The sequence below is a fragment of the Aquila chrysaetos genome, chromosome Z (genome assembly GCF_900496995.4).
Source record: "Aquila chrysaetos chrysaetos chromosome Z, bAquChr1.4, whole genome shotgun sequence".
NCBI lineage: Eukaryota > Metazoa > Chordata > Aves > Accipitriformes > Accipitridae > Aquila > Aquila chrysaetos.
The window spans coordinates 11,072,614-11,359,113 of NC_044030.1; the positions used below are offsets into that span (position 1 = coordinate 11,072,614).

The window sequence follows — 286,500 nt, forward strand, 5'->3', positions numbered from 1 at the left end:
CCCAAATGCACTATTCTGCAGATTATCTATATTTTGTTTTTAAAAGATGAAGACATGCAGTTAAATACATCTGTATATTGTCCTGGTTTTAGCTGGGATAGAGTTAATTTTCTTCCTAGTACCTGGTACAGTGCTGTGTTTTGGATTTAGTGTGTGAATAATGTTGATAACACAATGATGTTTTAGTTGTTGCTAAGTAGCACTTATTCTAAGTTAAGTTAAGGATTTTTCAGTTTCCCATGCTCTGCCAGCAAGCAGGTGTACAAGAATCTGGGAGGGAGCATGGCCAGGACAGCTGACCTGAACTAGCCAAAGGGATATTCCATGCCATAGAATGTCATCCTCAGTATATAAACTGGGAGCAGTTGGCTGGGAGGCACAGACTGCTCTTTGGACATCAGTCAGCGGGTGGTGGGCAACTGCATTGTACATCACTTGGTTTTTCTTGGGTCTTATTTCTCTCTCTTTGTTATACTCCTTTTCATTACAAATATTATAGTTTATTACTATTATTATTGATATTATTATATTTTAGTTTAGTTTAGTTATTAAATTGTTCTTATCTCAACCCATGAGTTTTACTTTTTTCCTGATTCTCATCCCCATCCCACTGGGAGTGGGGAGGAGTGAGTGGCTGCGTGGTGCTTAGTTGCTGGCTGTGACAATATACATCGCCCATTTTACCAATAAAGTCATGAGTCAGGACACCAAAATGATGATCTGGCTTAAAAATAATGAAGTTTGCTTTTTTCTTAGTAAAACAAATGGGTATCTAGTTGCATTCAGACATTTTAATCTCCTCAATTTGAACTTTTGACCATATATCAATGTAGCTCACAAGTTCAGGCTTCTCTTCATTTTGTAAAATATCGTATTTGTGGAAAAATCTCTGAAAAAAAAAAGCATCATGCTAAGAGGAAGGATGTTACATAAAAGCAGTGCAAAACATAGGAAGAAATCACAGTTCACTCCTATCATTGGTGACTATTGTTCTTTGCAATGTGCAAATTAGCTTGATGATCTTACAGTTAGGATCCAGTTTTAGCCCTTTGTGTCATTTGCATGATAATGCTACAAGCCAGTTGCACCCGAAAATACTTTTGCTGATAAAATCTAATTATACGGGCTTAAGTTCAAAGAAGCCCTTTAGTGTAAAGCCAGTTCTGTGGACAACAGTGAAACTGCCTTTATGCTTAGTGCTATATATCTAAATGAAGTCAGTGCCTTTCCTGTTCTTCCCCTTTCCACAAGAAAACAGTGAATTCAGGTAAAAGAGAAGTGCACAGAACCTCCATATTCCTATTCTTCCAGAGGTTGTACTTATTTGTGGCACATCTTCTCAATCACTATGTGCACAGTAAAGTACCAAAAACATTTCAGCTAACATATACAGCAAAGATTGTCAGGCAGAGCTTGGTAGCCTTAGAAAGGGATTTTCTAAAATATCTCACTAGATCAATTAACTATCTTATATTGAAATCAAGGAAGGTTTGACAATTGTGCCTGTGAGTATCTTTACATCTTATTATCCAAATACTTTTAGAAATCCAATTTGCACATGAGCTTAGCTGTTACTTGTTGTTGACTATCTGTACAGGATGCTATATGAAGCAGTAGTTGGTACAGTGTTAATTTAAAATTAACGGGAAGTAACGGGAAAAAAATTGAGATATAAAGTAACAGAAAACCACTCTGAGTTATAACAGCTAATCCAAAGCTTGAAGGGGCAGAAAACTTTCTTCCCAAAGGTGCTATAAATACACCACTTGAAGGAAATAGTCTGTTTCTCACATGGGCTGGAGGGAAAGGGCATCAATAAAGAAGCAGTTGTAGCAAGGCATTTGAGATGAACTATTTGTTAACAACAACAAAAAATAACCAGGCCATTTCATTCTATGCATCTCTCTTAAGTGTTGGTACTGTGCAATACTAGCTGGGACTCCTCTTCAGCAGGCTATTAAGTAGAGAGTGAGTTAGTTCATTGAGTTAGCCCTTGCTTGGAGCAATGACAGCTTTGAATCCTAAGTATTATTTTGTATTAGCCTATGAAAAGCAGTCTTCCACTCAATGCAAATGTACCATTATAAAGTGGGGAGGCAAAGCTTGTACACAAAGGGGTGCAAAAAGTCAATTTGCAGCAACTTTTACTCAATTCAAGCCTGAGTGGCAAAGCTTCAACTGAAGACCTCCTGTTTTGTGTCTGGAGCTAACTTTAAGAAAAGTCACTCTGTAGACAGCAGATAACAAGAAGTAAAAGCAATTTGCTATACTCACCTGTATCTGAATCTTTTATCTATAAATCAACCCTACTTCAAGAATTGTAATAGTTATCGTTTTTTTATTACCCAATAATTTGCATGGCAGCAACACATAGGAGCCCAAAGCAAACTATTTTCATACCCATCCCTTTTTCACTCATCTCCTTTTCCATTGCCAAGATTCACTGGAGGCTGAAACCAAAAGTATTTGGAGAAAAAGGTACTTGCCACAGTACTCGTGATCAGAACAGAACCGATAAAAAGTATGTCACAGAACAGATTAAATTTTCCAGTTCATTTTAAGACCAGACAGGTAATTTTCCAGGGGTGATTTCCTCCTCTAAACCATCCATGTGTGTTTCTCCCAGTATTAATTTCAAGTGCCTACTGCGCAGAAGAAGGATACAGGAGTTGCCTTTCTGACTGCTGCAGAACATTCCAAAGGTTGGAGGCTCTTGCAGCAAAATTAGGATCAAAATTCCAGAGTTATAATGGATCTTGGAAATGAAGCAAAAAACCCAATGAACCAAACCTTTAATAGTGTCTTATTCCTTACTAATGCATATTTGCCACAGACAGCAAGGAGAGGTCTCTTCTGAGACAGTTTTTCTAAGAATTGAATATTATGATCTTTCTTAATTACTGTGACGACTTGCACCTAACTACTAAATAACAAGTTCTTACGCTTCCCTCTGAGGTTTCTGGTGCTGGACATTTTGAAGAACATGACTCTGGTCATGGCAACTTCCATATAAAAATAGTGCTTCTTCTCCAGCCCTTTTGGGATGTTCCTGCACTGTGGAAGGAATTGGTGGACCCCAAGTCTGGGTAGAAAAAAAAAAAGTATTTACTTCCTAAAAGACATGGAAGTCATGTTCCTAAAAGTGAAGTGAAGCAGAGAGAAAGAACTTGGTTAACACATGTAGAAATCCAGACATCTGGATTCCTCAGCTGTCCAACACTCTGCACTTTTGTGTTGTCATGTACTCTGTTACAATGGGCGACAAAATATTATTTTTCTGCTGCGGCCAGTTTTGCTAATTGCATTTATTGTTGAACACTAAATGTAAACAGCAGTGGAAAATTATGCCCAATATATAATGTTGGACACAGGGCTGCCTAACACACCCACTGAAGTAGAAGAATGCAGGTAGAGGTGGAGTTTTAAAAACTGAGTTCATCTTTTAACTCTGTCATGGAGTTCTAAAAGACAAGATCCATTACTGGGTCTGCTTGAATTTGTCCACTATGATATACATACTCTGGGGACATTAACGCTAGCTAATTGTGAGGGTTTGTGAATGAAAAATTGCTCATTTCCTAAAGATCTATGGAGGAAAGTGGTTATAGAAACAGAAAATAAATGTATGTATTTTGTGGGTGTGGTGGTGTATTTCTTCCCCCTCTCTGGGCTGATCTACAAATTTGGGGAGTCTCGCTAGGCCTTAGCCTAAATGTAATGAGTTGGGTGGTTAAGCGTCCCTTGACCATACCAGGAACTCTTACTCGGCTAAGACAGGGAGAGCTGCACCGACCGTACCAAGGACTCCTGTTGCCTGGCGGAGGCTGGGGATGGGAGTAGGGATAATTAGTCATTTCCTGACAACCTTGGGACGTATCTCAGTCCTCTTCTGACAGCCTTGGAGCAGCCCTTATCTGAATCTTAAGTCACTCTCTGACAGCCTTGGAGCCTTCCTTATCTGAATCATAACTCGTGTGAAACGGTACCAGTGCTACTGGAATCCCAGTCGTTTGCTGATGACTAAAGCCAATCATCTCCTGAACCTATAAGCAGCAGTACTAAGAAGTGAGACCCTTTGAGACCAGCATCTTCCTCTGAGTGGGATGCCTCTCAGAGCTCACAAACTCAAGAGTTTGTGAGGATCGGAAGTCTGTTGCCGAAGCCCATGGGACCTGGGCTGAAACTCTCCGCTCCTTGAGGCTCAACCCTTCGCCCGTGGAGAAAAATGCTGAAGCATTTGACATGAATAGTTTCACTGAACTCAAGGGGAATTTTTAACAGGTATACCTCTTTTACTTGCTTATATGTATATCTCTTAGTGTGTTTGTGCGTGTACTAATCTGAATATTCTATAGCAAGTATATTAATCTATACATAAGTCACTGTCATGAATTTTATTCAACTGTGAATCAATCTATCTCAGGCTGCTATTATAATCCCTTTAGACATAAACCATTGCCCAAGTCTGGGACTAGGAGTTGATCCAGCTGCACCTAAGCTCCGACAGGAGTTTGGAAAGCAAGGGGGTCTTCTCTGAACCTTGTGACTCAACAGGAGGGTCTCCCCTACCTTTTTACATTCCCTATTTCTGTACAAATCATGAGAAATCAATTCTAATTCGATTTTCCTTTGTATGTTTTTTCTTTTACCCTATTGTGTCTTCGGTCTCTGTATACATAATTTTAGCTTGATTCTAAATTAATTTTCCTTTGTACGTTTCATCCATGTATTAAGTAATAGAGTGAACCTTGCCATTGAATTCTGTGAAGTCACGCTTTTATAAATTCCTATTAAATAATTTTTGCTATTACCCTTGAAGGTGATTCTTCAAGCGGTCCAGACCACTCCATTTCATGAGAGTGGGGCAGGATGGTTACAATTTGGTTGAGATGGCTCCAGTGGAGCATGAAAGATTATAAGAGAAGGACATTAATAGGGCTTTGCCTCTCAATTTGTTTTAATTCATTTGGTTTATGCTTTTGGACTGCAGCATGTTTGAACAAAAGCAGTATATTTGCCAAGAACTTTTGCATGTACAGAATAAGTGATTCCTAGAGCACCAGAAATTATCAGTCATAAGCATGACCACGTACAGAAAAGTTTTTAAAAACAATTGGGCATTTTAATTATCTCGCTTTTCCTGAACTTTTACAAGATTAGACACGAATACAGAAAATTATTATTGAGAAAGACAGAAACTGATCCCTTGGGTTTGAGATACACTATGATCCTTTGTGCTGCATTCATAGCATGGAGATGTTTGGAACTGAAGGTAGATATTGCCCTGACCCAGCATCTGCCCCATGACTGCAGGCAGGGTTGAATTCTGACCTGATCATGCTCTTTCGTGCCACATTGCTACTCAATATTACCGACAGTAAGCCTTGAAGCATCAGCAGAGAGATTTGCCTAACACCATAAGATGGGCTTAAAAGTCACTGTGGGAGGCTGGACGGAGTTAATGCCTCAAATATCCGTTGTGATGGACAGAGACTGGGGCCTGGCTTTTGCAGTTGAGGGAAGGAACGGACCTTAGAAGGGTGGAAGAGAATGGAGCAACAAAAGCTAGGTCCACACACAATTCTCGACCCCCTCCTCCAACAAGGCCAACATGGCCTCCCGATAATAGAAGATATACACTGTGGACAGAGGGTATCTCAAAGCGAATCCCCAGGGAGGTGGTAGACGGGTTGCCCACTCCTAACCTGGAAGGTCTGGTGAAAGGCTGGGACAAAGTAAAAAGGGCCCTATCTCCCTCAAACTTTAAAGACCTTTCTCCCCCATCCTGGGAATCCAGAAACATAACCCCATCTGCTCCTCAAGAGGCTGAATTGATTGATTTGGATGTCACTGAGTCAGGAAATCCCCTCCGCCATTCCCAACAAGGGAGCTGGGGGATGGCCAGTGGGTCCATTTGAGAAGGCTCGCAGAAAGCAATAAAGGGGACCTGTTAACTACCTTGCCCCTTGGCCCCTTTAAGAAGCCAATCACATTTTTGGTAGATATGGGTGCTCAAATGTCAGCACATCGACAGGATGTTGCCAGCCGCAATGGCATAGTTGCTGATCAGAAACAGATATGGGTAACCAATGTATTTGGAAACTCTCAGCCCCAGGCAACTGCTCCAGTTAAGTGCTGGTTGCCAGGAGATGAGAGTGCGACAGAAACTATAATGATAGTGGGGACCTTACCAACAAATATTTTGGGGCTCAACGTATTGAAAGGGAGAGCATGGACAGACTCCAAGGGGAGGAAGAGGAATTTCGGACTCCCTATGGCTTCAGTGAGGCTTTTGCAGTCGGCGCCTGCACTCCCACCTTCAAAGACAGGCAATGTAAAACCTTATGCCTTGCTGTTAGGGGTGAGAGAGGAGATGATTGCCCCTGTAGTAACTGAGCTATGGGAACAGGGAATAATTGTCCCAACCCACTCCCCTTATAATTCTCTAGTGTGGCTGGTCCACAAACCAAACAGAAAATGGTGGTTAACAATCAACTGTCGGCGCTTCAATGCTAATACAGCTCCCCTAACAGCTGTGGTGCCTAACATGGCTGAGCTGATCGCAACAACACAAGAGCAAGCCCACTAGATCCTAGCCACCATTGATGTGAAAGATATGTTTTTTATGGTCCCCTTCCAGGAAGCAGATAGGGATTGCTTCGCTTTTACCTGGGAAGAGATACAATTTACCTTTACACATCTTTCTCTGGGATACGACCACTCACCAACCATTGCCCACTATGCACTGGCACAGGAGCTTGCCTGGATTACTCCAGAGGAGGGAATTAAGGTACATCAATATATTGATGGTATATTGATTGGTGGCCCTGATACCAGTGTAGTAGGAGAGACCCAAATGAAAATAATTACTCACCTAGAAAAATTAGGACTCCAAATTTCAGACAAAAAGATACAAGTCCCCTCTTCAGAAGTAAAGTTCTTGGGTATCTGGCGGAGGGGTGAGACAGTGTGCATTTCCCCCAAAACCTTGACCACCCTTCAACTAGTGAAAATGCCTGCCAATAAGAAAGAACTCCAACACATCTTAGGCCTCTTGGTGTTTTGGAGGAAACACATCTCCAACTTCTCTGTCATAGCCCGACCCCTGTGCAATCTAACATGCAAAAGGGTCTCTTGGGATTGGACCCCAGTCCATGAAGAAGCCTTAAAATTGCTGATTTTTGAAGCTGGGGTGTACCAGGCCTTGGGGTCAATTTATCCAACAGACTGACTCTGCATTGAATGGGGTTTCGCAATCCATGGGCTATAAGTCATACCTGGCAGCGCAGATCTAAAGGCCTGACTCCGCCTATCGGATTCTATTCATGTAGCTTTAAAGACACAGAGACAAGATACTCAGTTTGGGAAAAGGGCCTCTTTGTGGTCAACCTAGCTTTGCAAGAGGCAGAAAAAATTACACAGCAACAACCCACTATCCCAAGTGGGCCCTTTAGGGTTTTAAAACCAATATTGGTGGGAAGCCCACCCCCTGTAGGAGTTGCACAGTGAGAAACCGTAATGAAATGGTATGCACAGCTAGATCATTATTGTCACACATGCCAAATAGAAGAGGGAGCACCTAAAATACTCCAAATACAAGAATGGCCTGACAACCAATTAACTCAAGAACTTCCTCCCTCATCTATAAAACCTGCCACTGCATTTGAATCTCATCTAAAAAATGTGTGGTTCACCAATGTGTCTTCTAAAAGAGAGGGAAGGATCTGAAAGTACGGAGCGGTAGCCCTGCATGTTAACTCAGGGGACCAAATCGTAACAGTAGGTGAGGGAAGTGCCCAGGTAGGGGAGTTGATAGTCGTTTGAAGTGTGATTAAAAGAGAATCTGGAAATGGAGAACCAGTACTCATTTATATGGATTCGTATGCAGTGATTAAAGGGTGCACGGAGGGGCTCCCCTTATGGAAACAGAATCAGTGGGAGGTTAACCTGGTACCCATGTAGCAAAGAGAAAAATGGGAGATCTTAAATATCACCAAACAGAGAACTTTCTTGGTGGGATGGGTAGCTGCACACCAAGGGGGGAGTCACCCAGCACACATCTGGAATAACCAGGTAGACTCCCTAACTCGCTTAGCTACGATGGCATCAGGAGCCAAGGAGGAAAAGTGAGGACACCTGTTAGAGTGGTTACATGTGAAGTGTGGTCATTCAGTGGTTAAAAATCTTAAAGAAGCCGGTGGCAGGTGTTGGCCTGTTACCCCAGAACTGTGTAATATGATCATTTCTGCTTGTAGTCAGTGCCATATCCAACTAGAAAGACATCCCTTACAAGAACCCCCTCTCCACCTACGAGACAGGAAGGGACTCCGGGAGACTTGGCAGACCGATTATACAGGACCCTTCAAGTAGTCAGTGGGGAAGCAATATGTTCTTGTTGGGGTGGAAGTGGTGTCAGGACTTACCCAAGTGGTGGCTGTTGCAAGAGCAACTGGGGACAACATGGTGAAAGGATCGAGGCTATGGTTCAGTTATCTGCCTAAACCCCAGTCGATCCAATCAGACAATGGTAGCCACTTTACTGCCGGGGTGGTGCAGGAATGGGCAAAGGGTGAAGGAATACAGTGGGTGTTTCACACCCCCTACTATCCTCAAGCTAATGGGATAGTGGAGAGGACAAATGGGTTGCTAAAATGTGTCCTTAGGCCTCACGATTCCGGATGGCCCACATGGCTCCCCAGTGATGTAGTGAAGGTGAACAGTCACTGGGGAATAAATGGATGTCCCAGGCTCACCGCATTTTGCCCCAAAACCCTTGCCCTACTCATGGGGGAAAGGGAAAAAAAGGATCCAGTAAAAATACTTCACTACCCCAGGCAACCTGTTTTGGTTGACTTACTGACCTTTAACCCTAAAAACTCCACTCAACCTTTATGCCTGGATAGTGACCAGCACCCAGGGAAGACGTCACCGAATCAATACTAGATGGATTGTGCCATCTTTTTAAAACCTGTTTCTTCCTCGTTCTGTGTATGTGAGGGTCATGGAGCCTTCGCAAACCCTATGTTTATGTTGTTACCCTTAGTGATTGCATAATTTGTATAGTTTTCTTTATTGTTTTTGTATGTTATACCATCCTTGGTAAGGGAAGAGGAAATGAGTCTCCAAATCTTGCCTGGGAACTAATTCAGGGGTTTGCATGCATTTGGAACCACACTGATCAAGGAGTTCATGTCCCAATCCCCAAGTCTTCAGGAGAAGGTATTAGCTTTTCTATGATTAACCTTAACCTCTCCAAGCTGTTGGAAAGAAAATTACATATGGCCATGTATTGGGTTTCCATGGCAAGGTTTTGGTAGCAGGGGGGATGACAAGGGAGGCTTCTGTGAGAAGCTGCTAGAAGCTTCCCCAGCTCCAAGTCAGACCCACCGCTGGCCAAGGCCGGGCCCATCAGCGGCGGCAGTAGTACCTCTGGGATAACTGTGGTGGGTTGACCCTAGCTGGATGCCAGGTGCCCACCAAAGCTGCTCCATCACTCCCCTCCTCAACTGGACAGTGGAGAGAAAACATAAAAAAGGGCTCATGGGTCAAGATAAGGACAGGGAGAGATCACTCAACCAATTACCATCACGGGCAAAACAGACTCGACTTAGGGAAAATTAACTTAATTTATTGCCAGTCAACCAGCATAGGGTAATGAGAAATAAAACCAAATCTTAAAACACCTTCCCACACCCCTCCTTTCTTCCTGGGCTCAACTTCACTCCCAACTTCTCTACCTCCTCCCCCCAAAACAGCACAGAGGGATGGGGAACGGGGGTTGGGGTCAGTTCATCACGCGTTGTCTCTGCCGCTCCATCCTCTTCAGGGGCAGGACTCATCACTCTTCCCCTGCCCCGTCATGGGGTCCCTCCCACAGGAGACAGTCCTCCACGAACTTCTCCAACGTGGGTCCTTCCCACAGGCTGCAGTTCTTCACGAACTGCTCCCACGTGGGTCCCTTCCACAGCATGCAGTCTCTCAGGAGCACAGACTGCTCCAGTGTGGATCCCCCGCGGGGTCACAAGTCCTGCCAGAAAACCTGCTCCATCGCGGGCTTCCCACGGGGTCACAGCCTCCTTCGGGCACCCACCTGCTCCGGCATGGGGTCCTCCACGGGCTGCAGGTGGAGATCTGCTCCCCCGTGGACCTCCATGGGCTGCAGGGGGAGAGCCTGCCTCACCATGGTCTTCCCCACGGGCTGCAGGGGAATCTCTGCTTCGGCGCCTGGAGCACCTCCTCCCCTCCTTCTGCACTGACCTGGGGGTCTGCAGGGCTGTTTCTCTCACATGTTCTCACTCCTCTCTCCAGCTGCCCTTTCTGTGCTGCCGCAACCTTTTTCCCATCTTAAATCTATTCTCCCAGAGGCACTACCACCATGGTTGATGGGCTCAGCCTTGGCCAGCACTGGGCCTGTCTTAGACCCAGCTGGCATTGGCTCCGTTGGACACAGGGGAAGCTTCTAGCAGCTTCTCACAGAAGCCACCCCTGTGACCCCCCCCTGCTCCGAAAACCTTGCCACACAAACCCAATACACTAACATATTTAAGAAGGGGGACATGCTGCAGCCCCCTGATCCTCTTTGTGGCCCTCTGGACCCACTCAAGCAGGTCCATGTCTTTCTTATGTTGGGGGCCTCAGAACTGGGGGACGCAGTACTCCAGGTGGGGTCTCATGAGAGCCGATTAAAGGGGCAGAATCACCTCCCTCGACCTGCCAGCCATGCTTCTTTTGATGCAGCCCAGGATGCGACTGGCTTTCTGGGCTGTGCGCACACATTGCTGGCTCATATTGAGTTTTTCACCCACCAGTATCCCCAAGTACTTCTCCGCAGGGCTGCTCTCAGTCCACTCATCCCCCAGCCTGTATCCATGTTTGGGATTGCCCCAACCCATGTGCAGGACCTTACACTTGGCCTCGTTAAACTTCATGAGGTTCGCACGGATCCACCTCTCTAGCCTGTCAAGGTCTCTCTGGATGGCATCCCTTCCCGCTAGACTATCAAAAAAGAAATACTCCTCTGTAAAAGACTCTGCTTAGTATTAATCAGGACTGTTGCAAATTACTTTCATTTTCCATATATCAGATATGTAACACTCAGCAGATGTCAAGTGGGTTTTTATTGTCATTTGCTTCAACTGAGAAAATACTTGTATATGTTGCACTTTCGAATTATGTGGGGTGTTACCTGATACAGGTGTCAATCAGCTGCAGCAAATTATCCTTTCACTCAGATAAAAACTAAATTAGGAAAATAAGTGAGAACATGCTAGCTATCACTTGCATGCGCTGAGCCCTTTGACTTATGTAGTGTGATCCCAGATTGCGCAGTTTGTAACCAATCTCCTATACATCTGTTTAACCACACAATCTCATGGAGGCATTTGTGGGGAAGGAGTAAAGGAAGGATATTCCCTGTTTTTTCTAAAAAAACTCCCTGTTTCCAGGAAAGCTGCCTCACATTAGTGCAGTTCTGTCTTCTGTCTGTGAAAGACAGTTTCCTACATAAAATATTTCCAAAAGCTTTTTACAGCTTGCAGTTCCTCAAATAAAAGGATTTCCAGCTCTTCCTCTGTGTGATCACTCCCCAGTCTGAAAGACGTCATTATGAAGAAATGTGTTTCCTGACAAACCACCTACATACTCTTTAACTCAGTTTATCTCATTACACTTTATTGTACCATGGAAATAAAGTGCTTCCTGGTCTTACAGCTCTAGGCAAAAGGCCTGATAAGGCCTGCTAATACCTATGAATATTATCAGAACTACAGGACTGGACTTGAAAGGAGGTATTTCAATAAAGCTGTTAAAAATTAATTTTTCACAGTGTTCCACATACTAGCAAGTCAGACTTCATATGTAGTAGCAAATCAAATTTCATATGTAGCACCTAATTAAGGAATTGGGAATCTTTTTTCTTTGCTTCTTGTATTTAAATGTTCACATTCTTTTATTTGATTAAGAAGTCCTTTTCTCGCCCTCTGTTGAGAAAATGGTTTTCAGCTTAATCTTTCCCTATCTTTGAATTTCATTACTCATTTACTTGAATCTCATTTCTGCTCAGAACTGGATTTTTTATTTGCTTTCTTTTTTAAAATTTGGGGTAAAAGGAAGACAATGAGCTATAAATATTGGCTTACACAAAAAATTACTAACAAAATTGCCTTTTTTGAAAAAAAAAAAATTTATTCCTATGTCCTTTAGCTTCCAATATTTGGGGGTCGGGGGGGGGGTCGGGGTGGGGTGATTCATGATCCTACAATTAAAAGTGGGTCTCTGATGGGATGTAGCATCAGCTAAAGTGATACATAGATTGAGAACAATGGAGTACACCTGAATGTGATCCCACAGTGTTTTTCAGCCAACTAAATTACCTTTAGCAAACATGGTCTTCTTTAGGTAAGACATTATTTTTTAAAAGGAACTATTGTACTCCATTCAAAACTTCAAAGATGACTGAAGGGCATAAGTTCAGAAAAAAATAAATTTCGAGCTAGTTTAAACAATATGACAATATCTTGTGGTTGTACTGGGGATCTAATCTCCACCAGAGCCTTTCAGGTGCTCTTTAACGCAAAGGGTAGAAATAAAAAGACATACTTGCAGTTGATTTTAGCTAAGAAAGCAGCTTTCATGCAGACTGATATTATTTTATGTGCACTCAGGCAGTCTATACCTGCTGTCATATAGAACAATGACAGACTACCTAAAAACATGAGAATATGAATAAAAAAGTCAAATAGGGAAATCAAAGATAGGCATAAACATTACTTATCTTTATTTCTGTCTTTAACCATGGTGAAGGGTGTTTATGGATATATTACTGCCTCCCTAACTTACCTGGGTGGTCATTTGACCAATATTGTAGAGATTCAGACTTTCACGATTTGAGCCTAATTATACAAAAAATTGTTTGTCCACTAGATATCAAACACAACCTATGGATAGTATAGGTGTCCAGGGCCTTTTTATATGTAATTGCAAAGTCACTCTCTCTCTCCAAACCACCCTACTGCTCTGCATAGTGCTCAGCTCAGGTGCTTTAAAATTAGGTCATAGAATAATTTAGATGGGAAAATACCCATATAGATCTTTGGTCCAACCCTTTCTCAAAGCAGAAGCAACTAGATCAAGATGCTTGGGGTCCTGCTGAGTTTTGAGTTTCTCCAAGAATGGAGAACCCACAGCTCTCCGGGCACCTGGGCCAGTGTTGGACCACATTCATAGTGAATTTTTCTCCTTATATTCAACTGAAATTACCCTTGGTAATTTCAAATTCCCCCTTGGTGGGAAAATACTATTCACCAATAGTGAATTCACCACTGTGAATAGTGCCTGTTTCTCGTCTTTCCACTGTGCACCTCTGGCTCTGTCTTCTCTGTGGCTCATCTTTAATTATTTGAATTCAGTCAGATCCCCACTTAGCTTTCTATTCTGCAGGCTAAACAAATCTGCCTTCCTTAGCCTTTCCATGCACGTCATGTGCTCCAGCCCCTTGAATCATCTCAGTGGCCCTCCTCTGGACTCGCTCCAGTTTGTTGATATCTCTGTTGTTCTGCCCAAACACCAGTACTGGTGGTGGACACCAGTATTCCAGCTACAGCTTCATGAGATGGTTTCAAGAGATTAAAGGGAAATAATCATGTCCCTTAACCTGGGACCACACTCCTGATCGGTGTGTTCTGAACGGCAAAGATGAATATAGCCTGGATTTACCAGTCCCCACTGGCGCGCTGATTGGAGTCCTGCGGGAAGTTTCTACCACAGGACTGGCTGGATCATTCCTGGAGAAGCTGATGCTGGCAAAACAGTGTATTAACTGAGATGCAAGAATGATGTGTTTTTACAGTCCAGGAAACAGGCCAGATGGGCCATCGTGGCTATAGAAGACACATTATGGAGCATTCACTGAGGACTGGGAGTGCAGAGTATTGCTCCTTAGCAGGAACAGCCTATCTACAAATAGCTCTGAAGCTCAGCTTCCACCCACCACCTTGAAAACTACTGTGTGTATATTACATCTTCATTGCAGCAAGATCAGAATTTAGCAGGACATGACAGCTTCCTTTGGCTTGTATTAGTCTACAAAAAAAGTGTTTTCTTGCTCTTTGATTGAAGACACTAGTGTTTTCCAAGGTGCATCCTAACTCAGTCTGTCCCTGGTTTTAGGTAAAAAAGCAAATACCAAGAATGCAGCATAAGAATGGGAAATGTTGGAATCTTATTAGAAGACTGGAACTGCATCTGAAACTTCTCAGCTAGCCTCCCTGCAAAGTAAAGACCTCTGTCGACCAAGTAGGAACTTAATGAGAAGGCCCAAAGCAGTTTCCCCCAGGGAAAGAAAGGCCTTGGACTTTCTAACACTGTCAGTGTATTTGCAAAGAACAAGTAGAGCTTTCCTCTTCTACCACTGATGTGCTGCACTGCCCCTCAGGCCTCAAGATACTTTGCATAAGAGAAGTGGTCTTCAAAGGCCAAGGAAAGACCAGTGGAGAAGGGATCTTCTCCTTCTCCACACACAAGACAAAACGATGAGGAGCAGGTTGTGCTGAACTATAGATAACTTCTTTCACATCCTGACATGGAAAGCAGCCAACGAACATTTGTGTAGAAACTGCCAAGCTACTGAGCAAAGCGTTGGCTGGGATCTAATCTTAAAACTAGCCATAATAAAAGATCCTGCCAAAAGATAAACAAATGAAAAAGACTGGACAGAATTTCAAACACCAATGTCTCTTCATCCTTGACTTCCCTTGTGTGGGTTGTTTTCATCATATACATGTTACCATTTTTCTGTCAACACCCCACCTCTGAGCCGCCCCAGCAAATACATGTTAATTCTATGTTTCCCCCAGGATGTCTGTGAAAGCCTTCACTTGTTAAACTATTTTCGGGAACACTTACATTATTTTTAGCATAGCTGAAGCTGTTTCCCAAATTGTAGCTGTTCTGTAATAATTTTCCTCCTCCCTTTATTCAAGGTGCATGGCAATTACTGTAACATTGCTCTTGGAAAATGTGCGAGAAACTCTCATCTCATCTAAGTCCAGGATTTATATTTTTTTCATTTTTGCTTACTGAAATATTTCAAGTATAGTATAGAAATATTTTAAGCATATGCCACCATACATACTACATGGAAACAATTAATAGATATCCTTTCAGAATATTAATTCCTCCATTTCTTCCTACACACACATTCATAAAACCTTGCTGACCCAATGTTTCTTTTACTAAAATAGCTATAACCACTTACCTCCCTGACAGAAGTTGCTAATGCTGTCCTGTAACATAACTCAATCCATCCTGATAAAAAAGAGGCCCAGCATAATTGGTCACAGGCATCACTAAATAGGAAAAAACACAAGCAGAGATTCTTGGCATGTTTGCAAATTCTTCATATAGAGAGGAGCACTCTCCTGCAAAGCAGAAGGAAGACTCTTTGGTAGTGAGTATGTCAAATAGCACTGAAGTTCCTCTAACATCTCAAGCAGACACTTCATCCACCAAGAGCTCTGGATACAGTGGCTTAAACTCTCTTCAAGAAACCAGGCACACACACAAACAGACATTCATAGTCCTCTCTCTCTTTGCGTTGGCAGTGCTTCTTTAACCACTCACTGATGAGATGGAAAACCAGTCTTGGGTTTGTTTATGCTTTTGGTTACATGACAACTAGTGCAAAGAACCCAGATTAAGAGGAAGAAGGAGAGAAAGAATTCCCTTCTTGGTGGCATCTTCAGCCAAAAGAAGAAACTGCATCAGTAAGTAACAGTGTTGTGGCAGTGTAAGGAGAGCCAACTGCTAGCTGTCCTTTCTGGGGCTGCAAGTTTCCTCCCTCAGCAAAGGGTCCAACAGATGCCAGAGCTGGCACAAGGGAAGGGCTGGGATGTACTCTTAGGGTGGAGGTCCAACCAGGACCGTGGCAATCATGCCGTGTACAGGTCTGGAGGCTTTGATACATATCCATTGAAGTAGTTAACTACATATAACTTAAAAAAAGAAAAAAAAAAATCAAATCTACTCTCTTACGATGATGCTGTGCCACAGGGCTCACCAGGATTAACACCTAATGGACTAATTCCATAGCTTCACAGGGAGGAAGCAAACTGCGTGTTAAGTCTTGGAGCTGAGGTCTGCATCAGCAGATGTTGTTACCAAAGTCAGTGTCTTTTAAAGCCACCTCTCAATTCCCTTCCCAGCTAGGAAAAAATCAGCCCTTATATGTGAAATAACCCTACAGACCTCTGCAGCACTAATGTATAGCCCTATATGGCGATCAAAAATATCCTAACTTGAAGATTCAATTCTTTAGTAGGTGTGAAGAAAATATATGTACCATATTCAGCAGTTTACACCAGACTTTCACATTTGCAGACATGTCTAGGAACAGACACTTTATTCAAATAGAGAACTGGTTCCAACAGAGAATGATCAGAGCTGATATACACTGAAAGCAGAAAGACAGCTATGGGAAATACATTAAAACAGATACCAAAAGGGAAGAGGCAGTCCCTTACTCTGAACTACAAAATAAAATAGCTGAGATATATACTTTCCTACATACTCAGGGGACGACATTTCTTGTGTAAGAAAACAAGACAGTAAAGCTGGTAGGATAATGGAAAGTTAGGAAAACTAGATGATGTACCAACTGACAGTACTGCACACTGGGAAAGCACACAGCCATCAAGCCTATCTTTTGGTAGCTGCAGTATTTGAAGCATTGTATTCAGTTGTGATGCATTATATAGTCATTTAAACAGTGGTAATACTTGGATAGCATGTCCTACAATTAAGTATCTTCTGCTATTTTCTCATCACAAAAAAAGGGGGATGACTCAGCGCTACATTTAGTTCAGTGATGAACCTCACCTGAGAAGCTCCTGCCTCCCCGTTCCTCCTGCCCTGCTGCTCATCACTCATAGCCCTCCCACAGCCCTAGTCTCTGCCACACAGCTGTCTGGGGGTTTAAGAAATCATCTGGGTTAAGGATCAACCGTTTTTTTCCTATCTGAGAGGGCTTATTTGAGACTCAGATAATTTCAGAAGCAAATCTGATCTCCCCATCTGTTTATGTGTTTACACTTTGCCCTGTCATTGTAGTGTCTGAATGCTATGTCATTTCACAAGCCTTACATATGTTTCACCTTGTCAGAATTAAGGGGTGGGACTCACCAGCCATTATTTCTATTATAAGCAACTCCAATAATGTGTGTGGGGTAATCCCGGGGTGGGGTGTGGCCACCCACACAGGATGGCCTGTGAGGCACCTACACAGTACAAGCGATAAATACTAACAAAAATAACATCAGCGCTTACTTATCTTTGCTGCAAGGAAAGAGGAAGTGCATTCAAGTGGCCACCTTGTCAGCTTAAGGAAAAACAGCTCCCAGCGTTAGGGTATGGTACAGGTGAACTACTCTAATTTTGGGCTGCTGCTGAAGATAGTGGTTAAATTATCCAGCTGCCCTGCTCTTCTCTCCCCTTTTCTGTGCTTGCTGCTCCTCTTTCGCCACCATTGGTGCTTGTTTGACCAGACTGATCACAGAGCTAAACTGACACAAAACGAGCCCTACCAAATAAATAAGTGAATATTTTTATCCTTGTTTGTCTTCCTAAACCGACTCATCTCACCCACTTGACTCTTGCAGTGGGTCCCAGTTGTGCAGTGTTTACCCCCCACAATCATGACAGCAGTGCCCTATCTCAGGTATCAGAAAGTATCACCATTAGCCTAGATGCATGTAAACCAGCAAGTACTGGTTTAATTGGTCTGGGTTTGATCTGAGGGTAACATCTTTAAAACCAACTATGTGATACAGAGGAAGTGTTTTGCTGAGTGTTTGCTCTGCTGGCACAGAGCTTCTGAGGTCAGACAGGGCAGAAACTGAATTCCTGTAAATTCAGAGAAACTTACTTAGCAACTTCTGCATCAAGCCTGTACCTTCTGCTTGAGCTTTTCCGCACTTCTTTTCAGCATATCTCCAAATCTTGGAGGAGATGAAGAATCCCTGGGTAAGTGCGATTTCCAGTGATTAATTGGCTTCATTGTTAAAAATTCATGCCTTACTTCCAGCCTGAATTTGATTAGTTTTGACTTCCAGCAAGTGGTTCTTCTGGTACTGTTGGTCCCTTGACACTGGTGTCTGTTCTATGTAACTATGGAAACAGAGCGCTAGAAACAGCAGTTTTATAAAACTGTTATTTCACTATCAGTCTCAAATATTGCTGATAAGGTGTACGTTCCTCGTAATCTTCATATTGCCTCCTTCACCTCTTTCCTAAGGGCTTTAGGGACAGCTGTCAGGGGAGACACCTTAGTGTACCCACAGCATTTGTTGCTCTGCAAAGTTTGTGAAGTCACGCTGCCAAAAACCTGGAATGATTTTGTTTTTCTGAGAACAGCGTATTCAGCTGCACATATTATGGATTTTTCTTTTTAGTCATTATCTGATGTGCTAGACAATTGCCACAGCTGGAGGAGACATCAGATGGTTGAGAGCACTGGGCAGGAGTGATGCCAAGACGTCTGTTCTCGGATGTTCAAATAATCTGTCAATCTCACCAGCAGATTTACAATCTGGGATGATTTTTCTAAAGTTTGACTGGAAGGACCAGCTGGCTTTATACTTCTTTTGCAGCTGGAAGATAAATAATCTGTTGGATCATCTGGGCATATGTCATCTAAGAAACTCCCTTGCAAGGCCAGTGTGGCTTCACTGCATAGTGAGAACAGATGAAGAAAGGAGTCCAGGCTCGCATTGGTGCCCATGCAAGCCACCCTGGTTGGTGGTAGTGACTTCTCCATTAGAATCTCATCTATTGTGAGGGCAACAGGGCATACCAGTAGTGGCCTCCAAGTCTGTGAGAGAAGCTTTTTTCTCATGGCATTAAACTTTCATGCACAAAGCCCACCTTCTCAGCCTTAGAGCTGCAAGTGACATTCATAGCATTCCGTGAGATAATCTCATAGGAAAAACAGAAAGAAATCCTGTATGGTGCATCTTTTTTTAAGTTGAGGTATCAAAAGGACTTTGCAAATTATTCTGCCTGTAATGTAATGCATATAAAACAGACACAGATCATACAATGTCTAATAAAATATCTAATAAAATTATATGATATATAATAATAAAGAACTAATACAATGTGTCCGAAATTTCCTAGGAAGGAAGATCCCAGAATACCTAACAAGCTTTCATGTTAGTTTAGTTATGAATTAGAACTTAAAATGAAGTTATGAATGGACTTAAAATAAAGTTGTGTGCTACAAGGCTTACTGAGGGTTGCCACAGTTTCTAAGATATTCCCAGGATTTAGTAACATGTAGAAAACAGCTGCCCCATGCAGCTGCACGCATGTGTGTTCTCACAGTCAGCCACGCTGAGCCTCCTTTTGTGTGCTGCTCACTAGCAGCAGCAGCAGCTGGGATGACAGTCCTTGCAGGCGTTAAGACAGTCAGCCAGTTTCACCCTCTGAATTTTCCAGGCCATTAATCTCCAGCTGTCTTGGCTCAGTGGGACTGTTCTACCACCCCAGAACCTTACCACGCTCATCCACAAGACAAGCCCTACTGATGGCTGTCCAGCAACATTACCCCCAAAGAGGTCTGAGGCTGCACAGTGCATCTGCTGCAACTGCAAGACAAATGCCCTTTGCAGCCCAGTCTTAGCAGGAAAGTTGAGTTCTTCCCTCTTCCCTTCCAACTTTGCTCTCCTACAGCAGTGGAGGAAATGATTCAATGAAGAAAGGACTAAGCACAAATCCAGTCATCTGTTTTTCATGGTGACTTCTGTAATCCTTCATCTTTATAGGCACTCTTTATAGTCCTTTGAGATCAGAGACCTGGGGAAGTAATCTGCACAGCCATAGTCATGGTGTATATGTACAGTCCGTGACAGAACTTCACTGACTACTTCAGCTGTGCTGACAGTACACATACCCCACACGGCTGCTGACTTCTCACAGGTGAGACACAGTGTGTCTACATGCTCTGTAAACTGCTCTTTGGACACCTCCTCTTATACACCGTTCTGAAAAGTCATGCTGTCAACATGCAGTGGACTATTTGTGAGTGAGGGTCAAATAATGATTGTCACTTCTGCATGAAAAAGACCTGGTGCAAAATAAGATTTATCATACAGCTACACTGTAAGATCTATTCAACTGAGGAAGATACACTGCCTTAGATACAGGACGATTTGCTTGACAGTCATATTAATGCCTGCCCAAAATCCCAGCCTGAGATTGTAAAGACTTAGCACATAAGACCCAATGGGCTGCATTGAAGAGTAATGACCAATGTCCTTGCAAGGCTGCTTAAATGTTTGAAAGGTCCCTAATAACTGAAGAAAAGGAAACCTATCTTCACCTATCTTCAGGAAAGATCGAAAGGACACACCGGGGAATCACAGGGCTGTCAACCTCCCTGAGGCTGGAGCAAGTCCTCTTGAAGCACTTTTCTGGGCACATTAAGGAGAAGAAGGATTGACTGTGGACAGTCAGCATGGACTGTCCAGGGGCAAATCATGCATGACCAGCTGGGTGTCTTCTGTGATAAAATGACTGGAACTGAGGATGAGGGGAGAGTAGTGGATGTCATTTACCTTGACTTTAGCAATGCTTACAACGCTATTTCCACACTACTCTTCAATCCAAGCTGGGATATTACAGCCTGGGTGGGCAGACAACCAAATGGGTAAATACCTGGTGGATAATGAGTCACACTCTGCCCTGAGGCTGGTAACAAGTAGAGTCCACAGGCGTCTGTACTGGGACCTGTCCTGTTTAAGATCTGTATCACTGATGAGGTGGATAAGGTGACGGGTGCAGTTTCATCAAGTTAGCAGATAACACCACATTGCAAAGACCAGTCAGTAATGTGTGAGGACAGGGCTGCCATCAAGACAGGCCTGGATAGGCAGAAGAAAGGGTCCGATAGGGCCCCCATGCACTTGAGGCAGGAGAAATGTGCAGCCCTGCCATGGGCAGGCAGACTCCCAGCAGCACTGCCAGTGGGGCCAGGGTCAGCGCTGGGGAGAAGGTCCCAGGCCCTGGTAGGCAGCCAACTGAGCACGGGCCAGCCCCGCATCTGATCAGCAATGGGGGCCAGCAGCACCTGCAGCAGTGTGAGCAGAGCTCAGCTTTGCAACAGAGATGGCTTTGAGGCACCTAAGCAGCACCCCAGGACCTATGGGGAGGGGATGGAGAGTGCAGGGACAGGCTTTTCACAGTGGTGCCTGGCAGGAGGGTGAGAATTAACAGGCATAAGCTGAAACTAAAAAGGTTCAGGCTGGAGATAAGGAACGAATTTTTCCCCACAGGGGCAGCCAGGCAGTGGAGCAGGCTTCCCAGAGAGACTGTGCCACCTCTGTCATTGGATGTTCTTGAACCCCAACTCGACAAAACCCTGAGTAACCTGGTCTGATATTGCAGATGACCCTGCTTGGGCGGGAGGTTGGGCTAGTGTCCTCCCAAGGTCACTTCCAACCTGAATGACTCTGTGAATGCTTTTATGTTAAAGAGTCTAAGACTTCTGTGTGTAAAAAAAAATATATCCCTGAGCCCAAAAATTCCTTTAAGACTTTTCATCCTCTGTGGCTGTCTTTGCCAATGTACTGAGAGTGGATTCACAACTGGAATCATTCCTATGGATTTATTGTGATAGAAGTGTCTTTGGGAGGCTTTTGGCTGTATTTCTTCAGGATTATTGGTTGCTAGAGATTTAAGTCTGCTGCAATGTCAGAAAAAGCCCCCTCAGCCTTAGAGTCCTTGATACCAATTCCTGTGGTCTTCTGTGTAGCATTCTGACTTTTCTGGTCATTTCTTGTGGTGACTGTTCATTCAAAGATGTATCATCCGTGCTTTAATATCATAGATGGGGACCTCATAGATGGGGATTTCAGATTCACTGATTACTTTTGTTTCTCCGTTTTGTCCATCAAATCATCTAAAACCAATCTTCCTGATTGAGATGATGCCTCCTCAACACCAAAACAGCTCCCTGCTGGACACATTCCCAAGACTAGCCAGACTCCTAACTCCTGATCAAAGGTTTTCAGTAGGACTGCTCTTGGATTGCAGTGCCATTCAGCATGAATTAGAAAGACACAATCTGCGTCCACACAAACAGTATTCTATTAAAAATACTAATAGGCTTAATATATGCAAGAAGCCTATTACCTTTCGCTAGGAATCCTCCCTCCTATTTCCATTTCCTTGTATAGTGTCACCTTTTTAGAGCACATCCAACCTAAACTGCAGGCTCTTCAGGATGGGTTCTTTCCTTTATCTGTTCATTTAAGTGACAATAATAAAATAATGCAGAACTAGTCACAAAACCAGAGGTGGAGCTTCTGGTCACCAAGTTTCACATAGCTAAGCACTGAGCAGGAGCAGATTTTGGCAGGGCAGGGCAAACCAAGTTGGCTTGTCTTTGTCCTGCATTGTGATAAATCCTCCAGCCATGTGAAAGTACCATCTCAAGACACAGGATCTCAATACTGTTCTGGGGATGTGAAAATTAGGTGAAAGGTCAGTGTACAGCATAAATCACCAGGAACTCAGTCAGCAACACGAAGAGTTTTGTAATATTAAACATGCTTCTCTCTTCCAAACAGCTCCTACTGTGTAAATACTTTAGTATGTAATACTGAGTCTGACTAAGAAAAACCTGATTTGCTTATAAGCACACTTGGAGCCAAGGCTCATTCTCTTATTAAGTGTATGTGCCCCGTGCAGCATAATGGTGCCCCAGTTTGCACTGGTATCTCCTAACTACCATAATAAGTATCAGTCACAGTAAGGATGTTCATCTTAGGAAAACAAGACAAGTTGCTTGAATAATGTAAGACTGGACCAAACACAATGAAATATCACAGGAAGATCAAAGAATGGAGTAGCTGCTATTTTTAAGGGTGATTCCTATCTTTGCCCTCTGTGATTTTAGTGTCTCTAACATCAGCTGCAGTCATGGACATAACTACACACAGAAAATTACTGTCACACTGAAGAAAGTCTTTGCTGGTTTGATTTTTCCCAGCAGAAGCAAAGACTCTGTGTTCCCTGGCCAAAACTCTATTTTTGGCCTGTAAATAAATTTTAGTTGAGACTTAAAAAAAAAAAAACCAGGAGCGCATGTAAATAGTATATAGTAATTTAACATATAGAGCATACTTATATAAGTTAACATATGCAAATTAATATAAAGGAGAGAGTGTAATTGTGTCAGAGGGTGTCTAAATCTTGGGGACAACATAGCTGCCACAAATCTCAAGTAATCTTAGAGCTCTGAGTTGCTTCTTTGCTTCTGGCTGCTTGCCAAAAAAATTGTAAAGTGGATTACTTCATTGCCTTAACCTTGCCCTGGAGCTTTTAGGAAAGTGTTGAACATCCCAAAAGACATTTTGCATGATACATATTTCAAGGGTGTACCAATCCACCCCAAAAGAACAGAAAGAGCCTGTTGGCTCACTTTAATACCTGCTTTCTTACAGGACAAGCTTTAAGAAAAAAAAAGATGAAGATTTTTTGCTTCAAGTAGAAGTTAAGTAGTTGATTATTATAGTGTAAATGAGGATAAACCAAAAGAAAAATAAACAAAATACTTTTTTAAACTCTGTTTGAAGCTGTGGCGTTGCCCATTTTCAGTTCATGGCACATACTAACAAGGAAATTTCCGTAGCTGTCTGGTGTTAATGAATAACCAAGCTTTCACAGCTGAAGGTCTCATTCCTAAAAAGAACACCACAGCTTCCAAATACTGCATTACAAAACAGAACACAGGCAGGGATGCAGCTTACTGCACACAGCCTGACTTTTTTTTGTTTTCCTTTCAATCAAAGTATGAGACCTGTTCTTTCTTCTTTAACTCACTTTAGATAAACTCATAAGAGGTGTGAACATATCAGAAACATCTCTACGCGGTGTTTTACCTTGCTCCTCTCTGCTTAGTTTATGAAAATACAAATTAAGCATTGTTAGGTTTGCTTCTCTGCATAGAAATTTGATTGCTGTGCTTTTGATCTTCAAGAGTTCTCTCCAATGGTAATTCTCTGCTCTTGTCACTGTGCTCAGCAGATAGTAGGGAGAGCTGACTGCACTGAAACTTCAGCTGGACTTCTTCTTAGGCCACACAACACACATCATGAAAACCTTCCCTTAATTTTCTGAAGTCATACAAAAGCTATAGCCAATGTTATATTGGTTACAAGGGAATTGTGACAGTCTTGAAACTTCTGACAGATCCTGTGCGTGAGACACCAAGAGCATGACATGACATATCAACATTGCAGAAGGCAAACGTGGCAAAGAGTCTTCTAAGTATGCACCTGCCCTCCCTGCAGTACTGATGGAACATGCAATTATGCTCTGGAGGTGTAATGTAACCTGTGTTATGCAAAGCACTTCTTGCATGATTGTATCATTCTTATGCCTGTACATTGTAAATCATGCACTGTAAGAAGCTTTCTCATTCAAACAACTTACTAATTTTCTAATTTACCATTGTGTGGCATTGCAGGGAAATGAAACATGACAAATGAAAATGGATAGATGCCAGGAAATGGATGTCAGAATGAGATTATTTGGCATGCTGTGAGGGTCCAGCCTTGGTAGCTTTCTGATCTTGAGGTTAGGGAAAGGGTGTTTGTTTTTTTTAACCTTATTCCTTTATGGGCTTTGCTTTTTAGGCCTTCTTGGGAAAAAAAAAGTGTGATAGTATGAGTCGTTGTGGACTAAGCAGGCCCAGAACAGGAGTTAGGAGTATTAGTGGGAGTTACAGATAGAGCGTACTAACTGAAGCTGCTCTCTCCTGCTGACTTTCTGTCAACTGAAAAATGACCCCACTACTCAACTGGCAGTACAGTCATTCTGGAAGTGTTTACTGCACAGTTAAGCCTATAAAAAAGGAATTCACCACCAGCTGTTAGTCCTCCTGAGATCATGATGTCACTCCCTCCTCACTGCCCACAGTAGTATGGACTTGGACACTTACCCCGTATACAAAGGATTTCACATGGCAATTGCTCTGTTCCTCAGACTCTCCAGCTAGGAACAGGTGATCCCAGAGACGATCAGGTTCAAAGTCTGCAATGACCACAGGGAGCTCTTTTGAATACCTTTTCTAGCCAGATGGATAGCACTAGATGTGGTCATGCAACTGAAGAAGGGTCTCAGTACACAACGTCCACTCAAATTTCAAAGACCACACCCAGTCTCTTCCTGCCCCTGTTTGTCAAGAGTATCAGTGTTTCCAAACTTCTGACTGCTTTTTTCTTTAGAATTGAGTTTTCAGGATATTATATTCTCCTGAGCCAAATGCTTCCCTCATTTCCTTACAGCTTTGCTGTATTTGTACAAGGCCGTCCATCCTAATGACCACAGGGGGCTGCTGACTCCCTTGGCAGAGGGAAAGAGCATTCTCATTCTGTGTTTTTTTCTCATTATTGTCTGAAGGGCTTGACAGACAACAGAAAGCCATCATTCCAGCTGAGATGGGATTACTCAATGCTCAAACTAGTCCCGCTGCTCTCCTATTTGTAAGTCATTCCTAACCACAGTAGAAACTTCTGAGATGATATCTGAACTATCAGTCGTCTTGTGAAACTGGCAGCTATCTGGCTTCCAGGTCTTCAGAGCTGGATGATGCTATTACCTGTCAAACCCAGCACGCTGCAGAATGTCAACCACTTGGCTTCATTTCAGCTCAGATCAGAAGATGTTTAGTCTGACTGTAATAAGGAAGCATCCAGAGGAACTGTCAAAAGTGTCTGACAACTCCGTCTATCATGGGAAACTACTCAACCATAATTACAAAAGCCCAGAATTTCAGACGCTGTCTAGATACACCTGTGCTTCTTTTTACCCTAACACAAGAAATATCTTCCTTTAGTTCCTGCATGGAAAAAATTACTTTCTCTTTTCTATAATTTAGTGCACACCTCATTCAAGCCACTTAGAGCAGGCTGTAACAAGGTATTCTCCGTGTTCAGGAGACTTACAAAAACCTCACCTTATGAGGTATAACGCTTCACGCCACTGTCAGCATCTCCTCATTTCTGTTACAGTTTTCTGGCCTGGTGAATGTAGCTTGCCAGGTATAACTGAAGTGCTATTGTGACAAAATACTTGACATTAGCTGGTCTAGATGTTTAGAAACGAAAATCATATTACTGTGTCTTTATTACACAGTTATTCTTCATTTTATGTGCAAAAATGTTCAGTTAGAAAAGTTGCCCATATTTAAACCCATATGTAAGCCTCACAAGTAAAAAAGCTTCATATGCAAACAAAGCAAACAGATTTTTACTAAGCTTTTACATTAGAATGCAATAGTTGATAACTTGCATGTGCCTCACAGATTTGCCTTAGCATCCCATTTGCTACCCCAGTCTATAAATACATCACAAATAATTTGACTTAACAAACGATCTTTTCAGCTGTATTATTCAAAACTTGTTATTTTGCTATTCATGAAAAAACCTGGCCACATCAGCAATTAATATTTTATTAATTATAAATTATATATATATATAATTATATTATATATATATAATAATATATATATAATATATATAATATAATATAATATAATATATATAATATAATATAATATAATATAATATAATATAATATAATATAATATATATATTATATAATTATATATATTAATATATATATTAATTAATATTAATATTGTGGCCAGTAGCTTCTCCATACCCAACTCCCAAGACACCTGAGGTTGGCTGCTCAAAATGGCTGCCGAAGATGGTAGAGCAGTTTTATTCAGTCATAGACCTATCCTGAAGAGAACTATTCAAGCTATTTACAGATAATATCACCTGAAGCCAAGAAAACAAAAAACTGCAGCTAATAAGTAACCTCAGGTCAGTATTATGAATAGCCTGACTGTTGCCATTTCTATTAAAGATTTCATTAATATCTAACTTTTCATAACTCTGGATATGCAGGAGAAAAACAAATGTTAATGTCTCAGATCAGTCATCAAATATGCTCACAGAAAGTAGCAACCACTACCAATAGTTAGCAAGTGCAGGAAATGTGTATGAAAGAACGCCTAAGAGTCTTAGTTGGTGTAATAACCACACCAAGACCTGGAAGAGTGTCTGCATTAAAGAGAACACAGATTGTATTAACTACCACCTGATAACGCATGCAGACATTGTGTTCGCCCTCTTCCTTCTGCAGTTTTCTCTTTGGTTTCCTTCACCTAGATGCAGTATCTACTTTCAGACAATTCCCTTTAGATTTGGTTCATCCCTAAGGACACTGCAGATGTCTTCCCTGAGTTTGGACCTCTGTATTTCACAGTATTGTAATGTTACTATAATTTGCAAATTTTCTAAAACCACAAAATATAGTCCTTGCTTTCCTCCTGTGGCATTGGCTACATGACCTAGTGTGCCCTATGCACATGCATAGCAGAGTGTTCCCTGCACCTCTTCAGCCACCCTGCTGTTAGTATGTTGCCCCCTTTCACTTTTCCACCCTTCACCTTTCCACTGGTCCTACTGGCAGCTTGGGTGAAAGACAAGCTGTCTTTCAGAAGTTGCAGATGCCCCATCACTGGAAGTGTTCAAGGCCAGATTGGATGGGGCTTTGAGCAACCTGATCTAGTGAAAGATGTCCTTGTCCATGGCAGGGGGGTTGGACTAGATGATCTTCAAAAGTCCCTTCTGACCCAAACCATTCTATGATTCTATGGTGCAGGTGTCGCACAGTCCTGCATCGTGAATCCTCCACTCACACATCACAGTGGAGCAAGCTGCTATTGAGCCTACTGAAGTAAATGTTAAATATATGAAGTGTTTCCCAGCAATGATCCAGAGGCAGAGATGGTTTGTGTTACTATCCACTGAGGGCAGGTAGTCTAACAACCAGGACTGAGAGCTGTACTATTTAATGGAGGACAGTACTTCAGCTTCGTGTCTCTATGGGAACTGTTGCCTAACAGATCCTGGCAAAAGTTTCAAAGGCTGCTTTGAAGACAGCGTAGACAGGGATGGCAGCATGACAACAGCAACCCAACACGACCAGGCAGACATGGATGTTGAGCTGATGCTGTTTCTAATGGCAGATACTCACTGCAGAATGGCATTTCTAGGCCAGAAATGCAACCCAGAACTACTGGTAGTAATCATTCTAAATTTACACTTTGTGCACGCCTGAGTTAGGAGATAGGTTTGATAGCTAAGGGGAAGACAAACACCCCTCCCCCAGTCTGAGTGCTCCCCAGAGCACTGAAATAGAGTACCTCTATCATTGACTATACAGGGAGCCTGACTCTAAATACCTGGAACTAAACAATGTATGTGCCTCCCTTGTGATTAAAAACACATGATGACCACTGGAAGGCTCAGACTTTGGTAACCTTCCTACCTTTGCAGCACAGAAGTGGCTTGTCATTGCTGTTCTGCTGCTTTGTCTTCAGATTTAGACTCACATCACCAAAATTAAGTGTCCATGGCATTGTTTGATTCATCAGATATTGCTGCAGTTGTTGCAGACAAGCAAATGAAAAGGTATCCTGGGTTTCTTCCTTTTTCTTCCTGATTTATACAGCTATGACAGAAAAACGACTTTTTTTCCCCCTCAGAAGAATGCTTGTCTCTTGTTCTTAGTCACCACAATCCTGCCTGAAGTTAATAAAATGTCTTATCAAATGATACATACTGAAGTAAGCAGTCAGTAGAAAACATAGTAACAATGACGACACTGCATCTCTTTTTAAGCCACTGAAAACATACAAGGTGTTGATATGCTTCAGACACTAAAATGAATGGTACCATAGTTAAGATTATCCCTTACCATGTTAGAAATCTCCATGTCTGGGGCAAACAAACTAAGAAATGTGAATAGAAAGAATTGCCATTGTAATTGCCCTCATAGCAATGAATACTTTTTCTATCAGACCTCCAAACTGGACAGAAGGGGAAGATCAGCAAAAAAGATCTGCTGTATTAGTCACAGCATATCCTACCACACAAGCAGTTTGGGATGGTAGTGAGCAATTCTAAAGAAAGTTTTATGGCAACTGATGTTTTGGCTGGGATATGGCTGCAAGACTTTCAGATTTTAAAATTAAATTTGTGCACTTCAAAAGAAGATAGTATTGTATTGAGTCCTTGTAAATTGCTGGTTTGAATTTTTTCTCCCTCTATTGTCCATAGTTTTGAACTGGATGATTATAAGAGGAATGCTATGGTGAAAATCTTTTCAAACATGAAAGTGAAGAGCCCCCCCCAACATTTATAACAACAAGGCTGGCAATGCTCGTATTACCTGCCTGAGATGCTGAGGCTTCTGCGGCGTCTCCAGTGTAGGAATGCTCCCAGTTTGGGTGCCTGTGGAGTCCTAAGAGAAAACAATCCTGTAAATTAAGGCTAAGCTCTTTTCTAAGACTATATGCATCCTACCACTCAATGCCTTCCTTTTCTAAGGTTTATAGTACCCTTGCAAGCTGTCACATTAAGAACTGTACCCATGCCAGCTCCATAAATCTGAAGAGAAACCAGTGGCCCATGAGCCATCATGAGGAAACTGCAAAACAATCACAATTTTCACACCAATGTCTTTACAGTAACAACATACAATTCAGAAATGCCCTTCAGTTCTAAGATTAAAATTGATAATACACCCGGTAAGTACTATATGTATATGGCAGAATGAAATTAAACTTGGATGGAAACAAAAGCAGTGAAGGCAGTGCGTAGAAATATGTATCACAGGTAACACACCTCAAAAGACAAGAGATGCATTAAAAGCCTATGAAACAGAAATTAGTCTCAGCGAGAGAGAACATCAGTTTATAAGGTCATGTTTTAACCTTGGGAGAGGCATCACTGGATCTGTTGATGATGTCTTGTTTAGTGTTTCATTAGTTACACTAGTCAAAAAACTGAAACATTTCATCAATAACCATCCTTATCTGCAATTTTTAAAAGTTTAATCTGCCCCTCCCATATGATTTCACTGAGAAACACTGAAATAAATCCAGCTCTTTTGCCTTGTGGTTTTCACTGAAACCATGCTCAAAGACTAAGTCTCAGTTAGCCAAAATGTAAATGTTTTCTGAGGTAGTGCTTTATGCTTTCACCAAGGTTCTAAAGCTAGCATACCTGCAGCATTCTATAATACTTCATTATCATGCCACAGAATGTCTTAGTCCAATTTGTAAAATGAACCATAATAGAACTGCAATCTTAAAGAAATCAATGGAAGAAAAACTCTTCTGTCATCTGGCTAAAGATTTCATGTGTCTCCAGGGATGTCTGGGGCTAGTATGTCTTAATAGGGTCACTTTTAAATGGGTCTCCTCAACCATGCAAACAGCCCAGGACTGGAGTCATCTTCTACTGTCACTCTGATGCCTGCTTTGTTTAGTTTGAGATGAGGTTTGCAAATGTACTTCAAAAAGCATTTTTAATATTACAATGGTATTACTCAATTATGTGAACTTCTTTCAGGGCTTAGTTGAGACGTGTGACAGAAGTATTTTTCATACCAAAAAAGAATTATGTAAAAATATTACATGATGCTACCTCCTCAACAAACAGGTTGTGCCAAAACAATGCAAAAATCTTTAGTGTTACATGTGAACAACCACATACCCTACATACATGGTTTTTCAAAGATGACATGATAATTTGCAGTATTCAGGAACTGTTAAACAAAAATGTTTAAGTTCACAATGTTTCTGTTGCAGCATAATAGTTTAGTTGTCAATAAATTCCATTTCTTTTTCCTTTGGAAGCACGTAAATCAAACAGCAAAGAAAATACATCAAAATTTCATGAAAGCATTGCACTTTTATTTCAGTGGCTATCACTAAAGGCAATTCCCCTTTTAAGCTTCCTCTGTTCTGACAGAGGAGCTGTTTCTTTAGACCAATAGGAAGATCCCTTGCTTGGGAGATACCTGGAGAGCGGAAGCCCTTCTCTTTCAGTCCCTGTGGGATTCTTCTGCCTACATTTTGCTCTTGCAAGTGGAAGATGTTTACCTAGATGTGTGACAATGACAGCCCCTAGTGGAGCACAATCACATCCACAGCAGCCTTTCCTCTTCCACAAGCACTGCAGGATTTGCTTTACTTGGATGTGTATTTTTCTACAAATGTTGATGATGAATGAATATGACCACAAGTTTCTTCATTTTGCATGCACTCTAACTAGATAATAGCTACATGCCCTGATTTATCAAGTTAGTTGTTTTATTTTCCTCCCTTTATCATTTCTAGACTTACCAATTGTATTTTCTGGTTATTTTTTTTCTGAAATGAAAGTGAGTATAAAGTTTTATTGCTTTTCTCATTATTCTGATTCACAAGTAAAAAAAATTCATTTGGCATTTGTTCTCACTTGAGGTGGCACGTTACGTACTACAAGGTTTCTTTAATATCTTTGCTTTTCTCTGCAGTCTTCGCTGTCTTGTTTGAAAGTGGAATTTTTGTCTTTCTCTCCTTCCTGAAGTTGTTTTCCAATGTCACATGACTTCATGCCAATAAGCAGGAATTTTACCTTGATGTCAAAGTTATTATTATCACCATTAGGTAGGATGAAATTTGGCAATGCTGGTTGAGATGTTCTAACAAAAGGCAGTCTCTTAGTTCCTAAAATTATCTAACACATAGTAAGATCAACCCTGATATTATCTGATTCAAAGTACCTATTAAAAAGTAAACACTGAAATATTACTGGAGGTGTGAGCAGTGTTGCAAAACAAAGGCCAATTTAACAAGCCATAACAAATTATAATGTAGAGAATATGATTACTTGTGGGATAAACATAATCTCATCAAGCCATATTTCTTCATATTGAGGCATCAATTTCAGAGGTGCATTATACGGCTGATGTAACTAGAGCAGCTGAGACTATAAAAACCCAAAGACTCCACAGTTCTTGTTTATCAATTAAATTCTTCTGATTTCCTCAGTGAAGCACAATTCTATAATAATGTCTCTCTAGGAATAAGAACATTTGATTCTACAAATCACTGTTGTTTTTGTTTGGACAGTAAGTTACAAAGGTGGCTTTCCAGAGCCAAACACTTCTTCATTAGGGACATGAGACTAATGCCTTGTACAAATGAGACCACCAAATTCAATGGATTCTCCAGTCACCATGGATCATTCTTTAAGCCTTTACATTGAATGGGATGAGCCTCACTAACTCTAAAATACAAACAATCCAGTACTTACTTCATAAGGTCAACCCTCTTCACACCTCTCCTCTCTGTTCTTGGAAGTAGAATACTTTAAACATACAAGCTAGCATGTAGACATATAATAACGGAACTTAGAATAAGCGAGGACAACCTGGTTCACATGGATTGTGCAGTATCCATTCTGTGAAGAAAGACAGATCATTCCTTGTTTTATCCTCCTTTTAACTTAATTGCAAATAAACCTCACGTAAAAAAGAAAGGCAAAGCATATAAATCAAAGCTGCCATTTCCACCTAACAGAGCTGAGGCATCTTATTCTAGCACCTAAGCAGCTATCTGGAAGGCTAAGAAGGCTCCTTCATCAATAGCCTCTACAGCCAACCGTATTTATATAACACACAAAGCAAATAAAAGAGCAGTGTATTGTGTTCAGCTTCTTACAACTCCTCTCATTTCAGTATCTGAGCATCACAGGTGAAGTACAAACACATGACGCAAGGATACACTTTGTAGGTGTGTTCCAGTTCCCCCTACTTTTCTCTCAGCAACTACTGCATCTTTCACAGAATTTGCCACCCTTCAACCAATGGCTGAGGCAGAAAAGTATGTCTCTTTAATTCCATGTTACAATGCAGTAGTGATGCAAAGCAGCAACTTGAGTAAAAGACATCATAGGAAGGTATGCTTCCAAATGAATGACTGTGGTACATTTAGGTATTTATATTGTGTAGCTAACCTTTTTCTCTGTGTCTTGTTTTTCTGGATGCCTTAGTTCATTGTGCTGTCTTCAAATTCTACTCTTACAGAATGAACATTTGTTCACTTACAAAAATTCTTAATAGGTAACACAGAAAATATTTGTACTGTTTACATTTCTGTTGAGGTTTTGAATAACTTCCACTTGAGGAATACACATACTAAGAGAATAAATCAGGCATAACTCCACTATGTGTTATCCAAGGAGGTAAGTCCTCTGAAACAAAATGAATTGATTCCTCTAGCAAAAAAAAAAAAATCCACAACTTCACACATTTTCAATTTCTTCTGATCTCAAAGCAATATGAAGCAAAATACTTTTCTCTAAATAACAAATATTTCTTTACATCTTTATTGCTTGCTTGCTTTAGTAGTATTTTACATTCAGTTCTGATTTTTATGACTAACACAAAATTACATGAGAAAAAAAAAAAGAGACGTAAAAAGGACACAGGACCAAATTCTCAGTTAACATGAGTTGGTGCAGGTTATATACAGTTAAGGTGAATTGGACCAGCTGTGATCCAGCTCCCAACAGACTATTTTCTAGAGAACAATGAGATATAGTCAAGATTATGACTGTATTCATAGTCATCTTGTGCCCAACCCTCCAATATATGCTGAAAAAAATCTGTCTGGAGTTTAAATTTTATGAAAGTTGAGGAAACAGCACGGCAGCAGATTCCATAGCACTGGTCAGGGCTAAATTCAAGTATTTCATCATCATTTCTGGCAATTCTAAAGAGCAGCCCCACTGTAAAAGATTAGGATGAGAAACACATGCAGCTGCCAAATTTCATCTCATCTCTCCCCACACTCCTTACACTGATAGACAGTGCTAATTGGCATTCATGTTATTCTCATCCATAACATTCTCAGCTTCACTCACAAGAAATCCAACTAAGATCCAGCAAGTAGTCTTAGGAGGAAAGTATGTGCTCGCCCAGGGACCACCAAAGCTACAACTTTGATTTCACATAGCCCCCACTGGCATCCTGCATGGAGGAAGTCTTCACCTGGGTTCAGGTAGTGAGCTGGAAAGGCTTCTTCTATTCATGATCTTAATCATAACAGCAGTAATATACCTAGTATGTAACACTTACCACTTTTTATCAGCCATACAAACAATCCCCATGCATCTGTTTAAAAGCTGTATGTACAGACAACCGCATCTACAGGGATATCTGAGGAAAAGTGTCACAGAGGCAACTATGAATTGTTGCCAATTTAGTTCTGCAAGCTATGTACCGCACTAACTCTTCAATCTGATAAAGAAAAACTAGAGATATCATAATCTTCATAGGATATCTCTATCCTGTTAATCACATTATATGTTGCTGCATTGTTTCTTGGAGCAGCTGCATAAGGTACTTGATCTGCTCTAGTGGTTGTCATTACTTTTACCTTTTCCAGGTACTTCAAACGCTTTGGTATTGGAGGGCATTTCTCTGCTGTAACATCCTGTTCAATTACCCATAATATACTGTTATTTTGTTTCCTGGTTTGGAGTAAAAACATGCATTTTTCCATATTCCAACCAGGAGAGGAGTGCTTCTGAAATACTTTAATTGGAAGTTCCTGTGTTTTGTGTATTATGCCTACTGGGCCCAACAATTTGTCTTCTACTTCTTAGAGAGCAGAATAGAAAACATTTTAAAAATACAAATACTGAGATAACATAAAGTATTGGCATTTGCACTTTTCATAGGAACAACTGTCTGGGAAACATTTGCAATATGCCTGTGCTTGGAAAAACTCTATGCTAATGCTGGGCTAAACCATCCTCTCAGTTAAAAAAAAAAAAAAATAGTACTTCATAGTGGTAAAGACAGCATCTGTCCATATGCTCTTTTCTTAACTGTTTTACTCAATGGGATGTACAAAAGCTAATGGAGCTCTTAAAACCAGAGTGAAAAGTGTAACTTGTTTTCCCCATGGAAATCTATCCTCATCTGGGACTCAACCTGCAAGTTCTTGGAGGAGCCACGTTTTCCAGACTCCCAAGACTATTGTAGCAACAGGCTGAATGCACCTGCTGCAGCATTACCAAAAGTTTCTGCACTTCTGATGCATCCTCTGTGGGTTCCCACTTCTAAGGTAAAAGGAGGAGGTAAGGACATGCAAAGTAACAGCTTTGTGGTGCCAGCCACAGCAAGAAGGTGCCATTCCAGCAAGCAGAACTGCACCTGGAGCCTAGCTGCATGTGTAAAGTCGGGAGGTTAAGAGGGAGCATTCTCACAACCAGACTTGAAATTTCTGTTAGTCACAGATTAGTCAGAGCCTGGACCACAGCAGAAATTTCATGCTAAACTGCCTGCTGAGAGACCCAACAATTTGCTCAACAGAGAGCAGCCTGAGGGCAGTGGAAGTAATTCAGGGAGCCAATTAAAAGCAAAAAAAAAAAAGCCTTTTCTCCAAAGTTGGCAGCTATTTGTAGAAACTGACATGTCATATGCTTCCTAGCATATGAAGCAGAAGCATTTCTGGATATTAAATTCTGGCTTCGTTCCATTTCTGTTCCCAAGGTAATAGAGAGCAGGTCAGCTGAAGTTTTAGATACGATGACTTTAAAAACTAACCTTATCTTTCTTTAGCTTCTTCTCCCGTACAAGCTGCTACCGGTGGACAGAAGATGAAATCTAGCTACTTAACTGCATTTACTGCTTTAAAAACATTTTCAGCTCAACTTTGAAAATCACGTAAGTTTTCCTACCTGCTCCTCCTGAGAATTTTTCTATTAAATATAGAGATTAGGGGCTATCTGCTCCTGACCTTTGGACAGCGCTGCTTGTAAAGTAAAGGCTGCTCTCTTTAAGAATAACGCAACACCCCCGGCGAGTTTCCAGGGGCTTTCCGCGCCCTGCCCTACGGCAGCTCCGAGTAAACATCCCTCTCCCTGAGGTAACGTGGCTGCCCCGGGACCCTCAGGGGCCGGGGAGGGGGCTCACACTGCCGAGGAAGGCGGCCCCCTCACCCGCGGCCCCCTCGCAGCTCCGCGGCGGGGGGGGGGGGGGCGGGGCGCTGAGGGCCGCGAGCGCCCGCCCACCGCGCGGGCCCGCCGCCGCGCGCCGCGGCCAGGGCAGGCCGATGGCGACAGAAAGGGCGGGAGCCCCCCACCGCCCGCGCGGCCTCCGGCGCCAAGGGCGGGAGGGGCGGCAGCCAATCAGAGGTGCGAGTTCCAGTTCCCGCGCGGGCGGAGGGCGGGGCGGGGCCGGTCGCGGCGGAGCCGCGGTCGCTGTGAGGCGGCGGAGGTCGGGCCGGGTGCGTGAGGTGGCGCGGCGCTTGACGCCAGGTTAGCTTATGTCTTTACTGCTCTCCCTTTCCTTCGTGGGTCACCGCCCAGGCACTGCCGGTTCTTCAGCGGTTTTGAAAACTGCGGACTTGAAAACATTTGATGCGGGCGGAAGTGCCTCCTATGGTGTATTTCACTTACTTAAAGTGGTGTTCCCTAGAGTTCTTGGAGGATGAAACAGGATCACGTCCTTCAGTTGTATTGTTTCTCCTTAAAAACTTAAAAAATTTTAAGTATGCTTGCATTCCCTTGTATCCTGACGGACCAGTGTTTCTAAGTCCCACTCTTCCCGTTTTAAATTGGAAACTTGAAACATACCTGATTGAGATGGTTTTGATGTTTACTGATAAAGTGACATGCCCTTAGGAAACTAGTAGGAAGAGTTGCAATTCCATTGCTTAGTATTTGTATGAATGCATGGTTATATTGCTATAAAGAAATCTTACTAAGCGATACACATCAATACTATTAAGTTGCAGTTCTATTCCCTGGCCTGCACTTAGTATTACAGTACAAATCTAGCGCTTCTTACAAACTCATACCTTCTTGCTCCACCCTCCCACACCAAGTCTGTTGGACATAAACCTGATGGAGAGTCAGAATGGAGCAGGTTGTCCAAATGGTTTTCCTTACCATCCCCAGGGTTTATGGTCCACTGGTTGGGTTCACCACTGTCTCCAACCACCTGCACTCCTTCCATCAGAAGGTTCCCCTCTACTTCATTCTCCATCTGATTTTATACCTTATTCCCTGTTTCTTTTCTTTTCCTGAACCCACTGTTTTACCTCCCGTGCACTTTCTTTTCTCCACCTAGACTGCTTTCAAGTAAGCAACCAGCCCCAAATTACTTTTTCCTCATTGGTCCCAATTCTGTTACATCCATACCAAAATTTAGTATTTTCAATGCTGTTACCTAGGCAATTTTAGCCTAATATGTTACTGATACCTACTAGTACGTATATGAAGACAGCCTTGTGTCACATGTTTCCCTTATGGCCCTACAATTCATGTTGGTTACATTTCATTCACATTGTACACTTCACATTCTATTTCACAATAGAATTGTCTTACTTTAGCCTTGACTCTCCTACCTAATGTTAATTAACAACAAGTATTCTCTTACATTATGCATACCTGAGGAACACTATATCCTCTTTTGCACTGGCACCATATCTCTGTCCTTGTATAGTTTTCATCTCACTCCTGGTTCCTATCAGAAGCATCAACTAATTTAAAAACCTCGTGTTCCAGCAGGACCTCTTGCTCTCAACTAGCCTATACAATCACCTTTTCCCTTGTAAAACTGAAGGAGAGAAAAAAGGCCCCTCATAAATACATGAGGCATTGAAAAGTTGATAGATAGCTGAACTACTGTCTTTAAAAGCTAATTTAGAATCCATAAAAATTAATTGAATCAGCTCAATTCTCAAAATTATTGCTTAGGGGAGGTAACTTATTTTGCTTACATGCACTTAATGGTTTGAAAGGTTTTCTGTGAAACAAGAGGCATCGCTAAAAAAAAAAACAAAGTCCCAGTTCCTTTGGATAAAAATCAATTGTGATCTGTTGTTAGTCTGTTACATCCCTCCAAAGGAATAATACTGAATGCTTTGGGTAGCATTCTTCTATAGGAAATTCAGTCCAAGGTGCGTGTGCTACCAGAAATTAGGAAGTTATTCTTGTTGAACCTTAATTTCAACCTCCTCTTTCAACATTTTTGCATGATATAGGAATTTTTTAACTAATCCATAGTCTGTTTATCTTCTAGACAAATGAACTGTTGACAACATCACAAAACAAGATGTTTGCAGCTTTAAAGTATCACTCAACAGATTATTTATATGAGGTATAGTTTTATTATTTCTCTTAATATTCTGAAAGAAATATGGCAGTAACTGAAGAAAAGACTGAGTGTGCCTTAAAAAGAGATAGAACTACTTTCTTAGGAATTCTGTTTCAGTGAGGTTGTTGTACTGCATTTGCTGGGATAACATAATGAAGTGATTACAGGGTTTTTTAATAAAAAATTTAAGTACAATTTTTCCAAAACTGAAGAGCGTCACATTTTTTTTAGTGTCTGTTACGCTTATAATTGTGTTTTATAGCCAGTTTCCTGCTTAGAGCTTTCTTTGGAGAGTGCACTGTGCTTTCTAATGCATAAAATTCAATTACTTATCTTTTTGGAGAACAAATCTAATTTTCTAGCTACTTTAATATGTATTATGATAGTGACACACAACACTGTATTCCCTGCTGATGGCAGGGAAGAGTTTTTATAATGGTTTAGATTAAATTCATGGAGAGCAGGGTTTTTTTCACACTTAACAATGAATGTTTTGGCTTTATAGACGTTGATCAGTTAAGACAGAAACCTAATGAAGTCTTGTTTTCCCTACTGTCTACATCTGTGTGGTGTTACCAACCGCTTATCAACGAAGCAGACTGCCTTACTTAATTGAATTTTCTCTTATTTACATTTTCAAAGAAAAGCTATGAGCCAAATAAAAAAATTCTCTGGCAGAGTGGTGCTTTGCCAAGGGAGGACATTTCTAGTGTGTGAGCAGAAGAATGAGGTGGCGAGACATGATGAAGCCCAGATATAATTTTTCCAGCTGCCCCGTATAAATGTATCTTTGAAGAAAGGAGCCTTTTCAGTCATTAAAGACACAAGAGTTAGATTCCTCATGCTACTGAGCGTTGTAGGTGTGATTACAAAGTCATCTTAGAAGTTCAACATTCTCTTACGTTATAAACTGACAATATATGCAAGCTGTATGGATCTATAATATCTTTTGGTTAGAAGAAAAATTTGCAGACAACTTCACATTTCCTTGAGAAACAGTGATAAATATGTATTCATTAAATGCCATAGCCATTAGTAAGGGCCCTGAAAAACACTTTTATACATTTGAGAAAGGCAAGAAACGCTACGTATTAGCAGCCTTTGTAAAGTGAACTAATTCAGCTTAACCTGTACACTTGGAACAAACTCATTTAAAATGTTCTGTAAAATGCACAATTTTCCTGTTTTAAGGCCATTATATTTATTTGTTCCACTTTACAAACATCAGTGATTGAAAACAATTTTAGCTATTAAACTAAAGTTAACCTCAGTAAAACTACATACTGGTGTTTAAAATTTATTTCTGATCTCTGTCATATTATTGCTTGTATTTACTTGTTCAGTAGTTTCTACTTAAACTCCAGCAGGTCATTCTTCTGTAAGCTAAGTACTTTGAGAGCTGTTATGTCACAATCCTTACAGCTTGTTTTAAAGAAGAGAAAGGTTATCATCAGCTCTTTCTATTCCTGTGATCTCTACCAGGAACTTCAGTGGCTGTACTTTATTTTATGATAAATGCAGTTGTTTTAGCAGTAACTTCAATACAGATTACTTAAACTGATGTATGGCCAGTAACATGTAGTAGACCTAGGTCCAGTTGCCTGTAGTTGCCTGTTTCTGCTGTCTTTGTTCAGTATTTGTAAAGGAGAAGATCACTGGGGAAGCATTATGCTTTGACTTAGGCAAGGGGGAAAGCATTGAATCAGTATAGTGTTTATTGAGTTTTTACAAGAGCCTTCTAAAGAAAAGATGCTATGATGGCAGTAGTTTTTTGCCTTTTTTGTTAAAATTAACTGGCATTTACAGAATTTTAACTATCCCACAGAGGATTAAACTGAAATGGAAAAAGGATCTGTAATAGTAACCTCTCACAGAAATGACAATGTTTGTTCACATTGCTTCCCATGTCTTCTTTTTTTTTCTCTTGTTGTCCCCCCCCCCCCCCCCCGCCATTTTCTCTCTGCCTATATAGGAGGGTTTGACAAATGCACCAATAGCACTGTTGTTCTATTAGTAATCCAAGTCAGTGAACTATTTCTAGTTTGCCACCTGAGATGTCTAACAGTACAGGCTATAACTGGCTTGACAGCTTATGCTGAAATGGGTGGACATTTCTAGGACCTGAAGGAACAGAGCTGAATTCAGGCAATGGACTTAGAACTAGAGAGAAGTTTCTAGTGTCATTCATGATGTTCTCCCACATTTCTGTAGCTAGTTGCCTTTTCCAATATGCCTTTTACAACCCAGAATTTTTGAGGACAACTTCTTTCTAAGCTATAAACTTGTTAAATCCAAACACCTGTGTAAGAATCATTTTTCTCTGCTTCCTAAACTCATTGTTTATTCTATGGTTCTGTGCTATTTATACAGTACTGCACGTGGCCTTTTGTGACAAAAGAACTGTTAGTTTATTGAAGGTGGTCTTCAGTGAAGAGTTACTAAAGTTGCCACGTTGACTATTTAATTCTAGAATTCAGTTGATTACTACCATGCTCCCCTGTTGTTTTTATTGAAGATAAAAGGATTTATAAAGGGCTTTTGTTAGCTCATAATGGCACATGAAAGCTGAGAGGCTTTAGAATCTTATAAGCACTTAAAATGGCAACAGTAGGAATGATTTTAAATTGTTTCTGGTCAGCTTATATACGTGTCAGTTCAGGAGAACAATGAAAGTGTTAAGATAAGCACTTGTAATTGCACATGCAAGGTTTAGGTAAGTGTAGCTAAGCATATGTGCAGTTTTGCATATGCAGAAGCATAGATTAAAAGTTAAATATCAGGTCAGGTAAATTCTAATATATTTTCTTAGCTTGGACTGTGTCAGTTTTACAAAAAAATAAAGTTTGAATATAAAATACCATGTTCTAGTAGAAAACATTTGGAAACTGTGGGACTGTTTGAAGAGGTGGTGGACAAAAAGTAAAAGAATGGAAGTCTCATAATTTTATCACATGCCTTTTTTTGTGCAGAGCATGGCAAGGCAGAAGTTTTCCATCTGGAGATTATCACTTTGCTTTCCTCCCTGTTTACATCAAGATGAAAAATATCATCTCACTGGACTCTTTGCTGATGACAAGTATAGGAAGCCATGGACTAGAAGTAGGTTATATAGTCCTTAAGTTTTAGTTTAGCTTTACTATAGATTAAAGGAAAAGCTTGTGTTTGTGCATAATATGATAAGTCTGGTAAAAAAAAAAGAAAGAATTCCAGAAGCAGCAGTATGTCAGTTCATATAGCTCTTGAAGGTAGAACATGTTCATTGCCTAAGTAGAAACAAATGGGTAATGGATTATTTATTTGTGTTTGGCACCATAAATAAGGGTGATATTTGATTAGTTTGTAGAGATCTCTGGAAAACTTTATGTCTGGATATGGAAGAATAGCAATGATCAGAGATAAGTAAAACACTAAATCTGATTAGCTGGGAGAGGTTTGAAAGATGATGCTGAGGTTTTGAGATGTGGAAAAAAATGGGGATTTCCAAGCATAGCGGTAAAAATATGTATAAAAGTATTTGCATCTTTCTGGTGTATTTGCGTTTACTTTTGCTAATGGAAACTAAAGGCATTGTTTCTTCTGTCTGTCCTGTGTAAAGTTTGGTTAGCCTCTGCGGTGGTTTGATCAATACATAAAAATAAAAATTAATTTTAATATTTCTGTGTGATTCTTTTTCTCTCTTTTTGTCTCAGTTACTTCAACACAGAACATGATCGGTATTTCAGTATTGGATCAATGGAAGAAAAGTTTATCCGTGGAGGATTTCCTTGAAAAGTCAGTAACCTTACGTTAAAAACCTATATGATTCCTTTGATATCATTCAGGTACTTTGTGAATCATAAGCTAATGACGATAACGGAAATGTTTTCTGACAGTAGCAAGTCTACAGTGCGATGGAGCTGTGCACTGTAGCAGACAGCTTAAAGATGGCTTTTTCGCTAAAAGTAGTATTGTGTCTTTATGGGGTTCTCTGCTTCTTTATCTCATTTTTGTAATGGTTGTATAATCTATTTATGATATTGGAGAAAGTCTCTGAAATCTGTGCATGATCATGAAAGTAAACCATGAGGACATTTTTCCCCCCTCCCTCTCTAAGATAATTATCTCGCAGCTGTAGATGAAGCTATTTGAAGAATGGTATTTATAAATCTTTGAAAAGGTAAAAAAGGCAGATATAGAAAGTCAAACTTGCATTATAGCAATTCAAGATAGATGTATTCATTTTAAAATTATATATATAAAGTCAAAATGTATCAGATTAAGTCTGAAATAGAGTTCATTTTAAAAACAGGTTTGCAACAGTCTTTACAGCATACATAAGACATGAAAGAAAATTATGGTTCTGCAAAACCAGTACATTGTGTGTATTTCTGCTCTCAAACAATTGTCAGTGTGAAAGAAATAAAGAAATTACATTTTTTGTTTTACAGGCCAGTCTAAAATCTATGTTATATTCAAATCTGCATAAAAAGATGGTTGTGAAGAAAACTTGTAGTTGCAGAATTAAGTAATCATATACAGAAACTGCCAGCACCAGGCTTGCTGTTACCTTACAGTGGCACTTTTCTGTGATTTCACTATGATACAGTCTTTAATTGCATTGGCATAACCCCTGCTCATTCATGGTACAGAAATAATCATGCTCATAGAATGGATCAGGGTTGTGCAATGAATGATGTGGCTGGCTGTGAAATTCTGCCTCTTCTAGCAATTGAGAGATGCTTTTCCCGTAGAAGTGGTACTGCATGAAAAGAAAGTGCGTACCTCTTCAAAAAACATAGTTACTGCAGGAGAAGAAAAGTAGCATAAAAAGCACATAATGGGAGGTTTTCTGGAAAAAAAAAAAATCTTTACCCTTAATTTAAAAGGGCAGTTAACTGTCTTGGTGTTCTTCTGTGTAATTCTTTGTTCATTAGTTAATAATCATAATAGACTCTGCAGAGGTTGTGTTTTCCCAGTATTAGGTAATTCCTGGAGCTTGGTAAGGAAGTTGAATGCTGCCTGGGGAACTGATTCTGGTTTTGGCTTTGTCAAAACTGCTGTGTGATTTTGGGCAAGTCATTTGAACCAAAACCTGTGCAGTTATCCACTGAATGTGCTCCTCTTATTTTCTGGCAGACCTAAAGATGATGAGTGCTCATAACTGAAGCTGGTTGGAGGGTACTAGTGCTTTAACATGGAAAAATGCCATATACTTTGAAAGACTAGGGCTTTGATGTCTTAGATTGGCACCCACCATGAGCATCTTGGTTTTGTTCTAGAGAATGTAGATTATAATATTAGCATTTTTAGGGAAGTCTTGTGAATATTAATGAGTTAATTTTCTGTTTTTCTCACTATGCTATTGGAAATATCCAAGATAGTGTATTTGTGTTCAGCTTGGGTTTTGGCCATATGCTCAATAGAGAAAATAACAGCCCTGAACAATTTTCATTACTCAGTCAACCAGAAGATTTGGAAAAAAAAAAAAAAATTGTTTATGATCACAGCTTTACCAGACACAGTACCCAGTAGGGCATAACATAGTGTCAGTTTTTAAACAGGGTCAAAGTCCAGTTAAAAGTTTCCTAACATTTCAGTGACTTCCTTCGTATCTTTCAACACTATTTTGATAGGGATTTTTAATACAACTTCCCCTTTTCTTTTTTTGAAAAAGAAAAGAAAAGCAACAAATAACTGGCAAATGTTCTCAGGTTTGCTTCTTTGGTTCCATAGTACTATTCTTTACATTCTGAACACAATAGTGAGACAAGTATTTTATAAGGCTTTGTAGGAGAATGGAGTGGGGTTTCCTTGTAATGCTTGTATTCCTCTCTTGGGCTGATGGGAAATGCGCTCTGTAGGCTAGCAGCCATTCTCATCTTGTCACTTCATGTATCTCTAGGGTTCAGATAACTAACAGGTTTTGGAGTGGCTACCTTTTAGCTGTATAGGCCCTCTTTTGCATCTTGTCCTCAAGCTTGCAGTACTAAGTGAAGAAATGTATGAGTACTTCTAAAAGTTTGGACCAGAAGCCCTAACTCTCCCCTAACATTTGAGTTATAAAGAATGCACATTATGTGAAAGTTGGGGTGATTTTAACTGCTGAACATAAAAATGGAAAATTAAAAAAAAAAAAAATTAAATAAAAGAACTGTTTTGCACAAATGCAGAAATTTTATTGTGCTATAGAAATAGCAAAATGAAAGTAAAAAAAAATGTACTTACTTCTTTTGGTTGCCAAAACCAACCCCCAGATATTATTTTAGAGACTTGCATTTGAATAGCTTAACAGGGATTGGACTAGATAACCCTCAGAGGTGCCTTCTGACCTCATCTATTTTGTGATTCTGTGATCCTGTGAACTGGAAGTATTTGATGATATTTTCGGGTTTTAATTCAGTCCAGCATCTATCAATGTAACCAGTACACCACTGCATTTTTAAAGAAAATTATATAGATTTTGAGATTTTATGACAAAAAAGTAATTACAAAATGAATTGGATCTGAAATGATTCTGCCCTATAATGCGCTTGAACTATAGGTTTAGATTAATGCTGAAAACTGCACTGAAGAACAATTGAAATTACATTCTGCATCTTCACAAATAAGACTAATATATGTAATATAATCATCTTTGCACCTTCAGAGAGTGATAAATGTTAGGAGGATGCTGCAAAACCCATGCAAAGATATCACCCAAGACATTGTCTAGACTAATAACAGTAACAGAAAAAGAAATTCCCAAAGAAGTAGTTATAAAGACACAGTGTGGTTTAGATATCAACAGTGAGCAATTCAAGAGGCAGTTAGATGGCATCTCAAGGGATATTAGAAGAATGAAGACATTTATTAGACAAAAGAGCATTTACTTTTACCTGTTGTTTTAGCTCTTGTTAGTCATAACATCTAGATAAATCTAAGGAAATTAGTGCATGTATTAGACTGCAGTTACAGAAAATTCGAGATTATTTCACTTAATGTATTTTAAAATGAACTGGGCTTAGTCTACCTACCCGTGAAAAATTAATTGGAGTGAGACTAGGAATTAGGGAGGAAGGAGTTAAACTTAGGTGGAGAGGATGTGTTTGTGCTTCAGGTTCTTCAAGTGCTTTGAATTCTGTTTAAGGTAAGTAAAGGGAATCTAAGTAACTCAGATATTTTAGGTTAGTGGTTTCCCTGTGAGTAGGACTAAGCAGTATTAATACACATAATTCCTCACAAGTCATTATAAGTACTCCTGGTAGGGAACGTAATATGCTGCCATGTATTTGCAAAGCAAGACACACAAAAAAGAGATAGGAATGAGCAGTAAATATGGTAGGCGGTTTATTTTGTATATTTAAAACTTGTCCTACATTAAATGTTTTTCAGTAGATACACTGTTAGTAAGGAACAGGGAGTGAATAGTGTAACAAGTAAATTTATAGATAACACTAGTTTCTTTCTAATAGTCAAAATGACAGGTGACAGGAAATGAGCAAGAAGTTACAATCTTTCCAAAACTGGTTAGAAACAAGCATTAAAATGTTTTGCTGTTCTCATTCAAACCTGTGGTAGGCATTTTTTCTGGAGTAGTGTTCACTGCTGGGTATGGCTACAGAACTGTAGTCGTGGAGTTGTACAAAAATGTATAACTGTCTAATTAAAAGATTCTAGACTTAATTATGGTTTGGCATAATAATTATCAAAGTATGTACCAGATGTGCTGATATGAAATACGGTTGTAACTGAGTTCAGTTTGGATTGCTTATCATAGGATTCAATACATTCTATTCTAAGACTGCTCAGAAGATGAATTTGTTCTGTTTTAACAGTAGACACAAGGTTTTACTACTAAATAAGGACTTTGTGTACATATTTTATGTTTTTCTGTGTGTCTAAAAATTTAGGTAAGTGGATTAGGACAGGTGGTATTTTGACATAAGCTTGTCAGCTTGGGTTTGCGGGTTTTTTTGTTAAAAGTTCTTCTTGTAAGACAGTGAGGAGTTTAAGTGTGAATGACTGATCAAAGAGGTAAGTGAAGTGGACTGATATGTTAGGGAAAACTGATTCAAAGTGCCAGGGAGCCTAATATCTCCTCAGAGAGGCTGGGAAGCAAAAAGAGGACAAGAAACAAGTGGGAGAAAAACACTGAGTGGGGGAAAAACACCAAGGAGACACAGACTGCCTAGGCAGGGGGGAGAGGACACCTGGCAGGAAAGGAGGTAAGGAAGTGAGTCTATAATTCCTAGAAACTGCCAAATTACTTAATTGGATAAATCCCCTTACTAGCTTTAGTACATACACTTAGTTGCCATGTTTATTTTGATGGTGGGACTCAACTGTCCATATTTCAAACATACTGCTGAAAGTTTTACTTCATATCGTAAAGATCTAATTGAAGCTAAATAATGTTAAATCTAATGTAGTGACTTCTGTGTTCAAAACACTGTACAAGCATAGCTATATGACTTGAACGTATGTTTGTTTCCATACTTAGAGTAGTCTGTCATTTAAAATATTTACTGTTTTCCAGAGCAGCCTCACTAAGGCCTTGACTCTGGAAAAGCCTGGGCCAGGTAGCCTTAAATCAGCAACTCACTTAGGCAGGATCTATCTATAAAACTACAGGGAAACTCAGTGAGGTTGGCCCATGTGTAACTTGGCACAGTGATCTAAGGTTTGTGGATTTTCAAAGGCTTATGCCATGTCAAAGTTTAGACATTAATTATTATCAATACTGCATAGTTACTGCTTGTGAACTATACTACTTGTAGTTTCAAAATTAACTTTTGAGCTATACTAAAAAATGTTGTAAAATAGTTGTTTTTTAAAGATGTGTAGTAAAGATTCCTCTCTATTGCTGCCTAAACGTGAAGGTCTATACTGAAATTCAGAGGTGCACTCAAATACTGATTCTATTTATGACATTTACCTCCAGATGGCTAGCAAATAGCATGACCGTGTAATGCAAAGGATTATTGAAAAACTGAATAAAACAATAGGATGCACAGCTGAGAATTCAGTTGTCTGAAATTAGAATATTAAGTTCAATAAGTATAGAAGAGCAGAAAATGTCGGTTTTTCAGAAATGTCAGCACTCATCAGTCAGTCAGTTTATTGTTCTGGTCAATTTATATGCATAACATAGCATTAACATGACCATATTTTAATTAGCAATTACAAATATTTTGTCTAGATGCATAATTAGCTCAGGACTATGATTTTTTTTTTTTCTGTAGTCAAATAAGTTTGCTATTTATTTGGCAGGTTTTTTTCTGACAAGTAATAGTACTATTGAGATTAGTATCAAAAGTGACAGGAAAATGAAGTGGGTTTGTTTCTTCATTTATCCTGTCTTTTCCCTACTGCAGTTATGTGAACTTTCTGCATGATTTTTGAAACTATACATTTAACCCAGCAGCAAATTTTTGTCATAGATGTTATGACATCAATAGGTTAATGCTTTTTTCTAGCCATTATATTTTTGTTCAATTTAATGCTGGGGATAAACTTAAAGGGCTTTTTCTTGGGGAAGAATTAAACATGTAATTTGACTGTGGATCTAGCAAATTGTGATAACAACTCTGTAATTTCCGATCTTCTTCAGTGAATATGGTGATTATCAAAGTTCTTAGGGTATCTTTTTGAGTTGATTCACTGAAGAGTCAGGGAAGTTAGGACAGTGCTTTTACAACAGCTTAAGTAACAGACATTTTTTTCTGCTTTTTAGGAAACCTACTGCCTCTGTAGAGTTCTGTATTAGTAATGAATTAATAGAAGTTATTCCAAGTTCAAATCCCTGCTCTCAGACTGACATAGAAGGACCTCTTTTACTTACAAAAAATGTTTTTAAGGAAGAATCCACACAAGACAAATATTTGAAGTCTGACTATGCCACTGAATTTAAAGAACAATGGCAAGGTAAAGTGTTTAATTCACTGTTTTCTAACTTTTTGTGGAGTCAGCTTCTTAACTTCCACAATTTCTTGTGCATGATCCGTAGACATTGAAGAGATCATTTGGGTGACTGCAGCCTTTGCAATTGCAGAAGTTATAACCACTGAAGAGAGATTTATTCCCCAGAAAAGCAAGGCTTGTCTTAACAGTTCAAGATAGATGCAAGCCAAAAGAAGTTTCAGGCTGATCAAATGTATGGCAGAAGGTGACAAAAAGTATCACAATAAGTAGATCTTATCCGACATTGGTCAAAAAGCTAATGATCCTTTGTACCTCAATAAAATTAGGTCCTCATGGCATGTTCTTTTACCATGTCAGGGAGAGAAAGAAGTAAGCAGTTCCTGCTTTGTTGCTGGGATGAAGATAGTTCAAATTGGGTAGTGTTCCTATGTATTTTCTGAAATTTTCTCATTAGTAGCACCCTAATAATTATAATGAATTCTGACCACAGAAAGCAAAATGTTGAGAAAGTGTTGGATTCAGCTGTATTACAATTTATTATTCTGAACTATCAGGTTTGTTTTTTCAGTACAGTTTTTTTATATATATATCTGTCAATTATATTACTTTACAAAAGGAAAGTAATATAATCAAGTACTAAGAGCTTTTTTCCACAGTCCCAGGAAGGAGGCAGGTGGTTCTTGATACAATATTGTACAAGATAACATTTACTAGGAACATAGTATCAACAATGCAAGCCTGTTACAGTTAATAATTGAAAGACAGTAATCTTAGTTCATCTGATTAAGTAATTACCTGATTTTTTTTTTCAAAGTTAGGTGGCATATGGCAGAAGGTTTCAATAATTAATAAAGCTCTCTGTAGTGTATGCTTACAAAGAGAATAAAAATAATTCAGATGCTTTCCTACGTCTTAGCTATTACTTTCTTAAGAACAATCAAGAGAGCTAAATTTCCATGGGCAGGAGTCTGAAAGAAAAAAAAGTATACACTTCATAAAACATTTTATATTTTTTGACGTTTCAGATTATTATTGTGCTTAAACAAACATAAATAGGCAAGCTAAAGAGACTGGATTTTTATTTTTTTTTTTAATGGGAGAACATTAAATTATTCACTATACTGGTGACTCATTTATTGAATTAGCAGATCAATAATTATCTTTCAGTGTAACTGATGTGTTACTGCCAACACTTTTTCTAACTTTCTGTTTGCATTAAAGAAGGAAATATTAGCAAAAGTCTATTGACTTCTGAGGGAAATATTAATTCTAATATTTTTAAAAGCTGCCATTCAGAAAGATTTGCAAGCTATTTTGTGTCATTGAGAACCTGTTAATTAATGCCAGCTAGTCAGCTAACAGCACAAAACTGACTAGGTTACGCTAAAGGCATGAAGATACATACAGAGAGTGCGAAAACATCAAAATTTACTGACAGATAAAAACAATTAGCAGTGGAATATTATGGGTGATATGACATAATTACCTAACCTGTATTGAAAGAAAATAAGAAAAAACATGATCTAGGATTTGAAATGATCATTTAAAATCTGTTTTTTCCAATAGAGGAAGGTTATATTTGACTTCTAAATGGCTTGTTTTATTACTGCAGGAATTCTTTTCTACCACCTTGTGCATGTTAAAATATTTTGTGGTTGTTTCTGTTAATGTAACCCTCTACTTCCATTCAGAGAACAAGAACAATTTCTTCAGTCATTTCACTTTTTGAGGTGTAATATAAGAAATAACACATATAATACTTACTAAGAGCTGTAGTATTTAAAGATTCTTGTTTAAAGCAAAAAAGTTTCCAATAAGTTTGTGCAGTTTAGTGCAATAGGTTATGCACACATTTAAAATGTGACTATAGCAGTGGAAAATGGTAAGAAAGTTAAAACCTGTGAAATATGAAGCACATTGAATGGAAAAGTTAAAAACTTAATTTGGTTCAGTCAATAACTGTAGAGTTGTAACCTTCTTCCCAATTACATTAGATTTATATTAGATTACAAACAAATTTTCAATTTTTAGCATGTTGTTAATAGCCTTTCTGTTATGAGAAAGACCTCACCGTGGAATGACAACCACCTTTGTACCATTAAGCTGAAGAGCACTAATTTACACTAGCACATGATATCACCGGCAGTGAAATCCCCATTCAAACCTGAACTGTATATTTGCTCCCTGACTGATAAAGTACTTGAGCACATGCTTAAGCCTATTAAAGTTCTTTTCTTAAGTGCTTTAATGGTCAGAAATTATTTAATCAAAGAAAGTGATGATACTGCATTCAAGTTACAATTCTGAAAAATAAGCATACTAAAAAATGTGGAACTGCACTTCCTAAAATCACAAAGTGGCAACTCAGTTCAGTTTTGTATGGATTTCAAACCCTGGCATTTGTGAATTTCACATTCTACCTATTGCTCCAGTTTTAAAATTCTGTATTAGGAAAGCAGTTAGGTATGTGATTACATCTGTTCCACTTCCGGAGGGCACTTCAGTAAATGCATAAGTGAATTCTTGCATAGGCATGCTTTCCTGAGGTAGGGAGTAAGAAATGCACTAATTAAAATATTTGTATCTCATTAGAATAATGAGATTAATTGAAAAAAACTTTGTTTTCATACACTTTAAGTACTACAGCCACTTATAATAAAAAGATATAATACAAATGAATATAATAAAAAATAATTAAAACTATAGCTAAATTGGGATAATAAATGCAAATCAAGGGCAAAGTTGTGCCTTGTTTGACCTGATTTAGTGTTAGGATATTAGGAGTTATCCTGCTTTCTTTGAATTAACAAAAATTAAATGAGTTATTATTTGAGGACAGCATGATCAAGTTTGTTATTGAAGCGGTCTTTATTTTCTGATTGATTTTAGCACCTAATTTTGCAACCACTATTTGCCTGAATATTGAGGTGCTTCCTACTTTGTTTTCCTGATTGCCTGAAGAAAAGGAAGAATAGATCAGGGATTTTGTAAATTGTATCAGAAGAGATGTCAATTTTTTTACTAGAGCTACTATAAGCTTTATAGGCAACTAAAAGCTTTAATAGACTCTCCCGAACTGTTTGCCTCATTACACAGAGGCATTTTATAACAAACCATGTATTTTTTAATTGATAGATTTCTTTATGGGGTTCTGTTTGTATTAGCAGCATAAAACAGTTTCAGGGAGAACATAATCAGTACCTATCATTTCCAGCCACTAGGAAGGAAAGGCGGGTTATTAAAGATAGCTATTCATCCAGGCAGTGGAAGGGGGATGTGGGAATGAGGAGGCTTCCATGCTGCTAAAAATAAAGAAGAACAAAAAACTCCGTTTCCCCTTCTATATGTATTATATATGTATAATGTGTGTGTATATATGAGTGTATGTGTATTATATTGCAAATATAAAAAATTGCATCAAATAATAGAGTTGTGATTACTGCATCAGTTCTATCTCATGGAGAGTAGTAGTCTAAACTCAAAAGAATTAAGAATAATGTCGTCTTTCTTGAAATCATAATAATTTGTAACCTATATTTTTTGTCTGATTATTTTGTAAATAAATATTTTGTTACTTCAAAATTAGAGAATCTGCATTTAGGTTTAGATGTGTATGGAAAGAGTGCCTCATTTCAACATTAAAAATTGCACTGAACTGTTTCTTTCCCAAACCTACCTCAAAAGTTCCTTCAATGTACTTTACAATGCAAACAAGGGAATGAAAAGAAAGTACCTTTTCTTTTTAACAGGTGGTAGGTAAACGAAAGAAAAGCCAAAGAAAACAAAAGCTTATCATGTGAACCATTGGAAGTCTAGACTTTGTTGCATTTAAAGCTTAAAAATCCTAAAATATTTAAAGTAAAAAGTAGTTATTGTTTTGCTGATATTTACAGCATTCCAACAGTTGCTCAACAATTCTCTTTATTCTGATAATTCTTATTATGTTTATATTGTTTGTTAACCTTTTTTTCTTTTTTTTTTTCAGATTTATATATAGAAGACGAACTTGTTTTTGTTGATAATCTCGAAAATTTTCGTAAAAACCTGCCTACTTCATCTATACTTCTGAGTAGACTACATTTTTTTTTAGTGAAAGATCCCCTTTTAGGTTCTGAAGGACAGAATTTGACAGAAGAGAACATTTTCAGGTATCTACAAATTGTTGTATAATATTAAACATAAATAATAGTCTGTGTGTAATGCCATTAACATTTTAACATCTTCTGTTGTATGTTAACTTTTTAACTAATTTATATTTGCAACAGGTAAAGACTTCAGCTTTTCTTCTTACTTATGAAAAAATGAGTAGGATGAAATTTATATGCATTATTTAAGAAAACTAGATAAATGAAATCATGTCATTTGTACATTCTGTAAGTGTGAAATGTGCTCAGGATTTTAGTTTTGGAATACTGAAAAAATGTCCATCTTTAAGGGATCTGGTCCTCCCTCAGACTGACTGATTCCCTACCAGTAAAATGGCACTAAATTTATTTGAGCCAGGATTTTACACATGCTTCTGTGTTCCTTCTTTCCCTCCTCTCGGTCATGCTGTCAGTAAATCTGTGCTCTTACGTTGCTGAATTGTATTATGTCAAGTCCAAATATTAATTATTCTTATGTTTTTGCTCACTTTCATATTGCTAGGTTGATTGAATTGAATTGAATGATGCCTTATGTCAGGAATTTGAACAAACTGGTACATTAAACCAGTTATAAGTTATATTTGGAATGTGCCTAATATTTTGTAAATATGTTCATCTGTATGCATACATTCATAAAGTCTGGCTAAATTTTGTGCTGATTTGCTCCCTGTCTGGATGACTTGTATAGCTTCCTTTGCACTTGATAGGGTTGCATGATTCATAAGCAAGGCAAAGCAGATTTTAACTGATTTAACTGCACCTATATAGTAACAGAACAGGGAGGAGTGGGGTTGTTTGCCTGTTTTTTCAAACACGAGCCCCGATCTCACAATGAGTCTTGGACATGAGACTATGCACATGTGAATACTGTAAATACCCAGTAAAGAGAACATGATCCAAATTCTGCAATGACTTTCAGAAATACCACTCACAGGAGAAAAAAATGCTAGTGTGAACCTTTACGGAAATAGGTCCAACCTGCTGATCCACAGTTTACTAGCAAAGCCACCAGCCTTCTCAAGGTGGGAGTCCAAATCTCCTAGTGGACCACATTGGGAGATGCATTTAGACAGGCTTCTACTTAAGATAAAATTAAGTGAACATCCCAAGACTAGGCATAGAACAATTTATACTCTTCAGTCTAAAGTATTCCTCCACGAAAATAGTGGTGTCAGGGACCGATGAGGAAGCTCTCCCCCTAAAAAGTCATTATAGATTTAGTGCCTGTAATGGCCATGGGGGGGAAGTCTGACGAAAGGTTTTCTTTCTACTTGAAAAATCTTCATCCCTGTTCTGCTTGTATCCTTGCTTTACAAGACAAGTAGTAGCCTCACCGCAAGTTTTACTTCTTGGCATTTTAAAAGTTTGTCAGTTAAACTAGGGAACATACTTTTAGTTTGCATTTTAATTAACAGTGAGCACACTGCCTTCTTTTGTGCTGAATGGTTCCTGAAAATAGAAGTGAAAGGTGACAAAGGTAAATAATGTCAACGTTATAGAATACAAATATATATATAAAAAATATAGAAATTTTGTATATAGGAGAAAAACTTGACATTAGAAAAAAATTAGGTCTGCAGCTTTTGCAGAAAGCATTTTTTACCTAACAGGACTTACGTGTTGAAATGATGAACAATTTTAATACGGGGTTTTTTTCTGTAACTTTTTTAAGGCAGGTCTCAATATTAAGTAGTTCTACACTGTATATAATGTATTATTTCTTGAAAAATAATTTCAGTTAATTACACAGGTTGGTACAGCATCCCCTAGAATTGCTGTCTTAGAAAGCATGGATTTAGAAAAAAACAACTTTTGCAACATATATGGCTATTAAAGCTACCACTAAGACTTTCAGTCTTAGAAATGAAGTAATACAAAGAAATCACATGCTTTATTTTTTTTATCTTTTAAAGGGAATGTTTGACTTTCCAAAATGAAATGGAGATGCAAGAGAGTAAAAAAGAATTGCAGGGGATTAAAGAGAACTTCTGTACCATATCTGTAAAAGATGAAGAGGTATCATCATGTTGTTTCTTACTAATCATGTTAGTGATTGCTTTATGTTATGCATAAGTGTTTGTTCATCTGCAAGTCATTTTACTGAATTCTTCTCATACTTGCCAAATATTTGTAGCCTTCATATTTCCAAGATGAGAAAACACTGGTATTATTTGTCATTTTTTAATGCTTGGATGCTGTTGTTGGGAATCTCCTCTCTGATCAGCTGTTTCTCCTGGGACCTGATGTGTTGGCAGTTTTATGTAGGTACTGTTACACTATGAATAAAAATGAACCAGAACAGGAAGACATGACAAGTGCATGGGAAAGGGAAAGTTCCAAGATATGCTCTGGGATTTGCGGGGCCAGTTTGGCTTCTTTTTTTAAAGAAGTCAAATTTATTTTTTGCTCCATTTTTCAAAATTCTAAAACCGCAAACTTTCAATGAAATAAAGGAGGATTTTACTTGATTGGGAACTGTAATTTCAGATCCACATTTTATACTCTACTGACTCAATTTGAAATACTGTAACACTATTTTTTTCCTCTGTATTGAGCAAAGCTTCGTGTATGCTGTGTAAAGGACATATGACTTCTTTTTAAAAGCTCTTAGCTTAGTTTAGAGTTAAGCTATTTCAAGATTTTGAAAAAGCTTAGAATGTACAGTAACATTAAGGGAAATTTACTTACCATTCTGTTGTGATTAATATTTTTTCAGTATTTCATGTTGCCTGTTGACTTAGAATTCTGCAAACCCAGCAATAGCAGATCAGATTCTGTTAAGATTCCATCATACTTGGAACTGAAAGAGTTGTTAAACTTAGCTCCAGAAACTATGGCTGATGAAGACATGTGCAAAGACATGATCAAAGAAGGTGAGGGTTGGTTTTCTTAAATGCTTCTTGACCTGATTTTCCTTTCATTTGCACACACTTAACACAATCTAGCTCTTTTATATTTAGTTGACTTATGAATTACATCACAGCCTATCAAATGAGAATTTCTGTGTATGAGACTACGAACTGTGCTATACCCAAATTTCTGAGTATTAGAAATGTCTCCTCAAGTAGCCAAAGGGAAGTGAACTATTTGCCATTTGGTTCAATCCATGGTTGTGTTGTAATGTTGGAAACAAATGTAACATGAGCTGTGATTCATGATATCCAGTCTACCACAAATGTAATAATTCAGGGTTACATTGTCTTATCTGTAATTACTTTACTTTGAGAGACATCCTTAAGATGGTTATATGCAGTACAGTCATACTATATGAATTGCTTGTATTACATTGTAATTGCGAACAAAAGCAGATTTCTGGAGAAAAAGGGTTAAATATTTCTGTGGATAACAGAAATATTCTAAATGACAGTAGTAATTTCTTTAAAGGAATTTAAGAGAAGTTACTAAATGCATTTGTACTACAGATAAGTACAACTTTGATGATGTTTACTAGCTATTGGATTGATATCTATGACAGGTCTTTTGTGTAGTTAAAAGAAAAAGACAGTGCCCAAGATTTTTTTATTTTGATTAAAAAAACCAGCTTGCATTGGTTTTGGCAAACAAGTGAAGAAAACCACTTCTTTGGTGGACAGAAAGCAGCTCAAAGAAGCAAGATGCATGCTTCTGAGTGTGGAGGGTGTGTGCTGAATTCTCTTTCTGATAGGGCAGCAGTTTGGAGTAATCTAGTCTCTTATTGAAGATAGGAACAAAACTTTTGAAAGTGTATATTTGACTAAGGCAGTTTCATGCGCATTCCTTGTGATACATTTAGTACATCACAACCTACAAGCCATGTTCCAAGCTGAGTGACCCAACCTCCACTGCAGAGGTTTGAGGATTTTGTACATAGATGTTAGCCCTGACTATTCTTTCCTGTTCCGTTTTATTCCTTTTTAGTAGCAAGATAATCTACATACACAAACTCCTAGTAAACTACATTTAGGCTACCTACTTGTTCCAGAAATCATATCACTGTAGTCATAAGAACTTTAAATAGTTCAGATAGTGACTATACTATATTGTAGTTTTTTTCTCTGGCACCTTTAAGAAATGAGACTGAGCACTGCTCTGATCAGCTATGGCATTTGGGGTTACTAAGCATAACTGTATTTTTTTCATAACAATATATTATGGAGATTCAATAAAAGATAGAAAAAAAAGGAATAAATGGTTCATTTATGGCTCCTTTTAAAATCTGTTTTCAGATCTCAAAGCAGAAATTACATACAAAATAGAAATTTCCAAGTACTATCCCATGCCACAAGAGGCTTGCTCCAGTGATAGTAGAAGTATGTTGGAATTCTGTGAGTCAGGTAGGAAGATCTACATAAATCAAGGGTTGGTATTTAAAACGAATTCTTCAAGTGATTGTCCCATATTGTTCTTGGGAGTACATACACCATATAGACATAAAGTAAGAATGTTTGCTTTGTGTAATCTACTATTTTGTACCTGCACCATAAGAAGGTAGAAGTGCCATACTCCTTTCAAGAGTTTAAAAGCTAAACGTAATCAACTTTTTACAGTTCCTTCATGTTGCTTTTGGCTGCAAGTGGTGTCTATATCTTTTGCACTTGATTAGCTTTTTAGATTTTTTTATCTAACAACTTACCTACCCAGAGAGGGCAGAGGAAAGTCAAGGCAGATTGATTAAAATCATGGAGTCAAGGAGCACAGTTTAAAGTTTGTTAAAGTCTTATGTAAATGCTTTCAAAAGAGGGTGATGGAGGACAATCCAGGGAGAAGTACTGAGTTTATAACTTCTAAAGGTTCAAAACTCCTGTGCAGACATTTTGGTTTCCAAATAGTTCAGTAATGCTGTGTGATCAAGAAATTAAATCACGTAGTCACCAGAGCTGTTTTCCACATAAATAAACTGAAAGTATTGAATATTTGCTGATGTGTGAATCGAATCCTGGCTTCTCCTACACTGGCATTAGGAAATCCTTTATATGTAGTGACCTTTAAGAGCTTGAAAACTCAGTCAGGCATGCTGGTTACAATGCATACCAATGCCAGTCAGGTTTGGTGTCTGACTGTTCAGACTAACTGTCCCACCTCAGTTAAAATTTCTTCAGGTTCCAGGTGTAACATCTCAAAATAATGGATATTATCGCCAGCCCTACTATTTTCATAGCTTAATGTTGTCTGGCTAAGACAGGCAGAAAAATGGCTGTGCTGGTGACATTTTTCACCTTTAATTTCATGCAGAAAAGCCTGCACAAAGAGTGACATTTACAAATGGATGTGATCTGGGCAGAGTGGCAATACTTGAATAAATATGTACCTCTCATCCTAATGTATATATCCTGTCTTGGGAAAAGTCTATTCATTATTGCATTGAACAGTAGCAGTATTATACTCCAGTGCATGTTCACTCGATAGTTTTCCATCCAGCAGTTACTAAAATACTTCAGAAATTTTGAGTTTTCTCCAGACCAAGACCGCTCTTGTCCTAGTTTCAATATGATTTAAATTGGACCAATGGTTGTCCTCTTCAGGCTAGTAGTATAACACTCCTGATATTGTATTGCAGTGGGCTTTTGGTAGGAGCAATCATATCAGCTCAAAGTGTCTGATATAAAAGCTCAAGGCAAACCCACCATGTGTTGTCCCACCAAGACAAAGTTAAACTTAGTTTAACATCTGGAGATTATTGCCTAGCATGATTAACTGTAATCTGAATCTAGTCAGCTATCTGATTGTTCTTTACTTCTAAAGCTTATGACAAGCAGGAGAAGCTTAAGTGCAGTGATCTGAGCAGTTTGGGACCCTCCTCCCGTATACAGTAATAACAAGTTGGCTATGATCTTATCTAGGATATTGTCCATTCTTCTGGAGTAGATAAGCAGTCAAACCACCTTGAATTGTTTTTAAAAGGAAGTGATGGCATTAATCTTTATTGGCAGTTTGCTGGCTTAGCTCTGCCATTGAATGAGGCAAGATTCAATCATTGGGGCACAGACAGCTTCCATGTCTTTTTTTTTTTTTTTAGGATATACTCAGATCTGTAGCATAGAGACCTGCAAACCTGTACATGCACTCCTAAGACACTGTTTGCTAATGGAAGTTCCTATATTGGGTGTCAAATGTCAGCAGAGATACCCTACAGTCTTCTCCTTCTAATTAATTTTGCTGTTCACAAGTTACCAGAAGTGAAATATGTTTACTTGTACTCAGAGAAGAAGCAATCATAAAATAATGGCATTTTCAGTAAACATTTCACTGTTTGCCTTCCTTTCCTGCCAGCTCTGGGGATTGCTTATTGATAAAGGGGTTGAGGGTCAAGAGAATTCACTCAGTCGTTAATGCTCTGACAAGGGGAATGGCACCCCGAGTGTAGGCAGTTTACCTAATGTGGTAATGCTGGTCAAAATGTTCCAGTCTCAAAGGCAAAAATAACTAGACAAGAACAAATATGAACTGTATTGCTCAAAGAGAAATAACTATTCTCTTTAGATGTCAGGAATTTTTGCTGTCCTGAGTTCAGCTCCTGTCCTGTTCAAAGAAAAGTGCTAAATTTGTTTCTTACCACAAAAAGCAGTTTGTGAGCTGAAGTTCACAGCAGAAATTCACTGAGCTTTTTTTGTTCTAAGTAAATGGGAAAGAAATTACACTGATTGGAAGTCTGTTTCTTCCTTTTGTGACTACTTTTATTTCTTATTGGTTTAGGTTTTTTTTTTCCAATGTGTACTGTACATTCTCTGGCTTTCTAACACTGTCCTTTATCCCTCCTGGCCTTCCTGCCTACAATCTGCTTGTTAGGTTGGACAAGGAACAGCTGTAAGCAGCTGGGCAGGTGGCTGATTCATAGCCTGCTGTGGACCAGTTGGCCAAACAATGTGTTTATGGTGATTGTAGCTGCTTACTTACTGTTGGAATGAATAGGAAATTTGTTACAAGTGTTTTTCCTTATGGAGGGACTTATTTACTTACAATTTTTCTGGCTGTTACTCTTCACAGAACATGGGGGAACTGGTTTGTTTGGGGTTTTTTGGTGACCTCTACTTTCTAGTGAAGCTTAACGAGAAATATTACTAGAAGAGTGCCAGAGAGATGAATACCAGGGCGTGTAAACTGCCAATTTTTAGGGGATGACAACAAAATCAATGAAGTTGCAAATTCCTTAACAGATCTGAGTAACAACCAATAATCCCTTAAAATGTATGCATTTATTATGATTGGCAAAAAAATGATGTGAAAAGTGACTTGCAGGGGACATTTAACGTGCCAGGTTTGTTTGTATACTGCTTTAAAAAAATTGGTGGTGTAATTCATTTCAGTGGTCATCCCTAGAAATAACAATGAGTACTAATTCTGCTTGAAAGAGTAATTTTGTCTTTAAAATCCTTACTGTCTGTTTCTGAAGTTCCTGAGTCCATTCATGGGAATGTTACAGCCAGCACAATATTGTCTGAATTCTCTCTCCCTTCTATTTAACTTCATTTTTGTGGGAACTATCTAAGAAGGCCAACAAGCATGAACACTTATTATCAAAACCTCAGCCATAGTACCTGGTGATTTAATCATAAAAATCATCTTACGTGGGAAGAGTATGTAGCCAGAACTACATTACATAATGAGTAAAGGAATGTTATCATCTACACATTATTATCCCCAAACTGTCTGGAAATTAAATGTGAAGTATTTGGGTTCTATTGCTTAAATAGTGAATTTGTCCAATGAAAATATTTTGTATTTCAATCCAAGACTTCACTAGTGTAAAATTCCTAAGTATATGTATTTCATTCACTAGCAGCTTTGTAATTTAGATTTTTTATTTTTGTTTCGGGTGGGGCTTTATGCGATTTCTAGCTAAATATGTTCCATATCTGGAAGACAAAATGGAAGTACCTTTAACTCCTCCATGCAGACAACAAAGATCATGGGTTAATTTTCTGTGCACAGGACTTCAAGAAGAACCTATTCCTCTTTCTGATAACAGGTAATGAAGACTTTGTAGTAATAAATCCTGTCATAAGCCCTTTAAATCATAAATCCTCAAAATTAGTGCAAAAATAATGTTAGCCTATTTGTGAATTAGTAGTTATTCTCTGAGACAGCTGCATATATTTTGTGGTTTGTGTGAAAGAGTGAACAGACTGCATCTGTGGCTTTTCAGGGGAGCTTGAGAAAGGAAATGACAGTCACTACTGTAGACCTCTTTCTCCTCGGGGACTTAATAGCCTGAATATCCAATCTCCTTTTTGGAGTAGTCAACAGTAAATATTTATGTATATAGCAAGTATGCATGTGTGTATATGCATATATTTATACATATGGCAAACATCTGTTGAGCAAGTATCACCTACAAAATATCTGGAAGAGACACAGGAAGAAAGTGTTGTCTGTGTTTTGGGGATATCCCAACAATGAAATTTAAGCCTTTTCATGGTGACATAGGATCAGGATTGATTCATCCTTTCCTTCTCATCTTGTTTTTGAGACTAGCATTTTTTGCCTTGCTATCTTTCTTGCATATGCGCAAAGAATTTAAATATCCTTTTGGGGAGGGAACCACAGTTTAGCTAAAATTCTCATTCTGTGCTTCTTTACTTCGTGAACCAGCCTTGATGGTTCCTCTCACTCCTTCCTGTTTGCCATGATGTTGCCTGAAGTGACCCTCTATATGGACAAGAAAAAATTTTAATGAGTGAGTGAATGAATGAATGAACTGAAAATTTAGAAAGAAAGTAAATCTTTGAAAGGTAGTTTTATGTAGATCAAAATTCAACAGATAATGCTGTTAAACTTCATACCTCCAAGTCTTGTTTTATTTTCTTTGGAGTATTTTGATTACAGAGCCCTCTAGGGAATACTTAGTATCTTCGGTGTGGCAATCAGAGAAGTATCAGGATAATATGAACTCTCTTTTGTTGGTCGGTAAGGATTTCTAATTGATGATCAATTTCTAATTGATGACCAATTTCTAATTGATGTTGAAGAGTTCCATGTACCTGGACAAAATATGGTGAAAAAGATAATGTTATATTACAGAGCACATCTTTTGAGCCACTGAAGTTTATCCAATTAATTTAATGCTCTGAAGTTTGGATTATCTGATTCTTTTAGTACATGTAAAAAATTACAGCATGCAACATAGAAGTTGGTATGTCATGTATCCTTCTATGGAGGTAATCTGAATGAAGTAAGAGGTTTATTTCATTATGGAAATGTCAGCTCACTACTACTAATTATACTCAATAACTGGTAATTGAAATTTGGTAATCTGTTGAACTCTTTTCTGTGTGCTATTTTTCCTTAAATAATATTTCAAAATATGTATCAACCAATGGAAAAGTACTGTTAATGGAAAATAGTAACTTGACAAGAGCAGAGTTCATGTTAGGTAGCAAAATACACAAAACCAAAGTAAGCTGCAGGTTATTTCTGACAGCACCAGAATACTCATTACCACTGTCCTTTTATTTCGTTTGCCTTCACTTTAAAAGTCTCAGGATTAAGCTATGTATATTGATTTGTTATGTTGTCCAGTTCATTTGTACCTTAATTTATAGTTGAAAACAATGTATCATAGGCTCATTGCTATTTAAGTTCATTTTCTTTTCAGGTAAGGATTATGTTAAATCTTTATAAGCATGACAAGTAAACCCAGAGATAATGAACAAGGTCATTTGTAACTTTAGTTTTGCAGCTACACATTATTAGATCTGAAAAAAATTTAACACCCCCCTTACTCATACACTCATTAAGTAAAAAGCACACTCGCTCTGCTAACACTAACTACTTTGCTTTTAAGTCTCTTAATGGACACTGAGTTAAAAATGGAAGTATAAACAATGGATGTACGTAGTAGGTCACCAGTATTTGGGAACTTTCATTTCTAAAATGACATTCTATTTTCATGTTTCTAGTTTATTAATATTTTATGTTGATGTCTGGTTTTTGTAGCACCTGAGACTGTTAAACTTGCTTATCAGCGTCATTCGCTTACAGAACTGAAGGAAGTACTACAAGTTGAGGTAGAAGCACCAATGCTTAGCTCACTAGAGGAGGGCTGGTGGCTTCATTTGGGTTTAAATCCAGTCTCCATAGAAACTTTGGAGCAATTAAACATGGATGCCAGTAGTGCAAACAGTTTGCTTCCTACAGAAGTAGAAACGTTCACACAATTTACCTCGTATCAGTTAGAAGGTAAGTATCTTCTTTTTAAAAAAAGAGTGATAAAAAGGCAAAGATAGGTACTTTAACAGAGAATGACACAGTGACAGTTATATACCTCCAGTTATATTCCTCCAAGAAGGAAGAGAACAGAAGATTTCTTATTCTCAAGAGCAAAATGTTTTATGGCAATATGAAGTAGCAACACTACTACAATTAAGGTGTACTTTCACAACCTTAGAATGAACTGTAGGAACAGAAGTGTCTAACTTCACAAAGTTACCTTTTCTATTAATGTGCAGATGAAAAGTAACCTCCACCAGCCATACTATTTTTTAATAAAATAGTTTCATACAGGAGCATTTCTTAACAAATAGTAATTTTGCATTGGAATATGTTAATAAAGCAGCTATTTGTATAGTCCTATCTGCAGAAGGTCAGTGGGGAGAGTATGTTACAGTGAAAATTCTTTATTTTGTAATGCTATTCAGAGGGGTTTTTTATGCTGGCTATGGTTTCAGATGTGAACCACTCAAACTTTAGAATTTCTCATGGACCATTATGCATACTTACAATCAAACTTTAACAGAAAATGCAAAAAGTCATTTAGATTTTATTATATAACTGTGGCCTGACTGCAAGGTACCAATTATGGTTGTAGAGCTCTAAGGACTGGCAGTAACATGATATGTTGTGAAACAGATAGGCACAGCTCATGAAAGAACATTTCCACTTAACTGCTTTTTACATATCATGAAGCGTTTAGCTACTGTGTTTAACATGGATGTTCAGCAGCAATGCAAAAAATTGCAGTTCTAGTGAAGCACATCTTTAGGGGGAGCTAATTGCATGCTTTACTTTGTTTTTTTCCTCTAAAAAAAAAAAATCTGTTAATCTTTTAATCTTTCTTCTTAATGAAATGTGTTGCATCCCACTTCCTAGAAATCTAACACTAGTCAGCATGAGGCAGATGGTGAAAACTTCTCCTAACAGTAGCATGGCCTTCTGTTTCTCAACATTGTACATTTTTACTTAGGACTAATCAGTACAAATTTTCTAAAAGTGGATTCTAATGAACTGGGAAGGCAGAAAGAAGAAATAAAAAATGCTTTCTCTATAATTATCCAAAGTAGTTAACTCCAACCAGGAGAAAGAAAAGAAAAAATCTATGTTGCAGCAAAGAAATTAAATTTTGTTTTTAGGATGGCTTGAAGAGAAGAATTCCTTGACAAACCAGGATCTGCTTTCTGCTGAAAAACATCAGTCAGACAAAGTAATTAATCTTTACATGTCACCACAGACTCAAAGTCAAGACTTTGCCCTGCATATGAGTCCTGCATCATCTGCCAAAATTCACAATAAAAATACATCTGTGAAAGAGCTTACTAGAGGAAGCATAAAAAAGAATAAGGTAGAAGAGGCAATTTATTTCTTAAACCAAGAAGAGAAAACCCCCAAATCATCTGAATCAATCAGCTGTAAAGATGTGTCTTCTAAACAAGACAATTCATCCAGTGGTCAAAAATCTGCATCATTTGCACTTGCTACAAAATGGTACAACGATTCTGATCTGAGCAACTTTATCATGCTGAGATCTAAATGTACACTCATCCAAAGAGAGGAAAAAAATTATGTAGGTAGTCCTGAAAAAGGTATGTGAACCAGTTTATTCTGCCATTTTTCCAGGTTTAATTCTGCTCTCTTATACCAGTTACAATAGATGCTAGTTCATGCTAGTGGATTTATGGGGAAAAAAATCCTTTGAGGTCAATGGTAACATTTTTATGATCTTTGATGTAGCTGAATTTTCAGCTAATGATCTTACCTTTTGTTTTTTCCCTTGGATATCTTAGGCGATGTTTTTGTTTGTTTTGGTTGGGTGGGTGCTTTGGGTTTGGGTTTGGGTTTGGGTTGGGGTTTTTTTTGATGGTGGAAGTGTTTTTTAATAAAATAAACACATGAGTTTATTCCTATTCTGACAAAGTAACTCTAAATGGTACTTACTCCAGAAGATTTCTTCTGTCCATGGGTTCTCTTTGGAGAAATACTAGTTATCAGTTGTAGTTATCAAATTAATTGTAGTTATCAAATAGTAATTGTCAATACTCTTACTTTTGTAGAACCAACATAGCCTAGACAATGAACAAGAGTTAAAGTTTTTCACTGGAAAGAAGCATCTGAGCCAGTTACCTTGGTGCAAACCCCATCAAACAATGAGGCCGAACATGTCTTAGAGAAAACAGAAAGTTTTTCGTAGCCCTGTTCTTGTTGATGACAATGCTTATGAAAGAATCTCAGGCTGTACATTGAACATTGCAGATATACAAAATAGCAGAGAGGAAAAAGAAGTAGAAGAAATTCCTTATTTGTTTTAAAAAAGAAATATTTGTGACACAAAATTTCAGGAGACATATTTCCAGATTCACTTTTCAGGATAAAGTTGTATTTAACAAGAATATTTGTTATTTTTTGGGCTTGTATGGCAGAATTTTGACAATAACTTTTATCTGTGTTTCAGTCATATCTCCCAGCACAAAAAGAAAAAAGGGGTTAAAATTGTTACATAAAAGCTTTCAGCAATAATTCCTATAGAAAAGAATTGGGATATTTATTTAATTGCAAGCTTATGTAATATTGTAGAAGAAATTATTTCTTGGTAAAATTCATCTGTTACTGACACTGGTAGATATGCATCCATAAAACCCTTCCACGGCCTTAGAGAGCAGCAAGCCCAATTTTAGAAGTAGCTCAAGGTACCTGAACTGAAGTTTTATGCCACCATCTAGTGAACTCTGACTAGAACTGCAGCTCCTAACAAGAAATCCAAATGCATTGAAAGACAAGCTATGCTACATTTAAGAATAGGCTTGTGGAGGTTTAAGTAAGTTAAATGCAGTTTTGAATAAGTTTACAGGTAGACCCCCGTGCTGCAGATCAGTTTTGTCTGATATATAAAGAACCCACTGAACCGTATAGGTCATTCTAAATTTAACTGAAAATAAGAAATGCCAGCACTGCTTGTAGGAATCTTTCTCTATTGTCTTTGTTGTTTGACTTATTTTTTAAAGATGTCATTGTGTATAATATTTAGTTCAGAAAATACAGAGGAGCAAAGTGGTAGAAACAGTTCATTGGTCCAATTTTGAACCCAGTTATAGCTTTTCAAAATCAGGAAGCTTTTTTTAACTTAACTAGGAAAAACCCTGTTTTTTCTTTTCTTTCTGTCTCTGTATGATCAGTTTGCTTTCTGAGGAAACTGACATTCTTAACTAAAAAAAATCAGCAATATTTAGGAGACACCTATTCAGCCAGAACCCCTCTCACAAATAAAGAGGTAGAGCTGCCAAAGGAAGCTTTGTGGGCAGAAGCTGTAAATCATGCATCGTCATTTATAAAGAAGAAGGGTAGGAGTGTTGGAAATACTAAGAATTTGCAAAGGATAGCTATAAGACAAGAGAAAAAGTTATTTTCAATAAGAAATTTTTCTTTTTTTTTTTTTCCTGCCATTTGCAGTTTCCATGTTCTTTCTGGGTCACTGACAGTACCAAGCCTTTTCTACTCACACTCACTGAGATATTTTTCATAGTTTGAGCTCCTTATAGTCAACAACATCTTTCCCCTCATACATGTTTTTTCTCCATATAAAGGCATATGAGCTATCCTATGGTGCTATATTATAGAGCTATAGTACCTCCTTAATTTTCCCAGCTCTGTATTTCTGCCCTAAGGAAGAGGAACCTCGTAATGCCTGACTTCTTGGGCTGTGAAGGACCTCATCTCTCTCTGTGTCTCGATGGTTTTTCCATACTATATGAGCCCATGAAAACAGTAAAGAAGTTCATGAAAGGAAAATGTATGTGTCATAGAAGCTACTTAATTTGAATATATTTCTGCATGTAGAGTCATTTACAGAACAGTTTTCTTATTCATTGATCTGGTTTTGTGATATTTGTATCTAAATGTTCACTCGTGGTTTAATAATTTAGTGCTACAACCTGAAGAACAGCATATGCATGTTCACAAAGAGGACAGTTCTGTTTGTGAGACTGTGAGAAAAAAGGAAAAAGAGAGTGAGGACAGTGTCACAGTCAATATTCAAGCATCAGGTATACTATTTTTGCATATGCTTTATTATATATAACTTTGCAGTATAATTTTATATTAAATAGTACTACTTAGACAAATAAGGAAATTATTAGGCTTAGTCTCTCCTCCTTGTGACTGAAAATATTCCAAATAGATGGATATTTATTTTGACACGGGTATGGGAGCAGGCCATGGAATTCTGTTTTAAGACTAAAGCCAATTGCATGCAAACTAAAAAGTACAGACTTTGAGTTATGTCTGATCTAAATCAGCAGACGTGGAATCTCTTCATGCCAATCAGTACCCTCAAATTATTATTCTGCATTTTTTTCTCTGACAGAGTAAATGAGAGAATTGGGGGCAGAAGGGATTGGCAGTCATTTTGGTAGGAAATGTCATTAACACATGTATTCTTTCATACATGATTGAGTCTTACCCTGTGAACTCTTGCTGTTGTACTTTTCAACACATTGTATCAAAGAACATGCACTGACAACAATTTTGTTATGCAGTTGAAATGGTGGAGAAGAACCTAGAAGATACTTATGCAAGATATTTTACAGCCTCAAATCAAGCACACCCAGTGCCAGAAAGTTGCAGGTCTAAAACAGATTAGTTTGGGTTTCTATGGAAATGCATTCACTCCAACCATGTGCTTAATGGGAGTCTCTTCCACAGAACCAGTGAAAGAGCAGAGCAGTTACTTTCATCTGTTCCCATCTGAGATGAGAATCACATAACAGCTATAAGCTTATTTTTAAATTTTTTTTTAAATAAATTTTGAAGTAAGACTCCTTTAATGCAACTGGAAAAAAATTTAAAGCTTTTCTGCAGTCAAAATAAAAATTAGCATTTTGCAAAGGTAGCGTTTGTTGGGACTGCATGTACTGCTGTTGTCCTTGAAATAAAGTGTGTTTCACCATGGTGGTCTTGCACATGAAGGAAAGGAATCTTTCTCAAAACCAAGCTATAGCCAAAACAGAGATTAGAAAGATTCAGACAAGCATTTTACTTAATAGTGGAACATTGAAGATGCATGATTAGAAATACACCTTAGAAAGAAAATGATACATTAATACAGGAATGCCCATATGAAATTATATAAGGGGCATCCAAAATACTGTAGTATCAGACTTATTTCCATACAGGCTGAAAAACTGGACATAGTCATACAACTATTTTTAGAATGCATAAAATTTTGAAGTTATTAAGTGCTCTTATGAAGTAGTGCATTGACCAAGTGAAGTTGTCAGCTGCTAGTCAAATAATTTGTACAGATCAGTTGAAAATATTTTTGCAAAGTAAATCTTTGAAAATGAAGAATCACACAGTTCTGATTATGTTGATATGATCAACTCAACTATAATTTTAAAAAATGGGTATGGAAGAGTTTCACCTTCTTACCTGAGGAAAAGGACAGCCCCTTCAATTCATTCAGCAATTGACAGCTCTGTCATGGATGCTAATAGCAAGAAATTCAGTTGTAATTTGGAAAGAATTGTGAAACAGCCACCCAGAGGCAATTAAGAACTGTTAGTATAAAAGCACAAAGAGACTAACAGATTGGCTTGTTTAGCCTTGCTAGACAAAGATATTAGAGGTTAAATATGAGGGAAGGAGAAAGGCTGTTTAAGTTGAAGTTATAGTAACAAGTGGACATAAAGGGACTAAGTCTAAGTTTAGACTACAAAGTAGAAGAAGGCTGTAGAACAATGGAATAATAGTGCAATCTTAGTGGGAATCACAGGAGTAGAAAATCCTAACTTTTCATCATGGAGTTTGATCACTTTATGAAATGCATGGAATAACATGGTTGCCTGCTGTGAGGATCAGCTTAATTCTACCACCCAGGAGGCTCCCAGCCAAGCAACTGTTTTTCTATTAATGTTAAAGCTTTCATGAAGAAGTCAGTGTTGTTTGTGTTTTACTAGGTCTTTTCAATATTCTTGAGGAGTAGTAGTATATGAAACCAAACTTTATTATTATGTTTTGTTTATCATGCAAACCAGAAAGCCAATGCCAGGCATACTGCCTCTTGGAAGAAGCAGCCACTCCTGTTCTAAAAGATTTGACAGATCTGGGTATACTTGCTTCTGTAAACTGGAGCTTTGACAGCGTTAAATGTGATCATACAAGGTTTTTCTTAAAACAGCAAGAGAAAGTGATAAGTGATCTTTTTAAAGAAGGTACATATTTTTTAAAAAATGTTTTTTTCTTCTTTAATACTAATACAGGTTTAATTGGTGACACAAAGTTCAAGATGTTTGATAAATTAATGATAAAACTTTTGGCTGTTTATCTTGTAGAGTTACAGTAATTTATTTCCTCTTTTATTTCCAAAATAATATCTCCCAGTTCTTCAGCATTACATTTATTAACCTGAATATTGTAACACAAAAAGTATTCTAACTGAATTTCATTTTAAAATATTTTAGACATGCTTCAGAAATGTTGCTTCTAGATCAAACAATGTTTAATTTTTTTTTGTTGTTGTTGTTTCTTTCCTTTTAGCAGCTATTGTTTGTCACACTTGCATGATGCAAAATGCTAAGCCTATGTTAGAAATGAGGAGGAAAAAAATCCATATTAATTTGGTTTCTTTCTGACTTCATTTCTTGCCTATGTGGCATGTGAAAACCCTATAAAACCAGAAAAATTATACCAAAAGCCAGCAAAATCAGTGACCCCTTACGAAGATTTTTGGCTATAGATAAAGAGAGGGTCAGGAAAACCTCACAGCAAAATACAAACTGTGTTTGAGGAAGATTTAGAAAGACATTGGGTATTTTGAATTATTTTTTGAGTTGTACTGCTCATAGTTGAGAACTAATTGTAAGGATGACATAGCAGGCTGTCTGCTACTGCCAAGTTTTTATATTATGTTACAAGTTATGTGATAAACTTTAGCTATCTCAGCTTTCTGTGCTGAATGTATTTTTCTCAAAGTAAAACTAATGATAATGAAATTGCAAATGAGAAAGAAGGCAAACAAAAAAAAAATTTAGTGGTCTCTGCAGAATGACAGCCTGCGATCTATAGAATTACCATGTTAAAATTGTTGGCAGCAGGGTTCTCTTAATTTGAGGGAGCCTACAAAAAAAGCAAACACCATCTTCACAGACATGAGGGAGAAACGCAGTATCGATATCTGTATGAGTGAATCACAGAAAGAAAAACATTGCTGAGAAAAGTATACAGAGAACTAGTACTGCTTCTCAAGATCAAGGAAAAAAATATGTAAGAGTCTGCATTTTAATTTGAGTTTAATTTAAGAAAACTTATATCCTTTCAAATGCAGTTTACATGCTATACAAAGGTAGCCTAAAATAGGAGCTGGGCCGAGTGGCGTACTTATTCAAGCTTCAGGGCCCTCTTTGCTTGTGGATTAGCTGTGCAGTACATTACCAATTGCTAAAATTACAGCAATGAAATCAATGAAAGTGTTTCGTGGCTGAAATACTGATGAGGCAAATGGTCATCTATTGGACCTTCCTTTCAAGGGCAAGTGTTTTCTGAGGAATGGATAGCATTTACCCATCCCTCGTTATACAAAAACAACTGTTGTTGAACACAAAATTGACCAATGAAAAAGGTGGGTCTTTGGACTACAGCTCAAGGAAAGCAGTAAAAACTTTTTGCTCTTGGTTTAAAATACCAAAAAAGTCAGGTTGATTTAGCTACTGTTTCCTGCACTGAAGACGCAGAAAACTGCAAGGGAGGTCTTGCATTTTGTCCCCAACTAAAGAGGCAGAAGGAGATAAGAATTCTCTTGCTGGAAGGTCCATAGAAATGAAGAAGACTCTAACATATCCAATCCATTCCTAATTAATATTTCTCTAACTCTATAGGAGATTCCAAAACCTCCCTGGTAACTTACTTCACTCTTCTATTGCCTTGCTGGTTTTAAATAGTTTCACAATATCCAATCTCATTCCACTTTACTGTTCAGTTCTGTTCAGTCAAGTCCTTGAAAATTTATTCAAAATGGCTACATAATACAGAATAAGTAGCCTATAAACCTTTTTAGTTACTCTGTAGGTCCAAGAAGAAGCAGGTGTCCTCCAGATTTGCCTTCTCAAAGAAGGTTAAGATTCTCATCAGGAGAGACTTATTAGGTAGGGGAAGGTAATATCAGAAGTTAAGACTCTACATGGATCAGTATTGGAAGACAATAGGAATTTTTCTTACGGTATGTGTGAAGACTAGCTGCGTCCAAATCATTTGCCATAAAGAATGTGGCTTTTATAGTCTAAAATTTGTTGAAAAAGTTCTGTGAAAAGCTCAATTTGTGGTTATCACTGCTTTAAAGTTGCTTATTGATTAGTGGAGAATCTGCCATTTTGATTTCTTAGAAAGAGTTCTGAAATGTTTGGAAAATGGGTTAGATGGAGTTACAGGGCTGTTGAAAAATTTAGTGATTTGACTAGTCAGATGAGGAATGTGAACAGCTGAGCTTCTATGGTGGCCCAAAAGATGGGAAATTTATCAGTTTCCATGTATATTTAAAGATTGCCCTACTAAAATCAGTAAGGCAGTATGGGTTTAATGGCACACCTAGGGGAACTGTTATCCCCTCCTCCCACAAGCACCACCTATCGCTACACACCTTTCAAAAACACTTCCCTTTGTGACACTTGCTCTGGGTCAGGTGACGTGGGAAAAGTGATGCTATATCATAAAGTATTTGCCACCAGATCTGACCTTTCAAGACTACGTCTGTTTAAGTGTGTTTAATGCAAATTCTGAGATACCAGGATCTTTTAAATTGATTACATATGTATAGCATGATTTCTGAAATTTTATACAGACCACACCTGTGTCTTGTATTTGTAAAGGTAAAATAGACGAGAAGGAGAACATGCTGTTCAGACATGCTGCTCTGGTGCACCTGCTGGTGACAGTTCGAGATCTTCTATTAACATGTGGCTTGGACACAGCACTAGGTTTGTTTTTAGTAGTAAATAATGATACCCAGAAACCCAGTGCTTTATGTGTATTCTGCAGTCTGTCTTTCGTGTTTACAGGCTGTGATTCTTTGCCATCGGTATACCTCCAGCATAGCTTCAATATTATATTCAACCCTGTTTGCTTCCTTATTTCTGTTCCATCATTACAAATGAATTCACTGTGGTTTGTACTTTGGTAGTGTATGTGCTCAGTTCATGACTAATACACCAGTGTTCATATTATTACATGGACTTGCCTGAGAAACATTCATACCAACTTCCACATATATGATGTGTTGTCTTGTATCTCAGAATGACAAATTTTCATTGGAATCTCTGTGTGGAAGCTGAGAAACATGAAAAAATGGCAGGTCCTTTGCTGTTTACAGCCCACCTTCTGTGAGTGTGGAACACTTCCACCTAAAAATATTCTTAGGCTCCTTGGAAATGAGGTACCTAAAACTGAGGGCATTTTAAGCAAAATCTAAAATATTATCTAACATATCATGAGGCAAGGAATTTGAAGTTACAGTCCAATTCTTAGCACTGGACTCACATGGAAGCTTTTTTTGAGCTTTTCTGGTCTTATGCTATTCAGATTTAGAATATGAAAATTCATTGTAACCCAATTTTATGCCTGAAATGACAATGCCGTGCTTGTCAAGTTCCCATAGTTGTGTATTGTGAATTTTCAGATAGATCTATTGGAATAGATTCATAAGGAGCTGAAGTCAGCTTTTATGAATGCTCTGGGAAAGTCAGACTCCCTCTGTCTTTATAGGAGATAAGGTGGTTCAGAGCACCTAACTTCAGTCACTCTGAATTATCCCTTGATGGAAGGTGTTTCCTTAAAATTGATGTAAAATGGAAAACATCTGCCATAAACTGAACTATGGGGAAAAGAAATTATTTGTATTCACTTAAATATTTCTAGCAATAAAAGAGTAGGAAGAAAAATACAGAATGAATATATAAGTAGAATCCTAAGTAGAATTATTTTCTACAATTACTATAAACAATGTAGGAGGATGGGAGGGAGACAAATGAGGAGTTCTTCCTCCTCTGTTCTATTGTGGCAGAAGCACTCCTAGATGATATTTCAGAATTACACAGCACCTGTCCTTCCAGATCCCACAACACCTCACAAAGGAAACTGCACAAGTAAAAAAGATCTGAAAAAAACTTAGAAAATTGAGCCAGATACTAAGTAGGCCCTGTAGTCTTCACTATTGTTGTGATGTTGTGCTGTGCTGTGTGATTCGTCACATAGTTATCTTAGATGTATTTTTTCTTTATACCTTTTCAAATAACCCCATCATTGTTCATGTTACATACAAAAGGCATCATAGTTGAGAAATAGTTGTGATAATATGAAGAGTGGTGAAAACACAGGACAAGTAAAGCTTTCGACAGTGGGAATACAAATAAAGTTGTTATTCAGTATAAACCATATAGACTAGTTAAATAAAACAGTGCTGCTGGCTGGTATTTGCAGCTATAGAATGCAACATTCTATAATTCTAGCTGGAGTCATATAGCAGATACTACAGGAGGTATAGCAGTTTTATAAAGGCCACTTATGTACCTGATAAGTAGTAATAGTATCCTTCCATATTGGTGAGCCATTAAATTTTCATCTTTTTTGTGCAAGATACCTTCACATAAATTTTAAATTTATGTGTAGATTAAACACAAACCTTGGCAATTATTTTTTGTCCCTGCAATTATTTCTGTTGTTGCTATGTTAACAGGTTATTTGTCTGAGGCAAAGGATATCTATAAAAACATCTTGGAATCCTGTTTGAATAACATATGGAGGCAGCTGAAGATTGTACAGTACAGCAGCCAGAAAAAGCATGAAACAAATCCCAAAATAACAGAGCTTCAGTGTCAAATGTTAAATTGGATGCAAAGTTGTGGAGAGAAACACAGTGTTAAGGTTAACAATGTAAACAATTTCTCTAAGCAGACAAAACTGCTCCAAACTATGTGAATGATTATAAAACCATCTTTCAACAAGGGTTGATTTATGGAAGAAAGTCTTATAATTACCTTTCCAACTCACAGTATCTGTTACATAAGGGTAACATACAGTTTAAGACCTCTATCAGGAGCAGTGCAGGTTTCTCTTTGATGAAATCTCCCCTTGTTGCATGACTGAAATGACATGCATATGAGTTTTAACATTGCCAGGGCTTGATCTTGTTGCAGGTGGTTTTGTTTCCCTGGTAAGTATATTGTATCACATCACTTACTGAAAATTATATTATAACCTTTTATTTGAAGGCCTCAATCTTCTGGTGCAAAGAGAATCATAGCGCAAGTCAGGATTGTGTACTTGTACAGGTGTGGCTCAGAGCGCACACACCATGGAGTGTATGGGTATTGTTATCCATAGACGACCTCTGCTTGAGCCATGTATCAGGCCAATCTCCTGGCATTATAATTATATAAGAAGCAAATATCTGGGAGTCATAGTTACAGCATGGAGGATAGAGTTGTGGAGGAGATTCAAGTTATCCAAAGATATTTTTTTTTCTGGATATGTGAATATTTTGGGTGATACCATGCAGTGCAAACCACCATTTTCCTTTGCAGAATATTTATTATTTATTTACCAAATACCTATCACATAACGAAACAGAAGGGATAGAATATATAATTTTTTAAGTGTCCTGACTGTTTGAAATAGAATTTATGCTGCTGAACACACAGCCAAAAAAGATGAATCTTCAAGCTTACTTTCATTTATTTTAACTTCTTTCCATGCTTCACTTCCTGGAGCTTTCTTCTCCTTTTGTTTCTCTTAAGAGTTGCACTAAGAGCTCTGAACATCTTTGGATTAAATTTTCCTGAGAAGAAAAAAATAATAGCTTATTGTACACCCTTTTAGAATTTAAAATGGAAATGAAGCACCCAAAACAAAATGGTGTTAATTGTCTTGGTGTCTGTCCTTCAATAGACCCTCTAAGCTGATTTCAGCATCATTTTCTTCTTCTTAAGAGTAACACAGTTTGCTTTGTGTTAATAGGATTATGCTGTACTAGGAGACATATGACAACTTTGTCATTTTAATGTCAGCTCTGTCACTATTTTGCTTTTGTTCTGAACTTCCCTATATATGATTTTTAAAATTTTTAACTGTAACTCTCCTAAGTTTTGACTTACTTGCTTGACCTAAACTTAAGGTCATGCACACATACCCATGCAATGTAAGAATATATATGATTTTATTCACAATTATAAGATTGTTTACTGTTCCCTAACTTTCAGGACAGGTTTCAATGAGCCAGAATAGGCAGGAGTATACCAGTTTTAATAAGAAGTGAAAGTTGTATTGAATAAGCCATTTCCTGTTCTATCACATCACATTAGCATCAGTTAATTGATGTGAAATATGATTATCTGGTTATCCTTTTATTAGCCAAAATTTTTCTTGATGCAGGATTATAATGGGATGTTTCCTTTGTAAGCAAGAAGTTGCTAATGGAGTACAATAACTGAACTTTACTCTTTGTTTCATTGTCTTTTGTACTCATGATTAGATAGAACACGACTAAAAGTGTCATGTACCTCACAACAACATGTCATGAGTACACTGTTGTATCGTGTGGAAAAGCAGGTCTGCATTTTAAAATGCAGTTGCTGTCCAAAACTATTTTGAAAGGATCCAGTGGGTTGTCAGGTGGCTGTTCTGTGCACCAACATATGGTAATGGAAATCTGCCTTAAGTTTGTCAGGCTGACCAATACCCAGAAGTTCTTTTCAGACAAGATCTAACACACTATTAATATTTACATATATAATTATCTTGCATCTGTAAGTCTTAAGAGTTAGACAATGCCATGTGCCTCCTTAAAAATCTTACCTTGTGTGCACCATGAAAAGTGTCTATACAATAGCATAAAGGTTCAGACGTCATCCCGTCTGAAAGTACGGTGTAAATCCTGTATGTATGTACATATTCTTCTTCACATACTCTGATTACATAGCAGAAGTTCAGTTTGTATCAGTTGAAATGGTGGACAAGGTAAACACCTTCTCTGGTAGTGATTCTTTTTAAAACTATGTCAGTTTGGTAGATTCTAATCTTTTTCAAAGTTTTCATCTTAAGCAGTATTTAATGAATCTCAGAGATAAGCGATCTCTGGCAGGAACACTTCAGTGTGCTCCATCTATGGTCTGGAAAATCTTTCTAATTAGTTCAGCAGTACAGCTAGTACCTCCCTCCAGTACATCACCATCTTGCAGGCTGAACTCTGGATATCTTCAGTTTAAGTTTTACCTCCATAAGGATAATGCCTCTAACATGACAGTAATAATCTGTCTAGTGCGACAGTAATAATCTCTCTAGTGCAACAGTAATAATATGGTATAATGTCTTTAGATAATAACTTTAAACAGCATTTTTACTTTGAATCAAATATTCCAGTTTAAGATTTCTTCTAGAACAGCTTTGTTCATAAAACTGAATTCCTATACTGATGCCTTCTGTAATATTTCTCCAACTCCTGTGATAATGCACACATACACCTGAGTTTCAAATCGTTGGTGATAGGAGAAAACATGCCAGCAAAACTTCGACCCTGGATATGGGGACAGCAGACTTTGGGCTGCTGGAGGAGCTAGTTAGTAAGGTCCTCTGGGAATCTGCTTTTGAAGGTATTGGGGTCCATGAATGCTAGTCACTTTTTAAGAGCCATCTCTTATGAGTGCAGAAGCAGGCCATTCCAAAGTATGGGAAGTAAAGCAAGTAGGGCAGAAGGCCAGCTTTGCTGAGCAGGGATCTTCTTCTAGAACTTTCCAGGTGGAATAGGAAAGTGTACAGACATTGGAAACAAGGACAGGTGACATGGGAAGACTACAGAGATGCTGTTTGCCACTGCAGGGAGAAAATTCGTGCAGCCAAAGCTCAATTTGAGTTCAAGCTGGCCAGCACTGTGAAGGACACCAAAAAGGGCTTTTTAAATATGTTAACAGCAAAAGGAGAATCAGAGATAACATTGGCCCATTGCTTGATGAGGTCGGTCACCTCAAGTAGACAAGGCAGAGACATTTCATGCCTTCTTTACCTCTATCTTCAACACTGATGATGGGCCCTGGGACCCCTGGAGCCCTGTGCTGGAAGACCATGACCGAAGGGATGATAAACTCCCAGCCAACCCTGAATTTGCTCGAGCCTTGCTGCTCCAGCTGGATATGCATAAATCTATAGGGCCTGATGGGATTCATCCCAGGGTACTGAAAGAGCTGGCTGACGTCATCGTGGGACCTCTCTCCATTATTTTTGAGAAGTCTTAGGACTCTGGAGAGGTCCCAGTCAACTGGAGGCTGGCAAATGTCCCAGTTTTCAAGAAGGTCAAGAAAGAAGACCCTTGTAATTACAGGCCTGTCAGTCTCACTTCAGTGCTTGGTAAAATTATGGAGAAGGTTATTCTGGGAGTTACTGAAAAGCACCTGAGAGACAATGCAGTCATTTGTTGTAGCCAGCATGGGTTCACAAGGGGAACATCCTGCTTAGACAACTTATTTTCCTTTTATCACAAGGTCACCCATCTAGTTGACCAAAGGAAGCCAGTAGATATGGTAGTTTTGAATTTTAGCAAAGCTTTGACACAGTCTCTCGCAGTATCCTTCTGGACAAAGCACACAGCTGGACAAGTCCATAATATGTTGGGTGAGCAATTGGCTGACGGGTTGGGCTCAAAGAACTGTACTAAACGGGGTTACATCGGGCTGGAGGCCAGTCACCAGCAGGGTTCCCCAGGGCTCAATTTTAGGGCCAGTGCTCTTTAATGTTTTTATAAATGATCTAGACTCAGGAGTTGAATGTACATTAAGTGAGTTTGCCAATGATACAAATTAGGAGGAGCTGTGGACTCCCTCAAGGGTAGAAAGACCCTACAGAAAGATCAGGATTGACTAGAGAGGTGGGCAATCACCAACCGTATGAAATTTAACAAGAGCAAGTGCTGGATTCTCCACCTGGGTTGGGGCAATCCTGGTTATACATACAAATTGGGGGATGAGAGGCTGGAAAGCAGCCCTGCAGAAAGAGATCTGGGGGGTTGGTCTGATGGCAGGTTGAATATGAGTCAACAGTGTGCCCCGGCAGCCAAAAGGACCAGCCATGTCCTGGGGTGCATCAAGCACAGCATAGCTGGCTGGTCAAAGAAGGTGATTGTCCCACTCTACACTGCACTGGTGCGGCTCCACCTCGAGGACTGTGTGCGGTGTTGGATGCCACAATATAGGAAGGACACCAAACTATTAAGAGAGGGTCCAGAGGAGGACAACCAAGATGGTGAAAGGCCTCAAGGGCAAGACTTAAAAGGAGCGGCTGAGGTCACTTGGTTTGTTCAGAGAAGAGAAGGCTGAGGGGTGACCTTATCGCAGTCTACAACTTCCTCAAGGGGGGCAGTGGAGGGGAAGGTGCTGATCTCTCTCTGGTGACCAGCAATAGGACACGAGGAAATGGAATGAAGCTGCATCAGGGGAAGTTCAGACTGGACATTAAGAAAATGTTCTTCACTGAGAGGGTGGCTGGTCACTGGAACAGGCTCCCCAGGGAAGCGGTCATGGCATGAAGCCTGTCAGAGTTTAAGGAGCATCTGGACAACGCTCTTAGTCATATGGTTTAGTTTTAGGTAGTCCTGTGAGGACCAGGGAGTTGGACTCAATGATCCTTATGGATCCCTTCCAACTTGAGATGTTTTATGATTCTATGATTGTCATTCTGGAAAACTCCAAGGTTTCCATTTTTGCCACCTACTTAGTCAATCTTGTGTTTTCTGTGCAAAGGAGAAAGATAGATGTATGCAGGCTGAAAGAGCAATTTTTTTACAGTACTAGAGCTTCTTTTACTTTTCTTCCAGATACTAGTCATAATAAGGATGGACTCTGAGAGAGAAAAAGCTGCCCTCATTCACACTTTATCTAGAGTAGAAGGTAAATATTTATTTTTATGTGTATTTTTGAAAGAAAAAGTGGCTGTTATTCTGTGCTTCGCTGCATTCCTGTTTGTATGGTTATTGCAGGTGTTTCTCTCTTTCCTCCTCATCAGGAACCTTTCTATACACTTTTCTCACTGTTTTCTGTTTCCTTGCTCTTCCATCAGCCTTTTTTCTTTCTTGTAATTTTATTTTCCCCTGATTAAGAGTTCTGGTGTAATGTTTTCTGTTCTGCAAGGGAATGATAGTTCATCTGTCAAGTCAAAGATTTATTTAACAGAACACTAAGGAGATGTGGGCAGCCCATTGCCCAATTATAATTGCATCTGTTGTCTTGGTCAGATTGTCTCATTGTTTTTAGCTGATCGGTGGTATGTGGATTGTCCAGCTCATAGTTCTCAAACAAGTTTCACCATATCTAGTGCACACAGGCGACTCATGGGGGGTTACAAAAGTGACCCAGCCTTGGATTGCCTTGAGGCCCTGTCTCTCTGCAGAGACGACTCATGGGGAGCTGTGTAGACAGCTTAGCCCTGGGTTGTCTGATAAACCCTAAAGTAAACAGGGCAGTGGCTGCACCATTCAAAGAACCAAAACCTGAACTAAGCCTTGAAATCCCTTAACAAATAGTATGCCCTGAGTCTCAATCCAACCACCATTCAGTTGCTGAGGAGGCAAGGTTTAAAAAAACCCAAAACCTGGAGGGTTTCAGCTTCAGTTTCAAATGACAACCTTGTGTATTCAAACAATCACAGACCAATGAAGGAAAGATAAGGGGAAACTCCACTCAGATATACATAATCCATTTAGGCATATATCATAATCCACTCAGACATAGTCATACACACCATTCCACAAGTCAGGGGATAAAAACTTTAAGATTCAGGTTGGAAATGGGGGGAGTCACTTCTCTGACTATACAGTTGGCTTGTGAAGGAAACCCTTCCCCGCCTTGATCGGGTCACCGGTCAAGGTAACTTCCCTGGGATTGAGAGCCCTTACCTGGAGGGGTAAGTGAATATTGTTTGTGCTTTAAGTTTGCAAATGCGTTTGTGGTTGTCTGTGAATTGCTTGTGGTTGTAATAATGTACTACTCTTGCCTTAAAAATTGGAATAGTGCATTCCTCCATTGTATCTGTAAAACCTGCAATAGTGGCTTGTTAAGTCTGTAAGTGAAGTTCAAATAAGTTGTTTGCTTGAACCTTGCAGTTAAGTCTGTGAGTGAAGTTCAAGTCGTTTGCTTGAACCTTGCAGTTAAGTCTGTGAGTGAAGTTCAAGTCGTTTGCTTGAACCTTGCAGTTAAGTCCTTTTCCATCACATTAGGTGGTCACAAGTTTTCTTCCTTGCAAGCTTATTAAGAGCAGTTAGAATTTAGAAGTCTTAACTATGCTGCCTAGCATAAAACCTTAAAAAAGTAGTTAGGTACAGATCATAATTTCCTGTAGCTCTCTGTTGCTGACCTTGTTTGCTAATTTCCTAAATATGTAAGCATAAGCTGTAGCGATCTATTAAACTCAAGGGAAAAAAACTACTGTTGCCAGTACCCCAGCCCCACACTGATACAAACAACACTTTCATGAATTCATCGTTTTACCTGTGAGTAATTTTTGTACAAGCTTGTTCAACATCGCAGATTCAGCTGGTAAAAGAAACATGTTTCAGAAAGATTGTTGTTTGAGCCTGTACTTATGTTTAGAGCAAGCCACTGATTCCTTTCATGTTGCTTTTTAAAACCCATTTTTGTAGCTCCTTCTTGCTTGAACCTTATATAACAGTGTCATGTATTGTATTGTTCTTTTGCTTTTAAAAATAAAGTTAAATTTCCTGTGCTCTTAAGAGAAGAAAGCCTGTCTTTTAGAATGTTTTGAAAGGGAGGAGGCATGTTCACAATGCTTTTACTAATAATAATATTTAATGAAAAGTATTTTATTTGTTTTAAGATCTTAAGACTTAGTTGCAAACACAGGTCAATCCAACTAACTAAACTTTTGAAGAGAGGCATTTGTGTTATACAAATATCCCTTTTTAACTACATCTTCCAGTCATACTTGTAAAACTTGAACTATACAGGAAGTGTAAAGGAATTTAAATGATAAAGGGACAAAGATGCTTCCTTTTGCACTAGCCTGTAATTTTTTATTTTAAGGTAATTGGGTTCTGAGTTTGAGAGACATGAAACTTGTTCACATTACTTCTTTCTTGGGTTCAAAAATGGAAGTTTCTAAATCATTATACCCACCAGTACAATACAAACTGAAATTGTGCAGGGCTTAATCTAAGACAAAGTAATAGATAAAATTTTCATGTCCTGTGTTGTTCCACATTTGCTACTTACTGCTGTGCATTTATTCATACCCACAGAGGCTCATTTGTTTGATTAAGGCTTTAATTCTTTTTATGCAGGTTTAAAAGCTGTGGATTTGGATTCTGAGAAAAAAGGAACCATTTTGGGTTATAAAGATATCATAAGCAAGTAAGTTAAATTCTTGATTTTTGAGAACAAAGTCTTTACTCGGGACTAACATCAATGAAACTTTTGTTACTTTTGTTCATTTCCATGGGACTTTTCAGTCTGGAGTAAAAAGTTCAGAATATAGATCTACAGCTTCATTTTGAGAGGGATTAATTTTGTCCACACTCCAGTAAAATGCTTAGTTGTGAGGCTCAGAAGAACTTTTAGAAAACACGCAATTGCGTGTTTTTAACTTTTTATTTTGTTTTACATGTTTTAGGAAAACTTGTTTAGAAAAATGTGTAGAAAAACACGTTTGTTTTGCATGCTTTAGAAAAGGGTGGGGAGAAAAGGGCGGGGAGAAAAGGGCATGAGAGAAATAATGGCAAATTATGACATGACGGGAAAATATGAATACTTCAATTAGATAATTGGACGGGAGGAAGTACAGCTTTTAATTTTTAAATTAATTTTTAAAGAAATTACAGTTTTAAATTCAGGAAGGGTAAATACTTTTTTTGTAAACAGACTTTAAACAGTGGTCATTCTTCAAAGTAAAACTGTGTTTATTTTGTTCTGACGGTAATTCTACCTGAACTTAATTTTATTAATATTTTGTTGGTTTTTTAAGCTTTAGTAGATATTCCTGTGCTATTGTACATAATCAGCAGATTGGAGCTGACTTCCCTTGGACACACTTCTCATTAGTAATGGAATATGATTATTCTGAAAACTCTTGCTGGAAAAATATGTGCAAAAATCTGAACGTTACTTACATGACTTTTAAAACCATCCTCCCTGAAACAATACACATGAGTAAGTGCGCTCCAGAATTGTGATAAGCAATTGGGCTGGCATATGAAAGGAAAGCATTTTCTGTTCCCTAAAATGTTACACTCATGTGCCTGTGGAAGAGAATGAGTAATAAATTATGAAGGCAGACCAGCAAACAGGGCTGATTTATCTATACAGCAAGATAAGAAGGTGTTTTTCTTAGGGTGTGAGCTTAGTTTTGGCCAGGGTATAGTAGTAAATGTTGGTTGATAAAAGACTCGTGCCAAGTTCACAGGTTGTTTACAGTTACTACAAGCTGTATCCATCCATCTAAGGGAATGTTGGTGTAGATCTAAACTACAAGCTGTATCTATCCATCTAAGGGAACATTAGTGTAGATCTAAAGGAATATAAATTAAATCTTAATTTCAAAGAGATTCAGAAGAGTTTAATTTTGGGGAAAAAAAAACATATAATGGAAGCATTTTAATGGAGATGAATAAAAGCTGCATTTTAAAAAGATATGTCTATTTAAATACCTAAATGTATCTTTAATTTTTTGCTTATGAAACTATTATCTTACGTATACAAAATGTTTCAGGGAATCACTCTGGTTCCTTTCTTCTGGAGGTACAGATTCCGTATGTATTTCTGACAACTGAAGATCTTCTTAATATGCCAGATATTCTTCAGCTTTTGGAATCCAAGTGAGTGAAAGTAACCTATTTAAACTTATTGACTATTTATTTTCAGTTTTCCAGGACATACATCTTGTCCTACTATATCATGTAGTAGCCATCTACTTGGCTATCAGGTACATTACTGCAATTACACTATTAGCATTTTAAGAGACAAGAAGATAATTTTTCTGCTGGAGTTGATAGCTTAATTCTATAGATTCACCCAGATGTCAACCAGAATGGAATTGGACGATTTGTTTATTTTGCACTGGCACTTTTAATCAAAACAATTTTTTTAATTGTCTACTTTTCCCTGAAAATCATAATGTTACCCCAAAACAGTTTTTGCTTTAGTCCTTCTTGGTGGTTGGAAGACTTTTTATTTAATTCTTCATAAAAATTGCTTTAGATTTTTTGGTTTTTAACTACCAGAGCTATGCTAAAAAAACAACAAGAGAGAAACAGTCTCATTTTCTGATGCATCACAGCTTTTGGGAGAGGCTAAGTTAAAAACAAGACTACTTTATTTGTAAAATTCAGATCTAATATTCACTTAGTTTTGAATACTCTTTATCCTGTACAAAAAATTTCATGTTTGTAAATCATTGCACATGTGCATTATTTTCTTCGACATAATTTTCTTGAATTTTGCTTTCACAGTAATAAATACCTGATAAAAGTACCTTTTATCACATGGAGGAAAAAAAAAGAAAGAAATAGGGGACAGAGCAGCAGCATCTCTTAACCATAGTGCCAGAGATACAGATGGTTGATTTCACCGTGTTGCTGAAGAGACATGCCAGTTTTGGTCCTTGCTGTATCATTGAGTCAGCTGTGAAGCCATTTTTGAGCTGTGTCTAATTACAGTTCAATAAAAAAACCAAAAATTGTATGTTTGACATTTAAAATTTGAACATTTAATTTGACATGTACTTTTAAACTCTCACCTGTTTGAACTCTCTGTTCAGCCTGGCCATAAGCTAAACAGCCAGGAATGTTTTTTGGTACTTTCTCACTAGCTCCTTTTAGCAGTGATGAAGTAATTAAACAGGTGTGCAAAGAGCTATATAGTTTCAGAAAAGCTTAGAGTTCACTTTTCTGTTACTATCTGAATACACTGTCCATACAAATTTCTAGAGGACTTACTGCTTTCAGGCAGATTCAGGTTTAGGTCTCTTGTGTTTCCTACAGATGAGGCCAAGTAGTGTGACAATCATCTCTTCTCAACTTCCCCCCTTAGCCAGCTAAGACTCCCCGACAGCCCTAAGCATGTGATATTCATTCAGTGAGTCTTTGCTAACACAGCTGGAAACAGGAGACTGTGCTGCTGGCTGTTCTTGTTCACTCAGAAAAATTTAGGGTCATACCAATGGCAGTCAGGGAGTTTTCACTCAGTTTGCTTTCCGGAAACTATGCTGCACAATCATGAAAGGAAGAAAAGAAATGCAATATACATTTAATTACTCAAAAGGAATATCTAAGTATATTTTCTTGATTTATCTGTTTTACGTCTTTTTTTTTGTAAGCTCAAAGGCTGTCTGTCAAGGTTATATTCAGTGTGGTTAGCAACATAATTGAATTAATCCAGTTATATTTCATTAAGTCACTACTTCATTGATGTGTACTCTTTGAATGTGTCCTAAAGTGAACTTGAGCATTTGTGAAAGATCAAGGCATGAAAAGACTGTGTAATTTAAAAAATTGCATCGAGATGTGTGTTATTCATTTCCTTTAAGAAAATCTTATTATTTTACATAACTGAGATTTAATAAAATAATTTTACTTCTTCAGGTACAGCATTGCCTTTGTTGAAAGAAGCAGTAGTTACTCGTTAAGGCTCTTTGGAAGTACAGATCGATATGTTGTGTTAACAATAGATGAATGTACTGCTATCTTTTTGCAGGTACAAAATGAAACTAGTATCTCCAAATTCTGTTATGCATTGGGTCACTTCTAGGCCATAGCTGCAGATTTTTAATGTATCTTTTCCTCCTTGTAGTCATATTTAATTCATGCATTGTTTCACAACACAAATTATTTCCAAATTCATTAACTCTAAAATTCTATCTGTGCCAGTTTGACTATTTTAAGATGTTCTCATGTCTGTACCTACATTTATTCACAGAAGTGTAACATTTGACCTGAAATTGGATTGTATTAAATATAGTTAAAGGATGCATACTTGAAAATAGGGTTGTATAAAGGAATATTGTAATAACCAATTAAATATATCTGTGACTATATTCTCTTAGCAGTGTGCATGTTAATTCCTCCCATTTCACATACTTATCTGAATTAGTCTAGAGAATAATTTGTCCTACTTTTTATAAAAAGTAATAGTTTAGACAATAGTGTAATATTTGAATTCTGGTATGCAGCAAGACAGATGACTTTATAAGTAGAAGAACTGCTACTGAAAGATAGATAAAGAATCAAATAATCAATTAATATTGCAAGCACAACACAGACATTCCTACATGCTACTGCAAATGCTATTGCAATTAGCGGTCTTGTACTTTACATATTCAAGGTAGGGATAATATGATTTGTATAGGTTAAGTAAGTCCCTCAGAGGTTTATAGCAGTATTTTGCATTATTAAAGTTCTCAAAAATCTTAAGAACATCCTAAAAAGTTAGTAGCAGTGTTTCCTTTCTACAGGAGGGAAAAAGGTATGAAGCAGTGAATCAACTTTTTAAAGATCAAACAAAATAAAAGTTGGGAATCCTAATTTTCCTGACTCCCAGATATGTCTTTAATACCTACATTATTTATCTGTATTTATGCTTGATCTAACTTCTACATAATACTACGATGCATCTTAAAAGCTTGTGACAGCCATAGTAATATATTTATTTCATTTTACTTTTTATATGAATTTTATGGTAGAGTATGGAAGAACTGAATTATGAGAAATCCTGTGACAATGTATTATCGAAGCTGATGGCATTATCCCTCCAATATACATGCTGTTGGATTGTTTTCTATTCCAGAGAAAGACTGAGTTTAGAGTAAGTTATGAAATTCTTTTGTTACCTTGGTATTTTTTAAATAAACTTACCACTAAAGGAAGCTGCTTATTAGAACAAGCTAACAGTCTCTGTTCTTTGAATTTCTCTGTAGGAACACATTTCTCTTAGAACAATATGAATATTGGTTCTAGTGTGCTTTTGACTTTCTCTTAGTTACAGTGTTGTCATGCTCCTACTGAAAAAATCAGTGGAATGGTAGAAGTAACAGTGACTACTGGAGACCCCCAAAAAAGTTAGCGAAGATGGTTTTTATGTGTTAGGATCTTTTTTCTCTTACACAAGAGATAAAGAAATGGTTGTTATAAAATAACAGGATTTGAGGCAGGTAATGCTAATGTGAGGTGTATTTCAAATCAACAGGTCCAGAAATTTCACAAGACTAAGGATATTAACCACTGGAATTATTCTTTACACCTGTTTAAGTAAATTAACCCCTACAAATACATAGTTATGAATTACTGTGTTAGCATCACTGTATATCATTTGCAACAGGGAGACGTTCTTCAAGTGTTCTTCCAATCCATCAGCAGTACTTTTGCTATGGAAGCACAGCTTTTGTTGATATAGTTCATAAGCATTGCTTTATTACCTATTGTAAGATTTTTTTCTATGAACAAGTGGTAAATTTTCCATGCACCACCTTTCCTCTCTGTATGATTTTTCTCCAGTGACTGACCCTGATCCAGTCCTTTTGCTTCAGGCCAGGCTTGCTTTGCTGTGGGCTGACTCCATTTTCTTCCTCACAGTGCATCCTTCGGCACTCAGTCACTTCATGTGTACTAGTTCTCCTTTCTAATGCTCAAACTGTGCTAGTATTCTGAATTCCAGGAAATGAAACAGACATTTATTAACACATGGAACAAAAGTTTTGGAATTATTTCATATGCGTATTAAATATTAATGGTCCAATGGCACTGTTTTATAGGTACAGTCTCAGGGGAGATACTCTGCTTAACCTTGTCTTAATTTATGCCACTCTAATTGAACTTACACAGAAGTCAGAAGACTTTGAAGTGAAGGTAATTTTTTTGGTAACAACCTTTCTGTTTTAATCTTCACTGTATGATATTTCTAAAGTGCTTAATCAAGTATGCATTCTACATCAAAAACATAAAATAGCTCGATATTACTAAAATAAGAGAGAAGAGCTTAATTCAGTGCTGCTGAAGTCAGTGATCTAACTGCTGAAGTCAGTGAAAAGACTGTGTTAAATCCAGTACAAGTTGAATCAGATGCAAGTAGCAGCTGTAGTGTTTTTATGATGAGGAGTCAAAAAATGAGACTGTACCTTTAATTTTATAAATTATTAGAACATGTATTAATCCTGCTTATGTCTTAATTTGAAGTTTCAGATTAGTATTATGTTGCTAATGTAGTAGAACAAAAGAAAGTGTAATTTTCTCTGCTGTCGGCTAGTTTGCTTTTTTTTTAATGTGGCAAGATAAATCAACTTTTTTCATTATGAATAAGAAAATCCAGTATCTAGAATAATCAACATTAAGAAATTGGACAAAAGTTTAATTTGGTTTACAAAGTCTATGTCTGTAACTTATTTCTTTTGCCTGAAGGAATGTCTTTTTAGGCAATTTTTTACTTATTTGCATATTAAAATTTGTGTCAAAATTATCTGCTTAAATGAAGGTTAAAGAGAGGACAAAAGTTTTTTCATTCCATGTACGCAGCAGTGTAGTTCATGTGGAAATTACTTACACCTTCAAAGTGTTACACATCTTCTTAAGCAATATCAGGCGTGTCAGAATTACCTGTTTTATAAGGTAAAAACGTGATCACATATAGAAGACCTACAGGATAAACATAGGATTTGCATAAATAAGGAGTGTAATTTGTGGCCAGGCTAGTGGCCAGAGGTTGGAGTTCCTCTGCATGATAGCATGGATCAGGTTTAATTACTCCACATTACCAGCTGTTGTGTTCAGGGTCACCTTTAAGATTTCCCATTTAACTTCTGTAGAAAATTAAGACATTCCCTAGTATAAGTTTTAACCAAAAATGTTATATATCACTTGTAGGTAGTTCTTATGCCAGGGATTGAAGAGACAGCACTGGTAATTCGTCAGATTGCTGACAACAATTTCATAGCATCTAATATCAGTCCTCATGAGTGGTTGGACAAATCCTGGCTTTCTGTCTTGCCATCTGAGGTTTGCTTCTCTTTCCATTAAATTACACTGTTTTCTTCCTTTTTCTCAGACTCATAAAATTCTAGGCTTTTTTTGTTGTTCTCTTAAAATATATTATTAAAATATATTATTAAAATAAGCATTATTTTTATATATATATACATACATGCCTATTTTTATATATATGCATATATATACACACATACACATATAATGTTTCTGTCATCCTTGCCAGCACAATTAGGTGCGACTTGGACTTTCCCCATGCTTTCACAATTAACCAGTAGAGAAGTTTATCCTCCACATCCACCAACCAATGTGTACAGTTCTACAATTGTAGGCACAGAGTTTAAAAAAGTATCCAAATTTTAAAAGATAAACATACAATGGCTCACTTGGGCAGGAAGCCAAATTCATCAGTGCTGATCCATTACTGAAAAAGGCATTGCTTACAGACTTGCTTTGATACAGGATAGTAGAACTTTAACTTTTCATGCAGTAGTTGATATTGGATATTTACAACATATGCTGGAACAGGTCCATCAATCACAGTCAAATATACAATGTTTTTTAACTCATTTGTTACGGTTTTTGGATTAAACATATGGATTTGTTCGTTTTATGTGGAAGCTTTGAACTCTTGTAAAGCCGAGAACCTTTTTGGCTTTTGCAAAATTCAGAAGCATTTTAAAGCAGGTATTGGCATGGCCTTTCAAGCATAGGATATTGGATTATAGGTTTTCCAATTTTGAGATTAAGGATACTGGTAAAAAAACAAGGGCACCCATTGACTGTATTTTGTCTCTGTTAAGGTATTAGATCCTGGCATCTGTTGAGGGCAGAGCTTTATGAAAGTCAAGAAGAAGCTGACATTCTTAAAATGCTACAGCTCTCAACTTGCTGCCCTCTGTGTGACATTCAACCTCCCCCTAGAAACTCCTGCTTTCGGCACCTGTCCCATTACTGTTAACAAACGTAACTTTTGTAAAACAAAACCAGCTCTGTCAGTTTGTCTTGACTTAGGCAATTCTCTTCAAAATGGAGAATAAACGGTAAATCCGGTAATGGGTTTTCAAATCAAGTTCACACGATTCATTGGTTTCATCCTTTAGAATAGCGGTATCTTTAGACTGTGCTTGCTTTTTGTCAAACTATTACACAGAACTTACTCTTTCGCAAAAATGATACACTGTTACATCTGTAGTAAAAAAAAAAGTTTTCACTGGGATACAAAAGTGCACTGTTTGAAACCTCTGTTTCTATGACTGTTTCTATGACTGCATACTGTATGACCTATTCATACGGATAACATTCTGTAGAAACAGAAAAAAAGGGGAAAAACGTTTGTCAGATATCAATCTAACAAAATAATTTCAATTTCCAGACAGAGAAATGCCTGCTTACTTTTCCATGTATCAACCCTCTTGTTGCTCAGTTTATGTTGAAGAAGGGATCTTCGCTGAACAGGTTGTTTCTTGCAAGCTTTGATCAACTTCAGGAACTTCTGCCAGAGGTTCCAAAAAAAGTTTTAAAGGTTGGCCAAAATTAATTTATGTATTTTTCAATCGATCTTTTTGCACCATTGTAATACAGGGTTTTTTAATCTGATGCTACATGCACATTTGCTGGTATATTTAAAAATTCTAAAGCATATCATTCATATGTAAAATGTTGAACCTGCTAATGCTCAGCAGATTTTGTCAAGTCAGCATTGCGTTTGTGTGAAGATGACTAGAACATTTCCTTAACTGGAAAAATACTCATTTGATCAGCTTCCTCTTCCAGCTTCATCGTATCAAGTATTGTATCAGCATACAAGCTTATATGTTTCCCTAATATATGAAATGTTTTCCCATTAAGTATTTCCAGGACTTTTTTCTGTCCTTCCTTCCTTCCTTCCTTCCTTCCGTCTTCTTACACAATAATAACCCCACCACTTATACATTCATAGTACTAAGTACTTGAAAGAGCCCTAGAGGTTAAGATGAAGAATTCCATTCACTAAAGTGTCCATTCTGCAGTTAGAATTGTTTGCTCCTACTGTTTCAGTTGGGCCAAGTCTGGGAAAATTATAGACTGATTATAGTCAGCTAATTAGATAAAAAATGCACAGCTTTAATCAGTCAGGAAAGTGGGAGGGTAAACTTCCACATCAGAAGCATTCAGTTAAGGTGAAGGAGCAAGTGAACAGATGCTTGGGCACTGAATATCAACTTGTGCATGTTACTGTAATAACTGCATATGTGTAAAGCCATGTTTACTGACTGAAAAACAGAAAAAGATCTCATCAGTTTAATTCCTCTGTGATGTATGATATGTGCCAATCCATTGCAGACACTACTTCCTACAGTCCTGGACTAATGAAAGAGAATAAAGTATTTTAAGGTATTGATTTTCCTGTGTTTCAGGAGACAGGCTATTATTTACTCTGTTTATAGATTTAAGGCAAAAGGCATGTTGTCTACTGTACATGCCTCTCCTTCTGTATTGGTAAGTCTTTTTTCTTTCCAGTAAAAAAAGTTATACATCTTAGAATCCTAACAAATAGTTTAACTTTTCATATCTGACAGTGTAGACATGTACTATAAATATTCCTTAAGTATCTTTTTTTTTTGGTTTCAGCATTTTAGTGACATGACATATTCATACAGCCTAAATGCTGCTGCTCCACTAGAAACAGCAGTGAAAGGTGCATCACCCCCAGAAAACTGGAGTAGCTTCAACACATTCTATCCAGATTATAAACAAAGTCATCAGTCTTTAGAGCTGCTTGGTAAGGCACAAAACAGCACAGGTAGTATCTTGAATTGGTAGGAAAATGTGTCTCCTTTGAAACCAAGTGAAAATCTGACTATATTAGAATTTTATCTTCTAATCATGCAGAGGTCAGTTATTCTGAGGAGACAGACTGCAATCAAAGTGCTCAATGGCATCTTGGTTTTCTGTAAAATGTAGAGAAATAAGCTAATTTTTCATTCTCCAAACAGAAGGGTTCAAATTTTTCTCTACCAGGAACATCTCACATGGATTCTGTAGCCATAATTCCTCCTTTGAATCATCATCAGGATTTGTTTGACTCTGATCTTCCAAGCCATACAGGAAAGAAATCATGTTCTTCAGAAGTAATTACAGGGAGGAAGCAGCATTTCTTTGCTGTGCCAAAGGACTGTAAAGATTTTGCTGATCTAGATGTTATGAATTCTCTTCATGTTCAAAGACAGCCTTTCAGGACACACTATATCCCTGATCATTTTTCCAAAAACTCTGAAAATGAGGATTTCTTTGTAACTTTCAGTGACTATGCACCTCGGGAGAGCTATAAGAGTATTGAAGAAGAATTTAGAGACACAAAAGTTAAGAGCCCAGAAATTCTGATTGACCAGACCGCATGGAATGACTCTTCATCCAGGGGCCCATGTGATTCATTTGCATCTGGTGGTTTTCTCTCTCATTTCTTTGTTGACCCAGATGAGCTTCAAAGTGTGAATTTTTACCAAATAGGTAGAGAATCTGGAAGAAAGAGAAAACAAAGTCCACCGTTCTTATGGACAAAAGGAAAAAATAGAACAGGTATGTCCAAAGCAAGCAGAATTTGCTGCAATACTCTTTGTAGCTCAACTGGAAACAGCAGTATCTGTAAGCCTAGATTTTGTGTTTTCTTCCAATAGTTGTTAAATCCAATCCAACCAAACAGTTGCATGTTTCCTTTACTAAAAACTTACTTGCATATATATTTTTTCTGTGATAAGATGTTCCTAAACATTTATTTTCGCTTTTGAGCATAAAGAATATATATTAAAAAAAAGTGTTACTGCCATTATTTTTCCTTGGTAGAATATTGAGAAGTATAGTTCTCCAATATTGTAAGCTTCAGCCTCTTCTCTCTTTGACGGTGCCTGAAATGTGCATAACAAACATGCCAGAATTATTTTTAAAGTTATGGGAAAGATTATTTTGTAAACATAGGTTTGGACAAAAGGGAGAAGAAAAGACTAGAAAGTATTTTCTCTACAGGACAAAAAGTAGATTCAGCAAATTCAGAGAGTGAAATTTAGATACTACTAATAGTTGTGTTGTGCTGTTAGTGTTAATGGAGAAAGAATTTCACTCTGAAAACTTTCTAAGTTTGTTTCATACAGTGCCCTTATTCTTGGAATATTTTTTTTAGCTAATGTCTCCAGGGCTAAACTCTCCATCTTGAATCATTCCAAAGTGTATTTCTTCAAATAGACAGTATAGTGTGTAGTTCAAAACTTTGTTTACCCTGAAGGTGTGTACAGTCCTTATATAAAATCTTCAGGCTTCTCTTTTTTTGTAGTTTTCTTATCCATGGTTTACTTTCTCAAATATAGTTAGCTTGAGACCTTTCTTGATAAGTCATAATACGTATCCATGGAGTCTTAAAAGTAAGAAAGTAGTCCCTGTCAGACTAAGTATTGCTGTATCATATATTGTAATATTTTTTAAATTCTGCTACTTCTCTATAGGTGAGGTGCCACATTCTTTAAAAATCCAAGGTTAAGCTTCTTAAATAAAGTGCCTAACTCCTAGTACAGATGATTTAATTTATGTTTTCTCTGTTGCTGCCTGTCGTTAAAGCTCTTGGTGGTACAGCAAGGTCAGCACAGCATTAAAATGCTTTCACTAATTAGATCAGACTCATACATGAAAACACAAGTAACTAATTGATATCATTATGTTTCATGGGCTGCTTAAGGCAATTATGGAAGTAAAGAGAGGAAAAGTTAATTGGATATGGTGAACTGCTTTTAATTTTCAGCCTATGTAAATTAAAATGTTCATACAGAAACTCTGAACAGACCTGTTGCCTCTCCATTGGGATCAAAACTGAGACCTGGAGTATTGCTGGGTAGTTAACACTAACCTGTAACTGGCACTGATAGTATAAAATTCTAAATGCAACAGTTTCAGTAGAGATCAGGGTAGATTCTTCTGGTACCACATTTTACAGTATTCTGAAAACACTGTGATGTCCAACTGATGAGCTTTCTGTATTATTCCTGCCCACTAGGGCAAAGGTATACTTAAATTCAAAAAATAAAAAAAAGGAAAAGTTATTTTTGGTTTAGATTTTGGAAGAATAGACTTATTTTACTTTATTATTCACTAGCCAGCAGAAAAATAAGTGTACTAGATAGTTGTGAATGCTAATGCAAAAAACCATCTTAATACAGTGAAAGCCTTCTGAACTCCCAAATCTAAGAAATGTGAAATCCGAAGTTTAAGAAATGTGCACAAAGCCAAGTTAGGAAGACAGGTTAGGAACCCCCAGGGATTTCTTCAGGCTTTAGATCAAACTTTCATTAAACCACAAACAATCAATGCTAATATGCCAAGCCAGTATTTCCACTGGAACAGATGAAATCCTTAGGTCAGTGTTAAAGTTTTCTGATGATACTTTTTGTAAAGACTAAACAGAATTTTCTTACAGCAGCTTACTTTGAATAAGTAACTACTCAAATATTTTATTGTAAAAATACTTGAATCTTAAGAACACAAGTAGCTTTTTTAAACAACTTAGAAACATGAACATGTCTCTAAAAAGAATTAACTTTCACAATGTACTGAATAGTACTGAGTATAATATTAATGATATAGAAATAAGCATTAAAATCTTTACTGAAATACAGTGGTTAAGCATAGTGCAGGTTGATGTATTTATTTTGTGTGATATCCTGTATTATTATTACAGGATAATATGCATAGGACTGATCAGTAGTAGTAAGTAATAGTTAATATTAATCTGTACACATTTAATTTTATGGCAATTGATACTTTTCATACAGAGCATACTTGTTAAAGCTAAAGTCTGTTACTGCATTTGAGAAACACATAGTTAAGTCTGCATGCATGTTGTATTTGTAGTTCATCACACATATATTTTCTTTCCACTTCTTTTCCAGATCCACAATTTGCAGAAGCACCAAAGTTCAAAAAAAGGAGATTGACATATGAAAGAGTCCCTGGAAGAAGAGATGGACAAACACGACTTAAATTATTTTGAATGGAATGGGGATTTGCATACTACACATACTTTTTTTGAATTATTAAACTCCTTGAAGGGAAATAGATTAAATTTTTTTGTTGTTGTTCATTTTAGAGAGAAATTAGGGTTTGGGAATCCTTACTAATTCAGGATTCTTTTGTATGTTGTAAAAATTTCACTAAACAAACTAATTCCTTGAACCTGGAGAATTACTGCTTCTCTGTTTGTTCTCATGGGTGACATAAAAGTACTTTATCACTCTTTATACAAAAAATAAAATATGAATTTAAAAAAACAGACACTGAAGCTCATAGACCTCATATCTTCTCCCTGAGCATGCAGCTTTCCAAACTTAAAGATGCCAGAATCTCAAGGCTGCTCATAAAATCATAGAGTTTTCTTGCACTTACGGCTGTGACCCTTTGTGTTTGTCCCTTTGGCTCAGTTCCACTTCTTGCCTTCTGACACCTCCTTTAGAAACCATGGGATGAGTTCCTGAACTGCCTTTAATCATGATCAATCTACAGAAACAACCTAATTGCTTTATGGACAACATGTGAAAGACATGTTGAAGTTTAGGATTCTAATAGATTTGATTCAGAGGGCTAAGTTGTGACCCTAGCTCTCTGCATAATCTGGTGGAGGCCATTTGTTGGCATCCACATTTTTCAGCCTGCTACAGTGCATCAGTGAGTAGGGAGGTGAGAGTCATCTGGGAGGCAGTGCCAGATATTGCAGGCTACAGCTGGAAGGGGTAAGAGATTAAAAAAAAATTTTAGAAAAAGGCATCTCAATTGCAAGCTGCTGAAGCGAGAGGATAGAATAGTACCCGAAACCTCACTTTACATCAAAAGATTTGGCAATGAAACTGGAAATATGTTTCATTGGGAGCGATGATAGACTGGGAGCAATGGTAGGCAGTAACTCCATTCTGCTGCAGGAATGCATACACGGTTTGTACAGGCATGCCTGCCAGCTCCAGAATGTTGGTGGCTGTTCAGTGGCCTTCAGCTGAGATGAGTCAGTTTTCAAACTCACAAATCTTCTTGAGTTTGATGCAATAACAGAAAGGAAAAAAAAAAAACCAAACCTCAAGTTTATGGTTTATGCTTGCAGTAAAATACTTTCTTGACGTTCAGCCTTCATTAAGTGCATATTCACTATTTGGATAAATAAAAACAGCACTTAGGGGAGAAAGCGTTGGTCTCTCAGAGAAAATAAAGTGCTGATTTTTAGTTGACAATTCCTAAAAGCTGTGATGACAGCACTAATAACAATTTTAGTTCACAGTAATATCCCCAATTTTTTTCCAAAACTTTAGAAAACACCTTTCAAATGTAACATAAAAAGACTTTTAGTAGACTTGCAAACAAGTCAGCATTTCCCTGTTTTGCCCAAAATAAGAGAAAGACTTAAATAAAAAATGAGTCTGCTTACTATTTCTGGCCCACTTTTGTGGTCACTTGACCTAACCATTTTCCATCTCTTTGCATGATGCATGGGTTTGGCTCTGTTTTTCAGAACTGTCTCCCAGATTGCCAGGCCCAGGAGTCTGTTCTTCTAAGAGTGTGGCTCTACAAAGTCTCAGTCACAGGTGACCACAGTGGAGAAAATTAGAGCTGCCACTGCCAAGCTATGTATTTCTGTCCTCCTTCGCCACAGGCAAAGCCTGACACCAGAACTTTCACATGAATAGTCATGGAAGACTAGTTCTGGTAATTTATAGATCATGTCAAAAACAAAGGCATGTTGCCTATGTTAAATAAGTAAAGAAAATTCAAGTGCTGTCTGCATTAAGTTTCCATTAGGTAGAAAAAATATCAGCGTACGGTTAGTTACTGGCAACCTAGTGGAAAATAAGGAAAAGGGCTTGCAATGACCAGTTGGTTTTTTACTGTATTTCTTTCTGACTCTCAATCTCTTACAGATATGTACACATTGACAAATTTATCACATGTGACATTCTCCCCCCCACCCCCTCCCATCTGTGTAATGTGGAGGAAAATTAGTATTGCACTGTAAAGATGCACCCCCCCCCCCCCAAATCATCTACGACTAAGAAGAATTAGGAAGCAAGTAATTCTCAGACAAAAAGATGCAATACAAAAACTTATCGCCAGACTTCCATCAGCGGGTAGAGACACTCAGCTCTTGGATCAAATTTGTAAACGGCTTAATGACCAGGCGGGTGGCACCTGTAGATGGAGAAGACCCTTGCTCGTGGACTGTGAGAGATGACAGTGAGATAAAGGGGGCCTTGTGGCTCTTGTGAGGCATGCAGCATACAGATGTGTGCACTCACTTAATTTGCTTTATCCTGGGTATCCTGCGGGACCTGCTGCCATGAGACTGGTATGAAGGCCTCTGTGCAGTTGAGACCTCAGCAGACAGCCCTCTTGGTAAAGAAAGCTAAGACATTGCTGTCCACAATTGCCCACCCACTGCAGACTATACCAGTTGGAGCAGGGGTAGCAAAATGCGATGCCTGTTCCTGTCTAAGCCATCCCAGTCTTCAGTTCAGCAAAGCAGTGCAAACCCAGGTACACCTGCAGCTGGAGACAAGACATTGTCCTGTTGGCTGGCCAGGTAAGAGACAACCTGTTCTGCTGCCTACATAAGCAGACGTCTGCCCAGGCTCGTCGGTCAGGTTCCCTGGTTAGGAACGTGCAAAAGCTGAGCTGCTGAGATGCAGGCTGCTTCATTTAGCCAACACAAAATAACCAGCAGTGTTGCGCTTTGTAAAACTGACTCCCCACAGGCACCCAAGACCCTCAACGCCAACCTACCCCATTCTGGAGCTCATTCTGACACCCGGCTTTTGTCACAGACCATGCCATGGGAGGGCAGAGGTGGCACTGCTCTCATCCCTCCCCCTGCTCATACCCAGCAGCTCAGCTGCGTGCTGCCTGGAGAGCAAAGGGCTGCAGCAGGCAGCCGTGTCTTCCCTCCGGGAGACTGCAGAATAACCACCACACTCGCAGGTACGCCAGGGTGGAGTGCTCCCAATCCACCTCGCAACGGCGGACAGGTCTTTCTATCCGCAGCTAGTGCAAGACGTGGATGAAGTCAGGTCCTGCAGTATGCTCACAGTGCTGCTCCTCTGACACGTGTTGACCGTGGTGCTCCAGCCGAAAGATGCCAGATGGAGCTGGGCAGGGCAGCCAAGAGACAACAGCAGCTGACTGACTGGCTGGCCAGCAGCAGCTGCTCTCTCCTCCACGCTGTAATTTGGCAGCTCCTTATGCCAGCTCAGCAGCCACTCCAGAACCCAAGCTCCAAGTGGGGACACTGAGCAGGAAAATGTATGCAGCAGTGGGGCCTGTGGAAAGAAACAGATGTGGCGTTTGCGGGGAGGCTTTATTGTGGGAGGTAGAAGAAATACGATGGGCTTGCCTGGAAGGCAATGGCCAGCAGCCAGATGCTGGCTGTTCAAAGACATTTGATGCATACTCACATCCCTCCCCTTCCCTCCCTGACTTGAGCATTTTGACCTCAATCTGAGCCTCTGATCACCTCTGTGCAAGTAAGAATAACCACGCTTCCTCTAGACTTCTGCAGTGTGTGCATGTGTCGAGTACTAAAAGAAAAACTGCCATGTTCAAATAGCCTACAATGAAAGGAAGCCAGTGCGTAAGGAAGGACGTTCTTTTTTGTATTTAGAAGCACAATACATACTGGCAATATTACGACTCTCATTTCAGTGTCTTCCTGCAGGACAGCAAGCCTGAAAATCTTTTGACAAAGACTGCACTGCCCGGAGGACGCTCATTGCACCATTTCAGTTAACATTACTGAAAATTAAATAGTCAGATTGCAAACTTCTTCCTTATAGTTTCAAAATGTATATGTGAGCCTGATAAACAGCAACCTTCTCTTCCCAAAAAGACAAATAGCTTGAGGCCTCCCCTCCCACTGCAAAATCAAAGTATCTTCTTCATTACAATATCTGCTCTTCCTTACAATCAAACAATGAGTTCAAAGCCGGTAGGGAAAGGAATTTTATTTCAAAACTTCTAAAAGATGAATACAAATAATAGAAAGTAGACAAAATTAAAAAACTATTAAAAAAGTTAGTTGTCCTTGTACAAGTGCTCTATAAAAAACTGAAGGCAAATGACCAAGCACATTTTAGTAAGTTTTGTGTATTACAAACCTTGACAATTATGCATGCAACTATCTTTTGGTGGTCATGGATTTTTAGTGTCTGTTTGGTCACATTTTAAACACATCAAGGAAATTCCACCATGGCAGTACCTTTACAAATACAAATTAGGGGAAGTATTACAGATTAGAAGTTTTGCAAGAAACACACCTTAGGAATCAAGCCTGTGCTACACATTGTGTCCAGCAGTTTCTAACATGTGTCATTTATGGAGTTAGATACACTTGAAAAATACCGTACTTGGTTCCAGGTCTTGCCAATGGAAGCAAAATTCCCCCCGAGAATATTACTTCAGCATAACTGTATTTAGTTTTATACTTTAACAGTTCACTTTTTGGATGTTTTATTTTGGAAAATACAAATAGTTTTTGCTATCATTCTGGTGTAACAGTTTACCAAGATAGGCATATATGATTTGGTAAAAATTCATGTTTTTCTTTTCTAAAATGTAAACTTCTCAAGTGATACATGTATAGTTAGCATAGTGTAGTAACAATGGTGACTATTATGAAAAGAATAAGGGTTACATTAAAAAACTTCAAGAACATTAGCAAAAGAGAGTGAAATATGGATACACAAGAACAAACAGATAAATATTTAGGACATTGTTTTAGCCACACAAAAGTTAGGACACAGAGACTTCTCTTGTGAAGGAAAGGCAGTTGTTATTCATGTCATGCTTGAAGGCAACTCTCCAGTGACCTTCCCTGTAAGAAGAAAAAAAAGGTTTATTAAATGCTGTCTTCCTAACCTGATACATTTCTCTTACAAATTGTAACACAAAAGCTCGTTTGCACCCAGAAAAACTGAATAACCACTTTCCTTCGTTGGATATTGGCATCCTTCAATATTATAAGAATTTTTAATTGGCTTTTTGACTTTGCTCTCATTTTCTACGATCCTAAGATAACTAAATAATAATAAACTACATAACTGATCTATCAGCAAAACATGACTAAATGACATCTTGGGCTGAGCTATACATTTCTAAAAGTATCATAAATTAACCATCAAACTTGTTTGAGAAAGTATTTTGTATCCTGTCTGGATGATGTAGTCAGACTTGAGTCCTAGAAATACATACATACACACACAGAGACACAAGAAAGAAAAAGTAGAAAGGCTGCTTCAATAACAAAACAACATATTCAACACTCACTATCAATTTTGTCTTATTTGCAGGAAGAATTAAGGTTAGCATCTAAACTGAGAAAAATCTTCTGCTTGTGCTTCCCCCCCCCCCCAAGTTTTTTGAGAAGAGCATCTCATGCTCAGTTGTTCTCTCTCTTCAAGTTCAATCCTGTTTTGTCAAACCTATGCAGCAACGATCAAACCCGTGCTATTGATGAGGCACAAGCACAACTGCAAGCTTGGGAACCCTGGCAGTAGAAAGGGCAAGATTTTACAATGACTTTATGTTCTAGTTTAAATTCTGCCCTCAAAGAAAACACATATTTTCACTTTGATAGCACTCTCGAAGAAAGAACAGAATTCAGTGGTTGTTCCACTCTCTGTAATTTTTTCAGCTCTTCAGCAAGAACTATTTTTATTTTTTCTTTTAAAGAAGAGTAACCCCTTCTGAATATCCTACTTCCATGTATGTTTGTCATGCGGAAGAAATGAGATTTTCCAACAAAAGTTATGGAGTGTTCCTGCCCAAGACTGCTAGCACGCACACATGGCCTTTCTTTCTCCTGCTGCAATCACTGGTATCTGTGTGACAGATGGGAGAGACAAGAGTGGGCATCACGGAATTGGATCCCAAAGATTCGCAAAGGCTGGAAGGTCACCCACTCACCCTGTAGGTGTTAACGTAGGTATAAGCAACTCAGTGCGCTAAGGCTGACAGAGCTTAGGGAGTATCTCATTCTTTAGACCTGTGCTGAAAAACGTTACAAAGGATGTGATTACAAGTCACCTCAGCTCCTCTCTGCTTCCACCGCTTTTGGTGCTGTACAAACATTAACACCAGAAGGAGCCTGAGGACAGACACAGCCAAATGAACTGCACTGTGACATTTAAGAAAAAATGTATTTTACCAAGGTTTTTCTTAAGCTGTGAGCTAGTCATCAGAGCACATGCAGCTGCCTCAGCTTTGTCTTACATCTTCAAGCTGGGTACATGACTGGTTTTTATGCCTGGCTGTGTCAAACACAGCTGTGTGTCACCGACAGTTTTTATTATTTTGGATGCTGCTAATGACCTTAGAGCTGCTCAAACACAAAAAAAAAACAAACAAAAAACCAACTCATAAACAAAACACCTGTAGAAAGAGCTGTAGGAAAGAGACATGCTTCAATTGCCACACCTAAAAGAAACAGAAAACAATTTGTAGAGCCAGTGGGGAACTGGTGAACTACCAAGAACTTGACATTCAAACAACTATCACCATCTGCCCTTCAGTTTCAAATCAGAGTTGTTGTCATGGTATCTGTGACTTTATTACCTGATTTCAGAGCAGAGCACAGGATCGGGGTTCTCGAAAGGGATTGCTCCCTGCAGGAACCCCAACAAGCAAGGCATCTTTGCAGGCATTCTGCATACAGTACTGCTGGAGTTCTGCAGCTGCCTGAGAGACCTGTGTAAAGGAAAAAGAAAAACAAATCCAGAGAGGAAACTAATTCATTCACAAGCATCTATTAGGCATTTCCTCTTGAAGAACCATTATCAAACAGAGCTGGAGAGCAGCCAAGTCAGCTCTTGGATTCTAAAACACCAAGTAAATCAGCACAGACGCACATTTACAAAGCTCCAATGAAACATGCATGAAATACTATGCCAGTGATGAGCCAGAGGACTGTAGAGGACTGAGGTGCGATGGAATTTGTCCTCATTAAACTGCAGGGCCGCGACCACAGTATTTTCCAATCTACTGTACTGTTTTCCGGTTTATGTTTGAACTTGTATCCTCAGATAATTTATAAAGAGGATTTTCATTTCCAAACAGAGCATGACAAGGAATGAAACCAAAAAGATGAGGATGAAAAGCTTTTAAGTGCAAATTGCCACCTTCCCCTGGCAGTGAAGTGAGAGCTTCAGATCCATGCTCTGGCCCCCAGAGAGGGCAGTCCAGAGCTGCAGAACAAGCCCAGGAACCCAAAGGCAAGGTGCCTCCAGCACTGAACTCACCTGCTCTCCCTGTGGACAGCACATCAGTCATGTGCCTGTATTTTTGCAGGAAAACATAGGGGAATTCCCAATTTCTCAGACATGCATTGGAAACAGCTGCAGGGAACTGTCAAAATCCATGCTGTCTGCTACATTTTTTATAAAAGGAAATACTGAGCGTACTGGTGGGAATACAAGTTCCCCTCTGACCTCACCTCTGCCTTCATTACAGGACTCCTGAAATACTGATTTTTCTTCCTACAGAACTTCACAGTGTTGCCAGCTGAGAGACGAGACAATACCCAGAAGGACCATTCACGCTTCCCAGCCTCCTGATTGAAGGGGCCACCCAGGAGCCCTGATGGGATTTTGGTTCTGGGCCATCCCATCTAACAGCATCTGGAAGTGCATGGGAAATCTGGCCTAGCGCATGCTTTTGTTTGCTATTTCATTGCTGTCCTGTTCACCACCTCCCAACTCTCCTCCAGGATGCTTATCCTGGTAACTGCCCGAATTTACCTGGCAGCTGTCAGCATTTCAGGGAGTTGTTAAGGCAAGCATTTTCCCACATGCTCCCAGGTTCTCTTGAGGGGAATTCCGGGAGAAGCATCCACAGCAAGGATCCCTGCTAGTCAGTGGGCTTTGCCACTCCTCCCTTCCTTGAGGAGAACCTTTTTCTGGAGGCTGCAAAGGTCTCCCACCCTGCCCAACTCCTTGGACCCCCTGCAGCATTAGCACCCTTGCCTTAACCACAGTGCCTGACCCCTTGCTGGTACCCAACTATGCACCACACGGCTATCAGGCAGAGGTGCCACTTGCCAACACTGATCAGGCCAAGGGTGCATGGAGCTTTTTCCTGGGAAAATGAGCAGAGTCATTCAGGGCACGGCTTGCCCTATGAGCATAGCACAGTTAGCCGTTCCTCGCTGTGTCTCCTGGCTCTTTGCTGCTGAACTCTGCAACACATACTGACCTACATATATCCTGGTGCTCCTGGAAAGATAAAAACCCTGATTTTTGGTATCTGTGTGAGAATTATCTGTACAGCAGCAGACTGTTGTTCTAGGACAGATCTGCCTACTCTTAGCCCTAACTGTGCCCCTATAACATACTTCACTCCTCGAGTTCAGACAGAAAATACAAGGGTTTCTGCCATTATTTCATCACATGACAAACACATTCCCTGCAGCAGCTGCCTGTGTGCAAGATGTGTGTGGGTACTTCTTTCCTACTTGGTTTCCTCTTTCTGAAAATATTGTTCCTGTCTGCTTTTTTAGCTGGCAGGGTAAACAAAATCGCCATTGGAACTTTGTAGTATGGGATGTATTTTTAAAAATCCTTTCATATCCAGCTTCTGTCTGAAAACACATTGTCTATTCAAAGCAGCCAAAACAATGTTTTCTCCTTGGTGTCTGCTAAAACTGATTCAGGTGGGTTTTCACCAGGTCAATATATTCCTCACTGTTTTTACACCGCATGTCAAAAAATCCAGGTGAAACTTTTTATAAGACACATTTTTCATCATGCATCATTTCACTTGTGAAAAAGACATGAACAGGTTCCTAGAACAGCAGACCTGGAAAAAGACTGCTGTGCACAATGCTGCAAGAAAGGTGAGACTGAAGTCTCACCTGGAGACCTTCCTGGAGATGAAGCAAACCCTCATTAAAGATGTAGCCTTGAGAAGTCCAGCTTCAGAATATGTTACCGCCACAAAGTAACCCCCAATAAACTACAAACTGTATTTTTTATACCAGCTCCAGGTCTTCTCCCAAAAAAGCAGGGAGGTGGTATATGCCTCAAAATGAGCAGAACAGAGATCCAGGCTACTGCTGGTGGTATAAAGCAACAGAAGTGTTTGGTCAATCATTTCTGCATTAGACAATATCCCTCTTGCCACAAGAGCCTACACTTCTACTCTGCATCATGCTGTTTCTCACAGATTCCCACACATCATTGGAGTGATAAGCTTACAATCACTTCTAGTGAATCAAACACCTTCTAATTCAGTATTCACTAATAAAACTTAGTAACATTAATGAATTGATTGGGATGATGTCCAAAAGCCATAGCAGCTTCACCTTGGAATGAGCACTTCAAGTTTTCAGCAGCCCAGGACAGGAATAGTGGCAAAAGGTATTCTAAATTATTTTTAAATCAATTAGCGAAGTTCCTGCAGCTCAGTACACTGGCACTCTGTCAGACTGAGGAAGATGGTGTTTTGTGACTGGCCAGAGAAAAATGGCGAGTGCATGGAGGTGGTAATTGAAGAGGAAAGTGCAGAATACAAATTAATTTGACCATCATCACAGCCTGTGTCGTGGCTGGAAAGAGTCATTTTTGCAAAGCAGTTGTGGACACACACACCCACACCCCCCACCTGCTGGGAGCCAAGGGCAGTCTTGGACGCATCTGTATGGGTGAATCTGGGCTGCCAGAGCAAAAGAACCCAACCAAACCCAAACCTTAGGAGACGGCAGATGACAGGGCCGCCTCACGAGCTTGTCTTTGTCTGGAAATCCGCAGGCAGCAGGAGGTTCGTGCATGCGTAGAAAATCGCCTGCTTTCCCCGAGTGTGTCAGCGGGTACAAAAATACACCGCCTCTCCCCGCAAATCCCGCCGGCGCTCAGAAGCGGGGCCGGGGCGGGGGGGCGGCTGGCTCAGCTGTGAGGAGCGACTCCCGATCCTCAGGCTCGCTTGTGCAGAGTTAACGGGGTGCTGCCGTGTGACTTACCGCGGCTGCTTCTGCCAGGGAACGGCACTTACCCACCGCGCCGGCGGGGCCGGGAGCCGGGGGGCTCGCAGTCGCAGTCGTCGTCCCCCGCCGGGGGGGCCACAGGCACCCCTCGCCCCCTTCTCCCCCCCGACTCCGCTCCCAGGGCGGGCGACGCGGGCGGCCCAGGCAGCAGCGGCCGGAGCGGCTCCTCGCCGCCGCCTCCCGCCGCGCCGGCCCCCCGCCCCGCCTCACCTTGATCCTCTCCACCGCCGCCTCCAGCTTCAGCTGCTCCACCAGCCGCTGCATGGTGCTCAGGCTGCCGCCCGACGACATGCCCGGGCCGCGGGGAGGCGGGCGGGCGGGCGGCGCGGCTCGGCTCGGCTCGGCTCGGCTCCCCCCGCGCCGCGGAGCCGCCCCGGGGAGGGGCCGGGGCCGCTCCGCCCTCAGCCCCCGCGGCACCACCGCCCTTACCGCGGCCCTGCGGGAGGGCTCAGGCTGCTTCGGGGGCGGAGAACCTTGATGGTTAAAACAGGACGGGGAGGGCGAGAAAAACAAAAAACAAAAAAAAAAAAAAAAAAAAGGAAGGGGGGGGGAAGGGGGGAGAAGGGGAAAAAATGGAGGGGAAAAAAGCGAGAAAAAGGAAAAAAGAAAGAAGGGGAGAAAAGGGGAGAAAGAAAAGCAGAGGGAGAGAAGTGGCGGAGAAAGGGAGGGAGAAAAAGTGGAGAAAAGGGAGAAAAGAGAAAAAAAGAATAAAGGAAAAAAGGGGAGGGAAAAGAAGGGGGGAAAGGAAAAGGAAAAAAAAAGGAAAAAAAGGAAAGAGCAGAAAGGGAGTTCTAAACATCCTGCAAAGATTTAACAAAAAGCCTGCTGTGCCCACAGGCAGCTGTTAAGCTCAAACCACCCGGCAGCTGCTGCCAGCATTGCTGCATTCCCCCCCCACCCCATTCATCACCATTTCACTAGTGACCATAAATAAGTCACTTCACTTTTTGGTGGGGGTTTGCCAGCTATCAAGAGTTTGCTGGCCTGTTAAAAAGTTGGCAGGGTGAAGCTCATAGCAGCAGGTGATTGCTCTCAACATAGGGACAACCAGCCATGGACATGCTTGATCCTCAATCAAAGCCTCAGCATGGTCATGGAGAAGACTCTCACTGAATGTGAAAGGCCCTGACTCTGAATACCATTTGCATATTGAGTGAAATGCACCTTTCATCTTATATACACTATGTATTTGAAAGTACATACATGCTACAAAACAGATACAGTTCCTTGAAAAAAGTTGAAAGGAGGTAAGGTGGCTCTCCTTCAAGATCCTATTTACCTTGCCACACTTCTCCACACAAAGATCTCACTGCTACCCAGTACCAGCAATACTTGTGCATGCAAACACTTTTCTCTGAAGTCATCTTGATTTACACTGGCTTTACCAGGTATAGTATTGTATCTCCCAGCAGTCTCACTCCTTTTCTTTTTTTTTTTTTCCTCTTATGTATATAATTGCTTTGTCAACTTTATTTCAAGATAAAGTAGGGCCTGAAAATTTATCCCCAGAAGATGGACATCATTTAGAACTACAATGAGATGTTAGGCTAGAAATGCTCAGTAGCCTCAGCTAATGACTTATCACTGCAATGCTGACAGCTTTGTAAAGGCACATGAGGTTTTTTTCTATCCTCCATCATGGAGATGTGACTGCAGCGTCACTGCCGAGGAAATTTTTGCTGTGGCCCATGAATTTATGCCTGCATCTGCTTATTTTCAAAGGGCTCATATGTTGAAAAAAGAGGGAACTCCAAGTCCAGCCTGCAGAGCAGCTCACTTCCAGCAGGTCATACAACAGCTGCCGACTTTCCCTTCTCCACTCACTCGGTATCAGGCCACAGTTTTGGAGATAATACACTATTGCCACTGAAAGACACAGTTCTGTCCTCCTCAGGGACTGCCCCTCCATTGGACCGATTTTCTGCTGCAGTGTCAGGTCAGGAAGTTAATCTTGATTAGAACTAACGTAGGCAAAAAGAGAAAACAGAGCTGTGTTTTGACTACCTATTTGTATAACCCAAATACTTGGCTTGGGAGTGAAAGGATGGAGCAAAGTGAGGCACCAGAGCAAGAGCAGCAGAGCTGTTAGCCTGTGAAACTGTGGCCACAGGTTTAGATACTCTTGCCTGCACTTGCCTGGTTCTCTCCCAGATATGTCTTATCTAATGATCAACACCATTTTACTTGTGCTTACCTTTACTCCCTTTGTCTCTATCACAGCAGCTTAATCTTCTCCCTTGCACTCTTGCAGGAGACTGTGTTTTGGGGGATGAAGCAGCAACAGACCCAAGCTGTGAAGGTCTCTCACTTGATGAGCATCTTCGCAGTGTCCCTGCCACACCACTACAGTGTCCCTAAGATTACTTCATGAAAGCAGGCATAGCTTATTCTAGATACCTTCTCTAACAAGTTTTAGAGTTGAATTGACCATTAAATACAAAGTTAATTAAGTTTACAGCTACTCTACATGCAGCAGAGATAAAGGACAAATCTAGCAGTTCCTCTTCTATTTTATTAATGCATACAGAAGTTAACCATCTAGCATAGTACTTCTACCATGCTCTTGAATATGTATTATTTTAAACAGAAAACAGATGACATTCCAAGAACTAGTGAAAGCTAAACTAGCAAGAGAGGCATAGAGAACAGAAACTCTTCCTCAAAGAATGAAGACAGGTCACCTTTGCAGAATCAGAAACGTCTTGCTTCAAAAATTAATCAATAAGCATTTAAAAACTTTTAGCTATTATAGGCTTTGGCAGGAGTAGCAAGTTCAAGAGCTTCTCTCCCAGAACTAATCTCCACAGAAGCCAGCTAACCTAGCACTGTTTTCAGCAGAAACACTTCTGAGGAACTTGCTGTTACAGATGTGATAAACAACAGGAAAAGCCCAACCCGGCTATGCTCCCCACCTGCCCCTTCCCCAGTAAAATTCCTGAACAGAAATATGGCAAGAGAATCCCTCTTACCAGCAAAATCATGGAAACTCTGACCTCAGACACATCACACAGGAAACCACAGCATGCTGTTGTGCATTATTTATTCTAAGTACTCTGAGGTCTGATCAGAAGAGATAAACATAAAGAATACTTTAGATTTAGAATTTAAAGCAAATTCAGTATGTATATTATATAAACTTCTATTTACATAAGGCATCAAAATTGCCCTTTTTAACAAAAGGGTCATTTTCCCTTTTACCAATACTTTGGTGAAAGAAATGTCACATGTAGTAGACTAGTATTCACTGGTATACTACTACTGAACAAGCAGGTACAATCCAACATACAAGATGAAAAACCAAACACAAAAGATCTAAGCATACTATTTCATTAATCACTCTGTAAAACAAATAATCACTCTGTAGAAAAAAGAATTAAGGCTTGTTTGCATCACAATAATGATCAATCATGCATCATTTACTCCCACAAAGAATAAAATTCATTTTCAACTGGAGCAGGAACAGCAAAAGAAGTAGTCTGGTATAATCCCCATATTGTCTACATCAAAAAACAATTTGGCATCTTAGAAAGTAGATTGAAAAGTAGGGGGAAACAGAGAAAAAAAAAAAACAGAAAAGGGCCTTGCTTCAGAACCCTTCATAAGCATTTCCAGTGTCCTTTTGCAAGAACCCTTCAGTTTAAAAAAGGAAAAAAAGGACTTTCAAGGACTGATCTAGAAATGTATTCTAAAGACTAAAGTTATGGTTCCATTGATCATGAATATGAAATATGTAGAGAAAATACATTGTTTGGAATAATGAATTCCACACTGAGATCCCCAAGTAAATGGCATATATACATTGAGCTGAGACTGTTTAATAGGTCTGATCTATAAAAATGGTAAACCTGTATTATTTTTCGGCCTGATTTAATAATTCCTGAGTTTTAGATCACTGCTGAGCCACAGCAGACAAAACTCTGAATGATGTAGTGAAAAGTTTTACAAATAATTTTCAACATCAGCACAGACTTTTTTTTCAGCAACTTTCAATCATCAATAAAAGTCAGTCTGCCAGGTCCTTCATTTTTCATCCACCGCCGATATCTCTTCCATCGAGGATCCAAGGCCATCTTCTTCTTTAACTCCTCCTCTTGTTGTCGTTTATAGATCTGACAGACAGACAAAAGTTTTTAGTAAGGCTGAAGAAACAGCTTAAGTGAAACTCAAGGAGGGGGTGTAAGCATTCATAGTTCAACTGGCTTACTGTTTTTACAGAAGACTGAATTGCAACATAGAAGCAGACCTTTACCAACATAAAGTGGAGTACCTTCAGCTGAGGAACCTACTGGCTGTCATTGAGATGCTTTGCATTTTTGCTGAGAGTAGAACTGCCTCCTTGTAAGGCCATGCTGCAAGCTCCAAAACTTTTTTTGCTAAAGAACTAAATGCTCATGCATTTGACAAAATTTACAGTAAAGAACTGCTAACGCTCAGAAAGCTACATTTTGAGTCCCTTTTCAGCACACATACCATTCAACACAGTTCAGCTCCTCACTTTAGCTGTTTTCCCATTTCAAAGTCATTGTCTAGATAGAATACTGCTATGGAACTTTTTATTCCTAATTAAGTTTCTCAATTAAGTTATCTCAATTAAGTATATTAATATCGCTGCATTAAGTATTGGCAGTACCAAATGATAAGTAATTACATTCTGTCAAGAAATGGTGCCATTGTAATGAAATCCACAATTATCAGAAGAGTCAAGTATCTAAAAAAGAGCAACAGCATCTGCATTTTTATTCTGGAAGGCAGTTCATGTAGATACAGCCAGCGTAAATCTCAACCCCATACAGGTTTATGTCATCTCAGTGTCATCTGACTTCTTTCCAGAAGGGAATTAAATTTAAGGTTCTGCTATGCATGAACAAGATTTTAAAAACATTGGAGATGGCTTTATAAATACACCAGCTCAATGTTCAGTTATCATACAGGTTTTAAGAATTACTAGGAAATTAACGGGGGGGAGGGGAAACCACCCAAACATTGTGGAGCTCCATGACGTACCTGTGTATTGAATTCTCAGTCTTTCCCACCCTAAAAGGACATTGGAAAACTGAACAATATGCAGATAGGCATCTCCAGTGATCAAAGAACAGAGAAGCTTTTGGGGAAAAACACCTAAGCATATTTTTCAGCCTAGAGAAGACACAACTAAGTTTCAAGTAAGAATATGGTAGTGGTACACAGGAGCACTTGTAGCACAAGAAAAGAGAATAAAGCATGATTATTCTCCATTTCCAGTAATACAAAAACCAGTAAGTGTCCGTGTGGCTTCAAAAAAAACCGTCTGCTACACGTATTGCTGAACTCATGACCAGATGGCACAGCAGACACTGGAAGTTTTAATGCATTCAGGGAGTGACTAGGTAAGTTTATTAAAGAAAAACTCATTAAAGCAATTACCTACAAAGACACCATTTCCTTTTCAGGAAGTCTCAAAGCTGCAAATTACACTGGATAAATATTGCTATACAGGTGCAACTTTCCTGTATTCTTCACTAAAAATCAACTGCTGGCCACCACAGGAGAAGAGTTCGGGCTAAACAGACTTCACTTCTGGCAAATACAGCTCTTTTATATTCAGTGACCAAAACATCACTAGTTAAAAACAGCATGGATCCCAACCACGTATTTTTTCCTCTACAACAACAGGATATTCACCCTATCTTACTTTTTCTATATAACATCTCCTTTGACTAGTAACATTGCTAGAAAACAATCTGCAAGTCCAAAGATCAAGTAAACCCATCATAATTCAACATGTGTAAGTACGTGTCAGCTAACCCTTTCCTTACATTAGCATCAATTTTACTATTTTCCTCTTCAAGTTTCTAGATTAATTCACCCTGCCTACTTTTAAAGATGCATTCTCTTATCTTTGGTGCCCTGCCAGCAGCAGAGGCAGTTCTGCCACCATCACATTTCTTTTCCCAGCATATGCAGAGCAGCAGCAGCATCTCTTCTTCCCCTTAAGCAGGCAGAGTTTGGATTCTCAGTTTCTCTTCTAAAAACCTCCCACCCAGATGGCCCACAGATGAGCTTCTGCAGAACAATGAAAGTGTTTTGTCAATCTGCCACTCCCCAGTACTGAAGTCATTCTGGACTGCAAATTCCATGCTGTGGCTAATGTTCTTTCACTGCTTTCAAAGAAAGCTTAAAAAAAAATACATACTGACTATTTAGTAACTGGCTACCCATGGCTAGAGTAACAGTTGTGCGCAATGGTATTTCATATGCCATCTTTACTTGAATAGGTATACAGCACAGCAATGACAGTCCCTGACCCACTGAAGGAGAAAGAACTATCAAGGGCCAGTTTAAAAAAAACAAGCTAGGAATTAATGGCTTAGAAGACTGATAAAATAGGAGTTTCAGATGATCCAGGTAATTCTTATTATAAATTACTACTGTTAGGAGAACAGTCTTCAACCTACTGTAATAACTTTGTCATACCACATTGTTAGGGTATCTATGCATACAACACTTAGTTGAATCTGATGAAAGGCTTTCTTATAACAATCACAGGTGGATGTCCCCAGACCAAGCAAATCCCTTCCTATATCCATGTGCATGGTCAGAAGCTGTTGTCTACCAGTCCATGAGCACAAGAAAACACAACCGAGTGGTTGTCTAACAGTTTTCAATTTAGAAAGCAATAGCTAAAATTGAAGCAATGCTTCACACATCCCTGTTCCAAGCACCTTCACAAAACAGCTGTTTTTACTCTGGGAGAGCTAGGTAACTAACATTAGCTTTTCCACTAGAGCTACTCACCTCATAGTTTTCTCGTATCCACAGTTGCCGTTCAAGAAAAGTTTCTTTTTGATGATCTTCTAGGCTGTCAAACTGAGATTGAGACATTTTCATGTACCTTCGTATGATATACAGCTTCTCTTCCACACCGTACTCTTGCCCTTTAATAGTGAAACGATAAATCCACCAACAGTACCAAACTATGTATTTGCACAAGTAAAAAGGAGCAAGAACGATCTGAAATAGAAGGATATCATATATCTTGGGCTTCTGATAACCGCCTTTTATATCTATTTTATTTTTAATGATGTCTTTGATGATTTCTTCCTCTTCTTCACGAATTTCTTCTTTAGACCGCCTGTTCTTGCCTTTTTCTTTAGTCTTGTTGAGTAAACCTTGCTGCCTGGCAATCTCAGTAGCTTGTATACGGTATTTTGGCACTGTTGCTAGGTAATTGATAGCCTCATTGTAACTACTCCACCAGCTGAAGAACTGTAATTGAAGAACAATAAAAGTAAAAAACCATGGTTATATACAGACACATTCCTATTTGGAGGTTTGCCAGGAAAAAAATAATAATGCTGTCATACCCCTTTAATCACAATTAGATTACAGTGAGGGTAAAAACTGAAGGTAACAGTACTTCTTCTGCAGTATTACAGAAGCTATAATTATTCCTCCAAACTTAGTAAAGCGTCTGGAAAACAGATGCATAGATGTGTACCTTGCAGCAATATACAGTGATGAGGAAGGACAAGCAGACACTGTTCAGGTTGGTTTTGTTCACAAGAAAATAGTAATCTCCTGGAAGTTAATGCTAGGCTGTGCCAGCCATTCTCAGACACTCCCTGTGATGGTTTTGGCTGCGATAGAGTTAATTTTCTCCATAGCAGCTTGTAAGGGGCTATGTTTTGGATTCGTGACAAAAACCATGTTGATAACACAGGGATGTTTTCCTTACCACTGAGCAGTACTCACACAAGAGTCAAGCCCTTTTCTGCCTCTCACCCCACCAGAGAGTAGGCTGGGGGTGCACAAGAAGTTGGGATGGGACACAGCTGGGACAGCTGACCCCAACTATGGATTTATAAATAAAGTAGCTGGTACAGGAACATTTCATTATAAAATTGTTATCCATTTAAAATAATTAAACATGGATTAAGTACCTGGCAATCTCATTAGTCTGACAGGATTCACTTCACAAGATTCAACAACCCTCTCTAATCTCCAGTTTCCCGCTGAATTTCAATGAGGACCAAAAACCCCAAACAACAAATCTGAAATATAGTGCCTGGGGTGAACATGTGTACTGGGGCAACTTTTTTAAAAAAGCAGCATTTCACACCATTCGCCAAGACAAAGGGTAGACATATACACTTTATACAACCTTAACAAAGGCCAAGAAGCAGAAACAACAGAAAGCAAGAGAGAGGCAAATCAGTTTACACAGATGTTTACACTGAATTTGCAATCATCTGGCAGCTGGACTGCAGGAAAGTGACTCCACTTACAGCCACAATAAGAAATAAGAGGTGAAATGAAACTCTGCCATTGGAAGCAAGTCTGAAGAGAAATAAGGTACTTGATTGAATATGCCATTGGAATTTATTATTACAAGCTCTCAAACTCTGATCAACATATTTTTGTTTTATCTTCCAATATCCCACTAAAAAGTGAGCTATCTGCACCACAGAATAAGCTGCCTCCTCACTGACACTGTTTAACACCTGGCACATTGAGAGCTACAGATACTTCTATTCCCACTCAGAAACTCACTGAGGAGTGTCACATAAACATGGAATTTTACCTGGAACACGGAGATGGCACACACCGTAACTAGAATCACTATCCTGACATCCACTTTAGGTGCCAATCTCCTGCTGTAGTAGTGATAGTAATGCCTGTAATACTCTTCAGGATGATCCAACATGTAGTCATAATCTTTACGCATCTCTTCATCCTGCAGGAAGAGATGAAAAACATGCACGGGTTCAGATTCCTGTTTTCACTTACTCTGTTATAGCTGTGTTTTACACCTCATTAATGACCATGCTGCTGTAAAATTGGCAATAGCTCGACCAACTATGAAGCACAGAGGAAAATCTTTGGTCCTTTTCTCATATTCTCTATTAATTTGTTCTCACACTCATCTGCCCACACACCTCTCACATATGTGGTCTTAAATGCGTAAGCACGCACTGCATGCAGACATTTAACACCGAAATAAAGACAGGCAACTGAAATCCAGATAATAAGGATTTGTAACTTCTGAATGGGAAATCCAGATGGACTAGAGTTAGTAAATATCACTCAGGAAAAGACTTTCAGATGAAGAGCCTGTTAAGAGCTTGTTTTACAATTCTTTTAGAATTAGCTTACAGGGCTGTGGAATCTGTCCAGTGGAAGACCATTTCAAAACCTCATTGTTCGCATTTTCTCAGGAGTTTTTCTCATTTTCACCCACATAATTAAGAAGTGAGAAATCTAATTTTTTCAGCCTCAGCTGCATTCCTTTCCTACCCGCAAAAAAATTCCCTTTTTTCTCCCTTGCAGCCTTAAAACACTTACAAGTTTCTTTCTCCCATTCCTGAGTTCCGTCTTTGCCAAGCCACACATATTTTGCCCTGATAAGCCTCCCTTACAGATCCCATATGCTACTCGAGTCGCTGTTACTTTTTTGTGTAAAGGTATACCTCTAAGATAAAGCCCAGCCAGTTCATTTTAAATACAACGGGATTTCCAAGAGAACAAATCCTACATACAACGGGATTTCCAAGAGAACAAATCCTACATACAACGGGATTTCCAAGAGAACAAATCCTACATACAACGGGATTTCCAAGAGAACAAATCCTACATACAACGGGATTTCCAAGAGAACAAATCCTACATACAACGGGATTTCCAAGAGAACTGTATCCTGCCCCCCGCCGCACTCTTGGACTGGTTATTGAAGAAGTTTTTGCGTTTCCCCCCCCCCCCCCCTTCCCTGACTGCTGGCAGGAAGCAAGCCGGTTAAGTCCAGACAAAGGAATGCAAACCCGAAGCCGCAGAGCCTGCCGCGATGCACCCAGGTGTAAACCCGAGGGGCTCCGACCCTCCCTGGGGAAGAGACACCTGCGGGATGCGCACGGCCGAAGTCAGGCAGAATCCCGACGTTTAAGCCGCGTCTCTTTTGACGCACGCTTCAGGTCCAGATGCGGCAGGCAAGCGAGTCGCAGCCGTCGAGCAAAATTTGGAGGGGATTATGCACCTTCCAGCGTTTTGGTTGTTTTTTTTTTTTTTTTAAAGCCACGGTTCTTCTTCTCGCAACATGCGACGGCTTCGCTTCGCTGCCCGCTCCTAGGGCGCTCGCTGCCCAGACGGGTAACTGAAGCTCCGCCGGAGGAGGGAGGCGAGGAGCGTGCGGCGGACGGCGCTCGCCCCAGCCCCGCACCTACCCGCCCGGACACCGCCCCCGCTCCCCACACCGGACCGCCGCGGGAAGCGCCGTCGCGGGCAGACGCGCCGCGGGGCCCGGCGCCCTGCCCGCCCGCTCTCCCCGCTCCCCGGCCCACCACCACCACCGCCGCCGCCCCCCCACACGGCACCCCGCCACCCCGGGGCGGCCCCCTCCGCCGGCCACCCGCGCTGTCTCTTACCGGAGCGGCTCCGGCCGCGGCGGCGGTCCCGCTCTCTCACCTTGAGGGTCTCGTAGGCGGTGGCGATGAGGAGGAACTTCTCGTGCGCCGCTTGCGGGCCACCGCCGCCCGGCGCGGCCGGCTCCCCACGGTAACGGTCGGGGTGGTACTTGCGGGCCAGCTGCCGGTAGGCGCGGGCGATCTCCGCCTTGCTGGCCTGCCGGCTGACGCCCAGCACCTCGTAGCACACGCTCCGCCCGCAGTAGAGCCCCTCCGTCAGGCCCCGCGCCGCCCGCGGCAGGAGCGCCACGCACAGCCACAGGCAGAGCAGCCGGGCCGGCCCCGCGCCGCGGCCACCCGCCGCCGCCGCCGCCGCCATTTCACTGCCGCCGCCGCCGCCCGCGCCCTGCGCAGGCACTTGCGCACGGCCCGGGGGGCGGGGCCGGCGGGGAGGAGGCGGGGTCTCCTCGCGGCACCCGCCGGGGCCGGCGCCCCGCCGCGAGCAGCGGGGTCGCGACAGAGGAGCGGTCGCGACGGAGCCCTGGCTGGCCGTGGCGATCTTTGTGCTGCTGTCCCCCCGCCTGTCCCCGCTCGTTCTCTCCTCCCGGGAGGAATCTTTTGAAACTCGCCCCGAAGCCGGCTCTAATTTAAGCTCAGCGTTGCAGGGCTCGGGCTTCGCCCTCCGGTTCGCGTTGTTGGACCGGTGTGATTTAACTGTCGGTCCCCGCAGGGCCTCCCGGTACGCGCACACACAGCGCGTACCCCGCGGAAGGTGTGTTGGGGAGCGCTCCTGCTGCCTGACGTGCAGGCGGCTGCCCCCGATGGCGGCGGCAAAGGAGAGGGTCTGAGGGGTCCCTCCCTTAAAACGGGCGTCTGGCCTCACAGCTGCTGCAGCAGGTCTGCCGCCTTAGACCTTTCTCACCCAAAGGCTCGTTTTGGAAACGAGGACTACGCCCCTGCTTCAGTAGAACTGGCAGGAACGTTGCCTCGATAGTGGACCTTTCCCGGGAAAACCGGATTGACACTTGATGCTGGCAATACCCGCCACAAAAATACTCGGCTCATCGGAGGACGCACGCTGTTCTTCTGCTGGAAATGAGCATGCACTTCTGGCCTCCTCTGTCTGTCTCCTTTTTGCGTTAATAAACGTTTATCCCTTCCTTGAGAGGTGGATGAGTCCCAAATCTGCCTCTGCAAAAAAATTCCACCTCTTTGGAGCTCATTAAGAGTCCAGCCCCTCAGTGCTGGAGGCTGACATTCAACTCCTCAGATCCGGAGCTTAACAAATATAGCAAAACCTGTCCACCGCCAGTTTTGTCCCCCTCCCGCCCCGACTTGAGAAAGCAGCTAGTTCTTTGACACGGTGTTACCCGGGGCTCACTTCTGCCAAGAAGAACGGGCTCTGGAGCTGTTGGGAGAGGTCATCGGCTGAGCCCATGCCGCCTGCAGGCAGCATTAAAACAGCTGGCAAACGGTCGCCACGCTGCCTGCCGTCAGGTACATGCCGGGGGTGTCTTGCAGCCTCTTGCCGGTAAGGCAAGTACCTCACGGAGATTACAGCCGGCATGGACTAGCTCGGGAGAAGGATGCTGCGGGGTGGTCACGCCTTTCTCCCGCAGTCTCAGCAACCCCAAACCGGCACGTAAGGGACTTCACGGTGCAGGTTTCTCCCTTTAGCTAATGACTTTGGAACACAATAGCTCAGCAGCAACGGTACGGAACTGCTCCTTCTTCAAAAAACCAGAGATATTCCTATGGATGTGTTTGTCACGCATGCTGACCCACGGCCACCTCAGCACGGGAGGCGGCGGTGCCAGGGAAGGTGGTCGGAGGAGGCGGTGTCCAGCGGCTGTGCCTGCCGCTGCCAGCACGGGCACCGAGGCCTCAGGCCGAGGCAGCCGCAGCCCGGCGGGCGGGTGAGGAGGGCTGCCGCGCCGCACGCCGCCGGCAGGGCCCGGGGCTGCGCCGGCCTGCGGGCCGCGCCGTGCCAGGCTGTGGGCGGGGCCGTGCCAGGGCCCGGGCGGGGCTGTGGCAGGGCTTTGGCGGGGCCGTGCCAGGCTGTGGGCGGAGCCTGCGCCAGGCTGTGGGCGGGGCTCGCCGCCCGCGGGCGGCTGGCGACCGCGGTGGCCGAGAGGGGGCGCAGCTGCGCCGCCCGCGGCTCCCCGGGCCGTTTGCCTCCTCCGCCCCGCTCGAGAGCGCGGCCGCGCCGCGGCCGTCATGGAGGTCAGCGCGGACTCGGGTCAGTCTGCTGCCCCCGCTGCACCTCTCCGTGGGACCCACCGGGAGCCGCGGGCGGGGTGGGGAGGGAGGGCCGGTGTACCCCCCCCCCCCGGCGCGCCCGAGCGGCGCCGGCGGGCCGGTGCGTGTGCGCGGCGGGGGCGGGCGGCGGGGACGATGGCTCAGCTCTTTCTAAATATAAAACGGCAGTGACGGGAGGGCGGGCGCCGCCGGGCCCCGCCGTCCCTTGCGGGGGTTGGCGTCGGGGTAGAGCCGCAGAGAGGAGGAGGAGGGAGGCGGAGGAGGAGGAGGGAGGCGGAGGAGGCGGGGGGAGCCGGCCCGGTGCCTGTGCCGAGCCGCCGGCGGAGGCGAGGGGCGGGAGGCGGGGAGCGGCCGGGGCCGGGCGGCTGCGGCGCCTCTCTCACCGCCTCCCCTCCCTCCCTAGCTGGCAACATGGCTGCGGCCGCCGCGGCTGCCCAGGACGAGCTCAGTAAGTGGCCGCGGCGCCGGGGGCTCCCGATCGGGCGCCGTCCCCGCGCGGGGGGGGGAGGGGGCGGCGGCGCTCTCCTCGGCGGCGCCCCCGCTGCGACGGGGCCCCAGCTGCCGGCCCGGCGAGGCAGGAACGGCGCGGGGGGGGGGGCCGGCCCGGGCCCCGGCCCCGGCCCCGGCCCCGGCCCGCCATGTCGGGAAGCGGAAACCGAAGGCTGCGGCGGCAGGGGCGGCCGGCCCCACTCCACCCCCCCCCCGCCGGCAGGGAGGGCTGGCTGCGGCCTGCCGGGGCCTGCGCCCTCTCCCGCCGCTGGCCGGCGGCGTGACCTTGCGGGGAGGAGGCGGTGGCTCCTCGCCGGGAGGGGGGGGAGGGAGGGAGCCCGCGGGGCCGGCCGCCGGCGGGGCCTGGGGCGGCGGGGCGCGGAGCCGGCAGCACCCTCCCCCCCTCCCCTGCCCCCGGTGCCGGGGTGGCCCCGGCAGCCCGCTGGTCCGGTAGCCCCGCTCCCTGGAAGGGCGAGCGGCAGCTCTTGCCTGCCGGCACTCGCTGTGCTCTGTTCGATCACTGTCCTTTCCCTGCGGAAGCAGTGTAAAAATAGCGAGTGCCGAAACGCCGGTGGGTTCGCGCAGACCTCTTAGGCGCTGCAAGCGCAGTGCTGTGTCTCCCGGTAGGTGTGTGAGCACATCCTCAGCCTCTGCGGCTCTCGGCACATGATGGGAGCAGCCAGAAGCGGAGGTGCCAGCCGCTGCCGCCAAGCGTGCGGGGCAGGGGAAGCCGATCCGGCTGGATCTTCTTGTCACCTCCAGATCCCTTACTCAGCCCGGTGCGGTAAACGATCAGCTTCTCTTTGGGGAAGCGTGTGCAACTTTAAAGAAGGGTTTTCCTTTCCCTGCTTTTCCTGTCTGGGAGCAGAGCTGGTTCTTGGATAACCGTGAAGGGTTCGTGGCAAGATAACGTATGACTCAGCCAAGTGCGAGGGCCCTTGGTTGCCCTGAAATAGCACTTGGCAACCCCCGGAGAGAAAGGGCAGAAGAAATACTTTGAGCATATTTGTGCTATTGGCTTTCAGCTCTAAGGCGTTTCTGTGTGATCTGTCACTTGGGTTTTTCTGTTGTTCTCGGTGTGCTGCTGTGTAGATAACATCCTTGTTCTGCTCTTTGTTAGATGTTACTGGAACTAGGCTGAGCAGAATGAGGCATATGGTAATGGTGGGCATGTCCCTTATGTACCCAAAGAGCCAGGATCTCATGGCGGAGTAAGAAGGATCTTTCGGTTACACTGATCCTTGAATCGGGGGACACAAATGCCAAGCTATTTATTCCATTGACAACTGGGATAAATTGTGATCGTGACCGTGAAAGACCTCACTGCTGCTGTCATCCAAGAGACTCTATTGTCAGTTTTACAATGCTAACATGATTCCCCTTGGTGAAACCGGTCAGTGTGAGATCTCTTGCTTGTAACTCCTCGGCTTTTATCTGTGTGTAATCTAGCTTCCCAGCCTCCAAATCTGATCCTGCAAAAAATTAGCCCTCAGCCATGTGCTGGTTGCTACGCAGCCCTTTGTGTTAAGCTGCCCTGAAAGGACAAATGTCCTTAGATTGAGATTCATGTTAATAATTACATGATGTCATTCAGGTTATTTGACCATGGCATCCTTCAGAATTGAGCGATTTTTATTGCTTTGGTTAGAAATCTTTTTTTGGAGGGGGGGAGGAAAGAGAGTGGATTTTTTTTGTTCTGTTTTGGTTTTTTCCCTAGTACCTCATCTGTCACTGAATAGAAGGTACTGTAGTCTTAAGTAAAAATTAAAGCTAATGGAAAAAGAGTAATTTCATGTAGAGAAAGAGAGGGAAACCAAACAGCCTCCATGTGGGCCTACTGTCTTTTGATACATTTAAATAGTTAAATTTTGGCATATTTGGAAAGAGATCCATTCCTTTTTAGGATGATGAGTGGTCCCAAAATAACAAGAATAATTACTGTTAGTTTTAGATGGAAAAACAGTTTTCCTTGCTTTATATGCACATGGCTATAGGAAGCTTTGATGTATAGCTCCAGTCAAACAACACGTAAACTCTTACTATTTGCTTAAACTCTGTACAAGGGTGCTGACAATTTTAGAGGACAAATTGTTTGAAGGCAGCATAAGAATAGAGACATGGCAGTTTAAAAATTAATGCAAAATCAGTAAATTGGCCCTGAAGCTGTAAGAGTTCAGATGCAAGAGAAGGGAAAGTTAATCTTGAGTAAGAATAGTCAGCCACTCAGATGGAGAGCCTAAGCCTGGCATATTGCAAATATTTGGATTTCAGTATGCTATTCAAGCTTTTATATAAGCTCTTCTATAAAACAGAAGAATAGAATGAAAAAAGATAATATGCCCCCCCCCTCCCCCAGGCCTTGCCAGCCTTTTCCAGTCAGATCTTGTAAAATAACCTGGCGACTGACCTACTTTTACAAATGCCCCCTTAAGTGATTTGGCTGTAGGCACACAACGGGTTACTGGTAGAGCCAGGAATAGCACCAGCAAATCCTGACTCACTGTTTGCCACTGATATATTTTCTCCCAGAGTCTAACACCATTTGAACAAGAATTTGACTCCTATTTTAGTTGTGGCACAATAAATGAGAACTTTATTCTTTCTTCTGCATGCGGAATAGTGCAGAAACAACTGCTTAGCTCTGGAGGGACTGAAGCGTGTGTTTGATTGAGCTTTTGCTTTAGCAGGGACCTGCCCCTAAAAACTACCCTTGCTATGCAGGCAGTGAAGTTGAAACGCTCCTATGTCCAGTACTCTTTATTTGGTATAGGGCCTTTTGGAGAAAATGTGGGGGATGCTAGTGTGATGTACACAGAGTTCAGGTGTTGGAGGAGGGTGGGGGTTTTTTTGTTTGATTTACTGAAACAGTTCTAGAAATGCTTTAATGTAGCAGTCCCACTAATCTGTCAAAAGGACACTTTTCAAGAAAGTGAAGATAAATTCTGGCTTTATGGACAGAATTTTGCTGCCCTGCTCTCTGCTCTGTTTTGCAGAGGACTTGAGACTCTCTTTTTGGTTCCTGGGATGCTTTTGCCGTGATCAGTTAAATTACAAAGCACAGTTAGCTTGACATACCCTAGCCCCAGTAGTTTCTTGAGTCAGTTTTCATAAAAAGAAGGGTGTGTTTCACTTGATACTCAACTACACAAATATACATTGCTGAGGGGTCTGTGCAGAATAACTGACGTGCTGTGCATAATATCTATGAATGCCAGAGGGAGCTGATTCTTTATCTTGTGTAAGGACAAGGGGGAGAACCTGGGCACATGAAATGGAACTGCACTTAGCTGAACTGACAGGAGATTCTTTGATAAAAAGATGGGTAAACAGTGAACAAGCTACCTCAGTAAGGCCAAGCATTCAAAGAATTCACTTCTGTGATTTTAATTAAAAAAAAAAAAAAGGAAGGGAAACGCCCCTGTTATCGGAAGGAAAACATTAAGCTGTTTATTTATTTACTTTATCCTTTCTGTGTCTTTCTCTCAATTCTTCCCTTTGGCAAGCTACCCTGTGGCAGAACGGGAAGAAGGGTCATGTTGTTTCAGTGAGCAGGCTGGGGTTTTGCTGTTGGCTTGGGAGACTGCAAGATCAATTCTGTAGTAACAGACTTAGAAATAACTCTGATCTTCTTATGGCCAGTGTTGCAGGATTTGGAAGTTTATGAAGCACAAGTTAAAGCCTTGTTGTTAAGATGACTTTTTTGTAAAATTTGATTACTTTATCTGTGTTTTGAAATCTGTTCCCTTCCTTTTTTGCATGAGGTGTGGTCGCAAGTGCTGAAACCTATATTCCTCCTTGTAGTCTTAAATGGAGACTGGAAAGAACCAGAAGTGAAACATGCATTTTCTCACAGATAGGTAACTACATTGCCATGGTAACTTGGGGATTTCAAATTCCAAATACACCGTGTCTGTTGACATAAATTGGACACTGCTGCTGGAAGTAGGGATACAAAGATGTATCTTGTTTTCCTGCCACTTTGGTTCTTTTACATACAGTGAAAGGGAAAGTCTCTTCATATGCAATGCCCATTGTTAAATTCGCCATATTTATGTTCATCCTCTTGTAAACAGTTTTTTCTTTTTTTTTCAAGAAAACATCACAAAAAATGAAATATTGTGTGAAAATACTACACAGCAGTATGGAAAGAAGTTATGGTTGTGCCAAAATACGTGAATATCTGTTACAAATTTTTGCGTGGACTTAATCATATGTATTTTAAAAATAAAACTATCTGGTATTAATTTTTCTACTCATGCAGTTCATTCTTGGTTGTGGGGTTTTTTGGTTGTTTTTTTAATTTTTAATCCGTAGTAAAATGTTGACTGTCATAGCTGTGGCACATATATGATGTTTCTAAGACTACATCTTAAACCAGACGTGATTTCTCAGGTGCTTTCTAATGTACTGGGCGAGTCTGACAGGGACTATGGTTAGCACATAGTTCATAAGCAGATCCTGGGTGCCATAGCAATCATCCTTCTTTCAGGAAATTGCTTCCAGCTTTCAGGTTTGTAAAGGGAAACTTGCGAGAGTATCCCAAAAATAATGAATTCAGTGATGCCCTGAAGGGTAGTAGTGATTTAATCTTATTTGGGTTATTCCTTCCAACAGTCCCTGGCAGAGCAAGGGGCTCTCCACAGTGGAGTGAAGGCTCACTGTGATCTTGGTGTGCCCTATGCTTTTCTATTGCTTCTGACGTGCAAGTTTGTTCTTGGAGCAGTTTTTGAAGAGCCCTGAAGGATAGGGCACAGGGTTTTCCAGTGAAGTCTCCTTCCTTTCCTCCTTTCTCCCTCTCACTTTGACTTTCTCACCTGTGTAAATAAAATAATGGCAATGGCAATCTTTTGTTTTGTTTTGTTTTTGTAAATTCTCTGGACTGCATTAAAAGTTGGTCCTTTGCCTCTGACAGCATGTTCTTCCCCCAGCCCCATGTTCACCGGAGTTGAACTGCAGTAGATTAACTATGGAAGTAACTTTATAAACATACATAATTAGCTAATACAGAGGGTGCTATAGGTGGGACCTAATACCAGGGAAATACTACAGTCCTAAATTTGAGATGAGAGTTTAATGTGAGACTGAGGAAGGAGAAGTCTTTGTAAAATCTCAGATCTCTTAAGTATTGGATTTTTAGATGGGGGTAAAGCTGTATGTCTAAATGTCATTCCTCCATTACTTCTTTCTTCCAGTGCTTCCAGAAAACTTTAAAAAATACCTTTAACTGTATTAGCCAACTTTCAGAAGGAAGAATTATAGGAAGTGTGTCATTGCATGGACTGCATTTTAAGTTCAGTGTTGGCTAGCAAAGGTAAAGACTGAGATGTGTAAAGCTTTCTAATTAAAATTCAGTGCTCTTGCTGTCAAGTTGTGGTAAGATTGCTGTAGTAGTTGATTTCAGTTGCTAAGGCTTATTCAAAACGGTTTGTGGTATCTTTTTTTTCTTCCTCTGGTATGTAGCAAAGCGAGTTAGACCTCTTGCTTTACTTATTTTTATTATCATATAACCTAGTGGTCCCCCCACCTGAAATTACAACTGTGCAGTTTTGCAGTCAGCAGTAGGAGCTGTAAAACTAGATGGAGAAGGTTTTGGCTTCGTTCTTAAGAGCTTGTGAAGTGCACGATGTAGGAATGTGAGACGGGTTGGGAGCAAACCCTTTTTGTCTTGCTTGATGCCTGATGTGTAGTGGTCTGCTCGCCGGCGCAGGCTGGACAGGGAGGCTAGGTGAAGGCTGTGAGAAGACAAAAGGCGGAGAAGGAAAGGAGCTTGCGCCATGCCAGCCAGCAGGTCTGCAACACGCATGGAGGTAGGACACAGTATCTGACTCCCAGATATTGCATCCCCCGCTCCTCTCCTGGACCATTGTGTGTGGTGCTTTAATTCTCCAGGATTTATGCTTTCCCATAATGAATGCTGTCAGCTTGAGAGATGGTCTTAATTGTTAGTAGAATAAAAACTGGGGAGAAAATGGTTGATGTCCAACAGTTGGGAGGGTTTATAGCTCTTTGTTTTCCTGTCCTGCTGCTATGGATACAGCCTGCAACGGCAGCACAGGAGAGTGCTCTGACAAACTCCTGGCCAGTTTCTTGACTGCAACCAGGCGACTAGTCTCCTTGAATTTGCTGAAAGTCCTGTTGTGCCTGTGGTTAGGGGAAGGATACCTGATGGCAGTATTAGGGCTTAACTGACTGGGCAACAGAGATATGGGAAAAATAATAAATCTATCTCACAGGCAGCGTAAACAAGGGGGTAGCTTTTTTTTTTTTCTCCTGATCTCTACTATTATCACAATACTGGTTGCTGCTTGTAACAACAGAATGATGGAGGAGGCTGGAAATGGGGTAGATGCCTGCAGTTCAGTGCATTGCTGCACTTCCCGTGGGCACCTGTGGAGTGGTTGCTGTGCCATTCGGAAGATGTGTGAAGTCCAGCGGCTACAACAAATGGCTTTATAAACAACTTCACTCGTGTTTCCTTACCCTTGAGTCTGATCTGTTGCCATGTGAAGGAACGTGTGGTCAGGGACGTTCCTCAGTTGGCTTGCTTGAGGATTGTGGGTCTGCAGTGATCCTCTGGAGTTCCAGGTCCAAGGGGAAATATTTGATAATTTCATTCATTGTTTGAGTTATTTCAGCTGCTTGGCATGGCCTAAGCAGCCCTCTAGTGCTGGTGGGGTCGTGAGACACTGTGGAGGCCCTGGAGGGGGAGTATGACACAAAAGGGAAGGTGAAGAGAGAAAGAAATTGTTAGGATTTAAAAAAAAAATTGGAATATGAGATAAATGTCTCGAAGTCCTTGACTAGCTGACAGCCTGATTGTTCCATGAAATCTCTCTTAAACAAGAGATTGACTCGCAAGTCAGTTTGCATTGTAGGTGCTGCAGAGTTTTGGCTTGTAATTTCCCTGACAGTAAAATTTTGTAGTCTGTCTTTTCAGCTGCCTGTCATATTTGCTCAGCAGAAAATAAAACGTTGGCAGTGATATGTTTATGTTTAATCTGCAGCTGGCAGGGGAGGAATGATGCTGTGAGGACTCTTACTACGGGGATAGCACAGATTTAAAAATAGGACAGTAAAGGCTTCTGCAGCTACACCATAACAGGTTTGCTGGCTAGAGTAGTAGTTGCATTTGAACACCCTTTTTGTTCACTTAAGTCCCAACCATATCCGTTCACCTCAGTCTTTACCTCTGCCCTGTAGCAGTGCTTTTTTGTTTTTGCCTCTGTAGTCCTTTGCAGCCAGCTCAGTGATCCTCTTCGGCTGAAGGCGGGTTCTCCTTGGTCTCCTTCTAATCTCAGCTTGCAACAGGTCACTTTAGTCTTTGGGGGAATGGTTTTCTCCTTGTAGGTTGTTTTAAGACCTGTAGTCTCTTCAAAAGTCCCGGATCTCCTTGCTGCCCGTGTACGTGGCCACCGGTGCTGCAGTATGGTGGAGAGAGGCTCCTGATCCCGTCCGTGCACAAGGACTCTTCTCGGTCTGGCCAAGGAGGTTTCGCTTTGCTTCTCGTTTAGCTGTGGGGGCAGCTGCACACTGGCACTTAAAATAGGGACTCTTCCATGCTTCTTGTAAAGACAGATGGTCCTCAGCCCTTGTGCTTGAGCTGCTGACAGAAGATTTTGGTCTCATCTGTTTTCTTGAAATTGTCTTCTGCTAGCTCACTGAGAAAACAGATGTTATTGCTCGCCCCCACCCCCATTCTCTTGGTCTTGTAGGAGTTGCAGCTTCTACCTCTTTGCAGATGTTAAAAAATTTTTTTTTGCGTGTTCCTTCCTGGGTTTCGGGAGGAGACCTGCTGGCTAGAGGAAGGTCAATTTGTTACAACACTCCAGCAGCTTCATAGAGTGATTAATGGGAGCTTTGTGTTTTAAGTTACGGCAGTATGTCCTGTGTTTCATGCTTGTGATCTTATTCCTATTGATGGTAATGCTGTCTTTTGCAAAAAGGATCAAAAAATTCTAACAAATCAGTAACCGATTCAGTCAACATTTGTACAGCTTTGTAAAGATTTTCTGGAAGACCTAAGTTTAACAGAAAGTTGTGGGCAGAACAGGTTAGCCTGTGTCAAGATGTCCTATGAATACTCCCATGAGTATCAAATTTACCCTGGAACAGCAGTCTCAAGCTTTTGGAGAACTTGTTTTTCACTTAGTAGCTTCTTTCTTGTGCTTTCAGGTGTGCAGCCTGTTTATTTGTACGCAACTGCCATGGTGTGGCTTGCCCCAAGCTTGTAACTTGTGCTTTCCTTTCTGTGATACTAACTTAATTGGTCTCTGGTTCTGTTGTATGTGCTTGGTGTTTTTGTTCTGTTGACACAGCTCCTAAAACAATGGGGTCCCTGTGCATGACCAGAACTCTAGGTTTAACAAGAAAAATAACAAGAATGGGCCAGATCTTTTTTCCTTCTGATTAACTAGTGGAGATACAGAACATCATGGTCTGAACGTGGATATTTTCAAAAGTTAGGAGTCCCAGAGCCGGACACCTTTGCTGTCAAAGCAGAAAGGACAGGAAATGACTTGGAGAGCCTAACCTTCCATTTTACCTTTGGACATGTTCTAGCCTCTATTTGTAACACAGCAAGAAGCAAAGGATATCTCAATTGCTTCTGATAGGAAGTGGTCTCCACGTAATTGTGGAGGCTAGTACTGGAAGATATCAGGCTGGTTTCTGCCATTAACAGTTTGCTCAGTTAGTGTTAAAAATACAAGATGGATCTGTGCTGAGTGCTTTTGAGATGGAAGGACTTTAAGAATTGTGTGCAGCATTTCTTACAAGCCCATTAAGGGATGTTCAGAAAAAGTTGTTTTCTTGCTATAGCAATTTTGAATTTCAAGCAGTTTCTCTTTTTTCCCTTTTTTTTTTTTTTTTTTTTGACTGCAGATCAACTTGAACGTGTGTTCTTGCGTCTTGGCCATGCAGAAACAGATGAACAGTTACAGAACATTATTTCCAAATTCCTACCCCCTGTTCTCCTCAAGCTGTCCAGCACACAGGAAGGCGTTCGTAAAAAGGTAAGGGTGCAATTTATCGTAATGGTGTGCTGTCCCGATCAGAGAGAAGGAAATGCCCCTGATGTATTATGATTTACTATACTTGGATGTTCTCTGTGAGTGTGATAGAGAATGGGTTTACTACAACTGTTAGGGTTTAAAGAAAACAGTCATTGGTTGTATCAGCAAGGTCTTTTGTAGATGTGTGGCTTTTGCAGATGTGTGGAGGCTGCATTTGTTTCCAGTTGAGGCCACCTAGTGATGAGTTAGCCTGACACCAAGACTTCAGCCATAGAGGCAGTTGCCGTGGCTTCCAGGTTCAGGGCTGTTGTGCATCCACCTGACTTACAGCACATGTGGAGCAAGCTTCCTTCTGTGTGCAAAAGACTGTGAAGACATGCTCATTGATGTCAGTTGCTTGTCTGATAACAGGAATAGGAGCAAGGACCAAACAATTTTGAAGATGGAGTTTGATACGTACCTGAAGTAATTCAGTTCCCTGGTACAGAAGGCAGCTTTATCACAGAATTCATTCACGTACACAGGCATAGGAGCAAGGACCAAGCAGTTTTGGAGGTGGAATTTAATATGTACCCAGGGAATTCAGTTCCCTTTGTCAGGGTATAGGATAACAGCTCATCTGCACACCCGCAAAGGAGCACAGAGACCCAACAGCAAGTGCAGAAATCTGTGTAATACCCTGCCCCAGATACTCCCAGGCCCATCATAGGAGCTGTCAGCCCACCAGAGGCCCGTCTCCACAAGCCCAGGGGAACACAGAGGCACCATGGCAGGCAGGAACTCGAGCTAGGACTCAGAGGAAGGGGCACCCCGTCCAGGTCCCTCCCAGGGATGTCTCAGGAGACCCTTAGCCCCACTCTCCAGACATGAAACCCGTCAAGATGAGTCAATGCCAGAACACGTTTCTGACTGGGAGTGTGCTACCTAGGGGTGGTGGACACAGTGGGCTGCAGGGGAAGAGCATTTTGGGATTGCACAAGCCTTCTAATGTTTAGTAGAGGAACCAAAGGCAGGGAAAGGGATGGACCTAGGTGATTTGGGACAGAGCAAGTGTGGGTCTCTAGGAGTGACGCCCACTGGTGAATGTGTGCCTCTCCTGGCTGGACCTGGGGGTGTGGAGCTGCAGCAGCCTCTCCAGTTCCCTGGCACCATGTGCTGGTCATTCCCCCTATTCCTGTGGCAAGGCAAGGACCGAACAGTGTTGAAGATGGAATTTAATATGAACCTGAAGGAATTCAGTGATGTAGCTGCCTTCTGTAGCAGGGAGCTGAACTCTGTTCACTAGCAGGGTTTTTTTCCCAGGCCTGTGTTTTTGCACAAGTCTTGTGCAACAGCAGTTGTGGGATTGCATGAGGGGATCGCTGAACATATTGTTAATGGCAGAAGAGATCTGACCTGGTCTGGATTTGGGCAGAGGAACACCTGCTGTGTTTCCTGTTCTGCCAGGAGGATGTGCCCAGAAGAGGCAAACTGAATATAAGAGATTTCAACAGCTGATCAGAAAGCAAAGGGTGAATTCTTGTCCTTGCAGCTGTTCATCAGAAGGAGCTGCCTGGTGATAGAGGTGGACTAGAACCTTTCTGAGCAGAGTGCAGATGGACTGTTGGGGGTGGTGGTGGAAAAGAAGCTTTTTGTAATCCCCTCTTCATCCTGTAGAAATAGGGAAATGATCATGCCTTCACTCTATTTATGAGTAGATTTCAGAACCTGCAAGTAACCAGAACACAGATTTTTCTAAAAGTTCTTCACAAAACATGTTCCTGGTAGTGATTACATGAAAGTGGATCCATAGATGTGAAGCCGTTCCACTGTGCTGAAGGACAGATCCTCCGACTCAGATGGAGGGTTCTTCCTAATCCCTGCTTATCATGTGCACTTGAAGCTGTGAAGAAAGGCATCCAGCTAGCTAGTGAAATTCTTAGGGTATTTTTATATAATATTTTTTCCATAAACTGGAATGTGTTGTCTGTTTTTTTGGAGTGTTGTGAGATTCGTGGAAGTGGGGGGGCTGCTCCTTTGAAAATTAAATTTTAAGAGCCCTCTCAAAATCACACAGCATTCTTCTGGTATATTGTAGGTTTTGTGTTAGAATGAGTAATGAAATAAAACTTGTTTCTTCTTCCTTCTATGTGTTTAAACTATAGATTTTTATCTATACAAGATGATGATAACATTATAAGCAGTTACAGCACTTCCCTGTACTTCTTGGTATTTGTCAAATTCATTGCAGACAACGAAATTACCCTGAATTCTGCTTTTACCATATCAGTGAAGGGAAGCTGACTCTCTCAGTATTCTGTTTTCATAATAAATTAAAAATGTAACAAGAAGGTTCTGTGTGTGTTGATTTTTTTGTTAATTGTTTGGTATTTTTTACATAGCAGAATAATTTTTCATTGAGACAGGGGAGGGGAAGACTCTCAGTTTTTTATTCTAATGAACGTCAGTGAACATTTGTTCTGGAGTATATAACCTGCAGGTAAATCTGTTCAACGTGCACATTGCCTTTTTCTGTTACTTAAATCAGAACTCAGCTTTTTGATCCTCTACTTGCTCTTACTTTGCCATTAATGTGATGGGAGAATGTCTTAAGAAGTCTGATGCGTTTTCAAATGCTAATGACTGGTAAACACAAATACCTAGCTTTCCAGTGCTAATTTTGCCTGGTGGACAGCAAAGAATGTGCCTATTGTTCAACTCCAGCCTCAAAATCATGTTAAGGCAATGTAAGTAGAACAGAAGCATATGCTTTTTTTACCTGAGCACTCAGGTGATTGGAAAACTAATCTAATAAAGGCTAATAAAGTAGATGAAATAGAATGGAAAGAAAAGGACAAATTCTTTATTCACCCTGTGACTGACTATAGGCAGTGACAAAACTCTGCCGTCCCATATCATGTCTCTCTCCCACAATTATTGTAGTGGTTAAAAAAAACCCAAACCAAACAGAATGACAACAACAAAAAAACCAAGTGTGCCAACATAGTTAATTGTGGTTTGAAAACTTACACCGTTTTAATTGAATTGACAGTGTAGCTTTTGATAGTATAGGTATATGAGCAAAAAAGAACATCTGTGTGTTGCCAGTGTGCTGCTGAAGTGTAGATCAATACAGTTGTTACAAGGACTTCCTTTCACCCAACTTCAGAAGCACAGTGTAATACATTCAGTACACCAGGTGGATTGACTATGCTCTAATTTTACTCTGACTCCCCAGAATAACTTTCTCCTCAAGCTTGTACTGCTAGAATAGAAAGGGGAATTAAAATTCCATTTTTCTTCCTGCTGCCTCTAATGTACTGCTTTGTTGGTCTTCTCCCTGCCCTTAATTTTGTGACTCTCAGGTCAATATTACTGCAACATTCAGTAATTTGAACTCATTGTCCTCATACATGCTCAGATCTAGGGTGTAGTCTAGCTATGTGGGTAAGTTTGCAATGCCTATACCTTCTCAATCTATTACTCTAAAAAGGTAATCCCTCTTCAGGCCACGGTTTGACAGATGAGTTAAATTCAACTCTAGGATGTCTTCTACCATATCAGTTACCCTAGTAGTGTCATGCAAAGAACAAATCCAGGGTAAATTTGCTCTGCTGGTTCAGATGTGCTCCAAGAAGTATTGATGCACTGGCAGCATTTGTGCCAGACCGGATACTGTTGTCACTTTTTGCAGCCCATGTGAAGCCAGCAAAAACATAAGAAGCAGTCATACTCGGAAGTGCAGACATTTGCCCGATTCAGGTCAAATGAGTACTGCTGGATGAGATCCTTAGTGCACTGATTTGATATTAGTGATGAGAGAAGCAGGACATGAGCTAAACTCCCGCACATACCCAAATCCAGCCACATCTTTTTTCACCAGCCACCATGGGTAATTTGAACAGGTTCCTCAAACTCTGTTGTAGTTGTATGTTTCTCTTCCTTCACAAAAAAAGTGTGTGCAGACAGTTTTTTCCTCTCTAAAATAATAGGAATTTGTGACTGCTGTTATAATAATTTTGCAGCAGCAAAATTTGTTAGCTGTCAGCATTACTTGGTTTGTCAGCTTATCTCTGATCTCAATCACATTCTTGTCGTCAGCTATGCAATTTCTCTGGATTATATCTGGACATTATTTTGTTTGATACCTAGTCATGGAGTGGAGGCAAAGATGATGTCTTAGCTCATATGCAGCTCAGGAAGCTGCAGTTCTGCAGTTTCTGTGGCAAACTTCAGTGACAGCAATGTAGGTGCTTTTTCACCATACTATGACCAAGGTAACAAGACATCAAAAGCACCGGACAGTGTGCCCACCCTGGCTTTTTGACTTGAATTGCCTGAAGTCAACATGCATCTAGGTCTGGCTCTGTCTGATTTTACTGGAGCTGAGCTGACTCCATTTAATGTCACTTACATTTTTACACCACCTTGCTTGAGAATCTGATAGGGTTTGTGAGCGAGATGCAGATGTTCAGTGTGATTTCTCAGAACCTATTGTTTCAGAGTGGAGATTGTCTGCAGTTTTTCAAGTTCCTCCATGCAGTTGTGGTATCTCATTTAGTGGATTTACGAATGACACTTTGCTGGTGCTATGCTAAGAAACTGCTTCATGGGGATGTAGAATCATGGGATAATGCAGCTTGGAGGGGACCTCAGAAGGTGTCCAGGCCAACCTCCCGTTTAAAACAGTCCATTACAAGTTCAGACCAGGATGCTGAAGCTTTTATCAAGATGGGTCTTGAAAAACCTCTGAGGTTAGAGACTGCACAAACTCTTGAGAGAGTCCTCATCATGAGAAAGTACCACTCCGCACCTCGCTTGTTCCAGTGCGCGCTGGCCGCTGCTCAGCTGGCTGCCCACCTGAGCCCAGGGCCATCCCCAGAGCTGCTGCCTGGCCCCCTTGGTGTTGCTGCCAGGGCTCTGCCTGCCCAGGGCAGGGCTGCGCATTGCTCCCGCCTGACCTTCACGGGGCTCCTGCTGGCTTCTTCTCTTGCCTGGAGGATTTCAGTTCTGCATTGTTCCACTCCAAACATAGTTTTCATACACTTATTTGATAGCTTTATTATGGTGGGGTTTTTTCCTTCTTTTTTTTTTTTTTTTTTGTTCTGTGTCATGAATTGGAGTTACTCTGCAGCCTCAAGATAGAGCAGCAGTGCAGATTTCCAAGCCAGGCTCAGTTTTGAGGGATAGTAACCAGCTGTGTAGAAAGAACTGGTCATCCTCAGTAATCATTTCTTCCTGACATTTTGGTTGATGGAGGTTATCGGTTGTGGCATGGTTTGGGACTTTTATGTGTTCGTCTTAACGGTGACTTGAGACGTGTCGGAGTGGTTTCAAAGTAGTACAATAACTGATGTCTGCTGTTTTCTTAGAGATTAAATAATCAGGAAGCTCAGGCCTGATTTGTTTATAATAGGCCTGCCCAGTGGACTGAGAATGGTATGTGGAGTCCAAATTAGTAAAATTAATGGTGGTTCTTTCAAGTTTTTTATTTTCTTCCTGTCAGGTCATGGAGCTGCTGGTTCATCTGAATAAGCGCATCAAAAGTCGTCCAAAAATTCAGCTTCCAGTAGAAACATTGCTAGTTCAATATCAAGATCCTTCTGCAGTGTCTTTTGTCACTGTAAGTGTCTGTTCTTCCAAGAATAGTTGCTGACTTACTTGTAACAAGCAGAATATTCTTTAAAGCTCCTGTATTTAGCTCTGTTAGTTTTCCTAGGAAGTATGTTATTGTCATGAGGTTGATGTTTTAAGAGATTTTTTTAAACTAAACTTTATAGCCTGGTGTGGGTGGTGTTAGTTTCATAAAGCAGCTACACTACTGATCCTGTTCAAATTACTGACAATTACTCTTGATATTTCATGAATTTCATTGCTTGTATTGTAGAGGGTCTGTTCATTGTCAGAAGCTCCATTTTGCAAGCAGCTACCAATCCTTACCCTGGTATGTGCAGGATCAGGGTTTTAAAACATCATGCAGCATCAGAGTCTTACTTAAAATATCTGTATTTCTCTGACATGAGAACTGTATTTTTATGTGTTTTTAGGGTCAGGACCTTAGCTGAGCAAGAAAATATGAAAAAAATGTTATTTTATAGGTGGGGAAACTTTACTAGGTGGTTTCATTCAATGTAGTTTAAAAAGTGAAAATAGTTTTAAAATGTTTTTGTGAAACTATGAGGACAATTTTCATTTCAACTGTGGTAGACCTATTGCAAATCATCATCATGAAAAAGTAATAAAGTCAGAGGGAAACTTTCTGTCCTTCTCATTTCACTGTTCAGTCCCATGTAGCATAAATGGAAAATATAGCATCTTAGAAACTGAGGGAGAAGTATTTAGACATAAACAGCAGTAACATGGAAGTAATTTCAGATTGTGTTTAAGCAAGTAGGATTATCCGGAGTTCACCTTTTACAAATGGCCAGGGGCTTCTAGAGTGCATGGGTTCTGTAGGGCAGTAAAAGAACCATCTTGTTTGAAGACAAACTTGACATAAACTGTGCTTTTGGCTGGACATGGCAAAAATATGTTTTCATTCATGTATCTGAGCGTTGCATATTGTTTTGTGCCATGAGGCTTCATAAAATTTTAAGAAGTGCCATCTACAAAGAAGTGTAATGCTTCGCAGTTCAACACTTCCTTCAGCCGCGTCATTGTACACATAATTCTTACCTTTATAGTTCTTGGCTGGATTTGGATCAACATGATAGCAGTTAGATAGTCCAGAATGCAGTATTGCTCTGCTGTCCTATCACTGGACTCTTTGGATTGCATTTGCAGCTTTTAATTATGATAATTTAGAAACACATTTCATTACATTTGCTTTCCTTGAAGCTGTTGCTCAGGTAAAGCTACTTTTGGTGAAATTCGCAGAGAACAAGAGAAGCTAGAGAAGGTTTTTTGCATTGTTGTTTTCCTCCTTTTAAAGTGGAGGCTCAGCAAGACCTACTCAGAAAACCCTTTTTGAGTAGGTCTTCCTGAGCCTCCTCTTTAACACCTGTCAGTCCAGTGAGCCTTAGAATTAAGAAATCGGTCTTCCAAAACATATGGTTTTTCCAACACCCAGCTATGTAATAGAACATACAAGAAGAGTTTAAAGAACAGATATTTATTTCGCACTGGTGCAATACTGTGCGCTTTTTCTACTCCTTTAGAATTTTACCATAATTTATGTTAAGATGGGATACCCCCGTCTGCCTGTGGAAAAACAATGTGAATTGGCTCCAACTCTTCTCACTGCAATGGAAGGGAAACCTCAACCACAGCAAGACAGGTATAACTACTTATTCTTGGAATGAATTCTGTTGGTATCTTTTTAGTAAAATAATTTGTATCGGTTGTTAAGATTTTTTTTCCTTGGTGAGATCTTAATTGCTTAGGATGTTCTTGGTTTGTACAATTTGGATCACCAATTCAGTAGTTTGGGTGGTACAAAGAATTTATATAGTCTAATGTAATAATAGACAGGATCTGCAGCAGCAGACTCACTGTCTGATAAGAGGCCTGTGTTATGATGGGTGTGCTTGTCCATATCCCCTTCCATGTTCATCAAATTCTGATTTCCAGCTTAAGGCCAGACCTTCAGTAAATATCCTGTGGCCAGCAACAGGAAGAGCAGTAAATGTCTCAGACTGGCCACTTTAAATTGCGAGATAACCAAAATTCCTACTCACTTGAAACACTGAGTTGTAATAAATAAAAAAAGACTGAAGTTGGGAGCTGCTGTGTACTAAGAACTTCTAGAAAACTGTTAATTATGGACTTGCTTCTTATTTACATTGATATGGGTTTCCACCATCCACTGGAAAATGGCATTAAAATCTTACTGTAATTCACCCTGCATCACTGTGACAGTGTAAAGGTATTTTAAAAGTGACATTACTGAAAGGTCTTGCACTAAAATCTTGCTTCCGTTCATGAGATCAGTGTGAAAATACTTGATTGTCTTCTCTGGGACCATGGGTTTGCCCCGTCCAAAAAGCAAGTACATGAGTGAAGAGAGCTTTGGGAAATCTGGCTATACTGGTATATAATCAATATATTTGTCTGTGCGCACTCTTTGGTGAAGCTGAACAGCGTTAATCAACTTCTGCTTTAGGCAGCTTTGTGGCATAATTACAAAACATTAAAAGTCTGGACAAAGGCAGTGACTTTACCTCCCCAGATGTGTGTGTGTGCATGCACACAGACATATATGTTCTATTTTAAGCGCAAATCCTAATTTATCTTCTGCCTTCCATTTTTAAGTACATGAGGTGGCAAATAGAGGTCACTGGATTGTGAATCAGTTTAACTTTTGTTAAGATTTTTTTTGCTGTTAAGGACCAGGTTTGTTGTTAAAGGTTTCTCTCTTGAATGTTAAGAATAAACAGGTGTGTTTTTTTAAAAATGGTTGCAGTAAATATAATTGTTTTTCAGCCTAATGCATCTTCTAATACCAACCCTTTTTCACATGAAATACCCTGCTGAACCACTGAAAGCAGCAGCTTCTCCATTTAATCTTGCTGAAAAACCAAAGACTGTACAGCTGCTTTTGGACTTTATGTTGGATGTTCTTCTTATGCCTTATGGGTAAGTAAGAGTTAATATCAGTCTTCTCTAGTATTGATGTGTTCTTCATGTGTGAAACATTACAAACTGCACCCTTGGAAACTCATTTAAAATACGCTGTTATTTCCTAGCTTGAATGAAGCCAGTTACATGTTTCAGTAAGATACAAAGCAGGGTCCTAATTTTAAGAATGGGATCACCATCTTCCTTATTTAACAAAACGTCTTTTTTCTACTTAATTAGGTGTTATGCTATTCTGTCCTTGACCTCTTTTGGGATCAAAGTGAAGCTATGAGACATGTGAGCTATCTGTTAAATAACCAAACCTTTAAAATAGAAGCCAGATCAAAATGTGTGTTCATCTTCCTGCAGTTGAGTTTTAAGGCTCATTCCTCCAAGGTCATAAGCAAGCGTAATCTCTGAAAACATGTGCTTTCCAGAATTGAACGTTTAATAATAAGATTTGTCTTTCATCTGTCTTCTGATGAAAAATGTTTAACTGTAATGGCATGTCTCGGTGTGAGCACTGTTTCCAAGAGCAAGAATGATTTACAGAGCAACTTGAATTTACTGATCACTGCTTGTTAGGAATCTTACAGTGTCTAAAATCAGTACTTTCTCAAAATTTATTTTCCACTAACTTTTTTAGTGGTGTTGTGTTGCTAGGGGACCTTTTGCTTTGAAAGAAAATAGAAATAATTTTAACAATAGAACACATTTCTTTTTTCTGACAGTTCGTTGATTCCTGTAGGATTTTTCTGAGTACCTAACTCTTGCTCACCCAAGTGGATTAACCTAAAGGAATAACTTTTAAATTAGTGAGCATGTGGTGTTTCTCCATGTAGCTTTACTGGAGGCTATGCTCCCATCAGATATTTCAGGGGCCACTTCCTTACCATTTGAGCATGTAGAGTCTTGCAGTTTATAGTTTAAAATGCCTAGCCTGCTCCTCTGTTCACAGCTCACATTCAGTTTGCCCAGGTTTATGCTCTTAGCTTCACCCCCACATGGCAGTGGCTGTAGCTTCAGCAGATGAAGTCCTTGGGCTTTGCAATGAGACTTCACTTCCTTCCGTGCTTTTGTACTCTCACCAAGCATGACAGTTTTTAAATACTCTCAGACCATGAGGGTGGGGGTGAAGGTTTCATTGTCTTCCCAGAAGGTGCTCCGACAGTGTCTTCAGCTAGGCTGTGGCTCTGGATCTCTGTCTCTTAAAGTCTTGCTCCCTGGGGTGAGACCATTTACAGCTGTTTACTGCTAATTTATGCCTGGTAGAACTCTGTCATTGCCCAGTTGTGAATTATCCTTGCTACTCTGCATGCAGTAAAACGACCAGAAAGCCTAACTGTAGGGCTTAAAGCTCATAATCGAGTTCAAGTGTTAAAGTTTTAACTAATGAGACTTGGGATGAATGTTTACCCTTGTTGTTGAGACTGTTTAACTTCCTTTTGTTGCCTGTGTGCTGAATGCAGAACAGATTACAGCTGTCTGGAACAAAATAATTCTTGTTGGTCTCTGGACTACAATTTTGATGCCTTTATGTGTTGACCAGCTTCCAAGGGTTGACCAGCTTCTCTCTGTAGAGAGAGGTAGAGTGGCTTTTGTGAGAGTATGGAGATGTGCACAGGGCAGCTAGACTAGCCAGTCTCTGAAAACACTAAGATAAAGGTAACCTTTATGGTTTTTGCTTTCCTTCTCTGCCAGCACTAAAACTTCTATTTTCCAAGGCATTATCTTATTTATTTGGGGTTTTTATATCAAGGACTGTTTCCTGCCACTTCATCGTGTTGCATATGCTCCATTATTTCCCTTGTTAGGTTTGCGCTTTTCATAGAAATCATACAAATGTTCTTAAAGCTTTTAGTACAAGTTTCTGGAATGTAGTACTGTCTGAGTATTGACATCTAATACAGAAAAGATCATTCTTTCTGGTTCTTAACCTGAGATAACTCTGCAGAAATGCCAGTGGACCCTTCCCTTTCCTAGCTGAGGTTTGTTTTCAAACAGTATAATGAGGTCATTATGGCTCTTGTAGAATATGCTGGGATAACTGGTAGCTGAGTCTCAACTGAGTAAAAATCTGTCTTATGTTGGAGGCATGGGATTAATTAAAGAGGAATACGTGAAGTTGGACAGGTTATGTTTCCTCCTCCATTCCAGCATCTAATTCAGCTGGCAATGTGGATTGGTAAAGCCTCTAACGGAACTCCTTTCCCACCTGCTTAGGTTTGTATTGAATGAATCTCAGAGTCGACAAAACATGCCCTCGGCCCAGGGCTCTTCATCGAGTAGTGTGGGAGGTCCTGGAATCCCTCAGCCACCTCCAGGGATGAGCTTCTATGCAGCCAAAAGGGTAATTGGAGATAGCCCATGGACACCAGAGCTGCTAGAACAGGTACTCGTAGCTGCGGGGCTGGTCCTCAGTGAACTGGGGGTGGTAACAGGGACGGTTGCAGACAGAGGAATGGAAGGCCAGAGGGAAAATACCTAACTAATTCTGACCAGGTCTTTAGTTGCTCTGAGGGAATTTATTGAGGGACTTCAGATGATGCCTTATGGAACTTTGCAACAGTGAGATGGGATGGGAGGTGCCAGCACTTCTCAGAACTGGTTAGGAAGCAACCACAACTGCAGCCTACTCTTGCATTTTCCTCCTGAAGATAGTAAGATTGCAAAACTCTCTTACATTGATGAAGCGTCCCTTTTTAGCAGAGAAGTAGCAGAGTATCCCTAATTGTAATGCTGATACTTTGCAACAGGTGACTACTTGGACAGGATGCAAGAGGAGGGCGCTGCTAAAGAGGTGGAGAGCTTGTGAACTTCTCCTTAGCATGCAGAAGCCATCATTTCAGACGGCTGAACTGCTACGGTTGTTGTAACATGCTTTCTTGTCAGTAACACTGCCTTTACTTTCCCCACTGTTGAACAGTGTAAGCTGGGGATAGTGAAGTTCATTGAAGCTGAGCAAGTGCCAGAACTTGAAGCTGTTATACACCTGGTTGTAGCCTCCAGTGATACAAGACACAGTGTTGCCACTGCAGCAGACCTTGAACTAAAGAGCAAACAAAGGTACAAGTCTGGATGTTTGGAAAAGATGATGCTAGTGTTCATAACAAAGCTAGCTGCAATTAATGTAGTGCTCCAGAGAGACTGCTCTGAAAGGACTAAGGCTGCAGTCCCCCATGTACCTGTGAAGCTGCCATGTATTCGCATGGAGCTGGGAATGGTGTGGCTCAGTATTGCAGCTGGGAACTTGGCTCTGGAGCTGACAGCTTTAGCTGTCTGTTTTCAATCATCTTTGGTATTGCTTTTGAGCCATTTTCTTACTCCCTGGTTTCAAAATTGCCCTTTGTGGGTTGTTGATGGTCAGTAAGGCCTTAGTAAGTGATTCACAGCTTGTCAACTTACCTATATTGTCTTTCCCAGAAAAGTATGCTTTGATTTAATTTATTAAGGGACTAAAGGGACTGTGATTGTGAAGTGGAGCATAGTCTGGAAAATTGGCAGCCACCGTTTTTTGCATTATTAAAGCTTTTGCTCATCTGCAGTCCACGTTTCATCATCTAAAGACAATGCTTCTGTCTTTAATCCATCAAGAGGCCAGAGTAATTGCTTTTGGTACTATTTGCCGAGTCATTGATCATGCGAGGTTTGCTGGCTCATGTAGGAGATGTGGAGCGAGAGAGGCCTGCCTTTGAAATGTGTAGGTGGCTTCTGTATTACTAGAAGTATAGGACTATTGAACTTGGAGTCAAACATGTAATGTGAAACCTTCTCCATTCGAGTCTATTCATGTGCCTTAGTCGTGGAAGGCGAGATGATTCTAGTAAGTGACGACAGCCTGGTTAGGGAAGGCAGTCTCTCCTTTGCTGCTTGTCTCATCTTTCCTTTTGTGTTGGTATTCTTTGCCTGGAGAGAAAAATATGTATGTGGACAAAATGCATGTTAATATGTAAAGTTAAATGTCTTTTATGAGAAATATATGCTACTTCACAGATTACTTGTTAGGAAATCAGCTGCTTTACTGAAAGAAAGACATGATTCTGTGTCCTCCACTTTTTTGAAGCATGGATGCTTAACTTTTTGTTTTCTCTGGGGTCTTTTTGGTTATGTGTGTGTTCCAAACAGTCTCATCAGTATCTAGATGGTTATCATGGGCAGACAGATTTGTCTGAGAGACCAGGATGACATGTCCTAGAATTAAAAATTACCCTCTTCTCTATTGAAATGTCAAAGCACCGAGGTTGAAGAATGTGGAGAAATTTGTTAACAGATGACCATTCTGTATTCAGTGGGTAGGCTGCCATGGTTTATATGTCTTGTTTCAGTGGGAGAGAAGGCAGCATGTAGGTTTCTCACAAGTTACTTGGAATTATAGTGTCAGAATTTGTAGGTGAAATTTGTAATCACTTCACATTCTTCATGATTATAAGTTATGTGGATGTGGGCAGAGTGATTAGAAGTCAAGCTAGATCTATTAAAAGTCTGGGAAAAATAGGAATATGATGGGAAATGCAGTAAAACATATTTTAAAAAGTAACCAAAGGTCAGAATCATAACATGTTGTGTTCAATGTGTTTTTTCTTTAGTTTAATTGACTGGAACAATCCTGCTATCATCAACAAAATGTATAAAGTGTATCTTGGGGATATACCACTGAAAACCAAGGAGGTAAGATTTGCCTTCAGAGTTGCATACCTCCTTAATTTCTGAAGCTGTAATTTTAGTTGCCTAAAGACATATGTATATTTCTTAAATCTATCACTGCCTTTGATCTCTGCTTGCACTGAACATTTTTGCTATTGAATAATTTTTTTCTTTGTCCTAGTGTGTTCTGATTTGCAGTAGAAGCTAATTTCGCTAACTGTGGTGGGTTGACCCTGGCTGGACACCAGGTGCCCACCAAAGCCATTCTATCACTCCCGCCTCCTCAGCTGGACAAGGGAGAGAAAATATAACAAAGGGCTCGTGGGTCGAGATAAGGACAGGAGAGATCACTCACCAATTACCATCACAGGCAAAACAGACTCAACTTGGGGAAAATTAACTAAATTTATTACCAATCAACCAGACTAGGGTAATGAGAAATAAAACCAAATCTCAAAACAGCTTCCCTCCACCCTTCCCTTCTTGCTGGGCACAGCTTCACTCCAGGATTCTCTACGTACCCCCACCCAGCAGCGCAGGGGAATGGGGAATGGGGTTTATGGTCAGTTCATCACACATTTTCTCTGCCGCTTCATCCTCTTCAGGGGCAGGACTCATCACACTCTTCCCCTGCTCCAGCGTGGGGTCTCTCCTACGGGAGACAGTTCTCCACAAACTTCTCCAACATGGGTCCTTCCCACGGGCTGCAGTTCTTCACAAACTGCTCCAGCATGGGTCCTTTCCATGGGCTGCAGTCCTTTAGGCACAGACTGCTCCAGAGTGGGTTCACCACGGGGTCACAAGTCCTGCTAGAAAACCTGCTCCAGCGTGGGCTCCTCTCTCCATGGGTCCACAGGTCCTGCCAGGAACCTGCTCCAGCGCAGGCTTCCCACGGGGTCACATACTCCTTCGGGCACCCATCTGCTCCAGCGTGGGGTCCTCCCCGGGCTGCAGGTGGAGATCTGCTCCACCGTGGACCTCCCTGGGCTGCAGGGGGACAGCCTGCCTCACCATGGGCTTCCCCACGGGCTGCAGGGGAATCTCTGCTCCGGCGCCTGGAGCATCTCCTCCCCCTCCTTCTTCACTGACCTGGGGGTCTGCAGGGCTGTTTCTCTTACATGTTCTCACTCCTCTCTCCAGCTGCCGTTTCTGTGTGTCCTGCAACTTTTTTTCCTTCTAAAATATGTTATCCCAGAGGCGCTACCACTCTCGCTGATGGGCTCGGCCTTGGCCAGCGGTGGGTCTGTCTTAGAGCCGGCTGGCCTTGGCTGTGCTGGACACAGGGGAAGCTTTTGGCATCTCCTCCCAGAAGCCACCCCTGTAACCCCCCCTGCTACCAAAACCTTGCCACACAAACCCAATACACTAACTTAAAAGTACTGCTGTTTAAAGATGCACTGTATTGTTTCAACTCTGTTTCTGACAGGGATCTGTTCTGAAACCAGAAATGAAACGAGAATCAGTCAGCACCCGTGTTAAGTTAAAGATAGTTCCTCATCTTCTGCGATCCAGGCAAGCTGCAGAAACGTTCCCAGCTAACATTCAGGTAATGCTTATGTTCCAAAGCTGCTCTTCCTAATGAGGTTGATAATACAGTCCCTCCAGTACTTGGGGGAGGGAAGCACTGTTACTGATGACAGTGTTTAAAGAAGAAAGTGAATTAGAAGACCGTTGAAAGTGAAGCCAGACACTGTGTGATCTGCTCTTTATTCCTTTTGGCCAGGTGGTTTATGATGGACTCTTTGGTGCGAACACAAATGCAAAGCTGAGAAGTCTGTCCTTGCAGTTTGTGCATCATATTTGTATCATGTAAGTAATTTAGAGTGAGCACAATGTTTTTTAGCTATTTGCCTAGAAGCCACTCTGTTTACTAAATACATAACTGAACTAAGGGCAAAGAAAGAGTACTAAAACTCATAGAAAGGAGGGCTTTTTCCTTAATCCTGAAATCTCTGTGTGTGTGTGCTTGCACACATTAAGATGTAATTTCTCAGCTTAACAAAGTTGAGAAAAAATGATACTGAGAGAAGATACTTTTAAGGGATGCAAAGGATAATATTTTGTTTGTCGGTGTCTCTTAATTGCAGTTGTCCAGAAAGTAAAATAAAGCCATTAGGCCCAATGCTTTTAAATGGACTTACAAAGCTGATCAATGAATACAAAGAGGTAAGCTAAAAGGTTCTTTACTATAGAGCTATAAATCTTCATATGAATACAAGCAAAAGACAAATACCTTTATGATGGAAACTGATAAATCTTTTTTTTGTAATTGCCTGAGATGGCTATCAAAGGATGGTTTTTAAGAAATGTTGGAAGAGAAGCAAATACTTCAAAAGGCTGTGTAGGAAAACTGTTTTATTTGTTTAACAGCTATGGATAGGTGCTTGGACACAATTTGCAAAGTCTCAGGAAATAATAGCATTGGTAGTCTAAAGAATGAGGCCAGAATAGCATCTAGCTGCTGTTATTCATCGCTCTGGAGCACACAGGGGCCTCAGCTCCAAGCGTATACCCCATTGTGATAAGCAGCTGTATAGGTCTGCTTGTAATACCTTCCATCCTCTCTGTCCAGGGATGGTATTGCTATGGGGAGGGTGTTACAAACAGAACTGCAAACGCCAGTCTGGCCTGAAGAGGTCTTTCCAGTGCCATTTCAGAAGGCAAATTCCCCATGATACTCCTACATGTATCTTACGAAGGGCTGATGTTGCAGATCACCTTTTCTGCAGTTTTGGTCCTCTTGCTGGTTTATTTGAACTCTTGGATGTGACCTTCTGGCCTGAGTTGGTGTTTGAACACGTGGGCCTCCCCTGCCATTGGGAAGGGTGTGAAAAAGGAGTGTTCAGGAGGAAGTAAGCCCATATATAAATGTGCTGCATTGGTCATCTGCAGGATCCATTGTGCAAACAGCTTCCTTTGTGTAAAGCTGCTGTTCAGGGCCAGTGGAAGGTATCTGTCCCTTTGCTACTGTTTCATATACTTGCTGAATCTCCTTAGCTGTGTCTCTTGAAATAAAATGTGATTAGCTGAGACCAGAAGGGAGTTTTACATTTTGTCACCATTTGTAATTTTCTGTTTCTTGTGGAAAAGCATGCTCCCTCTGTTCCTATGTAATGCTTTTATTCTTGGATACGATTATTTTATGTTCCAGGATTCTTTGTCCATGAAAACCTGTTTGAGCACTTTGGAGATAGTAGTTAAAGTAAAAGTTTAATATAAAAGATATGCCTTTGTGTATTGCTGGTTTTGCTGAATTTTATTTATTGTTTTATCATTCAAGGATTCAAAACTGCTGTCAATGGCATATTCAGCTGTTGGAAAACTCTCCAGGTAACAGAAGCACCATTTAAGCAGTGGGACATGGAATAATTTTTCCAGAATAATCTGTTAATTTATCAGCAGCAAGCTTTATGCCACCTGCCAATTTTGCAACTTAGTGTACAGTGCAGAGAAAAGCATTCTTCTTGTGACATCTCTAGAGGTGTAAAAAGAAATATGTTTTTAGCTGATAGCTTCTCTAGCAGTCATTAATGGCAGCTTATGAATTATGCACAGAATTTAAGAAATGGTTCCACTTTCTGGATTGCCAGAAACATAAATTTAAGGAATGTACAGCAAAGACCAATGGGCATGAAGCTAGACAAGTGGTATTTTCAGTGGTAATGCTGGTGACCTACATGATTGTCCATAGAAAATCTCGCTTTCCAAACTGTGTTAAGGTGGCATGTGCTGCTCCATGGTGGAAATGGATAAGATAGAGCAAACTTTCTGTGCCCACTCTGTTTTGTTTGACAGTTAAAATGTGGGATGAGGGGAAGATCAGAGAAATGTGAAGCATTTCAATTTAAAAAACCAAAACCTTCATGAATTAAAATATCTTGTTTCAGCCGAATGCCTCAGCTTTTTACCAAGGATATAGCACTGGTACAGCAGTTTTTTGAAGCTTTATGCAAGGTGGGTGCTGACGGGGCTTTGGGAAATTGTTAAATTTTGTGCTGGTTTTGCTTAATTCTTGTCACTGCACACTGTAAAGTGAAAACTTCTGGTTTTGTACTGCAGGAAGATGCTGATACGAGGCTTGCCATTCAGGAGGCCTTGTCTATGATGGTTGGAGCATACAGTAACTTGGAAGGAGCCCAGCGTACCCTGATGGAAGCTCTTGTAGCTTCTTATTTAATAAAGGTATTTTCAGTGGAGTTAAAATTAAGTACCTTGAAAAAAGAGCTATTCATTGTTTTCCTGTTTCCTGACACTTCCTGTTGCACGCTTTTGGAACAGGTCTTCCTTTTCTTACTGAATGTATTGGCCTGTCTGGGAGAAGGGGGAGCGTGTATGCTCAGATGAAATATTTTTAATACAGTACAGTGGCTGCAAGAAGGGTGACAATGCAGTTTTCTATTTGTTTTCTGTTTTGCAAAGAAACAAAGCCGTTGTGATTGCACTGTATGTTTCTCATAGTCTCCTCCTAAGAAAACTCTGAGAAGTAGATTCTTCAAGGGCAGTATCTTGTGAAATGCTTTGTGAAAGGAAGAGTTTGTTAGAAAGGTTCATTCACTGCTAAGTGGGGATTTCAGTGTGCTGTCTGATTTCTAACTTTATAAGGCACCTGGGAACCTCCCCAGGACCTCAGCCTTGAGACACTAATCCAGAGGAAACTGCACTTCACTGACTCTCTTACTTTACTATGTTGCTTGTGTCCAGAATTCCCCAGAGGTCTGGGTTTTCAGAAAGAGTGTTTTTTGTATACTCTGTGTTTGCATGGGTACTCAGGGTGACTGCAGAGGTATATGTATTTCTAGTGGTTGCACTAATAACTGTGTAAGATACTATTTTCATGTTGATGACTCTTTTGCCTGGGTGCTTGAGTGATCTAGGTCTCCAGGCAATACCATTTTGAGACTATCTGAACCCACCAGAGGGAATGACCACCCTAAGCTAATGTTTCTTTTCCACCCCTGGCTGCGCTGCTCATAAGCGCAGCTCTGTTTTGTGTGGACAGGTGATATATGTCATTCTTAATTTCAAAACTGCCTGGTTGGGGCAGTTCAGATGTCTAAGAATTAGCGATAACCCTGATTTATGATTCCCAAAAATGTGTATGTATTTAATTAACCATTTCATTCTCCACTTGTGTATATATGAGAAGCTAGCTTTTCTTTTCCCTGTCTCCTGCCATATGAAGAGTTAGCAAGAACAGTATCTCAAAATGTCTAAAGTCTTTGAGTCATATTGGTACCAGAGGACAAAACAGATAACCGATGATTTACAAATGGCAAGTCATTAGTGTTTTCATTTAAAACTCAACTGTATGTTTCTGTCTCTTCTCTTTAAGCCTGAAGTTCAAGTACGTCAAGTGGCTGTGAAATTTGCTAGCACAGTATTCCCTCCAGATCATATCCCTTCCAGATACTTACTCCTGTTAGCTGCAGGAGACCCGTAAGTTATTTTCCTTTACTAGTTATTGTCATGTATACATACATATATATATATTTGCATCCAGTATGTATTTGGATGAAATATGAATGCATACATATCTGTGTATGTATGTACATAAAAACATGCTCGCTGAAAATCAGGTATCATAATTTGGAAATTAACCTTTACATAGGGGCATTCTTGACAGTTCTGTGGAGAACTGTTACTATGCCTTATGGTAGTCTTTGGCTTGGATTCTTTCACTTGTTTCAGATGAACTGCTGTCACTAAAGCACTTCATGTTAATGATCAATTGCAAAGTAAAAATGCATTGACTGAAATCAGCTGTACAGTGGCTAGAAATTGTTTTTTTCCTGGCAAATTCTATCAGTCTGTTTTTAGTTTGTATTTGCAAAAAGCCAGGAGCATGCACTTGTGAGAGTTGCCACTCTCTGCTGAGGAGTAGTTGATTCATTAAATTACAGTAATAATTTTATTTGCAGTTTTTTGTCACTGCAATTTAAGTGGTGGTTTTTTTCCAACTTACTTTTAATTGCTTGATTTTTGATGTGAGTAGCTATTATGTAACTAAGGAAAGCTAAACAGATCAATTGCAGCAAACTGCTCTGTCATTGCAGTGTCAGCACTGTTTTAGGAGTTGATCTTCCTCTGAGTAGATGGCGATAAACTGGGTAGCTATCAGCTGAAGCATGAATATAGGAAGCAGTGGGGAGGAGGAGCAGATAGGAAAACAAGGATGTGGGAACCAGGAACTGATGGTGAACACCAGCAGGATGTAAGAGGAGCAAAAGTAGGCTGATCCAGGCTGTTTTGCAGAGGCCACTCATCACTGTCCTTGTTCTTCCCCCTCTCTAAAATAAAAAAAAAAAAAACATTAAAAGCTCTAATGCAAGCTTTTTTCCCTTTACTTTCAAAAAAACCACTTCTCATTTAAAAACTCTTCTCTCTCCCCCAGCTTCCTAAGATACCTTATTGCTTATTAAAGGCCATTTGTACTGTGCAAATAACGTCTGTTTCTCATCTTTTCTTCTGAAAGGCGGGAGGAGGTACATGGAGAAGCCCAGCGGGTGCTGAGAACGTTTCCTGGTAAAAATGAAAAGGAGAGTTCTGGGAAGCAGATGCCTTCCTTCCCTGAAATGGTCCATTACATTCAAGACAAGGTACGCTGCTTCTGTCCCAGTAAATGGCAAACAGATGCCTGATGCTCAGGCATGTAGTGAGTGTGGTATTCCCTTCCCTGTATCCATCTTCCTCATCTACACTGAGGAATAAAGTTAGCTAAAATCACACTGAAGACCACACATAGTATTGTATTGCCAAGATTAGCACTCATCGTTACCTTCTGCTGGTAATAATTGCAAGACATCCAAGTGTTGAATGACAGGGAGGCAGATCCTTTAACAAAGGGATTATTTTGTTTTGATGCTGTTTGTGCAGAAGATGTGTGGAGCGAGGAATCCAGTGTTCAAGGGTGATAATCCAGCATGTTTCACAAACACAGTTCGCTCACAAACACCTTGAAGGGTCAGTGAAGATTACTTTCTGGTTGGGCTGGTGAAAAATAATATTGTGCACAAAACAGAAAAAAGATTCTAGGCTAGGAAAGGAGATACTGAAACAAGTGAAGAAGTCTGGTTTGTTAAAGGCTTAATTATTCATCTTCATTGCAATCTGTGGAAATAACGGCCTTGTAAATAACCTTTGAGGAGTCTAGTGGAATGATATGCCAAAAACTGTACCACTGAGTTTACCCTCACTGTTTGCACTGAGAGATCGTCTGGAGAGGTGTTAAAATCTAGTCTGTATTACACCCTTCTGTGTATAGTAGCTATACTAGGCTTATAAGCTTTAAAGAAGAGGTGGAAAGTCACTGACAATACTTTTTTTTCCTCTGATATTATACTTTTTTAAAAAATGTCAGTATATAATATTGGAGCACATCTGGTGTTGCAACAGATCTGTGATAGCAGAACTCATACCTGAGAGATTTCTTGTGAAATGTTTTATACTCTGCTGCTGGTGTACTCTGCTGGTGTATGAAGCATTTGAAGCTTTATGAAAAAACTTGCTTTTGTCCAAAATACTGGTTATTCAAATAGATATAAAAAAATAAGAAACCAAGATTGAGTTTTAGATAACACTATTAAATGCCTGTCCCCTTGCAGTTAATTTTTAAGTTTTCCTTCACTTCTGTAATGTCACTAAATAACTATGGATCAGCCTAGTTTAATCACTACTGAGAAAAACAAGATTCCCTCACTCCTAGGTGAATTTAAAAAAAAATTTTTTTGAGCACTTTTCAGTGCTTCTTACATGTCCTGAAGGCATATTGAAAAATGCTGGAAGTACATTTCTTTGGTTATCTGGAAGTGTGAATTTTCACATATCATGAATAATCTGCAAGTGTTGAAGATGTTTGAGAACTTTGTATGCATTGCTTGGCACAGCAGGCTGAGGAGCAAAATTACTTTCCTGCATGAGTTAGCATGGTCCTTCTCTCCCTCTGCAAGAAAGTATATGCGAAAGAGTAGGACCTGATCTGCTGGGTATGGATGGGAACCCATTCTTCAAGGGAGTCATCTTCTGGTTCACTAATTCAAGTTTTCACTAATGGTTCTGGATGTCACTGAAGTTACAGTGCAGCAAAAGATCTGAGCATGTTAAGAGATTTGAAGATCTGTTGACTTCTGTGCAATGCCTTGTGTGTTTATTCAGATGCAAGGCTGCCTTGCTGAATCCAGCCCTAGCACTGATGTGCGTATTGCCTAGAGATTACGGACATGCCTTTCTGCAGCATTTGCAGTGGGTGTTATTGGAAACCTTCTGTTCGGATGTTTTTCTGCTGGAATATTCCTGCTTGTCAAAGCTAACATTTCCATGGAAGGGAGTTGCTCACTTTCTGCAGCAGCCTTCTACCTAGCAGTAGCAGGGTCTGAGAGACTCTGTGAGCTTGGCTGGTGCAGCTCAGGGCACCCATCTCCCAGTACTGGGGAAACCTGGCTGCTCTGCAGCCTCTCCAGGCAGAGCTGCTATCTCGAAGCTTCCTGACTGCCTGTCAGCTGGGGCTCCTCAGTTTGGAAGTTTGTAAGATACTTGTATTTAAATTCTAAAGCACTTCTTGTTTCCTGAGGGGAAGAAACAATGTTGTCCTGCTCCAGCCTCCCCTGCTGTTCCCTCTCATGAATTCAGAGTTTCCACTTTCTGAGTTGATAGGGACATAAAGTTGATGGACCTAAACTGTACTATTGCCAAGGGCACTGTGCCCTTCTTGTTATAGAACTGTTGTACATTTTCAGTTGCTAAGTGGAGGATAAACATAGTTGCATCAGCAAAATTTCCTTGACCGTTCCAACACCTCTGCTGTTCATGGGTCTGGATGTTCCACTCTTAATATACTCTGTTGTTTAGGCCTCTCACCGAATGAAAACTCCGGCTAAATATATGACTGGAACTGCAGCGTTGCCTTTCAATCCTGCCACATTTGGAGAGGTAATTGTCTGGATTTACTTCCTCGGATATGTCTCCCGTTATTTATTTAGAGGATAGTGTAAGAAGCTAACTGTTACCATAAGTCACCCTACATTCTAAAATTCCTCTTATAAACAGATGTTGGGATTAACCCTCCTTCCTTTATCTGTCTGTCCTTAAATGGCAGTCTGAACAGGATTTTCATGGGGGGTTGGGAGGAATGTTCCCGAGAGGTCTGCTCCACTGCTTTCTGCAGCGTACCTAATGTAATAGCTTGTCAGAGGGAGAACCTGGCAATCCTGTGCAAAAGTCCCATTATACTTCTTGAGGCTGTTCTTTTCATAGCAGATTCCCTGGCTTAAGTGATTTGTAGACACAAACTCAGATGCAATGCAAGGTCTGCATTAGCAAAGCGTGGGGTTGCATTTGTATGCATGCCAAATTGGTATAGGGTACAGGCTGAACTGCCTGCAAGAAGGTTGCATCAGCTGATGATAAACCAAAAGTCTGTGTATGACTTAATCTTTTGATAGTGATGGAGGCATTGTAGGGTTGTCTGCTTACACAGGTGTATTGCAGAAACTGATCCTAAGATTTGCTACACTTCATATTTGTACCTGTCTCCATGCTGACTCTTCTGTCTAGATTTGATTAAAGAAGAAACTGTCTTCTTGTGGTTACATTAAATACAGCATATTCCGTCTCTTATTTTTTTCTCCTCCATGGTTTTGCAAGTGCTCATGCACTCAGTATCCTGTGTTTTTCTCTTCTCTACTTAGATAGTTCTGTATCTGCGGATGTGTCTTGCTCACAGTGCCGGTGTGGTGCCAACCTCACAGAGCTTGGCAGATATGCAAGATCATGCTCCAGCCATTGGACGTTACATAAGAAACCTCATGTCTGGCAACCACATATCTTTCTCTTCCTCCTCCTCTTCAAAAAGTGCAGAAACCAACCCTGTACATGTATATATTGGCCTTCTTCAGCAGCTGTTAGCTGGTGTTGGAGGTAAGAAGCTGTGTGCAGCATCATCTTGAAGGAAAAAAGTCTTCTTTTACTAGAAATGAGTCACCATGCCCAGGGCTTTGAACTTGGCTGCAGCAATCACAGAGTTGCAACATGGACTATATACTCTTCAGTTTAAACTTGTTCTTTTCTATGCTGTTGCATAGGTGGGAGAAACCAGGACAGTAAATTGCAGCATCACTTGGCGTAATGCTTTAAAATTGTGGGGCCATTGTCTGTAACAGCTACCTCACCAGTGAATGCTATGTCTTCGTCACTCAGATAATAGCGTACCTGCGACGTGTAGTCTTAAAGCACTTGAATGCCTTTAGAACAAATTGCTACCAGAATATTTGCTTCTATTAGTTTCCCTAATATTTCTGAGAAATACTATACCTTATTATTCTGTATTGTTTGTTATGCCTAGTAAATTGCAAATGCTTTGAAATGCCTGATACTTCGTAACCTCTTTTTATCACTGATTGTTAGATTGTTGTAAATACCACAATTGTTTAATAACTTGATTCTTTGATTTCTGTATAGGTTTGCCAGTCATGTATTGTCTTTTAGAAGTTGTGTCAGTGTATCCAGAAAAACTAGCCACCAGATTTGTAGACAAAATGGATTGGATAAAGGTATGTTGAAAACCCTTTTTTTGGTTTATTTTTTTGGGTGGAGGGGGTTTCACATTAGCAAAATCTGGCATTTTCCCATGGTGAAATGGAGTATTATTTCCAGGTATGCACTTAATATGAAATGTGGTATTTCTACTTACAGTCAACACCTCATGAGGTGTTATATGTAGCAGGGTAGGGAAAATTATTTTTTGGTCCTTTGGTGTTAACTGATTTTGTTCATTGACCTACATGTTCTGGGTAATCTATGTCACTGATCCTGTTGGTATAGTCAGTCAGTTTTTCCCCTTGATTAGAAGATCCATTAAACAGCAAAAAAAACCTAAAAACAAAATTCTGAAAATTTTTGAAGGAATTGTTTAACAATGGGAAGGTTCAAGTGGGAAGGTGTGTGTAGCTTCTCAGAAAATGACATGAATTAGATCCCCAATTGTTTTAGAGCGCTTACTGTGGAGGTTTTTTATTTTTTCTATTAGCCTCAAACAAAAAACCAGATAAAGGGGCCTGCCGGGGAATAAGCCAAAGAGAATTCTGCTTTCCCTAGATTCTTTTTTCAGGCAACTTTCTGCTTTTTCATTATTTGCTTCAAGCATCCAGGATTTGCTAAGCTCTTACAGGTTGCCTTTGCTTTCATTGGGGCAATCTGCAGAAAAAAAACTTGGTCGAGTTAAAGAAAAATTAGAATGTGTTCTAATAATTTTTCTTGCTGATATCTGTGCTGCACTGCACTGTATAGTTTACCACATCTCATTTAAGTGCAGGTATGAACTTCAAAGGAGAGGACTTAAAAACATTATCCTTTTCAGTATTGCTTATCATTTGCAGAAAAACCTTCTTTTTCTTTGGCCTGGTGTCCCTTTGCAAAATTAAGCTTCTAGGGGTGGTAACTGATACTACCTAGTTCCAGAAGTATTGTTGTAAATCATCCTTTGTGTGATTTCGCTTTGCCAAGTGGAAGGAACAGGTCCAGGGGTTTGTTAGAAGTCAGCTATGTGATTTGATGCAAGTTTTGAGTTGAAGTTAGAGTTATGTTTCATGAGCCTGACAGATCTCATTTTCTTTTTTGTTTGCTTGGCTCATTTTTGCTGCCTTTGTGGTGGCCCAAGCCATTCAAAGATTTGGGTGTGAATTTTTCACATGAGTGTGTTGCATTATACATCAAATTAATGGCAGAGGTAAGATTGTATCTTAACAAATGACCTGAGGCTTTCCAAATTGAACTTTTTAACACTTTAGGTAATACAAGGTCTCTAATACAAAGTGGATGAATTTACATTGAGAGCCATGATTTCCTGGACCCATTTTTTTTGTCACCATTGGATTTGACTGGTTTAACCTCTTGAGTTTTTTTTTCCCTTTGATTAATACAAAGGAAATGGAAACCTCCAGTAGCTCAGGAAAAGTAGCATCTTGAGGGTTTTTTTTAGCTCAGTATGGATGCAAAATGTGGAAGCTCTAATCTGAAGAGAAAATTCGGCCAACCATTCAGTCAGCCTGTTTAATGCAGAACTGGTGGGTAGCCCTCTTGTGGCTACTGGTAATCTTCCTCCTAAATGCTGAGTGTGTAATGAATGCTTTGCTGAACTGAGTGCTTTGTTTCTTACTAAATGATAATGCTGTGAGTTTAAAGAGTGGTTTCTGAGTTCAGTACTATTTATGTAGCTGCATGATAGTTGTGCTTGTATATTGAAGCTCTGTATGACCAGACTGTATAAGAATCTGCTTCCATATTTTATGTTTTTTTGTAAAAACTCTGCAGAGCCTGATGAACACAAACAAAGAAGAAATGCGTGAGCTCGCAGCCCTGTTTTATTCTGTAGTGCTGTCTACCATGTCTGGAGATGAGCTTAGGGCATCCTTGGAGCAGCTGATCAAGATGACAAAAGACAACCATGTAACTACCTTCCTTTGTCTACTTCTTGTTTTTTCTCATGTCATGTAATTGATAGGAAGTCTAGATCTCACAGTATGTCCAGGACATATTAGCCTTAATCTGAGTGTAAAATTAACTAGCTGAATTCCAGTTGGACTGTGAGAAGGGATTTTTGTTGTAGGTGAGTGCAACAGCTCTTTAAATAAATTAATCCCTGAAGCTGATGGTAAGGTCAATAGGAGGGTTTTCTGGAGGCAGTTCCCAAGCAAAGCCAGCACTGCCACATATTTAACCAGTTTTAGCCAGCTAAATATTCCTCATCCCATTGACTGGTAGTGGATCACACTACCCACCTCAGTTTAGCGATTCCTTATTCGTGAACAACTACAGGTACCCGCGGAACTAAGAAAATGTTGCACTCGTTAAATGTTTAACTCTCCCCCCCTCCTGAGCCGTAGCTGCCTCCTGGCTCCTCATTGCCTCAGGGTCTTGTCCCACCAGCAGCCTTTGCTGGGTGAGGGCTGGCTTCTTTCCTCCCACCCCACATGAACCGCTGAGCAGCCTCCCTCTGCTGTATCGCTGCTTGGTGGGCTGGCCTGCCTTCTCTCCTCTGGCAGCTCCTTCCCCCTCCCATTATACTTATCTCTGCATTTTGCCACTACGAGCATGGAGACAGAGTCCTGAAAACAAATGGGGCAGGTGTGTCTTGAAGCCTGAAAGGGAGGGAAAGTAGCAGCATTTTTAGGTTATATTTCCCCAAGATGTTTTTATATCAGTGTCTTCGAAGGACTTAATGGGCCACCATTTACATTGCAGGTAACAGGCTCAAATGCTGACAAGAAGTGCTGATCGTTTTATGTCGTAATGAACAAACATGATTTATTTTGAGTCTGTGAAAGCTGTGCCTGTGAGCCAAAGCCATGTCATTACTCAGTTCTACATAGGGCACAGCTCCTGCAGTCACGAAGCCAGCACAGACAGGTGCCAGCCCCTCCACCGCTGCTTTCTGCCCCAGTCACCCGTGAAGCCATGGTTGACCTTTCACAGAACCTGGCTGAGAACAAAGAGGGATGTGAACCATGAAACAAAAAGAAGCAGGGTGTTCCCATGCATTTTTGAGTTAGAGTCAGTTAGAGCTCCGGTTTGCTGCGAAGGTACAAACCCAGTTCAATCAGTACAGCTAGTGGTGGGGGTGATCTCTAGTGGCCCAGTAAGGACTGCGGTGTAAATGGATAGCTGAAGTGGAGACGGGGGAAGGACCCATCCTCAGCTGGCTTTGCTGCTGTGAGACCACAACAGGGAGCAGTCCCTGGTGGCCAAGCTGGGTTAAGGATCCCGCCCTGGCAGCACAGTTGCACTGATGCAACTTTTCGCAGGGTTGTGATAAAAAACAGATACATGAACCAATCTGAGTTTAAGACCTGTCCCCTTCCTTTTTTTAAAAAAATTAAGGTAACCTTTAAGTCTCACAGCCTTATTTCTGCACAAAATCCTTCTGTTAGAATTCACCTGTGGGAATGAGCACTGTCATTAGGTAGTCTCAGCACCAAATCAGCATTGGAGAGATTAATGGTCTTGACATTTAATTGTAATAATTAGGTTTCACAATCTGTGGCCTACTGAACTGTGTAGAGGCATTGCCTTCAGTATTCGTAGGTCAAGTGTGTTCTCATTCTTAGCAATGCAAATCTAGAGTAATTCCCCTTTATTGCTTTTTACCAAAGAGTACATTTTGTCCTCTTAATTTGAATATGTCCAGTTTCTAAGTAGAGACAGCATAGTATTATCTTAGTTCACCTTAACAAGTCTGTACTTACAAATCAGATGAGTTGGACTTTTTAATTTTTTTTTTTGCCTACCTGCCAAGGAGTAGACTTTAGGAATGAGTGCTGGTGATAAATTCTTAATCTGTCCTCCTAAGCCTCTTCTAAGTTTTGCTTATTTATCTTAAAGGACTCCATCCATCAGAGAGCACTACCAATATCAAACTCTGTTGTTGCATTATGTGTTAGAACCCTGTATTCTTCAGGGTGCCTTCACATCTGGTTTGTCCATATGTGTTTTTATATCAGTGCTTTGTGCAAAGTGTTACTTTGAAAATGAGATTTTCTGCACTGTTGGTGTTGTCTGTAGAGCCCGGAGGTCCAACATGGATCCTTGCTGGCTTTGGGATTTACAGTAGGAAGGTACTTGGCCAAAGGGAAAATCAGAACAATGGAGCTACATGACATAAAACAGCCAAACACTGCAGTCATGCCGGAACAAGAACAGCTCATAAAGTCGACAACAGAGACAATAGGTAACTTCCTGCCTAAGACTTTGCTGCATGTAACAGTTGTTTTTTCAACTACTGCAGGCTGAGGACTTTTCGAAGATATTCAGCCCATAGAAACTGTAATCTTGACTTCACTTTCTGTGATAGAATTTATAGCCTGTAAAAATGTCATCTGATTAGATGTATGGACGTAACCCTTTTCAACAAGAATTATAGGTGGACTCTTAGCTCATAGACCAACATAGCAAAACTGGGAGCGGTACCACTGCCTAGACATCTCTCAGTGTCTCCTTTCACTTTGATTTTGTTGTAGCATAATGCTTCCTACTAGCTGTAGAGAACATAAACACTTTGCCTCTTGCATGGGTAAAATGTAAGTGCCTGCCTGCCTACTGCTAAATAATACAAAATCCAAGTCATCCTGTTTCGTTTTTTCCGGTAGGTTCTTTTCTGGACAGCACCTCTCCCTTCCTCGTGGTGGCTGCTTGTACAGCTCTTGGGGAGATTGGCAGGAATGGCCCCTTGCCAATCCCCAGCGAAGGAACAGGATTTACAAAGCTGCAACTTGTTGAAAGCTTATTGGCCCGAATCCCTTCCAGCAAGGAAACAAATAAGGCAAGACTTTGTAGTGCTGTTACAATTCTTGTTAATTTCTGGAATGCTCTGTCCCCAGGTTTATGTATTACCTACCAAACTCAGCCTCGTTTTTTAAAGGAGTTAGGCTTATTGTTGGCTTTAGTGAGTCAGAATTAGGCTAAGGGTTTTCAGAATTAAGCTAAGGGTTTTTCCAGTGTTGTCTAGCAGTTGATCACTTGTGCTCTCTATAGTCACAAGTAGGAGCTTAAGAGATGAAAACTATAAATGGTCATAATTTTAATTCAAGAAAAATGGGAATATTTTCTTTTACCTGGAAATAATCCTCAAAGGTAACAGGACATATGTTTTGATCTGTGTTTTGGAAGAGAGGTGCACCGATTAATCTAATAAGTCACTTGCACGTCTAACTTCTGGTACCTTAAGTGAAGCTTCAGCAAGGGTGAGGAAGAGTGGGTGTAAAGTGTATCTCCTGGACTTATAGGAAGGTTATGTGATGGTGTTGGTTTTTTTTGTTTGTATTTAAGATGAAGGAACGAGCAATACAAACATTAGGTTACTTCCCAGTGGGAGATGAAGATTTTCCCCACCAGAAGCTACTGTTGCAGGGTTTAATGGATTCTGTGGAGGTGAGGCACGATTAATGTATTACTCTCTATACTGCAGCGAGTATTTCTATTTGAATGCTTTTTATATACTCTAGAGCCAGGTTTACAAGGGGAGCTGTCTTTTTGTAATAGTGCCTCTGGGTTTTTTAAAACTGTCTTGAAATAGAGAGCAGAGGTAGGTTTGGGACTTATAAAATGTTTTATGCCACAGTTTAAAAACTTGCCAGTCGAGGTCTCTGCCCCAGTCTCTGAGATGAGTATGTGTTCCCCTTCAGGAGGACTACCTGTATGTGTACTTTGGCCTTTGAAAGTACTCTAAAAGTAGTTATATAAATACACCTTCTTTTTCATCTGAACTACATCAGCTGATACAACTCACTTGAATTAGAAGCTTTGTTTATAGGAATATATGTATCTGTTGTCAGTCTAAATGCATCAGTGTAGCGCACTGTGTTCTTTCGCAGTACTTCAGAGCTGCTACACATATTGCAATATGCCAGACAGCAAAATTAAATAGTCAAGGAGCTTTTTCAGTGTTCTTCGTTTAGGGCTTATCTTTCTTCCTTTTTCATACTGACATAGGATTCAGCATTGTAGAAGCAGCTATTGAGTATCAGACAGGCTGCCTTTGCAGAGTCCCCCAAGCTGAGGTGATCATCAGATAGTAACACAAGAATAGTAACACAAGAATAGTAACACAACCATTAAAATGTTTCTAAGTGTCCTGTTTATCTCCTGTGACTGCTTAGGGACATTACAGCTTCCTTTAGAAAATGTACTTGAAAAAGACCAATTTATCTTAGATTGCAGGAAGCTAAGGGCTTACTTCACCAAATGCCTGAGCATTTTGTACTTGCAGAGAGTAAGAAAAGCAATCAAGGAGGTACTCGGCAGGTGTGGAAATTGGTTCTTATGACTCAAGATTCATCATAAGTAATGACAAAAAATTGGTAGAGTTCTGCACATTCTGTTCCTGAGGGCTTAGAGAATAATGGAAAGAAGACAGAGAAGCGAAGCAAAGTATTGTCTGAATTCTTTTAATGTGAAAAACAAATTTGTGCATCTCTTAGTGATGATCAACTTCTGGATAGAATTACAGGAGAATCTTTTTCTACTGCATACTATAACAAAGCCACAGTAATTTTCTTTAATAACTGGCAGTCTTGTTCTAACTTTGTTTTATTTTCATCCTGTCCCTCCAATTTTTTCTGTTCACTAAGTTGAACTTTTGCAGAGACTAGCAAATGCTTTGTAGGAGGTATGCTTTCAAAATAAGCATGGAAATCTTAGCTCTTACCATTTGTTTTGGAGAGTTTGACATCGGTTCAGTTTCCATCGATTTCAGTTGGTCTGAGGTGCCACATGGTCTCAGAAGCTCACCAAAAGAGTGATCTTACTGCAGATTGGGTGAGAATTGGGGTTAGAAGAGAGACTGTGGTTTTGTGGAGTGAGTGCCAAAAGGTGTGTGTTTGGTGAATGTTTAATTAGCACTGTCAGTGAGGCTCTGTTGTGTTTTTCAGGCCAAACAAATAGAACTGCAGTTCACCGTTGGTGAAGCTATTACCAGTGCTGCTGTAGGAACCAGCTCCGTGGCTGCACGTGATGCGTGGACAGTCACAGAGGAGGAATATACCCCTCCTTCAGGTATGTCTTCCTAATACAGGGGCTGGGTTGAGGAACGTAAAATCTCACAGCTCTGGGCTAACACTGGGCTCCATAACTTTATTTCTGTGGTGTTTGATTTATAACAGCAGAAGTAAGAGACATTTTGTGTTTGTTAATGCACTGCTCAGTATTCTGCAATGCTGATTATATACAGGTCATTTCACCTCTTCAAGTCCATCTGCTCGGAAGGTAGAAGACTTTATTTCATGTGCTGTTTAAATAGCTTCTCGATGAAATCTAATTTATTGCCACTTGACACTGCATTTGTTTTATTTTTTCATTTTGGTTTGCTATTTTGGGTTAGTTTTAGGTTTAACATACACAAACCTTTTAAAATAGCACTTTGAAGCCTGCACTGGAAAACAGGGTTATAAAGTTAAATTGCAAGTTTTTTTCCAACAACTTGGAGTGATATGATTAAGTGACATTTACATGCAGTAAATGCAGAAATTTTACTTAAGGACTAAGATTCTGTACCCATTGAAATACAAGAATGACAAAATGCTAGCTTCAAAACAGGGACCTGTAAATATCAGCCTCAGACCTACAAACAGGTGTTTTAATGTTTTGAGAGTGGTCTTAGGTCTCTAGTGTACACAAAGCTGAGCATGTGCGGAGTGGGGTAGAAACCGAACCCTGCCGTTGCTCCAGAAGTTTTGAGTCCTAACAAAAAAAAAAAGTAGTGCACTGAGTCTTACACAGCGAGTGGTACCTCTTCATGGCCACAGGCTCTGAAACACTTTCATGAAGGGTTAGGAGGACTCTGGTCAGTGTTTCTGTTAGGAGAAATACTTTCCCAGTGACTCCAGTGAAGGCTTTTCCTAAATAAGCAGAGATTAAGCTGTCACCTGGGTACTCATGGGCTGATTAGGTTTTTCATTGCCACTGCACGTTATATTGAAATTACACATGGGTGTGGCCAATTCTCCAAGCTTCCCCCCTCCCCTCTACCTTTCTTTCTTTCATATAGATTTGAAAGTGAATGACGTGGTTCCCTGGGTCCTAGACCTTATTTTGAGCAAGCACATTATCAGCCCGAACCCACATGTAAGGCAGGCAGCTTGCATCTGGCTTCTATCAATGGTGAAGAAGCTGAGTACACACAAAGCAATTAAGGTAAGAAATACACCCTTTCCAACACTCACTCCTTGTGCCTGTTTTTGCTTCTCTCCTTCTTTCTGTCCCTTCCTTCCCCTTCACTTCCATTGCCTCATCCCCCCCAGTGCTGCTGCAGTCCTTACTGAGGTCTTTTCAAGACATGGCTTATCTTTTGTTACTAGAGGAACATACTAACTGGCATATGAACGAGGCTGTTTGGCACCTTTGTAAACATCTGACTTGCACTCTAGTCCAAGTGAGCTTAGTGTAAATAGCTGTTGTAAGATGAAGAAGCAGTACATCTTCCCTTGAGAAGAAGAGGTTGGTGTCTGTATAGTTTTTAGGATTTATTTCTGGAAAATATTAAAAGCAGGTCTAGGAGGAGAAGAAGGGGGAGAACTAGGTGGAATTCCTGGACTCATTTGTGTCACAGAGTTTATCACAACTTTGGTACCTAGGAGCAGTTATGTGCTTCATGTACTGTGTATTTTTGGTGCGCTTTGATGAAAACTTTATATTTAGGGTACTTGTCTGTAACGAGAGAATGTGAAAGGACCAATACAAGGACTTAATAAAGTATTCCCAACCAAAATGCCATCTCTCTGCATAGAGGTACTACAGACTGTGATGGGACCATGTAACCATTTTGTGCTCTCCAGCTAATGATAAAGAGCTTTGGGACAATAGGTGCTTTGCAAATGTAAGCTGTTACATGTAAAACCTTGCCACATATTACACTTGTCTAAAGAATGGACCTTGTGGGAGGTGGCAAAATCCACTAGTTTGTGGATGAAGAAGAGACGTCCTCATGCAGAGGATAGCCCCATCTGGCTGCAAGCCGGATTTATGGCACATTACTGCCATGTATTAGACAAGGAAAATAAAATGTGTGGCTTACTAATGGCATGGTAGCTGTAAAAGGGTGCTGGACAAATAACTGTTCTCTTCTGTGAATGTCAGGCTGCTGCTTACCTGCCTGGAAAGGAGGGCAGTTCATGTTGCAGGTGAAGCTCAAGTAGGCAACTCCATTGATACAGTAGCCTCTGTTTATCTGTTAGGAACTTGCCTTGAGACCAGACAAAGGATCCAAAGCCTGAGATGAAAATAATGTCCTTTTTTCTCCTCTTACAGTCTCATCTCAAGGATATTCAAAGTGCATTTGTTTCAATTCTGTCAGATAGTGATGGTAAGTACTATCACATCTTAAGAGTTGTGTCTTTTGGGAGGCTTTTAACAGAACAGAGGGAATCTTTGAACAGGCAGGAAGTCACCTACATCCTCTGTCAGTCGGCATTGAAAGATGACTGTAGAAACATCCCATTTCTGATGTAGTAGGAATGATTTCTTTTCTAGACATCGCATGTAGAGATAAGCACAGCTTTTTTCTGTGCTTTGCTAGCCAAGCACAAATGTTTTTCTGCATTTGCCCCTTCAGACTGTAATAACAGAAACTGTTCGGTGGTGCTACTTCTGCTCTGCTTTGGGCAGCGAGATGCGTATCACAGAGTTCTGCGTGGACAGGAATTCTAAGCCCTCTTTAAGCTAGCAGATTTTGACTTATAGGTCTACCCATGGCAGCTAGTGGAAGGGGTGGCATCCAGCAGCCTATCCGAAGCTCAGTGAAGTTGAAGAGAGTATTACCATTAACTTTGCTGAATTTCAGGGGCCAGCAGTGTATCAGAATACCTGCAGCTCTTGGAACTCTCTGTGTTATATCAAAACATGCAGTGACAATATTAACACAAAGATGTCACCTAATTTGATGGGGGGGTATGCATTCAGAACAAATTGCTGCTTCAGGATGCAAAGCTTGTGCTTTGCCAGACTAGATCTGCTCTAAAGTGGAGAGCTGTGAAGAGCTCCGTTTGCTAGATCATGATTTTGCTTGACTCTTGTTTTTGAAATTTGTGTGTTACTTAATTACATACTTATCTTTAATTTTACAATGTAAAATCTCTTGCAGAGCTTAGTCAAGACGTTGCTTCAAAAGGTCTTGGGCTGATATACGAACTAGGAAGTGAACAGGATCAACAAGAGCTAGTCACCACACTTGTTGATACCCTTATGACTGGGAAAAGGTACAGTGAGCTCAGAACACAGTGAGAGAGTACTCTGAGCTATGTGTCTGATGGGAACAAAGATGTGCCTCTCTTGTGTGTTGAAAGGGATGTTTTGTGGCCAAGGGCAAATCAATATCTATATATTCCCAGTGGGTCAAATTGGGACATTTCTTAATTCAGCTTAGACTTTCTTGTGACTGAAGTTGTTCTGGTTTTGTTCCATTCAACAACGCTTCAAAATAATGATTCAGTCCTGATTCAAGCAGTTCAAATCTATTGGGGTTTGGTTAGATTTTCTAATGGCTGCATTGTGTAATTGCAAAGGACAATGACCAGTTGCAGCAACTCTGCACAATGTGAATATTGCAGAAGAGAGGACTTGCTTGTGCCTGAAATGTACCTTTTGCTGAGAAAGTGTTGTTAACAGTCACTTGTCAGCTTTGGTGAGAAAAATGCTGGTCTTGCAGGACTCCTGGCTAGTAATTATGTCAGTCAGTGCTGGAAATGCTCTTTAACAACCTACTCCTGTGTAACCTGGTGTGGGTGTGGCCACTATGAATGGCAAAATCCTAGGCTGGGAGCGTGGGGATCCAGTGGTGGTAAACAGGAAGAGATTAGATGAATAGAAATTGTATTATTTCATTTTGAAGTAGAGATTTGCTGTCCATTATATGGCTTATGTCTGGGCAGAAATAAAAAGCCATCATTCAGTGTTTTGACTTTTTACTTTCTGACTGGACAGCAAAACTTTCTGCAGCATCTCCTTAACATTACACATGATGCAGGTTAATGAAATTCCTTGCAGTGCGTGTGGCTTTGCACACCTGTATGTTTTTTATGGGATTGGAACTGAAAGAACAAGAAGTTACTGAGTTAATAAAGCAAAACAAATTAACTTGTTCTGTAGCGTGCGGGCAATTCAAGGGTAGAGTTTGCTGAAGCTAATACTGGACCTCTTTTCTACCAGAGCCAAACATGAGATGACTGGAGAAACTGTGGTGTTTCAGGGTGGCCTGAGCAAAACCCCAGATGGGTAAGTTTACTGGCAGTCTCAATGACAGACACACAGTCAGTGCTGAAACAGTATTCTCTTGCTTATAAATCTGCTTCCTGAGGTTTTTGTTCCTTCTTGTTCTCTAAGTTACCAAGGCTATTTTCTTCTAGTACTGATAGGGTATTCACTCCTCTCTCTCTCTGCTTTAGGCTGTGATTTGACTATAGCTTTAACTATTATGGCATTTGTGTAGCTAAAAATAGTGACACTGATTTCCCTTCTGCTTTCCAAAGTCAAGGCCTGTCTACCTACAAGGAGCTTTGTTCACTGGCAAGTGATCTCAATCAACCAGACCTGGTGTACAAATTCATGAATCTGGCCAACCATCATGCCATGTGGAATTCTCGGAAGGTAACTTGCTGCTTTCATGCCGCTTTCATTCCCACTGTGAACTCTGGAAACAACAACTGCATTTCTTTAGCTCTGGTTATGTGATTTATGGATAACTGTAGATGGAGGCCATTTGTTCACACTTTGGTGTCAGGTCCAGTGCAAATGTACCAGCCTGCGAAACAAATTTAGAATTACTTGAAATTCTTACAAAAAGAATTGGTATCACGAGGTTCATGCCATCCTACATTCCCCTCTGAATCAACTGTGATCCTTTGCTCGTACTTTTGAGTGTGCTTAGAGGCCAGGTCTTGATGTTCCAACATCAAGTGAGATAATACTTGAGTTCCAACAGTGAGATAATACTTTCAAAACTGGATGAATTTTCAGATGCCAGATAAAGTGACCTTTTATGTAAAAAGGCAGAGCAAGAAGTATTCAGCAATAAGTTGCTAAAAAGCCAGTTGACAATACACCAGTTTAATCACTGTTGTCAGAAGTCTCCTTTTTCAACTCAAGTCTTGATATTTTAAAGCTACTGGGACCTTTAGCAAAGCCAAAATACTATTGGATCCACTTCCTGCCAAAAAAAGCAGCATCATAAATTTGAAGATTTAAGTATACGTTTCAGAGCTTTAACCTGGGGACTTTTTCACGGGCTTTACATAAGCATGGAAGAACTTGTTTTGTCCCTGGGAGCAGGCAGAGCTCCTTTCATGTGCTTTCATGCAGAAGACCCAGGTAGCAGCATCTACTGTATTGCACCTTTCATACTTGCTACCTGAGGTTTTGAGTCTTTGGCAACACCACTTAGTGCAAAAAACAAGCCCCAGCATTAACTTTCATCCAGAGTTTGACAAGTTAGCATGTCTCAAGACTTCCCTGTCTTGGCACTGGGACTTCAGAAGCACAGGAGCAGAGTTAGGTTCCTGACCCTTGTGGAATTTCACCAGCTAGGCTGAGTCAAGACAATCCACTCAGCAACTGTAGGTTGACCTTTGGCATTTGAGGAATTTGGAGAATCATTTAAGTTGAAGTGGGCATCTGGAAGTCTGTGCTCCAAACCTCCACACAAGAGCTAGGCACAGCAAGCTGTTCAGAGCCTTGCAGGTGATGCCTCCCTTTTCCTTATACTTTCTGCAGCCTCTTGCTCATCAGAGCAGTGGTCCTAACTGAGAGCGTGTTTTTTATTACTCTTCCTTTTCTAGACTAACCCAGACAGCACACACAGTCCTGTGAAATCCCTAGCATGGGGTTTTGAGTGGCAGCTTTTGACACTGCAAGTAAGGAAACGTGAAGTCATTAGAGGCAGTCACTGCACTGCCTGTATTGAGCAATTTCTTTTTGGGCTATCCTGCCAAATCCCATAGGACTTCACGAGCGAAGGGCGAGCATCAGTTCCACTGTGTTAGAATTGACAGTGGAATTGACAGTGTCAGAGAAAGAAAAAAGAGTATGGAAGAATACTTGAGTTTAAAGTAAATATAGACACACACAAAATGATAATCCTCAGAAATTTCAGGTTGTAGAGCTAAGGTAGAGTTGTTTTATTTTTAGTTTTTCAGTTCCTAAGTTATTCTAGTTCTTTTAAATGCAGCAGAGTTCTAGGGAAGCAGTGGCCCACCCTGACCAGTTTTTTTGAGAAAGAATCTCTTTCAGAGGAACATGCTCAAATCTTCATTCTTGAAATTCTCCACCACCACTTTTGCAAATGAGGTCAATTGGTATGAAGGTTGGAGAGAAGGAAGTTTTGAAGTAGTATGTTGTCTGCTGAGTGTGATTGTATGCTTGAGATCACTGTGGTACTATGGCACTGATGGGGGGTTAATTCTGGTACCATTCTAGTCCTTTTGATTTGATCTAAATCTAAACTGTGTCAGTCCATTCTGCCACTGACTGTGGCGTGCCCAGGAGCAATAACTGAGTTAGTGAGCAGATTGTTTCAACAAATACTCTTTTGTCATCATTTCAGGGAGCAGCTTTTGGTTTCAATGTGATAGCTGCCAAGGCTGGAGAGCAGCTGGCTCCATTTTTGCCCCAGCTTCTTCCCCGGCTCTACCGTTACCAGTTTGACCCCAACCTGGGCATTCGACAGGCAATGACCAGCATTTGGAATGCCTTGGTCACTGACAAGTCAATGGTGAGTGAGCAGCAAAGTGCAGAGTGGTGGGATTGCTGCTAGCCAGCAGCACCTCAGAGGTCCTCACGGGACAGATGCATCTTGTGAAAGGAGGGGCTGTGCAGAAAGGGTTGAGGTATTGTCCTACAGAGAAAGAGGTGCTTGAATCCATGGATGAGCTGGAGGATGCGCAGAGGTTTTGCACTGCCTCTTACATATGAAAGGATATTGCAGACCTTGTTTTTGCTGCCACTATTCAAGTTTATGATCTACTTTACTTAAAGTGAGGTCTTTCCACACTTTGATATTGCTTTGATATTGCTTATGAGAAGCTCTTCAGGAATCCTTGTGGTCTAAGATGCCCTTCCTAGAGCAAGAGCATCTAAATGGAAGGACTGAGGGCCTCTCCTCCTTTCTTGTCATCTCTGTTACAGTGTTAAGCCCTGAAGCAGTGCAGAGAAAGGCATGTCTAAAGCAAAGTCAGAGTAAGTTTATGTGTAGTCAGCTCTGGCAAGCATTAGTTCATCTGCTGTGGCTGGAAGCAGGTTGTATTGTCCAAAAGGACCTTTTTTTTTTTTTTCAGAGTACAGGAGAAGGATGCATGGTCCATGCTTGTTTCATGATTTTTCCTTTTTTTTAATAATAGGTTGATAAGTACATGAAGGAAATTCTTGAGGATTTGATCAGTAACCTAACCAGCAGTCTGTGGAGGATCAGGGAATCCAGGTATTGCTAGGAAAAGTAACAGATTTTTCTTTGAACTCTCTTCTTTTCTTTTCTTCTCCATAAACTTGTTAAACCTGAAGAAGTTGAGGGGGGACAGAGGACACGTCTTTTCAGCAGGGTAGAGCCATCCTGTAGTCTGCACTTAAGTGTGATACAATCTTGATGCTATTTGCTTCATTGAGCCTGAAATTTTTTATTGCATGTAGCTTGAGCATGATACTAAACAACGTCCTCTGAAGGAGGAGTTTTCTGGTCACAAAGTGCTTGCCTATCCTTGGACCTGAAATAATTGCTTGCAGTCTGGCCATATACATACTTGGCAGCAGGATGCCAGTCACTATAGGATTTTTAATAAACTGCTTTTTGTTTATAATGGTTTGTAGTTATGCTGTATTGAAAACTTCCATTTTAATTTAAATTCCAGGCTTTAGACCATTTTGTTTTGTTCTTATCCTATACTTACAGAAAAGAAATCTGAAACAATTTTGTAACTGGAATGTTTGTGACAGCAATTTTCACCACAGCAGCCTTTCTCGCTTGCTGTCACCTGTTTCACCGACTGGGTGAACGTTTTTTTCTCAGCTAAAGGAGACGTTCTTATGACAGAGTAGATTTAGGGTTTGAGGAAAATAAGGAGTATGAAACAGTTCTCATTTTTTTAACCATTTACTTATATTTATAAACATATCTGTATATACAACTATATCAAATAAATACACTGTGTGAAGGAAATGAAATTCCTTGTTTGCAGCTGTCTGGCACTGAATGACTTACTAAGAGGAAGACCTTTGGACGACATTATAGACAAGCTTCCAGAGATCTGGGAAATCCTATTCAGAGTGCAAGATGACATTAAGGTAAAGGAACGGATAATTGAACAGGAGTCTTCAACAGAAAGTACAGTGATCAAGCTCTGAGATCTTTAAAGAAAAATTCTATGAGAAGTCAAGATGAAGCCAATGGGAGTTTTGGGTATTAAGCAGACGAGAAATTCAGGCCCCTTGCAGTTAAAATTTCCATGCTCCCTTGGAAATTCTTTGTGTGTGTTTCTCATGTTTTTAAATGTTGGTTTTCATTCCTGCTGTGCATATTCATGATGGTTCAGCATTTTTCCTGGATATAAAAGAATTCCTAAGTATTTGCTTAACTCTGGAGTATAGAAACATATAGAACATGCTTGTGTGCTTAAATGACTTGCATATACGAAGTCAGAGTCCTCGGGTCCTTCCAGGTTTGAGCTGTGTTCTCTCTGGATCCAGACTCCAGGAAGTTACTTCCATACTAGTAGATGTAGCGTGTTCAGAAATGTTCCTGGGCACTGAAACAAACTGAGCTGTTTTGCCTTAGTGCTAATGAGCTATTTGAGCCTCCAAAATAGAGCAACTGCCTGCAAACTGCCGTTTGGGAAGGGCCTAATTTCTGAATTTTTCCTGGAAATGGTTTGGGAAGGTCTACCTGTGGCAGGCCAGATTTTTTCTAAGAACATCCTAAGACATTACCAGTCAAGGTGGTTGTGTTTCAGTACCCAGGAATATTGCTAGATACTGCTTAATTCATCAATACAAGTGAAGTTAAAGAGTCTAGTTGGTAGTGGTCTCACGTGACACCAGAGCTGCACTAATTTTACTGTTTGCTTTTAGTCCATCTTTCTCTAGTCCTAGACATTCAGTTGAGTAAAGCATCACTAAGCAACAGGCATTATATTGAGGAGGAGGTAAAGCATACCCAAAGCACTATATACTCTTTTTGCAGTAGAAGGTTCTGTTGGTTTTTTTGGGGTTTGGTTTTGGGTTTTATTGTTTGTTTGGTATTTTTTTTGTTTTGTGGGTTTTTTGGTTTTGAAAAGGACAACCAGTAAAATAATACCACAGAGACAAATGTGAACAGAAGCACAGAGAACCTGGCGGTGACAGGCAGGATTTTTAATGTATTTATCACTGAGTAGACCAGATACTCAGATGGACCAAAGCCAGAATTTCTTTGAAAGTTATTATATTAAGTATTAGTGATGAATATAGCCTTTCCAGTACTAGTGTTATACTTATCAATTAATATGACTCGTTCTATAGAAGACTTAAAAATAGTAACTATGCGTTGCTGACTTCTTTTTTAGGAGACTGTGCGAAAGGCAGCAGAGCTAGCCCTAAAAACTTTAAGCAAGGTAAAACTCTTAATTTTGTCATTTGCACATGGAGACGTTTATGGTTTTGATGTCAGGTAATCATTCGCTATCATATCTGCAGGAGTGACCTGTTTACCTTAGACTGTTGTCTTGAGAAGATCTCCAGTATAAGGTGCAGTTGTGATAAACAGAACAGCCCTCTAGAAAGCAATCATAATAAGCTTGACCACATACTCTTCTGTACTTTTGTTGATGCTGGTGAAGTTCTGCTGCTTGAGGACAACGCAATGTTAAGTTCTATACAACCAAAGGAGGGATATCATGAACTGTTTTTTTCCTCTGATGTCCTTTTTTTCCCCACTTGGGAGTGGGATTTAAGGAAACTTCCTGTAACTTCAACAGCTGGCCAAGCCCCTCTGATCTAGTTGACCAAGCCCAGTGGAACCTCACTGGTGTGAAACAAAGTAATCCAGTCTGGACTTCACTCTCTGGTGCTGTTACTGACACAAGATTTTTTGGGTGTAGTACACATATCACTTAATATTTTTTTAGGTATTCCTCTAAAAAAGTCACATCAGTGGAAATGGAAACAGATCTTAAGAGCTGTGTTTGAAATCACAACCTTCACAATGCATGCAGCACAACATTTGAATGGGATAAGTGGTGACCTGGTCCCAAAACGTTGTTGCAGTTGCAGAATCTGTTCTGATCTGGGACTCGCTGCTCTGCCTTATGGAATGGTTGAATCCATGTAACTGAGATAGGCTGTTCCTCAACTGAGAGGTCATTTGGTCCATCTCTTCATCCAGATGCAGATCAAGGCCTGCTAGGCTCTGAATTTGCCTTTTCTGGAAGCTGACTGTAGCTGAAACTCCTTTTAGGGATGTGGGTTAGGGCTTAAGTACCTCCTGGAGAGGAGAATGAAGGTGTAACAGAGCCTAGGTTTGGCTGTAAGCAGTTGCTGTAGTTACTGTTGGCTTCTTCTGTCTGTCTGATGGAGAAGGTGCTTTAATGGAGTCTGAGCAGGAGGTTTGTACATGCTTGCAACACTGATTCTCATCTGTCCCCAGGTCTGTGTGAAGATGTGTGATCCCTCTAAAGGAGCAGCTGGTCAGAAGATGATAGCTGTATTACTCCCTTGCCTCCTAGACAAAGGAATAGTAAGCACAGTTGCTGAAGTCCGATCTCTCAGGTTAGTTTTGCATCATGTAAGGTCCCTGGGGGTGGGCTCAAGTTTTGTCACGAAGAGACCCAGCTTATTCACCTGAGTTGCAGAATGTTCTTTGTGTTTGAAGTGACAAGTTTCTCTCTAAAACAGCTTTCCTGCTGAGTCCTTTTCCCACTGAGTTCAAACACAGGCCCAGGAACTCTATCCATCTTTTGGGAGTATCTGGCCTCTCTGCAAATGCCCAGATTCAGTTCCCAGCAGGAAGTTCTTTTCTCCCTGTACAACTGGCAAACTGATCTGCAAGCAGTTTGCTGTGCTTGAGGCTGTCCTTAAGGCCTGGCATATCTCTTCTGCTTGTAAACAAAAAATCTCACGGTAGTTCTTGAAACAGCCGCGTCTTATTTCATGACTGGTGAGTAATGGCAGTTCACATCCCAGAGGTGACTGCATTTTGTCACACTGTTCAAATACATTTTGTGTCATGTAATGGTTTGATGTCCCTTGATGTTTAGAGACTTCATATGCTTGTCACCTTGTAACCTTGTGTATTCCTTCGTTTGCTTGAAGGACAAAAAAGGCTGGAAAATTCAGACCTGGAGTGTAGCTGGTCTTTGCAAAAATAATTTTCTTTTATTGAACATGATTATCCAGAAAGGTTAGAAAGCTCCGATCAGATGATAGTGAATATTTCTTGATTTTTTTCATCCCTTTTGAAGCTACGAAAACCCTTTGTCAAAATGCAGCCTGAGAGATGTGGTCAGTCTGAAACTGACAAGTGGGATTTGAACAGATCATTGTAATTTGTTTTTTCTTGGGCAGAGACAATGGATGTCTCTGGGGTGACTGCCCAGAGCTGCTTTAAAACATGAAGATGTGTTATTTCTTCCTACATCTGTGTGTAGTACTGCCTCTTTGCCCATTCCCTTTGTGATACCCTGGCCAAAGTAAGAAATCTCTGTGCGAAGCAAAGCATCAATTGGAAGCTCAGGGCTAGGGTATGGTTTTGCTTAAGCAGAAAAATACACAGACTTTTGTTTGCAGGTAGATTTATATTGGTGTATCTGAGATTTGGATTGGCCTTTTTGTTGGTACTGGATTAGAGCAGACCAGAGACATTTTTCAACCAAGTCTGTGTGTTTCCCTGTTGACCTTCCCTTTGATCTTTTTTCAGCATTAACACTCTTGTGAAGATCAGTAAAAGCGCTGGGTCTATGCTGAAACCTCACGCACCAAGACTTATCCCAGCCCTGCTGGAATCCTTAAGTGTGCTGGAGCCTCAAGTCCTCAACTATTTGAGTCTTTCTGCAACAGATCAGGAGAAAGTAAGTGCAATTATAATGGGAAAGTATCAACAGAACAGAGATAACAAAGACTTAAGCTTCATTCAGTGAGCAGAAAACCAGCAGATTTTTGTTCAAAGATGCAAAGAGAAATAGCTAAGAAGTTACTAAAAAAAGTTTGGTCATTGCAATATGGCTGGACAAATGTGGGGGTTTTTTTGAAGGGTTGGGATTTTTTTTATTCACTAGACAACCACATATTTCAGAAAGTGAAGAATGATCTTAGTAAGAATTGTTGTTAAATGTCACTTCAACTCCATGTACAACAGTGAAACAGGTGAAGAGAGAGTCTGTAATAATTATCTGGAGTGCACCTGTACTGTCAAACTTTGCTGCTGTTTTTCCCAGGGGATTAACTGCAGGACTTCTTATAACATAGATTAGAAGGTGTGCCATAGCACTGTGGGCTGGAGGTGGATGTTGTCAGCTCTGTGTCCTTGAATCTTTCTCAAAGAACCATATAAATCAGTAGCAGTCTTCTGGGAGAGTGACTGAAACCCACTGTTCAGAAGCAAATGTAGCTAATTTCATTGTGGGGAGGGAAAGGGGTCAAACTCTAGCCTTTGCAAATGAGAAAGGAGTGAACAATAGGTCAGAGTGGGATTTTTTCTTTTTTTTCTTTTCCCTTTTTTCTTTCTTTCCTTTTTTTTCCTTATTTTCTTTTTTTTTTCCTTTTTGTCATTTCCATGATGTCAGGAGTGCATGGTTTAGCTCCTGTACTCCAGCTAGAACATCCACCTGCCTCTGAAAGGGAGACATTCATGGTCTGTAGATGTAATTACTTTCTGTCTGTATGCCTCTGAAATGGGTTTTGGTTTGACTTTGTGAGGTAGTGAGTTATAGCTGATACTGCCCTTTCCACTGTTTTCATGTTGAGTTTACACTTGGTTTTGTTTTTTTCCTTCTTTTTAGACTGCAATGGATAGTGCCAGACTTAGTGCTGTCAAGTCATCTCCCATGATGGAAACCATTAACATGGTAAGTACTTGATTCAGATGGGTTCCAGTGTAAGGTATGTTGTAGGAGAAGAACAGGAATCGAAGTGGGAGCTTTACAGAATACCTTTTCAGGGTTCATTTGATTATCACATCGCCGTGTGGATGTCTGCCCACCTTCTTTTTCATGTACTGACTTCTCTCATGCTGTCGCCTCAGCTTGCTCCTCAGATCAATTGTGAATAACCTTGGCTCCATTTAGAGTCACATGGATTGTTTCTCCACCTGAAGACCTGCCTGCTTTGATGAAGAGGGCGTCTTTCAAGTGCTTTTCTTTGGATGGGGGCTCAGCTGGTTCCAGATTATGCTAACTGCCATTTTCCTTCATCTCTGGCCCACTGTTCCACAACCAGGTTCTCACCCGGGCCTCCAACTGATGGTAGTTACTGTTCTCAAGGCACAAATGCTGTCCAGCCCTTGCCTCATGGTGCCTTAGGTATCCTTACCTGGGCGTTGCCAGTGCTTTGATGGTAGAGATATTTAGAGAAAATGCTGATATCACTGAAAGCACTGTCAGCAGCTGGTGTTTTGCACCATAGTTTCTGGCTGCTGGAGGAGTTGATGATGCCCAGACACTGTGCTGTAGGGTCTGTCTTGGCAGAGTTCCCTGCCCTCTGTAAGAGCCTGTCCCTTCCCAAAGAAAAGACACTTCTTTTCTGCTCAGGCACTGCACACAGCGAGGGGTGTGCGAGCAGGCAGGGGCTGTGAGCGCTGAGCAAGCTTTAGAAGTGTAGCCACCAGAGCTATTCTTTGTTTCCTGCGCTTATGGAAAAGTAACAACAGCAAGCCCTCCTGTATATAACAGCGTGTGGAGCTGCGTTTTGGTGTCAGGTGGACTGCTCTCTATAAATAGTGTGTAAAGCGGCTGGGAATGAAAGGCTCCATGGAAAAGCGTACTCACTGCCACCCCGCAGGCTGCAGCAGCTGCTGCTGTCCCTCCTCCAGGCCATGCCTCCCCCCACCAGCCCGGGGGGGACAGTTGTGCTGCCCTGATCGGTGCTTCGGATTTCCTAGGGGAGGGGAGGGATAGCATGAAGATGTCCTGGCTTCTGAGCAACCTTCTCTCTGTTCCTCTATATTCTGGGGCTGGCTGGGAGGTTTATGATATAATGGACTATTCCCTTCACCATACCAATGCAGGAGGGGGAAGTGACAGCTGCTCTAACTTCTGAAGCTCAGAGAGGGTTACCTTCCGTTAGTATGTGATGCTTGAATTTGCTAGAGGATGGATCTCCCCTCTGCAGACAGTGTGCTACAGAGAGTGCTGGTAACATGAGGCTTTCTGTTTTGCCCAGTGGCATTTAGGCATAGGAGATGAGAAACGATATCAGTAACATCCCTTTTGTACTTTTATGTCATTTATACCACTTGTTTGTCTTGACCTGTTTAAAAACTGTCTTGACTAGTTTAATTTCATTGTCTAGTTTGGATATGTTACTGCTTCAGGGTTTCAGACAGTTGTGGGAATGTTGGGTTTTGCCTAAGACATGCACACCTTTGCATCTCTTCCCCTCCCCAAAAGGAGTTCTTGCTAGTGTGTTACTTTCAGCTTTCTAAACAGTTGGAGTGCAGGAGTACATCAGTTCCAGCAAATGATAATTTAGCAGGGTCAGCTCAACATAGAAGTGTGACAAGAGAATCTGTATGTGGTGGAAGCCACTTTGTGGTGCCCTTTTCCCACCATTCAGAAAACTCTAATGATTCAGCTGAAGACCAGCCTGCAGAACTGAGGCAGGCCTCAGCTGGAAGTAGACCAGCTTAAGTCTGCCACCATTACCTTTGCTTTTCTCCCCCCAACACCCCCTGTCCCTTGCCTTTCTGTAGAGCTTGCAGTATTTGGATGTGTCCGTCCTGGGTGAGCTGGTTCCCCGGCTGTGTGAACTGATCAAAAGTGGAGTAGGCCTTGGTACAAAGGTGTGTATGTGATTTTAATAGTTCCTTTGGAAATGGAGAAGAGAACACAGAGCAGTGTCAATGTAAATACAGTTCTTTTGACTGTCTCTTTTAAAGTGACAGCTTGGGCTCATTCATACTGGAGTAATTTTACATCTGAGTCTCAATCCACCTACAATGCTTGTGATTTTCTGAATGTCTGCTGCGTTAACCTCCCCTGGGCTACATGGCTGTGGTGCTTGGTGACACTTGAGTGCAGAAGGTTTTCTTTGATAGCTGTAAATCTTCCAGGACCATCTATCCTGAGTGTGTGTCCTGGTAACCTTTTCACTTCCTAATTCAATTCTTGTCATTCATTTGTTACAAACTGTTTTTCTTCTTCTACCCTTGACTCCCTGCTTATCAGGGCAGAGGCTCAGTGGGCCTTGATCATGTCATACAGGAGCATATATAACACCACAGCAAGTATTAACAGTAATAACCAGGGGCTAATGCTGTTTTATCTTACCTTTGTTTTCCCTTGCATCCTTCCAGGGAGGCTGTGCGAGTGTAATTGTGTCGTTAACCACACAGTGTCCTCAGGACTTAACACCTTATTCAGGTAAGGTTTGTTTCTAGTGTCAGGTTTTAAAGGTGCTTTTTGTTGCTGTTCTGTAGGTAGTATTTCCTCCTTCTTGGCCTTTGATTTTATCACAAGAATGACCTTTATGTGTGTATTTTCCTCAGAGAGCTGTTTGAAGTTGCCTTGTGTGTATGAGACTGGCATGCTGGTGGTAGGTCCTGGGGATGTTAAATACCTCACCAAGTTGGAAGAGGCAGAGGAAGGAGTTGAAGGAATTTGCTAGCGCCCAGCAGAAACAGGCAGAAATATCTCTAGACTTTATTGGAGCAGACTAACAATGCCTGTATTAGTGTAGCGCTGTCAATAAGCACTTGTTCCTTCAACTTGAGCTATGGGAGGACCATAAACAGGGACTTTGCTTCCCTGGGTTGTAGTCTACTCTTTAAAATTTACTGTGATTTGATAGTAGAATGGAGGTCACCCTTCTGTTGCAAAATAGAAATAAAGGTGAAAGCATGATCAGCTGGGGTGCTCACATGCAGGAACATTACCAGTCAAGGTGTGCAGGCTGAGGCTGGCAAAACACTAGCTTTTGCTGAGCCTTGCTGTGCTATGCTGTGCACTTGTTTAAACATAAGGACCAGACAGACCTACAACCCCACAAACATGCGATGAGGAAAAATGCATATATTCAGACAATCTAGTGAAATGCAGGCTATTGTAGTTCTTGTCACAGCAATAAAAACGTGATACTTCTGATAAACTGAAGTCTCTTCCAACAGGCAAACTTATGAGTGCTTTACTTAGCGGCCTGACTGATCGCAACAGCGTGGTACAGAAGTCTTTTGCCTTTGCTATGGGGCATCTAGTCCGGGTGAGTTGGGGTTTGAGATGGTTTTAGGTTTTATTTTGCTTTTTTCTTGTTGGGGTTTTTTTAAGTGTATGAGTGATTTGAGTCGCTTCCCTGTTACAGACTTCCAGGGACAGTAGCACTGAGAAGCTGTTGCACAAACTCAGCAGTTGGTACATGGAGAAGGAAGGTATGTTGGTTCTGGGGTGTTCAATTACAGAACAGAGTGCAGAAAAAGTTCCTGGTGACAGCAAAAGCTGTTAAAGAAACATTTCTATATTGTGATGCTTTGTTTCACTGGCTGAATAATTCCCATACATCATTATACAATACTGTGCATTCCTCTGCTTCCCAAGAGGCAGACCAAGCTGTCAAAGGAAAATCCTGCTTCCCAGTTAAATGTGTGATTGTTTTGCTCCTTCAGAGCCAGTTTACAGAACAGGCTGTGCTTTAACTGTGCATGCTGTGGGACGCTACAGTCCAGATGTAGTGAAGAACCATGCCAAACATGTGCTGCCATTGGCTTTTCTTGGCATGCATGAGGTTCCTGATGAAGAGAAAGGAGAGAAAGAGAATTCTACTCTGTGGACTGAAGTTTGGCAGGAAAATGTACCTGGTAAGTTGCGTTAAGAGTGGTAAAAGCTTTCTGGGAAGCATGGGGCAAGAAGTATCATGCTTTCTGGAAATCCATTTTGGAAACCCAGAGTTCTCATGGGAAGCTTGTTTCCATTTTCTTCCTTGCTAAAGATGTCCTGTATGAGTTCCGGCAGGTTAACTTCTCTGTGGCTATTTAAAATAATAACAGATGTATTGATTGCTGAGGATACACAGGCACAGTCAGGAGAAGTATTTTAAGATTGAGAGGCACTGAATGCCACTGTAATCTGGCCCTGATCGTGGCACAGGTAGCTGGACATCTTTGGAAATTTTGATGCCAGCCTTTAAGGGCTGCTGCACACTCTGAAGTTAGAGGGCACTTTGGCCTGTGTTTTGGGTTGGAGATCTCTCTGCTGATGCCTGTGGTTTTAACTTCAATGAACGAATCTGTGCTATAGAAGGGCTATTTTGCCATGCTTTCTGTCTGTTGGGAAGATCTGAATGCATGGTGAAATGGTTTTGCTGGCTCCTCCTCTGACATGATTTCGGATCTGGTCCCTCAGTCAGCAGATTACTTTTCTGGAGTTTCGGAAAGGAGCTGCAAAAGAGTTTTCCAGTGACCTGTTCTTGTAAAGAAAAAAAGTTATATTCCTTAGAAACAGGCTAACACAAAGTCTAGTGTCTGCTATGTGGAAGGACTGAGATGAGCTCTTTGTCTAGATACGTGCTAAAGATTTTTCTTTGGAAGTGCCTAGAAAAGAGAACCCACCTTCAGTCAGCCTGGGAGGAATTCTTCACCCCTTTGCCTGAAGCAGGCCTTGCTGATATGTTTCATGGCCAAAAAAATAGACAAATCTGTAACTGCTTTTTTTTCTTTTTTTTTTCTTTTTTTTTTTTTAAATAAGATCAGATTTTCGTTTGTTTTGTGGCAAAACTACAGTTTTCCTCTGTTTGACGCGCAGGTACTCAGGGTGGCATCAGACTGTATATGCAGGAGTTGATAACCATTACCCAGAAGGCTCTGCAGTCCCAGTCCTGGAAGATGAAAGCCCAGGGAGCAGCTGCCATGGCATCAATTGCCAAACAGACGGGCTCCCTTGTACCGCCGCATCTGGGAATAGTGCTCTCCGCACTGCTGCAAGGCCTGCCAGGGAGAACCTGGACTGGGAAGGTAAAAAGGGAACTAGCAGCTTGTGGATCGCTGTGAGCACTAGCATGCGGCCCTTGAGCCAGGAAATGCCATGTTCCCTGCTGCTGAGCTCAGGAGCTCTGGCTTAGGGAGTCTGCAGTTTGCTCTGCATTTTGCAGATACAAAAATGACAGGGAAGATAAGTAGGTGGAGTTCAGGTTGCTTTAGGAGTTGGGTTTCCACTTAGACTACTTCCACTGCACCGCATTCTGGCCTTGAGGGGTACTAGCTTGTGCTCAGAAGTGCTGCAAGGCCACTTTCCACTGCCGGTTCAGTGCAGATGGAAAGCCAAGTCCTCTGCAGCCTCTACAGCAGGAGTGGCGGGAGCCAGACATTGCTTCTCTAGGCTGGTGTCATAGGCATGTTTCGCCACTACCTCTCGCAGCAGAGTACAAAGGTTTCCCCTGTGCGGCAGGGCTGTGCCATTTGGCTGTGAAGCATTTCTCAGTGGTATCTGTTTTACTCGTTGCAGGAGGAGCTGTTAAAGGCCATTGCCAGTGTCGTCTCTGCTTGCAAGTAAGTGTCTTGAAAGAGGTGGTACTCTTGGGAGCTGGGACCTCAAAAAGGAGGTTATTGCACAGTGTTGTCGCCTGTCTGGTGCTAAGGAGACTCTAGAAAGTTGTGAACACCATCCTGATCTCCCATCAGCATGTGAGGAGTCTCTCTCCACCCCACTTGTCAATGTGTGGGTCACTGGTGAGAGCTGGGAGGGGCAAGTGATGCTTCAGAGGAACCTACACAGGTAAATGGTTGGTTTAGGGCAAGGAGGAGGATGTTGAGAGGCCAGAATTGCTAAGAAGAAAGAAGAGACTAAGGGGAAGGATGGATGCCTTAAAGGGGAAAAGAGAGGAAGAGGTAGAAGAGTGAGGGCGGAAAGTGCATTGGAAGCATATGAGGAAAGACAGGAAAGAAAACCAGGGAGAACAGACAAGGTAAGAGTGAAGAAGAGCATCAGAGTGTAACTTCAGTGCCTGGACATCCTGCAACCGTATGCCTGGACACTGTGGGAAAAGCGGTGCTTGGGAAGGGATTCATGTGGGTCTGATAGTTTCTGTGTGCCTTGTGTTCCAGTGCAGAGCTGCAGAAGTCAGTGCCTGGCCAGCCCACCATCAATGATATTGTCCAGGCTGTCCTGAAAGAATGTCAGAAAGAGAACCTAAAGTATAAGATGGTGGCACTGCGCTGTGCGGCTGGGGTGCTCCAGGCAACAAAGGAAGACCGGTTCCAGGAGCTGGCAGATATCATCTTTCCCATGATAAAGAAGGTGACAGTTCAGCTTCTTGAGTTTTCCCTCTTTCAAAGCAAAACACCCAAGTGGTGACAGTCCAGCTGATGCTGGAAGCATGCCAGGCTTCTGCCCAGAAGGCTGCTGATGTGAGGAATACCCAACACTCAGCCAGATCCTTGGTGGGGCTGAATACCAGACTGTTGGTGAGCCCTGGGTGGGTTGTACCTGTGCTGCCCAAAATCCAAATTAGCCCAGCTGTTCTCTAGGCAGAGTCCCTCCAGTGGTGTCCAGCACTGCCCCGATGCAGCATTAAAAGTTAATTCCTGGCTGCTCTACAGGCAGCGAGAGACTCCTAGGAAGCTGTGTAGAGCGCTTCAGTTTAGTATCTGTGGTGCTTTGCAGCTCTGCAAGTGGGACTCGTATAGCACAGGCAGATGTTTGGATGCAAGGCCACGGAGCCTGCTGTGCACTTCTGCAGGCTGCCGATAGTGCCAGAGCTACTGGTGGCCAAGGGGGCCTGTGCTCCAGTTGTATGGAGGCGCGGACTGGGTGCACGGGCTGGGTGCACGGACTGGTGCGCACAGCCTGCAAGGGAAGACTGAATTGCACTGAAGTGTGTGGCTAGCCTGCCCTCATCCTTCTGTCGATCACCCTTCCCCCCATCACCTCCGCAGAACTCTCTTGAGAGCATGGGCACGGGTTTACCAAAGCATGATGAAGAGGATGAGGACATGAGGGAGAAGGAGGTGCAGATGGAGTCCCTGATCTGTGCCTTCGAGACCCTGGGCAAAGCCTGGCCAAGGAGCCCAGAGACACAGCGTAAGTCAGCTAATGGTGTGCAGAGCAAACTTTCTCGGCTCACACTGTTTCCTCTTAAAATGAAAAGGGGTAGGAGGGAGGGACCTGGAGATCATGTGGGGAGTGGGGAGGTTTTTGAGGAGGTGCAGGATCTTACTGCCTGCAGCTTGCAAGGTCTTCAGTGAGAAAGCTGCCCTAACAGCTTTCCCACAGAGTAGCCCATCCTTGGGGAAATTCCTTTACTGTTGTCTTAAATCACTTCACCAAACTGTTCTGAGTTTGTGGAGACATGCAGGATGCCTGAGGTGGCTTGCCTAATCAAAAGCAGCCTAGTTCTGCTGCTCATATGTACGTCTGCATCAAAGCTGGTACAAGGTGGAGGAAGTGGGTATATCTGAAAAAAAAACAGGTTGCTTTTATTAACATGCCAGAATGTGTAATGTAGCTGTCTATCTTCCACTGTTTGGTAATGAGAGTGTTGATGTGGTGATTTTCAGGGTCACTCATTACAGGACTTGTTACAGGATGTTGCCTTGGTCACGTGCAGTGACTAGCTTGATGTCACTTGGAGAGGAGCACAAGGAACACCTGGGAGACAGAGCAGGAATTGTTTCCTCTGCCTTTCCCTCTGGTAACATGATGACATTGTTACTTTTCTGTAGGTTGCTATCGCCAAGAGTTTTGCAAATTAATGTGTGACCGTCTGAAACTCAGCACATGGAAAGTGCAGCTTGGAGTGCTACAAGCCATGAATGCCTACTTTCAAGGGTAATTCTCCTTTCTACAATCCACTTCAATGATGTTGCTTTTCTTTGTTTCTTCAAACTGTTTAATGAAATTGAGGATGACACTGGATTCTCAGAGGAAGTCAAGCAGACTTCTGTCTCAGTGATGCAGGGTGTCTGAAAGTGTTTTTGCATTTGACAGGCTAATGCTGTTTGATGAGGAGCACTCAGACCCTGTGGCTTTGACAGAAATACTGTTGGAAACCTGTTCATCTATTACCCATTCTTTAGGTAAATGGACTTTTCCTGGTCTGTGGTTGATGATAATTGCTCGTTAATAAATTCCTCCTCTGGGGGTTGGCTGGTAGAGGAAGTGCAGAAGAAGCCTAAGCTGTCAGGTAGCATTTTGCCCTTCCTGGCACTGCACTGTGGCAATTCTGATGTTGCAGTAGCTGTTCAGGACAGCACTATGCAGGGTGCTGTGCACAGAGAAGTAAATTCCTCTGGTGCCAGAAAGCTTTGAAAGGGGAGGGAGAGGCAGACAGCAGGCTTTGCAACCTCTCAGGAGTGCAAACTGGAAATGTAATCTTCTCCATGCAGAAGATGGACCCCACCTAATCAAGCTATTGCTGATTTAATGAGACACAAGTTTTTCTCCTCCACAGTTCAGACTTCTTGGATACACATGCATTGGAGAGACCCAAAATTTTCTCAGACAGCCAGTGCGTGAAGCTCCAAGGCTTTGAGGCAGTTTGTGCTGTCCGTGAGCAGAGCACCCATGGGAATATAAGTGCTACCTGTGTAAAGTTGACACTTTGAGGCTGTTTATTACTTTGGTAGTGTTCCCACTTGTCCTACGACTGTAACAGTGCCCCAAGTCTCCTCATACCTCCATGTGGCTCTTGTTTCTGGTATGCGTAAAGGCAGCACCTACTTTAGAGCTAGCTACCAACCCAGACACCCCTTTGGTGAAAGTTTCTTTTAACTATCAACCCTCCTGGAATGAGACTTTAACAAGATTTTAGCTTAGGACACCAAATCACTTTCTGTGACAAGGTTGTGCTTGATGGTGTAGGGTTTATGTACCCTCACTTAATGCTACTTGTTAAAACCTGGATGGTTTATAGCCATTACAACTTAGCAAAGGAACAGTGTTACGCACAGAAGTTGTCTGTGATCACACTGCAGCTGTGCCAGCGTTGTTCCCTTTCAACACGTGTAAGGAACAGTAGCACTGCGGTAATAGCAGTGGCGATGCACAAGGTTTTGTCAACTCGTCAACCTCTAGTTGATCACTTTCTGCCATTCAAATGTGTCTTAATTGGGGAGCACTGCAGACTGCCAGCACAAATGAGCTCAGAGAGCTGTGCTAACAAAAGTGGTCTGGAGACCTCAGTGGTGACTGCTCTTTGTACGGTTAGTGTGCCTTTGGTTCTCAATGTCGTTGTGGGGTTTTTTGTTGTTTTTTAAATCCCTTAGAAAACAAAAGCTACACGTCCATAAGAACAGAAGCTTTGTCTGTGATACAACTGCTGCTCACAAAACTGCAAGGTGAGACTTTTTGCTTGCCACCCGGGAGAGCCACTGGTTGGTAAAGGAGGCACCTGGCTGTGTGGCTGGAACCCTGGAGAGATGGCGTTACCTTCTGCTTGCAGCACCAGGAGATTTCAGGGCAGCTGGGACTTGGAGTTCTGTGCTTGGTGACTTGGGAAATTTGGAGAGGGCTTGAAGTAACTGGGGAAAAAGTCAAGGTCTAACGTACTGTTGGATACTCCTTGGGTGAGGAAAATGTCCAGCAAGGAGTGTCCCAGGGAGAGCACACAGGACTGAGTGCATAGTCAGATTCTGCATTATGGGCAAGCGCCATAGAGGGGAGAGCTCCTGTTTGTGCAGAAGAGCAATTTTTACCCTTTCAATGCCAAGTTTAGTTCCTTATTGTTAATTTAGGATTTAAGCCTTGCAGAATTTACTTCAGAGAATGAGTCTACTTACATCTCAAGGTCATATGTGTCAGCAATTGTTCTGTAGCAAGCGTTTCCTTTGGATTTCTGTTCCACAATTCCTTGTTTCCTTTATTCTAGCAAAAATCTTTCGGGTTTTTTTGGCATTCTGGTATTCATGTCCAGTATCTGTCTTTATCTACACAGAAGCTCAACAGTGGGAAAGCCTGACACCAGAAAGCAGAGAGCATCTCATTCGTTCGTTGTCTACAATGGCGTCAGATAGCAGACCTGAGCTACAAGAGAAGGCATTTATATTGAAGAAAACACTTGAAAATCTTGACTAAGTTGTAAAACACAAAGTGCCATGTAAAACAAAAAGAAAAAAGTGCAGTGGTCTGAAAACCAAGTGGGAAAATGAAGATTACTCTGTAGCATGCATCATTCCTGGCCAAAATTTTAAAAATGCCTTAAATTCTTTTCCCCGTTAATGTTATTTTTACTCTTTTAAGCTGATTTTTAATTGTTTTATCAGTAAATACCTCTAACAGTCTGCCCTAGAATGTTTATAAGTGTGCAACATTAAAAATGTTGAGGGCAAGATGCTTTTCTTTTTTAAATCGGCAAAAGAATGTTACTCAGATCCCCTTTGTCCTTCAATGGAATTGTTGAAAAACCACCAGCACAGGAAGTGAAAAGCATGTTTGATTTTCACTTGTGTCATGTGTGGAGATCTGTTACCTGGTGTCTAAACAGTAAATCTTTGGGACTCTGCAGTAGATCTAGTGTTTGTTATCTGTAAAGAACGAAATGCTTCCCCTGATGAAGCCTGTGTTAAACTCTGGTGGCTTCCCAGGGGCAGGGTTTCATCTGACACCCACCTCTGCTTCTCCTGCTTGCTCCTCCCTTGCAGCCTGTTGTCTGTGAGTTACGAAAGGCAGAGTACTGTTAACTTTGCTCCTTCCTCCTTCTCTGACCTCAGCATGGATTGACCGAGACTATGCCTTCCCCACCTAGCAACCTCGGTCTCCCAAACTTTAAATGAGAACTTTTTTCCTCAAAGGATGCACAAGAGAGCACTTTACTGAGCTGTGTGGGACAAAGTTGGGCCTAGTTGGTGCCCAGGTGGAACACTGCTCTTCTCAAAATTGTTTTGCATGGACACTCCTCAGCTGCAGGAAAAAAAAAAAAAAATAGGAAAACAATCTTTTCTAGGTATGTTTTTGAAGAGTGTTCGAAGTTTGCAATGACACGTTTTTTTAATAGTGGTAATGTTTTATTCCCTTCCTGTTCGTAACCCTGTTCTTGCTTTGGAAACCTGTACTGATTTAGACTTGTCAATATTTGTAAGAAACTAAATCATCTGTCATTTCTCAGCAGCCCAAGTCATGCTGGTTTCTAGCAAATACTTTTTAATTTGCACTTAAGAAGGAAGATTATATCTGCATTAATGTGGAGTAAAATTGCTATATGATGATGTGGCCATGCTGCCTGTCTCCTTTTTTTTGCCCTCCTCAGATAAGAGACAAACCTGACCACTATAGCAACAGACTTTTAATAGTGTAAAGTTAGCACTGCACCATAATCTGACCAGTATGTGTACAGCTTTTTGGGGATAAACGCTTTGCTGATGGTGAAATAAAATCATTAGTGTGGGCAATATCATGTCCATGGCTTTCAGCATAGGAAGGCTTGTTTCTTTTCTTACAGTCTGCAGCTCCTTTCAGATTTGACCTGTTAGGGAGAGGATTGCTCAGATAGCGTCACGTTTCCTCCATGCCCATTTATTCAGAATCAGGTATGCAGTACCTACTTTTCCCTCAGGTGCCATTTCCCATTCAGTGTTTTCTGGTACTGTAACAATCTTGTTGTCTGACTTGCTCTCCACGGGAACGGAGGAATGTAATTTGTGCACACCTGGTAAGAAAATGTCAGCAAGAAATGGGCAGAGCTGTCCCACTGTGGCTCTCGTGTAGCAGAAACCTCAGCGAGCACTATTGCATTGTACACTAGAACTGGTCAGTGGGAACTCCTTGGTGCTGGGAGCTGGTGCTATAATGTTTTGATTTACACCTTGTTGCAGGGAGCTGCTCTTTGTTTACGTGTAGTTTGAACTATTGAGCACAGTGTACATTTTAAAATTTTACTGGGCAAATCACTTTGCAGTATCTTTAAAAATTCGCTTACCATGACATGTAGTGTCATAAGTGTTCTTTTTTTTTTCTTGTATTAGATAAATATTACCAGTGATGCTTTGCTGTAGCAGTTCATTGTCTGACTTGGGTTTTTTTCGTATTGGTGAGTGACAGTAACAGAAAAGCAAGAGCCTCCATGTCTCTGGCAATGTGAGTTTTCACTGTGGGCTGGAATATTCAGAGGCAATGCCTAATACGGTCAAATGACCATAAGTAGAATAACTGTAATCATTGTCAATAGCAACCTGAATTTCTCTATTGGGGATTTACACTAGAGGGAAGAGCGTATTCTAGGAACTCTACAAACAGCTGGATTAACAGCTCTGGCCAAGAGTGTTAGGAAGGTGAGAGATGGTATGACACTTTCTGAATCACAAAGCAATATGTCTTTCTCGTGATTACAGAGCAGATTCAGAGCTCCTCTCTAAAGCACGTGCCTATACACAAAACCTACCTGTACAAAAGTTAATTCAGTCAGAGGTTTGATTTCTACCCCCCTCGCATTTGTAAACTTGACAGGATTAAAAAAAAAAAAAAAATAGATGTGGCCTTCCTAGAGTTTTTCCTCTAAAAGTGATTGCACTATGTAAAACACACTGTACTTTGCCCAGTGCGGGCATTTCTTGTGCTGCTGCAATGCTTTGTATACCTGGAGTGCAGTGCGCAGGCTTAGCTCTAGCACTCACATTCTGACCTACAAGCTGTTGCTTAAATGGATGTATATTGAGAAAAGTTTTCTAATGTTGCAAGATCTCCATCAAATTCACTGCAATCTGTACTGTCAAAGTATGTGACCGGTCTGACTGAAAGAAAACCCTCCTGCTTACCAAAAAGGTAAAATTAAATAAAAACTGCATGACCTGTTCTTCGAAGTGACTGGTAGTGGTTTGGTTTTTTTCTCCCACTGAGTTATTTTACAGTGTTCTTGTGCTCCAAACCCAAAGCACCCCTTTGTGTTCTGCTCTGCGCTGGCCTCCCTGCCCTGGGGCCACTTCCTCTCCAGCTGTTCAGCCTGAAGGTGGCTGTGTTACAAATGACAGCATCCGGTTAGGAGGAACTGTGTGAATTTGTTTTTTAAGCCAACAGCTTGGTCTCTTGCAACCAGACAGGGTTATGTGACATATGTGTATATATTATATATATATATAAAAAAAAAATATATATATGTATATATGGAGGGTGAGGCCATGAGACAGAAAATTTATTGAAATAATGTTCAAGAACTTAATGTTTCCAAACTATTCCAGACACAGCCATATCCCTCCCGCCCTGCTCCCAAACCAGCCTCAATTAAATTTACTTTTCTAAATGGTATTCTGAAAGGAAGAGAAGAAAAAAAAAAAAAATCAACTCAGCAGAGGAGAGCAAGCAAATACAAAGTTTATGGATGGTAGCTACCAACTGGCTGAAGCATCATCTAGCAAGATGAACAGTGTCAGAGCGTGCACCCCCAAAACGCAGAGCCTCTCCACTGCTAGCGGTGGGTCCACATCCCTCTCCCACGCTGCAGCTTGCAGTGAATTGTGAATTATTGCTTGATTATGAACATCCATGTCCAAAAATACTTAGATTTTCTCTTACCTCTAATGTTCAGAGTACAGATTTAAGTAATCAAGCTTTGACAAATACAGCAGGACGTTCAAAACCAAAAGAAGTGTTTAATTCTGAGTAGGGATTATTCAATGAAAAATAGTGAGAGAAGAAAGCACATACACAATTCAGGTTGTGTAGTTTATTTATTGATAAAAACGTAAGTGCAGCAAATTGCAAAAACTGTTAGAATAACTTGGGAGGTAAAATGGTTGATGATTGCTTTGTTACTTAATTATACTAGCTTAATAATCAATATGCTGCTTTTCTGTAGTATTTGACAACAGGAGAGGAAGACAGCGTTTACACTTTGCAACAGGTTTTCTGAATGCCATGAACACTGCAAGTCAAACCAGATTTTCCTCATTCAAAGGCTTCAGTTCCTCCTGTTGAGCTTACAGAGCTACTGTTTATGTGTAAATGGTTACAGAGGGGCAATGGGAATGACTTACTGGACACCAAGAGGAATAAATGTGGCCAGTTTAGCGAATAGTACAGGCAACAGTCTCCTGTGAATTTCAGTTCTTAATGATGTGCAGATGTGAACTAAAAGCTGAAACATAACAGTAGTATTTCAAAATGAAAATACTTTTTTTAACAAAGTACACTGGGGTCAGAGAACACTTTAGAAGTGATTACTGCACGTGGAGGGCCAGCAATTTTTCCCAGTTCTGCACGTCCTCTTTTGTCACTCTTAGGTGGTTGCTGGGCTTTTTCAAGGGCAGAGGCGTGACTTGTTTGGAAAGCGATTGTGTCTGCGTTTGCGTTGATCGTATCTTGCAACAGTGGATACACCATCCACAAACTTGGTCTTGTAGAGGACGTTTGCGTTGTCAAACATTCCATCCTTCAAGGATACCACAATAAACTAAAACAAACCAGAAAGCTTGAAGTTAATGCTGGCATCCAAATAAAGACCTTAAACAACATTGGAAAACGCTTCTAAAAGAAGGATTCCTTTTACTTTATTTGGCTAATACCTTGGTGGCAATTCTTCAAAAAATACTCTGAATGTAACTGAAGCCCAACAGAATGTGCTGAGCAGGTTAATGACTTTTGCACAAATTTTGTAAGAATGCAGGGCCTTTCATAGTCTAAAGATACTGCTCAAATTATTTTACAATACTGGTAACAAATGTTCCCCTCCTCTCTTTCATAATTGGGAAAGGTCATGTCCTACCACCAAATAGAGATAAGTACTGCCTTTCACTCGGAGTAGTATGTTTCTTCACTTCTACAGATTTTTTTCCGTGCACAGGCCATGGTGATACAGAAGTTTTTTCCACTACTGCCTGGCTTATTTCAACAGGTCAAAAAAAAAAAAAAAAAAAGAAAAAAAAAAATCAGGATGGGGGTCATGCCTGCAATTGATCATATCACAGATATTCTTCCCTATTACTACCTGTTTTTTAGCCACTACAGCAATGGCTTACATGAAAATGTAATGCCTAAAAGTTTCACAGTTGCCACATCATCAGTGATAACTTCCACTTGAAACAACTTAGAAATACACATCTCTGGAGTAAAATACTTGAACAGCTTAGACTCAGTGGCAGACTGCCTCTGAAAATAATGAAGTGCATAAATAGATGATCAAAATAGTTTCAAGATCATACCTGGGAGTGTTGGAAATGAGTATGAAGCATCTGCCCAATATTCTGGGTATGAGAGAGATCAAGGGCTGCATCCACTTCATCCAGGATGTAAATTGGGGCAGGTTTGAAGAGAAGCATGGATAAGATCAAGGACAAGGCCACCAATGATCTAATATAGAGAATAAGTAAGTTATGTTTTATGCTCTTGTTTGAGAGGCTTTGGCTTATGAAAACAATTGTTTGGTAGTAACAAAATGCTCTCAAAAGCAGATTCATGCTGAGTTCTGAAGAGACAGAATGACAGCTTCTCCCACAACTTCTGATTTCAAAATGTGAAGCCTTCTGCCAGAAATGGCAAATGTTACTTACTCTTTTATCGGAAGACCAGGTTAGTTGGGTGAGGATATTTAAAATCATGCTGTTGCTTTACCTATTTTCAATTCTGAGTTTTGCAGTGCTGTTTTTCAATGTACAGTTCTTGAAGCATGCTGTCCTTCAGAAAGTTCTGTATCTGTCTCACCTCTTCCTAAATTCTGTGTCTACTTTTCAATTTGTTAGATTTTTCTTTAGAAGCTGAAAAGAAGCACATACCCTACACAGTACCTGTAATCACTGGAGAAGGCAACTGTCACCATGACACTACTTTGACACTCAAGGGCTGGAGCATTTAACTCAACAGTACCTCAGTACTACCTAGCATTAACTGCAGTTTTCTCACCAGTGAATTCATTTTTTGTCACTTCTCCATAGAGTAAAATCTTGTTTGTTATCATATTCCAAGTAATGCATTGTTCTCAGTCAGATTCCTATTTGAGCTGAAATGAATTAATAATGCTTTCAATATTAAGTCAGGTTGGAAGGAGACAAGAGTCCCTGGCTTGACTAGGGAAAAGATTCATTTTTTGCTTTTCTGAACTATAATTAGCTAGACATATCAATTACATACACAACTGCAATGGAAAACAAACAAAAACCCCACAAAGTTCACCAACCTTTGTCCTCCACTAAGTTCTGTTAGGTTTTCCTTCCACGTGTTTCCTAAGGCAACTCTGAACTCCAGACCATCCAAGATATTCTGGGTTTTAGAGAGTGCTAGCATAGCTTTGGCTCCTGGTAGAAGAGTTGAGAAAATTGAACCAAAGTCTTCATTCACCTAGAAGTCAGACCGTAAAAGATGTATGTACATGCTTTGAATCAAGAGCACAAACAGCTAAAAACTCAGTGGTAAGCTGCACAATGCTCTAGAAGCCTTGCCCAGTTTAACCCAATGACTTCTTATCTCCTGAAAACTAGCACATACAGGATAGTGAGAAAATATTAGTATATGGAATCTTTCATTTTCTCTGTACTGAAAAGAGAAGCATCACCAAGGACACCTTATACTAAACATTTTAGAAGGGTCAAATGAAAGAAATATTGGAAGGCTTCTTTATGCTATCAGCCAGGGAAATGCTTATGCCCTACCTAATATTTATTAACTGGTAAATTGTGATTCCTCCCAATTAAAGGACTATATACCACTATAAGCGCCTTATAAAAGACACACACTGGCATCGTTCCCAGTCCTTTTCTTCCCAGGATTACTTAAGCAATGCCCAGGTATTGGATGGGACGCAACTTTGTAAACATAGATTAAAATTCTCTAGGTCAAGGAATGTATCTGAGAATGCGCTTATTCCACAAACCGTGATGCTTTTAAATACAATTCACTGATTTTTGCCAAACAAGATTTTGCAATGAAAAGGTACCATTTTGTCCGTGATATCTTGAGTAATTAAAAGTGACACTTCATTTGTGAGCAATTTCATCTTAGATATAATTGATCTTCTCAAAGGCCAAAAATTACAAGTTCTCCTGGTACAGCAGAAAATAATGTGTCAAGAACTTTCCATGTAGAAAGGGAAAGGGAAAATATTACACTTTTGTTATAGTTCATGATATGAGAGAACTAGTATGAAAGCAGAGCACTTAGATAACAGGAACATAAATCAGCTGTTGCTCGATTCCAGTATTACCTACCCTATAAGTGACAGGAAAACTAGCCCAGGTCCACAGCCCCACATTTTATGGGGCTACACAGAACCAGAAGATTTTAACTCTGGTCAAATACTGGTTTAAGCAAACAAAAAGAAAAATAGACTGTATTGCTGTTTTGCCTGACTTCCATGTGAGAAACAATGACTTCAGCATGCCAGTAGCTTAACTTTCCTTAAATTTTGGGGGGCAGTAAAAGGGAATGGTAAAGTAGTTTTGCAGGTTTAACTCTGTCTTTACAATTCCCAGAGAACTCACGTCTTATTCTCACAAGTGAGATGAAACAGGAGAAATGAAGTGCTTGTTTTGCAATTTAAATACTAGGCAAGGGAGATTAGTTCTGAAGAAAGATATCTTTTTTTTTCCATGGAATATGCAAAACAGTAATCTAAGATAAATCTGATCCTCTGCTAAAATGTGAAGATTAGATTTCAAATGTCATACCTTTTTCCAAGCAACATATAAAGCTTCAGTTTTCTTCTGGTCAAGCTCTTCAATAGCTGCAAGAATTTTTGACTTGTCATTCGCTACAATTCTTTGTCTCCTCATTAAGTCATTGTACTGGTGCAATGAGAAGAAAAGATTGATTTCAATGAACTGTGTGCTCAAATACTTTTTGTGCTAATCTTACAGTTTCACTGTTTATCGTTTTTGTAACTATGAAACAGCCATTAACCACAAGATTGAAATCCAAAGCATTCATTTAGCTCTATGCAGGATTTAAGTTTTAGGGTATTATTTGCAAATTAAAGCATTAGAATTTTCAACAGTCGGCAAAGGGGAAGACCAACATTACTCTGAAAGTTGCACCTCCTTTTCAAGTTAATCATGTTTCCATTTGCTTTTCTGTAAAAGAAAGGATGCTTCTGGAGGCTAATACGAAGAACAGGCCAAATCTCATCATGAAACAGTACCAGAAAAGTTGAAGTGGACAGTTTTGAGACAATCCTGGAATAGCCTCAAGATATAGATGAATTCAAGACAGCCCTGGAACACCTTCAAGCTATCATGTTTGAAGATGAACAGTTTTTTGATCTGCAACCTTTAATAAAGTATGTAATTTTCAGATACTGTAATGGACACCACAAAGCTTGCCTAATGCTGCTGCTGCCAACTTACGATGGATGGGGGCAGGGAGGAACGAAATTATTCTTTTTACCATCCAAAGTCAAGATTATGCATAACCTAGAAAACTAGTGCACAAATGAACAGTTCAAAAATGTAAGATAAGTATAAAAGATCTAACAAAAGGTTTCCTGCTATCTTGTGAAGATTTAGTTTTACTTTTGGTGTACTCAGAAATAGAGCATATGAAAATATAAAGCTACGTTATACATAATACCATATACCCAACCTGCCCAATGTTTATAGGTTAAAGCACAGAATGTTTACCCTCTCCTCTGTCTCAGCAAGCATACTTATAGCTCTTGCGTTCACTTTAATTCCCAACTTCTCTTTTTTCTCCTGCAGTTTCAGCAGCTTCTGACTTGCTTCTTCAGGATTGTTAATTTTGAAGTCATAGGCTGTGTTTGGCTGACCAAAAAGTGCTTTCTCTGAAGCTATCCACTCATACTCATTCAACATTTTGGTTACCTGTAAACAAGGACATGTTAAGGCTTTCCCCCCCGCCCTGCTTCCCAGATGTGAATTATAAATAATTGGGGGGAAAAAAAAAAGGCAACATCCTGAAATTACAGCATTAATTCTTCTATCCCAATGCCACACAGGTGCATACCTTTACAATGCTTCATATGATTTCCGAGACTGTTGATGAACCAAGATTTTTAGGGAGCTTTCACATATACCCATCATGTTTACTTGGACCACATTTTTCTATATCTGGACTAAGTCACTTTCACTAAATCTCGGGATTAACTCCTTTAATTAGTTACCTAATTTGTCCATATAGTCAGAACGTTCTTCTCATTAATCACATTCTCAGTATGATCTACTCTCTTTCAGTCCATACTGATGAGTTCTGTTACAATTTTCAGTTTCCACCCCCTCCTCCTGGGATAAAACCTTCACATCAAGAGCTGCAAATATGACAGAGCTTATTAAGAAAAAAGGCTATTTGCTTTGCACGTGGCAAGGGAAGCAACCACTCTTGGTCACAAGATGCAAGGAAAAGCACAGTTCTGAAATACCTTGGCGGCAGCAGCAGCAGCCTCTTGTTGATGTTTGCTGATGTTGTGTTCTAATGTTTTCACCTTAAGCTGTAACTTATTATTTTGTTCTCTGTATTCTATTAGCTCTGCGGATTTGGCTTTAATTGCTTTATCCTGTAACACAAGTACTTTCTTTTGCTTGGCCAGCTCCTCCTGTGCTTTCTCTACAGATTTCTGAAAAGCAAATCAAACAGCGATTTATTAGTTTCTTTTAAAGGCTGGTGTTAGATAGTTGTTAGAAGAGGACACAGCAAGGAAGGAGAAAAAATTCACATGTGGTAATGAAGCCAAAAAATAACTAGCTAGGCTGAACACAATTGAGGGCTGGGAGGAAAGTCCAAACAACAAAATACACATTATAATTTGAGCTTTAGGGAATTGTATCTTCAGTAACATCAAAACAGATCATGAAACACAGTATTCACTTTTACCTGTGTCTTAGACACCTCAGCTGCCATAGCATTATCTTGCTCCTGGTAGGATTTGATTGCTTTCTCTGCAGCTGCTATCTGTTGTTCATAGGAAGCCTGTTCTTGTTTTAGCTCTTCAAGTTCCAGAACTAAAGCTTCAACTTCCTAGAGAGATGTTTTCAAATTTATTACAGTTAAATACAAAGAATTAAGATTCAGTTTGACATAGTAAATGCTACAGATTAACAGTACCCATTCTTCAGCAAGGGGGCAATCTCACACACACAAAAAAAAAACCATCAGCAATTTCTGTGTCAGTGACTACAGAGTAATATATTACGTTCCAAAATTGACAGTATTAAAACTTCATCAGAATCAAACTTTATGATTACTGCAACCACTTTCGACATTGAGAAATTGCCAACAAAGCTTAAGTTTTACCTGCTGCTTTTCTTTCATTTGTTTGCTTGAAGCATCTGCCTTTTTCTTGGCACCATCTAGTTTCTTCTGGGCATTTTTTAGTTCTTTTTCATATTCTGCTTCTGCATTTTTCATTTTGTTCTCTAATACCTTGTATTTATTTTCTGCTTTCTTTTGGGTCTCTTCGGTTTTCTTTAATGTCTCTTCACACTCCACTGAATCAAGAAGTACAGTACTGAGATTGAACATTGTTCTTATCTTTAAATTTACATCCTGAACTCCAACTGAATAAATCTGTCTGCCTCTAACAGAAAAAAGTGGTTGTATGTTTGCTAGTTACTGAAGTCAGCAATTTCAGTGATTATTCTAAGACAGTGTGCTGTTGCTACCAGTATGTATAGGGCACCAAACAGACAACCAGTCATTAAAATTAATGAAAATAAGCCCTTTTTGTTTTTTTGACAGGAGCAAGTATATGCCAAATTACATGATCAAGTAATGAATCAGATGGCTAATTAAGCTATCATCTCATCCCTAGAATACTATGTCTATAAACATATAACTTCTGTCCATCTTTTTTATTTAGATGTTTTACTTACTGCTGCATTTGCTTCCTTTTACATTTTTCCTTAGCTATATGAACAGTACTTTCCAATGCTTTCTTGTTAGGCAAACTATTTATATTGCTAACCTTAAATATCTACAGAAACAGATGGCTTGGGAAAAACAAAGATTACTCAAATATGGGATTAAATCCATTTTAAAACTTCCCTGAAAAAACGTATTTCCTTTTATTATAAAGTATATAAAACAGTAAGAATATAACCTTTACTACAGGAGAGACCAACCTTATGTGAATCACCTCTATGCAAGTCTATTGTGATTCTGTATTTGTTACATATTCCAAAATATAAAGCTAGTATTTTCAAAGCAAAAAATATTTTTTTCTTAAGCAAAGATTCTACTACTCAAACAGCCAAATATCCATCTCATTCTCAGCAACTAGCTTTCAGTGAAAAGATTAAGAACATATTTGTCACCGATGGTTTTCTTCAGGGCAAGCAGCTCTTCCTCTTGTTTGTGATAAGTGCTTTGATGAAGCTTCATTTGCAACAGCTCTGCTTCCTCAGACTTCATCTCCCACTGCTGCTTCAGTTGCCGGTACCTTTGAAGACAGTAAGGATATACAATGCTATAGTGAAAGCTACCCAGCACTTCAGTTTGAAGCGTTTACAGAGATAAGTAGATACTGAAATAAGTAGATAAATACTTATATTCCCATTCTAATGTGAGATAAATGATTGACGGTTGGACAAATAAGCTTAAATGCATGAAAGTCTGATACAGTTTCTTTAAGAATAATTGTGAATTTTGTAGGTATGTAAGTTATTATATATGTAACTCCTGGTTATGTAGCCATGATAAGATATATTAAAACCAATCAAATGCAACACATGGAATTTGGCAACAATTCAGAGTTCATGTTTTTCCAACCAGCAGCACGACAGATGCTAGGCTGAAGCATTAAAGAAAAAAATATCTAAAAGCAAAACTTGTTTCTTCCTTTTGGTCATATTTCTGAAAGTCTATTACAACTCAAAACAATTTGAAAAATAAATCCAGCTGGTAGATAGCATATTACACAACACTATACCTCCTTATGGGATTTTTACAGAACTGACTAAACATATCTTTATATTCCATCTTTTTAAAAAGATCTTCAGTAATTGAGTAGCTGAAAATCAAATGCACTTAAAATTATTTAATTTAAATCCTTACAGCAGTATCACTCAGATATTCTCCTTTAGTATCTTTATATTTTCTTGGAAGAAAAATAATAGCTATCACAAATTGAAATTCTGTATGGGTATTACAAACTGTGGCTGGAACAGATCCATTCTTCAGTGGACTTCATGAAACTTTGGAAAACTTCAAATGATTTCAAGTAGACTTCATTGTATGCTTTTTTTTTTTTCCTGTATTACCCACAATAAAGTTTTCTTGCATATGTTGTCTAAGAACTAAATTTGCTTGTTGATTGCTATACTTAAAAATTAAATTTGGGGGAGGGTGAGAGGTATGAGGGAGAAAGGGAAAAATTTTCTGCATATTACATTCTCAACAGGCTCTACCCCTTCCAAAAATACTTCTTTATATTACATTTATTCAGTCATATAAGAGAAACGATAGACACTTTATAGGGCAAACCTTACTTTTCAGCAACATTCTTCAGGCTTGCCAGCTCATTCTCTATAGTCTCAAGTTCAGTTTCCTTTGTCCTGAGTTCTACTGCAACATCTTTCATTTCTTGAATTTCAGACAATATTGGTGCAGCCTGTGCGCATGCCCCTGTTCAGTGAAAAAAAAGCAAAGTCAAGCTAATTGGAATTAGACTAGTGGATTCATCACTGCCAAATAGCAAATTCTGAGTGTTAATAATGATGCAGATTGATGATTTGTGTTAGTTAGAAAACAGAAAGGCAGCTAGGCTAAAGTTACAGTAGTTCTCAGTGGAGAAAGACTACCTCCTCCGTTATAGAATTTAGTTCTGCACACTTTGAATACTACACATGCATTTCTTGTGAAATCAACTAACTTTTCATATTTTATGAAATTACCTCACATTAATTATGAATTACTTCAAAAAGTGCTTGAATTCAAAGGACTTCTCCATCCAAGAGGATTATATAGCCAAGTAAGATTTACATATTTAAAATCTAAACTACTGTATGCAAATAGTTTGCCATTAATTTTTTCTTAGTCTAACCAATCTTATTTCAACTCAAGACTAACAAACCTTTGCTCAAACAGGTATTATCCCCAGTATGAGACTAAACAAAAAGGTTACTGTTCATTTTTATAAAAAACATGCAGAGCAGTAAAGAAATCAACAGACACACTGTATTATAATATGAATAAAATCAGCAATTGCCTCCATGCAGAGTGCCCTGGGGGTCAAACATATCTCCATCAAATGTAACACTTCTCATCATTATCCTTTTGTCAAAGGTCACTTTCTTAGCATTTTCCATGTTATTACAGACCAGTGTTGTTCCAAAGATATATTCCATTGCTTTCTGCAGTTCCAGGTCATATTCAACTAAGGAAAGGGCTAAATCCAAGTTATCATGACCAGCCTAGAAATCAAATGAAATGCAATTAGTATGCCTTAAGTTATAAGAATTTTCAAATTTAATTTGTCTTCTCTTGATAAAAACTTTCTAAAAACATCATTATGTTTTAAAATGATTTCAGTTAAAAGTGGAATATCCATTTAAACATCGCATAGCTGAACGGATACAAAGGAAAAAAATCAAGATACCCTCAATCTCTGTAGAAATTCTTATCAGCATAACCGTTAAGACACCCATGTTTTTAGCAAAGAAACAAAATGAAAAAGGTACACAAGCAAAATAGTGTAAATAGAAGTTTATTTACATACCAAGCTTTGGGCCAACTTGACAATGTCTTGTCCAATACACCTGGCTGAAATGTTGTTTAGTGGAATGATGGTGTATCGATGCTTTAGTTCACCCTTTTCTAAAAGCTTTTTGCCAGTAACCTTAAATGAGAAGAATTACAAAGCATACCTGAATACATAACTGATTTTGTAAAGTAAGACAATAGGGCACTGCAAGAGGAATATATTATTGCCCATAACTATGCATGACTCTCTTAACCTAATTTAAACATGTACATGGGTCCAAACCACCTCTTAAGCATTCAGTAACAATGCCCATGCTCACTAACCCTGAATCACATGACCTCATCTCAACATTCAGAGATCTGTATTAAAGCAATAAACATACCTCTGTGTCCACAATAATGTTATAGAGTTTCCCTCCAGCCACCGCTTCTATGGCTTTTGCTTTGGATTGATCTTTCACAGTGATAAGAGACACAACAGGGCCTTTCACATGGTTTCGATTCCAATTTTTTTCTGGAGCTCTTAAAAAATATTTAAATTATGGTAATCACATGTTTGTCTCTGTCCCACAGATGTTAAAAAAATTATGTTTAAAAACTCATACTGCTTATTATACTGGTATAAGAAACTCTCAATTCTATCAGGAAAAAAAAACACAGAAAATGGTTAAACTAAATACTTCAGGGCAAGAGACTTCCCAATAAAGGGTCAGTTGCAAAGTCATTAAAAGAACATCCTTCCTGATTTTGGTATAATTTGTTAACACAATTTTCAAATTTTACTATGGATTCTATTATTAGCACAGCTATAGGAATATGTTCAGATTGATTATTACACAACCAAATAAATCTGGGGATACATATATTTGATCGAGACAGATACAATGTTGACGTCCACAGAGCATGTCTACTCAGAGCCCTCAGGGAGGACTCTGAAAAGTAATGATTCTATGGTTTTAGCTACTATAGTTGAGTTATGGCTTGCAAACACCATCATACAAAACTTTTAAATTACAGTGATTTTGATAGGGCTGTCATTTAAGAATGACTGTATCACTTTCCCTGCTGCCCATTAACTCAGTCAACATTTCCTGATTCCCCGCTCCCCCTCCTCCACCCCTTGCATTGCAGGTAAGATAGTCATTGTTCACTGGCACTACAAGGAAAGCAACAGCTAAGCAATTGATGGAATTATCCTGTAAGTCCCATAAGCCATGCTTAAAATGCCCCCCAAAAGCACTTTCAAATGTCTTTTAGGATCACACTGAGATCTTACTTGTATTCAAAATGTAGATGAGGAAACTTTGCCATTAAGCCTTCATACAATTCTCTCAGCCGGCTGATGTCATGAGTCAATGCCTTCTTTTTTGCTAAAAGGGTTGCTTCTTTCTCTTCTTAAAGAGTTGAACACAAGCAGTAGACAAACAGCCAGAGCACAGAAATCTATTAGCTTAATAATTGGTATGCTACACTGCTTATCTACATATATGTAGAGAACACTTAATTGAAAGACTTTCTAAAATTCTTTGTAAATTTCCAGTTTAGAGAAATTAACACCATCACAATACCAAACATGCAAAGAGTTTAAAGTCTAATGTGCTTCTCTGAATGTCGTTCTGGAATATCAGTTTACAGTTTTGAGTAGCTTCTGCAACACATTACCTGGAATGAGAAACAAACTTTAAGAAGTGTTTTAGGTAGGGAAAACCAGGAAGAAATAGGAAGGTTTGTCCCTATAAATTTTGATGGAATTTAAATTTTCCATTAAACTTTAAAACATTCAGCCTCAAGTTTATAAAATAAGATTATTTTAAACTATTTTCTGTAGAAGGCAAGAGCTTGCAGAGCTTTGACCAGAGAAATTTCTTTGTGCGTAAAAGCAGCACACTTGGCTTTTCAGTTCCTCCTAGTATTTGGTCTGGCTCGGATGGAGTTAACTTTCCCCATAACAGCCCTCATAATGCTGTGCTTTGTGTTTCTTGTAGAAAGGTGTTGATAACACACTAGTGTTTTGGCTACTGCTGAGCAGTGCTCCCAAAGCATCAAGGCTGTCCCTCCCATCCCCCTCCAAAGGCCAGTAGACTTGGGGTAGGCAAGAGGTTGGGAGGGGACATAGCCTGGACAGCTGACCCAAGCAATATCCCATACCATATGGAGGTGTGCTCAGCAATAAAAGCTAAGAGAAAGGAGGAGGGGAGGGGGCATTCATTATTAAGGCATTTGTCTTCCAGAACAGCCGCTACATGTACTGAGGTCCTACTTCCCAGGAAGTAGCTGGACATCACCTGCTGATGGGAAGCAGAGAGTAAATCCTTTTGTTTTCCTTTGCTTCTGTGTCTGATAGAGCCAGTTCCACCTGGCTCCAAGAGGGACCCACCGCTGGCCAAGGAGGCTGAGCCCATCAGCAACGGTGGTAGTGCATCTGTGGTAATGTATTTATAAGAAGGGTAAAAACTGCTGCACAACAGTACATGGGAGAGAGGAGTGAGAATATGTGAGAGAAACAACCCTGCAGACAGCAAGTCAGTGAAGGAGGGGGAGGAGGTGCTCCAGGCGCCACAGCAGAGATTCCCCTGCAGCCCGTGGTGAAGACCATGGTGAGGCAGGCTGTCCCCCTGCAGCCCATGGAGGTCCACGGTGGAGAAAGTATCCACCTGCTGCCCATGGAGGACCCTACACCAGAGAAGGTGGATGTGCCCTGAAGGAGGCTGTGACCCTGTGGGAAAAACGTGTTGGAGCAGGCTCCTGGCAGGACCTGTGACCCCACAGGGGACCCACGCTGGAGCAGTCTGCTCCTTCAGGAGCACTGCACCCTGTGGAAAGGACATGCACAAAGGACCCATGCTGGAGCAGGGGAAGTGAGGAGTCCTGCCCCTGAAGAGGATGGAGCGGCAGAAACAACGTGTCATGAACGGACCGCAACCTCATTCCCCCTCTCCCTGCACTGCTCAGGGGGAGGGGGTAGGGAAAATCAGGAATGAAGTTGAGTCGGGGAAGAAGGGAGGGTGGGAGGAAGTTGTTTTAAGGTTTGTTCTTATTTCTCATTATCCTACTCTGATTTGATTGGTAATAAATTAAATTAATTTCCCCAAGATGAGGTTGTTTTGCCCATGACAGTAATTGCTGAGCGATCCCCCGGTCCTTATCTCAACCCGGTCCTTATCTCAACCCACAAGCCTTTCGTCACATTTTCTATCCCCTGTCCAGTTGAGGAGGGGGAGTGATAGAGCAGCTTGTTGGGCACCTGGCAGCCGGCCAAAGTCAATCCACCACACTTCTATATTCCTTTTCAGATTCCCCCAAAATTATGCACCACAAGTCTGTACAGACCTTCATAGTTCAGCATCTTCATTTGGATCTCCAGTTTTTCTTTTGTTTTTCTGACAGCTTCAAGTGCTTTTTGGTCTTTCTCGTAGCCTCCATCCATCTTTTTAACTTCATCTTGTTTTGTCTTTAATTCTTGCTGTGCATAATTCAACTTCATTTGAGCCTGTAAGGAGTAAGAAAATATGGAATCAGAAGATCTTCAAAGAGAATCTTGCAGGTGCAGCTTTAGAACACTTGCACTAACAAGGTACTGGTATAATTTGTAAGTTTCCACTGGTTGCAGAAATGCCAAAAAGCAGCCTTGGCTTTTGAAAGTAAGGGCAGAGGTGATTTGGAAATAAAAGCATAAATCATGTATTTGAATACAATAACTCATACTAGCACATGAACAGAGTCTGAGAAGAAACAAGGTAAAATAATGTGGTACACAGCTGTCCTTGTTATTTTCCCCAAGAGTTTTCGTCAAGTTTTATCTCTTAAGTGAGACAAGCAAAGTGCACTTTCAACTTTGAAAATTTAAATTCCACTGTAAGAATAACCCCAGCAGAGGTTTCCTATCTTAAGACAAAAGAAGTAGCATCTGTTTCAGTCATATGACTAGCACACAATTTAACTAAGGAGAAAATAGTTTCTTCTGAACTCTCCATTCACAGTTTCAGGCATCTTTATTTTGATTCCATTAAGTTTTACTGTAGAAATCTCTATAGTATGAATGCATATCATGGACAGCAGTCTTAATTTCCTCCTTCCCCATACCGTCAGTCATTTGAGTACTCTGAATCCTACTTTATGTGTCAAATGCCAGTTTCTATAATTCCACAGAGCAATGTTATAGCTTTTCCCTATTTATCTTTAACTGTGCAAGGATTTTTTTTTTATAACCTGTTTTATCAAAAAGTCACATTAATGCATATGCCAACTTGTAAAATATCTTGCATAGATATTCTGCAAATCTCTTCAGTGACCCTTCAAGAGCGTGTCATCTGGTTTTCAGACAATTTTCAAAAGAAGCAGGAAGGCTGGTCTGAGACAGGCAGAGCTTTTATTCTTACCTGTTTAGCCTCTGTTACTGCTTTGCTGATTTCATTTTTGCAGGTCATCATCTGCCCAGCAAGAGTAGCTTCTTCCCCATTGTCATTGCTGGACAAGCCAGCAGACACAGCATTAAAACGCTGTTGGGCTGCAGCTAAAGCATCTGCATCTTTTTCACTTGCTTCCTGTAAAGCGTTTAGTTCTTCCTCTATCTTCTTTAGTTCTTTCTCCTTTGACACTAATGCTTTAGAATCCTTCAACAAAACAAAGAACAAAAACAAAAAAAGGAAGAGAGAACCTGAGTTCCACTAACTTTAAATTCATGTTGTTTAGATGAGGAGCTATGAATAGTTTCATCAACTACATTTCTATGACCTTTTCTTTGTCAGATTCTGTGATCTTACAATTTGTCTTTGCATGTTTTAAAGTGTGTACTTGCCTCATGAGTGCACTGAAGACCTACAGAAGGATGAAATACAGGAAGAGATGACAACTGCCCAAGAACTAGGAGAAATAGCTTTCTTCCCAATATCTAAATGTAAAGTATTCTCCAGTGCTCCTCTTGCATAAAAAAACCCCATCAACTGTCAGAAATACACAATGTAGAAATTTCTCTTTTAATTTTAAGCATAACACATGTCCAGAGAGCATAATACTTTTGAAGCTATAGGGATCTCTCCTGAGCTTAACAAAGGCTGGCAACCATAAAGAGTTGCACTCTCTTTGTGTATGCATCACAGTTGTTTCTAATGGGAACTTACTACCCATGCTGCACAAATCAAACAATGAGCTTACCATTTGTTTCTGCTTTCCTGATGTAATTCTTGCCAATCATAGAATTATTCTTATCATAATAGGTGAGGAAAAACAGCTGTCCCCCTCAATCTGAATTAATTTAGTGTTTAAAGAAAGTTATATACAAAGGTCTTACCTCCTGCATACTTTTTACTAGTTCTTCGTACTTAATCTCTTCACTTCTTAAGTTTTGCTTGTTGAGATCAAGGGCACTTTGTGCTCTAGTATTAACTCTTTGACTTTCTGAAAGAGCATTTTCCAGTGAACGGAGCATACCACCAACTTCCTACGATCAGAAAAAAAGGGAAATTTAATTTAGCCTAAGAAATTGATACAGTATTTGTAATATTTCATCTTCTGTTACAGCTATTTGTAGAAGAGAGAAATATCTGATTGAGCAGGCAGTTAGACTCCAATGCAAACAGGTCAGAACATCTCTTCTCTCTGAAATCCAAACTAACTTGAAGCTACTACTGAAGACCCACATCATCCTGTATCATGGGACACTATCCCTGTACAAAAGCTGCATTTAGCCATCCAAAGACCCTATGGGCCATCCTGTATCTAACCAAATTTACTGCCCCCAAAACTGAGGTCAGTACTGATTTTTGTTGAACAGGAGTTTCCTACTTGAAGAGTATTTCTTTTGAGACATCAACAAAAAGGGAGAAAAAAATCTCTGGCAAAACATGACAGCAAACAGTTTCTATTCTTCTTTTATTGTTCATTTACAGCAATTGGAAGTAAATAATTTCAGACAAAAGAAAACTTTAAATGGATGTCTTTTAGACAATGGCTAAGAATGACAATGGGCAGTGTATAAGCTAAACAACCCAGAAGAATATAAAATTTCATAGAATCATAGAATGGTTTGGGTTGGGAGGGACCTTAAAGATCATCTCATTCCAACCCCTCTGCCATGGGGAGGGACACCTTCCACTAGATCAGGTTGCTCAAGGCCCCATCCAACCTGGCCTTGAACACTTTCAGGGATGGGGCATCCACAACCTCTCTGGGCAACATGTTCCAGTGCCTCACCACCCTCACAGTAAAGAATTTCTTCCTAATATCTAATCTAAATCTACCCACTTTCAGTTTAAAACCATTGCCCCTCATCGTGTCACTACAATCCCTGATCAATAGTCCCTCTCTGTCTTTCCTGTAGGCCCCCTTTAAGTACTGGAAGGCCGCTATCAGGTCTCCCTGGAGCCTTTTCTTCTCCAGGCTGAACAGCCCAACTCTCTCAGCCTGTCCTTATAGGGGAGGTGCTGCAGCCCCCTGATCATTTTTGTGGCCCTCCTCTGGACCTTCTCCAACAGGTCCATGTCCTTCCTGTGCTGAGGACCCCAGAGCTGGATGCAGGACTCCAGGTGGGATCTCACGAGAATGGAGTACAGGTGCAGAATCACCTCCCTCTACCTGCTGGCCATGCTTCTTTTGATGCAGCCCAGGATGCCATTGGCTTTCTGGGCTGTGAGTGCACAAGGGTATATTATCTGTAAAAATAATTCCCTTCTCATATAGCTCCTTGTATTCAGATATTCAGACAAGCAGGACTCTGTTCTCACTTACCTTATCTCTTTTCTTTTCCATCTCTGCAATTTCTTCATCCAGTTGCCTGACCTTTGTTTCACTTTCAGCTATTGATTCCCGAAGCATCTCTGCATTAGCTTCCATTTCCTTTAATACTGCAGTGGAGGATACATTTTTCTCTTCAGCCAGAACAAACTCATGAGCTATACAAAGATGGCTTAAATGTTCTATTGCTCGTATCACTTTTTGGTATTCCAGATAGCGTGATCGTTCCTGAAAAGACACCAATACAAAAAAACCTCTAAAATTTGATGGAAAAATAATATTAAGTAGGGCTGTTATAGAAATCTAAGCACTTCTGCTAATATTAACATTTTTAGATAAGAGGAGAGATTCTCCATGTTAAGTAATATATTCAGTATTGTACATTGCAGGCCTGCTTAGGAAAATTTTAGATAAAACAATACTCATACAATTGATTGTACAACTAAGATACATTTTTTATCTTCTATTTTTATCTAGCTCTCTTGTTTTCTTCCTTCTCCCTACATTCCCTTCTGCGATTTCCTGGAAGTCCTGCATATCACATTTTCTGTATTCAGACAAATGACAAAATTTCGCTCTCTTAAAAGATTCTAAAAAGCTTGAACACATGCTATTGTTTTAGCCACCACATACTGGTTCAGGGTAGCTGAAAGTATTTTTTCAGTACTTTAAGGGCCCTACCACTCTTCTAATTCTTCCATACCTCTCTCAGTTTCTGTAAAGTTGGAGTGATCTCCTCATTTAAGACCTGAAACACAAAACAGAACATTTATACTCTGATTTTTAAAACTCTTAGATGTCTAAGCATGAATACCTAGTTCCAGGTGCAGAAACGAAATATTCTACAAGTTAAAAACCACGCTCTACTAGTTACTCAGTTATCTTTAACAAATATAAAAGAAAGTGTACTTTCCAACATGTAGTACCGTTTCAATGTCTTTCAGTTTGGCTTCCTTCCTCTCTATGGTTTTCTGGACAGCTGTTTTCTTGCATTCATACATCCTAGTACCAGCTGCTTCTTCAATCATAGCTAAAATCTAAAATAAAAGAATGCAACAAAAAGTTGATGTTTCTTCTTATGTTAGACAGGTTCAACTCAGAACTGAGTTGAACATCTCATCTGCCTCCAACACCTTTTTTTTTTTTTTGCCCACCCTGCCCTTGATTTTTGTCATTCAAAACAAATCAGTAAAACTTCAGACAAAAAACTCCCACAACTTTCTTACCTCTGGTGGCTTCATATTTAGAACTTTGGTAATTCGTCCCTGGTGACAAACAGATAAAACAATGGTGTCTGGCTTTTACTATTGCATGTACATAAACAAACAAACAAATAACACCAATAACCCAAAACCCCAGACCCAAAAAAAACCACTCATTTTTATACGTTATATTATAAGCTCAAACATGATTTTTTTTTTTTTTTTTCTTGCTACAGGTGTAGTCATATGTTTGAGTTACGGCCTAACTGTGGTGATACTGCTCAATTTACGGTTTAATACCGGACCTTAATAAAGGACTTTAAAGGACTTAAATTGTCCTTTAAGGAGGACCATTAGTCAACAGTTTCACTATGTAGGCCTGGTTACTTTGTATAAACGATGTATAAAAAGGAAATATCCTTCTCCAGAAGGCTCTGAAGGCTGGATGATTGCCAAAGAAGCATGAACTAGAGGAAAGGTAAAGGTAGCAGAGGGAGATCAGGACCACTGACTCAATTCAAGACTGGAAAGACTTGCCCCCCACACACCTGCAAGGAGCATGCTTGCTAATTTATATAGCAAGCAAGGCTAATTTAAATATAACTAACCAGTAGTAGATGAGATGGTGACTACTAACCAATGAACATAAATTTAGATGGGCTTTTACTAATCATGTAACAGAATAAATATGTTGTAGTTCTTTGGCATGGTGTGCTAGCTTTGTGGAATTATCACCTAGCACCCATCTTTGTGTAAATGTGAAATAAATAAATATCTTGGCTCTGTGTGTAAGATTGGCTTATTGCACACTGGGTATTGAACCTAGCTTTTGGGACAACATAAGGATAATCCAGTTTACTAAATGTTTTGCTCTTAAAAGTTCAAAAGAGTCACTTCTTCAGGCAGCAAGCTTGAAATGGTCCTTATCTCTTATCTTACTCATCCTCCAAACACCTGATTACATCTTAAAGGAGTAAGAGTCTTACTGAGCTGCTGATGTTGAACAAGCTCTTAATCATAAACTGGCTTTTTGGACATTTACCCCATAGGTAACTAGGGGGAAGCAGAATAGGTGCAAATCTGCCCCCCCCCCCCCACCTCCCCCCACAAGTTGGGACAGTTCTGTTTGAAACTGTAAATCCTGCTCTGTTTTATTATTCCTTGCAAATATTTCAGAGATTTGTCTAGTCCCTGTGTTGATGTTTTTAAGGGTCTTTTCAATTGGTCATCCCTTTGTCAGCTGTGATTTAAGAAGGCAGGCATATCAACTTCATTCAATATTGTCTAACATGGAACATACATAATAGGAAAAAAAAAATATCTTTTTAGCCTAATAATAAAAGCAACACCTACCTGTTAAAGAGACAAAAAGGAAAAAAAAATTGGAATATGTTTTAGAAAAAGCTCGCTACATAAGGTCTTGTGCTACAAGACGTGTTTCAGGGCCAAACTATGCTGTACTGAAAATCTTAACTACTTAACAGACATTTTATTTTTACTTAATAAGAAGTTGCTTTTCTCTGATTAGGAACTTAAGTGTTCTTCCACTATCTATCCTGCCTCAAATTTAGTGCAACTTCTATTCTTTTTGGATTTTATAAAGATGCACACAATAACCTGCATAATGAGGAAGTGAGGGTTATTGACATTGAGTCCAACAGAACAGAAGAGATCCTGCACGCGAGCGTTGGTAGCATTCACACCATTGATGAGATACCTATTTCTACCTCCAATGACAACCTGGAGAAGGAAAAGAAATGGAAGAAACTTTAAGTGATTTTAAAATGTCTTGATATTATTAGAATATAAAGTGTAATAAAGAATAAAAAATCTGAGTGAATCCCATGTGTTTTATCTTTGCATACGCATATATATGCGTACTATACAGAACATCAAAACAGATCTTGTTGGACTGAAGAGACATTTAAAGTACCCAATGAAAAGATAAGAAAAATCAGTCATTGAGGGCAATACTGACAAGAAAATTTCCAAACTCCACAAGATTTCACTCTTGGGGTTTTTTTGTTTTGTTTTAAACCTTGGAAGACATCTTCATCACAAAGATAAAGGTTCCTTTGTTCTTTGAGACCAAATTTAACACACACTTCAGACATTAAGAGGAAAATATGAAAGCAGACGAAAAAGCCCCAAAATATAAAATTATGAGTTGCTTTAGGAACATTATTTCATTATTATTATGTTTCTGTGCAAGTCCATAGAAAACATTATTGATATAATACATTTAACAATATTTTAAAAAATTGGATTTACTTGGGAAATTAGTTTATCTAGTACACTGGATCTACTTCTACATTTTGTGTTACTAACTACACTGTAGAAGCATTGCCTTACTTGCAAAAACTCAGGGACTTTAAAAATTACTTTTTTCTTTTTCCTTGAAAAGTCACTCTGTTGAGCATGGTAAAAAAGTATATAGGCTACTAACCAACACAGATATTAAAGACTCACCTGCCTAGTGACGGTGATCTCATCACTAGCTTCGAATCCCAGTGGACTTAGTTTCTTGTTAGAATTATCAAAGGTAATAGACACAGTTGCTCTACTAATTCCAGCTTGCCCATTTTTATAAACTAGATCTTGCAGACTGGAAGCTCGCACCTAAATCCATGGAACAGATAAATACATTTTTGAAAGAAATTCATGACACAGCTTCAGTGCACTACTGTAGGTTTTAGAGAAATGAATGGAAAAAATGCAGATCTAGCTGCAGATTTAAGAGTTCATGTGAGAAACTGACATACGGGAGCTGCAAGGTGCTAGCATTGTAAAACCGCAGGCAGAGTGTGCCAGTCTAGTTTTAGCGAGCCAGCTAATTTTTGCTGCATGATATTCCTGACAAAAACTGAATAGATGTTTAAAAAAAAAAAAAAAGCCAGATGACTAGTTCAGTCACCAGTACATTTACTTAAAGAGCATTTATTATTCGTAACACAGTTCACAGGTAAATATATTAGAAAGTGCTCCCTGGAGGTCTGCTGGATTTGTCTACAACTGGAGGGGTGGGGGAAGAAATAAAAAAATCACCTGAAGACAAAGAGATTCAAATTGATGTCAGAGCACACAATTTTTTTTATACGAGTAAAGCAGATATATCATCTTTTAAATAGCAGGCATTGCATGAAAAACAGCTTTTTTTTTTTTTTCTGATGAACCCGTTGGCCAAATTTTAAGACCCAATCCAGAAGTGAAAAACTTTATTACAAACAAACAATTTAGTGCCTTTAGCTGCAAAAGATCTTCAGCTTGAGGCTGCTACCCTTTAAGTGGGTTTTAGCCTAATGCTCGAAGCTGAACACTTTGAGCTAGTGTAGTATATTGGTGAAACTGTAATTCAGTCTTAATGTAAGAATGAGCAAGAATGACAGAGACCCAGTTTCATGTACTGAAAAATCCATATAAATAAAACTACTTGTTTTGATAGAAGCACCACTTCAGGTCTTCCATTGGAGATTACTCAAGAGAGTAATATGAAACATTGCTGACAGAAGAAAGACCTTTCTTAAATGTCCCCTCTCTCTTTACCTGTGTCAGATTGCTGATTCCCAACAGGAAGCAGATTGAGTCCAAGATATTGGATTTGCCACTACCATTCAAGCCAGTAATGGCATTGAATAATGGGTCAAAGCCACAAATTTCAGTCCTCTGAGCATAGGATTTAAATCCTTCAAGAACAATTGACTTGATGTACATCTTCTCTAGGTTCCTAAGTAAGCAGGCAAAGTATTCCTCCCAAGAGTATGCACAAAGGTATCTGGATTATAATCCTACATGTTTCAAAGAAAAAAAGAAAAAAGAAGCAAACGAATCAAACCCCATGCGAAATAAACAGCTAATTTTACCAGAAAACTGAAAGAACACATGACTTTTACAACAAAGAGATTATACATTTATAAAGGGAAAGTTCCAAGTAGACCCCAGATCCAGGAAGCATCCGAACAATACTTCAACTTTTTTAAGCGACGTGACTTTACACAACTTTCATCACGACATCTGTATGAAGACTGGCATAACCCTGGTTTCTCACAAAGCCGGCCGTTAGTCCATCAGCCAGCACGGGAAGGGCCCGGATCTTTCGGAACGCAGCAGGAGAGCCTCCCTGTCCAGCTTGCAGGACTACTACCTGCTCAGCCCCACCGCACCGGAGGGCTGAAGCCCAGGAAAACGACAGCCTCGGCTCTGAGGCCCCGTGAACACAGCCCTATCCCTGCCCCTGCCCTTGCCCTTGCCCCTGCCGCCGCCAAAGCGCCTACCCCCACGTTCTCGCCGACGGTGCCGCGGCTCCCCACAGCCCTGCGGGTTACCCCTGCCAAGCGAGCCCTCGCTGGCGGCTCTGACGCCGAAATCAGCCGGGGCCGGCGCAGCGGCCGCGGGTGGGCCCCCTCCCCAAGCCCCGGTGCCTCACCGCCGGCGCCGCTCCAGCCGCCCGGCCCGATTCAATTTTGGCGCCGAGAGTCGGCGGCCGTTAGACGAAGCGCCTGCTCGTGGTTGGTTCCCGCGCTGCCTGCCTCGGGCGGGCCAGCTCCTCCCTTTCTGGCAGGAGCGGGGGGAGGAGGTCCGCTCTTCATTGCTTTTCGGAGGAGGAGCGAGCACATCCGTAACAGGCCCTCTTGGCCCGAGGGGAGGGCGCGCACGCTCAGGTCAGGCGAGCGCGGCGCGCAGGCGCTGACGAGAAGGACCCCCCTCCAGCTCTGGGGGGGCGGGGAGGGGTAGTGGCCGGGGCGGGAAGGTGGTGGGTATGCGGCCGCGGTCCCTGAGAGGGGAGAAGATGGCGGGCCTTGCTCCCGTGGGGGAAGGGAGGTGGAGCTATGCGGCCGCGGTCCCTGAGAGGGGAGAAGGTGGCGGGCCTTGCTCCCGTGGGGGAAGGGTTGTGGAGCTATGCGGCCGCGGTCCCTGAGAGAGAAGAGATGGGGTTGGGTGAGAAAGCACTTGGGCGTTAGTGTGGGGTTGTGTGGCGGGGCTGAGGAGCTTGAGCGTTAACTCCTGGCTACGGCGGGAAGTGTCTTTGTAGCACCCTTAAATTAGATTAAAATATAGTGCAGTTCTGTATTTCAGCCCCACCTCCCCCTGCTATTCAAAAGTTGCGAGCGCCTGTCAGTCATTGGAAGAACAGTAGTTGTCCACTGCTGCATTGGGTCAAAGTGAAAAAGCAACGTCAGCTGAATGCATTTACTCTTTGCTGAAACTGCTCTAGTTATGCTGTGAAAATAGACCAGTATTTTCCAGGAGGACTTACGTATTGTACTGTCAGCTGGACATCGTGTTACCACTGAGGTCTGGGGAGTTGCTGTAAAACTTACTGTAATGAACAATATAGTTTATCGTCTGAGGTTATTTTAATCATTTGAAATTATTCGGATTGTAGGTCTGTATTATAGGGAAAAATTTTTGTGTGTTTGCTTGCTTCAGGAATTACATTGGATGCAGCTTGATCCATTTACGGTATTGCTGTGACAGCACTGCTGTTGGAGGTACTGTAGGCAGGAAGCACTTGATGATGTCTTACCAGCTGCTCATTTGCTAACATCTGGACACCATACTGAGAAAAATTATTTTGAAGTATGGGGAAGAATCAGACTGACACTGCATTAACTATACAGCCTTCATTAAATGCCACTTTTTATATGGTGAATTGAAAATCTTTCCGGATAATTTTTGAATCATTTTTGATGGGCAGAAAATCTGTGATCTGTAGCAAACATGCCTGCATGCTTCTTGCTTGAAGGTTAGTTCCTGGTTAGTTTCTGTGAGAGGTGGCTGCTTGGACTACACTGCAGGTGGCACCTGGTTGCTCTTCAAAGGGCCGAAATGATCGTCAACATGTGGCTGATGGAGCTGGCGGCTGAGTAGCCAGTGCTGTACCTGCTCCAGCTACTCCTTTTCCATCCAGGCTAACTACAGCCTGAAATAACAAAATGGAAATAAAGAAGAGCCACTTCGGATGTGAGAGGCTTTCCAACATAAAGATAACCATGTATGTTCTCTATTTGCATGTGACATGAGGGAGAGGGATAATTTCACCCTTTCTTAAGTGGTTATGTAGTAGCTTTGATGTCATAGGCCCTAAAAGTTGGGTGCTTCATTTGTTGAAATGGTAAAATGTGCTATTTTAACGATAGTGTTCAATTTTAAGGAATACCAAAAAAATGTTGCAGCTACATAACGTGCAGTTAGCATGTTGGAATGAATATAGCATGTGGCTTTGTTACCGAAATCCGGAATAAAACTCCTTAACACCAATGTGAAGTTAAGAAGCAGGCACTTCATTTATTGCAGCGCTGGGGTCACAGGGGATTGCTCCTCCAAAGGCGTGTCCAATTTAGTATCAAAATCCATCAGTTTTTATAGACTTTTTCTGTCAGATCATTGTTACGTAAGCTCTTTACATAAAAATGCTTACTATGCTCGTTCTTAAATTTAACCTTTATAATGATTGGTCCTTTGATTATATGACCTTATCAATATTCTTATTTAAAAACAATCATTAGTCAGTTACACTTAGCTCTACTGATTGGAGTCTTCGATACTCAAATCAAGATGGGAAGGGTAAGGGGGTTTCCAAGCAGCAAACTGGTGTCCATGGTGGTTTCCTTAGTTTCTTGAAACAAAACATAGAAAGACCAGTAACTTCCTGGTGAGGTTTCTATGGTTAGCTATTTCAAACTTTAACAATATTAAGGTTCCTATAGTCACACATAACTCAGTTCCTAAAGTTTCTATGGCTACATTTCAAACTTAACAATCCTATACATTATGCTTCACAATTTTACTTCTTAATCAAACCTAACTCTTCTATGTGATTAAATTTTGATTTCTTTACCAGAATATTTGCAACAGTTTGAGGAAGGAAAAGATATTTTTAGCAGCTGCTTATCTAAGAGAATTTTTAGTATTATTATACCATAATGTGTAGCAGATACCTTTCCTAGCTCTGAAGTCACAAGTAGATATTCTACAAAGGTAAACATATAGTATGGCTTCACTGGTTTGTGCAGTGAGTATTTTAAGAGTTGGGAAAGGATTTGATTTTAGTAAGTAAATGATGATACAGCACAAAATGAATGATCTAATGAGTTCAGAAAGAGGTGGTTTTTTTGCAACTCACTAGTCTGCTCACTAGAATCTCTGAGGACTGAAAGCATGTACCACAGCAGATACATGAAAGACGGTGTTCTATTTTGGTAAAGCTACACCTGTTTCTTTTTATTTCATGGGATGAATTTAACACAGCTTTTTGGGTAGGCAAATACTGTAAGGGTTGTTTTTTGGATTTTGGTGGGGTTTTTGCACATCATTCTATAGTGCTGTTGATTCTTGGTTCAGAGGAGATAATTGTTCTTTTTTTCTTCTCAGGACCCAGTTCTGGTGAAAGAAATTAGGGTGTGTACACCCTGAATAAATCTCCCATGAGAGTTTTCTGGTTCTTAGGTATTTTCAAGAGTAAGCTGTAGAAACGTGCTAAATATTAAGTAAAAACAACAATAATAAAGAAATAAGAAATTATCATTTTGCTTGCTCCTAATATTGATCTAATTCTTAAGGTGTTCATGCTCATAGTTGTTCATATGAAATAAGAACTAGTTGTTGTACCAAGAGCTTATTATGAATTGAGAGCACTGGTTGCCATTATGTAGTCACAGAATCATTTAGGTTGGTAGAGGTTTTGAGAGGTCATGTACTATGTACACGTGGGCAAAGCCAGACCAGACAGATCAGATTGCTCGCAGGCATGTGAAGTTGTATAAATTCTGAAAGATGGAGATTCCACAATCTCTTCAGGCAACCTATTTCATTATCTGGCCCTGTCATGGTTTTTTTGGGGGGGGAAATCCCACAAATTTCCATGTATCATTGGAAAAGACTGTCTTGTAAAATACATTTGTCATCTCTTACCCTGTTGCTGTGCACTCCCCTCAGATGAGCTGGTTTCCATTTTCTCGATACTGCTCTACGAAACAGCATAAGCAGTATATCTCCCAATAGCTTTTGTTTCTGGAGACTGAACAAAGCCATTTCTCTCAAGTTTTTCCTCATCTGTTACATTTTCCAGTCCCTTCATCATCTTGGTGACCCTACACTGGACTTGCTTGAGTATATCAGTGACTTTCTTGTACTAGGGAACTGAGAGCTCAGCACGGTGCTCCGACTGCACCTGGGTCCAAGTTCAGAGTGCTGGGGAAGGACTCTCCTTCAAGGTCATGACTGTCCAGGTCTTTTATAAGGACATCAAACATTATGGCTCCCAATATGATCCCCGAGGGATGCCCCTAATAATGGGCTGCCAACTGGACTTTGTCCCACTGAGGAGAATCCTGCAGTCCTTTACCTTCTTGGGCATTTCTGCACCAATTTATCTCACCAGTGTGGCTGTAAGGATACTATGGGAGATTGCATCAGTGACCTGTTTATATCTGATTCTTTGCTGTGTTTATGCAGTTTTATTTGCTTCAATGTTCTTCATGCGGAAAACCATGCTTCTCTCAGACTAAAGCAGATACAGATTTCCTTGCACCAATCAATAGCATCTAAGATCCACTAATGTAGGTTGTGGCTCAGTTTCCTGAGAAATTTGGGACCACAGGTGAACCGACAAATCCAGTCAGTTATTCAAAGTTTAGATTAGCACATTGAAATTCACTAATCTTACAATTCGGGAAGGGAAGCAAGGACAAGGGTTAAACACCAGACCAAATATTAAGCAGGCGATTTAGAAATTCTGACCTCCCTTTAGTCAGATAACTGGGACTAAGGTACATTTCTAATCTAGACAAGTTGAATACACACTAAATGTTGTTTCTTCTGTGGTGATACTGCAGTCTCCTTGTGGGGTAGAAGGTTTATATCTGCTCAAGCCTATACCTCTCATGAGCTGATACTCCTGTTAAGGTTTACAGCCCTTGAAAAGAAAGGTCCTGGAGTAGAGAGTGAGACCCTAAAAGCCCCCTCAGCACTCAAGGGCAACAGATGAGTGCGTGCTCGGGGTTCTCAGATGGGAAAAGCTTTAGCCAGAGAAACCAGAAGTCTGGAGGACTCTCTTCTGAATCTCCGCTTCCGTAGAAAACGTGTGAAGCTTCCCTCAGGGTTTCACCATGGCAGCTCTCAGTCTTGCACATCTGGAGAGGTGCTGATCTTCACAAAGCGCCAGAGGAAAGGCTAAGAACAGTGGGTGTGGGGGGCAGTTCAAGTATTTTTCTTTCAAGCCTCCAGATTTAGTGTTTTAAACTCCAGTGGGGGAAGTAATCCTTGCTCTAACTCTCACAAGTTTTCTTGCGCTGGGCTGAATAGAAATTTGAGCGAGGGACCGTGCTATAGTCTGCTTTTGTAGGGAAGGAAGGTCTATGTTGTGCAAGCTGTATATGTATGCATTTCATTGGAAGTGAATATTGTCTGCACGGGTGTAATTCTCAAACCATGTTTGGCACACAGGAAAAGGATTGAAAGAGAAACGCTGCAGGTGCCTTGGTGGCAGAAGATAGATGCTTCATGAGACACAGGAGAATGTTTTCTGAGGGAGCAAGCAAGCATATAGAAGGAGGAAGGGCGGAAAGCAGGAAGGAAGAATCATAGAATGACAGAATAGTTTGGGTTGGAAGGGACCTTTAAAAGTCATCTAGTTCAACCCCCTGCAGTGAGCAGGGACATCTTCAACAAGACCAGGTTGCTCAGAGCCCTGTACAGCCTGACCTTGAACACTTCCAGGGATGGGGCATCTACCACCTCACTGGGCAACCTGTTCCAGTGTTTCACTGTGTAAAAAAATTCTTCCTTATATCTAGTCTGAAGCAACTCTCTTTTCACTTAAAACCATTACCCATTGTCCTGTCGCAACAGGCCCTGCTAATAAGTTTGTCCCCATCTTTCGTATAAGCCCCTTTTAAGTATTGAAAGGCCACAGTCAGGTCTCCCTGGAGCCTTCTCTTCTCCAGGCTGATCAACCCCAACTCTCTCAGCCTTTTTTCATAGGAGAGGGGCTCCATTCCTCTGATCATTTTTGTGGCCTGCGGGAGCATAATCATGGACTCAACGACAAATCAATATGATCATAGTTGAAGACCCTTTACTAGAGCATCAGACATCATTTTATACATTGGTTACATCCGTACATGCATTTAGCTATTTTACTATTGGTTACACACATTATTCACGCGTTGTCCACACGCCTAGTTACACTTAATGATTGGTTATATCAACACTGTACCCACGCATAAACATAAGATATAATTGGTTATACTAACTAAAACATGCAAAACTTGTCTCAGTCTAATTGGTCAAGATAAACTGCCGAATTGAGGTTCTTTGTGCCAAGTTCCCTTTATCGTTGAATGCGCACCTGTGTTCTTCTAATTGGTATCTTTCTTTTTTTGTCTTCTTGTTTCTTCTGTTCAAGGCCTTCTAAAGGGGTTTGGAATGCTCTTGTGACCGTTAGCTAAATATGTTCCCACAGTGGCCCTCCTCTGGACTCACTCCAACAGGTCCATGTGTTTCCTGTGCTGAGGACCCCAGATCTGGATGCAGGACTCCAGGTGGGGTCTCACCAGAGCAGAGTCGATGGGCAGAATCGCCTCCTGTGACCTGCTGGCCATGCTTCTTTTGATGCAGCCCAGGGTATGGTTGGCTTTCTGGGCTGCAAGTACATGTTGTTGGCGTATGTCCAGTTTTTCATCCACCAGTACCCCCAAGTCCTTCTCTGCAGGGCTGCTCTCAATCCCTTCACCCCCCAGCCTGTATTGATACCAGGGGTTGCCCCAACCCAGGGGCAGGACCTTGACCTTGTTGAACCTCATGAGGTTGACATGGGCCCACTTCTCAAGCTTGTCCAGTACCCTCTGGATGGCATCCCGTCCCTCAGGTGTGCCAACCGCACCGCTCAGCTTGGTGTCATCTGCAAACTTGCTGAGGCTGCACTTGATCCCACTGTCTCTGTTATTGATGAAGATATTAAACAGTACAGGTCCCAATATGGGCCCCTGAGGGACACCACTTGTCACTGATCTCCATGCGGACATAGAGCCGTTGACTACTACCCTCTGGATGTGACCATCCAGCCAATTCCTCATCCACCGAACAGTCCACCCATCAAATTCATCTCTCTCCAATTTAGAGAGAAGGATGCTGTGGGGGATTGTGTCAAAGGCCTTACAGAACTCCAGATAGATGACATCCGTAGCTCTTCCCTTGTCCACTGATGTAGTCACACCATCATAGAAGGCCACTAGGTTGGTCAGGCAGGACTTGCCCTTGGCGAAGCCATGCTGGCTGTCTCAGATCACCTTCCTGTCCTCCATGTGCCTTAGGAGAGCTTTTAGGAGGATCTGTTCCATGATCTTCCCAGGCACGGAGGTGGGGCTGACACGTCGGTAGTTCCCAGGGTCCTCCTTTCTACTCTTCTTAAAAATGGGTGCAATATTTCCCTTTTTCCAGTCTCCAGGGACTTCACCTGACTGTCATGACTTTTCATATATCATGGAGGGTGGTTGACAACTACATTAGCCATCTTGTCAGGTCCCATAGACTTATGTATGTTCAGGTTCCTCAGGTGGTCATGAACCTGATGTTTGCTTACAGTGGGAGGGACTTTGCTCCTCCAGTCCCCATTTTGCGGTCCATCCACTTGAGAGGTGTGCGAAGAGAGGTTGCCAGTGAAGACTGAGGCAAAAAAAGTTGTTGAGTACCTCAGCCTTGTCTTTGTCTGTTGTTACCAGTTTGCCATTCATGTTCATTGGGAGGGTATGCTTTCTTTGACCTTCCTTTTCTGGCTGACATACCTGTAGAAGCCCTTCTTATTCTTTGCATCCCTTGCCAAGCGCCTTGGCCTTCCTGACCCCATCCCAACACAACCAGGCAGCATACCTCTACTCTTCCCAGGATACCTGTCCCTGCTTCCACTGCCTGTGCATTTCCTTCTTGGCCTTTAGTTTGACCGGCACATCTTGACTCAGCCATGCCAGTCTCTTGCCCTCCTTTCCTGATTTCTTACACCTGGGGATCAAAAGCTCTTGCGCTCTATGGAAAGCATCCTTAAAGATCTGCCAGCTCTGTTCTGCTCCCTTGTTCCTGAGGGCAGTTTCCCAGGGGGTCCTATTGACTAGCTCCTTGAACAGCTGGAACTTTACTGTCCTAAAATTCAGGGTACTGACTTTACTCTTCACCTGACCCATATCCCTCAGGACTGTGAACTCCACCAGTGCATCGTCACTGCAGCCCAGGCTGCCTCCAATCTTGACATCACCGATTAGCTCACTTGTGTTGATGACCAACAGGTCTAGTATCACATGCCCTCTGGTAGGGCTAGATGGACACTCCCATTTACATACCATAGGAAATGTCTCAGTCTGAGTTCACACCAGTGATCAGTGTTCATCAGTGGTGAGAGGCAAGTCTTGTCAGGGGCTGTGTGTCACTGCAGGATGACTTCTCTGTCCCAATGGCTGTGAGAGCCCTAGGATGGCGTTTTGCACAGATGCACCTATTTTTACTCACTGTGGAATATAACAGTAGAGTACTATGCTGAGCTAATGTGCGCTGCAGGAGTGAGGAGGTCCTCAGGCCCCTTTTGCCAGATGCTGCCTGCTGTCTAAAGCAGCGATTCAAGAGGTGCTGATCACTGCTCTGTGCTTCTACCCTTCCACTGCAGTTCCTTTGACTCTCATTGACTTCCCCCTTTTTTGTTTTTTCTCTCTTGTCACTTTATCTTTTCATTTATCCATCTCAGTCTCCTTAATACTATGGATGTATTGGAGGGGTAACAGATGACAGGTATGTCTTAGATATGGTAGGAGCAGCTAGTTTTCCTCTTGAGGGAGAAGCTGGTTGCTTGTGTTACAAGCAGGAACTCATTCAAGGATGAATCTGCCTTTGTAATATTCGAGAAATTCAGGAGGGGGCCTCAGAGGGATTGCTATTGCTTGAAGGTATGTTTGTAACTTCCTTTCTGAGCACACAGGGCTGTCTTAATACACTACACTGCAAGAGGCAGGGGTGCTTAACCTTTGTAGAGGTAAGTAGTGAGAAATGAGGGAAGGAGCAGTCAACGGACAGGCTTATTAAGTCCTGAAGCTCTTGCAGTAACTTCACACCATGAGATACCAGCCTGAGATTTCTTATCTTTTTCCCTTAAATTGCTTGCTTGGTGTAGTCAAAAGTTTAGGGTTTAATTTAAATTGAGTTTTCTAGAAATTTAAGCTTAATGGAGCTTTAAAAAAAGGAGGGTTTTTTGGTAGCTGTAAAATCAAGCAAATGAAATACTTCTCTCTGTGGTGCAGTAACAGGCATGTCCCCGCAAATGTAAGAAGTACTGTGCTGCAGTATGTCTCAACAGCTTTGATGGAATTTGCATTTACTGATGTTGCAGCATGTGCTTGGACTGTATCAACATTTAAGCAAGGGGGAAGCAGAAAGTGCTTGGAAGAAGCTTAAGAGTGCACTGCAGTGACCAGGGAATCACAGCTGGCCCTTCAAGAAGCTTTGGCTTGGTTTGTCAGCCCAGGTCACCTGCAGTGTCCTGTCTTCCTTCCTATCTGTGGCCTTCTTGCTTATTCTTTCTTGTCAGACATAGTTCTTAAGATTCTTATTTTATGTGCAATTTCTGAGAGCTGAAGGGCAGCTTACCTGTTTCAGTGCAGGTCTTGGCTTTCCTTTTCCCCTCCCTGTGTGTGCTTGCTCTGCAGGACTGTTGAACCTGTGTTGGAATTACAGCCTTGCAACAAAGTGCAGGGCAACAGTTTTTTACTGAGTTATGACTACTCACCTCCAATCTTTGACCTCCTTCCAGGGCTTGATAGCATTGCATAAAGAAGTGAAGTTGCAGCTTTATTGTTTCACAATGCAGCATCATGCTTGCTCAGATATTTGTGGTATAGTGTCTGCCAAAAGTATCACGTAAGCGGTTTGCCTTTACCTTGTTTTCCGCCACAGGAAAAAATAATTCCTGAGAAAGCATTGTAATAGCTAAAGCAGAAGGGAGGAACAGGTAATTTTTGCTAACTCACAGGCACTTACGATTTGAGGCCATATTCGCTCCCAGGTAATTGGTAATCCTGTAATGTGTGGGGAATCGTAGCCGCAGGATTATGACTCCCTTGGCAGTCTCTACTGCCAAGAAGTCCTTTTAAGTTTGTTTGTTTGTTTGTTTGTTTGTTTTTTAAAGTATTTAGAAAGTCTTTTATGCTGGTGCCTGGCAGATTGCTTTGAAATGCTGCAGTGTTACTGTAAGTCAGTACTTCAGAAACCCTCTAAGACTTGATTTTGGAGTTTTAGAAAGCAGGCGTTCTTTATTGCAGCACTGGGTGCATGGGGGATCGCTCCACCTATCGTGCACACCAATTCTTTCAACAGTTGAGATTATATACAAAATGGATATACATATTAATGATTTTTTCCTGGAAGTAATTAACATAGTCATCTGAATTCTGGGAACTCATTAATATATGTAAATGTCCTTGGCACAGACACACTCGAGATCTTTGGTGGTCTTCCATAGTCTTCCTCACTTGTCCACTAGTTCACCCTCTTCTAGTGATTCTGCGCAGTGGGACACCTTACATGTTTTGATACAACTTATCCTGAAGAACGTTCATTAATATCTTTTCTTGATTTACATTCTTTTAACAAAAACCATATTGATGCTTCTAAGCTAAATTATCTAAAAGGTCCTAAAGTTCTTATCTTCCCAGGGAATTGCAAGATCGACCAAAAGTGATTTCCTCTGGTATCTTACACATTTTTCAACATACAGGTTTTCTTATCCACCACTAGTCAGCATAACAAGGCCACTCTGTTCTTCTCTCAACACAAGATGTAAAACACAGGAGACTGCGTAAACTGGATTGGGAGGAAGGCACTAGATGAGATGATGATTTCCTGAACGACTTTGCTGTTGTGTTGATTGGTGGCTTTTTCCTCAGCACTGATCTACAAACTAATTATGTCTGAGATGAGATATATACTTTACTCAGCTTTTAATCATATGCTTTTCTTCCAGTGTAGCTGGGAGCATAGCTGTTCCTGCTTCAGAATGGAGATAAAAGGAAACAAGTACCACAGCCATATCTGCAAATTAATTGTGACTGGCAGCAAGATGAGCTGTTAAGCTAACCCCAAATTTGAATTGAACTTTTTTGTAACTGACAGGCTTCTAAGACAGTTTTGTCCTCAGGGTTAGATTTGGACAAGCCCAGGCTAGGAAACCATATTGTTGTCCCACAAATGGGGTTTGTTTGCCCGATGTGCAAGCCAATAACACACAGAGTTGAGGTATTTTCAAATTAATTTCATTGATGCGCATGAATGGGTGCCTGTCTCAAGACAGCACATCTTTGTCTCAAAAATTCCCACATTTATGTGCTTAAGTAATACATATTCATTATTATTTCTCTTAATGATTGGTTCTTTCTTCTTTGCCTCTCATGTAAATTAGTGCACAGACTCTGTCTTCTTCCTTCATTGTCTTCTTTTGAGTAGGTGGTATAATTTGAGTAGGTGGTCAATGAGTTGGTGGTCATGATCTCTGCCTGTAGGAATTACCTTTTACCTACTTCTTACTCTGTCTTGGCAGTTCCAAGCAGTTCTTCAAGGTTTATTGACCAGACCACAATCCATTACCTTTTCTGACATAAACATAAAGCCCCATTGTCTAATAGTTAGTTTCTAAACCCTAAATCATGTCTAGTTATTGTTTCCCTATTTTAGATATTAACTGATGGGGGCTGTACACAGGACTTTAGCAGCTCCCTGGTTACTTCAATCATATTATACATATTAGTTGATAACAATACCACACATGATACAAATGTTAGTTGGGATTACTTAAGGAAAGTAAACTTTGCTGGTTTGACTCATGCTCCCTCGAGAGCTTTACTACTTTTCTACTTCAATGTGAAGATTCCCAGATTTCAGGTATCGCCACCAACCAGCTCCTCAGCCTCCAGTCACACTCAATTTTCTCAGACTTGTCTGTCCTCTCTTTTGTTCCTGACCTTCTTTTCCATTTGCTAGTATGTACTATGGGATCCTGGTTTTCACCTCTTCCTTCTTTTCTCTTCTATTTTCCCCTGAATTGTGAACCTCCTTCCCCACGCTGATTTTGGGGATTGAGCTGTGATAACCTGTGTGAAGGTGCTTTGCTTGCAGCTCTGCTACAGATTGCACCAACTGCAGTGTCTGAACACAGGCTGGATCTTTGCTTTCTTACATATATTGTTAGTGCATAAAGCCGAGATTCCCCAATCCATTCCTTCTTTCCTAGGTGTCTGATTTTATTGAAGAAGTTGATAGAGATTAATGTAAAACTTTATTTTTTGATAACTTGATGGGCTAGACCAGAGAACAAGGAGGGTTTGAAGGACATCAGAATAAATGCTGTCTTGTAATTAAATTTCAGTAAAAGCTTTCATGGTTCTTTTGTATCAATATCAGGCAGAAATGCATCAACTTAATTTTTTCCTGGGACTTGCTAGAAATTAATTATTTTTAAAAGGGTCTTTTTATCACCTTCATGGACTGTCTTTTCTCAAGTTTTTATCATAGCTGCCTCTTTGCAGTAATGTTTATAGTGGTCTATGAAACACTTAATACAGAAAACATTCAAAAGAAATATGTTATTCAAATCCACTGACACAACAAAGTAGTTTTACAGCACAATGGTTACTGCTCTTGGAGCTGTGATGGTGGCTATCACATGTTTAGTCCAGTAATGCTTTTACTGGACCCCACAAATGTTGCATCACTGTTGTCCCAAAAGTTGTTTACCCGGTGTTTGAAACGCCAATGTACACACAGAGCAGAGGTATTTTATTCCAGTTCATGTTTGCACAAAGATGGGGCCTGGTGGTAATGCACAAAGCTAGCACACCTCATGCCTAAACTGGCAAGCAATTTATACAGTTCAGTTATACATACTTAATTTCCAAAGTTCTTCCCCAAAACTGTTATTGGTAATTGCTTATCTACCACAGTTTCTGTTGGGCTAAAGTTTTCCCTGCTTCGAATTAAAGGTAGTGTTCTTTTATTCTACGGCAGATGGTCATGGAGAGTCGGAGGTGGGGTCTTTTTCGTCTTGGATTGAGTCCGTGGTCGTGATCTCCCCCTGCCGCCTTTACTTTTCCTCCAGTTATCGAAGATCGTTGCTGACTTCATGCCTATTAGCAATTACTTTACTTCCGGTGCCTCCTGGGGTAGGATGTTCCCTTCTTATCAGTCTTTTAGTTCTTCTTCAGGGGCACAGTCGTTAGCAAGGCATGCCTTGTGTATACAAAGGGTATCTTGTTTCACAAGACCTTTGTGGCCTTTTTAAGGTGGCTGAAGTGCATAATTTCTTAAGCACATCATCACTGCTCTTTATGCTTTAGAGTTCTTTAATATGCTTAAGCAACATCGTCCTTACCAGTTCTTATGATTTTATATCTAAATATACAAAATAATCTTGGTTTGTTAACCTGGAAATTGGTTTGTGAATCCATTCATCAAGCATGTATCTGTGTTCTGTTTTCTGTTTGTTTGGTTTGGGGCTTTTTCGTTCACATACCTAGCCTTGAAGTGGCTATAATAATGCAATTTCAGTAGAAGGTGAGAAGAGGTCAGCAGAAAATTTGTCCTGTTCTCAAAGGTAGGCCTAAATGTAATAAAAATGATTCAGTGAAATTAATACTTCCATATTGTTTGTAGGAGGGATCATTGCTCTGCTGGAAAATCTGTGTATCAAAAAAAGTAGAAGTTTTTTATAGGAATTTGAAGATTGGTGTGAATGGGAAGTATGAGTGTGGAAGCACCAGAAGGAACAGCAGCAGAGAGAGAAAATGGCCAGTATTGATGGCACCTGATTGCAGATCATCAGTATTACAGCACATCTTTGTGCACCTTATTTAGAGGACCAGATAGGGAAAACAAAGGATGGCCTAAAACAGGGGACAGTATGTTCCTGTACTCAGACTAAATTGAAGAATCAAGCTATTAAGAGATGATGGTGGGAATGTAGAGAAATCAGGGCTGGAGCCTTGCTGCACACAGACAAAAGAGACAAAAAGCAGGGAGTCGATGACTCACAGAGGTGGGACAGAATGGGAGACAAAGCATTTCTGAATCACTGTTGGCTCCCCGGGGGTACAAATGGCACGAGTGCATGGCTGCCGACCTAGCTGTCATCCCTTGTCCCCGGTCATTCCTGGCTGGAGCACATGGGTACCTCTTTCTGAATGCAGGACACACTGCTGGGACAAACACATCTTAGTGCTTGTGTGTATAAGCGACTGAGTGGGATCAGTTTTGTGTTACTCTGAACTTACCTTTTGCTCCTGTGAGACCCTTTGCTGAGTTTGCGTTGTTGTTGCTGCAGTGTCGCAGTATCTTTTGTTACTGAAAAGTACAGATAAGCACCGTTCATACCAAAGAAAATATAGCGGCGGATGGAAATGCCAGGGGAGTGCCACCTGCCTTTTTTTTTTTTTTTTTAAGAAAAAACATTTGCAGGTCAGATGCGATTTCTGCAGGTAAGTTTTCTGTGGCCTTGGTTCTTGTTGTGATTGTATGTGGGATGTGAGGAGTGCTGGTTTTGGCTGCTCACTTAACGAATGCGGGATGCTTTGACAGTAAGCTTGACGATTCTTCTTCCATTTTGTGAAAGATCTGCCTGTCCTGATGTAGGTGATTTCCCCAGCACCCACTCCTAATGCAGGAACCGTTCACCTGTGCTGTGTTTGTTTCTCATCGTGGAACCAGGAACATCCTGCATTACAGAAAGTTCCTGAGAGCAGATGAGTTTCTGGGTCTGGCGGCTTTTGCTTTTATCTCAATAATTGAGAGCTTGCCCTGTTATCCCTGGTCCTTGCTTGTGCATCTTTAAAAAAGTTTTGTTTGTTTTCTCAGGTCTATGTTCCTAATTAGTCCTTTTGTCTTCAGGTGTTTTGTCGTTAAACGTGCCACTATGTATTAGTCTCACTTTCCACCCTTCATATTCTACTTAATATTTTCACAAGAAAAATAAAAGGTGAAGACAGGTAGTCCCTGTGATGTACTTAAGAAATTATGTACTTAAGAAGTGATGTACTTAAGAAGACCACACAGATCTTCTGAAATAAGATACCCTTGTATACACAAGGCATGCCTTGCTAACGACTGTGCCCCTGAAGAAGAACTAAAAGACTGATAAGAAAGGAACATCCTACCCCAGGAGGCGCTGAAAAGTTGAATAATTGCTAATAGGCATGAAGTCAGCAACGATCTTCGATAACTGGAGGAAAAGTAAAGGCAGCAGGGGGAGATCACGACCACCAAGTCAACACACACACACACACACACACGCACGCACTGTAGAATAAAAGAACACTGTACCTTTAATTGGAAGCGGGAAACTTTAACCCAATAGAAACTGTGAATACGGGGTGCTAGCTTTGTGGATTACCACCTAGCCCCCATCTTTGCGCAAACATGAATTGGAATAAAATACCTCTGCTCTGTGTCTATATTGGCGTTTCCCACACGGGGTAAACGACCCCACCTGTGGGACAACACCTGGACAAAGTTTTTTGCCATGCCACATGCCTCATTGCAACACAGTTGAGGCAAAATGCCAAAGCTTGCTACTGCTTCTTTAGGTGGCTCTGCAACACACAGAGATCCCAGCATGCAGAGGCATAGCCACACAAGCTCTGATCCTTTGGTGCGTGCACTGGGAACAGTGAAGGTGTCAGAGCACACAACGTGGGTACAGATGTCTTGAGAGCCTGCAGACATCTCACTATCTAAATGTCATGATAGTGTTCCATTGTGGTAGTGGCGAACATATGGATCGTTTGTTGTGTTAAATGATGGATTGAACGATGAATTTTATATTCATTTTTAATTAGATGTTTTTTCCTCAGTGGCAGAACTCTTAAGAGTTTTAGGGCTGGACTTGTAAAATGTGATTTGAAGAAACTCCTGCTCCGGGGAATAGTCTCTGTCTCCAGACTGCAGTATTTTGTGGTTTCTAGGACTGTGGGGTTTGTATATTTAGCCTGGCATATTGCAGGACGTTCCTGTGCAACTGGCTGCGTGCTGAATTGGAGCAGTCTTTAAGGATAATCTCAAATCTTAATAGGAGAAAGGTAAATCACACTGGGTGTGCCCTGTGCCAGGTTTACTGAGGACTTAGACTTGCTCCTGGGAGAGTGGACTGAGGGTGGTACCTGCTCTGTTGACGAAAGCAGATGTCTTTGCCTTTCAGGAGGTGTGTGTGACTGAAGGAATCCAGCCACTGAGCTGGGTGCAAAGGTTATTGACTCGCCTTGTCAGCAGAAGACACAGTTTTCCACCTGCATGCTCTAAGTATAAACTTCTCTTTCTTTGCCCTTGTTGATGTGCTTGCTTATAGGAAGGAAAAAGGGGCTGTGAAGGTAAAACAAATGCAAGTCATTTGTTTATTTCTGTCTTGTATGGAAAATGCTGGTGACAATGTGCTCCCAGTTCTAAGCCCTGAGCTTGGCAACTGGAGAAGTGTTTTCTTTCAACATATGGGGTGTCACAGAAAGAGGTCTTTCTTACCTTTGTATTTCTCATTTGCACTTTGATCAAGCTTGTAAAAGTTTAGGTTCAGTACTCAACCCATGTAATCAGGGCGAAAGAGTGAGTTTAAATGTTTTTGGTTCTTTTCCTTCCACGATTTTTTTTTCTCCTTAAACTAGTAGATTTTCCCTCTTAAGTTTCTTTAGAGTGGGAGCCATACATCTTGCTGGGGCTGACTTCCCACACCAGGGCTTGCTACCAGTAGGCAGGCAGGTCTGGCAGGTCACAGGAAGTTCTGGGTTGCTTAGGCAGTGAGGGGGCTTTTCAGATATTTTCTTGATCCAGTGATAATGCCTCAGGATGCAAGTAGAGGCTGTCTTGTGTAATGGCATGTTATGAAAATACTGTTCTGCTTCATGAGGTCTAAACCAGCCCCCATGAGCAGCCCAGCAACGTTGGGCATCTCTGACAGGCACTCTTTGGCCCTGCTGTTTGTTGCACAGGATGGTGACTGCCAAGGTGTGGGTTCTGAAGAAGCATTTTGAGGGTTTCCCCAAAACCAGTGACTTCGACCTGAAAAAGATAGAGCTGCCAAACCTAAAGGATGGAGGTGAGTGGAGTGCCACCTGTTCTTATTTTTTCTGGAGGTTGTCCGATTGCTGATGAATGGCTGTGCATCTGTAGAACTGTTTGTACGTTTCTCTGGCTTGGATTTTCAAAAATGGGTTGGCACGGCTTGTGGCAAGCCATGCACCTTAACAGAGGAGGGTAATTGCTCAAGAACATGTACGCTGGTGAGTTTGGTGGGTTTTAAGACACGCTGCCTTCTGACAATACCCTTAGAAGCAGTGGCTGAGCTCTTCTAACTCCAGTACACAGCAGCAGCGGCATGCCTTTCACAGTCTGACGCTGCCTAATCACACACAGTACCTGATGGCAAAGGCGTTCGAATGTGTTTGCAAATAAAGCTTACTGGAGAATATTGCTGAAGTGATACACCCTCAAAACTGACAGCCACAAGGAGACAGAATTCGATTAATTTAGAAAGAGAGGAGTGAACCATGACAGAGCAAATGAGGTAACTGTAGTAAAACGCAAACATGCTTTACTGGTGAAAGGTTTTCATCTACTTTATTTTGCAAAATCCTTTAGAGAAACCTGGAGAAGATGGTAGGTTCCGGGAGGAGGTTTTCATTGGAGTTTTTCATGCTGATAGGGAAGGTATTGATATGCTGGGGGACAGCAGAGTGACTGGAGTGGGAGGGAGCCTGCAGCTGGGAGGCCTTGGGGCTGGAGTCAGTGGGGGCTGGTCTTTCATTTTAAGAAGCAACAAGGCAAGACTTCTGTCTGCATTCAACATCTATTTTTTTGCCAGTGCTTATCTGTTATATTTGACCTGTTGTGACAGCAAGAGAGAGTGAATAAAAAGAGTAAAAAATGCACAGGCTTTATTTATTCCCGTGTTTCTCTGTTTTGAAAAGGGTAGGGAATATGATAACTTAAAATATCCAAGAGCTGTTGATAAAATAATGAACCTTGATTTTTGGCTTCACATGGACATTTGTACCATGCTGTGTTGAGCCTCACACCACCACTTGTCCCTCGCAAAATTTACTCAAGTTTAGAAGGTGTGCCAAAGAAATTGCATTAAAGTACTAGTTATGTTAACAACTTAAAGGTTTGAAAGGTGATTCCTTCTTACATATAGTTTCAAGTGTTTTCATAGCATGTGTACTTCTGTAGCATTCAGACACACTTAAAAATTTCATGCCTGTGAGTATTTAAGAACATGGAGTAATTTCTTCCTTTCCACTGTAATCTCTACAGCAAGAAGAGGCATAGCTTCATACTAGAGTAACACTTTTAAAAGAGATGGCCTTTCTCGTTATGTTACATGGTCTTGACTGTTTTTCCTGCTTGCTCTGAGTAATGGGAAAATATTTATATCTGAATATATTTCTAGCTGGTACTAGCAAGACCACTGCAGCACAGGCAATGAAAAGTATTAATAGATGGAGATGAACAGCTAAAACTGCTGTGTGAATGAAAACATAAATTAAAATTTGTTTAACAGTCTATTTCACAAGAAATAGTGGCGTTAGAAACAGTAAGATGGATTAGGCTACCTGGAAAGATAGCCTAATGGTTTCTGTTTAAGGCAGCAAAGTGTGTTTGTATTTGACCTGTGCCAAGGTTTCTTACCACCCTCTGCTGGTTGAATGATGGCAAGGCATTTTGTATAGGAGTAGAAAGGAAGTTAGTATTTTGCTTAGGGGGTCTGGCCTCTTGGAGCCTTCTACAGAGAGAGGAGGCAGATTAAAAAAAAAAACGGAGTTGAAGAGAAGCTAGCTTCCTAAAGATACACTACAGAAAGTGTCTTTTTTAACAGCACAGCGATAATCCAGACAAAGCTAATGAATGTAATAGTTGCTTCTGGTAGTTTTTCCCAAAGGATGATGGGATATGGGGTTTTTGAGCTGTCAGGAATTCGTATCACTTTTGTTGAAAGACTGACTTGTAGAAACTATGCTTCACTGCACTGCTAATGCCCAGGAATTTGCTTTATCTTTTGTTGCAGAGTTGCTGCTTGAATCAGTGTTTCTCAGTGTTGATCCTTACATGAGGTATATCTTTTTCTTCTTTTTAAATTGCTGGCTGAGATATCTCATTTGATCTCCCACTTAAACCTCAAAAGCAAGGTACTGGGAGCACTCTTTTGTTGCCAGAGTCCGAGATGCCTTTGTCTGCTTTTTATAAAATGTGTGTAAATTACAAGACTCCCAATATAGAGTTGTGCCAGATTTAGCCAGACATTAGGATAATGATGCTGCAGCGCTAGACTTTTCTTGGACTCTGTTGTTGTTTCTTGTCACGTCTCTTCCACTGGAATGCAATGGGCTCAAATGAGACTGCAGTCCTGTTGCAGTAGCTGCTTCATTTATCTTAGCAACCTTGTACTTAAGGATTGCTGTGGTTTAACCCCAGCCAGCAACTAAGCACCACACAGCCTCTCACTCACTTCCCCTGCCACCCAGTGGGACGGGGGAGACAATAGGGGGAAAAAAAAAAAGTAAAACTTGTGGGTTGAGATAAGAACAGTTTAATTCAACAGCAAAGAAGAAACTAAGAATGATAACACTAATAAAATGACATTAGTAATAATAAAAGGTTTGGAACATACAAGTGATGCACAATGGAATTGCTCACCACCCACTGACTGATGCTCAGTTAGTCTGTGAGCGGCGATCCCCCCCCCCCCACACCCCCCAGTTTATATACTGGACATGACGTCACATGGTATGGAATACCCCATTGGCCAGTTTGGGTCAGCTGCCCTGGCTGTGTCCCCTCCCAACTTCTTGTGCCCCTCCAGCTTTCTTGCTGGCTGGGCGTGAGGAGCTGAAAAATCCTTGACTTTAGACTAAACATTACTGAGCAACAACTGAAAACATCAGTGTTAAAAGTTAGCACTATACCAGCTACTAGGAAGACAATTAACTCTATCCCAGCTGAAACCAGGACAGGATACATATTCTAAGTAGGAAATTGCTGATATGCCCATGTTAATACGTGGTGGTTCAAGCACAGGGAGACTGGGTGATTTGAAGAAGCCTGGTGGACCAGAGCATCGTAGTTCTTTGGAGTCTCAGGCTTCTTATAGTGGTGGACCATGCTGGGAGGATTAATGTTATTGTGTCCCCAACACTCTAGCCCAGTATTCATTCAAGTAGCTGGCTATGGAATACATCCAGATTTGTCATTACAATGACAAGCTCTTTACGATCTGTTCAACATCACTGCTTATGCTCTTTTTCTGGATCAGACAGTAGCTACCACTTCACAGTATATCTGGAACATCATTAAAGTTGCTTACAGTAAGCCATCTCTGCCTGTGTTACAGACCTTACAGTCAAAGGGACATGAAGGAAGGAGACATAATGATAGGGACACAGGTTGCCAGGTAAGATCTTCAGTTCTTGTTATCCATATGCATTGCAGATCTCAAAGGAATGTACTGATATTCAAGACATCTGCAGCCTGTATTACCTATTCTTGACTTGAGTCTACATACTTCTGCAATTCCTACCTGTAATTGGTTGGAATGTATTTTTCTTCCAAGAACCTCTTTTGCCTTCTTGGAGACCATTTAGGCCTCTGATACAAGCTGTATGTTATTTCTGGCAGTAATGTTTTCAGCGGAAATTTTTATAAGCAGAGGTTTGAAGGACCGACCATTGCACTTGCCATAAGTGTGAACTTCACATTTTAAAATCTGATGTGCTAGTAATTGCATGCCCGAAACCATGCATGTTATCTACTCCAACTGAGAATACCTCAGCGTCATCTAAGATACAGCTTTAGCCAAAGGGTTATCTAACCTTAAATCCGTCCTTTCCCAAGCTTGTGGTAATTTAGCTACACAGATGTTTTCCTTTGTCAGCTTGTTCCTACTGTGCTGCTTCTTAAGTTGCTGCACAGGAACACCTGTGGCCTTTGACTCTCATGTTTCTCTGCAGGAACACTGAGGGCTGGGATAAATTAACAACCAAGTCTGCTGAACAGAAAGCCAGCTGTTTTCAATATTCCAAGAGCTGCTTACCTATCCCTTCCCAACGTAATTTTCCCATTGGGCTAAGAAAGTTCAATTTTCATTTGGCGTAGAGACACCACAAGTATGAACTTCTCCCTGTTATTAGATACTGCTTTCTATCTGGTTTTGTTACCCCAAGAGGTTCCATCTTCAGGATCTTCATCCTTTAAATGAGGTGCAGGTTGTCTGAGAATGGAACTGCTTGTTACAGCCTATCTGTGACTTCTTGCTTTTCCACCCTATAATCCCAGCATCCTCTTTCTGCCTTCTAAGTCAAAGAAGCCTAGTCTGAATTCATACCAGACTGGTGCTAGTCAAAAAAAAAGTCGTCACCCATGTGGGAACATTGGATTTGTTGTGGGCAGGGCTGAGTCTAGAATCATCTTGCCCAGTATCCCCCTGGTGAGGAGAGATTGTAGACATTTCAGGAAAGGCATCAGAAGCCTACAGCATCAGCAGGTGTGGGCTAAATGTTCTGATGTGAAATGTTTCTTTTCTCCTGCATCACACAGCAACAGGAATAAAGGAGGGAAGAGCCAGTAATTATTTGTCTCTGACAGGGTATTCTTTTATTTTTTTTTATCTTCTTCTAAACAGGATTGTAGAAAGCAATAATCCTGCTTTCACAGTGGGGGCCTTTGTTGTGGCTAGAAGTGGCTGGAGAACTCATTTCATCTCTGATGGGAAAGACCTACAACTCCTTCCTTCCAGTTGGCCAGAATCACTCCCCAAATCTCTGGCTCTTGGGACGGTTGGCATGCCAGGGTGAGTTTTGAGATGCAAAGGCAACTATGCCCTGGATTTTGCTGTGCAGGATGTTTCTGCCTATCTGTATGACCTTTTTCCCTCGTCTTGTTCTACGAGCATGTTGTCTGCTCACTCTGGTAAAAAACATGTGTGCTTCTGGATGCCCTTACCCTGTAGAGGGCCTGAAGTTTGGCTCGTCCTTTAGATCAGAGGATATTTGCCTTGGAGATTATGGTGCCTCTCCTTGAGGATTTGTAATAAGGTAGGAAGAGGATCCAGGAGGGGCTGGAAAGAATCAAGCTCAATCTGAACTAACCTCAGTGGAAACACTCAAAAGTGACTGGCATCTGGACTAGTCTGCTTCTGCCGATTGGGCTCTTCTGCTATCACTGTATTTCCAGAATTGCCCCCAAAATGGCAAAAGGCAGCTGTTGTCATGTGCGGAAAATAGAGGTCCTTTAAATTGCACTGCAGCAGACAGAGCTGCTGTGCTTCAGAATCCATATTCATTACTGCAGTCTCTCAGTCATCTTCTCACATTCTCTTTATCTGTAGTTTGTATGGGACACCAAGACTTGGTCAGTTTAGTTGACGCTGAAGGCTTTAAAATGATTGTAACATTGTATGTGATGTAGAACTCCTCAGATTTCATTTTGACATCAGGCAAGATGCATGTTTTTCCAGGCAGCTGCTGGATGGATTCAGTTCATCCTTTCAGTTTGGACCAAGCGGGAAGCTCCAAGCTTGAATTTAGAAGTTAGAAAAAAAGTTTGTTGGGATTCTTGGCCAGTTGATCACATTGCTTCAGGAAGCTTGCAGAGCCTGATGTCATTCAGTATTTATATGATCAGTGGAACATGCTTAAGCTAAACTTTAGTAGTTCCTACAGATTACTATTCACCCAGCAACCATAGCTGTGCACAGTAGTCCCCAGGAGCAGTGTGCCTGTCGGTTCAGCAAGGTTTTGCCACCATTTTTTCTTTTTCTGCCAGCTTTGATTTTTGATGAGTATCATTTAATCTTTGCCTCAATCTGGTAGATACCAGCTGGCTACTGACCTCTGTCTAGCTTGGATTTACTCTCTCTTCCAGTGTGTAACTGAGTTGTCACCTTACAGTTATCTCTGTTTCTCCTTTCAGTTAGTGAGCACAAGAAAAGCTGTTTTCACCTAAGGTAGACTTATGCCACGGCATCCTGTTTCCCAGTAGCGTCTTTTTTTTTCTGGGATGGCTGTAAAAAGCCAGATTAAGAAGTTTGGATTTATTTTTGTATTTCGTAAAGAATGAGGAAAACTGAACCTTGTTCTGGTTGTGACAATATTTTGGTTCAATGTGGTCAAGTCACATCTCTCTGTCTGGTGTCTTTTATTCCTCACTGAGCGTTCTTTCTTTTTCTTCACAGTCTCACTGCGTATTTTGGTCTGCTGGAGGTCTGCAAGATGAAGCTAGGAGAGACAGTGCTGGTTAATGCTGCAGCTGGTGCTGTGGGCTCTGTGGTGGGGCAGCTCGCTAAAATTGGGGTGAGTGACTTGAACTGCTGATACTTCCTCCTCAGGAGAGTCACCTGGGAGACAGGGCAACAAGGCCATGAATGATCAGGAGGGCAAACATCCCTGAATGCATGCCTACAGTAAGGTCTTAAGATGGGGCAAGCTCCTGAAGATGTAGCAAAGCTGGTTGAATGTTTCCTAGAGCTCAGGAACTCTTATGGTGACAACAGCCTGACTTTAAGGGTGAGCCCTCCACCCAGCATTCTTTTGAGTGGCAGCCTGTGTTGTAAGGGGATGTTTAGACATGTTTTTCTCCTTTCCTTGCAGGGTTGCAAGGTGGTTGGCTGTGCTGGCTCAGATTACAAGGTTGCCTATCTGAAAAAAATAGGCTTTGATGAAGCCTTTAATTACAAGACTGTTGTATCTCTGGATGAAGCACTGCGGCAGGCCTCTCCTGATGGCTATGACTGTTTCTTTGACAATGTGAGTTCAGAGAGAGAGGACCTTGCCTTGAGCAGACTGTCATTTTCCTTAAACTCTAGCAGGAACTCAATATTGTATACATCTAATTGAAGACTACACCAGGAACTTGATACTGATTTCCCTTGAGAAATGGTCTCTGTAAGAGCTTACTGCTTTCCTTTTCCTTTCCCACATTTATTTCTGCAGCTGACTTGGGTAGTAACAGACAGAACAAAGACCAGAAGGCAAAGCTGGATTGTTGGTGATGTTTCTGAATGGACAGAGAGAAGCTTATCTTCACTCTCTGGAAAGTATGGCACATTTTGGGGAGGTGAGGGTCATGGTGAACATTTAACTGATGCTGAACAGAGAGCTCTAGTCCATTCTTGGCCCCACCTTGGACCACAGGCAGTTCTCTGCTGTTGCTGGAAGGGGAGCGAGCGTGGACGGCCATACGTTACATGGTCCAGGTGGCTACACCAGTACCTGTAAACAAAACAGTTGCAAGACCCACTTGTAAAATTGCTGGAGTGGGCCGTAGAGTGTTTCTGACCTCTTGCAAGTACAGCTGGACTGTTCTTGATAGGCTGTTTGAATGTGATGATAGTCTTGTTTTGGAAGCTAAAAGAGTTCAACAGGGTGGATGCAGTCAAATCATGTCAGTTCGCCTTCAGGCCAGAGGACAAGCCCCGACTTTTTTCATTTACTAGTATAGCTAACATATGCATTATACCTGGTAATATAATACCTGGCACAGGGGTATTAGCTGAGATACTGGCCTAAAACTGCCAGGCTAGCTACCTGGTTTAAAGGGCAGCCATCATCACCGTTTTAGCATGTCTTTCTCTCAGCGGCCTGTCCGCTGATCCAGGGATGACGGCACCATCGTTCTGTGTGGATTGCAATGCACCCGCCTTGCCCTGGCAATCGATGTGAATGTGTGGTGCCAGGGCAAAGCACTTGCCCCTGTGGCAGGAGCTCCTGGTTGCTTTGCCTTACCCTTCCAAATTTCGTGTCCTGTGCTGCTAAGGTCTTAAATAGGTTTCATGGTCACGTCTGTTCCCTTCCCTCTCACTTCCAAGTTTTGTGCAGAGCTCTCCCCAGCAGTAAACTTTCTCACAGCTTTTCTCCATTAAAAGCTTCTGAGCACAGCACATCCCTGTTTGGGGGAAGAGAATCATTAAGTAAAAACTTGACATCACCATAATGTGAAGAGGTAAAAGTGCAGACTGGTGTGGGGGAAATGCAGAGGTGGTGCTTCTTAGTGCCCCGAGACATGCTCCTTAGGAGGAGGGATCTAAGGGCAAGTCCTGCAAAACACTTCCAAACCAAGATCTGTGAAGCAGTTTGGGAGTTAAAACTGATTCCCTGTGTTCATAACTACTTTTCAGAAGAGTGAGATCAAGTCCTCATAGATGTTGACTAAGTGTAAGGGTTTCTGCAGCCACCTAGTCTTTGGAGTAGTGGAACTCACCTCTCTGCACCTTGATTGAACCTGTTGGTGCAACAATGCAAGGCTGGCAGGTTTTGGCAGTCAATGCCAGACACTGAATTCTTTGTAATGCTGCACATGCTCTCGTTCTTGTAGGTGGGTGGAGAATTCACCAGTATTGCTATCAACCACATGAAGAAATATGGAAGGATTGCAGTCTGTGGAGCCATCTCTCAGTACAATGACACTGTGCCTCAGAAAGGTGTGGGCCTGCTTTCTTGTGTCTAAATTTATTTCCTGTTTGGTGATGGCAGGGAGAAAGATGTAATGGGAGTCTCTTGAGATTTTATTTGTTGTTTCCATATGCCATTTGAGTGTACATATGTGTGTACGTTTGGGTAACTAACCACTGCTTTGGGACAGCAGGAATGTGACAACACTCCTTGTGTGTACATGCACTCATTCTCCTTTGTGCACACTCCTATCGGATGGAGAACTTTAGCTGATTAGAAATGAAGGAGAGACTAAGCTACTTAATACAGGATTCACCAGGGCTTTAAGCAGATACAGATCAGTAGAAGGCACACATGGTGGCATGATGCCATTTACACAGTATGTACTTTTAGTTGAGAGAATGGATTTCCCTCGGGATTTTAGATGAGGCAGCTTACGGTTTTGGGTTTTTTCCCCCATAAAATTTCAGCTACTGGTGAAACTGCTGGGAAATGTGGCTGAGATGAATATTCACTTTCAATGACATTAATTGTTCCAAATTTGCCTTCTAGAAGAAATGGGAGGTCTGAATTCTCTTTGGCAACTGATTGGCTTTGGACTCCCAGATCACTTTAAAAATGGGACAGGCTTTTGAGAGTGGGGAGACTATCACATTTTTATGATTGAGGGAACTGGTTTTTAATGTGAGTAACTTTTTTGAGATTTAGAAATAGCATGACAGCTTGGCAGGCTGTCAAAACAGTATTTCCAGGACTCAGCTGAAGCCCCTCAGGTGAAGCTGAGGCCACTTTACTTCTGAATGAAACTGTTTTCAGAAGTGGTGGGTGTTTAGCCCCACAGCTTTATGGATCAGGCCTTTGTTTCCCTGGGTGGCTGTCTGTCCGTGAATCCTTGGTCTTTTGTCCCGGAAATTCTGTTTGGAAAAAATAGCTGTTGCTTTTGGCTGGAACAAAGTGGTTCAATGGTCTTTACTGGCTAAAAGCTCTCTTTATGCGTTGGTCTTACTTTAAATGAAACTGAGATTGCAGGTTGTTTGCTGGTTCCTTTCTCTTGCAGGGCCTTATGTGCAGGTTCCAATGATCTTCAAAGAGCTTCAAATGGAAGGATTTATTGTGACCCGCTGGAATAACCGCTGGGAGGAAGGTCTGAAGGCCCTGCTAAAATGGGTCGTGGAGGTAAGGAAGGAAGGAAGGGGTAGTTTTCTGTAAGGTGTGCTCACACCACAGCTTCCCTCTTTGCAAGGGGTCTCTTGTCATAGCTGTTGAGGTGAGGTCCCAGCATGATACTTTTCTTCCACCTGACCTGGTCTTTGAGCCTTTTGGGGACACTCAAACCATAGTGAACATGCCTGATCCCTTCTGCTTTGTTGAGACCTGCGATACTAGCTTGTGGACTTAGATATATTCCAGAATACATGTAGGCTTTGAAAGAGGATGCTTCCAGAGTAATTCAAAACACTTCTCTGGCAATGAAGAGTTTCGTATTTGAGTAATTCCTCTATTTCCCATTCAGAAGTCTCCTTTCATTTGTAGTATGAGCAAGGATTTCCATTGTAGTGTCATGCTGAAGTTACTGGCAAGAATCGATATTTTTATGGAATTGGAAGCTGGGCCTTAAAGGGACTTAATAGGGAACTTCTTAAATTTTATTTTTCTAAATGGAGGCTGAATTCAACACTTGGTTCATGGCTGTGAAAAGCTTGTGAGTGTGAACACTAAAGGTTAAGAGGCTCTAGCTTTTACAAACGTGAGGATTTGGGGTGGCTCAACTTTTGATCATTTGGATTTGCAATTCCATACTTCCCTATGGGTAGAGACAGGCCTGGCTATGGGGAAATAATCCCCTACCTGTCCATTGTTTGGGGACCAAGTAGCACTAAATCTGTCCTGGTGTGTTTTTATAGCAGTGACTTTTGCTCCCTGTTAGGACTCCAGGTAGAAGGTCTTGCAAAAAAAGCACATCCTTACAACAGCCTACCTAGTTTTGCAAAGTTACCCTGGTGTGTGCCAGCCTACATGTTTCAGGTGAAACATACAAGCTGGAGAAAATTTGGTTGCAATTTAGTCTCCTGAAGATGGTAAAAACTAGGCAGCCTGGTGAATGAAAACTCAGCAATTTCCTTTCTTACTTTTGATAGGGAAAAGTGAAATGCCATGAACAAGTCACTGAAGGATTTGAGAACATGCCAATGGCATTCATTGGAATGTTAAAGGGAGAAAATCTTGGAAAAGCCATTGTGAAAGTCTGAAGGTCACATATTCCTGGGGGACTGACGCAGGAGAATGTGATTCTGTTAAGTGCTTTTAACTCGCTGATTGAAAGGTGTGCTTCGGTCATTTTGCTGGACATTTGGTGATGATACCTTCCTGTTAATAATTGGGCTAAGTGTAAGTATATGCCAGTTGCTTTGCTCTTGAAGAGCTTGAGAGTTGCTTCCCAAAGCTACACAAAAAAAATGCCTTAAAACTGCTGAACTTCGTCAGAACTCTAACAGATTTAATAGCAGCTTGAACCTTTCTACAACTCAACTTGTAGAAAGGAAAAGCAATTCCAAAAGCTTTGCCAGCTGATCACACATCTGATGACTAATGTTTACCCATTGATTTGGCCCAGAACTTGGCAAGAGGGATGTTTTTAACCAGTATCAAGGAGCAAAAAACAGGCTAACAACACCTGGGGGTTCCTAGCTTCCTCAATGGCTGGCTTTTGGGTTTTTTTTACTTCCATCAGGAAATGTAGAGATATCAGTTATTCTGAGATTATGGAAAGAAAAAATAAATCTGTTAATGGATACTTTGCTTGTCTTGTAAGTCTGTTTGTGCAATGCCCTCCTCTTTACTTCCTTGCAGTTAACACAGAGTGACTAAAATACTACAAGCACTTATTTATCCCAGAATCTCTTACAGTACAGGTGATACAGATAGGTCATTTATTTCCTTGAGTAATTAGGCCATTGGTGTCCAAGCTTAGAGTTGACCTTGCCTTAGTGTTCACCCTGGCTCTCCTGGAAGATAAGGTCAATATGCTGGCCCTAGCTATGTTAAATTGGTGCTGAGTGAAGGAGACACACAGGTTAGCAACAATAAATGTATTGAAAATGCCAGAACAAGAACCTGTTACTACGGGATACAGACAGGTATTGAAGGTGATGGTGATCCATCTTCAACCACTGTGGAGGACGAGTTGGTTAATTTTTATGTCTCATTGATCTGTGAAGAGGAATCCTAAGTGGCTACAATGTCTTTGCAGTGCTAGGATTAGATGCCCTGTCTGTCAACAAGAAGAGATCACTTACTTACTTAAGATGTAGACCAACCAATACTTGCTGAGTGGGCTGAACAAAACATATGTCCTGAAATACAGGTTGACTGGCCACTGGGGAAATACTGCATCTTCGTACAAGTAGGGAAGAGGTTCTGGTTGCTTTATAGGGTTTTCTGAGGAGAACAAACTGCCAGTTTGGGTTAGCTCCAGTGCTGTGGTTTTCAGCTGGCCTCTGAGAAAGATCTGTGGATTAATACCACTGCACAGTATGGAAAATGATAAACCAGAAAGGGGAGTTTGTTGTCAGTAGGCTTCAGATCCACTGTATAGAGGCCTGCTATTGTTTGGTGCATTTTTATTGAGAAGTTTTCAGAGGGCTTGTAAGACTTAAAATACTGAATTGTTTTAAGTCCAGTGAATTCATGATCTCTTGTTTCAAGTTAAGTTGTGATTTGGGCAGAAACTATATAGCCTCATGGAGTTCCTGTCCATTGGTCAGAGTTGCAGAAAGATTTGTCAGTCAGAATAATCCTGGCTCAGCCTGCTTTCTCATAAAATACTGACCTGTACGTTCCCCTTGCTATCTGTGTACAGATTTCATGCTTCATGAATTGCAGCTGATTCTGCAAGGCTGTTTTACCCCCAAAACATAATTATTTTTGTAAAACCAACCCCCTGCCCCACCCTCCCCCCAAACCTCTGAACTTTACTGGGGATCATAACTTGGATTTTCAGGAGGAAATAGCTTTCTCTTACACACCAGCATACCGCCGGCATGTGAATAATTGGTAATAATATCCCTCATTGTCCAGAGGTCTCATGGTGGTTTCTCACCATGAGCTTGGTTGTCCTTGAAGTTCTAAAGCTTATGGAGAGATACGTGAATTTTTCCATAATGTCTTTGTCCTGGGTTCAGCTGGGATAGAGTTAATTTTTACAGGAACCTGGGAGGTGGGGGGGCATAGCCAGGGCAGCTGACCTGAACTAGCCAAGGAGCTATTCCATACCATGTGACATCATGCCCAGTATATAAATGGGGAGTGGGCCGGGGGGAGGGCTCTCCTGCTCTCTCGACTTTCGGTGGGGGAAGTGGCAGAGCGTCGGGTCCCGGGTGGTGAGCAGTTGCACTGTGCATCACTCTTTTCTGTATACTCTTTCATTAGTACCGTCGTTGTTGTTGTAACTTTTTTTGCGTTGTCCCAGTAAACTGCCCTTATCTCAACCCTCGAGGTTCCAGGTTTTTTTTCTTTTCTCTCCTCCATCTCCCCCCATCCCACCGGAGGGGGGCGGGAGGAGTGAGCGAGCGGCTGCGTGGTCCTTTGTTACCGGCTGGGCTGAAACCACGACAGTCCTTTTTGGCGCCCAACGTGGGGCACGAAGGGTTGAGATAACGACAGATCTGGCTAGAGCGTGTTGAAACAAATTTGTCACACACATTCCTTATATTAGATAAATAGGTGTTAGTCACAATGTTGATTAATTTGTTTACATGGTGGCGTTTTGTAAGTCCTTATATGCTCTATGTATTGCCTGTAGTTACGTTTCTCACCTCTGGGAGAGTGATTGGGATTATCATTTTGCTGTACTGGGCAATGTCGACTTGTGAAATGATTACATCACTGGTCATGAGGTTAAGCTGGTATCTGTATGAGGCAGTGACATCATTTCCATACTTTGGGCACCTTCTATCGGATTTTATTGGTAATTACAGCCAATCCATGGGGAAGTTAGGGGGGGATACTTCCCCCCGTCCGTTCGCCTCCCTTTTCTCCTTCCGACTAATTACAACAGCTTTTGAGAACTTTGAATATCCTTGGGATGCACAAGCCAGTGTGCTGTTAGTGCTATGCCTCCTGAATATGTTTCAGGTCTTGTTTAGGGCTACAAAAAGGCTCTTTAAGAGTACGATCCAGAGATCTGCCCCAAAGCTGGATATTCATGGGTGGCACGGCATGTGGGAGGATATGGGCAGGTATCTAGAGAACTTCTCACCCCCAGTGGCTTGGAAGTTCACTCCCGAACAACTACAGAACCCTCATGAAGTGGTAGAATATTTGAAAGAAAAATGCTGTGGCTATTCCAAAGACGTACAACTCGCTGCACTGTGCTGGGCCCTGGCCAGTATCTACCAAACACTGCTTGATATTAGGCAGCACCCTCAGGGAGAAAAGGGGGGAAAAGATGGAAAACAGGACAGCAGGCACCGTGACTACCCCTGCCCCGGCAACAGGCACCGTGGCTACCCCTGCCCCAGCAACAGCCACTGTGGCTACCCCTACCCCGGCAACAGGCACCGTGGCTACCCCAACCCCAGTGACAGATACTGCAGCTAAACCAGAGAACCAACCTGTGCCAGTATCAGTCGCCCCTGTACAGAAAAAGAAACACACAAAGAAATCAGTTCACTTAGTGAGAGATGAAGATGAACCAAGGTCATCACGAGAACAGGAGGAAGAGGCAGAACCTGAAATAATCACCCGATCTCTATCCCTGAGTGAGTTGCGTGACATGCGAAAAGATTTTAGCCGCCACCCAGGTGAGCACATTGTTACCTGGCTGCTCCAATGCTGGGATAATGGGGCTAGTAGTGTGGAATTAGAGGGTAAGGAAGCCAAGCAGTTGGGATCTCTATCTAGGGAAGGGGGCATTGACAAGGCGATTGGGAGAAAAACACAAGTCCTCAGCCTCTGGAGGCGACTTCTGTTAGGTGTAAAGGAAAGATACCCCTTCAAGGATGAAGTTACATGTCACCAAGGCAAGTAGACCACCATGGAGAGAGGTATCCAGTACCTGAGGGAATTAGCCGTGCTGGAGGTGATTTATAATGATCCAGAAAATGCGCAGTCACCCATAGACCCAGATGAAGTCCAATGCACACAACCCATGTGGCGGAAGTTTCTACGAAGTGCACCACCAACCTATGCCAACTCATTGGCAGTAATGTCCTGGAAAGAAGGCCGTGGACAAACGGTGGATGAATTGGCTGTCCAACTCCGGCAATACGAAGGAAGTCTCTCTTCCTCCCTACGGGCCTGTGTCTCGGCTGTAGAGGAATTGTCCCGAGAGTTCCAGCAATTCAAAGTGGATATGTCTTCCTCCCCACCTGTACAGGCCCGCATCGCAGCTATTGGGAGTAAGCATTCCTCTGCCCAAGAGAGAGGAGAGAGAAAGTACACACGACGGGCTAACCTGTGGTTTTACCTGCGTGACCATGGAGAGGACATGAGGAAGTGGGATGGAAAACCTACCTCAGTCCTGGATGCACGGGTAAGGGAGTTGCGAGAAAAAGCAACCAGAAAAGAGGATTCTTCTTGGAAAACTGCTGCTCCAGTTTCCTGGATGCACGGGTAAGGGAGTTGCGAGAAAAAGCAACCAGAAAAGAGGATTCTTCTTGGAAAACTGCTGCTCCAGTTTCCTGGATGCACGGGTAAGGGAGTTGCGAGAAAAAGCAACCAGAAAAGAGGATTCTTCTTGGAAAACTGCTGCTCCAGTTTCCTGTGAGGAGTCCCCCAGATGCAGTAGATAGGCTGATCACATTTCTGATCCTCTTGAAGGGACTTCTGATTCACGTGTGCGAAAAGTGAGTAACGAATATTCTAAGCAGGATTAGAGGGGCCCTGCCTCCAGCCAGGTGGAGGAGAGGGACAACCGAGTCTACTGGACAGTGTGGATTCGATGGCCTGGCACATCAGACCCACAGGAATATAAGGCTCTAGTAGACACTGGTGCACAATGCACCCTAATGCCATCAAGTTATAAAGGGGCAGAACCCATCTGTATCTCTGGTGTGACAGGGGGATCCCAAGAGCTAACCGTATTAGAAGCTGAAATGAGTCTAACCGGGAATGACTGGCATAAACACCCCATTGCAACTGGCCCAGAGGCCCCGTGCATCCTTGATATAGATTATCTCAGGAGGGGATATTTCAAGGACCCAAAAAGGTACCGTTAGGCTTTTGGTATAGCTGCATTGGAGACGGAGGAGATTGAACAGCTGTCTACCCTGCCTGGTCTCTCTCAAGACCCTTCGGTTGTGGGGTTGCTGAAGGTTGAAGAACAACAGGTGCCAATTGCTACCACGACGGTGCACCGGCGACAATATCACACCAACCGAGATTCCCTGATCCCCATCCATAAGCTGATTTGCCAATTGGAGAGTCAAGGAGTGATCAGCAAGACTCACTCACCCTTTAATAGTCCCATATGGCCCGTGCAGAAATCTAATGGGGAGTGGAGACTAACAGAAGACTATTGTGGGCTGAATGAAGTCACGCCACCGCTGAACGCTGCTGTGCCAGATATGTTAGAGCTTCAATATGAATTGGAATCAAAGGCAGCTAAGTGGTATGCCACAACTGACATTGCTAATGCATTTTTTTCCATCCCTTTGGCAGCGGAGTGCAGGCCACAGTTTGCCTTTACTTGGAGGGGTGTCCAGTACACCTGGAATCGACTGCCCCAGGGGTGGAAACACAGCCCCACTATTTGCCATGGACTGATCCAGGCTGCACTGGAAAAAGGTGAAGCTCCAGAGCACCTGCAATACATTGATGACATCATCGTATGGGGCAACACGGCAGAAGTTTTTGAGAAAGGGAAGAAAATAATCCAAATCCTTTTGAAGGCTGGTTTCGCCATAAAAGAAAGTAAGGTCAAGGGACCTGCACAGGAGATCCAGTTCTTAGGAGTAAAATGGCAAGACGGCCGTCGTCAGATCCCTATGGATGTGATCAACAAAATAGCAGCTATGTCCCCACCGACTAATAAAAAGGAAACACAAGCTTTCTTAGGTGTTGTGGGCTTTTGGAGAATGCATATTCCAAATTACAGTCAAATTGTAAGTCCTCTCTACCAAGTTACCCGGAAGAAGAATGATTTTAAATGGGGGCCTGAGCAACGACAAGCTTTTGAACAAATTAAGCGGGAGATTGTTCATGCAGTAGCTCTTGGGCCAGTCCGGGCGGGACAAGATGTTATAAATGTGCTCTACACTGCAGCTGGGGAGAATGGCCCTACCTGGAGCCTCTGGCAGAAAGCACCTGGGGAGACCCGAGGTCGACCCCTGGGGTTTTGGAGTCGGGGATACAGAGGATCCGAGGCCCGCTATACTCCAACTGAAAAAGAGATATTGGCAGCATATGAAGGAGTTCGAGCCGCCTCAGAAGTGGTTGGTACTGAAACACAGCTCCTCTTAGCACCCTGACTGCCAGTGCTGGGCTGGATGTTCAAAGGGAAGGTCTCCTCTACACATCATGCAACTGACGCCACGTGGAGTAAGTGGGCCGCACTGATCACACAACAGGCTCGCATAGGAAACCCCAGTCGCCCAGGAATTGTGGAAGTGATCATGGACTCGCCAGAAGGCAAAAATTTTGGAATGTCGCCAGAGGAGGAGGTGACACGGGCTGAAGAGGCCCCGCTGTATAATAAACTGCCAGAAAATGAGAGGCAATATGCTCTGTTCACTGATGGGTCCTGTCGCATTGTGGGAAAACATCGGAGGTGGAAGGCTGCTGTATGGAGTCCTACACGACTAGTCGCAGAAACTGCTGAAGGAGAACGTGAATCGAGCCAGTTTGCAGAGGTGAAAGCCATCCAGCTAGCGTTAGACATTGCTGAAAGAGAGAAGTGGCCAGTGCTCTATCTCTATACCGACTCATGGATGGTGGCAAATGCCCTATGGGGGTGGCTACAGCAATGGAAGAAGAGCAATTGGCAGCGCAGAGGTAAACTCATCTGGGCTGCCGCACTGTGGCAAGATATTGCTGTTCGGATAGAGAAGCTAGTGGTAAAAGTACGCCACGTAGATGCTCATGTACCCAAGAGTCGGGCCACTGAAGAACATCAAAACAACCAGCAGGCAGATCAGGCCGCCAAGATTGAAGTGTCTCAGGTGGACCTGGACTGGCAACGTAGGGGTGAGCTATTTATGGCTCAGTAGGCCCATGATACCTCGCGCCATCAGGGAAGAGATGCAACATATAGATGGGCTCGTGATCGAGGGGTGGACTTAACCATGGACACTATCGCACAGGTTATCCATGAATGTGAAACATGTGCTGCAATTAAGCAAGCCAAGCGACTGAAACCCCTGTCGTATGGAGGGCGATGGCTGAAATATAAACAGTGGGAGGCCTGGCAGATTGACTATATCACACTCCCACGAACCCGCCAAGGCAAGTGCCATGTGCTTACAATGGTGGAAGCAACCACCGGATGGCTGGAAACATATCCTGTGTCCCATGCCCCTACCCAGAACACTATCCTGGGCCTTGAAGAGAAAGTCTTATGGCAACACGGTACCCCAGAAAGAATCGAGTCAGACAACGGGACTCACTTCCGAAACAACCTCATAGACACCTGGGCCAAAGAACATGGCATTGAGTGGGTATATCACATCCCTTATGACGCACCAGCCTCCGGAAAAATCGAACGATACAATGGACTGCTGAAAACTACATTGAGAGCAATGGGGGGTGGAACTTTCAAACATTAGGATACACATTTAACAAAAGCCACCTGGTTAGTTAATACTAGAGGATCCACCAATCGGGTGGGCCCCGCCCAACCAAGACTTCCACATACTGTAGAAGGAGATAAAGTTCCTGTAGTGCACATGAGGAGTATGTTAGGAAAGACAGTCTGGGTTAGTCCTCCCTCACGCAGAGACAAACCCATCCAAGGGGTGGTTTTTGCTCAGGGACCTGCGTACACCTGGTGGGTGATGCAGAAGGATGGGGAAGTTCGATGTGTACCTCAGGGAGATTTGATTTTGGGAGAGAATAGCCAGTGAACTAGGCTGTATGATATTTAACTGCTAAATAACCTGCCAATGTATGTCATTGTATCTATAGTGTCTATATGCCATATCAAGGGTATTACTGTAAGAATTACCCAAATGACTGAAGAATGGACTTTGAAACTGAGCCAAGAACAACAGTGATAGAACTTGAACTGGCGCCCAGCAATTTCCTCAAGATCAACATCTTCGACCTGCAGACCAAGGGTGTGGGTTGCATCAAATGTACCAGCCAGAAGTTCCAGAGACAGCATACAACAACCCAACACCTCACACCATCTCTCTTATCCTGAAGAAGTGTTACAACAGATGGAGCCCAAAGTCATGGACTAAATAAAACTGATGGACACATTGGAGGGATAACCCATTGACTAAGGGAATACTATTTATATGTGTGTGTGTGGGGGGGGGTCCATATACATATATATATATATATATAAAAGACAAGGAAAGTGGTAGTGGTTGATTGGAAAAATGTAAGATCTGGGCATGATGTAAATGGTATAGAATAAGGGGTGGATAATGTCCTGGGTTCAGCTGGGATAGAGTTAATTTTTACAGGAACCTGGGAGGTGGGGGGGCATAGCCAGGGCAGCTGACCTGAACTAGCCAAGGAGCTATTCCATACCATGTGACATCATGCCCAGTATATAAATGGAGAGTGGGCCGGGGGGAGGGCTCTCCTGCTCTCTCTCGACTTTCGGTGGGGGAGTGGCGGAGCGTCGGGTCCCGGGTGGTGAGCAGTTGCACTGTGCATCACTCTTTTCTGTATACTCTTTCATTAGTACCGTCGTTGTTGTTGTAACTTTTTTTTGCGTTGTCCCAGTAAACTGCCCTTATCTCAACCCTCGAGGTTCCAGGTTTTTTTTTCCTTTCCTCTCCTCCGTCTCCCCCCTATCCCACCGGAGGGGGGCGGGAGGAGTGAGCGAGCGGCTGCGTGGTCCTTTGTTACCGGCTGGGCTGAAACCACGACAGTCTTGATGAAAATAAAAAGGGAGTATTAAAAACACAGAATTTTTTTTTCCTTGACAGTCATGGGAATGAGACTGTCAGGGGTACCACATAGGGTGAGGGTCACAAAAGCTCTGTATTTCTCCCCTCTAATGAAGCAAACTAACCCTATGAGTACAGTCAGTGCAACAAAGTGGAACAAGGTGCCAGTGCCCAGCAGAGAGCAAAGGCACAGTGATGTGTTGCTGCGATACGCCCTTTCTGCCAATACATGACTACGTGTCCTTTTAGGCAGAGCATTGGTAGTACCATGGCAGTCTGTGGTGGTGCATTTCCCCCTCTCTCTGGGCTGATCTACGAATTTGGGGAATCTCGCTAGGCCTTAGCCTAAATGTAATGAGTTGGGTGGTTAAGCGTCCCTTGACCATACCAGGAACTCTTGCTCGGCTAAGACAGGGAGCTGCACCGACCGTACCAAGGACTCCTGTTGCCTGGCGGAGGCTGGGGATGGGAGTAGGGATAATTAGTCATTTCCTGACAACCTTGGGACGTATCTCAGTCCTCTTCTGACAGCCTTGGAGCAGCCCTTATCTGAATCTTAAGTCACTCTCTGACAGCCTTGGAGCCTTCCTTATCTGAATCATAACTCGTGTGAAACGGTACCAGTGCTACTGGAATCCCAGTCGTTTGCTGATGACTAAAGCCAATCATCTCCTGAACCTATAAGCAGCAGTACTAAGAAGTGAGACCCTTTGAGACCAGCATCTTCCTCTGAGTGGGATGCCTCTCAGAGCTCACAAACTCTTGAGTTTGTGAGGATCGGAAGTCTGTTGCCGAAGCCCATGGGACCTGGGCTGAAACTCTCCGCTCCTTGAGGCTCAACCCTTCGCCCGTGGAGAAAAATGCTGAAGCATTTGACATGAATAGTTTCACTGAACTCAAGGGGAATTTTTAACAGGTATACCTCTTTTACTTGCTTATATGTATATCTCTTAATGTGTTTGTGCGTGTACTAATCTGAATATTCTATAGCAAGTATATTAATCTATACATAAGTCACTGTCATGAATTTTATTCAACTGTGAATCACTCTATCTCAGGCTGCTATTATAATCCCTTTAGACATAAACCATTGCCCAAGTCTGGGACTAGGAGTTGATCCAGCTGCACCTAAGCTCCGACAGGAGTTTGGAAAGCAAGGGGGTCTTCTCTGAACCTTGTGACTCAACAGGAGGGTCTCCCCTACCTTTTTACATTCCCGGTCTCTGTACAAATCAATTCTAATTCGATTTTCCTTTGTATGTTTCTCTTTTACCCTATTGCATCCTCAGTCTCTGTATACATAATTTTAGTTTGATTCTAACTTAATTTTGCTTTGTATGTTTCCTTTGTACTTAATCCATGTATTAAGTAATAGGGTGAACCTTGCCATCAAATTTTGTGAGGTCACACTTTTATAAATTCCTATTAAATAATTTTTGCTAATACCCTTGAAGGTGATTCTTTAAGCAGTCTAAACCACTCCATTTCACAACATGGTCCAGCCTGTCCTCTGGCCACTTGCACAAGGCCTGTGAGCAGCCAACGCTGGCTGCCATCACCCTTCCTCTAACATTATCACTCTGCAGCTGAGCTTAAAGGCTTTCTGGGAAAGGGCAAGCTCTTGGTGGTCCCACTGGCTGTCAGAAGGCGTGCAAGGGATTGCCTGGGGCTAGGTCCTCCTTGGCACTGCAGCAGTCCTCCATTGCACGCATCTGTGCTAAGGTGGAAAGGGTGTCAGCTCTGCCCAGGGTGCAGTGCCCATTCCTCAATGGCCCTGCAGCAGGGGCTGTGCTGGTAGTCATCTCTGGTCTTTTTGTGCTGCTTTTCTCCAGTCCACATGTCTATGTCTGTGCTGCTGCTAAGTGACACTTAGCAAGTAGGCTTGGCAGTGGGATTTCTGAGGCCATTTAGGATCCCAGTTCATTGAGGACGTAATAATATATGAGAGCAACAGGAAGAGTTTATTTAATAATCTTAAATGTAAACAGCTGCAGGCTTCATCATCTGTTGGCTAAACAGCTCTTCATTTATACATATCATTATCTCTAGAGGAGTGGTTTAACCACTTAATACCTTATGCTTGTCTGTGCAAAATGAAAGTTTCTAGATCAGAGGTGTTCCAGGCTACTAAGCATTCCAACTTCTGTGTCCTGTTGCCAAGGAAATTCAGGCTGGGGCTGGTGGCAATAACCTGCCTGAGCTTAGGACACAGTGGGGACTAGCCTTGAGTTGTTCACCGTGGCCTGCCACACCAAGGGTGGCCTCAGGAAGCCCTGGGAATTGCTGCAAAGAGCTGTGGGTTGCTGAATCCAAGGAGCTACTCCTGGAGTGCATTGCTGCATGCTGAGCTTCTCTCATGGTCTTCCAGGGTCAGTGCCCACAGGAGGGGTCAGGACAACACGGCCAAGCCACAGCGTCCATTCTCATGTGAGCCCTGTTCCCCAGCTGAATCAAGTCCAACCTTAAACCCCCAGCATCTCTGATGCAGCCTGTATTGAAGTGAGCAAGACATACCTCAGATGCTTTGCTATCACCTTGCTCCCACAACACCTGACTGTAGCTGTTCATCTCTCACACCCCCACCCAGCATCAGCTCCAACAGATTCCTCACAGCTTAGCTTAGCTTGCTGCTGGCCATTACCTACAGTGTGGGGAGATGCCTCCTGTCCCTATCCTCAGCCCCTCATCACTAGCTGAACATGGGCTCTGCTTCCTAGTAAGCTGAAAGCCTTTGGTGCCATCCTAAGAGGTGCTAAAACTAATCACTGTATTTCCCTTATCAGCAGGCTTCACAGTTCCGAGCACTGTTCATGGTGCCCTTGCTCTTCCCCCAGGTTCCTCTCTCAGATGAACTAGAAACATGCAAAGGAAGGTGAAAAACCAGACTTAATTGCTTCCCTGAGGAAATGTCAAGGACTGACTCAAGTAGAACATACATGACCCAAGCCTGCTCTAAAACTCTTCTGTGGATGCCATTGGATACAATGCCTGGCTTCTTTACCTCCCTAGAGTCTGTTCACACCTCTGCCACATCCACCCCACCCCAGATGCTCCAGTTCCTGGGGGCCAGGCAGATGGTGCCACCTGGATAATAGGATCCCACCCCCCATGCACTCTCCTCTAGCCTGTTACCTAGACATACTACCATCACCCCAGTGCTGTCACAAGAAGGAAAAGCACAAGCCATTCCCAGAGCCCATGTGTGTTTAAATATATGTATAAACATAGACAGTCACTGCCACCTTGTGGAGATTTGCATCTGTCACAAATTTTGTCTTTGCCAGCTGCCAGTAGAGAGAAGGCTTCAGGCAGCTCCCATGCATTCTTCACCTTCTCTATCTACCAACCTGGACCATCTCAGATTTCCCTCTCCAGAGGAGGAAAAATTGCATTTCATGTGGTTGTGCTTCCCTGACATCTCCACAAGACTTTTTCAAGTTCCTCAAACTCATCTAGTTGATCCTTACCAAATCTGGAGGCATCTGGCTGGGTATGCTTCTCACCTGCACAAAACCTCCATTGAAAATAAGGATGCCACAGTATGGTTCAATCTCTGGTCAGCTAGACTGAGTACAGCACCCACTGCCTCCCCAGAGCACCTTATCACACAACTCTTCTGCCACAGTTTTGTGCTTGGTCTTCTGACTGAGGAAGACCTACAAATAAAGGTTTCAGCAGCTGGGGTAGAGTTGGTATACAGTTACTGCTTCAGATGAAGGGCAGAGACCCCATGCCATGGCCAGGCCCCTAGGCTGGTGCCCTAGTGGGTGGGCCCGCAGGGTTGTCTTCTGTGAGAAAACACCAGAAGCTGCCACCACATCAGAGAGAGCCAGTGACAGCCGGCTGCAAGAGGGACCCACACTGGCCAAAGCTGAGTCCTCTCTAATGAGCCCCTGCAGCCCATGGAGGTCCCCATACCAGAGCAGGTGGATGTGCCTAAAGAATGCTGCAGCCCATGGACAGTCCACAGAGGAACTGGCCCCTTGCAGGACTTCTGGCCTGTGGAAAGGAGCTCACTCTGGAGCAGGTTTTCTGGCAGGAGTGGCCCATGGGGGACCCACACCAGAGCAGTCCATTCCCAGACAACTGTATCCCATGGACCCTATGCTGGAGCAGTGGAAGAGCAGGAGGAGGAAGGAGCAGCAGAGACATGTTATGAACTGACCACAACCCCCATCCCCCTGCACCACTCAGGGGTGGGGAGGTGGAAGAGCCAGGAGTGAAACTGAGCCTGTGAAGAAGGGAGAGGTAGGGGAAGGTATTAAGAGATTCGTTCTTATTTCAAATTATCCTACTCCGTGTAATTCCAGTAAGTTAATTTCCCCAAGTTGAGTCCATTTGGCCTGTGACTGTACTTGCTGAGTCATCTCCCTGTCCTTACCTCAAGCCACAAGCTTTTCTGTCATTCTCTCCCCATCCTGCTGAAGAAGGGAGTGATAAGAGGGGCTTGTTGGGCACCTGGCAGCCAGCCAAGGTCAACCCACCAGTCAGTCTCTCCCAGACTTCACCAAGGGTCAGGGACCAGTGCTACAGACTTAAGTCTAGCCAGGATTTCACCAGCATATTCCTCAAGCCAATTCCTTGGGTGGCTGAAAGCTGCGTGTCCTAGAGCACAGCACAAAGGAGCTGCTACGCCACAGTTTGTTGGCATTGGTAAAACAGAACTTGTTTTTTGTTCTTGCTAGATCCAGCTAGTTTTGATGAATGAAGAGTAAAAATTTAAACATTAGAGTAATTACAAATACTCTTACTGGAATCATTCCGAGGGGAATCCAAGTCTAACTTCATTCAGGTCAAGGAAAGAATGAAGAGCAGATGGTTAACTGGAGCTGACTGTTGCAAGAGAAGATGTGGAAGGGGTGCATGAGTGGTGTAGAGACTGCTTCCCCAAGTGCATTGACAGCAGTTTCAGAACACATGGATGGAGTTAAGGAGTGTCACCATTTCACTGCAATCTAATCACACACAGTTCCCTTGTCCACTCACTGTGACCCCTTGGCCCTCCCTTTCACCACCATTAGTCCTCTCTCATTAAGCCTAGTTATTCCAGCCATGTGTTCCAATTGCTGTGCTCAGGGAAGTACTTCTCCTCCTGTTGGCCAGCCCACTCTAAGAAAGTAAGCTATGTAACAGGCCTGCAGACAAAAGCACCTTGCTCTACTGGTTTGACAGCAAGGCACAGAACCCAGCCATTTCATAGCCAAATGAAAGACTGCAGTCATTACCTGAGGGGAGGAGAACTTCTTCCTGAAGCCCTGACTCCCAGAAGAAACCTCTGTATGTTGTTTCTTCTCTGCCATGTACATCAAGTTTCTTCCAAACATTCAAGTCAGTTGGCCATCTAGCACTTCCCTCTTGAAGGCATCTTTTCACATCACTGGATCAAATCAGCCAGTTCTGTTCATGCAAACAGCAGATCACAGAGTTCAATGAAAGAGTGACTCTGCTGCACTACTCTCTAGCATATGGTAATACTGGTCTTACTCCTTCACATGAAAAACAAGCAAGCAAAAAAATGCACCCACTGAGCCCTCCAGGGTATTACATAACACCCACGTGGCAGGGCATACAGCCCAAGTTTTTAGCAAGGCTACTTGTACCCATTCCATTTAGGGCAAAACATTTATTTGCTATGTCTAGGCTTTGTTAGAGGCCAAAACCCCATGTTCTTGCCTGTTGGAAGACTCAGTCCAGTTCCCATCCTGAACTGGGGTTCTCTCCTCCCAGCAGGAGCACTGTTGCTGTAGGAACTGAGACTCCTTACATCTCAGCTAAGTATAACCATTAGGCTTTGCTTTCCATCACCTCTAATGACAAGGGCCAACTTCAAACACTCAGATTCTGGCATAACTATGCATTTGGAGAGAATATGCTTGCTGGTTCCTTTAAAGGGAAAGTTTAGGTAACACACATATCCTCACTGAATATTCCTCAAACAGCCAAGCCTTAAAGAACACCTCCTTTAAAATAAGGCTATGCAAGTTATCTTCCATCACGCTATGCCTACATGCCAGCTCTCAGAACTGGAAGATACTGCAGCTCAGGAAGCTGAAGACTAACTGCACTTGTAAGAATTGCTTTGCTGAAACCCCCAGTTTCAGCACAAGAGTTATTCCAGCCTTTCTGATCTTCCCCAATCCTATCTTGAATTTCCAGTCACTTCTCTGTTACCTGGATCTTTCAGGGTTATTGCAGAGTGTCATTAAGAGCATCAAGTCAAACTCAACACATGAGCAGCGCTAACTGCACCCTTCCCCTGCTCCAGTAGGTAACAACCTGGTCTGGCCTCACCTGAGCAGAAACACTGTATGTTGCAGCACATCTTTGTAGCTTCCTTATTTCTTAAAGATGAAGCTGGATGTTATGGGCTTCTCCTGAACTTCACCTGGACTTTTCACCAGGGATTTCTTTAAAACCTTTCTTGCTCCCAGCTACTGCCCAGAGAAAGAGAATAAGCAGGCCAGCCAGGAACTGCTTTTAAAAGCCATGCTTGTTTTTAGATGGTGTGGTGTTAATGGTGCATTCCTGCTCCAGCTTCATTTTATTCTTCCCACAAGCCCATCCATGGCACCACCTGGGGTGGTGGTCTCCCTCTTTCCTGGGTGATCAGTCTTTTAAACAAACAGCTGCACTCCTCTCAGTCAAACAGCCAGAGCTGCATAGAAAACATTTTGCATGTCCTTCTTATTGCATAATCACAACCCAGAGCTTACATCCAAGAAGATCCTTGATGGCTCATCCTCAACTAAAAGGTGTGGTCACTTCTCAGACTAGAAAAATCTTGTTTCAAATAGGCAACATATGCAGCAGGCTGTTGAAGGCCCCCAATCCTCAAGAGCCAGGAAATTCATGCATGCTTGTGAAATGAGCGTAAGGCGGAGTCACACATGAGCTCCTTAACACAAGGACAAGAGGCCCACTCATCCCATGTTGTATGCATATGTAGCAGGAAGTCTTCCTTTTTCATCACCGATACTCAATGAGCAGCACAGCTCACCTAGCGCTAACCACAGCATTAGGCATAGCTGCTAGCTACAGCCCTGCTTCCTCATTTACTGAATTCTTATCCAGGACAACACCCAAGCCAGCAAGAAAGCCATTTTGATATGGCAGAAAAACACAGCAGTTCTGCTTGGTGAGCCTGGGAAGAGTAGTTGAATAATACACAGAGGCTGGCAGGTCAGCATTAGTCTAGACAGCCCAATGTGGATTTGAAAGACTGCAGGGTCCAGGTTACTGTGCAGCACACAGAAGAGTCCAGTATGTTCTATGAATGCAATAGTGCAGTCAAATGAAGATGACAAGAATACATAAATCTAAATTATTTGGGGCTTAAGACACTACAATTTTTACCTCTTCAGTCATTTGTTCCAGACTATTGCCTAGGAACAAAGCAGCCCAACTCTTGAGACTAAACATACCTTGCTACTAATAGAACCAAAAGGTACACCAATGGCAAGGCAAAACTGAAAGGGCAAAAAGGCAGCAGCTCCAAGTCCTACCTTACACTTCCATGGTAGGATTGGTATTATGTTCTGATGCTTAATACACAGCCAAATCTTAGCTTTGAAGTCCAAAATGAAGCTTGACAGATTTTAAAAGAATCTTTAGCTAAAAAGAGGTAACAAAAGAAAGAACCTATCCCACCCAGTGACCACTGTCTCTTCTACAACTCCTAAACTCCCCTTTCCATACCTGCAAGCCAGACTACCACTCTTCAGATTATAGCCTGGCAACTACCACCCAAAAGTAAGGTGGCAGCAGACTTCTCCTAAAGCAACTGTCATTGCCATCCCATGCACCACAATTTTCCACCCCCAGCAATATCCCAGTAATAGATCAGGCTGCATTTTACAAGAGCCTTTGTATCCAGACAGTACTCCTTTAACACATCAAAAACTGACACCTTGATGACATTACAAAATTCCTCTCATTTTCATTGAAACACAAGGCAATACCTGAAAGTGAAGAATTTACACTTTATTGTAGTCATTTATATAGATCTGGAGGATAGTTTCCACCACTAGCTAGTTTGTTTAGATTTTTTTTAAAAGTAGAAAAGTTAGAGGCTATAACTTAGCCGAAGCAGTCATGCTTCAATGTCTCCATGGCTGGAGATTAGATTAGACTTTTAATGGTCTCTTCCAGCTTCTCTTTATTGGCCCCAGAGAACTCCTGCACCTGTAAAGAGAGATTGATTTTTAAAACTGTTGCATCCAATGCTTCATAACAGTTGCACAGCATCCACCTATACACCTATTCAACTCTGCTACCACTAAAATGTTTTCACCCCCAAAACATGGCAGTATTTTGGAGGTGTGCATCTATTCATCTCCCACTCAACTCATGCAAAAACTGGGACAAAAGTCTATACAGAATCACTTCCAGACTACCACTGCTGGAGCCTTCTACACAGGAAAGGGAAAAGACACTGATCCTGAACCAATGCTGTGCAAGACTCAAATACAGGATTGAAGGGACTCTGGAGGTCGCTGCACAGCAGAGGTAGCTCAAAGTTAGCTTGGGTTGCTCACGACCCTTACCAATCAAATTCTGGAAGGATTGCTCCAAATGACCTGTCCCTGAGCCTGGCTTCTCCCGAGAGACTTGTCCTTGTTGCAACTTACACAGCAGAATGATATAGGCAACATTCATGTCTCAAAACCAGCAGCTCTGTCTTCTAGTACCTGCAGGGGTGCAAGGTACAGAGCAGACCACACTACAGGCCATGAAATTGTTTGCTTGGTACTCATGTGTCCAGAGAACTGCCAAGGTCACCCAAATCAAAAAGCCACACAACAGGGTTAAGCGTGTCACCTTCACACACTGTCACATCATAATCGCAATTCTTCCAGTTACATTATGAAGCTGTGGAAGTTTACCCTGAGAAAACTGTCAAAGGTTCATTAGTAGTCATGATTTGCCCCCATACTGAATTGAACTGAAGGCCACCCAATATCTGACACTCACTCTTCAGGTGCAAGTCCATTGCCCTCAGCCATGAAACTTCCATCCAGGCCCTGTTTTACTTTAGAAAAGCCTACCTTCAGCTTGCTTGGCAAACTAAAAGCCCAAGATAACACATTTAGGTCAGCAATTCAATAGCTCAGGCAGACAGCCATTCACAACTACCCTGCACAGGCAGCCCACTACACTGTTAGAGCATAGTCTACATCCCATCTCATCCACCTCTTGGCAGAGCAGGCACAAGAGGCCTGTTCAGTCCTCCAACAGCAACAGGACCTCCACTTCATAGGTTACACAGCTTCTATATAAAAGCATCCAAGCAGTTGTTTCAGCTGTGTGTATATTCAACCATGTTAGAGACTTCTGTTTGGGTGGGATTGCACAGGCACAATATAGTCATGTCTCTGCTTGAACATGACCTGCATCCAGAGAAAAATACTAACCAAGACTGGTAAAAAGCAAGGTGCTAGGCAGAGGGACTAGTAGTCTTAACCCCGGCATCTAACCCCACTAATCTCTCATGAAGCTCTGCCGGTAAGACCGACCTGTAACACTAACTCAGTTCACTACCTGTGAACAATAGGGTTTGCTTCATCAGTTCACTGCTGGTCCATGTTACAGCAAATGCGGCACCAAGATGAACTTGCTCACTCTCGGGAGTGTCTTAATGCCAGTGGTGCCCCAGATACATTAAAGAGAAAGCAGGCTATGTAGTCTAACATTTCCAATCTTCTTTCAAGTGTTTTAGCTTCCCTGCTCCAGTTCCAGAAGAGCAGAGCCTACCTTCTTTCCGTTCTTGTAGAACTGGAACGTTGGCATGCACTTCACATCACAGTGCGTAGCAACATCCTGGAAGAGGCAGAAAACAATCTTCAGCTGTGCATGTCTGAAGGATGTTTAAAGTTTAGAACCCACTAGCTGCCTTTTGTTTAGGTGACAGGGCAAAGCCATTACTGCTCAAAATGAAGCAAAAACACTTCTGGTAGTCCATCTCTACCAAAACCAGTGCTCTCCCTGAAGTAAACCTGAAAGATCCTCCCTTCAGCATTTAATTCATGCAATAGCAAAGATACATTTACTATACCTGTACTCTGTGTGTGGAAAAAAAGGGACCTCTGCATCAAAACAGAGATGACTATTTGTAATGCTCAAGAGCCCTACATCAACACTTGTGTTTCATCCTGACACTGTGCAAGTACCTATTTGACATTGCTGGAACTGCTTTACAGCAGCCATTTTATTGCACTTAATTCAAGACATGAAAGAGGAAACAGTGCCAAGAGCAGTGGAGAGACCAGACAGATCACCAGACAGTTGTGAGGCATTAGTTTTAGGGAAGATTGCATCAAAGCAGCTTGAGGCCTTAGACTAACACTCCCTCCCAAAGCAGAGGGTCAGTGTTCCCAAGTTCTCACACATGCCATAGGGCTGCAAGTGTGCAGATAACCAAGGCAGTTTGTTCTGTTCAGGTGTCCTTTAAAAAAAAAAAAAAATAAAAAATCATTCTTTCCTGTGTAAGTGCTAAACCCCTATCTCTGCTTCTCAAAGTTGAAGTAATCTCTCATTTTATTTCAGTATCTACAGGGACATTTTAAAAAGAGTTCTTCATTGTCACTTGGACACTTATGTGGAACTCATGAGCTGCCTTCTCTCAGCATTACCCCAGACCATACCTGGGCATCATCCACATCAATTTCGATGAACACCACATCGCCATACTTCTCACACAAACTCTAGAATGAAATAAGAAACTATGCAGTTACAGTGTTCCAGGAAAGCTTTCTTTTAAAAGACACATTCATATAAGTTGTAAGGCTGGTGCTGCTTAAACCCCCCAGTGAAACTTGCCGTGTTACCTTAAATCAGCTATTTTGCTGACCAGAGCAAAAATGTTATTTTCTGCTCCAATACCTGGAAGAGTCTGTTGAAACTTGTTCAAACATACTCCCCCCAGAGAAGACTCAAATATATCAACACATAGGTGAAAGGCTTTCTCTCACAGCCTTCAGCTGATCACCAAAAGATACTACAGCCTATCTCATACTTTACCAGGAGACATCACTGCCACCTAAACACAGCTGGAGTGATTATGGTAACTGTGTACAGAAGGATAAGCATTGTTTCCACTCTATAACCCACCTCTTGAGGCAATGCAACTGTGAGGTACCTATATTCCCAAGATGCATGTAAGCATTAGGACAGCAGAAGTTAAACCATGTTTGAGCTCCCAGCTATATCAAAGGTCAGTACATTTAACTTTACAGTTTCTAGGTACTCCTGTGACTTCTCCCTTTTCCAGAAAATGCTGGCAATCACATGTGGCAAAAGGAAGTTCCCCCCATGTTATTGTCAAGCAGCACAAAAACATTTGTATATACACTTCATACAATTGCCAATAAAAACAGAAAGGCTACTTACATGGAAAAAAGGCTTGATCATTTTGCACGGTCCACACCACGCAGCAGAGAAATCAACTACTATAAGCTTCTCACCAGCAGATTTCAGTTCTGCCTCAAATTCAGACTACAAAAAAAGGAATTGAACACATTAATGACTTTTCCCCTCCTTTCTGAAACAATTTAGACTAATCCCAAAGCTACCTTGCTCTCAGCCTTAACAGACTAACCATTTTGGTAGCTCTTTAAACACTTCACTTAACTGGGGTATTTGTACCATCATGTAAGTGCTTCAATATGAACTGCTTTCATCAGTGCTAGCATCATCAGCCAGTGTCTTATGACTCTTCAATTAGAAAAGACCACAACACTCAGTCACCCCAACTCACTGAATTGTGGAAACATAAGCTAGAAATTTATCTACCCTACAATCCTCAACTCCGCAGCTCTGTTCAGTGTCACCCTCTGAATGTGATCCTTATGGTTTTTAATAATCCATTTTCTCATTTCTGCCTTGGCAGGAAGACTTCCATTTTATTCAGGGACAGACTTTCCTCTGCAGAATTTGAAAAGGACACAAATATTTCTACACTCTCCCAGTACGATGTCTTTTCCAATCAATGGCTAACATAATTTTGATGTTGTGTGGTTTACTCTACAGCATGTTTTCTAAAGCAGCCTCACAGGATAGTTATTTTACTACTTTTGCCAGATGAACCCACATGCAACATCAGTAGCCAAAGCAACACTACACATCGAGACTACACAAGTAAAACCCAACACTTATTTAGAGCTTTGAGTCTGTTTGTTGCACTCAGTCACACCTATCATTTTTGGACAATGTTCTTTGGAATTTAGAGCTCCTTACATACCATTAACCATGTTTTCTGGTCGAAAAGTGAACATTTTAGCAGAGCCAAAAGACATTAAAAACAATAAATAGTTGCGTGCTACCAAGAGGCAAACAAGTATCTCAGGCAGAAGCAAAAAATGCTCATTAGCTACTTCCTGACAGTGTCTTTTCCAAAGCAAGTACAAGCCACTTCAACATTCCTCAACTTCATTATCATGGCAATGCAAGCTTCAGGAGGGCTGTTAATATAAACTTCATTTCAGATTATGGATACAAAAGATAGCTGCTTTACTCTCCCGAACTTAACAGACTAGAACATTAGAGTTCTGTCAGCTACAGCTAACTGAAAGCAATATGGTTACTGCCATATTTACTTGTACACAGTGGCTGGTTTTGCAGTGCAGGAGTTAACTAATTAATGCCAGCTTCTGCACTCAGCCACACTAAATTAAGACTTGATTCTAGTAAGCTATTCCCCCCCGCTAAAGAGTGCCATGCAGTTGACAAGGCAAGAGAGCACACAGTCAAACTGGTCACACGTATATTTAACAAGCAAGCAAAAGGTCCTGCACCAGCACTCTTACGTATAAACCTATGTGAAAGTCTTCATAACTTCCTGTAACTTCAAATACACCCGGCATTACATCTCCCTGTTAATAAGACATTTTCCCTCCCAGTGTAGCTATCTTCAGGAGCACGGCCTCCACACGTTGAGTTCTTCCATCCTTGCATCTTGGACATTTAGAGAGTCTACTCTGCTGTAAGATCAGTAGCTAACACTTCACACCACCTACACTCAAGTCTGAAAGAGATGGGAACAGTAAGTTTTCCTATCTCCCTACATTACCCCACTCCTGTACTGACATAGTACATAATGCATCATTCCTACACCCCAGTCCCAAAAGTACCCCATTCCCACCAACAAAGTTCAATGTCCCTGTATACAGCAATCCATACTAGCTGCTCCCTCAACTACTTACACCGCAAGTTCCTTGGTAAAGCCTCACTCCTCCCCACCTTCAAAACCTCCAGCTTGGTTTTTGGTATAGCTTCTCACACCTCTGCACTGTAATATCACCAGCTCTTTCCTGATTCCACTTCCTGCACCTGCCAGTTAGACCATCCTCTTCCTACCTTTAAGTCTTCTGTCCAGCTGCATAATTACTGTATTCTGCAAAAGTAATTCTAGTCCTGGGATGTGTTCATCATATGGCCACACACCTCTGGTTTGCTATTGCACAGAATATGGTTGCGAGTGGGAGGGCACGATACCTACAGTTGGTCACACATCACCAGAGACATGGTCCTGACTACAATCAGGTGTTACCAGGCGAGTCATCTCTGGCATCAGCTAAAATTGCTGTGGGAGAGTGAAAAGACATGCAGGGTCCAAAGGTGCTTACTCTTGCAAGTTAAAAAATGTTGAACTAGGGAGAAGTCCTGAAAGTTTTGAAAGTTTTCCCAGAGAGCTTAAGTTCCCTGGAAGAAGGAAGACAGTAGTGGTGGCAAAACAAACTACTTGACCTGTCCAAATGACTTCCACAGTTGTTTTTAGTGGTAACCGTGAAGTGACAAGATTTCATATAAAAACCAAGTCATCTTTGTTAACACAAGGGGAACCTCCCACCACAAGACCATTTGGTCACACACTATTAGAGGATCTTAGGGCTTTGTTAACCAATATTTTCTTCAGGTAGCACCTTAACTACCTTACTGGGGGAAACCTCTGTCAAGTTCATTGGTTGGTTTTGGGGTTGGTTTTTTTTTTTTTTTGAGCATTTAACTACAACCTCCCTGAGCACACACAAGACCTCATTTTGCTTGTATTATCCTCCAGCAGAAAAGGGCATGCTGCATTCAACAAACACACTGGTGGCAGGCCTCTCTTTCCAAGAGCCAAGTAAGAGAAAGGGCTCTAGTAATGAAAGCCTCTAGTGCAGCAGGGAATCCCAGCACCAGGTAATACCTCAAAATAGAGGCTACTGACTATGGACAGTGCTGAAAGGAGTCTGCTGCTCTCAGCAATAGGTAAGACAGCTTTAATCAAATCTGCCAGATGGCATCGTCCTTAGCTGTAAAGATGATTTCCAACACATATCAAGTCACCCTTGAACTTGGATTAACCCAGTCATCACCTGACTGCCAATGGTTACTACATAATTTAGTGGTTTGCATTTTTTAATAGAGAAGCTAGCATAAACAGACTTAACTGCCTGAACTCCCTAGCAGACACCACTTCTAAAACTATCATCTCCATCCGAAGCTGTGAGTCTTCAACACGTGCTTAGACTCAAATAATAGAGAGGCAGCTAGTGTGAATATGAAAGCTTTGGCAACACCAGTTTTCTAACGGCTTATATACCCCATTAGCTTCAGCTATAAAAGGCATTATGTCCCACAGTCAAACCCTGTTACAACCCTGATGAGTTACCCATCTCAAGACCACATACTTAAACCGACAGAAGTAGTGCTCCTTCTGTCCACTAGCAGGGACTTGAGAGGGACCAGTAAGGTACCCTGAGAGTCGCCACTGTTCAGAAGCTAGTCAGTTTCTGAAGAGGTGTTAGGAGAGGGGCCACATCTAGCTAGCTGTCATGTTCACATTCCTTTACAGATGTCACTCACAGAAGCTTTTGCAGGTAGTGGAAAAAGGGGCTTTCCTCTTTGTATCAGAGCAGAATACAAATCTGCTTTACTGAAAACCAGAATTAATCCAGAAATCCCAGTTGCACTGTACTTGAATACTCTGGGTGTTGCTGATGTTAACATCTTGTTGTCAACATGACTGCTGAGTCCATGCTCTCCATGGATAAGCAACAAAACCATGCTTTAACTACAGCAGACTATTAATGAACGCTCATAGCTGGGAGGACAGTGAAAGCCCAGTCCACTTTAAGTTAGAGCAGGCTCTTCCTCCAAAGCCAGGTTTACTGACTCTCCACTTTCAAGCCTGTACCAAAAACCTCAAAACTCACTCAGAAAGTTCGCCTGTTCTGTCCCTCATAAACAGAGAAGGGGGAAGGGGGAGAGAAGCAAACCGGAATAAGAATTTCAGGCTGAACTCACACACCATTCCATCTCCAGGACCTGAATGATAAGGCATTTCGTTCATCGTACCTTTAAGGAGCTTTCTGCATTCACAGGTATTTAAACTGTGGTCAGAAGAACTAGTATGCTCACATGTCAGATGTTAATACCTTAACGGTCCAATGGTGAAACCCTGCCATGTTTTTCATTTATACATGTAACTGGCTATAGAAGAGCACAGCCTTTAAGAAAAACTTGATGCCATACAGCATCACTCATAGGCCCCTCACAATCAGATCAAACTGACACTTCAACCAAATTTCGAATTCAAAATGCAAGACTAGCCCAGCAGGATTTTCCCAGAAATGAAGGGCTCACTAAGTTTGCACAGAGTGTATTTTTGGAGATCTGGGTTCATAAGTTACTGCTAACAAATACTCTCCTGTTGTCTATCAACCATGTCAGCTGCTGTGCACAAGACCACATACTATTTCATCACCAGCAGAGTATTCTCCACGTGTTGGTCCAGGCTGTTACAATTCTGTATCACAAAGCCACAGACGTGTTTGTATTCACAGAACCGTCCAAACAATGAGGTGCTGCATTAGTGTACTGAACAAGTCAGACAGCACCATAACAAGGGAAATACTTCTTCTGCCAGCAGCTCCTGTTATTTAAGTACAGGAACGGGCTCTAGCAACTCCTTTCAAGTCAGGAAAACTGGATTCATGTTTTCCACGAACTCCTATCCAGAAGCACACCAGAACTCAGGCCAATCTCAGAGAGCCGCCTGGTCCCTTACACACTGGCAGTCCATAAGGAAGCCGGGGCTTCTAAATTAGGGTACCGTAGTAGCCCGCTACCAGCCTGAGGAATAAAGCGTAAGACTTTAAAGGGAGATGAGCAACAATTTTCCACAATACGAAACTGCACCATCTCCCGCCTCCCTCCGACTGCCCGAAGCCTTAGGCGGCACAGTTACTCGCTCGCTCCCTGCGGTCTGAGCGAGCCCTCCCGCCGGTGCCCCTTCCCCCGCTCCAGCCGTCGGTCGGGCTCCTCCCGAGCCCACCCGGGCTGCGTCCCCGCCGCACGCGGCCTCTCACCCGCCAACCCCGGCGGGCCACGGCCTCACCGCGGCCCGCGGAGGGGGCACCCGTTCGCCCCAGCTTCTCCCGGCGGCCGGGCCCGCCGCAGGCGCCCCGGCAGGCCCGCTCCCTCCCCTCCCGCCGGGGAGGGAGATGCTCACCTCGCCGGCCTCCCCTCCCGCTCCCCTCTCCCGGCGGAGGGACGGGGCCGCGCCGCCCGGGGCCGGCGGCCGCCTACGCCCAAGGCGGAGGAAGAAACGCGCCGCGCTCCGCCGCCTCCCCGGCGACGGAGGCTGCCCGCGCCGGCCGGGGCCACCCGTGCGGCGAGGCGGCCGGGCCGGGAAGGCGAGGTAGGGCCGGCACCGCCCGGCGCTCAACGGCCGCCCCGCGCCTAGCGGACTCACCAGGCTGCCCACGCTCTTCACCATGGCGGCGGCTCGGGGAGGCGGCTCGGCAGCTGGACAGCAAGAAGGCGGCGAAGGGCCTCGTCCCGGCGATCGGCTCCGCTCGGCTCACGCCAGCTCCGCTGCCCGCAGCCGCCCCGGCGCCCCCCCTTATATGCCCGTCGCCGCGCCGCGCATGCGCGGCGGTCCCTGGCGCCCCCCCGCCCCCCCCGCCGCCGCTTTCCCCGCCCCATGGCGCGGGCCCCGGATTCCCCCGGGCGCGGGTGACGCTGCGGCGCGGGAGGGAGGGGGCACGGCTGGCGCGTGCCCGCGCAGCGCCGGGCCGGGGGCTGCGGGGGGAGCCGCGGGCTCGGCGGGGGCCTGACACCAGCACCCCCCCACACCCCCCCCACACCCACGCACACCCACGCACACACACCCCCTCCACCGGCGCCCTCCCCCGCTTCCCCGCCGGCCGGCGGAGCCCCGGCGCGGGGAGGGCGGGGGGAGAAGGAAGAACGGCGAAGGAAAGCGCAGCGAGTCTGGGAGAAAAGTGCTGTGTAACGATGAGCAGGAAGTATTTCGGAGGCACCGTCCCCAGCCTGGCTCGCACGATCTCCCTCCTCCTCCTCCTGCCGCCCCGCCGCACGGCCCGGCTCTCGCCGGCGGCCTCCGTTGTCAGCCCGGGCGGGAGGAGGAGGGCTGGGGCTGCCCGTAGCGCCCAGAGAGCGTGGCTGCTGCGAAGCTGGAAGGCAGGAGCGGGCCGGGTCGGAGGAATAAATCGCCGGAGCGCTTTTTCCCTTTCTTTTAGGGTTGGGTTTTTTTTTTTTTGGCCGCCTTTCTTTTTCGCCCCCCCCCCCCCCCCCCCCCCCAAAAAAAAAAAGGCGCGGGATAGGGCAGCAGAGCAGCTCTGTTTCTCTGTGGGCTGCAGGCTTTCTAAAGCAGCGCAGAAGTGCTCGCTGACATGAGCGGTGCTTGGCCGGTGGTAAACACTAAAATCAATACAGGCGAGTGGGGACACCGCGAGCATCTTTAGTAGTTCCCCACTTGGAGGGAGTCGGCCAGGAACAGAAATAGCCCTCACAGAAACAATTCCTTTCAGCTTCCCCAGCCGAGGGCACTCTGGTCGTGGGAACTTACATTCCCATTTATCTCATTTATTTCTCCGTGTTTTGGAGAGCTCCTTTGTTCTACTGGACACTGCAGCGCTACTTGCCCGTCCCAGAGTGTAAGAGTGCAAAACGGGGCTGTCGCAGCCCTCCTTCCCTTCTGTTGGGCTGGTAGGATTTCATTTGGGAGTATGGGCTTACTGACTCCAGCTCCCACTACATGGGACACAGGAAAGGTGATGTTTGGCTTTGGGATACTTGGCGCCAGGTGTGCCATGAGTGGGGTATTTCTGCAGGCTTTAGCAGCCATGTTACCACCCTGTGGAAGGTTTGCTCTGGGATGTAACTGAGCAGATGATAGGAAGACTTAGTGGAGGTCCTGGATAAAAAAGATGCTTCTTCATTAAAAAAAAAAAAAAAAAAGGAAAGAAAAAAGGCAGTTTGGCTTGGATACAGGTACCAACCCATCCCAACAGGATGTACCCCGATATGTTACTTTGCTTTTTGGTGGACACTGGAAAGCTGGTAACACCCCTCACAGCCTCAGATCTTGCCCCATGAGAGCTGTGTTGGAGATCTCTTAGGCTGGAAATTTATCCTGAGAATACATCAGTTTTTATTTTGGAAGTTTATTAACTGCTGCAGTTGACTGCAGCAGCAGAACCACAACAAGCACTAGGCTCTCTTTTTGGACCCCACAGTGCCTTTGCTCTTCTCCTTGCTTATGGGTGCAACTTTTGTGCGCACTGCGGTGGGTCACCTCCCACCTCGCCGTTTCCAGACCTGGTTTTGCCTACCCGAAGCACTTCGCGGGTGCTGCTCTCCATGCTCCTTCCCCTGCTGTCCCATGCCGTGAGCACCCGCTTTTTTCTTTGGTGGCAACACCAGAGGAGCTAGGATGTCTGTGGGTGAGAAGCAGCACCACGAGGGCTTGGTAGCTCCTGCTGGCTTTTGGTTTTTCTGCCAGCTGGTCCCGCTGCCCTTGTGTCTGTCCCATGTGTCCCTGTGGCAGATGGAGGCAGCTGGTGCCCTGTGCTGCTTTGGGGAGGTGCAGCTGCCGCGGCTGGCTCAGAAAAGGGAAGGCAGGAAAGCCTTATCAGCCAAGCACCTTGCTTTGAAACCTGCTGCCGGGCAGGATAAAATGATAGAGAAACCCAGACTACTTTCAAAACCCAGCTCCCAAACGCCCCAGCTCAGCTCAGCATTGCATGGCTCTCGCAGAAGCTAGTGCAAGCAAAGGAAGGAAACAACCCGCCCAGATAATAAATTCCTTAGTGCCGCTTTCTATAGGCGAGCGTGAACGGGTAAACCCTTTGCGAACCCTTTCTGTGAGGAGAGGTGCCTACCTGCCCACATCCTCAGATCCTGTCTGTGGCCATTTGCCTCCTGGTGTGCTTACAGTCAAGTACAAGCTTAGGCATGCAGCAGTCTGAAGTCCAAAATGTTGCTGTGAGATTGTTGTATGAATGCCCAAAATAACTGGACAGTAATATAATTTATGTGATCTGCGCTTGATTCTTAGAGTGTACTAGTTACTATCATGACAGTGCATAATAAAAATCATACAGAGGAATGTGGGTCCTCTGGCTGGGAAAAAAAAAAATTACACACACCCAGAAAACACACCCTATTTTCTTATTATTTTTGGTTTTGTTTTTGGTTTTTTTAAACTATGGGGTGTCTTATTGTTTAACTCAACAGTGCTGTAGCTGTCCCACGCACAGAGTCACACAACTATGGCGGCCTTTGCTTCTCACACACCCTCACTACTTCTCACATACCCACCCACCTTCCTCATGGCCATAAATGCAACATACTTCTCTCCCCCGAGCTACCGGAGAGGGAACGTGACTGTTAAAAATGTGCAAGTTGAGTGAAATTCATTAAATGAATTTCACACTTCAGCAGTTTTCTATATGCCGTATACGCCGTGTCATACACAGGAGTCACTTGATAGGACGGTGAGCCAATAGACGGCTCTCGACAAATGCGGGGGGGGGGAACTAGGAAGCACTTTGAAAGACACGTCTTTGCCCTTCAGGAACGTGGTTTTGCTTGCTCCTTAAAGTCAGAGAACATGGCTCAAAGAAGGACACAGTAGAAACGCATTGGAGGCTTCAAAAATCAGTCCTTAGACAGTTTCTCTTGCAAAAGCTCTGGAGACATTGGTGAATGCTCATGCCACCCATGCACGATAAGAATGAATTGCTATGCTCCCTTGATGTGTGGAAAGACTGTGGGAGAGAAAGTCTGCAGGTCTAAATTTAGGTGCCCTCAAGTGAATAAATCGGCACCACTTAGATGTAGGCCAGTAAAAAGGGCTGTATTTTTGGAGAGCCCATGCACGCCATCACCCTCACACGCATCCAGGTGGGAATTCAATGAAAATTTAACCTCTTTTAATCATCTTTAAAGCTCCTGTGACAGAAGGCATCAGTTTTTTTAAACTCTGCTTGTGCTGATGTCTGTGATGTGTTGGGTGAGAGGAACATGCACCAGCAGTGGGGAAGCGCTTGCCAGCAGTGAACCTCAGTGTGCTCAGGTTCAGGCCCATGGGAGGCTTGGGAAGCTGAACAAATGACATTTTTGGTTCTTTCTGAGCTGCCAGGAAAGGTGGGAAGCAGGGTGGGAAAGGTGGGCAGCAGTGATCCCTGGCGGAACAACCAGTTAGGTCGGGCTTAAATCGTGGCATCCATATGGATGAATGAGCCAGAGCTGTGGCCCGTGGTCCCAGTGTGATGCTCCCAGAGCCCCACGTGTGCTTCTGCTGGCAGCTTTCCAGCTTTGTTTCCCTATCAGCCGCCGAGCACAAGCAAACCTTCTGGGCTCTGGAGACATGGATCTGCTTTCCAGGATGCGCTTTTTTCTTTTCTGCTTTGTGAACCAATGTGTGTTGGTGGCTGGAGGAAACGCCATCGAGCGGTGAGACCCGAGGTGGGCTGGGGGTCTGCAGCTGGACATCCCGAGGGTGGCATTGCAAAGCATTCACCAACAGAAAGCAGGCTTTGGGGTCTGGCGCACAGTAGTCATTCATGTTCCATTTCCCCATAGGCATGTGACTGAGAGTGAGGAAACGGGAAAATGAGAGGAAAAAGAAGAGGAAGAACAAAGGAAAAGAAGAGAGCAGGGACCCACGTCCAGCACCTTGTGCTAACTTCTCACAAGTTAACCCTTCCAAGCTCCCGTGAGCATATCTAAGACAAACTTCGGTCTCCCAAAACCACTACTAAGTCACCTGACCACTCAAATGTGAGATGCAGTAAAAGGGACAGCTACAGGGAGTATACTACTACAGCCGTGGCACAGACAGTCAGTCACGTCCAGCATTAAGCAATGCTGGACACAGAGAGTTGCAGAAATGAGGTAGCTTCTAGAGGCAACAACTCCAGGCACAGCTGCATCAGATTTTATCATAGGAAGGCCAGGTTATTGCCAGTGCCTTACAATGGAAATTAGGAGTGTTGCACCTGGCCCTGACACTGCAACAAAGCAGCAGCCTTTAATTGTACTTTCCCTTTCCTTCCAGCCTGCTCTTCTGGAAGATTTTGCTTTTGTAACTGACCTATTAGAGGTGCAGTAAATATTTAATAATTAGATAGGTGTGCTTGGTGTTGTGCCAGCACAAGTCATGGAGCAAACATGCTTCTCTCTCCCAAGATGATGTACTGCTGATGTAATTACCCAGAGTCTTTTGAATGCTTGGTGTAGCATGTCTGGTTAAAAGATGAGAGGGGAAGCTGGGGAAAAAAAAAAAAGGAGAAAGAGGATCTCGGCCACAGTCAATCTCCCCTTACCAAGGCAGGATATTGGTTGACCAAGCATTTCCTCCTGAAAGCCAAGAAAAAATGCATGTTACCACCCTCCCACTCATTATTGCTCCATTTTTAGTAAGTTCTTTGGAGAAAGGAACCTCAAAGCACTCCAGAGCTGATGAAGCTGGTACTTTTGGGACTTGTATTAGAAGGAACCTATTCATTTCTCTTTAGAGAAACCTTCTGTGAGCTCAGCTGGGTTTATGGCGTGCTCTGGCTCTCCAGAAAGGAAGGTACTGCTGGCATGATGTTTGCAAACACAGGAACGCTCATCCGCACTCTCCAGTATCAACGAACTTCAGGTCTCGAGCTGAGAGAGACTTACACTTGTTGTGTTATTGCTTTAAATATCTCAAACTCAGCCTGAGATTTTCAGTCACTTGCTCCATGCTCACAGCCTCCATCCTTCCTCAGGGAGCAGGGTGGGCCAGAGCAAGCAGATCTGCAGTTTTCCTAGGGGACGCTGCTGGATCTGTCTGCACCCACATCCCCAGTTCGACACGGGAACAGGGCAGGAAGGTAAATGCCCAGCAGTATTGCAAGGTGCTCATGCTGGAGGGCAGCAGCATCCAAAGAGGAAAAAAGGAGTTCAAGGCCCGGCCAAAGCACAAAGCTGAAATTTTGCAATTTGTGGTTGCTGTGCTTGCGCTGGGTGTCTGCAGAGTGGGACATCAGGGCTGCACCAAGAGACCCCTGGAGAGGAGACGATGAGAGATTTTGCCTTCTTGGGGATATTTGCATTGTCACAGCTTTCTTTCTGGGGGAGAGTATGTGCTGGTTTTGCCCGATCATACGCAAACACTGGCGTGTCAGGACAAGCTGTTGGTGCACACGTGAAAATGTCTTTGAGGAAGCAAGTCGTGAGGAATAAGTGTGTGTGGTGTCTGGATGGAGGACGAAAGCAGGTTCGTGTGCATTTTGCTTCCAAGTGCGGTGGATTGACCCTGGCTGGACGCCAGGTGCCCACCAGGCCGCTTTGTCACTCCCCCTCCTCAACTGAACAGGGGATAGAAAATATGATGGCTCATGGGTCGAGATAAGGACAGGGAGATCACTTGGTAATTATTGTCATGGGCAAACCAGCCTCAGTTTGGGGAAATTAATTTAATTTATTGCCAGTCAAAATTCAGAGTGTATAATAAGAAATAGAAACAAACCTATTCAAACAAAACAAGCCCCACTGTGGGGTCCTCCACGGGCTGCAGGTGGATATCTGCTCCATCATGGACCTCCCTGGGCTGCAGGGGGACAGCCTGCCTCACCATGGTCTTCCCCACGGGCTGCAGGGGAATCTCTGCTGTGGCGCCTGGAGCATCTCCTCCCCCTCCTTCTGCACTGACCTGGGGGTCTGCAGGGCTGTTTCTCTCACATGTTCTCACTCCTCTCTCCGGCTGCCGTTTCTGTCTGTCCCGCAACATTTTTCCTTCTAAAATATGTTATCCCAGAGGCGCTACCACTATCGCTGAAGGGCTCGGCCTTGGCTGGTGGCGGGTCTGTCTCAGAGCCGGCTGGTATTGGCTCCGCCAGACACAGGGGAAGCTTCCAGCAGCTTCTCACAGAAGCCACCCCTGTAACACCCCCACTACCAAAGCCTTGCCATGCAAACCCAGTACACCAGGGAATCAGTCCAGTGCTTTTCATTCAGAGTTTGCCTGAAGTAAGATGAGTACCTGGAAATGACTAATGTATGTATTTCACCTGAGATGAGGCTGCTCTTTGTTGTGTGGGTAGGACCCTGTTCATCAGAGGGTTCCCAGGAAATCAACAGGCCCCACACAAGGCCGGGCAGATCTTGCTTAGCATCTGCCAGCAGAGTCTGCTGAGGTCTCTTGATTTTCTTCATCTTAAATTCAAGTTCTGTGAATGAAATACACTGGGTTAGTGTGTTATCAATGAAGTAACACTCACATCTGTGTTAAAAGCAGTGCGCAGGATCAATGTCATGCCTGGGTGCTTTGTAAAGCCATGAGAGAGAGAGAAGCTGCAAGCTGTAATTATGCTTAGTTGCCTTCTAAAAGCTCGGTAACAGACAGAAAAAAATCCATACACACCATAGGCGGGCTCCTGTGATTTCCCTAAGTGTTTGCAACCATTCAGCTCTCCTCACACCAAGCCCGAGTCTGATCTCCGCGGTGAATGCTTACTGGTCGAACGCCTTTTGGTAGCCTGCTGTGGCAGAGCACACAGTGCTGCTTGCGGGAAGCAGCATGTGAGAAGTGGCGTGGGGAAAACGGAGGTTCAGTTCTTCATTTTTGGTTTGCATCACATTCAAATTACAAACTGGTACCAATGACAAACTTTGCTTTTGACTACCCGATACTCAAAGCTGGTTTTGCTTTGTTTCTCTTTCTCTCTCTTAAAGCTTCCCCCCTGCCCCGCCTTGCTTTTTTCTTCATTTCTGACCTCTCCTGGGATTTTTTCCTCTGTCCTCACCATGCTCTGTTTCTCTTCATCTGGAAGGAAAATACTGCATTTCTGTATAGTTCTGAATCTGCTTCACACGCCTCCGCCTACCTGCACAAGCTGCAGGCTGAGGGACCCAGATGTTGGGCCTCTAGGCATTTCTTCTGCATAAGCCCCAGAGACAACCAGAGACTTTGACCTACAGCAGTGATGAATTTGCCAAGACTGGTTTAAAAATATGTGATATGGTTTGTACGCTGAGGCCAGAGTGTTGTCCAGGGCCTTATCAGGAGGGTGTGGGGCACACATACCCCCTGCCCCTCCAGTGCTGCACACTCCCTGGGCCACCACAGAGAGGAATTCGGCCCCAGGGTCCCTAAGCTCAGAGGGCTGCTGTGGTGGTCTCTGTGGGAAATGCCAGCCCCAAAAAAACAGAACGGATGCCGAGCATTGGGTCATCTTCACTAGCTTCAGAAGGGCAAGTGTGGTATTATCTCTTGGGATCTCCATACAGCTCTTACTTTTGTGTGCATCGGGACCCTGCAATGGGCTGACCTGGTGTCTGGGGAGATTTTAGCAGGCACAGTAAGTAGATGGCAGCAGTGTGAAGGAAAAATGATGCACAGAGAGGGGCAAGGTGGCTTTGGGCCTCCGTCTTGGGATGTCTCAGGGCCTCCACATCACCTTATCTCTGGGGTGGCATCACATCCCTTCTGCAAGGTGGACCTTAGAGCCCTACAGCATCGCCCTCAGCACTGCGGCTGTCCCTACGCTGGGAGGGTTGATGAGACTCTCAAAATGCAGGTGTATGGTTGCCTCTGCAGTCCATTAAACGTCGGTGTCTCATTTCCTTACCCCAAAATGAGAGTGCTCCATCTCTTGATGCTGGCTCAGGTCAGGGGATGGTTGTGTGTAGGTATGGAGCTAGGTTTAAAAACCGTAATCTGTGATTTCCTAGAGGCTCATTAACAGAAATGTAATCCTTACTAAAGGGAGATGTGCACAAGCTCCGGTTTCCAAAAGTACCCAGGCAATTGTACTTCTGTGCCCAAAAAGGTGATGCTGAAGAGCCTGTGTTTACACTGCAGAAGTGCTCCAGCTGACAGTTTTCAAAGCAATTGTATTTTTGGATGTGCAAATTATGCAGTGTCCAACTGCGACCAATTTTAGAGTGCAGGGATGGGTGGGAATACAATCACCACATCCTGGAAAAACTTAGGCTCCTTGAAGATACCTGTAATAAAGCATTTGAAAACGAGGGCAACCAAAATCGCTAGCCAGATCAAAACAAGTTGAGGACTTGTCTTGTGCCGAGATGCCCTAAAGCAGACAGGAAGAAACAACACTAGCTGGCTGCCTCATGAGACATACATCTGCTCACTTGCCTCTTCCACGCGCTTGGAGGTGGCTGTGATTCATGCAATGACAGGAAGGCTTGAGGAACCACACAGCCAGGGCCCCAGGAGAGAGGAGCCTGCCCTCTAATCTGGCTTATCCATCAGCCATCTCAAGCCACTGCTAAACCTGGGCAGAAGAGGTGCTGTAAATGTCGTCACATCCATGCTGGTGGCACGTGTCATCTATTTTGTAAGGCTTTCACAGGTGCTTGGCCAATGCGTATATGGGGCTTATGGGTCCGTTCGACCAGGCTGACCACTGGCAGACAGTACCCAAGCATACGCCTGGCCACAGGTCACAAAATGCCAGCGATGGGCTTCAGGCATCTGTCGGTACCGGGCGTCTTTCTTGTCTATTGGTGCAGAGGAGGACAGGGAGCCTTCTCCCAGGCAGCCTGCAGGGTGTGAGAAGAAGACAAAGCCTTGGCTTTCCCCACCAGGTATGGAGCCATGTAGCCCAGGCCATCGTTCTCTGCTGGGACGCTCAATGGCTATGGCAGTGCCTGATGGAGAGAGGAGCACTGGGTCACTCTCCACCCTCTCTAAAACCAGGTGGAACCTCAGCCTCTGAAAGGCAGAGGCTTTCAGGTTACTTGGCCTGCAGACCACGCACCTCCCACTCAAGCTGTGGTTGCACACCTAGCGAAGGTGCAGGGGAACGTGTGGACCTTCCCTTCATTTCCCGCTCTCTTGGAAAGGTGAATGCTGCTGCTGCCAGCACTGTCGAACCAACTCCCTGACGTGCTGGAGGACAAAGGATGTGACAGTGACTAATGATGCAGGGAGGGGTAGCTGCTGCTTTTCCTTCCCATGCTGCACGTTTAACCCCCCTCATGTGTGCTGTCATATCCTAGAGGATTCACGAGGCAGCCCACCTCCAGAAACCTCCAAATGAAAAAGCAAAGTGTTTAGCCGAGAGGGGGGCCTGAACATCTGCATGCATCACATGATTCTCATGGGTAGTTAATGTTTACTACTTCCCTGGCTAATTAACAGGAACCAAACAATTCTGGTTTATTGCCATGCAGTTTCTTCTCCTGGCAACACCGGAATGACTTATGAGAAGTTTCTGAGAAGCGTGACACTCATTAACAGCCTTTGGGCACCCCTGGCCTGACAAGAGATGCTTCTGGATGAGGACAGTGCTACTGCCACCAGAGACAAATGGGCTGGACACCCCTACCTGGGCTCAGGTGCCCTGCTGCAAGGATAGGCATCGATTTCTTGATGGTGTTGGTGCAGTGGGGTTTTCTGCAGGGGGTGTGCCTGGGGAGTCCACATGGGCTGGTGGGTTTCAGCATGGTCATCTGCTTTCTGATAAACCCTGGCTTTTCCCGTCAGTGCCACAGCACTGTACCTGGCAAGCACCAGTCTGCAGGGATAGATGAGCGATTCTCTGCTCCAAAAAGACTCCCCCCCGACCGTGGCCTGGGGGACATCCTGTCTTAGTCACAACTGCTTTAAGATTTGGAGATTTTCTTCAGATTTGACCCAAATTCAAGTTGTAAACTTGAACCTTGCCATGGAGCCCAGCAAGGGCCCTTCACTCACATTTGTGTTGCACAACGCCAGTGTGGCAGCTGTGCCAATTGAGCACCCTCTGTCCTAGGCTTACCCTTTAACAGCGTATTTATGTATTTTCCTTCTAATGCAATCACAGCCCTAGCTTTTTCCCAACAGCTACAAAGCATGGAAACTTAGCAATACAGAAACAGCTAGAAAATCAAAACTTTGTTCTTTTTTATTACGAACTGAAAGAAAAAAAGGCTGCAGGCAGGAAATAGGGTGATGCAACATAAAGAAAGGAAATTTAAAGTTTTTTGTGTGGTCCCACACTCTAATTTCAATGTTTGCAAGAGAGGCTGCAATAACAGCATTCAGACATGGAGTTGGTCTAGACAGGCCAATTAATGTGCTCCTCCGAGCTCTTAACAAGATTAAGGGCCTCTTGACTCACTTCTCCTTTCTGTATTGGAATAAAGGCACAGTTTTTGACAACAGCCTCTTACAGAGCGTATGCTGTTATTGCAGCAAACTGTCTTATTTTGGAGGGACGGTTGTGTGCAAAAAGAAACTGCTTCAGTGGGGATGCCCTGCCTATGTCAGTGGGAAGCCTGGCCCCATTCTCAAGTGCTGTTACTTGGCAGCTTTTCTCCCCGGCTGAAAATCAAGTCACCAGGAGGCAGGAACTGGGCTCCTCCAGCCTTGCACCTCTCTGGGTGCCAGGCTTGCACCATGAGGTTTGGGATGCTGGTTTTAGGCTGCAATTCAGCAAAGTGCTGAAACTGGGGGTCGTTGCAAATATGCTTGATTTGGCCGCTGCGGAGGGTGGGCAGAAAGCAAGGCTGTGGTTTGCTGTTGGGTTTTGGGATCTCTGGACCCAGGCTAGGCTTGCTTCTCTTACGAGCGACGCCAGTGGGCAGCTGGATGAGGGGGGTCCAAGGAAGTTTGCTAAAGCAGCTGAAATGGAGAGAACAAGGCTGTGAGGGCAGCCAGTTCTGGGCTGTCATTACATGTCCAGTGTAAAAACCAACCCTGATGACTGCAATACCTGGGAGTATTTCCAGCCTTCAGTGATCTTCGAACTAGCCCTGCCCACTCAAGGGCAGTCAGTGCAAATCACCTGGTGTGTGTTGACTCAAAACAAAGCTGGTGTTTCCAAGAGGACCTCTGGCCTTAATTTACATTGACTGGTCACTGGCCTTTTGTTTTTTTGAACAGGACAGGAGGCAAAGGCTAGTGAACTGCACCCTGCTTTTTTTTGTGCGTACCTCTTCTTTTATCATGGCTGGCTCACAGTGCTTTTGGCTGGTGTATAGGTTGGAAACCAGGGGATGTACATTATCTTGGGCTGAGATGTGCTGGACAGTCTCTAACACCTGGTCACTGCTCTCATTTCTGTAACCCTCACACAATATAAAGCCATTCAGGACCCTGTAAAAACAACTCAGCCCTCATTCCTTTTTTTTTTTACATAGATTAACCCAAAACACTAGTAATGCCTCAGCATTGTAGCTCAAGCCTTCAGTACTAAAATGGTATTTGTTGGGATGCGGTCTCATCGAAAGGTGGATGAGAAAATTCCTAATATGACGCCTTTGCCTATTTGGTCCTGGAATTGAACACTAACCAGCCTTGGAGCAGAACACCCCAAGACTGTGCATGACCCTGGGTGCAAACTTTGAGTTTCTGGCTCACATTGACCGAAAAGGTAGCTTCCCTTTTTGCCCATGGTCTGTCTTTCTTGGTCCTGAGGACTGAAATGTTAGCAAAAGAGGTGTCTTTGAGCTGCATGCAGTTTACTGTCAAGAGCACCAGGTCCAGGCCTGGAGAAGTTGAGGCTCCAATTACTCATTGACAGGGGTAGAAATAAGTGCCCACTAAATACAGAGACTATGAAAGGTTGCTGTGAACAATATTTTGGAGAAAACACACCACCTTCCCTGAGTACGATATGTGTCTGCATCCAGTCTTACAGGGTCTGCTTACCTACTCCAGTAAGAGACTTGCTTTTTCCTGCTTTCTTTCCTGTTTTACTTGTTTGGCACAATTAAGACATTTGCCCATTACAAGAAGCAACCACCTCTCCCAGGTGTATACCAAGGTGGAAATTCAAACAGCGATAGAAGGTCAGGGATTTGAAACAAGATACAGCCAGCTAATCCCGCATTAAATTCCTGGCAGCTGGCCAGAAACCCTCTCCTATTTTCAATAATAAAACATGGTCTGTATTTGATTTGGATTTGCTCATCCCTCTTTATTAGCTGGTGTGGATCTGGTGACTTGGGTAGAACAGGGTTGTTTTCCAGAAACTAAGGATCCTTACCAGAAAACCAAAGGAAAAGGTGTGGTTTATATTTGGTATGTTAATATTACCTGTTTAGTCGCTGTATACTCTGTTACCACTAAATAAAAGGGGACAAAGACTAGCAAAAATATTACAAGTGCACATTGAAATCCCCCTTTGTTATGCCTATCTGTACCAGGAACAATCTCTACTAAGTAGGACCTAACTTTGATGTAAACTCCAGGGATGTGAAGCAAGAACTGTGTTAGATGGCCAGTATATATTTCCAGCAAACCTGAATCAGTGGGTATTTCAGGGTGTTTAGTGCTGGACTGCCATTCCAATGTACCTGAGGTTTTGGTCCTGCAAGAATTAAAACCAGGAGCAGTTTGATTCCTGTTTCATTTTATTGCAAGGCTCAAGTTGCTGAAGGACAGACAGTGACTTTAGAAAGGGAAAGTAGCCCATGGAGATGCCTCTTTCTTCACCCCCCTACACCCCCCTTTACACCCAACTTGCTAAATGTTACATGCAGAAATTAGTTTGCTTGTTAGTCTGACCCTTCAAAAGGCAGCTTCTTGCAGTCAATGGGACTGCTTTACTTGGATGAGTTGGCAATGTTTTGAATTCTCGCAGTCTGGAGAGAGGGGCTTAGTAGTTTGTTTTTTATGCTCGAGACATGATTTTGTTGGACTTTACAAATAAAGATTACTCAGTCTCTGTTTTCTACTCCTTAACTACCGCCAAATTGACTTCAAGATTACAGAACATTGTGTCGCTCATTCCTTTTGGAGTAAGTAGAATAAATGGATTTGCCACAATGACAAGTAATAAGCCCAGTACTTGTCAGCACTCTGTCTGCAGGACAGAAGCTGTGCTATTTTATCTGAGCACACCGTCTTCAGTCCGTAGATCCACAGGCAGAGAAGAGCTGCGGGATCTCCTTGAATGCATTTGGATGGGCTGCTCTGCTGCAATTAAACCACAGCACTTACAAACCAGCCACTTCTCCAAAGCAAATTTTCTTGATTTGCTTTGAGCTGAGAGCTGAATTTTATTGGCTCCCTAGGAGAGCTATAATTGCAGCAGGTTATTGCTAAAGCTAGCTGGTGAAACAGAGTCAGGAAGCTTCTTGAGACACCGTTTGTGCTGTGCTGGCTAAAGACAGAGGATCCTTGCAAGGTCTGTGGTGCTGCCAGTAATGGTTTTCTCGGTGAGCAATACACCGGGTCCATACAAATGCTTGTACTGATTTTGGCTGGGGGGGATTACTGGGGAAGAATGGAAATCCTGAGCCAAACCTCTTGGACCAAATCCCTCCAAGCTTTGGGGAACTTCAAAGTTTGCTCCTGAATCCAGGTGCTGCATTTCACTCTGTGTTTCCCTTTATCTGACCCTGTAGCCCCAGAAATGGCCTTGGCTGGCCAGAGTGCTCAGGGTTTGGGGTTTGCTCTGGGATCAGAGAAGGTGCCTGTGAGCGAGACCCATGCGGCGCTGAGGGCTGACCTGGACCGGGGTGGCTTGCACAGCCGGTGCGATGAACGATAACCCTGGCTGCCTCTGCCTGGATCGGGGCACCATGTCAGTGTTCCTGCTGCTGCTGCTGGGGTGAGCACTGCAGCACAGTGCCCTCCTCCCTCACCCCCCATAGCAGAGTGGGCAGCCAGGGCTGCTCTCTGGGGCCAAAGCTGATTACTACGGCTGGACAACCCTCTTCTGCCCTCTTCCTGGAGAGGGGGGGCCCAGCTCAATGCAAGTTGATGGACAGCGAGGACAAAGAAGCATTTGCCCTGTCAGCTTCCTCTTCTGTTGCTTTAAATACTGCAGGAGCCCCCAGCTCTTGTCCAACCTGCTTGGCAGCAAAAGAGCAGCTGCAGGAGGAAAGTCCCCACAGCTCCCAAGAAATCAGAGATTTCCCCAGAAAATGGCACTCCTGCCACCTAATCCCTCCTTTTGTCTGTTGCTCACTGTGCGCCAGCAAACCTCTGCCTGATCCTGTGGCATCAGATGAACATGGTGCAGCACAGGAGCTCAGCACCACACAGTGCTCCCAGGGGTTCGGGTTGTCCACTTGGTGCCCTCCACCTGCTGCGAGGTAAGCAGACCCCAAACCTCCCCCCAGCTACAGGGTGCTTGGAGGAGAGCCTCCTTCTTCACAGTGGTGTAACACAGCGCAGCAACATCCAGGGACGGAGAGATGAGGATGTAGCAGTTTTATCCGTTCCCTCTGGAGGACCGATCTTAGGTAATTTCACCTCTCCAGCATGCCATAGCACCATGTGCCCTGAGTTGTCCCTCTTAAGAAGTGCCAGAGGGTATTTTTTGAAAATGTGCATGCATGCTTTCCCCTAATCCCCCTTCCCCCAAATTTTAAACCCTTTTTACATCCTTAGAACCTTAAGCATGAGCACAATTTGCAGCCAAACCACCCAGAGGGACTTGGTTGACGTGAGATATTTCCACTCTGGGCATTGCTTTAATTGCTCTGCTGAATGCCCATCATTGTGCTTTGAAGCAGGGCTGGAAAAACATCCATTAGTGACATTCTCAGCCTAACTGATGGTTATTTGACTGTTTTGTAGCATTAGTTGTCTTTATTACAGCTGGTTATTAACCCTGGGGAGCTGGGACTCTGCTTGGCTTTGATCCTAAGCAGCAAGAATGGTGTCCAGCTAATGCCCTGAGACTGATGGGTTGGGGGTCTCTGCTTCTGCAGGCTGTTGCCCACAGCAGGGCTCTACTGGGTGCCTCCCCACTGCAGTTCAGCTCTCTGCTCCTGGGGCACAAGCCAGCAGATCATTCTGAGTCAGCAACCTTCATGTTCACTGGGAAATGAACACCCCCTGTGAGGGTAGAAAGGATGCTAAAAGCTGATGTAGCTGCTCAGCTAAAGATGGCTGGCAAACGCACACTAGCTAAACAAAATACTGGTCTGGGAAGAACTGAATAGTACATAGTTAGGGACACAGACATCTTCCCACATCCATCTCCGTTTCTATATTTGAGCACACAAATCCATAAGCCCTGCCAGTGCAGATACAGTCCTTGCAGTCACCATGGCTGCTGCCTTACTTCCTACAAGCCTTGGTGAAATATTATGCCCTGTGATGCGATACCACCTCAAAACCATCCTGTACCTGGATAAAAAGACTCCACCCCCAGCAGCGACCTGCTTGTTGCTGTAGGGATGAGCACATGGGTTCACCCCATGCCTTGCTGCTGTGCAGGGAAAACACAAATGAAACGCATTATGAAGAAAGATTGTATGACAGTATGCGATGGGGGAAGGCTTATAAAAGTTCGCTTGGGAAAATCCACGCTGCTCATTCGCAGACGTTCAGGACATGCGCGAGTGATGGCGTTGCCCACCTTCCCTCGAGGGGTAAAGGAGCCTCCCAGGCACTAGGCGAGGGCATGCAGGACGGCTGCCCAGCCTCTACCTGCTTTCCACACCACTAGCCCAAGGGTTTTGCTGGTCTACAGCAATGGCTGTTCGGAAACTTGCTGTATTTGCAGGCTTAGTTTGCTTTTACCAAGCAGTAGCATAATCCTAGGGTAGTGCCCCAGATCTAAAAAAGGTGCCCTGGTACAAAATCTTCCGTGCTAGCTGGGCTTTGCAAAATCCCAGGCGACTAGCTCTGCTCATACCCCACTTTTATACCAGCTCAACTTTATTGTCAGTGCAATGGCACGCCTCCTTTGTCGCCCAGTGAGATCAGAAGGAGGGCTTGTGTAAATCTGCAGGAACAGAGTGCAGCACACACCCATCTACCAGGCAGTTAGTGTATTCCCAACAGCCTTCTTGAGCCTGGCAATCCGCAAAACTAGAGTATTTTCCGTTCAAGTAATTCGGTATCAGCAGAGTTAAGAGATAGTCAAGGTATGTGATTTTATCAGATGACTCAAAGGTGGGAGCGTTTATTTCCTTTCAAGCACCTTTACATCATCCTGACTCAGCAAAACAAGACTAGTTCAACTTTTTTTTTTTCTTTGTTTAGCAAAATTCTTGGGGATTTGTTTGTTTTAAGGAGGACCCCATGCTCCAAATCCTGATGCTCATGCTCCGGAAAGCTCCTGTTGCAGGTGAGGCATTCTGTCCAGGCATCAACACCAAAAAACGAGTCCCAGTTTGACAACAGGACTTGGCACAGGGTTTTTGGGTGTGGAGCCTCCTTGTGCCAGCAGTGCATGCTCTGTGCGTAGGTGTGCCTCCATGCATCTGTCTGTGCCTGTGGGTTATCCAGTGTGTGGCAGTGTGTGCCACAAATGCCACTGTACAAGCACTGCAGGAAATCCCCAGAACTGGGACATTGGACTGAAAAAGGTTTTCTTCAGTGGTCACAGCTGGCCGTCATTTACCAGCAGAAAGAATTTCTCATCCGTGGCGAGACATTTCTTTTTCCTTTACTTTAAAGGCTCCTCGATAACAATCTGTTCATTATTTGCTTCCTCCCCTGCCGAGTCAATAATAAATTATTCAGACCTTTTTTACATTGTGCCCCACCCAACATGTAGGTCAGGATCAGCGAAACAAGACATGACGAGATACCAGAGGAGCTTGCATCAACCACAGGTCACTACAGACCTGCAGGGAAATAAGGTTGATCTTTCTTCCCCTCATTATGGTTTTGGTTGCTTTAACACCACTGAAATCTCTTGTGACTGACAGCCTGAGAAGTCAGCTCAGATATTAAAGAAGCCGTTTTCTGAGGGCTTTACAGTAAAACATTTGCAGTGCTGACACATGCATCCATAGTGCATAGTGCTCTGATCTGGGGACGAGGCACACCCCACCAGGGCTCTTGGACTGGGAGGCAACCTGCCCCATCTGCTGGGAGATGGCTGCACCTGGGGTTTGGCAGGCAAAACTCCTGGTTTCTTGGATGAACTTTTTTTCTAGAGTTCCTGCAACTGCAAGAGGGACATCCCGAAGCCTCCAGGGTTTTGGCACCAGACGTTCTGGGTCGCACGCTCTCATTCGCACCACAGCAAGATGTACTCCCGATAACCCGTCAGAGCTGGGATGCGGGGCTGTGAGGTCTCCAGGTGTGGGGATGTCTCTTTCTGCCGAATTACAGGCTCAGGAGGGCTGGGGCTCTTCAGCTGGGGATCTTTCCACATCCTCATTTGACTGTGCATATGCATGCGTGTCTGTGTGTGCGCCCATATGTATATGTATGTATGGGTGCGTATATGTAATCATGAGACAAATTTACATGTGAGAAAATGTAAAAATAATCACGATGCTGGCTGGAGAGAGGCTAGGAAGGTCTTTTTAGACTCCAGCATCTCCTCTAGTGCTGCATCAGTGTAAGGGGGCTTCCGCACCTGGAAATCCAATTTGATTGCAAAAGGGAAGGAAAACGGCATTTAGGAACTGCATCCAGTACAAGTCAAATGAAAAGCTGGGATCCTTAGCAACAACAAGTGCAGAGCTGGAGTTAGGAAAGCCTGCTCTTTGACCAAGTCTGCTGAACGCATGAACAAAATCTCTGGCAAGCAGGATATGAGCAATGAGAAAGACTCCTTAAATGCAGAGTCACATGGTGATGGGGAGTTGTGAGTGGAAAAGAGCTAAAAGGCAGAAGACTGCAAACTCTGACTGAGAAGGCAGAGGTGGTCAGTCAATATTTTTGTCCATTCTTGGCTCTTTGATGTGGTCTTCGGCAAGAAACAGGTATTTTCCATGCTGTTGCGCACTAGGGGTATTAAATAGGGGAATACTAAAGGCGAACAGAGAACGGGCACGAGATTACCTTCGCTAGAAAACTGTTTGTGGCTTCTCCATCTCCAGGAGTTCCTAGAAAGATGCTGAAAAATGGGGGGGGGGGGGGGTTCAAAGGGAGCCGTAAGAGTGACTTGACATCTGCAGCAATCCTTTAGCTGAGGTAGGAGCACCGAAACGGCCATGCTGAGCCAGCCTTACCAGAGGTCCAGCTACCTCGAGGTCTTATTGCCAGCAGTGGCCAAGAATGGTTGCAGACAGGGATGTGCAATGGTGCCTCAGCAGGTCAGGATGGGACCATGCTGGTGCTGGGACCTGGGGTGGGGGGCAGGACCAGTCTTGCAGTTATGGGTGTTTCTGTGGGTTTCTGTAGATCCTTGGGGCTGCTGTTGCAACCGAGTGGCAGCTGTGGAAATAATCTCTTCATTACTCAGATGGATTAGCTATTGCTAGTTCAGACGTCATCCAGGAAAAGGCTAGATTCATGGTGCAGCCTAGCCAGCTGCGGGGTGGATCACACAAAGGGACCTCTCCCTGTTGCTGAGGTGCAGAGGCAGATAAAAAAAATCAGCCTAAGTAAACCCCTCCAAGTGCAGCATGAGAGGACTTTACCCGCAGCAGCCATGACTAATGGCTGCAGCCTGGCCAGCTCTCCCAGCACCACAAGGCTGCAGCACCAAAGGTTTCAGGTGGAAGCTAATTTATAACCCTAAGCCTTCAAGATCCAGCAGATGTGGGGTCTGATACAGGGTGGTCTGCCTGGGTCTGCAGGCAGCAAATCCCCTGGTGACCACCCAGCTGAAATTCACTTCATGGTGGAGACTTGAAAGCCCTGTAGCAGAGAGATAAAAAAATAAGCAAAAAGGACAAAAAAAGGCAAGAAAACAAGAGAAATTAGCAAAGACTGAGAAGGACTCCATCTGACTGGCAGAGAAGCTGAGCCCCTGTGACTTTGGCTGCAAAAGCAGAGGCGCTAAGCCTTGTGCTGCCAGAGGTGGCTGCACACTGCTCTCCTCCCGTCAGCGCTCCCACTGCCTGGGACGGGGCAGGTTAAGTCAGCCGAAGGGTGCAGCTTCACCTGTAGCTTCACGTTAGGAAAGAAATAGCTGCCCTGCCCCGTGGAGAGAAGCTCTCTCTCCTGCAGGAGCTTTTCTGCATGAGGTTTGGGGGGTGAGTACCCCCCCGCTTGGGAGCAGCATCTCAGCAGCTGATGACACCTGAGTTCCACTGCTTGCTTCTTTTTAAACCCTGCTTGCCGTTTTTGCATCTGCCAAAGGCAGATGATGCCAGCAAAGGGCCGCGCTTTTCATTGCCTTCAGACCAGCTGCTGGGTCCCAGTGGCCATATGCATCAGGGGGGTCTTCAGGAGAGCGGTGCCAGGATTTATCCTTGCAGATGATCCCGTCCACTTTCGGCAGGGGAGCAGTGGTCTGGCAGGGAGGGGTGGTGAAGCCTGAGCTCCCTGTAGCGCTGGGCCTATTGGTGAGTCTGAGTGGAGGTTCCCAGCACCTTTGCTTTTAGTAGAAATTAAATACCCTTCTTGGCATTTTATTTTTAAGGTGCGGTGGCCCTTGCTGAGATGCCTGAGGGGAGGCAGGGCCAGCCCACCCGTGTGAGGAGGAGAAAAAGCACCACACATTATGAAAATCAGCAAGCAAAATAATCTCTTTTCATGATATAGCCACAAAAACAGAGCATTGTACAGGTGAGCAAACTAGGCATTGGGCAAACAGGGCATGCAACTGAAAGAAAAGGTGAAACTCAACATTTGGGATGCTTTTCAACATCCTCCCCTTTTTCTCAGTAGAAACTCCCCAAGTTAAAGCCAAGGTGGTGAACATTTTTCATCTCCCTCCTGTCATCCATATTCATGGGCCGTTTGTGCTGGTTTGCTACTAAAAAATTTAAAAAAGGCAAGTCCCTTCCTCTTCTCTTGTACAAACCTCACTTTGTGCTAACTCTGAAGATACATGATGGTGCAAGAAAGGGTCACCAGCACCCACAGTTATACCATCACTATGTTTTCATTTAGTTATCTGAATATGTCTGCCCAATGTAGCAACATGTCTTTATCCTTCAATGAGAAATTCCTTGTAAGCCTGGGTCACCTTACCCTACTTGTACAGGCACAAGATAACAAGGCAGTGTGTTTGTATGAGTAAAACCAAGTTCTGCAAATAGCTATAATTTTACAGCTGAATGGGTTTTGGACATGTGCTTCTGCTGTGCATGCTCTCGAGCAAAACCTTTTTCTGGCAGAGTGATTCACAAAATTGGAAGTCCCAGGGACGAATTTTCAGGAAAGCAGCCAGCTGAGGGCACATCCCACTGGTGCCATGTAGCCACTTGGGTTAAATCCCTGTTGCTGCATTTAAACAAGATTGTGCAGTTGATCCGGCTGGTAGGGAGTGATTGCTGGCTGGCATCTCAGAAAACACTGGCCAGCTTGTGCCCATCACTGGTTATGAATGTGTCTCTTAAATATTTGGAGTCTTCTGCTGAGATGTGCTGGGCACTGAGGGGGTTAGAACTTGTGGCTGTCAATTAAAGTTGTCAGCTCTGTGTATGCTGCATGGCCTGAGCTGGTTTTGGGAACCACCAGTGAAACAATCTGGGGGCTTGCTGGCTCCCACCTCTTCCTGGGGCTGCCCTGTGGTCCCCGTGGGGGGCTGCCTTTCGGGGTGCAGTGCCGGTCCTGGGGCTCGGCCAGTCCCGCTGGGGGCCTTTGCAGCAGGAGAGGAGCGATGACGCTGGGAGGCAGAAACTCCCCGCAGGTGTGCTGCGGGGAGGAAAAACAGGGGGTGCATCCTGGGGGGCTTTGGGGGATGAGTCCTGCCTTCCCAGGAGCCGCTCACCACTCTGACAGGAGGTGAGCAGACAGGCAGGCTGGGCATGATGCTCTGCATGCTTTAAAAGAAACAAAGCTCCTGCTTCTCCGGTGGGTGGCCTTGATTGCGCAGCATCTCTCCAAATGCAGGAGGTGTTTTAGGTAGAATTCAGCAGTGACCAGCGGTCACAATCAGCCCGAACAGCTGGCTTAGACCAGAGCCCCAGGCAGTGCAGGAGATGAATTTGCCTTGCATTTTAAAACCATTTCCTTTGAAATGAGTCACTAAGTTATTTTTTTTAACGTATCACCTCCACTGCTTTGTTACTAACAACAGGTCCAGCAGCTCAGTTAACAGCTTCAGGAAGAGATTTATCAGGCAAAATGCAGAGCTATTTTACAGCCCACAGCTCTTCTGTTGCTTTGACATGTCACTTGGGCTTGTAGGGAGCACTGACAAACTTTTCACTTGTGGCAGGAACTGCACCAAAGCCCCTTGAAACAAGCAGGTGCTGGTTTCATCAAGATGCATCCCAGCCCTCACATGCAGACTGAGCTTTGAAGATGGATATCCCTGGCTCTGGCGGTGAGCAGTCTAAGGGGAAAACATCCTCTGAAGATCTTGGGTGGATGATGGGCATCTAGGGTCCCACAACTTTTCCATGCCAGTGCTGCCCTTTATCAGGAAAAGACAAAACCAGAGTCTGATGGGTCTCTGCCACCACTATCAGTTTTTGCCTGGTAATTGCTGCTTTAGGGTGAAGGGCCTTAAAAATGTGTGTATACTGGGTTCAGCCTGATGCTTGGCCAACCCCATCTGTATTGGTTTTGTGTGGCAAGGTTTTGGTAGTGGGGGGGTTTACAGGGGTGGCTTCTGTAAGAAGTTGCTGGAAGCTTCCCCTGTGTTCACGAGAGAGCCAATACCAGCCGGCTCTAAGATAGACCCGCCGCCAGCCAAGGCCGAGCCAATCAGTGATAGTGGTAACGCCTGTGTGATAACATTTTTAAGAAGGAAAAAGTTGGGACAGGCAGATTCGGCAGCCGGAGAGAGGAGTGAGAACATGTAAGAGAAACAACCCTGCGGACACCAAGGTCAGTGCAGAAGGAGGGGGAGGAGATGCTCCAGGCGCCGGAGCAGAGATTCCCCTGAAGCCCGTGGGGAAGACCATGGTGAGGCAGGCTGTCCCCCTGCAGCCCACGGAGGTCCACGGTGGAGCAGATATCCACCTGCAGCCCGTGGAGGACCCCACGCCAGAGCAGGTGGGTTCCCGAAGGAGGCTGTGACCCCGTGGGAACCCTGCGCTGGAGCAGGTTCCTGGCAGGACCTGCGGATCTGTGGAGAGAGGAGCCCACGCTGGAGCAGGTTTTCTGGCAGGACTTGTGACCCCGTGGGGGACCCACGCTGGAGCAGTGTGCTCCTGAAGGACTGCACACCGTGGAAAGGACCCATGCTGGAGCAGTTCGTGAAGAACTGCAGCCCATGGGAAGGGCCCACGTTGGAGAAGTTTGTGGAGGACTGTCTCCCGTGGGTGGGACCCCACGTTGGAGCAGGGAAGAGTGTGATGAGTCCTCCCCCTGAGGAGGATGAAGCGGCAGAAAACAACGTGTGATGAACTGACCGTAAACCCCATCCCCGTCCCCCTGTGCCGCTGGGGGGGAGTTGGTAGAGAAGCCGGGAGTGAAGTTGTGCCCGGGAAGAAGGGAGGGGTGGAGGGAAGGTGTTCTGAGATTCGGTTTTCTTTCTCATTACCCTGCTCTGGTTGATTTGTAATAAAGTGAGTTAATTTTCCCCAAGTTGAGTCTGTTTTGCCTGTGATGGTTAGTGATGAGTGATCTCTCTCCTGTCCTTATCTCGACCCACAAGCTCTTTGTTATATTTTCTCTCCCCTGTCCAGCTGAGGAGGGGGAGTGATAGAACGGCTTTGGTGGGCACCTGGCAACCAGCCAGGGTCAACCCATCACACCATCTCATGGAGAGGGCACTGGAGGGAGGTTGCCCTGTTCCGGCTGGAGGGGTCTTAAACCGCATCACGGTCTGGCACACTCATGGCCAGGGTGCTGACGATAGCCAGGGTGAGAGGGGCCTGAGGATGCAGTGCTTTGGGTGAAAAGCAGGTTCACCTAAGGAGGTTCGAGATGGGAAGTGAAAATCCTCATCAGCTGGGGACAGCACATTTGGCTGGGGCCAGTGCTCATTCTTTAATGAATTGGAGGATGTTAAGGGAAAAGTGGGAAAGCAGTGCTGCACCTGTGTGGTGGGTTGTCCCTGGCTGGACATCAGGTGCCAGGTAAGCCACCCTATCAGTCCCCTCCTCAGCTGGACAAGGGACAGAAAATACAACAAAAAGCTTGTGGGTCAAGATAAGGACAGGGAGAAATCACTCGCCGATTACCATCACAGGCAAAACAGACTCGACTTGGGGAAAATTAATTTAATTTATTACCAATCAGATCAGCATAGGGTAATGAGAAATAAAACCAAATCTCAAAACACCTTCCCCCCACCCCTCCCTTCTTCCTGGGTGCAGCTTCACTCCAGGATTCTCTACCTAACCCCCACAGCGGTGAAGGGGGATGGGGAATGGGGTTTACAGTCAGTTCATCACACGTTTTCTCTGCCGCTTCATCCTCTTCAGGGGCAGGACTCATCACACTCTTCCCCTGCTCCAGCGTGGGGTCCCTCCCATGGGAGACAGTTCTCCACAAACTTCTCCAACATGGGTCCTTCCCACGGGCTGCAGTTCTTCACAAACTGTTCCAGTGTGGGTCCTTTCCATGGGCTGCAGTCCTTCAGGCACAGACTGCTCCAGCATGGGTCCCCCATGGGGTCACAAGTCCTGCCAGAAAACCTGCTCCAGCGTGGGCTCCTCTCTCCACAGATCCGCAGCTCCTGCCAGGAGCCTGCTCCAGCGCGGGCTTCCCACGGGGTCACAGCCTCCTTCGGGCACCCACCTGCTTCAGCGTGGGGTCCTCCATGGGCTGCAGGTGGATATCTGCTCCATCATGGACCTCCGTGGACTGCAGGGGGACAGCCTGCCTCACCATGGTCTTCCCCACGGGCTTCAGGGGAATCTCTGCTCTGGCGCCTGGAGCATCTCCTCCCCCTCCTTCTTCAATGACCTGGGGGTCTGCAGGGCTGTTTCTCTTACATGTTCTCACTCCTCTCTCCGGCTGCCGTTTCTGTGTGTCCTGCAACATTTTTTTCCTTCTTAAATCTGTTATCACAGAGGTGCTACCACGATTGCTGATGGGCTTGGCCTTGGCTGGTGGTGGGTCCGACTTGGAGCCGGCTGGCCTTGGCTGTGCTGGACACAGGGGAAGCTTTTGGCATCTCCTCCCAGAAGCCACCCCTGTAACCCCGCTGTTACCAAAACCTTGCCATGCAAACCCAGTACAGCTGGCCAAAAGAGCGAAGGGTGTATGAAGCTTTCCTTCCACACTGGCTAAGGAGGAGTTTGCTGAGTGTTGCGGTGGTGTTGATCTTCCAAAAAGGCCATTCTGGAAATGTCTTACCCCTCCCACTTGAGTACTTTGGTGGTACCACACACCTGAAGTGCTTTCACGTGTCTGAAAAATCCCAGAGCCATCCACTGAGCCTGGCATTCACGTCCTGTCCTGCTTCATTAAAAGCATGTTGCAGACTATTTCTGGAGTGTGCGATGACAGTACCTTCTCTGCCAGAAATGCAGCAGCATGATGGCTATGGTCCTGCCCTGCTTGTGTTGGTAAGTTTGTGAGCACCAGTCCAGGAAGACTAATGAAGCTCATGCTTGCAAGTTGCTTGGGGGAAAAAAGTACCAGCAGCATATTCATGCATTGGGGGAGCGTTGGTAAATTAGTGCCTCTTCCCAAACACACATTTTTGGTAAAGGCTAAGGTCTGTGTTTTGCAGCACCCTGTCCTTGCAGTACTGCCAGTGTAAGGCATAAGGTCAGGCACTTTCATTCTTATAAGCGAAGCCAAGCACTGAACTTCCCACTAGATTACCTTGTTTGCAGTGGGCTGTTTTAATCAAGCAGGGGGCAAATGAACAGAAATGGGGGGGAAGAGGCAGCTGAAACGTGCCTGGAGTTTACGACCTGCACCTTCACACAAGCAGAGTTTGCAAGCCTTCTATAGAAAAATGTATGTTCAAAGGATATGAACAGGCGGGTGGCATTCCTTTTTTGAGGCTGTTTCATTGTGGAATGCTGTGGGCAGACCCAAAAATTAAATTTGTGCTTTCTGTACTATTTAGGGGTTCATGTGCCTGCCAAGAAAAGACTAGTTTGTTGGTACTCATTGAAAGTGTATTTTCCACAGAGAAACGCAACTTTTAAGAAAAGAGTGGAAGGTCTTTCTGTTTTCTGTCTTTTTCTCTTCAATACATGCATGGTTTCAATACCACAGCCCAAGCAGATCCACTGCCAGTCCCAGTCAATATAGTGGTAGCCTCCTGTGAGACTCAAAGTGAAGAAAAAGGCAGCAACTGTTGGCACTGGAAAGGCCAAACTGGTTAATGCTGCATTTGCATCAGTCTTCATTTTGAGGTGCAGGCTGCATTTTTGAGCTAGGTGTTAAACAGCAAGAGCAAGCAACAAGATTGCAGCCAAGAGGAGGAGATGAAGAACCCAAAGCTGTTAGACATTTACAGGTTGTCATGGCCTGACAAAATTAATCTTCAAACAGTGCAAGTGTTGGCTCAGTCAATCCCTGAACTATTCGTAATTACCACTGAAAATTTGCGAAGGGCAGGTAACGTACCAGAAGAATAAAAAAGTGCATCATGGCTCCTGCACAACAATCATGACAGATTGTACTATGCCAGCCTGATTTTCTCCTGTGACGAGGTAAGAGCTGATGCTGACGCTCAGGAGCAGGACACTTGGCACATTGTTTGGCACTGCCAAGGCTTTTTATACCTTCTGCTACATGGCTCTCTGCAGCATGGGTTAAATGAGATTACTAGGTGTGTGCAGACTTTGTTGGATGATTGCATCCGGTGCCAATGGTTTGTGGCCACATGGCAGAGATACTCCAAGTATGAAGTTTAGGATTGTTTGGGTTTTTTATTTGGTCAGTCTGGTCCCACTTGGTATTTTTATAATTGACCTGAATGCTGGACTGTGGCATGTGCTTCTGACCTCTGCAGGTGACGTTAAACTGGGAGGCACTGCCCTGGAGCACAGGAGTAGGGCTGGAAAGGATCTTGGCAAACTGGAAAAGTGGTTTGGAAAATAAAAGGGATTATTCTGAAGAAGGACAGCTGCAAACACTTGCTTGTGCAAACAATTCCTTTGTGTCCCTACAGCATGTCTGGGAAACTTCTTTCCCTTCTGATGGCTGACAAGCTGCTCCTGGGCACACGGAGTAGAAAAGGAAAAAGATAAAAACCACCCTTATGAGCACAGGACATGAAAAAAATGGTATCTCATACTGCTCATATGTGCTGGCTGGAAATGGCCTGGAGATTGGTCTGGGGCGGGGAGCTGAGGAGCTGAGGAGCTGAGGGTGCCCCTTGGGGTACTCAGCCGTGAAAAGGGAAAACACCAGAATGCCTTTGGATGTCAAGTCCTTGGGTGCTGGGTGCCCCTGAGATCATCTGATGCTGGAGAGTGGCCTTGGAGATGCTTGGACATGGAGGTAAGCACTGGGGAAGAGCAGAGATGTTTCCCTTCTCCCCGCCTGCTTACTTACCCTCCTTCCTTTCCCCACCCCTTGTGTCTGTGCAAATAAGACAAACAGGAACAAAAACACCCTGGGGGACCATAAGCAGCTGTGATAAAGAGGAGGAATGCAGCAAACAGATTATTTTGGAAGGCATGGGACCACTGCCATCCTCTTCCTGCAGACACTGGCGTACTGGGGGAGACGGTGGGATCAGGGGCTCTTCCCACTGTGCTGTGCAGGGGCACTGAGGCTTTTAAGTATAAAAGGCTTCTGGGCGCTGCAGAAAAAAATAGTAGAAAGTGGAAAAGTGTGTTTACAGCTGCCTTTAAGGACAGGATGGCACATTCAAACCAGGGCTCATGTGCTCTGGGCATGGCAGCCATGGATGGATGCCATCACTGCAGGCACTGCCAGGGGCGGCAGGAGGGATGGAGCTGCAGGGTGGGAGCGTGTGTTAGGCTTTAGCCTTCAGTTAGGGCCCTGCTGCCAGCAGAGAAAAGGCTTTTCCCCCAGCGCAAGCGCCCTTGCAACCCATGCTTTAGTGTGAGTCCGTCCGTGCCTGGCCAGCAAAGGTGGCTGGTCTCCAAGGTCTGCTTGGAAACTGATGGGGGATGAGGGGTTCACCCAGGCACGAACTGTGAGCCCATAGTGAGGCTGGCAGGAGCCTCAGCAGCCATGGTCCAGCTTGCTGGGCTGTGTTACTGCCCTGAACAGCAGCTGCTGAGGCATTTAGTGGGAACACAGAGCTGCTGATACCACATGTAAAAAAGCTCCAGATGGACATGGTTGCTAAGTCCCATGGGGAAAGAAAAGCAGAAGCAGAATAAAGGTAGGGGAAAAAACCAAAAAAACTGTACGTGATATTACAGAGATTAGGAGAAATGTAAAGCTGCAGCTACACACAGCACAGCAAAATCCAAACCATGTCTTGGGCATCCCCTCCTTGGCTGCAAGGGCAGTTCAGCTCTGGCATGGACAGATGGAGGCAGGGGGGTGGGAAGGGGATGCTGCAGAGAATGGCAGGGCAGAGGCAGCAGTTTGGGCCTCCCAGGAGGGTTGCTGCCATACTGTGAGACTGAAGGCAGAGTCCAGGAATGTGAGCAGCTGACAGGACCATTTTGTTTGGATGTATCAGCCAGACCGCATTAAATCCTGGCCAAAACATCACAGGGTTGGCAGGGAAACGGAGTCCTCTTCATCTGACTCTTTTGGCCAAGGTAGAGCAGTGTGCACTTGCTTTGCTCTTATGGTAAAAGCACTCCTTCCTCTCAGAGGATGCTTTTCAAAGCAAGGAAGAGCATTGAGAATAGCCTGTTCTAGGAAAAAAACATCAGCTGAATGTCAGACCGTTTTCATCAAGGCCAGAGCAAAAATTCCTCAGAGAAGGACACTCAAAGCACTGTTTTACCCCTTGGGGCCCCACAAGGACCCAGCCCAGCCCTGGTGTCCCTCTTTTGGCCTCTCTGGGGTCAGGTCCTGGGGCTGCAGGCAGAGGGTGTTTTGGCATTTGGCCTTGGGATGCTGCTTTGCTAGTACCCACCCCAAAACTGCAAGCAACGGGCTCACAGCTGGGGGCTGATGCAACCCACTGTAACTGCAGCCCAGCAGCTCTCTGGGGAGCCCATTTGCAAACGGTACCTAGATGCAAGCACTGCTTTCAGGGAGAAGGCAGAGGAGGCTCCTGTTGGACACCTCTCTTCTCTGCATTGGTGTGGGAGCAGTGCATTGCTCGGGGGGAGACAGGGTCCAATCCCCCACTGAAAATGTCCATGAGCAGGGTGTGGGGGGGTCCTCTGTCATGGGGCTGCCAGGCTGGTCTGAGTCA

General features: G+C 42.3%; 7 protein-coding genes across 22 annotated transcripts; 3 read left to right on the forward strand and 4 right to left on the reverse strand.

Moving 5' to 3' along the window:
* The first annotated feature begins 35,408 nt into the window (after window positions 1–35,408).
* Window positions 35,409–93,502, forward strand: SHOC1 (shortage in chiasmata 1). The gene is made up of 29 exons (XM_041120653.1): window positions 35,409–35,477; window positions 37,999–38,076; window positions 41,043–41,172; window positions 41,763–41,844; window positions 47,765–47,955; window positions 51,938–52,100; window positions 54,011–54,113; window positions 54,814–54,970; window positions 56,303–56,410; window positions 59,913–60,042; window positions 60,886–60,980; window positions 62,010–62,252; window positions 63,422–63,871; window positions 66,206–66,325; window positions 68,315–68,491; window positions 71,141–71,248; window positions 73,003–73,190; window positions 78,127–78,199; window positions 80,605–80,674; window positions 81,291–81,469; window positions 82,029–82,134; window positions 83,899–84,010; window positions 84,996–85,117; window positions 86,064–86,157; window positions 87,169–87,300; window positions 88,664–88,813; window positions 89,902–90,073; window positions 90,292–90,849; window positions 93,204–93,502. Exons 2-29 carry the CDS (start codon window positions 38,032–38,034, stop codon window positions 93,302–93,304), a joined length of 4,359 nt encoding a protein of 1,452 aa, XP_040976587.1. The 5' UTR covers window positions 35,409–35,477; window positions 37,999–38,031; the 3' UTR covers window positions 93,305–93,502.
* Window positions 93,503–96,917: 3,415 nt separating this feature from the next.
* GNG10 (G protein subunit gamma 10) lies at window positions 96,918–103,684 on the reverse strand. Its single transcript, XM_030003555.2, has 3 exons — window positions 103,526–103,684; window positions 99,895–100,026; window positions 96,918–98,155 (listed from the first exon to the last, which is right to left on the reverse strand). Exons 1-2 carry the CDS (start codon window positions 103,604–103,606, stop codon window positions 99,901–99,903), a joined length of 207 nt encoding a protein of 68 aa, XP_029859415.1. The 5' UTR covers window positions 103,607–103,684; the 3' UTR covers window positions 96,918–98,155; window positions 99,895–99,900.
* Window positions 103,685–106,338: 2,654 nt separating this feature from the next.
* Window positions 106,339–114,082, reverse strand: DNAJC25 (DnaJ heat shock protein family (Hsp40) member C25). Of its 2 annotated transcripts, none has more exons than XM_030003553.1 (4): window positions 113,750–114,082; window positions 111,876–112,028; window positions 110,090–110,560; window positions 106,339–107,424 (listed from the first exon to the last, which is right to left on the reverse strand). In XM_030003553.1, exons 1-4 carry the CDS (start codon window positions 114,065–114,067, stop codon window positions 107,302–107,304), a joined length of 1,065 nt encoding a protein of 354 aa, XP_029859413.1. In that variant the 5' UTR covers window positions 114,068–114,082; the 3' UTR covers window positions 106,339–107,301. The 2 variants fall into 2 exon arrangements, with proteins under 2 accessions (XP_029859413.1, XP_029859414.1); XM_030003554.1 differs by having other exon boundaries at window positions 106,339–107,421; window positions 110,087–110,560.
* Window positions 114,083–115,825: 1,743 nt separating this feature from the next.
* On the forward strand, window positions 115,826–182,046 carry ECPAS (Ecm29 proteasome adaptor and scaffold). 5 transcript variants are annotated; one of them, XM_030003551.2, is made up of 49 exons: window positions 115,826–115,927; window positions 125,317–125,447; window positions 130,933–131,049; window positions 132,584–132,702; window positions 133,848–134,000; window positions 136,206–136,374; window positions 136,909–137,048; window positions 138,569–138,650; window positions 140,053–140,172; window positions 140,350–140,435; window positions 140,714–140,792; window positions 141,907–141,956; window positions 142,514–142,580; window positions 142,686–142,808; window positions 143,959–144,062; window positions 145,099–145,222; window positions 147,471–147,551; window positions 148,310–148,538; window positions 149,079–149,170; window positions 150,930–151,064; window positions 153,177–153,342; window positions 153,761–153,933; window positions 154,440–154,541; window positions 156,041–156,164; window positions 157,156–157,301; window positions 158,415–158,469; window positions 159,247–159,361; window positions 160,311–160,376; window positions 160,631–160,748; window positions 162,700–162,867; window positions 163,493–163,572; window positions 164,324–164,429; window positions 165,686–165,733; window positions 166,765–166,886; window positions 168,034–168,184; window positions 169,115–169,180; window positions 171,022–171,111; window positions 171,625–171,691; window positions 172,435–172,526; window positions 172,626–172,692; window positions 172,927–173,118; window positions 174,062–174,270; window positions 174,761–174,804; window positions 175,360–175,552; window positions 176,191–176,335; window positions 176,977–177,082; window positions 177,242–177,330; window positions 178,519–178,590; window positions 179,187–182,046. In XM_030003551.2, the coding sequence occupies exons 1-49, from the start codon at window positions 115,906–115,908 to the stop codon at window positions 179,324–179,326; spliced, it is 5,535 nt and encodes a 1,844-aa protein (XP_029859411.1). In that variant the 5' UTR covers window positions 115,826–115,905; the 3' UTR covers window positions 179,327–182,046. The 5 variants fall into 5 exon arrangements, with proteins under 5 accessions (XP_029859411.1, XP_029859410.1, XP_040976584.1 ...); XM_030003550.1 differs by lacking the exon at window positions 115,826–115,927 and adding an exon at window positions 116,263–116,395; XM_041120650.1 differs by lacking the exon at window positions 115,826–115,927 and adding an exon at window positions 116,941–117,829.
* Window positions 182,047–182,891: 845 nt separating this feature from the next.
* SMC2 (structural maintenance of chromosomes 2) lies at window positions 182,892–205,288 on the reverse strand. Of its 4 annotated transcripts, none has more exons than XM_030003306.1 (25): window positions 205,175–205,288; window positions 204,295–204,536; window positions 203,221–203,370; window positions 202,369–202,491; window positions 200,776–200,814; window positions 200,476–200,586; window positions 200,253–200,297; window positions 199,544–199,777; window positions 198,108–198,257; window positions 197,197–197,430; window positions 196,148–196,307; window positions 194,094–194,208; window positions 193,201–193,339; window positions 192,834–192,953; window positions 192,324–192,528; window positions 191,605–191,740; window positions 190,432–190,556; window positions 189,413–189,606; window positions 188,993–189,136; window positions 188,541–188,735; window positions 187,786–187,986; window positions 186,838–186,954; window positions 185,352–185,512; window positions 184,381–184,528; window positions 182,892–183,632 (listed from the first exon to the last, which is right to left on the reverse strand). In XM_030003306.1, exons 2-25 carry the CDS (start codon window positions 204,460–204,462, stop codon window positions 183,480–183,482), a joined length of 3,567 nt encoding a protein of 1,188 aa, XP_029859166.1. In that variant the 5' UTR covers window positions 204,463–204,536; window positions 205,175–205,288; the 3' UTR covers window positions 182,892–183,479. The 4 variants fall into 4 exon arrangements, with proteins under 4 accessions (XP_029859166.1, XP_029859162.1, XP_029859164.1 ...); XM_030003302.1 differs by having other exon boundaries at window positions 194,094–194,211; XM_030003304.2 differs by lacking the exon at window positions 205,175–205,288 and adding an exon at window positions 205,074–205,092 and having other exon boundaries at window positions 194,094–194,211.
* Window positions 205,289–205,296: 8 nt separating this feature from the next.
* On the forward strand, window positions 205,297–232,992 carry PTGR1 (prostaglandin reductase 1). Of its 7 annotated transcripts, none has more exons than XM_030003311.1 (11): window positions 205,297–205,409; window positions 220,967–221,135; window positions 221,748–221,854; window positions 223,823–223,868; window positions 225,146–225,205; window positions 226,433–226,600; window positions 227,984–228,101; window positions 228,399–228,554; window positions 230,122–230,227; window positions 231,256–231,374; window positions 232,337–232,992. In XM_030003311.1, exons 3-11 carry the CDS (start codon window positions 221,749–221,751, stop codon window positions 232,445–232,447), a joined length of 990 nt encoding a protein of 329 aa, XP_029859171.1. In that variant the 5' UTR covers window positions 205,297–205,409; window positions 220,967–221,135; window position 221,748; the 3' UTR covers window positions 232,448–232,992. The 7 variants fall into 7 exon arrangements, with proteins under 7 accessions (XP_029859171.1, XP_029859168.1, XP_040976572.1 ...); XM_030003308.1 differs by having other exon boundaries at window positions 220,967–221,067; XM_030003313.2 differs by having other exon boundaries at window positions 205,300–205,409; window positions 220,967–221,013.
* A 16,222-nt stretch (window positions 232,993–249,214) lies between these two features.
* On the reverse strand, window positions 249,215–258,147 carry TXN (thioredoxin). Of its 2 annotated transcripts, none has more exons than XM_030003314.2 (5): window positions 257,988–258,147; window positions 252,641–252,745; window positions 251,896–251,955; window positions 251,006–251,071; window positions 249,215–249,436 (listed from the first exon to the last, which is right to left on the reverse strand). In XM_030003314.2, exons 1-5 carry the CDS (start codon window positions 258,009–258,011, stop codon window positions 249,374–249,376), a joined length of 318 nt encoding a protein of 105 aa, XP_029859174.1. In that variant the 5' UTR covers window positions 258,012–258,147; the 3' UTR covers window positions 249,215–249,373. The 2 variants fall into 2 exon arrangements, with proteins under 2 accessions (XP_029859174.1, XP_040976573.1); XM_041120639.1 differs by lacking the exon at window positions 257,988–258,147 and adding an exon at window positions 254,068–254,312.
* Window positions 258,148–286,500: the final 28,353 nt, after the last annotated feature.

Excerpts from the sequence above, each read along its gene's own strand:
- SHOC1 (XM_041120653.1), top strand. The coding sequence starts at position 38,032 with ATGTTTGCAGCTTTAAAGTATCACTCAACAGATTATTTATATGAG. Across the intron at positions 62,253-63,421 it reads TACCTCGTATCAGTTAGAAG|GATGGCTTGAAGAGAAGAAT; the intron begins GTAAGTATCTTC and ends TTTTGTTTTTAG. Across the intron at positions 81,470-82,028 it reads CCCTGAAACAATACACATGA|GGAATCACTCTGGTTCCTTT; the intron begins GTAAGTGCGCTC and ends AAAATGTTTCAG.
- GNG10 (XM_030003555.2), bottom strand. The coding sequence starts at position 103,606 with ATGTCGTCGGGCGGCAGCCTGAGCACCATGCAGCGGCTGGTGGAGCAG. Across the intron at positions 100,027-103,525 it reads CGGCGGTGGAGAGGATCAAG|GTCTCTCAGGCAGCTGCAGA; the intron begins GTGAGGCGGGGC and ends TCCTTTACACAG.
- DNAJC25 (XM_030003553.1), bottom strand. The coding sequence starts at position 114,067 with ATGGCGGCGGCGGCGGCGGCGGGTGGCCGCGGCGCGGGGCCGGCCCGG. Across the intron at positions 112,029-113,749 it reads CCGCCTACGAGACCCTCAAG|GATGAAGAGATGCGTAAAGA; the intron begins GTGAGAGAGCGG and ends CTCTTCCTGCAG. Across the intron at positions 107,425-110,089 it reads GGATACGAGAAAACTATGAG|ATCTATAAACGACAACAAGA; the intron begins GTGAGTAGCTCT and ends TCTGTCTGTCAG.
- ECPAS (XM_030003550.1), top strand. The coding sequence starts at position 116,359 with ATGGCTGCGGCCGCCGCGGCTGCCCAGGACGAGCTCA. Across the intron at positions 125,448-130,932 it reads AGGAAGGCGTTCGTAAAAAG|GTCATGGAGCTGCTGGTTCA; the intron begins GTAAGGGTGCAA and ends TCTTCCTGTCAG. Across the intron at positions 134,001-136,205 it reads GTTCTTCTTATGCCTTATGG|GTTTGTATTGAATGAATCTC; the intron begins GTAAGTAAGAGT and ends CCACCTGCTTAG.
- SMC2 (XM_030003302.1), bottom strand. The coding sequence starts at position 204,462 with ATGTACATCAAGTCAATTGTTCTTGAAGGATTTAAATCCTATGCTCAG. Across the intron at positions 200,587-200,775 it reads TAAATATGAAGCCACCAGAG|ATTTTAGCTATGATTGAAGA; the intron begins GTAAGAAAGTTG and ends CTTTTATTTTAG. Across the intron at positions 190,557-191,604 it reads CTGAAGAATGTTGCTGAAAA|GTACCGGCAACTGAAGCAGC; the intron begins GTAAGGTTTGCC and ends CTGTCTTCAAAG.
- PTGR1 (XM_030003311.1), top strand. The coding sequence starts at position 221,749 with ATGGTGACTGCCAAGGTGTGGGTTCTGAAGAAGCATTTTGAGGGTTTC. Across the intron at positions 226,601-227,983 it reads GGGACGGTTGGCATGCCAGG|TCTCACTGCGTATTTTGGTC; the intron begins GTGAGTTTTGAG and ends TTTTCTTCACAG. Across the intron at positions 231,375-232,336 it reads TGCTAAAATGGGTCGTGGAG|GGAAAAGTGAAATGCCATGA; the intron begins GTAAGGAAGGAA and ends TACTTTTGATAG.
- TXN (XM_041120639.1), bottom strand. The coding sequence starts at position 254,112 with ATGCCGGGTGTATTTGAAGTTACAGGAAGTTATGAAGACTTTCAC. Across the intron at positions 252,746-254,067 it reads GAAGTTATGAAGACTTTCAC|TCTGAATTTGAGGCAGAACT; the intron begins ATAGGTTTATAC and ends CTTTTTTTGTAG. Across the intron at positions 251,072-251,895 it reads TTGATGTGGATGATGCCCAG|GATGTTGCTACGCACTGTGA; the intron begins GTATGGTCTGGG and ends TGCCTCTTCCAG.